Genomic DNA, 274,062 nt, shown 5'->3' with positions numbered 1-274,062 from the left:
TGGAACCAGATAAGGGAACAAAAAACCTGAGACCATCTGCAGTCTGGTGGGAGTGGGAAAAGAACACGGGGGAGTGGAAAACTTCAGTCTTCATACTATTGTGGTGTTCGCTGCCCAAGTGGAACAAGGTGTGGTTCTTGTAGAACATTCCAAGGCAGTGGCTATCCTTGTGCACAAATCAACGAAAACTATTGCTCAGACACACCAAGTAGGTAGGAAGGTGTATATAACAAAATCCCCTACATATCCAACACACTTGGATCTGAAGGAAATAACAAGAGTTGCTTACAGCTGATGATAGAGTAGAGGGTGATTGGATCCTCACTGGCCTTCTGTAGTTTTATATACACACCTGCCCACTCATTACTGTTTCTTCTAGATTTTCTGCAGCTTCACCAGGAACAATGCCAAGGAACATGGAAATTATGAGTCTCTCTGGCAACAATCCACTGGCAAGCTCTAACGTCAGCAGCTAGGAATATGTCCTGTCACACAAATACTTCACATCCCTGAAACTGTCCAACTGATGCCAGGCATCAATGACCTGCCTCACCCTTCAATGAGACAGTTAACACATACCAATGTGACACTGAGCAACTGACCACAACAGGCGATATATAAACGAGAGAGAGAGAGAGAGAGACAGAGTGACACAGACAGAGACAGTGAGAGACAGAGAGAGAGACAGACAGACAGTGTGACAGAGAGAGGGAGACTGAGACAAGATAGAGTATGTGTGAGAGAGAGAGAGAAAGAGAGAGAAAGAGAAGAAAACTGGGAGAAGCAAGCTGATATAGGGAGACAGAGGGCGCCCCATGTCCTAAAAGTAAAAAAAAATGCTCTTGTTCCATGTGAAATTGGAAGTGGAAGATGGATGGGAGTTGTGTTCTGCCAGGATGCTCCTCACTTCGCTCTGCGTTTTAATTTTCAGGACATGACCTCAATAAATTGCTGAATTATAGGACATATGGGAAGCCATTCAACCCAATGAATGTGTGCCAGTAATGCAATCAGTCGCCAATTAAATCCCATATGTCTGTGATATCGTTTTGTCCTTCAAGAAATTATGCTGTTACTCTGTCAGAAGCAGAGTATTGTTTTAAATGGTGAGAGATTGAAAGGTGTTCAGATAGCCTGGGTGTTACTAAAAGTTAACCTGCAGATTTAGCAAGCAAGAGGGTCTTTATTGCAAGAGGGTTTGAGTACAAGACTTAAGACTTCTCACCACAATTATTGCAAGGGATATTGAATGTAAAAGATGGGAGCTTATATTTCAGTTATGTCCAACATTGGTAAGGTTGCACCAGCAGTATTGTGTGCAAGTCTGGTCTTCCTACCGAAGGAAGGATAAACTTGTGATAGACTGTGGCAAAGGTTTAACAGATTGGTTGCTGGTTGGGTTCATCCCGTGAAGAGAGACAAAACAGATTGGATCCCCAGTCTCTTGAGTTTAGAAGAATGAGAGGCAATCTCACCGAAACGTACAAAATTCATACAGAGCTTGACAGGGTAAATGTAGAGCTTCCCTGGCTGAGGTGAACCTGTCCAAATTTCTTTTGAATGTTGTTATTGTAACCATCTCTACCACTTCCTCTGACAGCTCATTCCATATACACCACCCTCTGTCTGAAAAAAACTGCTCCTCAGATCCACTTCAAATCTTTCCCCTCTCAACTTAAACCTATGCCCACTCGTTTTAGACTCCCCTACTCTGAGAAAAAGTCTCTGACCATCTGCCTTATCTATGCCCCTCATGATTTTATAACTCTCTATAAGTTCACCCATCAGCTACCTTCGCTCCAAGGAAAACAGTCTCAGCCCATCCAGTCTCTCCTTATAACTCAAGCCCTCCAGGCCCAGCAACATCCTTGGGATATTTTCTGCACCCCCTCCAGCCTAATGACATCCTTCCTACACTACGATGACCAGAAATGCACACAATACTCCAAGTGCAGTTTCACCAACGTCTTGTACAGCTGTAACATGACATCCCAATTCTTGTACTCAATGCCCTGTCTGATGAAGGCAAGCATATCATATGCCTTCTTTACCACCTTGTCAACCTGTGTCACCACTTTCAGGAAACTATGTACTTGTAACTCTAGGTCTCTCGCTTCTACAACACTCCCAGGGCCCTGTCAATCACTGTACGTTCTGCCCTGGTTTGACTTCCCATGGCTAGCTTGTCTGACTTTGCCTCATAAGATGACCCACTCATTCCTGGTATTAGCCTAGTAAACCTTCTCTGAACTGCTGCCAATACATTAACATCCTTCTTTAAATAAGGAGACCAACACCGTACACGTAATCCAGATGTGGTCTCACAAATGCCCTGTATAACTGAAACACAACCTAACTGCTTTTGAATTCAATTCCCCTCACAATGAACAAAACATTATGGTAGTTTTCTTAATTGCTGTACCTGTATGTTATAGAGTCACAGAATCATACAGCATTGAAAAAGGCCCTTTGGCCCAACTCGTCCATGCCAACTGTGTTGCCCAGCGAGCTAGTCCCATCTGCCCGCGTTTGGCCCTTAGCCCTCTAAACTTCTCCTATCCATGGACTTATCTAGATGGCTTTTAAATGCTGCTAATGTGCCTGCCTCAACCACTATTTCTAACAGGTCATTCCAAACATGCACCACCCTTTGCGTGACAAAGCTGCCCCTGATGTCCCTTTTAAATCTCTTGCCTCTGATCTTAAACCTATGTCCTCCTGTTTTGAGCACCCCCTCCCTGGGAAAAAGACTACGTGCCTTCACCCTGTCTATGCCTCTCATGATCTTGCATACCTCTCTCAGGTTACCCATTAGTCTTTTGTAAATCATACACCAGGACACCCAGATCTCTCTGCATCTCAGAGCTCTGCAATATCTCACCATTAAGAGAATATGCTTTTCCTACATTGTACTGTAGTTGCCAGATCTTTGCCCACTCATTGAACATATCTCTATTCCTCTGTAGCCTATTTTTATCCCCTTCACAACATTTCCTACCCATCTTGTGTCATCAGCAATTTAGCAATCATACCTTCGGTGCCTTCATCGTAGTCATGGTTGTTACCATATCTGGCCCAGCACATAGACGCAATCATAAGGAACGTGCACCAATATCTTTACTTTCTTAGGAGGTAAAGGAAGTTTGGCTTGTCATCAAACACTCTAACAAACTTCTACAGAGGTACCATTGAAAGTATCCTGACTGGTTGCATCACGGTCTGGGACGGCAATTCAAATGCGCAGGAACATAAGAAGCTGCAGAGAGTAGTGGACTCAGCCCAATACATCACGGGCACATCCCTCCCCACCATCGGGAGTATCTACAGGAGGCGCTGCCTCAAGAAGGCAGCATCCATCATCAAAGATCCCCACCATCCGGGCCGTGCCATCTTCTCGCAGCTCCCATCGGGCAGGAGGTACAGAAGCCTGAAGTCCCACACCACCAGGTTCAGGAACAGCTACTTCCCTTCAACCATTCGGTTCTTGAACCAACCGGCACAACCCTAATCACTACCTCAGTATATCAACACTCTGACCACTTTGCACTAAAATAGACTTAGAACATAGATTAGTACAGCACAGAACAGGCCCTTTGGCCCACAATGTTGTGCCGACATAGCTATTCCCTCCTACCTAGAGAATGCCCATATCCCTCCATTTTCCTCTCATTCACGTGCTCATCCAAGCCCCTCTTATAAGCCCCCAATGAATTTGCCTCCACCACCCTATCAGGCAATGCATTCTAGGCATCCGCCACTCTCTCAGTAAGAAACATACCCCTCACGTCTGTCCTGAACCTGCCCCCTCTCACCTTAAATGCATGCCCTCTGGTATTGGATCTCTCAATAATGGGAAAAAGATATTGCTTGTCCACCCTATCTATGTCTCTCATAATTTTATACACTTCCAACAGATCACCCCTCAGCCTCCACTGCTCCAGGGCCCAAGTTTGTCCAGCCTCTCCTGATAGCACGTGCCCTCTAATCCAGGCAGCATCCTAGTAAATCTCCTCTGCGCCCTCTCTAAAGCCTTGACATCCTTCCTATAGTGAAGTGACAAGAATTGCACGCAAATGCGGCCTAACCAGAATTCTATGGAGACGCATCATAACTTCTTGACTCCTATACTCAATACCCCAATTAATAAATGCAAGCATTCCATAAGCCGCCTTAACCACCCTGTCTACCTGTGTAGCCACTTTCAATGAGCCATGGACTTACACCCCAAGGTCCCTCTGCTCTTCAACACTGTTAAGGGTCTTGCCCTTAAGAGTGTACTGCCTCCTGACATTAGTCCCACCAAGGTGCAACACCTCACATTTATCCGGGTTAAACTCCATCTGCCATTTCTCTGCCCACATCTGCAGCTGATCTATATCACACTGTATCCATCACCAGTCTTCTACACTATTCACAACTATAACAATCTTGGTATCGTCTGCAAACTTACTAACCCATCCATCAACATACTCACCCAGGTCATTGATGTACATCACAAACAGCAGAGGTCCCAGCACAGATCCCTGCGGAACACCACTACTCACAGACCTCCAGCCCGAATAAGTTCCTTCAACAACCATCATTTGTCTTCCACAGGCAAGCTGGTTCTGGATCCACACAGCCAATTCTCCACTGACCCCATGCATCGGAACTTTCTTGATTAACCGATTATGTGGGACTTTGTCAAATGCCTTGCTGAAGTCCATATAGATGACATCCATAGCTCTACCTTCATCAATCTCTCTCGTCACCCTGTCAAAAAAACTCAACCAGGTTAGTAAGACACGACTTGCCCCGCACAAAGCCATGCTGGCTTTCCCTAATCAAGCCATTGGATTCTAGATGCTCGTATATCCTATCTCTAAGAATTTTCTCCAGCAATTTCCCTGCAACTGACGTGAGACTCACCAGTCTATAGTTCCCCGGATTTTCCCTTGTTCCTTTCTTAAATAGAGGAACAACATTAGCCACTCGCCAGTCAACCGGGACCTCACCTGCAGTCAAAAAGGACACAAAGATACTGGTCAAGGCCCCAGCAATTTCCTCTCTTGCCTCCCTCAGTAACCTGGGCTATAATCCCATTGGGCTCCGGGGACTTATCCACCTTAATACTGTTTAGGAGCTCTAACACTACCTCCTCTTTGCCCTTGTTATTTTTTTGTTCTGTGTATATTTTCTTGTAAAAATTGTGCAGAATTTATGGTTAATTTATGTTTTTTGTGAATGCTGCTTATCTGATGCAATGTGCCTGTGATGCTGCTGCAAGTAAGTTTTTCATTGCACCTGTGCACACATGGAATTGTGCACATGGCAATAACCTCGACTTTGACTTTAAACTGTGAATAATTGAGGCCCTGGAATGATCGCTGTAACCCACCACTCGTTAGACCTTGTCAAGCAGAAAAAAGACCCACTTATATCCACTCTCTGTTCCCTGTCAGCCAACCAATTTACTTTCCACATCAATGTTCCCACCTACACGATGAGCTTTTATTTTCTGCAATGATATTTGATCAAATCCCTCTGGAAATCTGAGTAAATCCATTAGTTCCCCTTTATTCATGGCACTTCTTCAAAGAATGCCAATAAATTGGTCAAACAATGATTTCCTCTTCAATAAACCATGTTGACTTTGCGTGATTACCCTACTATAAGCTAATTAAGGGAATCAAAAGACATGGGTTAGTGCAGGAAAGTGGTGCTGAGGTTAAGGTTCAGCCAGGATCTTGTTGAATGGCATGGCAGGGCTGGTGGTTCTCCCTAGCTCCGTGTTCTTAGCCTGAACACTACCTCAGAATGTATTTCTTTTTCTCTCTCTTGCACTGGTGTCGCTATGTTTGTTTTGTTGTCAGTTATGTATAATTTAAGTTTATGTTAACTTATGTTTGTAATGTACTGTGCTGCTGCTACAAAACACTAATTTTCATGGTATTTGTGCCCTGTGTATGCCTAGGACAAACATGAACTTGAACTCTTAAGTAATGAAAGCTACTCCTAAATACCTGCGCACCAGCCTGTCAGGCAGCGCACTGTATATCCTACCCACGTTACGGAAATCATTTCTTCATTGTCTCTGGCCACCTGAAATGGTTCTCACTTTATTACTCTAATCAAACCCTCCACGATTATAAACATCCCTTCAACCTTTGCCTGCTCTGAGGAGAACACACTCAGCTTCTCCACTCAATCTCAGAGCAACAAATCGAGTAAATCTCCACTGTATTCACTCCAAGGCCTCCATGGTGGAACTTTGACCTGAAAGTGTTTCTCTCCACGGAAGCTGCCTAACTTGCTGATCATTTCTGGCATTCTGTGATTTTGTTTCAGATCTCCAGCATCTGAAGTGTTTGATTTTCATTCACTGACCAGAACTGGACTCAGGGTTTGAAGTGTGCCTGCCCAGAACTATACCGAGATTGAAGAAACATCTGAGTAGAGATGAAACAGGAAAGTGGCGTTGAGACCCAATGATCTGACCACCCATGGAGGAACAGATACTTGGGGCTGTACAGATTACTCCTGCTCATCAAACAATCTGCTGGAGGAACTCAGCAGGTCGAGCAGCATCTGTGGGGGGGAAAGGAATTGTCGACATTTCGGGTTGAGGCCCTGCGTCAGGACATCAGGTACTGATGCAAGGTTTTGACCCCAACGTCAACAATTCTTTTCCCCCCACAGATGCTGCTCGACCCACTGAGTTCCTCCAGCACATTGTTTATTGCTCGACATTCCAGCACCTGCAGTCTCTTGTGTCTCCACTGTATTACTCCTACTCAAATTCTTTCCACCACACAGCCAAGGGAATCACCACAGACACATTAAATGCTCTGGTTATATTTTTCTCCTACCCAGGAATACACGGCTATGTGTATTTCTGTGTTGCGATTGGCTGGTATGAAGCTCAGAACATCAAGCTTTGCATTACTTGTTTCTCTCTATCTGCCTACAACTGAGGGTGACCGTCCCACTCCCACCACCTGGACATGTTATAGGAAGTATTTAGAGGGTGGTATAGCACCTGCCCTGATGAGTGGTTTTTAATAAGCCAAGTGTAATACTCCTCAAGGTATTCCTCAGCTGCTAACAGTGCCAAGTGAAACTCCACAACTCAAATTACTGGGGTCATGTTTCTGTGTTTCCACATCTCTAGTGCCATCCAGATGCAGTACTGTGTGCTTGCTCAGGTGGAGAGGCTGTGTTTGACTGTGAGCTATTCAGACCAAGTCAGAACCTAATCTGTGAGGACACAGTTCCTCATGAATCGGTGTTTATCAGTTTGTACTCAGTATGATGTAGTGTCTCCCACTCTTCCCACCATCGGGAGTATCTACAGGAGGCGCTGTCTCAAGAAGGCAACATCCATCATCAAAGATCCCCACCATCCGGGCCATACCATCTTCTTGCAGCTCCCGTCGGGCAGGAGGTACAGAAGCCTGAAGTTCCACACCACCAGGTTCAGGAACAGTTACTTCCCTTCAACCATTTGATTCTGGAACCAACCGGCACAACCCTAATCACTACAGTGTAGCAACACTGGGACCACTTTGATCACTTTGCACTAAAATGGACTTGGTATTTTTTTTTGTTCTAAGTATTTTTTCTTGTAAAAATTGTGCAGAATTTATGTTTAATTTATGTTTATCTTGTGAATGCTGCTTATCTGATGCTATGTGCCTGTGATGCTGCTGTAAGCAAGTTTTCCATTGTACCTGTGCACACACGTACTTGTGCATATGACAATAAACTCGACTTTGACCTTGACTTCTGTCTAGCTTATGAAGGTGTACACACCGGTATCTGTGCCCAGGCTGAAGGATGCCTGTACCTACCATATGGCAGTGCTTTTACCCAATCGGAGTCAGCGTCTGCCTCAAGTGCAGCCAGTGGCTGTACCAAGCGTATGACAGTTCTTGAACCTCTCACCTCTCCTCTGAACCTGCATTTGAAATCTCTATTCCAGTTGGTGTTCCGCAGTGCCAACAAGGACTTCAGGGAGTTCCAGGTTAAAACATCACTGCTGTAAGTTGGGAGATTGCAGAACTGGAGACACTGTAGAGGGACATGACCTGCAGGCTGCAGAGAAGTGTTGATCAGTGCTGAGGTGCCCTCTGCTGGCTTCAGAACTTCTTGGGGTCAATAGAGACATGCAGCAAGGAAACAGGCCCTTTGGCCCATCAAGTCTGTACTGACCGTCAACCTGCCATTTACTCTAATTTCATTTGTTTGCTTTGACCCCACATTCCCATAAACTCCCCCCAGATTCTACCCCTCACCCACACACTAGGCGAAATTTACAGCGGCCAATTAACCTATCAACAGGCACACCTTTGGAATGTGGGAGGAAATCGGAGCACCCGGGGGAAACCCACACGGTCACAGGGAGAATGTGCAAACTCCACACCAACAAAATTGGAGGTCAGGATTGAGCCCGGGTGTCTGGAGCTGGAAGGCAGTGGCTCCAGCAGCTGGGTCATAGTGTCACCCCAGTGGCAGTCCCGCAGGTCGAGGATGCCCTGCTTCCATGTCCGTTCAGTGGGTTACGAGGTGGCTGAGGGGGCTGCAGATTCGGGTGGGTGGGAGGGAGGTTCGTGAGGTGGTGTACTCCATCCACTGTTGATTCTTGGCATCTGCATGGTCCCTAGGGACTCGAGGTTCTCATTGCCACCTTGATTGCTCTTCCTCCATATATAACAGGCCCTTCAGCCCACCATGTCTGTGCTGACCATGATATCAAATTAAACTAAACCCATCTGCCTGCACATGATCCAGATCCCTCCATTCCCTGCATGTTCATGTACATGTGCTTTCTAAGAAGACTTTGATAACATCCTTAAATTATTTCCTCTGTGGATGGGTAATCTCTTCCCATGACAGAGCTCAGAATAGGGTTTTTGGGAGTCTGGTGTCAGGTATGTGAATGATGTGCCCTGCCCAACAGAGCCAACAGCATGTAAGTAGGGCCTCAATACTGGGGATATTGGATTGGGAATGGACACTGGTGTTGGTTTCTTATCCTGCCTGGATTTAGAGGATTTTGTGGAATGTTGGTAGTGTCTTTCCAGTTGTCTAAGGTGCATGCTGTACATGGCCCAAGTTGCAGAAGCATAAAGGAGGGCAGGGATCCCTGTCACATCCAGCTTCTTTAAGTCCTGCTCCTCTAGCTGATCAGAACCCCAAATGATTCTGGCATACTAGATCAAATGCAGAGGACAAGTTTACAATGGTTCCACACCAGGACCACAGGGGATGGGCCACTAACAAATGTTTTAGCACCCTATGTTTGGGGATCCTCTCAAAAGTGCCCCAGATCTCCAAGCATATAATCCCTGATGAGGCAAAACATACTCACACTGATCATATACTGGGTATCTTAGACCCTACTCAGGTCATCGCTGCCACCAACAACAACCCACTTCCTTCCACTCCCACCCATCATTCTTTCCCATGCCTGGCTCACTGCCCATTAAATATGAGAGAGCTTGAGAGGGTGGGTGCTGAGGTTGTTGGATAGTACAGCACTAGTGTGCACACTTGCCATAAGGGGTCGGCCATTCAAAATCAGGAGGAATTTCTTCTCTCAGAGGGTTGTGATCTTTTCATTTCTCTACATTAGGGAGCTTTGGACAATCAGTCATTGAGTCTATTTAGGATGGGGGACTAATTTATAGTTACAAGATCAAAGAATACAAATGAAGAGAGTTAATGCACCATTACTGGTTAAAGTGCAGTTAGTGTGAACCCAGACTTTGCATCCAATAACTTCCAGCTTTGCCCTTGAAGGAATATCTGTCTTTGGCACAGACATCTGATATCAACTCTCGTGAGGGTCAGTTCAATGGGATACCTGGCATCCAGCAATGGAGATGTCATCAAGTCAGCAGAGCACCCAGTAATGTCAAGAACTTTCACACAAAACCAGAAAATGACATATATGTTTTATCTTACTTCACAGTTGTTCAGGAAGCAATGTAAAGGCCAGGGTTAAGGCAAACGCTGAAATTTCAAACACATTAAAATCAAAAAAATGTTTAAAAATCTATCACATCTTTGAAATAGTTAACTGGTGAGAATTGCAAAGCAGACACAATTAATAGAGTCATAGAGAACAGAAACAGGCCCTTCAGCCCATCCTGTCCATGCCTATTATCAAGTACCCATCCACACTAATTCCATTTCCCAGCACTTGGTCCGTAACCTTTTACGCCTCAGAGATTCAAGTGCTAATCTGGATACTTCTCAAATGTTGTGATAATACCTGCCTCAAATACCCACTGCGGAAGCATGTTCCACATTCCAACTACCCTCTGGATGAAAAAGTTATTCCTCAGATTCCCTCTAAACCTCTTACCCATTACCCTAAACCTAAGCCCTCTTATTTTAGACATCTCTGCCTTGGGGAAAAGGTTCTTACTGTGTATTCTGTCCATGTCCCTGATACTTTTGTACATCTCCATCAGGTTCACCCCTCAGCCTCTTCCACTCCAAAAAAAACAAACCCAATCTATTCAGTCACTCTTTATACCAGAACTGTTCCATCCGAGGCAACATCCTGGTGAATCTCCTCTGCACCCTTTCCAGTGCAATCACACCCTTCCTACAGTGTGGTGACCAGAACTGCAGTTGTGGCCTACCCAGTATTTTGTAAAGTAAAATTGGTAAGATTGGGCAGAGCAGTTGCCATACCAAGCTGTGATGCATCTGGATAGAATGCTTTCTATGGTGCATTGATAAAAATTGGTGAGGTTGTCAAAATTCTGGAGCTTCCATAAATCTCTGCTGAGACAACTGTACCTCACTTTCAACATCTAGAACAATAACCTTGAATTACAAACTATAGCACAGAAGGAGGCCATTCAGCCTGTCATTTCCATACCAGCTCTGTGTAACAGGAATCCAGCAAGGCCCTGCTCCCTCACCACAGATTCAAGGTGAACTGGCAAATTAGATCCAAAATTGTCCTGGTGACAGGAGACAGGCAGTGGTGGAAGGATGTTTCTGTGTTCATAAGTCTGTGAATAGGGGCGTACCGCAGGGGTCCATGCTGGGCCTTTTGCTGTTTGTGATGCATGTTATCAACTTGCATGTGAAGTATGATTAAGGACATAAGAAAGTTTGCACGTGACAGGTGGTGTTGTAGATAGTGAGGAAGGTTGTCCAAGGTTACAGCAGAATGTAGATCAGATGAAAAGTTGAGCAAAGTGTTGGCAGATGGAATTTAATCCTGATAAGCGTGAGGTGATGCATTTTGAGAAGTCAACTAGTGGAAGGCTCATATACTGTAGTTGGTAGGGTGCTAGGAATGTTGATGAACAAAGGGACCATGGGGGTTCAAGTCCATAGTTCCCTGAAAGTGGCCAGGCAGGTCAATAGCATGGCGGAGAAGGTATATGGCATGCTTGCCTTCATAGGTCAGGGTGCAGAATATCTAAGTTGGGATGTTATGTTGCAATCTTACAAAACACTGGTTAGGCTGCACTTGGAATACTGTGTGCAAGTCTGGTCACCACACTACAGGAAGGATATGGTTGTGCTGGAGGTTCACCAGGATGGTGCCTGGGTTGGAGGACTTCAGTTATGGGGAGAGATTGGAGAGGCTGGGTTTATTTTTCTAGGAGCAAAGGAGGTTGAGGGTTGTCATGATAGAGGCATGTAAAATTATAAGAGGCATAGATAGGATAGATGGTCAGAATCTGTTTCCCATGGTAGGGGTATCAAAATCAAGAGGGGATAGGTTTAAGGTGAGAAAAAGGCATTTTGAAAGGGGTCTGAGGTGAAGTTTTTTTACACAGAGAGTGGTTGATATCTGGAACATGCTGCCAGAGGAGGTGCTGGAATCAGATACAGGCATTTCAATCTTGTGAAGGAACAAGTGGACTTGGAGTCTGTTAATAAAGTGACTAAAATGCAACACAAGAATCTTTCTTTTATCCGCTGAGGAAAAGAATCTAAGAGCAGGAAGGTAATGCTAGAACAATTGACACTCGATTGTCTACAATTTGTGCAGAGTTCAGGTCGCCTCTTTGCAGAGTTATAATGGGGAGAGTGCAGGCAAGATTCATGAGGACTTGAAAATATTATTTCTCTTACATCTTCGTCCCCACGCCATATCACCTGAAGATTCTATACCCTGAAAGGTAGAGTTGCCTATCCTGCCCTTTTAACCATGTTTTAAGAAGGCCACTATCATTCTGGTACCTAAGAAAAACAAGGTAACATGCCTCAATGACTGCCGACCAGTGGCTCTGACATCCACCATCATGAAGTGCTTTGAAAGGCTGGTCATGGCACGCATCAACTCCAGCCTCCTGGAATACCCCGACCCACTGCAATTCACCTACTGCCAAAACAGGTCTACAGTGGACACCATCGCCCTGGCCCTACACTCAGCTCTGGAGCATCTGGACAGTAAAGACACTTATGTTAGACTATTGCTTATTGACTACAGCTCCACCTTCAATACTATAATTTCAAGCAAACTCATCTCCAAACTCCGAGACCTGGGACTTAACACCTCCCTCTGTAACTGGATCCTTGACTTCCTGACCAACAGACAACAATCAGTGAGGAGAGGCAGCAATACCTCCACCATGATTATCCTCAACACTGGTGCCCACAAGGCTGGGTCCTCAGCCCCCTGCTCTACTCCCTATACACTCATGACTGCGTGCCCAGCTGCTCTAACTTCATCTACAAGTTTGCAGATGATACCACCATAGTGGGCCATATCTCAAATAACGATGAGTCAGAGTACAGGAAGGAGATAGAGAGCTTAGTGACATGGTGTCATGACAACAACCTTTCCCTCAATGTCAGCAAAACAAAAGAGCTGGTCATTGACTTCAGGAAAGGGGGTGGTGCACATGCACCTGTCTACATAAATGGTGCTGTGGTCGAGAGGGTTGAGAGCTTCAAGTTCCGAAGAGTGAACATCACTAATAGCCTGTCCTGGTGCAACCACGTAGACGCTATGGCCAAGAAAGCTCACCAGCGCCTCTACTTCCTCAGGAGGCTAAAGAAATTTGGCATGTCCCCTTTGACTCTCACCAACTTTTACCGATGCACCATAGAAAACATCCTATCTGGATGTATCACGGCTTGGTAAAGCAACTGCTCTGCCCAGGACCGCAAGAAACAGCAGAGAGTTGTGGACACAGCCCAGCACATCACGGAAACCACCCTCCCCTCCATGGACTCTGTCTTAACCTCTTGCTGCCTTGGTGAAGCAGCCAGCATAATCAAAGACCCCACCCACCCGGGTCATTCTCTCTTCTCCCCTCTCCCATCAGGCAGAAGATACAGGAGCCTGAGGGCACGTACCACCAGGCTCAAGGACAGCTTCTACCCCACTGTGATAAGACTATTGAACAATTCCCTTATACGATGAGATGGACTCTGACCTCACAATCTACCTTATTATGACCTTGCACATTATTGTCTGCCTGCACTGCACTTCATCTGTAGCTGTGACACTTGTACTACCTCAGTGCACTGTATAATAAATTGACCTGTACGATTGATCGGTATGCCAGACAAGTTTTTCACTGTACCTCGGTACAAGTGACAATAATAAACCAATACATGTTACTGTGATAGCAACAACGTCATTTTCCCATATGTTGGGTGGCATAGCTAATCTCACTCCTGCCTCACAACCACAGAGAGCCATTTTAATCCTGACCTTCGGTGTTGTCTGCATAGAGTTGGTACGTTCTCTCTGTGGCCAAAATACTTTGTTTCAGGTGCTCAGGTTTCCTCCCACGCCCCAAAGACGTGGGTTGGTAGGTTGATTGGCTGGTGTAAATCGTCCCTAGTGTAGGGGGGTGGTGGAATGTGCGGGACTGATGGGAATGTGAGAAGAATAAATTACAGGGAAAATGAATGAGGGAATAGGGTTGCTCTGGGATATGGCATAGACTCGATAGGCCAAATGACCTCTTTCTCTGTTGTAAGGAAATATGTTAATTGACATAGTTTTCTTCTGTTAAAATAGGTACAATCCAGCCTTGCATTCCTCAATAAGTATGGAGACTTAGTTTTCTTTCAGTATTTGTCTGATCCTTATCCCCTACTGTAGTCTTATTCTGTGTCCCATTCACCTGCCAAATTAGTTTAAGATCTCCCCAAGGCACAAACAAACCTCCCCACAAGGAAGCTGAACCTGTTCCAGCTCAGGTACAATCACTTCAGCTTGTCCAGGTGCATCTTCCTCAGAAGTGGTTCCAGTGATCCAGAAGTCGAAAGCTGTCCTTGCTACATCATCACTTTAGTTACACATTCATCTGAAACTGACAGCAGTTCCAGGGTCTACAGAGTGTTAACTGTGGAAATACAAATTTTGCCTCCTAGCAACTCCTTGCTTCACTACAAGGTGTACTGTACCATGGCCAGCTCCAGGGTGATCAGTGAACAGACAGGAATTTCAGATCTTTACATGTTAACCTCTCTAAAATATCCTAAAAATGTTAGATTTTATTGCATGTGACATTTTAGTTGTATACTAAGTCATGATTAGCAAATTAACTGATATATTTAAATCTTTGCTGGCCACTGGGGAGAACAGCGATATTTTATTGCGGAGGGGCAATAGGGAAAATTAAAGGCCAACAAGTCTAATGTAACTGGTAGGGAAATTATTGGAAAAATTTGGAGGGATAGTGTTAATCTACACTTGGAAGGACAGGGATTGATCAAAGATAGTCAATGTGATTTTGTTAGGGGGAGATCCTGTCTGACTAACTTTGATTGAACTTTGAAATAGGTAACAAAATATATTGATAAGGGCAGGGCAGTTAATGTAATTTACATGGACTTCAGTAAGGTCTGCACGGATGGCATGCAAAACAGTTTTTCACTGTACCTCGCTACATGTGACAATAATAAACCAATCTACCGATCAACCCTTCCAACATTTAAAAATGTTCTTCACAAGACTTCAACTCCCAGAATGCTGTGAATTTCCCGCCTGATCCCGATTATATTTTGGGCTGCAGCTTCCAGAATTCTGACGCATCCTTGCTGGAAGTGAGACGTGTAAAATTATAAGGCTCCAAAAACAAAATCCTGAATTGCATGGACAACCCAGGGCCGGGGAGCAAGTGCGAGGGAGGGAAACAGACAGAGTGACAGGAGAAAGTGGAGGAGGAGCAGGAGGAGTGTCCGTGGTGCAGCCGCCCTGCTCCCAAGTTCACTGAACTCTAGATTTCAGAAGTTAACCAGCTCCGGCGTGGAGTCGGTGAGCAGGTCCCGGGACGGCTCAGCCTGTTGCCCCGCCGCGGATGGCGAGCGATGAGTGGAGCAGGATCGAGCAGGCGATCCGTGCGGGCCTGGGCCACCTCCGGCAGCGGTACCTGCGCAGCACCAGAGGCCGGCCGGAGGAGAGGCCTCCGCCGGAGCCCGGACCCGAGCGCCCGCTGAGGAACCTGCCGGTAAACTGCGCCTTCCCCCCGGCCCCGGCTCCCCGTGTGTGGGGTATAACTCGTCACACCCAGCGCCCTGGGAGGAAACTCAATCGGCGCAGCAAACAGTCTGCTGGAGGAAGAGGTTGCAGGGCGGAGACACTGCCTTCTGCCCCCATAGATGCTGCTCGACCCGCTGAGTCCCTCCAGCAGGTTGTGTGTTGCTCCACATTCCAGCATCTGCCGTCCCTGGTGTCTCCAACTCAACTGGTACACCCAGAGAAAGGGCAGTACGGGTTAATTACAGAGTGAAGCGCTGTACTCTACACTAGCCAGACAGGGGCAATGAGGGTCAGACACAGAGTGAAGCTCCCTCTGCGCCGTCCCGTCACACACTCCCGGGGTCAGACACAGAGTGAAGCTCCCTCTGCGCCGTCCCGTCACACACTCCCGGGGTCAGACACAGAGTGAAGCTCCCTCCGCGCCGTCCCGTCACATACTCCCAGGGTCAGACACAGGGCAAAGCTCCCTCCACACCGTCCCATCACACACTCCCAGGGTCAGACACAGGGCAAAGCTCCCTCCGCGCCGTCCCATCACAGACTCCCAGGGTCAGACACAGGGCAAAGCTCCCTCCGCGCCGTCCCATCACACACTCCCAGGGTCAGACACACTGTGAAGCTCCCTCCACACCGTCCCATCACAAACTCCCAGGGTAAGTCACAGAGTGAAACTACCTCTACACTGTCCCACCACACACTCCTGGGGTCAGACACAGGGTGAAGCTCCCTCTACACCATCCCGTCACACACTCCCAGAGTTAAACACAAGAGTGAAGCTCCCCCTGCACTCTGAAGCCATCACTCTCCCTTCCATTTCCTCTGTTATGAGGGTTCTGTGCTCCTATGGCTTTCCAGAGTGCTCCTGTGGCTTACCATAAAACAGTACAGCACAGGAATAGGCCCTTTGGCCCACCATGTCTGCACCAACTTTGATGCTAATTCAAACTAATCCCACCTGCCTGCACATGATCTGTATCCCGCCATTCTCTGCCTGTTCGTGTGTCTGTCTAAATGCCTGTTAAACACCGCTATCGTATCTGCTTCCACCACCTCCCCTGGCAGCCCATTCCAGACACCCACCCACTCTCTGTGTAAGAAAAATTGCCTTGTAAATCTCCTTTAAACTTTCCTCTCTCACCTTAAAGCTCTGCCCTCCAGTATCTGACACTTGCACCCTGGGGAAAGACTCTGACCATCTGCACTATCGAGGCCTCTCATAATTTTATATACTCCTATCAGGTTACCCCTCAGCCTCCAGAGAGAACAATCCAAGTCTCTCCTTATAGCTAATTCTCTCTAATCCAGACAACATCCCGATGAACAACTTCTGTACCATCTCCAAAGCCTCCACATCCTTCCAGTAATGTAGTGACCAGAAATGCACACAATACTCCAAATCTGGCCTAACCAAAGTTTTATACAGCTACAACATGACTTCCCAACTTATATACTCAATGCCCTGACCAATGAAGGCAAGTTTGCCGTACACGTTCTTTCCCACCCTATCCACTTGTGTTGCCACTTTCATGGAGCTATAGACTTATACCCCAAGATCCCTCAGTGATAATTATGGCAAATCTTTAGTGTGGGTCCAACATACCCAAAAACTGAGTCAAAATGAGCAAGTCAATTTACCCAGACCCCTTGCAGCTGGGTGGGGATTAGGTTCAAACCAGATCCCAGAGGCTAAGAGATTGTACTTAAATTGCAGCTATGCACTCATGTAGGAAAATGAGTAGGTTTCTGAATGAGAAGCCCTTGTGCAATGGCTGCCATGCTTTTGCAGCTTGCTGTGTTGTCTAATCATTGGCATTCCAACCATATGACTTATCATTTCTGTGGTTCCATTCCCCAGTCCTGCCTCCGCCCCACCTCTACTGCTGACATTGGAAATCCAGGTTGAGCTCTGTGCTGTGGTTTCTTTTAGGTGGAGGTCCAGCTTTACATCATGGCTTTGCTGTCCCCCAGAGATCTGTGCCAGCTGGGGAGCGTTAATCGTTACTGGAACACCATGGTCCGTGACCCACTGTTGTGGCGCTACTTCTTACTGCGGGACCTCCCTCACTGGAAATCTGTTGACTACATTTCACTACCAGATGCAGCCTTACTCAGTAAACCGCTCACAGATACGACAGAGCAGGACTATATGGCAGCGTGAGTGAAGTGCTTTCTTTAAAACCCATGGGGATCAGTAATCCTATAGCCTCTTTGCAGTGACCAGAACCCACATGTCAGCCCACATAATAAGCATCATCCATGATCAGTGTAGGACGCAAAACTGCAGTCTCTACTTCTCACTACCCTATATCGTGCTTACTGTACTGGATTTGCTCCAGATAGATGAATGTGCTTTCTGATTTAGGAGAGACAAGCTCACTCACTTTAAGAATTAATCTTGCTGCACCACCTCCAAGTCAAGTGTGTCCCGTCTTAAATTAGGAGATGGAACTTTTCGCAGTTCTCCACACAGTTTCATCAATGCCCTATGTCAATGTCACAAAACTTCCTTCCTTTAACGTTCCATCCTACTTGCAGCCAAGGCCGGCATTTATTCTCCTTCCCAGTCACTTGCTACACCAAGATAAATTGGTAAATTGGTTTATTATTGTCACATGTACTGAGGTACAGTAAAAACTTGTTTAGCAGGCCATCCGTACAGATCATTTCATTACCACAGCGCACTGAGGTAGTGCAAGGGAACACAATAACAGAATGCAGAATAAAGTGTTACAGAGAAAGTGCAGTGCAGGCAGACAATAAGGTGCAAGGCCATGACGAGGTAGATTGTGAGGTCAAGAGATCACATCGTACTATAGTAAATTTCTGAACGTAGGGTTGAAAGGTCTCCAACCGTCAACATTAACTCTTGTTTCTCTTCCCACAGATGCAGCCTGACCTGCTGAGTATTTCCAGCATTTTCTGTTTTTGTTTTAGTAATTTTCTGAAAATTTGGAAAATGGCTTTCCATTCGGATCAGTGCGAGGTATTGCATTTTGGTGTTGCAGGTGCTGCATTTTTAGGCCCATTTTCGATCCTTTGTCAGAAATATTAAAATCTGGGAAGCCAGCAGACAGGAAGGTGGTTTGAAACACCAACACAGACTCGATGGGCTGAAGTGATGTGTTTCTATGCAGGAATGTTCTATAATTCTCTAATTCTTAAAATTGGAAACTTATAAAATTGGTCATTCTGCCAATTATTTATTGGCTCTTCAGTAATATTCAAAACCACCATTTTGGCATATTCTCTTTCCAGATTACTGCACCAAATTTTATTTCAGATGTTCATTTTTTTTTCCCTTGGAACATGCAGTGGTGCCTGTCTCCAACACTCCCGATGGAAAAGCATTTTGTAATCCAATAACTTATTATACCATGAATAAATGCCAGCTGTTGAATCTGCCTGACCAAATAAACCAGATGCTTCCCTTTCACCTCTGCCAACAACCAACAATAGATTCACAGATTTAGACAGCAAGGAAAAAGGCCCTTCGGCCCAACTCATCCATGCTAACCAAGGTGTCTTGCTGAGCTAGTCCCATTTGCTTGCGTTTGGCCCATGTCCCGCTAAACCTTTCCTATCCATAAATCTGTCCAAATGTCTCTTAATTGTTGTAATTGTACTCAACTCTACCACTCCGTCTGGCAGATCGCTCCATACATATTGGGTAAAAAAAACCTGTCTCTCAGGTCCCCTTTAAATCTTTCCCTTCTCAATGTTGTCCTCCAGTTTTACACTCCCCTGCCCTGGCAAAAGGGATTGTGACCATCCACTTTGCCCCTCATGACTTTATAAACCTCACCTTCCTGCACTCCAGGGAAAGAGCCCCAGCCTATTCAATATCTTCTTATAACTCAAGCCCTCCAGTCCCAGCAGAATCCTTGTGATTCTTTTCTGCACCCCTTAAGGTTAACTTAAGGACATCCTTCCTATTGTAACATGAAGGAGCTGGAGGAAGAGCTGATTTGAAAATTAGAGAAAGCAAGTCCAAAGTAAAAGAGAATTATAAAATATTAATTTGGCAAAAGTTAGACGCAATGATGTGTACAGTTATGGCTATCTCATTACTATCTCATTACTCAGTACAGTCAAGGCAGAGTGTGATAGATTTTTGGTGGAGTCGGCTCAGGGCTGAATGTCAAACTCTTGCTCCTATGTAGGTTGGGCAGGCACGGTAGTGTAGCAGTTAGTGTAACGCTTTACAGCACTAGCGACCCGGGTTCGATTCCCGCTGCTATCTGTAAGGAGTTTGTACGTTCTCCCCATGTCTGCGTGGGTTTCCTCCGAGTGCTCCGGTTTCCTCCCACATTCCAAAAGACATACAGGTTAGGAAGTTGTGGGCGTGCTATGTTGGCGCTGGAAGCGTGGCGACACTTGCGGGCTGCCCCCAGAACACTCTATGCAAAAGATGCATTTCACTGTATGTTTCGAAGTACATATGACTAATAAAGATATCTTGTCTATTTGTTGTGGGTTTAATACCCTTTCACCAGCAGGGAGTGCAGTGTTCTCACACTTCCAGTGTCCTGGGTTCATTTCTAACCTTGGGCTCTGTCTGTGTGGAGTTTGCACATTCTCCCTATGACCATGTGGGTTTCCTCCAGGTGCTCCAGTTCCTTCCCACATCCCAAAGACGTGCAGGTTGGTAGGTTAGTTGGCTGCTGCAAATTGCCCCAAGTCCATAGGTGAAGTGGAATCTGAGGAGTGTTAATGAACATGTGCGAAAGAAGTGGTGAATGTGAGTGATGGGATTCTCTGTGAGCCAGCAGAGGCGATGGGCCGCATGGCCTCCTTTGATGTAAGAAGAAAATATGAAATTGAAAGCAAACAGGAACTGAATGGTTACTGTAAGCATTAATAAACAAAATAACAGTACTAAAACACAGAATATACAACAGTACAACACAAGCCCTTTGTCTGAGCCAACCATGATGCCAATTTAAGCTGCACACCTGCCTGCACGTGGTCTGTCTCCCTCCATTCCCTGTCTCTCTAAATGCCTCTTACACATTGCTAATCTACATTCCAGGTGTTTACCACCCTGTGGAAAAAATGTGCCCTGCACATCCCCTTTAAACTTTCCCCCTCTTACCTTAAATCTATGCCCTCTAGTATTTGACATTTCCACCGTAGGAAAAGGATTCTGACCGTCTACCCTACCTATGCCTCATAATTTTATAAACTTCCATCAGGTCTCCCCTCGGCCTCCAACGCTCCAGAGAAAACAATCCAAGTTTGTCCAACCTCTCCTTATAGCTAATACACTCTAATCCAGACAATATCCTGGTGAACCTCTTCTGCAATCTCTCCATAGCCTCCACATCCTTCCTGTAATGAGCAACGAGAACTGTAGAAAAAACTCAATTGTGGCCTAACCAAAATTTTATACCAGCTGCAACGCGACTTCCCAATTTTTATACTCAATGCCCCGACCGATAAAGGCAAGCATGCCATACACCCTCTTTACCACCCTATCCACTTGTGTTGCCACTTTCAGGGAGATATGGATTCAGACCCCAAGATCCCTCTACATCAATGCTTTTAAGGATCCTGCCATCTACTGTGTACTTTCCTCTTACAATTGACCTCCCAAAATGCAACACCTCACACTTGTCTGGACAAAGACTGACAAATATCCTGAATAAGATTGTTCTCACTCACCACTCACTCCACTATTTTGGAGGAAGTGTATATAGTTATTGTAGATGCTGTAAGACAATCACAAATGTAGAGTGTTTTCGAGATCAGAGAGTTATAGATGTTAGTCAAGCATCCATTGTGGGGAAGTTGCTGAGATTTGGAATTAAGCACAGAGTGATTGAACATTGGCAGAAGTTTGAATATTTTAGAATTGACATGGATTTTTGAATTAAAATCAGAAGATGCTGGAAGTACCACGTCAGGCAGCACCATAGCGAAATTAACAGTAACATTTCTCATCACCTGAAAGGTTATCAACCTGAGTCAGTTCCTTGGCTTTTCTCTCCACAGGTGCTGGCTGATGTGCTGAGTACTTCCAACATTTTCTGGTTTCAATGCAGACCTCCAGCATCTGCAGTATTTTATTTGTGGATTTTTAAAGGTCATTCAAGAGATGTGGGTACTGTTGTCAGGCCAACATTCATTGTCCATCCCCATTTGGTGAGTGGCTTGTTGGACCATTTCTGAGGCCAGTAAAGAAATAAAATATGGTGCCATGGGTCACCTGACCCAGGAGTCTAGAACCAGGGGTCATAGTCTCAGGATGTGGGGTAGGACAATGAAGACTGATATGAGGAGAAATTTCTTCACTTTGTGGTGGAGCATTCCAAAGGTTCACCGCCCTCTGAGGGCTGTGGATGCTAGGTCACCACATATGTTAAAGAAAGAAATGGGTATATTTCTAGACACAAAGGCATCAAGGGGCAAGAGCTGTGGTCTTGAGATAGAGAACGAGTCAGAATCAGATTTATCATCAGTGACATAAGATGTGAAATTTGTTGTTTTGCAGCAGCAGTAGAGTGCAAAGACATAAAAATTTATAAATTACAAAAATAAATAAATAGTGCAAAGAAAAGGAATATTCAGAAACCATGGACCATTCAGAAATCTGATGGCGGAGGGGAAGAAGGTTTTCCTGAATCGTTGAGTGTGGGTCTTCAGGCTCCCGTACCACCTCCCTGACGGTAGTAACGAGAAGAGGGCATGTTCCCAATGGTGAGGGTCCTTACTGATGGATGCCACCTTCTTGAGGATGTCCTCGATGGTGGGAAGGTTGTATTGAATGGTTGAGTGGGTTTGAAGGACCACATGGCCAACTGCTATTTTTCCTACTTATACCTAGATGGCCAGATTACAAGGGAGAAGATATTTTGCTCTAGCTGTAAAAAGCCATGGTCACACCACTGCTGGCATCCCACATCCAGTGATCTACACCTTGGAAGGCATATATTAGCTGAGGGAAAGTGTGTAGAACACAGACACATAAGATGTTTGAGCTCTCCCAAAGTTAAATTCTAAGGAGAAATTATACAAACTAGGCTTGTGGTCTCTGAAATATAAACATTTAAGAGCTGATTTTTTTTTATTTTTACGGTCTTGAAAGGAAATTTGGATAAAAGTTAGAGGAAAAAAAACTTTCCTCACTGCAAAGCCTAGGACACAAGGATCTAACTAAGCAGATGGTGTGGAAGTGTGGAACTGTTCCCTCAGAAAGCAGGAGATACTGCTCAAGTAAAAATTTTATATATGATTAATTTTTCCTAGCTAAAGCTTATAAAAACAAGGATACTTATCAGCTGCATTGTCATTGTTTGGCAGAGAGGTCACTGGTCTAAATGATTCCTCCTGATCCTACATTCTACAATATATGACCTTTAAAAATCCATACTCATCACCTCTTCTCCTTTTTAACGTGCCAGCCTTGTTGTCTACTCTTTTCATCCAGTGTGCTAATATAATATGAGATGGTAACAACAGTCAATAATAATGACTTGTTTGTGTAGGTATTTGAGGAGCTGCCCTGAGGGCCGAAAGCATTGGAAAGCGAGCCACCCAGTCTACAGCTCAGTGACTTCCTTCCTTTACTCCCTGGTGTCTCAGTCAGAACCTCGGTTTGCCATGTTTGGACCTGGTCTGGAGCAATTGGACACCTCACTGGTTACAAAGATGATGAATTCACCGAGGCTGCTGCCTGTGGCAGGCTTACCACAGAGGCAGATCGATGGTAAGTCCCTCAAGCTGAAGAACTGACATTGTCTTCTTTGAAGCACTAAAGACCCACCCCCAAATGGATATTCTTTATGTCCAAGCCTAAGTATCAGAATCAGATTTATTATCACTGACTTACATGACATGAAATTTGTTGTTTTTTGCCAGCAGTAAAGTGCAAAGACATAAAATTACTATGTTACAAAAATAAATAATGCAAAGAAAAGGAATAATGAGTAGTGTTCATGGACCATTCAGAAATCTGATGGCAGAGGGGAAGAAACTGTTTCTGAAATGTTGAGTGTGGGTCTTCAGGCTCCTGTACCTCTTCCCGATGGTAGTAACGAGAAGAGGGCATGTCCCGGATGGTGAGGGTCCTTAGTGATGGATTGTTGAGGCACCAAAAGCAGCAACATATTTATATGGAAGCTTCAATATAGTAAGCTATTCCAATGCCCTTAACAGCAGTGTTATCAAAGCTAATTTTCCATGATGCACAGAAGAAGATATGAGGGAAATAGCTCAAAGGATTGAAGGAACATCTTAAAGTTGAAGTACAGAGTGGTTTAGGGAAGGAACTCTCTGGCTCAGGAGCTTACTGAGATAATGGAGGAATTGTAAAACATGTTAGAAAGTTAAAATCAAGGCATCACTGTACCAGACTTCTGTGGGTCAGCAAGCACTAGGTGAATGGATGTAAGATTTGGTGTGTATTATCACTCAACAGCAGTACTGGATGAACTCAAGTCACGGAGAGCACAAGGTTGGAAACCAGTCAGCAGCAAACTAAGACCATAAGACAAAGGTGCAGAATTAGGCCATTCAGCCCATCGAGTCTGCTCCACCATTTGATCATGGCAGATTTATTTTTCTCTTTCAACCCGATTCTCCTGCCTTCTCCCCGTAACCTTTGACACCCTCACTATTCAAGAACCTATCAACCTCTTACTTTAAAGATACCCAATGACTTGGCCTCCAAAGCCATCTGTGGCAATGAATTCCACAGATTCACCACCCTCTGGTCCTAGACTCTCTCACTACTGGAAACATCCTCTCCAAGTCCACTCTATCCAGGCCTTTCAATATTTGGTAGGTTTCAATGAGATCCCCCCTCATGCTTCAAAACTCCAGTGAGTACAGGCCCAGAGCCATTAAATGCTCCTCATGCGTTAACCCTTTCATCCCCAGGATCATTGTAATAAACCTCCTCTCCAATGCCAGCACAACCTTCCTTCAACATGGGGCCCAAAACTGCTCACAGTACTCCAAATGTGGTCTGATCAACACCTTATAAAGCCTGAGCACTACATCCTTGCTTTTATATTCTAGTCCTCTCGAAATAAATGCTAACAGTGCACTTGCCTTTCTTACTACTGACTCAACCTGAAGTTAATCTTCAGGGAATCCTGCACTAGGACTCCCAAGTCCCTTTGTGCCTCCGATTTCTGAATTTTCTTCCCGTTTAGAAAATAGTCTACGCCTTTATTCCTCCTACTAAAGTACATGACCATACACTTCCCTGCGCTGTATTCCATCTGCCACGTCTTTGTCCATTTCTCCTCATCTGTCCAAGTCCTTCTGCAGACTCCCTGCTTCCTCAACACTACCTGCCCCTCCACCTATCTTTGTATCATCAGGAAAGTTGGCCACAAAGCCATCAATTCCGTCATCCAGATCATTAACATGTAACGTGAAAAGTAGCAGACCCAACACCGACTCCTGTGGAACACCATGAAACACCGGCAGCCAACCAGAAAAGGCCCCCTTTCTTCCCACTCTGCCTTCTGCCAGTCAGCCAATCTTCTATCCATGCTGGTACCTTTCCTGTAATACCACGGGCTCCTATCTTGTTCAGCCGCCTCACGTGTGGCACCTTGTCAAAGTGGTGTATAAGGTAATGCTGTTGCCTGAGCTCCGCAAACCTGGGTTCAATCCTGACCTCTGATGCTGTCTGTGTGGAGTGTGTCCATTCTCCCTATGACTGTGTGCGAATCAATGGGCTTGTGAGAGAGAGAGAGATAGACCAAGTTATAGGGAAATAAATGGAAGAATGGAATTGATGGGATTGCTCTGAGAGCTGGCATAGACTTGATGGACTGAAGGACTTCCTTCTATGATACAAGGAAATCGGGAGAGCATCTATGATAATCAGACCTATAGGTAATAGAGTCTCGAACTGGGGACAACGTTTGGTCATTTTTAGGAAGAGAAATTTCTTTATGCAGAGTGTTGAGAGATTGAAATTCTCTGTCCCAGAGGCTTGTGGATACTTTTGTGTTGAGGATATTCAAGACTCAAATCAGCAGATAACAGGTCACTGAAAGGAACGTATTTGAAACTGAGCCACGACAAGTCAAGTCGAGTCGTCGAGTTTATTGTCACATGCACAAGTACGGTGAGATACAGTTACAATGAAAAACTTGCTTGCAGTAGTATCAGAGGCATGTAGGTTCAGACAACACACAAGAGTATAAATTATGCATAAATTGTACAAGACTGAAGAAAAAACACACGTTACTGAAGGTGGAACAGGTTTGAGGGCGCAAGGCTTAAAGGTCTGAGAGTAATTTTATTCCCTTTCTGATCAAGAGCCTGAGGCTGATTGTGGTACTGTTGCTAAGCAGGTCATTGTGATATGGATATCCAATACTTCATCAGCCAGGAAAGTTTGAATGAAAGAACAAGGTTAAAAATTGAGGCATCTCAAACCGAGAGATGTGATCAGTCCAGATTCAATAAGGAATTCCACCTTTGCCAGCTCAAATTCCCCAAGAGAGAATTTCATGAGGATAGAGGACTATTGTTCAATGGGCTCTGCCGTAGATTTTGGAGGGGGAGAGGGTGGGATTGTGTTAAAGATTTACCTCATCACCCTTGGCTCCAATTGGAGAGAATACCACTGGCTAAGTGGTGTTGAGTCAGGGGTGAACTCCCTTCAGATGAGATTTAAGATTAAACCTCCAATTGAATCTTCTGCTGAGGGATCACAAGTTGCTCGGGGAGTTTGCTAGGAAACATCGACTTCAAAATCAACACACCCAAAAGCAGATGAATGGTTTCCTGAGAGTGTGCAGAGACAGCTTTATTCTGAATGTAACCCATGTTGTCCCTGCTCTGAGAGTGCCAGGACGATGTAAGGTGAGCTTTAATCTGTGTCTAACCCATGTTGACCCTGTCCTGTGAGTGTATGATGAGACAGTGTACGAGTATCATAGAACAGTACAGCACAATACAGGCCCTTTGGCCCAAAATGTTGTGCCGACCTTTAAACCTTGCCTAAGGCTATCTAACCCCTTCCTCCCACATATCCCTCTATTTTAAATTCCTCCATATGCTTATCTAGCAATCTCTTGAATTTCACCAATGTACCTGCCTCCACCACTGCCCCAGGCAGCGCATTCCATGCCCCAACCACTCTCTGGGTAAAAAACCTTCCTCTGATATCTCCCTTGAACTTTCCACCCATTACTTTAAAGCCATGCCCTCTTGTATTGAGCACTGGTGCCCTGGGAAAGAGGCGCTGGCTCTTAATCTATCTATTCCTCTTAATATTTTGTACACCTCTATCATGTCTCTCTCATCGTCCTTCTCTCCAAAGAGTAAAGCCCTAGCTCCCTTAGTCTCTCCTCATAATGCATACTCTCTAAACCAGGCAACATCCTGGTAAATCTCCTCTACACCCTTTCCAACGCCTCCACATCCTTCCTATAATGAGGCGACCAGAACTGGACACAGTATTCTAAGTGTGGTCTAACCAGAGTTTTGTAGAGCTGCATCATTACCTCAAGACTCTTAAACTCAATCCCACAACTTATGAATGCTAACATCCCATAAGCTTTTTTAACTACCCTATCCACCTGTGAGGCGACTTTCAGGGATCTGTGGATATGAACCCCATGGTCACCTCATTGTAGGAAGGATGTGGAGGCGTTGGAAAGGGTGCAGAGGAGATTTACCAGGATGCTGCCTGGAATGGAGAGTATGGATTATGACGAGAGACTAAGGGAGCTAGGGCTTTACTCATTGGAGAGGAGATGAGGGGAGACATGATAGAGGTATACAAAATATTAAGAGGAATAGATAGAGTGGACAGCCAGCGGCTCTTTCCCAGGGCACCAATGCTTAATACAAGAGGGCATGGCTTTAAATTAATGGGTGGGAAGTTCAAGGGAGATATCAGAGGGAGATTTTTCACCCAGAGAGTGGTTGGTGCATGGAATGTGCTGCCGGGGGTGGTGGTGGAGGCTGATACGTTGGTCAAGTTAAAGAGATTGTTAGATAAGCATATGGAGGAATTTAAAATAGGGGGATATGTGGGAGGAACGGGTTAGTTAATCTTAGGCGTGGTTTAAAGGTCGGCACAACATGGTGGGCTGGAGGGCCTATATTGTGCTGTATTGTTCTATGGTTCTGATCCTCCACACTACCCAGAATCCTGCCATTAACTTTGTACTTTGCCTTGGAGTTTGTCCTTCCAAAGTGTACCACCTCACACTTCTCCGGATTGAACTCCATCTGCCACTTCTCAGCCCAGCTCTGCATCCTATCAATGTCCCTCTGCAATCTTCAACAATCCTCCACACTATCCACAACACCATCAACCTTTGTGTCATCTGCAAACTTGCCAACCCACCCTTCTACCCCCTCATCCAAGTCATTAATAAAATGTAGTTTTTACTCTGTGTCTAAATTGGGAGTATTTAATGGGACATCTTAAAGGGACTTCTCTCAGTATCTAATCCATGCCGTCCCTGCCCTGGAATGCTTGGGCATTGTACATGGACAACTCCTCTTCATCTCTATCCCATGCCATTAGTGTCAACATTAAAACTGAGCAGTTTAGGATGCACAGCATGACTGTTGAATCTTAACCAAGAAGAATCATTAGTTCCAGTGGGGGAAGGTACAGGAATAAAAACTAGTGAAGGAGAGAATGGGAAGTGGTTTCCATCCACCTTGTGTTTGCACCATCAGAGCCAGTGACCAATTCTGCAAGGCAGTGTTATGTGTCGAAATGCTCTCCCAGCTCTGATGTTTCCTGTTGCAGGAATTGGATCAGGAATCAGCTTCTATTTCAACAAAGAACACAAGTTTAACATCCTGACTTTATATTCAACAACCTGGTAAGTAATTTGTTGAGAGAAGCTGGACGCTGGCATGGGGACTCAGGAGCATGAGATGGCAATTCACTCTCTTCCATTTAACTGTTGCACGACTGACCTCCATATTGATTCTATTTACCTTTGCTTGTTCTACAAACCCTGATATCATTGCCCAACAGAACTCTCAGTTTCACAGTTTCCATTTGACCCTAGGCTCAGCCAGTCTTTGGAGGTGAGTGTTTGTGTGAAGGGGACATCATCACTGAATGGTCTGGTTCTACTATCAAGGTTTGATGTCTCCCCCCCCCCCCCCCCCCCCCACGAGAGGAAATAATTCCTCTTCATACTATAGCACCATTAATCATCAGTTAAAAACCCATTCATAGCAAACCATTGAAGAAGGTTATCAAAATTACAGAGGAATCTTGATTTGCTCAGTAAATGGGCAAGGAATGGCAAGTGGACTGTAATTCAGCTAAGTGTGAAGAGTTGCATTTTGGAAAGACAAATCCAGGTAGGACTTTCACAGTGAATGGCAGGGCCCTGGGAAGTGTTGTAAAACAGAGGGACCTTGAAGTACAAGTACATGGTTTACTAAAAGTGGAGTCACAGGTAGACAGGGTGGTGAAAAAGATTTCTGGCACGCTGGCCTTCATAAGTCAGTGCACTGAGTATAGAAGTTGGGATGTTAACTCTCACCAACTTTTACCGATGCACCATAGAAAGCATCCTATCTGGATGTATCACGGCTTGGTATGGCAACTGCTCTGCCCAGGACCGCAAGAAACTGCAGAGAGTTGTGGACACGGCCCAGCGCATCACGGACACCAGCCTCCCCTCCTTGGACTCTATCTTTACCTCTCATTGTCTTGGTGAAGCAGCCAGCATAATCTAAGACCCCACCCACCTGAGTCATTCTCTCTTCTCTTCCATCGGGTAGAAGATACAGGAGCCTGAGGGCACGTACCACCAGACTTAAGGACAGCTTCTATCCCACTGTGATAAAACTATTGAAGGGTTCCCTTGTACAATGAGATGGACTATGACCTCACGGTCTACCTTATTGTGACCTTGCACCTTATTGCACTGCACTTTCTCTGTAGCTGTGACACTTTACTCTGTACTGTTATTGTTTTTATCTTTACTACATCAATGGACTGTGTACTAACTCAAAGTAACTGCACTGTGTAATGAATTGACCTGTACGGTCAGTATGCAAGACAAGTTTTTCACTGTACCTCGGTACAAGTGACAGTAATAAACCAATACCAATACCAGTTGTACAAGTCATTGGTAAGGCTGCACTTGGAGTATTGTGTTCAGTTTTGGTTGCCCTGCTATAGGAAAGATGTTATTAAACTGGATAGTGTGCAGAAAGATTTACAAGGATGTTGCCAGGACTTGAGGGACTGAGTTACAGGGAGAGGTTGGACAGGCTAGGACTTTATTCCTTAGAGCATAGGAGACTGAGAGGTGATTTTACAGAGGTGTATAAAATCATGAGGGAAATTGATAGGGTGAATGCACTGTCTTTTTCCTAGGGTTGGGGAATCCAGAACTAGAGGGTATAGGTTTAAGGTGAGAGGGGAAAGATTTCTTTACACAAAGGGTGGTATGTATGTGGAATGAGCTGCCAGAGGAAGTGGTTGAGGCAGGTACAAAAACAACTTTTAAAAGACAGATGGACAGGTGCATGGATTGGAAAGGTTTAGAAGGTTATGGGCCAATCGCTAGCAAATGGGACTAGCTTGGATGGGGCATCTTTGTCAGCATGCACAAGTTGGTCTGAAGGGCTTGTTTCAGTACCATATAACTCCATGACTCAAACTTCTATGTGTGAGGGAGTCCAATCCTCAGCAATCCAAACCTTTCCAATAGTGTAACCTGTTGCTCTGCATCCTCTCCAAGACCAATGTATCTTTCATAATGAGCAATGCCCAGATATGAATGAATCACTCCAGATTAAGTCTGACCAGTGATTTGTACAACTTCATCAGGTCACTTTCATTCTCGAGATAAAGGGAAATGTTTTGGTTCACCAGTTTTGAGTAATTTCTCTACATGAGTTTACCATTCCATAGTTTCCAGTTTCTCACCAAATGAAAAATACTCCAACCAGTCCCTACTGAATCTGAAGTTGGGTGATCTCACAAGTTTGTTATGTTCATATGTTCTCTGTCAAACCTGTGCCATAAGAACATAACAAATAGGAGCAGGAGTTGGCCATCCGGCCCGTCGAGCCTGCTCCGCCATTCAATAAGATCATGGCTGATCTGGCTGTGCACTCGGATCCACCTGCCTGCCTTGTCCCCATAACCCTTAATTCCCCTACTATGAAAAAATCTATCTAACTGTGTCTTAAATATACTTAATGAGGTCACCTCTACTACTCCCCTGGGCAGAGAATTCCACAGATTCACTACTCTCTGGGAAAAGCAGTTTCTCCTCATCTCCATCCTAAATCTATTTCCCTGAATCTTGAGGCTATGTCCCTTAGTTCTAGTCTCACCTACCAGTGGAAACAACATTCCTGCCTCTATCTTATCTATCCCTTTCATAATTTTATATGTTTCTATAAGATCCCCTCTCATTCTTCTGAATTCTAGCGAGTATAGTCCCAGGCGACTCAATTTCTCCTCATAGGCTAACCGCCTCATCTCCGGAAACAACCTGGTGAACCTCCTCTACACCCCCTCCAAAGCCAATATATCTTTCTTCAAGTAAGGAGACCAGAACTGCACACAGTACTCCAGGTGCAGCCTCACCAATACCCTGTACAGTTGCAGCATAACCTCCCTGCTCTTAAATTCAATCCCTCCAGCAATGAAGGCCAACATTCCATTTGCCTTCTTGATAACCTGTTGCACCTACAAACCAACCTTTTGCCATTCTTGCACAAGCCCTCCCAAGACCCTCTGCACAACAGCATGCTGCAATCTTTCACCATTTAAATAATTGATCCTCTATTTTTCCTTCCAAAGTGGATGACCTCTCATTTACCAACATATTACTCCATCTGCCAGACCCTTGCCCACTCACTTAACCAATCTATATCTCTCTGCAGATTCTCTGCATCCTCTGCACAATTTGCTTTTCTACTCAATTTAGTGTCATCAGCAAACTTAGATACACTGCACTCGGTCCGCTCTTCCAAATAGTTAATGTATATCGTGAACAGTTGTGGGCCCCTGTGGCACCCCACTCACCACTGATTGCCAACCAGAGAAACACTCATTTATCCCAAGTGTCTGCCTTCTATTGGTTAACCAATCTTCTATCCATGCTAATACATTACTCCCAACTCCATGCATCCTTATCTTATGGATAAGCCTTTTATGCGGCACCTTATCGAACACCTTCTGGAAATCCAAGTATACAACATCCACCCGTTCCTCTCTATCCACTGTGCTCATTATATCCTCAAAGAATTCCAGTCAAACAGGACCTGCCGTTCCTGAATCCATGCTGTGTCTGCCTGATGGAACCACTTCTATCCAGATGTCTCGCTATTTCTTCCTTAATGATAGCTTCAAGCATTTTCCCGACTACAGACGTTAAGCTACATCCTTTGTTAAACAGTGGCGTGACATTCGCTGTCTTCCAATCTGCTGGGACCTGCCCAGAGTCCAGAGAATTTTGGTAAATTATCACAAACAAGTAAATTATCAAAAATAAGTGAATAAGTGCCCACTCACATCTTTGCATCTTGCTGGTCTCATCTACAACAGCTACTGTTGCATCAACCTCGTGTTGTTGGCAAACTTTAAATAATAGTTTTCTATATCGTACAGATCATAGAACAATACAGCACAATACAGGCCCTTCAGCCCACCATGTTGTGCCGACCTACAATCCACTCCGACGACTATCTAACCCCTGCCTCCCATATATCCCTCTATCTTAAATTCCTCCATATGCTTATCTAACAATCTCTTGAACTTGCCAAACGTATCTGCCTCCACCACCACCCCAGGCAGCACATTCCATGCACTCTCTAGGTGAAAAACCTCCCTCTGATGTCTCCCTTGAACTTCCCACCCATCATGCCCTCTTGTATTGAGCATTAGTGACCTGGGAAAGAGGCACTGGCTGTCCAGTCTATCTATTCCTCTTAATATTTTGTACACCTCTATCATGTCTCCCCTCATCCTCCTTCTCTCCAATGAGAACAGCCCTAGCTCCCTTAGTCTCTCCTCATAATCCACACTCTCTAATCCAGGCAGCATCCTGGTAAATCTCCTCTGCACCCTTTCCAATGCTTCCACATCCTTCCTATAATGAGGCGACCAGAACTGGACACAGTACTCTAAGTGTGGTCTAACCAGAGTTTTGTAAAGCTGCATCATTACTTCGTGGCTCTTAAACTCAATCCCACGATTTATGAAAGCTAACATCCCATAAGCTTTCTTAACTACCCTATCCACCTGTGTGGCAACTTTCAGTGATCTGTGGATATGAACCCCCAGATCCCTCTGCTCCTCTACACAACCCAGAATCCTGCCATTTACCTTGTACTCTGCCTTGGAGTTTGTCCTTCCAAAGTGTACCACCTCACACTTCTCTGGATTGAACTCCATCTGCCACTTGTCAGCCCAGCTCTGCATCCTATCAATATCCCTTTGTAAGTTTTGACAGCCCTCCACACTATCCACAGCACCACTGATCTTTGTGTCATCTGCAAATTTGCTAACCCACCCTTCCACCCCCTTATCCATGTCGTTAAAGTAGAGGTCCCAGAACCGATCGCTGTGGAACACCACTAGTCACAGCCCTCCAATCCGAATGCACTCCCTCCACCACAACACTCTGCTTTCTACAGGCAAGCCAATTCTGAGTCCACACAGCCAAGCCTCCCTGGATCCCTTGGCCTCTGACCTTCTGAAGAAGCCTACCATGCAGAACCTTGTCAAACGCCTTACTAAAATCCATGTAGACCACATCTACTGCACTACCCTCATCAATCTTCCTGGTCACCTCCTCAAAGAACCCTATCAGGCTAGTGAGGCAAGATCTTCCCTTCACAAATCCATGCTGGCTGTCCCTAATCAGTCCGTGATTCTCTAAATGCTCATAGATCCTATCTCTTAAGATAAGGGACGGCACGGTAGCATAGTGGTTAGCACAATGCTTTACAGCGCCAGCGACCCGGGTTCAAATCCGGCCACCGTCTGTAAGGAGTTTGTACGTTCTCCCTGTGTCTGTGTGGATTTCCTCCGGATGCTCCGGTTTCCTCCCACATTCCAAAGACGTACAGGTTAGGAAGTTATGGGCATGCTATGTTGGCACCGGAAGCGTGGCGACACTTGAGGGCTGCCCCCCAAAATCACTACGCAAAAGATGTATTTCACTGTGTGTTTCGATGTACATGTCACTAATAAAGATCTTATCTTAAGAATCCTTTCCAACAGCTTGCCCACCACAGATGTAAGGCTCACTGGTCTATAATTCCCTGGACTATCCCTACTACCTTTTTTGAACAAGGGGACAACATTCGCCACCCTCCAATCCTCCGGTACCATCCCCGTGGACAACGAGGACTCAAAGATCCTAGCCAACAGTTCAGCAATCTCCTCCCTCACCTCACGAAGCAGCCTGGGGAATATTCCGTCAGGCCCCAGGGACTTATCTGTCCTAATATTTTCTAACAGCTCCAACACATCCTCTCTCTTGATATCTACCTTAAAGATAACATGAAATATCTGCCAATTAGAACCAACACACATTATTTCTGTGCACAGTTGTTTCAATTTCCATGTGCTTCCATTTTCTTTAACACCATCATTGCATAGGGAATCTCTTCTAGAGTAAGAAGTCTCAGCTTTCTGGGCGTTCTATGGTAGCAATCACCATTTCACTCAGTATCAGTCTGGTGACCCTTCTCAAGATTTTCCAGAATCTTTACATTATTCATTTGAGGGAATTTGAAGTGAGGTCTAATTGAAACGTCAGCCAAAGACAATACTGATAATTTTATGTTGTATTAAATTGACCTGTGTAATTTTGAACACCATCAGGTCTTCTGTAAAACACTGTCCCAGTTTCCTTCCTATCTCCTGTAAATAGCCTACAATCTCAGGGTTTATCTGTGTGAATTAATTCTGCACGCTCCCAATGGTGTTGGTAATATTATCAGCATGGATTACATACAGAAAAGTTGCCCCTACATTGTCCTGTCAAGCATTCTATGGTGGGGACAGCAAGTTGCCTCTATACATTTTGTTAACTGGTCTGTAACCTTGATCTTATATCGGACTGTGATTATCCTACATTTTGAACTCTTTATGTAGTAGTCTATCTCTAACCCTGACAGTAACCATTTCATGCTTGCAGTACTTGGTCCACTTTGAATTTTTTTCCACAAATATACCATTGTGATTTTGAGGCCAGTGTATAAATATGTTTCATGCTAGATTGAGCTTAGAGTAACTTTACTCCAACATATAATTGGTTTTGTAACTGATGCCAGATACTTGGTTTGTATCTTAATAGATGCTTGACAGAGTGAATTGTTTTCTTGAAATAGCCTGTGACTGAGATCTCTTTTAGCAGCTTTTGGATATCCTGGATGAAGATTCAGATTCTGAATGCTGGTTGTGTCAAAGATCAAGTTTATTGCTAGAAATACAAAAGTAGGGAGATAGGTTATGGTTCAGTTATATAGAACATTGATAAAACAATCTTAATTATGGGATTACCTAAGGTGTGACAGTGTTTGTGTGGACCATCAACATGGGCAGAGACCCGTTGGGCTCCAGGATCTGTTTCTGTAATACTATGCTCGTTACTAGTTACTCTTGTATCACTGTCCTTTTCAGGAAGGAAAGAGAATGTGCAAGAAGAGAAGAAAACACACCCATTAATAAACTGTTTGTGCAACAAGAAGTTGATGATGTAGGTGATGGAGAGAGTGACCTGCAGCAGGGGACAACTTACAGCATCATCCCTCAAGTCCAGCAGGTGTGCAGGGTAGTGGACGGCTTCATCTATGTGGCAAATGCTGAAGCAAGGAGAGGTTAGTGCGTTTCATTGATTTAATACTTTCATTCTGTCATTGAATTTGCCTTGCTGATGCACATTTGGTCCTAAAAAAGAATGTGAGTACTTCTCACATCTTGCAATAACGGGAAATCAACAGTAGATCTTTCTGTCTCTGCTAGCAATTTTGTGGACATCCCATCACACACTCCCAGGGTAGGATAGCATAGGTTAGACACAGAATAAATCTCCCTCCACAATGTCTCATCAAACGCTCCCAAAGCAATGCATAATGGGTTAGGTACAGAGTTTAAATCTTTTTGCTTTAAGCAGAAGCCATCATTATGACTTGGCAGCCAGGCCAATAGCAATGTAATGCTAGATGATTTCTGGTATAAGTTTTGCCCAAGCTCTTCAGGAACTATGCCTGAGTCGGTTAAGGTTGTTGGACCTTATTTTCAAAATGCCAAGGGCAGTTGCATCGATTACTTCAGTCAGGATTTAAAGTCATGTTTCCAAGCATGAGAACCGGACAGAAAAGCACACAATGATCATTTCTGAGCCTTATGTTAATTACGTGTCAGATTGGAGTGTCTTACTGTTTACAGTTCAAGGTTCACCACGGCCGCAACCCTCCCCATCTTTGAGGACATCTTCAAGAGGTGGTCCCTCAGGAAGGTGGCATCCATCACCAAGGACCCTCACTTCCTGGGACATGCCCTCTTCTCGTTACTACCATCAGGGAGGTGGTACAGGAGCCTGAAGACCCACACTCAATGATTCAGAAACAGCTTCTTCCCCTCCACCATCAGATTTCTGAATGGTCCATGAACACTACCTCGTAATTCCTTTTTTTTTGCACTTTTATAATTTATAGTAATTTTATGTTTTTGCACTGCACTGCACTGCACTGCTGCCGCAAAACAACAAACTTTACATTATACAAGTCAGTGACAATAAATCTGATTCTCATTCTGAGGTCCCAGAAATGTTAATGCCCCTGCACGGTAGCTGAAGATGTCCTTACTGCAGATGGAATGGCTTTGCATTAGACTGCTTGCTGAGCTAGATCCCAGAAGGCAGCTCAGCTTGCATTCTGAGTGAGTTATATCCAGGCCTGTGGATTTTGGCATGACTTCCTTTGTGTAAGGACATGAAAGGTATAATGTTCTGAGGTTTAACTCATATTCTTTCTCTCAGAGCACAATCGAAGAGAGGAAATTCTCCAAATCCAGGCGATGATCAATCCAGCTCTTGGTCCTCCAGGCCGTCCACTCCTAGTATTGTGTTGCGTTTCCCAACCTGACATCCATCGGATACCCTGCGTCTATGTATCTCACCAGTTACAGTTATCCCTGCTGGCTGTGCCTTGGCTAGTAAGTGCTAATTTTCATTTTAAATGAAAAGCAAAAAGAAAAAAGAAAAACTACAACTCGGAAATCTGAAATAAGAACAGAAAGTGTTGGAAACACCCAGCAAGTCAGATGATTCAGGTTGAACCAGTTCTGACAGAAGGTTTACAGCCTGAAACATTAACTGCATTTCTGTCTCCACAGATGCTGCCTGACATAGTGAGTGTTCCCAGAGCTAATTTTAAATTTTGCAACTAGAAACTGCAGATACTGAAAATCTGACACAAAACCAGAAAATGTTAGAAATACTCAGGTCAGACAGCATCAACAGCAAGAGAAAAATGGTCCACATTTCAGGTCAAGGACCTTTCATCAGAAGTGGAAAAGTGAGGGGGAAGGAAAAGGCATGTCTGGAGTTACAGATAGGGGGAGGGTAGCAAGAAGGGAAAGAAGGCACCTTTTCCCACACAGTGGGTGGTGAGTATATGGAACGAGCTGCTAGAGGAAGTGGTTGAGGCAGGTACAACAGGATCATTTAAGAAGCACTTGGATAGGTACATGGAGGGGCGGGGCCTGGAGGGATATGGGCCGAAGGATTAGACCACACTTAGAGTACTTTGTCCAGTTCTGGTCCCCTCATTATAGGAAGGATGTGGAGGCGTCGGAAAGGGTGCAGAGGAGATTTACCAGGATGCTGCCTGGATTAGAGAGTATGGATTATGAGGAGAGACTAAGGGAGCTAGGGCTTTACTCTTTGGAGAGAAGGAGGATGAGGGGAGACATGATAGAGGTAGACAAAATATTAAGAGGAATAGATAGATTAGACAGCCAGCACCTCTTTCCCAGGGCACCAATGCTCAATACAAGAGGGCATGGCTTTAAAGTAATGGGTGGGAAGTTCAAGGGAGATGTCAGAGGGAGGAATTTGAGATAGAGGGATATGTGGGGGGAAGGGATTAGATAGTCTTAGGAGTGGTTTGAAGTTCGGCACAACATGGTGGGCTGAAGGGCCTGTATTGTGCTGTATTGTTCTATGGAACGCAGGAAATTGGGACTAGCTGGGTGGGCACCGTAGTTGGCATGGACTGGTTGGGCCCAATGGCCTATATCCGTGCTGTATTGTTCTATGACTCTATAAAAAGAGAGTCTGTGATAGGGTGGAGAGCAAACTTGTAAAAATAGTCATTACTTTTAAAAGTGGCAGTTGGAGACAGAAGAGAAAAAAATAAACAGATTGAAATAAAGGTACAGCCAGATGTGTGTGTTATATATACTGAGAGAGAGTGAGAGATACCTGATAGTTTGCCCCAGTACTGCTGCCAGTGTCCGATCAATGAATTGAAAGGGCAGGCTGTCTCATGAGGAAAGGTTGGATGGGCCAGGCTTGCGTTTAGTGGAGATAATAGGCCTTTAGGGAACTGTGATCATAGTAAGACAGAATCTTACATATAGATTTGAAGTGATTTAGTTCAATCTACAACAGGGTCATAAATCCGAATAAAGCAAAGAATGCATGAGCTGTGAGTTGACTACGATACATTGGGAAACTACATTAAAAGGTATAACAGTAAAATGTAATGGGCTTCCTTTTATAGAAGTAATTAACTAAGATCTTTTCAGGTAATTACTATCCCTGTAAGGCAAAAGCTATCAGGTAATGTGGTCCAACCTTAGCTATCAAGAGAAGGCTAATATAGTATTAGATTAAAGAAAAAAGCTCACAATGTTTCAAAAACACAGTATGCCTCAGAATTGGGAAATTTGAGAATTTAGCAAAGGATGACCAAGACACTGATAAGAAAAAGTAGAATATGAGAGTAGTAAGAGACATTAAAATGGACCGGAGAGCTTCAGTAGATATGTAAACAGGAAAAGATTAGTTGAAGTTAATGAGGTGTAGCACAGAGTGAGACGGGAAAAACACTAGGTATTAGGGAATGACAGACAAATTATACAAATACTTTGCATCTGTCTTCACGAGAACTCTCAGAAACTCTCCTGGAAAGAGTAAAGGTCTAGAGTAGATGAGGAGCTCAAAGAAATTAGCATTACTGAAAATCAATGAAACCGAAGGCAATAAATCCCAGAACCTGATGATCTGCATTCTAGGGTTTTGAAGGAGGCAGCTGTGGAGGTCATCTTCCATAGATTCTAGAACGGTTTCCATAGATTGATGGGAGAAATGTAACCCCATTATTTAAGACAGGAGGAAATTGTAGTCCAGGTTAGGCATAGGGGAAATGCTGGAATCTATTATTAAAGGAAATTATAGCAGGACAGTTGGAAAATAATAATACTATTGGGCAGAGTCAGCACGGATTAACAAAAGGGAAATTATGCCGGACAAGTCTATTGCTGTCTTTTGGGGAATGCGACCAGCAGAGTAGATAAGGGTGTACCAGTAGATTATGTACTTGGACACTCAGAAGTCCTATTATATGGTGCCACATGAGATTATTGAACAAAAAGAAACCACTGCCGTGAAAATTGTATCCTGGCAAGGAGTCAGGACTAGCCAATAGACAGAAAACGGTAGGAATAATAAGGAATATCATCCAGTCTTTTTGATTTATGAAATTTCACTTAAAATGTTTTCTAGGAACTCATCCCCTCTATATCCCACAGTGATCAGAGATGAGTGGCAATTAGTTGTAGAGAAAAGCTCTTTTCACTGGCTAGCTCCACACAGTGGAACTTGCCCACAGTTGGATTTATATCTTTATCATCATTGAGTGTGAGCTAACAGCACCTTCCATTCTAATTATTTATTTGATTAGGCACAAGATTCCGATGCAGAGACTCTTGTTGGCTTTCTTGAGGGCATCGAATGGATTCTTCGGGAACTTGGGAGATTGTGAATCCTTCGAGGGACAGCTGCGGCTTAAGAAGGGGACCATGCTGAAGAATGGCATTAGATCTAAGAAGTTCATCTATCCTCGTCTCATCAGAATAAACTGCTGTTGAAACTGTATCATGGAGGGTTGATGCTGCTGAAGCTTTCATCAGTCCTGTGTGTTTGGGACCACCTTCCTTTTGTATTATATTAATAAATATCTCTGGGTGGATTTTAGTCATCTTTATGAGCAGTTATTCCTTTGAGCAGTAATTAATGGCAAGCACTGTCAATTCCTTATATTTGAAATAATATAGTCCCACAGATTTGAGGGCAACACGCCTGATCTCTCTAGTCATGGGAAAGGATCAGAACAAAGGGGGAAGGAACGCCTCTATTTAAAGAACTGATCAAATTCAGCAGAAAGTAATGACCTTTGCCACAAGTTACTGCCTGTGCCCATGTCCAGGCACGTCTCTCCCCATAACACCAGGAGGACTTCATGAAGTCTTGTGCAGATCTGGGACCCCATGATACCAAGGACAGTCTCTCTGTATCCATGTCCAGAACCGTGACCCCATGACAACAAGCGGAGAGTCCTGCGACTCTCTGACACTAAGTGTCTCTGATGCCATGACAACACAGAGTGTCCCTGTCTCCATGTCCAGGTCTGTGATTCTGTGATACTAAGCTGTTCACAGCAAGGTCTGTGATCCCATGACAATACAGAGAGTTCCTGTCCATGGGGATAGGGATAGAGAGTCCGCCATCTCCATGTCCAAGTGCAAGGCCCCACAACACCAGGAGGTAGAAGAATTCATAAACACTCCTGGTGCTTCTTTTCCCAATGGATGATACACCATGTATCTATATGAGGATTATCAACCTCTTAATTTGTACTGTGAAACATATACCAGAAATGAGTCTCTGGTGTGGAGTCTTGCTCTATGGCTGATAAGGGGGTGGTGGGGGGGGGGGGGGGTGGAAGAGGAGTGCGATAGTGATAGGGGAATCATTGGTTAGGGGAGCACACAGGAGACTCTGTGGACAAGACCGAGACTCCCAGGTGGTACGTTGCCTCCTAGGTGCCAGGGTCAGGGATGTCTCGGATCAAGTGCACAGCACTCTTAAGGGAGAGGATGAGCCGCCAAAAGTCGTGGTACAATTGGCACCAATGACAGAGGTAAGGCAATGGATGAGGTCTTGAAAAGTGAGTATTGGCAGTTAGGAAGGAAGCTAAAAAGCAGGACCTTAAGGGTAGTAATCTCTGGATTGTTGCCTGTGCCACGCGCCAGGGAGGGAAAGAATAGGAATATACGGCAGACTAATGAGTGGCTGGAGTTGGCGATGCAGGGGGCAGGGGTTCAGATTTGTGGATTATTAGGATCTCTTCTGGGTAAGTATGATCTGAACAAAAGAGACAGGTTACAGCTGAACTCAAGAGGGACCAATGTCCTTGCGAGCAGGTTTGCTATAGCTTTTGGAGAGGGTTTAAAGTAGGTTGACGGGGGGATGGGAACCAGAGCATTAAATTAGATGATGGATGAGTTGGTGTGGAAGTAGATGCGATGTGTACAGAGAACATGAGGAAGGATAGGCAGGGGATAGGGCATAAATGCAGTCAGATGGGCTGAAATTTGTTTACTTTGATGCGAGAAGTGTTAAGAATAGGGGCGATGAACTTAGAGCATGGATCAGTTCATGGAAGTACGATGTTGTGGCCATTACAGAAACTTGGCTGTCACAAGGGCAGGAGTGGCTGCTTGAGGTTCTGGGATTTAGATGTTTCAAAAGGGATAGGGAGAGAGGCAGAAGGGGTGGTGGTGGGGGGTGTGGCATTGCTAATCAGAAATAGTAATCACAGCTGTAGGAAATCATAGAGGTATCAGTTATTGAGTCAGTGTGGGTGGATGTCAGAAACAGGAAGCGAGCGATCACTCTATTGGGAGTATTCTATAGACCCCCCAATAGCCACCTGGACACCAAGGAGCAGATAAGTAGGCAGATTTTGGAAAGGCGCAAAAATAACAGGGTTATTCTCATGGGCGACTTCAACTTCCCTAACATTGATTGGCACCTCCTTAGTGCAAAAGGTTTAGATGGGACAGAATTTGTTAGGCATGTCCAGGAAGGATTCCTGACACAGTATGTAGACAGGCTGACTAGAGGAGAGGCCAAGCTGGATCCGATACTAGGCAATGAACCTGGTCAGGTGACAGACCCCTCGGTGGGTGAGCATTTCAGGGATAATGACCACAACTCTCAGACCTTTAGCAAAGCTATGGACAAGGATAGGAGCAGACATTATGGGCAAGTATTTAATTGGGAGAGGGCAAATTACGACGGTATTGGGCAGGAACTTGGGAGCGTAAACTGAGAATAGATGTTCTCTGGTAAATGCACCGCAGAAATGTGGAGGTTGTATAGGGACCACTTACATGGGGTTCTAGGTGGGTTTGTCCCAATGAGACACGGAAAGGATGGTAGGGTGAAGGAACCATGGTTAACAAGAAAGGTGGAAGGTTTAGTCAAGAGGGAGGAGCAAGCAGAATTAAGCAGCAAAAATCAGACAGGGCTCTTGAGAGTTATAAGGTAGCTAGGAAGGAGCTTAAGAAGGGACTTGGGAGAGCCAGGAGGGGGCACAAGGAGGCCTTGGCGAGTAGGGTTAAGGAAAACCTGAAGGCGTTCTACACAGATGTGAGGAATAAGAGGATGACTAGGATGAGGGTAGGAATGTTCAGGGATGGTGGGGGGGGGGGGTGGGGTGGAAATGTGTTTGGAGGTGAAGGAGGTCCTGAATGAATGCTTTGCTTCAGTGTTCACCAGAGAGAGGGACTTAGACGAATGTGAGGTTAGTAGAGAGCAGGCAAATGCATTGTAGCATATCGAGGTTAAGAAAGAAGCAGTGTTGGAGCCACTAAAAAACATTTGGATAGATAAGTCCCTGGGGTTGGATAGAATATAGCTCAGGTTACTATGGGAAGCGAGGGAAGAGATTGCCGGAGTGTTAACGATGATCTTTGAGTCCTCCCTGGCCACAGGAGTGATACCGGAGGATGGCAAATGTTGTTCCGTTGTTCAAGAAAAGTAAAAGGGATAATCCTGGGAATTAAAGATCAGTGAGTCTTACATCAGTGGTGGGCAAACAATTGGAGAGGATTCTTAGGGACAGGATTTATTAGGGATAGTCAACATGGCTTTGTGAAGGGCAGGTTGTGCCTCACCAGCCTAATAGAGTTTTTCAAGGAAGTGACGAGACAAATTGATGAAGATAGTGTGTTGGATGTGGTATATATGGATTTTAGCAAGGTGTTTGACGAAGTTCCCCATGGTAGGCTCATCCAGAAAGTCATGAGGTATGGAATCCATGGAAAATTGGCTGTGTGGATCCGGAAATGGCTTGCCCACAAAAGGCAGAGGGTTATTGTAGAAGGGGAGTATTCGACCTGGAGGTTGGTAACTAGTGGTATTCCGCAGGGATCTGTTCTGGGACTCCTGCTCTTTGCAATTTTTATAAATGACTTGGATGAAGAAGTGGAATGGTGGGTTGGTAAGTTTGCAGATGACACAAAGGTTGTTGGTGTTGTAGATAGTGCAGAAGGTTGTCACGGGTTGCAATGGGACATAGACAGCATGCAGAGCTGGGCGGAGAAGTGGCGGATGGAGTTCAATCCAGAGAAGTATGAAGTGATACACTTTGGAAGCTCGAACTTGGAAGGCAGAGTACGTGGTTAATGACAGGATTCTTGGTGGTGTGGAGGAAAAGAGAGACCTTGGGTTCCAAATACATAGATCCCTCAAAGTTGCTGTGTAAGTTGATAGGGTGGTTAAGAAGGCATATGTTGTGCTGGCCTTCATTAGCAGGGGGATTGAGTTCAAAAGCCAAGAGGTAATGTTGCAGCTCTATAAGACACTGGTTAGACCACACTTGGAATATTGTGTTCAGTTCTGGTCACCACATTACTGGAAAGATGTGGGTACAGATGAGATTTACCAGGATGCTGCCTGGATTGGAGAACATGGCTTATGAGGAGAGGTTGAGTGAGTTAGGGCTTTTTTCTTTGGAGCGACAGAAGATGAGAAGCGACTTGATAGAGGTATACAAGATTATGAGAGGCATAGACAGAGTGGACCTTTTCCCCAGGGCGGTAATGGCCAATACTTGAACTCACCCATTTAAGGTGCGTGGAGGAAAGTTCAGTGGAGATGTCAGAGTTAGGTTTTTGTTTGCACAGTGGTGGGTGCCTGGAAAGCACTGCCAGGGGTGGTGGTAGAGGCCGATACGATGGGGTCATTTAAGAGACTCTTAGATAGGCACATGGATGAAAGAGGGTTATGGGAGGTGAAGTAGAGAGGGGGATAGATTGAATGTGGATAAGATTTATATTGGTCGGCACAACATCATGGGCTGAAGGGCCTGTACTGTGCTGTACTATTCTATGTTGCACCACGGAGGGAAGCAACACTTCAATCTTTCCAACTTTTCATAATTTTACTCATATTCTCCTGCTCGTTGTTCAGTGGTTGAAGGAAAACAATTTGTATTTTTTTCTCTGCTGGGATTTTGTTTTGCCCACACTCTAGACCATCTTTGTATTTGCCCTTCTAGTTTATGCCCAGCATCCACTTGGAACTTTAAGCACCCAAGCCCAGACCCTAGGAGGAGGAGCTATGTGAATACAGATAGGTATTCATTTAAGACCTCACCTACCCACCCATTAGACCATAGAAAACCTACAGCACAATTCAGGCCCTTCAGCCCACAAAGCTGTGCCGAACATGTCCCTATCTTAGAAATTACTAGGCTTACCCATAGCCCTCTATTTTTCTAAGCTCCATGTATCTATCCAAAAGTCTATTAAAAGACCCTATCGTATCTGCCTCCACCACCGTTGCCGGCAGCCCATTCCATGCACTCACCACTCTCTGAGTAAAAAACACCCCTGACATCTCCCCTATACCTACTCCCCAGCACCTTAAACCTGTGTCCTCTTGTAGCAACCATTTCAGCCCCGGGGAAAAGCCTCTGACTATCTACCCGATCAATGCCTCTCATCATCTTATACACCTCTGTCAGGTCCCCCCTCATCCTCCGTCACTCCAAGGAGAAAAGGTTCCCTCAACCTGCTTTCATAAGGCATGCTCTGCATTAGCTATGTTAGAGGAAACACAGGGTAATAGTGGAAGGATTTTTCTCCAAATTGCAGGCAGGTGAACAGAGTTCCCCAAGGATTGCGACTAGTATCATTGTTTTTCTTAATGTATGTACTAATGATTTGGATTTGGTTAAGCAGGGCACTATTTCTAAATTTTGGTGCAATGGACTGAATTGTATAATAATAGACCAAAGAAATATGGACAAGATGATGCCAGAAAGTGTTACATTTTGGTAGGAAGAATGAGAAGAGACCACAATTCTAAAAGGGGTGCAGAGGGATCTAGGGGCATATGTGCCAAGTAAGGTGGTGGTTGAAAAAATTACACAGACAGTATACAAAAAGTGTACAGAATCCTGGGCATAGAGAAGAAAAGCAAGAAGCTCATTATGAACTGGTTCGGCCATAACTAGAGTATTATGTCTGGTGATGGGTGTCACACTTTAGGAATGATCTAAAGGCTTTAGAGAGGGTACAGAAGAGATTTACTAAAATGATTCTAGGGATGAGGGACTTCAGTCACATCATAGATTGGAGAAGGTGAGGACAGTCTGAGGGGGTTTTGAAGGGATCTGTTACAGGGTGTTAAAAGTACACAAAAGGTGTATGCAGAGTTAACAGACAAAATCTGATCCCATTGAAGGAAGGTTCAATAGTCAGGAGACATAGAATGAGGGTAATTGACAAAAGAACAGAAGTTGACAGGAATGAAAACTTCTTTTACACGGAGTGTAGTTAGGCCTGGATTACACTGTCATTAGAAGCAGGTTCAACTATAACATCCAAAGGGAGCTGGGTAAGTATATGAAAGGGAAAAGTAATTTCAGGGCAATGGGGACAGGGCAGCTTGTTAAGTAGGACTAGCTAGATTGTTCCTACATGGAGTCAGTGTAGATTTTGTGGGCTGAATGGCCTACTTCTACACTGTAATCATTCTACAATTGATTTTCTGATTGAATGAGCTGTGATTCTCTCTACTCTGAAGCCTAAACAAACAAAACATACCCAATACAACCTCACCTCCTCTAAATACTGGCCTGAACATTTCAGAATCCCTTCATACTCAACATTGGATTCCATTATCCTTCACCTTTCCTCTATTATTAGAGTTTCTGCCAGATTTACACCCACCAGATGGGTTTGTAAATTAGTTTATTATTGTCACAAGTACTGAGGTACAGTGAAAAACTTGTCTTGCATGCTGTTCATACAGATCAATTCATTACACAGTGCATTGAGGTAGTGGAAAACAATGACAGAATGCAGAATAAAGTGTTAGTTACAGAGAAAGTGCAGTGCAGGCAGACAATAAGGTGCAAGGTCATAACGAGGTAGATTGTGAGGTCAAGAGTCCATTTTATCATACTAGGGAGCCATTCAATAGTTTTATAACAGCGGGATAGAAGCTGTCCTTGAGCCTGGTGGTATGCGTTTCAGGCTTTTGTATCTTCTGCCCAAAGGAAGGGGGAGAAGACAGAAGGTCTGAGATGGGTGGGGTCTTTGATTACGTTTGCTGCTTTACAGAGGCAGTGAGAAACCGCTCTGAGCAGATGTGTAGATAAATGACCATGTAAACAAAAACAGGACATGGGCATCTCTTAATACATTGAGTTATAAGAATGTTTAGATCATTTAGATAATGAAAAACCCTTTCTTAATGAGATGACAATACAGTACATCTTTTAAATTTCTGAAGGTTGTGGAAGGATATTACTGGTGACAACAGCTTTGGATCCAGTTGTGTTATAACCACATGTGGCCTCATGGCGGCGACATGGTACTGATGATGAGATGGGGTTTTGGCAATCGTGGGCCAAGGCTAAATCGTCTGGCAACCAAGCAGTGATCAGGCAAAGCCAAGTGACTGCAAGCTCTGCAACATTTTTCAAAATCATAGCACAGTACAGAAGTAGGTCATTTAGCTTTTGAGTATGCCCCCTCTTTAGAAGAAAATGATAATTTTCTGATAATTCACCCTTTCCTATAACAGGGTGTGCACACAATTTTAGTCACTGTTATAGGAAAGATGTGGTTAAACTGAAAAGAGTGCAGAAAATATTTACAAGGATGTTGCCAGGACTAGAGGTCCTAAGTTATAGGGAGAGGTTGGCCAGGCTGGGTTTTTATTCCTTGGAATGTACGAGAATGAGGGGCAACCTTATAGAAATGTTTACAATTATGAGAGGCATAGATAAGGTGGACGGTAACAGTCTTTTCCCCAGGGTAGGGGAGTCCAAAACTAGGGGACATAGATGTAGGGTAAGAGGGGAAAGATTTAAAAGGGACCTGAGGGGCAACTTTTTCCACAGAGGTTGGTGAGTATATGGAACGAGCTGCCAGAGGAAGTGGGTGAGGCAGGTACAACAGTATTATCTAAGAAGCACTTGGATAGGTACATGGAGGGGTGGTGCTTGGAGGGATATGGGCTGAACGCAGGAAATTGGAACTAGCTGGGTGGGCACAGTGGTCGGCATGGACTGGTTGGGCCGAAGGGCCTGTATCTGTGCTGTATTGCTCTATGACCCTATAAAATCAGTAATGCTGCAGTGGATAGCACTCTCGCTGGGTTTAGGATTGTGGTTTCAAGACTTGCTCCACAGACTTGAGCACAAAATTCTAGGGTGATGCCCCAACTATTCCTTTATAGGTCAATGTACCCCACTCTTATTGCTCTCTCTCCATATCCCTGTAATTTGTGTCCTCTATTCCGTTTCCAGTGTTTTCAGCATTTTCTGTTTTTATTTCAGATTTTCAGCATCTGCAATCTTTTTGGTTTTCATACATAATTCAGGGCTTTATCAATAGAGGCATAGAGCAGGGAAGTCACGCTGAACCTTTCAGTGGTAAAACGTGATTTGGCCTTAGCTCGAGTATTATGTTCAATTCTGTTCACTCATTATAGGAAGAATGAGAAAGCATTAGACAGGCCCTGAAAAAGATATACAAGAATGGTTCCTGGGATAAAGGACTACAGTTATAGATAGACTAGAAAGGCTGGGACTGTTTTCTTTGGAGGATATGAGGAGATTTGCTGGAAATATACAAAATGATGAGGGGTCCAAAAAGTGGATAGTGGGAGGCTGTTCCCATTGATGGAGGGGTTGAGGACAAGAGGCCACAGGTAGAAAATAAAGGAGAATTAATGGTGACATGAGGAAAAACTTTTTTTAAAAAACATATCGTGCACTTGGAATCTAGAATGCACTGCCTGCAGATATGGTGGAGGTTGGTTCCATTGTGGCTTTCAAGAGGGAATTAGGTAAATATATGTGGAGGAAAAATTATCAACTTTGCAGAAGACACAACTGATTAGTAACTTTGCAGAGGACACAAAAATTGGTGGTGGTGTGGATAGTGATGAAGATTGTCTTAGGTTACAGAAAGATCTTGATTGGCTGGTAAGATGGGCAGAGCAATGGCAGGTGGAATGTAATCCTGATAAGTGTAAAGTGATGCACTTTGAGAGGTCAAATAAGGAAAGGATCTACACAATGAATGATGGGGAGCATTGAGAAATAGAGAAACCCGAGTGTACAAGTCCAGTGTTCCCTGAAGGTGGCAGCACAGGTAGATAGGAGGCAGCAAATGGCACAAGAGACTGCAGATGCTGGAGCAAGACAACAAATTGTTGGAGGAACTCAGCAGGTCAGGCAGCATCTGTGGAGGGAAATTCAAAGTCGACGTTTCGGGGCATATGGGATGCTAGCCTTCATTAGCTAGGGCTTAAAAGCGTAGCAGGGAGGATATAGTACAGCTTTACAAAACATTTGTGAGGCCACATCTGGAATATTGTTGTAGCTTTGGTTCCCATAGTATAGAAAGAACATGATTGTTTTGGAGAGGATGCAGCAGAGGTTCACCAGATATAGTGTCTCAGTTATGAGGGAGACCAGACAGGCTGGGCTTTCTTTTTCTTGGACCAAACTAAATTGATCCCTTCTGCCTACATAATGTCCCTATCCCTCCATTCTCTACACATTCATGTGCCTATCTAAATACCTTGTAGACATCTCTATCATATTTGCCTCTACCAGCACCCTTGGCAGGACATTCCAGGCATCCAACACTCTGTTTAAAAAAACTTGCCCTGCATATCTCCTTTGAACTTACCCCCCCCACCCCCCACCCCACCTTAAATGCATGCCTCTAGTATTAGACATTTCAACCATGGGAAAAAGATATCAGCTGCCTATCTATACCTTTCATAATCTTTTAAACTTCTATCAGGTCTCCCTTCAGTCTTTGCCACTCCAGAGAAAACAACACAAATTTGTCCAACCTCTCCTTATAGCATATGCCCTCTAATCCAGGCAGCATCCTGGTACAACCCTTGTGCACCCTCTCCAAAGCCTCCATATCCTTCCTATAATGGAGCAACCAGAATTGAATGCAATACTCCAGATGGCCTAACCAGAGTTTTATAAAGCTGTAACATAACTTCAACTCTTGAACTCAATGCCTCGAATAATAAAGGCAAACATACCATACATCTTCTTTACCACCCTATCAACCTGTGCAACCACTTTCAGGGAACTATTGACTTGGATCCCTCTGTACATCAACACTGTTAATGCCATTAACTGTGTACTGTCCTTTGATCACCAAGAAGTGCAACACCTCATACATGACTGGACTAAACTCCATCTGCCATTTCTCTACCCATATCTGCAACTGATCTCTATCCCGCCGTATCCTTTAGCAACCTTCTACACTATCCATAGCCTCACCAATCTTGGTATCGTCTGCAAACATACCAACCCACCCATCCACGTTTTCAATATATGAAATCACACAAACAGCAAAGGTCCCAGTACGGATCTCTGTGGAACATCACTGGTCACGGACCTCCAGCCAGAATATGTCCCATCAATCACTATGTCTTCCACAGGCAAGCAAATTCTGAATCCAAATGGCTAAGTCACCGTGGATCCCATGCATGTTAATCTTCTGGTTGAGACTACCATGAGGGACCTTGTTAAACTCCTTACTAAAGTCCATGTAGACAACATCCAGAGCCCTTTATCAACCATCTTTGTCATTTCCTCAAAAAACAAGTCAAGTTAGTGAGACGTGACTTACCCCGCATAAAGCCATGCTGACTGTCCCTAATTATAGAGTCAGAGTACTACAGCACAGAAATAGGCCCTCTGGCCCATCTAGTCCATGCCGACCTGGTTTTCTGCCTCGTCCCATCTACCTGCACCCGGACCACATCCCCTCAAACCCCTCCCATCTATGTACCTATCCAAACTTTTCTTAAAGGCTACAATTGAACCCACATCCACCACTTCTGCTGACAGCTTGTTCCACACTCGCACCACCCTCTGAGTGAAGAAGTTCCCCCTCAGATTCCCCTTAAATATTTCACCCTAAACCTATGAGCTCTCGTTCTAGTCCCACCCAACCTGAGAGAAAAAAGCCTGCATGCATTCACCCTATCTATACCCCTCATAATTTTGTATACCTCTATGAGATCTCTCCTCATTCTCCTGCGCTCGAGGGAATAAAGTCCTAACCCATTCAAACTTTCCCTATAACCCAGGTCCCGGCAACATCCTTGTAAATTTTCTCTGCATTCTTTCAAGCTTATTGGTATCTCTCCTGTAGGTAGGTGACCAGAACTTCACACAATACTCTAAATTCGGCCTCACCAAGGCATTGTACAACTTGAACATAATATCCAAACTCCTGCAGTCAATGCGCTGATTTATGAAGGTGATTGTGCCAAAAGCTCTCTTTACAACCCTATCTGCCTGTGATGCCACTTTCAAGGAATTATGGATCTGTATTCCAGGTCCCTTTGTTCTACCACACAGAGCCCTACCATTCACTGTGTAAGTCTTACCCTCGTATGTCCTCCCAAAGTGCAAGACCTCACATTTGTCTGCATTAAATTCCATCTACCATTTTTTTAGCCCATTTTCCTAGCTGGTCAAGATCACACTGCAAGCTTTGATAGCCTTCCTCGCTGTTCACTACGCCCGCAATCTTGGTGTCATGCACAACTTTGCTGATCCAGTTTACCATATCATCTAAATCATTAATATAGATGATAAACATCAACAGACTTAGCACCAATCCCTGCAGCACACCACTAGTCACAGGCCTCCAGTCAGAGAGACAACCATCTACTACCACGCTCTGGCTTCTCCCACTAAGCCAATGTTGAATCCAATTGGCTACTTCATCCTGAATGCCAAGTGACTTTTGGAGCAGCCTCCCATGTGGGACTTTGTCAAAGGCCTTGCTAAAGTCCATGTAGACAATGTCCACCGCCTTTCCTTCATCACCTTCCTGGTAACCTCCTTGAAAAGTTCTATAAGATTGGTTAGTCATGACCTACCACACACAAAGCCATGTTGATTATCCCTAATCAGGCCCTGTCTATACAAATACTTATATATCTTGTCCCTTAGAATACTTTCCAATAATTTACCCACGACTGACACCAGGTTCAACGGCCTATAATATCCCGGCTTATTCTTTGAGCCTTTCTTGAACAACAGAACAACATTAGCTATCCTCCAGTCCTCCAGCACCTCACCCATGGCTAAGGATGTTTTAAATCTCTCTGCCAGGACCCCTGCAAATTCTTCACTAGCCACCCACAAGGTTCGAGGGGACTCCTTGTCAGGCCCTGGGGATTTATCTAGGCCATGGTTTTCTAAATGCTCATATATTTTATCCCTCTCCAATAGCTTTCTACCACTTAGGTGAGACTCACTGGTCTATAATTTCCATTATCCCTATTTCCCTTCTTGAATAATGGAACAACATTAGCTACTCGCCACTCCTCTGGGACCTCACCTGTGGTTAGAGAGGACACAAAGATCTTGGTCCCAGCAATCCCATCTCGTGCCTCTCTCAATAACTTGGGGTAAACTCCCATCAGGCCCTGTGAACATTACCTTAACGTTCTTCAATAGACCCAACACTATCTTGGGTGGTCCAACCCTCTCCCTAGTTATCCTCTTGCTCTTGATGTATGTATAAAATGCCTTGGGATTCCCTTTAATTCTATTTGCCAAGGATTTTTCATGGCCCTTCCGGCTTTCCTAATTCCCTTCTTAAGTTCTTTTTTTTAGCTTCTTTACAATCCTCAAGGGGTCTGTTTGATTTTAGCTTTCTAAAACTCACATACACTTTCTTTTTCTCCTTGACTAAGTTCACCACTTCTCTCTTGATCCAAGGTTCCCTTACTTGCCGTCCTTGTCCTTCCTTCTTACTGGAACTTACTTGTCCTGTACTCTGTGCAGTTGGTCTTTAAACCCCCTCCACATGTCAGATGTGGACTTGCCCAGAAACAGCTGTTCCCAATGAACTCTCCCTAGTTCCTGCCCAATACTACTAAGACCCAATACATGATCCTTCAGGTTTTCAAAAGGAACCAGATTAGATGAACTCGAGAATTTAATTAAAGATTTAAATGCCAAACAAACATTAAAAGAATGAACAGCGGTCAGAACATATTTTACAATATTTGTTAAGTTAGCTTTTGCTCTGGTGGAAAGTAAGTTAGCCTGCGGCTGCCAAGTTAAACTGATATATAGTTAATAGTTGTTTTTCTTCCTTTGCAACCTTATAAAACTATCCAGCCCTGCTTCATGTCAACAAAAATCTACAAATGAGTTCACTAAATTGAAGAGAGAAGATTGATGAACACCTTCAAAGAATCATCAGTAACAAACATTTAAATAACTTGTTAAATTCACAAATTGCTGCCAGTTGAACCTATTGGTGTGAATCCCATAAGATGTATGAATTGACTGAAAATATTGGTCACCCAGATAGAGGCCCCTGTAATAATGTTCCATCAATATTCATGGGTTATTCAGTCATGGATATCTGTGACAGTTGTTTCAGTGAAAACCCAATCTTAGAGAACAAATCAGATTTTAAACCTTGGTACTGAACTGAATCAATGAATCTTGTGCTGAAAACCAAAAGGCTTCATTTATAAATACTTTTGTTGTGACATTTATTTTAACCTAACTACCTGCTTTACCTATCTGAATGAAGGATCCAAGGCCATGTTGTTATTCTAATGTTTCAACTCAATCTGAGCCCAAAGTCAGTAGCATTTGCCTTTTGAGCAGGTCCTTAGGGAGCATTACATGATAGATGTTGAGGTGTTTCCACTAGTGAGAGAGTCTTGAACAAGGGGACATACTTACAGGATAGGGGGCAGTCATTTAAAACTGAGGTGTTTAGGAACTTCTTACAAAGGGTTGTGAATCTCTGGAATTCTCTACCCTGGAGGGTTATGGAGTATGGGTCATTGGGGGTATTTAAAGTGGTAGTAGATGAATATTTGAAAGATCAGAGAATTGAGGGGTATGGGGAACTGGCACCGAGGAGAGCTCTGGGGTAAATCAGCCATGATCGTATTGAATGGCGGAGCATCAGCTGGCTTATCCTGCTTCTATTTCCTTATGTTCTTATGTAGAAGATCCCCTCCAGACACTTGACTGCACAAATCCTGGCTGACACTTCAGTAACGATAGTCTGCTATAGGAGGCATCACCTTTGCCCTGCTGTAGATACTTCCTGGTCAATAATTATCTTTCAACTAACATCACATCATTGCTTATGGAATCCTTCTGTGCATTATAACGGTGACGTAAAAATACATGAAATAGAGGGGCCACAAGATTCCTCAAGCCTGTTCTGCTGTTCTTGGCTGACCTGACCACGACTGCAACTCTCCTCAAATCTCGGAGTGTCTAAAAGTTTACCTCAGCCTTGAATACATATAAGGCTCTTAGATTGAGAATTCCAAAGATTTACAACTGTTCGAAAGAAGCAGCTTCTCCTCACCTAAAATCAGTGACCCTTAATTCTGAAGCTATACCTCCTGGTTCTAATGAAAACATTGCCTCAGCATCCACTCCATCAAGCTTCTTCAGGATCTTTTATGTTTTGATAAAATCACCTGTCATTCTTCTAAACTCTAGGTGGTATTGGCCCATTCTGCTTAATCTTTCCTCATTGAGTTATAGAGTTGTACAGCACAGTAACAGGCTCTTCAGTTCAGCACATCCACGCCAACCTTTTGGTCAACTACACTGATCTCATTTGCCCACACTTGATCTGTATCCTTCAATGCCTTGCCTTTTTAGATGCCTGTCCAAATGTCTGTTAAGCCTGGTAATTGTATCTGATTCCACCACCAATGGCAGCAAGTTCCAGATATCAACCATTCTCTGAATAAAAATGTTTCCCTCAGATCCCCTATAAAACTCCTTCCTCTCATCTTAAACCTATCCCCTTTTTGATACCCCTACCATGGGAATAAAGATTCTGACCATCTATCCTATCTATGTCTCTCATTATTTTATTTACTTCTATCAGGTCACCTCAGCTTCACTCCAGGAAAACGAACCCAGCCTATCCAGTCTCTCCCCGTAACTGAAGTTCTCCAATCCAGGCAACATCCTGGTGAATCTCCCTCTGCACCCTCTCTGGAGCAAACACCCCTTCCTATGGTGTGACGACCAGAACTACACACAATATTGCAAGTGCAGTCTAACCAGTGTTTTGTAAAGTTGTAACCTAACATTCAAACTTTCATGTTCTATGTCCTGACCTATGATGGAAATGCCTTCTTCACCACCCTCACCCCATCGACCAGTAGCCATTTTCATGGAACAACAGACTTGAACCCCAAGATCCTTCTGTTCATCAATATTCCTTAGCCCCACCCCCAAAATTTATTGCACGTCTTATTCCTATCTGACTTCCCAAAATGCATCAACCTCGCACTTGTCAGGATTAAATTCCACCTGGCAATGCTCCATCCAACTTTCCACCTAATCTATATCCTGGCTCTAGTATTAGAAAAGCTTCTTTGATATTCCATAATACCACCAATTTTCATGTCATCTGCAAATTTACTAATCATACCTCCTACATTCACATCCAACTTATTAATATATATCACAAACAACACCAATCCCTGTGGTACACCACTGGTCACAGACTTCCAAATCAGAAGTCTGTGACCAGTGGTGTATGATCTTCCTCCTCATAACATCATCCCTTCATAGCTGGAGGCAATTTAGTGAACTCTCTCTGCACTGCCTCCAAGACGAGTATATCCTTCCTTAAATAAGACCAAAACAGTATATGGTGCTCTAGGTCCACTCTCAGCACTGACTTGTGTACCTCGTATAGCCTCATTAATTTAAATGTGGTCACTGACTTGGATGGAAAAGGAAAGCTAAGATTTTTTAAAAATTTAATTTGCTTTACATGATCTGCACAAGTTAAATTTGATTTTAAATAACTTTGTTTTAAATTTTTACTAACAATCAACATCGACTGATTAACTCGTTATTTCTGGAGTGCTTCATTACAACCATATTCTAGGCCTTGGTCCCTTACCTGGGTTCTGAAATAGAAAACTGACTGGATACTGTTACAAGGCTCTACTTAGTGCACACTGTGTTGGTACTGGTGAGGATCTCCATTGGAAATGAACCCTTGCAAAATGGCCCTAATATCATTTACCTCAATGCCAGGTTTGAACTGAGGTCAAGGTTGTAGACATATATCCCTATCAAGATCTACAGCCTCTTGCACTGAAGCACAAATTTTCATTTCCCCTTTTTTAAACAGAGGACTGAATATTTTTCCTTTAAATTGAGACTATTCTGGCCATGCTCCTGACTGAAAATTTCAGAAGCCAGTGTTGGATAGAAAACAAGCAAAAATTGTGTTTGTTTAGTTGTTTCAACTGAAAGGGAAACTGAACTCTGAGCTGCTGGCAGTCATTTCTGATTTTCTGCCAGTTTGACCAGGCAGCAAAAATCACTCCATTGCGCAGAGAAATAAACATTTCATTTTCAGAATTTCGGACAATCTGACCCAACTTCACTAGAACTCCTTTACAATTATCCCATAAACCATCTCTAAAGAACACTCCTTCATCTGTCATAGCAGAATGATATTTCCATTCCTCATACTAGCTACCCTCATAACTTTATTCACCTCAGTCACATCCCCTCTTAACATCCTGTCGGAGATTTGCGATTTAGTACTGGAGCGGAACTAGAGGCAGCTTTGAGCTGAGTGTTGCAATGACAAGCATTTAGTTAAGAAAATCCCAAACTGACTTCATGGAATCTTTTAGCACTTCATCTGATTATGTGACTGCTTCAAAACCAGATCTGAGAGATGAAGATACATTGGTGCATCCACACCCTAGCTTGTCTCCTCTCCCTCAGAGTGGAAGAAAGTACTCGTACTCTTGATATGGCCCAGACTACCCATTAAAATGAGTATTAAATGGATTTTGTTGGCACAGGGTTCTGTGTGTGCTTGCATTAGGCTAACCATAAAATAAAACAAAGCATTTAAAAATAAATCACATTGTAACGCAAAATAAATTGGTTCAAGTCTTTAGAAATCACTGTAGTTATAACATGGGAGGCTCAGCATTCATGAAGGTTCCTTGTACAACAATATATTCTGTCCCTGTCTCTACCCCTTCCCCATATTATTTTCCATTAAATGAAGAACCAATTCACCGGTCAAAGCCCTGACTCTGTTTCCACCAGCCTGATGGGAAATGAGCTGCAGATCATCATCATTATGTAAATAGGATTTTCCTGACATTCCCCTAGATCTTTTGCCCTTCATCTTAAATCTGTATCCAATTTCCTTGAATCATATATAAATGAAAGCAACCTCTAATTTGACTTATCTAAGCCCTTTATAATCTTGTATACCTGCATAAGTTTGCTTTCAACCCTCCCTTTATTCAAGGAAAACATCTCCAGTTTGACCTTTCACGTGAATTTCTTCATTCTACTCAACGTAAATAGATTTTCCTCATGTCCACTATTAAGTGCGTGGGCAACTTGGGAGGTGGTGCTTGGCTTTTGTGTGCTCCTGAAGACTCTGTTCCTAACACCATCCTGGATGAACTTTCTCCATTTTGATAGTCACAGGCCAGGGATTCCCTCAAGTCAGTGAATATGTTACATTTTTCAAGGAAGCTTTGAGTACATACTTGAAGCATTTCCTCTGATCTTGTGGTAATCTCTGACTGTGATGCAACTTGGAGTAGGATGCCTGATTTGGGAGTCCAGTGCCAGGCATGCGAACAGGCCTTTGGAGCTGGCTGAGTGCAAGTAGAACCTCGATGCTGGCGTTATTGACTTGAGAGAATACACAGGCATTAGTTCAATAATACTGCCAGTGGAGTTGTAGGAATTTGCAGAGACAGTATTAACAGGACACCTGATATTTTGAGATGCGTGCTCTGGGTACTGCAGAAGGGCAAGGATGACTGCTGCTTAGTATTACCATAAGCTAAATGTTGTGTTTGAGATGTTGATCTTCAAATAATTTTTCATCAGGTCGCTAAAGAGCGAGTTGACGCACACAAAGGCGAGATGGTGAATTTCATCACTGATGTCCACATTCACTGGGAGGTGGCTCCCACGGTATAGAAAATTATTCAGATAGTCTAGGGTTAAAACACTGCATATAGCAAATAGGAGCAGAGGTAGGCCATTTGGCCCTTTGAACCTGCTGCACAATTCAGTATGATCATGGCTAATTCTATCTCAGTGCCACATTTCTGCTCCCTCCTGTACTCCTCCTTGTCTTTCATACGTAAAAATCTATTTTCTTCTTAAATATATTCAGATACTTTGCCTCCACAGCCTTCCATGGTAGAGAATTCCACAGGTACATATCCTCAAAGGGAAGATATTTCTTTTCATCTCATCCTACCCCATATCCTATGATCCCTGATTCTCAACTTCTGAGCCAAGGGAAACATCCTCCAGTCTGGCAAGCCCATTCAGAATTTTGTCCATTTCCACAAGATTCTCTCTCATTCTTCCAAACTGTGGTGAATACAGGCATAGTCAACTCAACCTCTCTTCGTTACAAGTCAAGCCATCCCACAAATCAGCTTCATTTCACTCCTCCGTGGCAAGATAGGCCAGGAGACCAAAACTGCACACAATACTCCAGGAGTGGTCTCACCACAGCCCTGTATAACTCTGGCAAGATATCCTAACCTATTGCAATGAAGGTCAACATATCATTTTGCCTGCTTAGTTACTTGTTAACTAAGTAAGTAGTTACTTAGTTAACATAGTTAACTACTTAGTTAACGTAGTTACATAGTTAACAAGTTACTTGTTACTAAGTAATTTGTAACTTAGTTACCTGGAATGTACCGAGAATTTCTCCCAAAATATATTGAGATTTCTGCAGGTGCGTATCCCAATCCACCCCAGACTGACGATAGGATGAAAAGGCCTTGCTTTCAGTGACTGATGAACAAGGACAACCAGGTCTCTTTGTACATTTACATTTCCCAATCTAGCACCATTTAAATTATCCTTTGCTTTTCTGATTTTCTTACCAGTGAATAACTTCATATTTATTTGTGTTATGCTGCATATGTATTTGCCCACTCAATTTATCTAAATTGTCCTGAAGTCGCTTTGCATCTTCTTCACAACTCAATCTCACCTAGTTTTGTGTCAGACTTAAAAGTATGACATTGGGGGCAGTGTTGTGTAGTCAGGGCAGGTTAACATAAGGCCCATTTTCTTGTCCATGTTAGTGATGACTTGGAGGACCCTCTGATTGTGTGGGTATAGAAGCAGCATCTGTGTTGGGGTGACCTTCGCTCTAGAGGTTGAACAGTTTTTCATTTGTACTGTGCATTAGGCCCACTCTAGCAGAAAACCTGGATGTGAAGTGCAATAATTCAGTGAAAGAGTTTGACACATCCTTGCTTGATCCCAGCCTGCCCTGTGATTGGGTTAGTAGCGAGTCTGTTGGTTAGAATTTCGGCTTGTTGCATAGCATCAACTGAGATGAGTTTCTTTGGGCAGCCAAATTTTAGATGAATTCTCCAGAGTCCTGCTTGTTTGAAGGGTCAAAAGGTTACGATAGGTTATGTATAGTAATTGATGGTGCCCTCTGCATTTGTCCCGGAGTTGCTGTGGAGTGATTATCACATCCACTGTGCTTTCTGATGGGCAGAATCTGCAACGTGGTTTGGGAGTAACTCTTTGACCCTGGGAGGGGTGGTTAAGAAAGACCACTTGATGGAAGACTGCAGGGAGCCCTATCTGCAACTCCTTCTTGAAGGTGGTCATCATTGTAGAGCTTTCCTCAGACTTTCTCCTCTTCCTCTGTGAGAGGCTGTGAATGTGTGTCTGAAGTTTCTTTCTGCCAAGTTTTCAACCTTTAGCAGAGATACCATTCCCTCGCCTTGTTTTTTGGTTGGCAAATGGCCTTTTCATCCTATTGTCAGTCTGGGGTAGATTGGGATACACACCTGCAGAAGATCTCAATATCGTTCAGGAGAAATTCTCGGTACATTCCAGGTAAAACTCTTGATGCTCTTGGTGAAATAATTAATACATTCCCAGTATCCCCTTTGTCCTCTCTGAGCATCCATTTTATAGTTGCAGCAAACCTTTCTATCATACCTTTATAAAGCTGTTTACTGCAAGTTGACTGGTTTCTTTAACCAGGGACTTGATCATCAAGATTCAGCCAGCATCAGTGGCTGGCTAATGCAAATTGTGGGAATACTTCAGATACTTAGTGGAGATCAAGTGAAAGCCCGTTCTGTTCATTAAATTCTTGCTGTGTGACTGTGACACATGAACACATTCATTCTCTAAATAACAAGAACTACAACTTTTATCAGGCATAAATTAGGGAGTATAAAGTTGAATTTCCTGTTTTTTTGATAAAATAGCTCCAACAACATTGTCATTTATATGTCTACAATTTCAGCTGTCAATTCAATATAAAGATGGAGCCACACAACATATACACAAGTAAAACCAGTACTGTGCAATACTCAGCCATACCGACTCAGAAAGACCTAAGAGAAGCAAAGGACTGCAGATGCTAGATGAAAAAACAACAAAATGCTGGAGGGACTCAGCAGGCCAGGCAGCATCTGTGGAGAAAAGCAGGCAGTCAACGTTTTGGGTCAGGACACTTCTTCAGGAGTGAAGATGGGAAAAGAAGAAGCCCAATATATAGTGGGGAAAAACAGAGCAGTGATGTGGACAAAAGAGGGGAGGTGGGGTGGGCACAGGGTGGTGATAGGTAGATGCAGGTAAGAGATAGTGATGGGCAGGTGCGGGGGAGGAGGGGAGAGCAGATCTACCGGGGGTTGGGTCAAAGGTATGGAGGCAGACAACATGGTGGGAGGGGAGGAGAGGAAAGAAAAAAATGGTGAGGAGAAAAAGAGAGAGAGGCTAGAAAAGGGAATAAATGAAGAGGCATGGTGGAGGGGGGGGGGCAGAAATTGGTTTACTTAAAGTGAGTGAATTCGATGTTCATCCCATTAGGCTGTAAGGTCCCAAGACAGAAAATGTGTTGTTCCTCCAGTTTGAGTTCTCCACCACTTCTGCCATCTCCAACGGGACCCCACCACCAAACATATCTTCCCCTCCCCACCCCTTTCAGCCTTTCGCAGGGACCACTCTCTCTGTGAGTCCCCAGTTCACTCCTCCCTCCCCATCCATCCCTCTCCGGGGACTTTCAACTGCCCCCACCATAGGCCCCTACACGACCTCCATCACCTCCACCCAGGGACCCAAACACTCCTTTCAGGTGAGGCAGAGATTCACCTGCACCTTCACTAATATCATCTACTGCATTCGGTGCTCCAAGTGTGCCTCCTCTACATTGGTGAGACCAAACGCAGACTCGGTGACCGTTTCGTAGAACACCTGCTCTCTGTCCGTAACAGCGATCTGCATCTCCCCGTTGCCGTTCACTTCAACTCCCCCTCCCACTCCATCACTCATACGTCAGTCGTGGGCCTCCTCCACTGCTAGGAGAAATCCAAACATAAACTGGAGGAACAACACCTCATTTTCCGTCTTGGGACCTTACAGCCTAACGAGATGAATATTGAATTCTCCCACTTTATGTAAACCAATGCCCCCCCCACCTTGCCACTTTTCTTTTCTTCCCTTTCCCAGCCTCCCTCTCTTTTTTCTCCTCGTCATTTTTTTCTCTCTTCTTTTCCTCTCCTCCCTCCCCCCCCCCCCCCATGCCGTCTGCCTCCATACCTTTGACCCAACCCTGGTGGATCTGCTCTCCCCTCCTGCATCTACCTATCACTATCTCTTACCTGCATCTACCTATCACCACCCTGTGCCCATCCCACCTCCTCTCTTTTGTCCACCTATCACTGCTCTGCTTTTCCCTCCTATATATTGGGCTTCTCCTTTTCCTATCTTCAGTCCTGATGAAGGATCCTGACCCGAAACATTGACCGCCTGCTTTTCTCCACGGATGCTGCCTGGCCCGCTGAGTTCTTTCAGCATCTTCTTGTTTTTTCAGAAAGACCCAAGTTTTCTCCCACCCTGTACTGAGCTATCTGCCTTCAGTCAAGGTGCTACAGTTGGAGTCAGTAGCCCTGGATTAGGAACACAAAAATCAGCCAGGGTTTGTGGTTGTAATATTTGTGCAGTGATTTTTTAAACCCTAAGTGGGTGTGCATATTGATATATTGCCATAGGAAAAACGAGGAGAAACATTGTAAAACTAAACTTTATAATTTCAGAGGGGCTTCTGGAGTAACTAAACCTAAGGGTTGGTCAGCACAAATTTTTGAAAGTGGCAAGACAGGTTGATGATTAATTTATATTAGTGAAAATAATTCTTAGCTTTATTAATAGAGGCATAAGGCAGAAAAGCAAACAAGTTAAACTTTTATGAATCAATAATTAGGCTTCAATTAAAATACTATTCCAACTTTAGGTACTATTCTTTAAGAAGGTGGGGAGATGAGGAAAAGGATAGGGTGAAGATGACTCTTACCAGAATAACACTAGAGATGAGGGACTTCAGCAAGGTGCAGACTCCAGAAGCTTGGGTTATCCTCCTCAAAGTAGTGAAGGTTGAGGGAAAACAATAGATGGGAGGGTATTGAGGAACAAAGACACTTTAGGAATATGCCCATAGATTCTAAAATGTAGCAGGGGAGGTAGATACACTGCGTAATAAGGCATCTGGGATTCTCCCTTTTATTATCAGGCATAGAATGAAAGAGTGGGAAATTTCTGCTGTAATTTTATAATACTTGTTAGGTTATAGATTGAGTACTGTGTACAGTTCTGATCACCATATTATAGGAAAGGTGTGAGTGCAGTGGAGAAGATGCAAAGGTTAACGAGTACATGGTCAAGACAGGAAAATTGTAGCTATGCTAAAAGATTGGAGAGACAGGGATTGTTTAGACAGTGGAGGCTGAGGGAGAATAATGAAATGTATAAAGTTATAAAGAGCCCCGAGTAAAAAAAGAAGGAACCATTTCTTTGTCAGAAAGATCAAAAACCAAGGTTCAGAGGTTTAAAGTAAATGGTAGTAGGATTAGAGGGGAGAAGTGCAAAAAGTATTTCACCCAGAGGTGGTAGGGGTCTGGACTCACTGCCGGAAATGGGGAGAGGGGCAGAAACCCTCATCGCATTATTAAAGGGTACTTGAATGTGGACTTAAAGAGCAAAGCTCTAGGGTTACAAACCAATTGCTGGAAAGTAGGATTAGCTTAATAGCTCTTTATTAACTGGCAATGACACAATGAGCCAAATGGCTTCTTTCTTTGTAATAGGTTTTCTAAGAGTCTATGAAGTTACTCTCCTCACTCTTTAATCCTTAACATCAATATAATTCATCAGTATGCAGTCAAGAAAAACAGATGACACAAAATAACCTCTCATGTCCTTCTTTACAGGATCACCCACATTTCCCAATAACATATCAGTGAATGGATCACTGATCCAATTACCGAAATAGGTTACTGCACCTATTTTCACTGGTCTGTAGTTTGCCTTTAACTGAGGAGAGAGGGCTGGTACCTTGACCCAAGAGTGGGGTCGTAGGTTGGATTGTCCATGAAGGTAAGCAACCAGAGTGAGGAGTGATGTCTTTGAAGAGGACTGGTGAGCAGATAAGTGGTGGGGTGTTAGCAGGTTGGTGTTGCTGCACTGGAGGTTAGGTGGAAATTGGAGCCTCCAGTAAGGACTCTGTAGGATCAATAGGGACCTGTATCATTTGGAATAGATGGTGGTGAGTGGGATGGGGGTATTGGGATGCAAGAGGACATTTGGTGGAAGAGGGCTTTGGCCTCAAAAGGATTGGAGGGTCAGGGACTGAGCCTTGGAGTGGGTGCCACTCGGGGTTTGAAGACTGTGCTGAGGAATTTGGCAGTCAGAGGTGAGAGGCAGGGGGTGAGATGGGAATGAGAAATCAAAAGACTCCCTTACATGACTTCCAATCCAGCACTGTGGTATTAAAATGTTTTTACTGGCAGTGGCCAATGTTGTTGCTCCCTGATGTTGCTTCAAAGGTGTCACACGTTGAATGATCTCATACTGTGCACAACAGACAAGAAATCAGTCTCATCAGGCATATGGAAGTGGATTACTTGGCATGAGAGGAAGGGGCGGTGGGGAGGGGAGAAAAGAAAGAGGCGGGCGGCTTCTGGGGTGAAATATACGAAATGTGAATTTTCACTCACATAACTGGAAAAACACCATTATGCAATTGAATTGAGGCCACAGTTTCCAGTAACAAAAGAATCAATAACAAATAACACAGGATTTAAGGTGACAGATAAAAGTACCAGAAGCAGCATGACAATAAAGAATATATAGTGAGATGTTAGGATCTGAAAACATGGTAGAATTAAATTAAAAATAACTTAAACTAAACAGGATTGAAAACTTAGGCCCACGGATGGCAAACAGTGACCAGAGGTTTATTTCATGACAGTCTCAAAGATGGTGATCAGTATCAAAGTCACTGAGATCTACAGCATAGAAACAGACCCTTCAGCCCACCACATCTATGCTGACCATCACACCTATCTATACCAATCCCACTTACCTACAGTAATTCCATATCCCTCTATGCCCTGATCATTCAAGTACATGTTCAGATTCTTCTTAAATGTTGTTACTGTTCTGCCTCCATCACCACCTCTGGCAGCTCATTCCAGATACCAACTACTCTGTGTGAGATATTTGCCCTTCAGGTCCCTTTTAAACCTCCTCCCTCTCACCTTAAACTGATGGCCTCTAGTTTTAGACACCCCAACCATGGAAACAGACACTGACTACCTACTCTATCTGTGCCTCTCATAATTTTATATACTTCCATCATGTCACCTCTCAGCCTCCTTTGCTCCAGGGAAAACACATCCAACCTATCCAATCTCTTCTTATAACTGGAGCCCTCCAATCTGTCCAGTCGAGCTTAACCACATCTTTCCTATATTGTGGTGACCAGAACTACACAAAATATACTCTCTGCGCCCGAACCAACTTTTTCAACAACCGTAACATGACATCCCAACTCTTGTGCTCAATACCTCGGCTGATTAAGGCAAGCAGATGGAGAGAGAGCATGTGGCATTTAGAAATACACTGACTGTGAAAGGCATGGTCTGTATTAGGGTTGTCAGCCAGTGAAGAAATCCCAACAGTTTGATGTTGAAATAAGTAAACTATGCATAGAAAATGTGGCACTGGGAAGATTGCCAGCCAGGACTGTTAAATAATCTGCTGAAGCAAGGAGCTGGAATTGGCAGCCTTCCCTGTGTGTCCCTTTCCCTCAAGTAGAAAGTAGGGAGGGTGAGATAGATAATGATGGAACAGATAAGTCTTTCTGACACTTCTTGTAATTTATACCATGTCAGTTTTTTGTTAGCAATCACTATTTTTCCATTTCATGTGGACTGTAGATGTATTATCAGCTTAAAAAGATTTCCGAAGCAGCTTCCATTCATGAAAGGATTGTATGTTCCCCACTGACACGAGCACTTTGCAGCTGTTTTCCTTCATTTCATTTTTGACAGGCGCACCCCTCCACCATAGCACAATGCATTCTGTCCACCTCCATTCACAGCACAGCATGTTTGATTCACTTACTGACTCATCCCAACCTCCTTGACACCCCCAACAATAATAATTTTACCTTATCTCCTCTCCACTCCAAGGTGCCACTCAGATTGTTTGATCCCTTTACATTTTTGGCTTCTAATATTGTTGGTTTCTTCATTTTCACTCCCATCTTAGTTCAGCCAAGTCTCCTATTCTTGCACAGTATGGACTATTAACTGATTGTCCTCCCTTATGTAAAGAATTAACCAGGAAAAATGATTACTGTTTTTGCAATTTCATCTTTCCTAAGGCAATGACTCTCATGGGTGTTTTCTTCCACAGTACCAGTCACTGTTGGAACCTAAATGAAGGAAAGGGATTGAAAGACCTTGGATAAATATGATTTGGAGCTTTTGCTTACATCCATGCTCTGGGAGGTGCAAAATACTGAACTCCTGACACTTGAAGCTGAGATGAGCTCAAAGCATCATCACTGACAGGCTGTTGAATTTTACCCTTCTTTTCCCTTTTGACAAATTTGGTTGTAATCCAGAAAAACAGCATAAAACGTCTCTCAGGATTTTTTTCTCTCTCCCTGAATCAGCAACTCATACAGGAGAAAATCAAATCAATTTTGGTTTAAAGGTACATTATCCCAGTCTGGGCCCCTCAGACCAGCATTCCATTTGGCCTTAGAGGAATGTCACCACATGTCTAAGCCCTTTAATAAATGTGCACATCTGCTTTCTTTTTTATAAAAAGGAACCACATTCTTGCTTTATGTACTTTTGAGAACAAAGAACTTTTGAGAACTTTGAGGCCATTGAGAACAAATTTGATGAAGGGCAAGACTGACCAACTAAAGAGAACCGAGGGACTGCTGTGTGCCATGTCTCACTGAAATGTGGCTTACACCTGCTTCACCTGACTGTGCCATACAACCTGAGGGCTTCTCAACTCACCAAATGGATTGTGCAGTGTCCTCGGTCAAAGTTAGAGGCCGAGGGGGCTGCATCTTAATCAATAACCTGCGGTGCTCGGACATGACGGTCCTGGCGAGTTCCTGCTTACCCAACCTGGAATACCAAATGGTGAAGTGCCGCCCATTCTACCTGCCACAGGAGTTCACTTCAGCTATCCTGATGGCAGTCTACATCCCAGCCCAGACAGACGTGAAACCTGCACTCAATGAACTATACTCTGTGGTCAACAGCCTTGAAACTTGATACCCTGAGGCTCTCTTCATCATTGCAGGTGACTTCAACCAGGCCAACTTCAAGACTGTGTTACGAGAATACTACCAGCATGTCTCCTGTCCCACCAGGAGCCCAAACACCCTTGACCATTGCTATACAACTGTCGAAAATGCCCACCGAGCCACCCCCTCCCCTCACTTTGGTAAGTCAGACCACAGAAGGCTGTGCTCCTTCTCCCTGCATACAAACGGAAGCTGAAACAGGAGGATCCAGTACAGAAAGTCGTACAGTTCTGGTCTGAGGAAATAGATGAGCTTCAACGCGACTGCTTTGAGTCAGTGGACTGGTCTGTGTTCAAAGACTCAGCTGCCAGCCTAGATGAGTATGTCACCACCATCACGGACTTCATCAGCAAGTGTTTTGAGGACTGTGTACCAAAGAGGCCAATTATGGAGTTCCTAACCAGAAATGATGGATGATCCGGGAGATTCACTCCCTACTGAAGTCTAGGACTGTAGCATTCAAATCAGGTGACCTTGAACTTTACAAGAAATCAAGATATGACCTCCATAAAGCTATCAGAGATGCCAAGAAACAATAACAGTCCAAAATCGAGTCCCAGACCAGCCGTCAGTTGTGGCAGGGCTTACATGCTATAACGGGCTACAAAACAAAGTCGGGTAGCATTGCCGACAACAGCATATCCCTTCCTGATGAGCTTAACGCATTTTTTGAACCGGAGGGGATTGGTATGTCACCATCCACCCCGACAGCCTCCAATGCACCTGAACCCATGGTCACCGTTGAGGACGCAAGATCAGTCTTCCAAGAGTGAACCCGTGGAAAGCATCTGACCCAGATGGTGTCCCTGGCCATGTCCTCAGATCCTGTGCAGATCAGCTGGTGGGGGTATTTGCAGACATTTTTAACCTTTCCCTGCTTCAATGTGAGGTTCCTGCCATCTTTAAGACCATGTGCCTTAATGACTACCGACCGGTGGCTCTGACATCCACCATCATGAAGTGCTTCAAGAGGCTGCTCATGGTACGCATTACCTCCAGCCCCCAAGAAAACCTCCACCCACTGCAGTCCACCTACTGCCAAAACAGGTCTACGGCGGACACCATCTGCCTGGCCCTACACTCATCTCTGGAGCATCTGGACAGTAAAGACACCTACGTTAGACTATTGTTTATTGACTACAGCTCTGCTTTCAATACTATAATTCCAAGCAAACTCATCACCAAACTCAGAGACCTGAGACTCAACATCTCCCTTTGCAACTGGATACTTGACTTCCTGACCAACAGATCGCAATCAGCAAGGATAGGCAGTAACACCTCCGGCACAATTATTCTCAACACTGGTGCCCCACAAGGCTGCATCCTCAGCCCCCTACTCTACTCCCTATATACTCATGAATGCGTGGCCAGATTCTGCTCTAACGTCATCTACAAGTTTGCAGATGATACCACTGTAGTGGGCCTTATCTCAAATAACGACGAGTCAGAGTACAGGAAGGAGATAGAGAGCTTAGTGACATGGTGTCATGACAACAACATTTCCCTCAATGTCGGCAAAACAAAAGAGCTGATCATTGACTTCAGGAAGAAGGGTGGTACACATGCACCTGTCTAAATCAATGGTGCCGAGGTCGAGCGCTTCAAGTTCCTTCGAGTGAAAATCACCCATAGCCTGTCCTGGTCCAACCACGTCAGTGCCACAGCCAATAAAGCTCACCAGTGCCTCCACTTCCTCAGGAGGCTAAAGAAATTTGGCATGTCCCCTTTGACACTCACCAACTTTTATTGATGCACCATAGAAAGTAATCTATCTGGTTGTATCATGGGTTGGTATGGCAACACCTCTGCCCAGGACTGCAAGAAACTGTAGAGAGTTGTGGACACCACTTAGCTCATCACAGAAACCAGCCTCCCCTCCGTGGACTCTTCTTCTTGCTGCCTCGGTAAAGCAGCCAGCATAATCAAAGACTCCTGCCACCCAGGATAATCTCTATTCTCCCCTCTCCCATCAGGCAGAAAATACAAAAGCCTGAAAGCTTGTACCACCAGGCTCAAGGACAGCTTCTATCCCGCTGTTATAAGACTATTGAACAGTTCCCTAGTACGATAAGATGGACTCTTGACCTCACAATCAACCTCATTATGACCTTGCACCTTATTGTCTACCTGCATTGCACTTTCTCTGTAGCTGTGACACTTCACTCTGCATTCTGTATTGTTTGACCTTGGGCTACCTCAATGCACTGTGTAATGAACTGATCTGTATGAACGGTATGCAAGACAAGTTTTTCCACTGTGCCTCGGCACAAGTGACAGTAATAAACCAATTCCAATTCTGAAATTAGTTGAATTTGTATCTCAGGATTCTTATTCTTGTTGACATCATCTCTCTTCTTTAAAGGAAAGGCCCACATTTATATTCCATAGAACTTGTTATTTTCTACCTTGACCCTATTCTTTTTCCTATTGTCCATTTTTTTTTCCAGCTTTCATCCAAGACACCTCTGATTCACTCTGCGACATGGGCAATTTCCAGTTTTCCAGTCCCATTTGGATAATTTTCATCATAGACATCAATCCCTGCACACCTCCAATATTAAATCAGTCTAAGGCTCCTTCTTCCCTGAATAGAGGTCAACCAGCTCACCACTAACAACCTCTTCATCTAGCCAAACTTATTCTCACAATAAGAGATAAGATAAGATTTCTTTATGAGTCACATGTACATCGAAAGACAGTGAAATGCATCTTTGCATAGAATGTTCTGGGGGCAGCCCGCAAGTGTCGCCATGTTTCCGGTGCCAACATAGCATGCCCACAGCTTCCTAACCTGTACGCCTTTGGAATGTGGGAGGAAACCGGAGCACCGAGAGAAAACCCATACAATCACGGGGAGAACGTATAAACTTCTTGCAGACAGCGGCTGGGAATTGAACCCAGGTCGCTGGTGCTGTAATAGCCACACTACCGCTACAACTTCTCCTTTGGAGTTATTTTCTCCTAAGCAAAGATATGCAGTAACACTGGGAACCACATGGGTCCAAGCTATGCCTTTCTCTTTGTGGAATACATGGAGCAGTCCTTGTTTTAGTCCTACTCAGCACCTTCCCTGTCACTTTATTTTAAAAAGAGTCATAAAGCTTAGAGCACAGAAACAGACTCTGGCCCACGATGTCCATGCTGACCATCAAGTACTCACCTGCACTAATTCCATTTACCAACACTTGGTCCATGGCTTTCTATGTCTTGGCAATTCAAGTGCTCATCCAAATTATTTTTAAATATTGTGAGAGTTTCTTCCGGAAAGTGTATTCCAAATTGGAACTTCCCTCTGGGTACAAAATAATTCCCTGATCTCTCTAACCCTCTTATTTCTCACCTGAAATCTATACTCTCTGGTTATAGACATTTTCGTTACGGAGGAAAATTTCTCAACTGGACACCCTATCCATGTCTCTTATTAATTCTGTAAACCTTTATCAGGGTCTCCCATCAGCCTCCTCTGAGGAAAATAAGACCAACCTACCTAATCCCTCCTCATAACTGAGAATTCCTGGTGAATCTCCTCTGCATCCTCTCCAGTGCATTCATGCCCTTCCAATAGTATGGTGGTCAGAACCACACACAGTACTTCAGCTGTGGCTTAAACAATGTTTTATGAAGTTGTACCATGATTTCTATCCCGTTATTCTAATGCCCTGGTTAATGAAGGCCAGCATCCCACACGCCTTCTTCACCACTTTATCTACCTGTGCTGCCACCTTTAAGCACCTATTGACTTGTATACTAGGTCCCTCTGTTTCTCAATACTTCCTTGGGCCCAAAAGAATCATAGAATCACAGAACAGTACAGCACAGTACAGTACAGGCCCTTTGGCCCACAATGCTGTGCCAACCTTTAAACCTCGCCTAAGACTATCTAACCCCTTCCTCCCACATATCCCTCTATTTTAAATTCCTCCATATGCTTACCTAGTAATCTCTTGAATTTGACCAATGTACCTGCCTCCACCACCACCCCAGGCAGGGCATTCCATGCCCTAACCACTCTCTGCGTAAAAAACCTTACTCTAATATCTCCCTTGAACTTCCCACCCATTATTTTAAAGCCATGCCCTCTTGTATTGAGCATTGGTGCCCTGGGAAAGATGTGTTGGCTGTCTACTCTATGTATTCCTCTTAATATTTTGTTCACCTCTATCATGTCTCCCCTCATCCTCCTTCTCTCCAAAGAGTAAAGCCCTAGTTCCCTTAGTCTCTCCTCATAATGCATACTCTCCAAACGAGGTAATGTTGCAGCTCTACAAAAGCCTGGTTAGACCACACTTAGAGTACTGTGTCCAGTTCTGGTCGCCTCATTATAGGAAGGATATGGAAGCGTTGGAAAGGGTGCAGAGGAGATTTACCAGGGCTGCAACATTACCTCGCGGCTCTTAAACTCGATCCCACGACTTATGAATGCTAACATCCCATAAGCTTTCTTAACTACCCTATCCACCTGTGAGGCAACTTTCAGGGATCTGTGGATATGGACCCCCAGAGTCCTCTGCTCCTCCACACTACCAAGAATCCTGCCATTAGCTTTGTACTCTGCCTTGGAGTTTGTCCTTCCAAAGTGTACCACCTCACACTTCTCCCGATTGAACTCCATCTGCCACTTGTCAGCCCAGCTCTGCATCCTATCAATGTCCCTCTGCAATCTTCAACAATCCTCCACACTATCCACAACACCATCAACCTTTGTGTCATCTGCAAACTTGCCAACCCACCCTTCTACCCCCTCATCCAAGTCATTAATAAAAATCATGAAAAGCAGAGGTCCCAGAACCGATCCCTGTGGGACACCACTGGTCACAGCCCTCCAATCTGAATGCACTCCCTCCACCACTACCCTCTGCTCTCTACAGCCAAGCCAGTTCTGAATCCACACAGCCAAGCCACCCTAGATCCCATGTCCTCTGACCTTCTGAAGAAGACTACCATGTGGAACCTTGTCAAGTGCCTTACTAAAATCCATGTAGACCACATCTACTACACTACCCTCATCAATCTGCCTGGTCACCTCCTCAAAGAACCCTATCAGGCTTGTGAGACATGATCTGCCCTTCACAAAGCCATGCTGGCTGTCCCTGATTCTCTAAATGCCCATAGATCCTATCTCTAAGAATCCTTTCCAACAGCTTGCCCATCACAGACCGTAGAACCACAGAACAATACAGCACAATACAGGCCCTTCGGCCCACCATGTTGTGCCGCCCTTCAAACCACACCTAAGACTATCTAACCCCTTCCTCCCACATATCCCTCTATCTTAAATTCCTCCATATGCTTATCTAACAATCTCTTGAACTTGACCAATGTATCAGCCTCCACCACCACCCCAGGCAGTGCATTCCATGCACCAACTACTCTCTGGGTGAAAAACCTCCCTCTGACATCACCCTTGAACTTCCCACCCATTATTTGAAAGCCATATCCTCTTGTTTTGAGCATTGATGCCCTAGGAAAGAGGCGCTGGCTGTCCACTCTATCTATTCCTCTCAATATCTTGTATACCTCTATCATGTCTCCTCTCATCTTCTCTCCAATGAGAACAGCCCTAGCTCCTCTAGTTTCTCCTTGTAATGCATACTCTCTAATCCAGGCAGCATCCTGGTAAATCTCCTCTGCACCCTTTCGAACACCTCCACATCCTTCCTATAATGAGGTGACCAGAACTGGACACAGTACTCTAAGTGTGGTCTAACCAGAGTTTTGTAAAGCTGCATCATCACTTCGCGGCTCTTAAACTCGATTCCCCGACTTATGAAAGCTAACATCCCATAAGCTTTCTTAACTACCCTATCTACCTGTGAGGCGACTTTCAGTGATCTGTGGATATGAACCCCCCGATCCCTCTGCTCCTCCACCCTGCCCAGAATCCTGCCATTTACCTTGTACTCCGCCTTGGAGTTTGTCCTTCCAAAGTGTACCACCTCACACTTCTCCCGATTGAACTCCATCTGCCACTTCTCAGCCCAGCTCTGCATCCTATCAATATCCCTCTGCAAGCTTCGACAGCCCTCCACACTATCCACAACACCACCGATCTTTGTGTCATCTGCAAACTTGCTAACCCAGCCTTCCACCCCCTCATCTAAGTCATTAATAAATATCACAAAAAGTAGAGGTTCCAGAACCGATCCCTGTGGGACACCACTAGTCACAGCCCTCCAATCCGAATGCACTCCCTCCACCACAACCCTCTGCTTTCTACAGGCAAAGCAATTCTGAATCCACACGGCCAAGCCTCCCTGGATCCCTTGGCCTCTGACCTTCTGAAGAAGCCTACCATGCGGAACCTTGTCAAACGCCTTAGTAAAATCCTTGTAGACCACATCCACTGCACTACCCTCATCAATCTTCCTGGTCACTTCCTCAAAGAACCCTATCAGACTTGTGAGGCAAGATCTTCCCTTCACAAAGCCATGCCGGCTGTCCTTAATCAGTCCATGATTCTCTAAATGCTCATAGATCCCATCTCTTAGAATCCTTTCTAACAGTTTACCCACCAGACGTAAGGCTCACTGGTCTATAATTCCCTGGACTATCCCTACTACCTTTTTTTGAATAAGGGGACAACATTTGCCACCCTCCAATCCTCCGGTACCATTCCCGTGGACAACAAGGACTCAAAGATCCTAGCCAAAGGTTCAGCAATCTCCTCCCTTGCCTCGCGGAGCAGCCTGGGGAATATTCCTTCAGGCCCCTGGGACTTATCTGTCCTAATATTTTCTAACAGCTCCAACACATCCCCTCTCTTGATATCTACATGTTCTAGAACATTAACCTTACCAACACTGTCCCCAGCGTCATCAAGGCCCCTCTCTTTGGTGAATACTGAAGAGAAGTATTCATTGAGAACCTCACCCACTTCCACAGCTTCCAGGCACATCTTCCCACCTTTGTCTCTAATCGGTCCTACCTTTACTCTCGTCATCCTTCTGCTCTTCACATGTGAAAAGTGCCTTGGGTTTTCCTTAACCCTACTCACCAAGGCCTTTTTATGTCCCCTTCTTGCTCTCCTCAGCTCCTTCTTAAGTTCCTTCCTTGCTACCCTATATTCCTCATGAGCCCTATCTGATCCTTGCTGCCTACACCTTATGTATGCTGCCTTCTTCCTCCTATCTAGATGTTCCACCTCTCTTGTCACCCACGGTTCCTTCACCCTGCCATTCCTTCTCTGCCTCACTGGGACAAATTTATCCCCAACATCCTGCAAGAGATCCCTGAACAACGACCACATCTCTATAGTACATTTCCCTTCAAAAATGTCATCCCAATTTACACTCTCAAGTTCTAGCCTTATAGCCTCATAATTTGCCCTTCCCCAATTAAATATCTTCCTGTCCTCTTTGCTCTTATCCTTGTTCCTGACAATGCTAAAGGTTAGGGAGCGGTGGTCACTGTCTCCCAAATGCTCACCCACTGATAGATCTGTCACCTGACCCGGTTCATTACCTAATACTAGATCTAATATGGCATTCCCTCTAGTGGGCCTGTCAACATACTGTGACAGGAATACGTCCTGGACACACTTAACAAACTCTGCCCCATCTAAACCTTTGGTACTAAGCAGGTGCCAATCAATATTTGCGAAGTTGAAGTCTCCCATGATCACAACCCTGTAATTCTTGCACCTTTCCAAAATCTGCCTCCCAATCTGCTCCTCAGTATCCTTGCTGCTACCAGGGGACATATAGAATACTCCCAATTGAGTAACTGCCCCTTTCTTGTTCCTAACTTCCACCCATACTGACCCTTGAGAGGATCCTTCTACATTATCCACCCTTTCTGCAACCGTATAAGTATCCCTGACCAGTAACGCCACCCCTCCTCCTCTTCTCCCCCCCTCCCTATCCCTTTTAAAACACTGAAATCCAGGAATATTCAGAATCCATTCCTGCCCTGGTGACAGCCAAGTTTCTGCAAGAGCCACTATATCATAGTTCCATGTATTCATCCAAGCTCTCAACTCATCACCCTTATTCCTGATACTTCTTGCATTTAAGTAAATGCACTTTAGCCCATCCACCTTACTACTTTTATACCCTGTACTCAGCTTCTCCTTCCTCAAAGCCTCTCTATATGTTAGATCTGACTAACATATATCCCTCCAGTTCCCATCCCCCTTGCAAACTAGTTTAAACCCTCCCAAACCACACTAGCAAACCAGCCTGCAAGGATATTGGTCCCCCTTGAGTTCAGGTGTAACCTATCATTCATGGTGTCTGTTCTACCCTTATTAGACTACCCAAAATGTAGCACCTTGCGCTTATCAGGATTAAATGAGGGGAGATTTGATAGAGGTTTACAAAATTATGAGAGGTATCGACAGAGTTAATGTGAGTAGGCTCTTTCCACCTCGATTAGGAGAGATAAGTACGAGAGAACATGGCTTTAGGGTGAAAGGGGAAAAGTTTAGGGGGAACTTCTTCACTCAAAGAGTGGTGAGGGTATGGAACGGGCTGCCATCTGATGTAGTAAATGCGGGCTCAGTCTTGAGTTTTAAGAATAAATTGGATAGATACATGGATGGGAGAGGTCTGGAGGGTTATGGACTGGGTGTAGGTAAATGGGACTAGCGGAATACTGTTTTGGCACAGACTAGAAGGGCTGAATGGCCTATTTTCTATGCTGTAGTGTTCTATGGTTCTATCATTGCTTTGCCCAATTGACTGGAGAGGTCCTAAGTTTAGTCAGGAAGAAAAAGGAAGCATACATAAGGTTTAAAAGCTAAAATCAGACTGGGCCATTGTGGAATACAAAGAGAGTAGTAAAGTGCTCAAACAAGTGATTGGGAAGGCCAAAAGGGGCCATGAAATGGTGAGCAGGATCAAGGCATTTTATATTATTTTAAGAAAAAGAGGATAACTAAGGAGTGGGTAGGTCCACTAAAGGATAAAGGAGGGAATTTGTGCTTAGAGTCAGAGCAAGTGGCTGAGATATTAAATGAATACTTTGGTTGGTATTTACTGAGGAGAAAGATCTGAAGGATAGTGAAGGCTGAGTGGGGCATGCTAATGTACAGGGACATTTTGAGATCAAGGAGCGGGTAGTGCTGGGTCTTTTAAAAAGCATTAAAGTGGATAAGTCCTCAGGGCTTTATGGCATATATCCTAAAATATTGAAAGCAGCAAATGAGGAGATTGCTGGGGCTTTGAAAAAGATGTCAGTGCCCTCACTAGCACAGGCGAGGTCCCAGACGACTGCAGAGTAACAAATGTTGTGCCTTTGTTCAAGAAAGGAAATAGGGATAATCCAGGTAAGAGCCTCACATCAGTAGTAGGAAAGCTATTGGATAGGATTTATGCGCATTTGGAAAGGCATGGCCTGCTTAGAGACAGCGTGGCTTTGTACAGGGCAGGCCATGCCTTACAAATTTGATTGACTTTTTTGAGGAGGTGACAAAGGAGCTTGATGAAAGTAAGGCATGGACTTATTAAAGGCATTTGATAAGGTCCCTCATGGTAGGTTGATTCAGAAGATAAAGATGCATGGGATCCAGGGTGAATTGCAAGTTTGGATTCAGAACTGGCTTGCCCATAGAAGACAGAGTAGGGCTGGAAGGCTGTTATTCTGGCTGGAGGTCTGTGACCAATGGTGTTCTGCAAGGATCAGTGCTGGGACCTCTGTTATTTGTGATATATATCAATGATTTGGATGAAAATGTAGTTGGGTGGATTAGCAAGTTTGCAGATGACACTATGATTGGTGAAGTTGTGGACAGTGTAAAGGACTATCAAAGAATACAACAGGATTTCGATCAGTTACAGATATGGGCAGAGAAGTAGCAGATGGAGTTTAATCCTGGTAAGTGCGAGGTGTTGCACTTTGGGAGGTCAAATGAAAGGAGAAAGTATACAGTTAATGGGAGATCCCTTAACAGCACTAATGTACAGAGGGATCCTAGGGTCCAGGTCCATAGTTCACTGAAAGTGGCTATGCAAGTGGATCAGGTGGTAAAGAAGGTGTATGGCATGCTTGCCTTCATTGGTAGGGGTGTCGAGTACAAGAGTAAGGAAGGCGTGCTGCAGCTATATAAAACTTTAGTCAGACCGCAGTTGAGTATTGCGTGCAGCTCTGGTCACTCCATTATAGGAGGGATGTAGAGACTGTGGAGAGGGTGCAGAAGAGGTCATCTAGGATGCTGCCTGGATTAGAGGGCATGAGCTACAATGTTGGACAAACTTGGGTTGTTCTCCCTGGAGTATCAGAGGCTGAGGGGGGACTTGATAGAGCTTTTTAAAATTACAAGAAGCATAGATAGGGTAAAGAGTCAGATCTTTTCCCCAGTGTAGAAATGTCAAACACCAGAGAACAGTCTTTTAAGGTGGGGGTGGAGAGTATGTTTAAAGGCAATGCGAGGGACAAGTTTTTTTTAAAACATGCAGAAGGTGGTAGTGCCTGGAATGGGTTACCAGGGGTAGGAGTGGACTCAGGCAGTTTGGTGGAGTTTAAAAGGCTTTTAGATAGACACATGAATATGAAGTGAATAGAGGGATATGAATGAAATATAAATTGGCATCAAGATCAGCACAACATCGTGGGCCAAATGGCCTGTCCCGTGCTGTACTGTTCTATGTAATGTTGTTCTGTAACTCAAGACTATCCTCCTGTCAACAACACCACCAATTTTTGTGTTGTCTGTAAACTTACTAATCATACCTCCCACAATCATATCCAAATTACCTTCATGACAACTTCCACACCAGTCTTTCTGAGATGTCCTCCTCCTTCCTTAACCATAGTGTCCTCTCCACCAGAACTGACAGGACTCACAACCATGTCTGTTTCTCATTCAGGTGGCACGGTAGCATAGCAGTTAGCGTAATGCTATTACAGCGCCAGTGACCCGAGCTTCAATTCCCACTGCTGTCTGTAAGGAGTTTGTACGTTCTCCCTGTGTGTCTGCGTGAGTTTCCTCCGGGTGCTCCGGTTTCCTCCCACATTCCAAAGACGTACAGGTTAGGAGCTGTGGGCATGCTATGTTGGCGCCAGAAGAGTGGTGACACTTGTGGACTGCCCCCAGCACATTCTTAGCAACGCAAAGATACGTATTTCACTGTGTGTTTCAATGTACATGTGACTAATAAATATCTTATCTTGTCTCAACATCCTCCCATCCCACCCAAAGATAGGTTTCCCCTTGTCCCTGCATTCCACCTACCAGCCTCCACATTCTCTCTAATTTCCACCATCTTCAATGTGATGCCACCACGAGGCCATACCCTCTGTACCTCCCTAGTTCTCTCTTCCATCTCCACCAACACCCATTACCCTTATCAGAGTATCTTCCCATGCAATCGCATGGTCCTTCTACCTCTTCCCACTACCCTGGTAACAACCCCCACCCCTTCTTTTTCTCCCCCCCCCTTGTCTTCCTTATTCCTGTGGCTCCCTTCCCCTGCCTTGATGACCTGCTCATCTCCTCTCCTTCATCCTTTATTCCATGGTCCACTGCCCTCACCTACCAGATTCCTTCTACTTTAGCCCTTTGCCTCTTCCACCTATCATCTCTTAGCTTATTACATCTTCCCCCCACCTCCCCCCTCCCCACCCACCTACCTTCCCCCTCTCAACTGGACTATCACCTGCCTGCGTGTGCTTCTCCCCTTCCTCCCATCACCTTCTTCTGTCTTCTGCCCTCTTCCTTTCCAGTCCTGATGAAGGGTCTCGGCCCAAAACATCAACTGTTTATTTCCCTCCATAGATGGTGCCTGACCTGCTGAATTCCTCCAGCACCTTTTGTGTATTGCTCCAGATTCCAGCATCTGCAGAATTTGCGTCTCAGAGATTCATACAGATGTTCATAAGGGTATGAAATGAGAGCGGGAAAGTGGTGTTGAGGCCAAGATTGGATCAGCCATGATGTTATTGAATAGTAGAGGCAGCTCGAAGGGATGAATGACCTATTCCAGATTTTATTTTATACATAAATGATACAACATAAAGGAGTACATATATAGGTTTGCTCACAAATCTTTGCAAGTGGCAAGGCAGATTAAAATGTTAAATAATATAGGATTCTGTGTCTTATAAATAGAAGGCAGAGTAGGAAAACTATGTTATAATAGAGAAGGCCACATGTAGATTTGTTAGAGGCACTCAAAATCATGACTATTTTAGACTGAGTGAATAAAGAGAAACTGCTTTCAATGGCTCAGTTGATAAGGGTTGATAATGAGAAGTAATAAATTTATCCAACTTCACTCCCACTCCAACCTCTGTCTTTGACCTCTTACACTGTTCCAGTTTACCACAAAGAACAATATCTTACCTTCCGACTAGGCACAATGTAGCCCTCAGCACTCAACTATGTTTAACAATTCCAGTTCTAATGAAATGTCATCAACCTGCAAGTTAATTCAGTTTTTCCACTCTCGACAAATGCTACCTAATCTGGGTACTTCCAGCACTTTATTTCAGATTTCCAGCAGCTGCAAAGTTATGTCTCTCATATTTCCAGTATTATTTTCCCCTCTCTCACGTCCTCACCTTTTGTTTACATCTCCTCCAGACAGATCAGCTACGATTACCAAGCATTCATTATCCTCCCTCAGCCAACATTGACACTGATGACACAAGAATTGATGACACCTGTAGATGACACAAAAATGGGTGGTGTGGATAATGAGGATGATAAATTTCAGGCTATAGAAAGATATTGATCAGCTGATGTTGGGAAGACTAATGGCGGATGGAACTTAAACCTCGTAAATTCGGTGTTGCATTTTGGGAGCTCAAATTAAGGTAGGACTTACGCAATGAATGGTAGGACCCTAGGATTTGAGGTACAGAGGGTATACAAGTCCAAAGATCCCAAAGGTGCATAGGTAAATAAGGTAGTAAAGGCAGCATACAAGATGCTAGTCTTCATTCACTGAGGCATAGCTTATAAGAGCAGGGAAGTTATGTACATCTAGACCCTAAAGGCTTAAATTATCAAATAAACCTTTGCCTTATCTAACGACTGAACACATAGGCATGTGGTCACATAGCATAATTCTCAATGACGGAAATGGGAACTGGCATGTGATTCTTGAAGAGATGTCATCATATGTGCACATCTTAAAACTGCTTGAAATGTATTGGCATTAAGGATCGATTCAACGTGTTTTTTAAGAAAGCTGTATGGCTGATGGAAAGGACAAAGGGCATTGCAGATGATTTGGTATTGGTTTATTATTGTCACTTGTACCAAGGTACAGTGTAAAGCTTGTCTTACAAACTGATCGTACAGGTCAATTTATTACACAGTGCAGTTACATTGAGTCAGTACAGAGTGCATTGATGTAGTACAGGTAAAAACAATAACAGTACAGAGTAAAGTGTCACAGCTACAGAGAAAGTGCAGTGCAATAACGTGCAAGGTCACAACATGGTAGATCGTGAGGTCATAGTCCATCTCACTGTATAAGGGAACTGTTCAATAGTCTTATCACAGTGGGGTAGAAGCTGTCCTTAAGTCTGGTGGTACGTGCCCTCAGGCTCCTGTATCTTCTACCTGATGGAAGAGGAGAGAAAAGAGAATGACCCAGGTGGGTGGGGTCCTTGATTATGCTGGCTGCTTCACCAAGACAGCAAGAGGTAAAGACAGAGTCCAAGGAGGGGAGACTGGTGTCCGTGATGCGCTGGGCTGTGTCCACAATTCTCTGCAGCTTCTTGAGATCTTGGGCAGAGCAGTTGCCATACCAAGCCGTGATACATCCAGATAGGATGCTTTCTATGGTGCATCTGTAAAAGTTGGTGAGAGTCAAAGGGGACAAACCAAATTTCTTTAGCCTCCTGAGGAAGTAGAGGCGCTGGTGAGCTTTCTTGGCCGTGGCTTCTACGTGATTTGACCAGGACAGGATTGTTGGTAATGTTCACTCCCAGGAACTTGAAGCTCTCAACCCTCTCGACCTCAGCACTATTGATGTAGACAGGTGCATCTTCACCGCCCCCTTTCCTGAAGTCAGACAAATCCATGATTTATTGGTAATTTCTTTGTACTCTATGGGATAGTTAATCAGCAGAATTATGGAGCTTTACAAATTACCATACATTCATTTGTAATTTTAAATGCTTAAATAAAACTCTTCCTCATAGTTCTCTGGTGGATTTCTATTTAAAGGTGTCATAGAGCTTATACAGCACAAATACAGGCCCCTCAGCCCAACCAGTCCATGCTGACCACAGTGCCCACCCAGCCAGTGGTTAAATTACCTCACTGAATATCAATACAGACCCAAGAGGCATTCTTCAGTTCTTATATCCAGTTCTGATGTTCTGAAACCAAAATTGGCTCTACACTCTCTGGAGCTTGCAATCAGGTAAGCTTAGTAAAACGTAAAACATTTTGAGGGAGGTTGACGGGGTAGACTGAGAGAATATTTCCCCTTGTGGGAGTATCTAGAACTAGGGGACATAGTTTCAGAACGAGGGATCTCCCATTTAAGATAGATGAGGAGTAATTTGTGCTCTCAGAGGATCGTGACTCTTCGGAATTGTCTACTCCAAAAAGCAGTGGAGGCAAAGTTATTGAATGCATTAAGACTGAGGTAGACCGAAGGAATTCAAGATGATAAGAGGCATAGATCAAGTGGACAGTCAGAGATTTTTTCCCAGGGCAACAATGGCTAACACAAGGGGATATAATTTTAAGGTGATTGGAGGAAGGTAAGAGGGGGATGTCACGGGTAAGATTTTTTTACACAGAGGGTGGTGGGTGCGTGGAACGCACTGCTGGCAGAGGTTGTGGGGGCAGATGCATTGGGACATTTAAGAAACTCTTAGATAGACACATGAATGAGAGAGAATTGGTGGGCTATGTGGGAGGGAAGGGTTAGATAGATCTTAGAGCAGGATAAAATGTCGGCACAACATTGTGGGCTGAAGGGCCTGTACTGTGCTGTAGTGTTCTATGTTAAGGAGAATAGGCAGGAAAGCGGAACTGAGATGAGACCAGATTATGATCTTAGAGAATGGCGGAGCAGGCTTGAGCAGCTGAATGGCTTAGTCCTACTCCTGCTTATGTTCTGAATCCTTTGGCAACCTTCCTCACTATCCACAACTCTGCCAACTTGTATATCATCTGCAAACTAACTAATCACCCAACTACAATTTCATCCAAATTTACATAAATATATATATGGGGACTCAACACCTCCCTCTGCAACTGGATCCTCGACTTTCTGACTAACAGACCGCAATCAGTGAGGATAGGCAGCAATACCTCCAGCACGATTATTCCCAACACTGGTGTCACACAAGGCTGGGTCCTCAGCCCCTACTCTACTCCCTATATACTCAGGACCGCATGGCCAGATTCTGCTCCAACTCCATCTACAAGTTTGGAGTTACAGCCCACAACAGGGGCTGTATCTCAAATAACAATGAATTGGAGTACAGCAAGGAGATTGAGAGCTTAGTGACATGGTATCATGACAACAATCTTTCTTTAAATGTCAGCAAAACAAAAGAGCTGGTCATTGACTTCGGGAAAGGGGACGGTCTACATGCACCTGTCTACATAAATGGTGCAGAGGTCGAGAGAGTAGAGAGCTTCAAGTTCCTAGGAGTGAACATCACCAATAGCCTGTCCTGGTCTAACCACGTAGATGCCACGGCCAAGAAAGCTCACCAGCGCCTCCACTTCCTCAGGAGGCTAAAGAAATTTGCCATGTCCCCTTTGACACTCACCAACTTTTATCGATGCACCACAGAAAGCATCCTGTTTGGATGTATCCCAGGTTGGTACGGCAACTGCTCTGCCCAGGACTGCAAGAAACTGCAGAGGGTTGTGGACACAGCCCAGCACATCACAGAAACCAGCCTCCTCTCCACTATATCTCTCACTGCCTTGGTGAAGCAGCCAGCATAATCAAAGGCCGCACCCACCCAGGTCATTCTCTCTCCTCCCCTTTCCCATCAGGCAGAAGATACAGGAGTCTGAGGGTACATACTACCAGGCTCAAGGAGAGCTTCTATCCCACTGTGATAAGACTATTGAACTGTTCCCTTTTGCGATGAGTGGACTCGACCTCTCAATCTACCTTGCACCTTATTGTCTACCTGTAATGTACTTCCCTGTAGCTGTGACACTTTACTCTTTATTCTGTTATTGGTTTTACCCGGTACTACCTCAATGCACTGTGTAATGAATTGATCTGTACAATCGGTATGCAAGACAAGTTTTTCCACTGTGCCTCGGTACAAGTGACAATAATAAACCAATACCAATATCACAAACAACAGGATGTTCCAGCACAGTTCACTATTCACTTTGCTCAGGACCAAAAAGTTGAATGCTGTTTGTCAATATCATGATGAATCATCTACCATAGCACCATTTCCTAGCGTCATGGAGTCCAGTACAACTGAACTTTATGGGCATTAGCAGTCCAATGGTTTGTCATCACATGAAGGAAGATGGATGTGTGCAGCTCCAAATACGCTTTAAAAACATAGTAACATCTGGCTCAAAGCAGCTGAGTTGATTGGCACTCATCCACCACCCTACACATACATTTCCTGAACCACCAGCGCAGGGCCTGCAGAGTGTATCAGCTACAAAACATTGCAATTACTTGTTCAGTCTAGTCTGACAACACCTCCCAAATTCTTGGCCTTTCCCATCGAGAAGAACAAGTGTTCAAGCCCATGGGAACATCAATACATGCAGGTTCCCTTTAAGTCACCATCCTGACTTAGAAATATATCGCCATTCCTTCATCATTGTCAGGTCCTAGTCATGGAACTCTTTTCAACAGTACCAATGGGAGCACCTTCATCAGAAGGACTGCCGCCATTCAAAAAGTCAGTTCAGCACCACCTTCTTGGGGCAATTCGGGATGTGCATTAAATTCTGGCAATACTCAGATCCTGAAAATGAATATTAAAAAAAAATTAGTAAGAGGTTTCCTTGCCCTTCACTTTCTAACTCCTTAAGAGCCGCCATGAGGACTTCAACCCTTTATTCCTACTGATCTTAACAAGCTCCGTCTCTTTCCCACACAGAATACTCTGCACTGGATTAGTAACAGGGAAAATACAGTTTTATGGCCCCAAGGATATTGTGGTAACACCTTGCAGAGACATAGTGCTATGCCAGAATAGCTGCTGCCAGTTCCATCAATCCAGGTTTGATCCTGATCTCAGCTACTGTCTGTATGGAGTTTGCACACTTACCCTGTAACTCGTGTATTTACTCCAATTTCTTCCCACCTCATAAAGACGTGTGGGGTTGGTAGGTTAATCGGCTGCCATAAATTATCCCGAATGTGTAGGTGCATGGTAGAATCCTGGGGGGGGGGGGGGGGGGGGGAATTTATGGGAATGTGGGAATATTGAAATGAAAAATGAAAATTAGTGCAGGGTTGGGAGTGAGTGGGTGTTTAATGGGTGGCACGGGCTTGGTGGGCCAAAGGGCCTGTTTTCATGCTGTGCAACTCTATGACACCTGATACGCTGAATGCTCTACTTCTGTGTACAGGCAACCCTTGAGTTATGGGAGGGTTGCATTCCTAGAAAACAGTCCATATCACGGTTTTCCAAGTTGAAAAAAATGTTTATTTATTTACTCTTTTCACATAAATTCCATGAGAGTGAATTTTATTCTGTATCTCAAATTTTGACAGAGTTATACATTTCAGAAACAAGCCATTCAGCCCAATTCATCCACTCTGAGCATGGCACCCACCAAGCTAGTCCCATTTTGCCCACGTTTGGCCCATTTTCTCTTTAAACATTTCCTATATCTGTGCTGTATTGCTCTATGACTCTATCCATGTACCTGTACAAATAAATATTAAACATTGTAATTGTACCTGCCTCTACCACTTCCTCTGGCAGCTCATGCCAGCATGGGCAGCAATATCCCCGCCATGATTATTCTCAACACTGGACCCTCACAAGGCTGCCCTCTACTCTACTCCTTACACACTCATGACTGCATGGCCAGATTCTGCTCCAACTCCATCAACAAGTTTGCAGATGAGACTACCATAGTGGGCCATGTCTCAAATAACAATATGTTGGAGTACAGGATGGAGATAGAGAGCTTAGTATCATGGTGTCATGACAACAACCTTTCCCTCAATGTCAGCAAAACAAAAGAGCTGGTCATTGACTTCAGGAAAGGGGGCGGTGCACATGGCCCTGTCTACATCAACGGTGTGGAGGTCGCGAGGGTTGCGAGCTTCAAGTTCCAAGGAGTGAACATCACCAATAGCCTGTACTGGTCCAACCATGTAGACACCACAGCCAGGAAAGCTCACCAGCACCTCTACTTCCTCAGGAGGTTAAAGAAATTCAAATCTGGCCACTGTCTGTAAGGAGTTTGTACGTTCTCCTTGTGTCTGTGTGGGTTTCCTCCAGGTGCTCCAGTTTCCTCCCACGTTCCAAAGACGTACGGGTTAGGAAGTTGTGGGCGTGCTATGTTGGCGCCGGAAGCATGGCGACACTTGGGGGCTGTCCCCAGAACACTCTACACAAAAAAGATGCATTTCACTGTGTGTTTCGATGTACGTGACTAATAAAGAAATCTTATCTTATCAGCCAACATAATCAAAGACCCCATCCACCCCAGACATTTTCTCTTCTCCCCTCTCCCATCAGGCAGAAGATACAAAAGCCTGAAAGCACGTACCATCAGACTCAAGGTTAGTCTCTATCCCGCTGTTATAAGAATAGTTCCCTGGTACGATAAGATGGAACTCCCAATTTACCTGGTCATGCACCTTATTGTCAACCTGCACTGCACATTCTCTATAGCTATTACACTTTATTCTACATTGTTATTGTTTTACCTTGTGCTACCTCAATTGATCTGTATGAACAATAGGCAAGACAAGTTTTTCTACTGTACCTTGGTACATATGGCAATAATAAACAATTCTAATACCCACCACCCTCTGTGAAAATCCTGCCTCTCAGGCCCCCAGTAAATCTTTCCCCTCTTACCTTAAACCCACGCCCTCCAGTTGTAGACTCCCTACCCTGGGAAACAGACCATGTCCGTCCTCCGGTCAATGAGCTGCGAATTCTGCAAGGGCGAATTTCCGTAACTCGAACGGCCGTAACGGGGGGCTAACCTGCATTTGATTCTAAGAAGGCAGCTGGCCTTCACCTCCTCTTCCACAACGATAATTAGAACTAAGTAATAATTTCTGGCTTTACCAGCGACGCCCGGATCCCGATAATAAATAAAAAGACTCTGGTCTACCGCCTTATCCCTCAGCCACCGCTAACGGACAGCCTGCGCATGTTCGGCAGCCGGCAGCCGGCAGCCGCAACCCTCATCTTCCAATGGTGCGCATGTTCAGTAGCCGGCAGCCGGCAGCCGCAAACCCTCATCCGCCAATGGTGCACATGCGCATTAACGCGCTGTGCCGCAGGCAACGGCAGCCGTCTCTGGAGGCCGACGGGCGCGGTCATTTCTGCGCACGCGTGGATCGGCAACCGCACTCAGCGCGCATGTGCCGGGAGGCTTGGCGCCAGATTCCAACGGCCGCTGGCGGCACGTGCACGCGAGCGTGCGCAGAGCACCTCGGCCGGGCCCCGCCCCTCGGGGACAAAGCCCGATGGCACTGGGAGCCCTCAGCCCGACGACGCCGCGGTCTCCTCCCATGGCGGGCGCACTTGGGTCGGGGCGCTGACGGGCTGAGCAGCGTGACTGGGCCGCAGGGGCCGGCAGTGAGAACCCCCCCCCACCCATCGCTTCTTGTCCATCGGGTAGAAGATACAGGAGCCTGAGGGCACGTACCACCAGACTTAAGGACAGCTTCTACCCCACTGTGATAAGACTATTGAACGGTTCCCTTATACAATGAGATGGACTCTGACCTCACGATCTACCTTGTTGTGACCTTGCACCTTATTGCACTGCACTTTCTCTGTAGCTGTGACACTTTGTACTGTTATTGTTTTTACCTGTACTACATCAATGCACTCTGTGCAGACCCAATGTAACTGCACGATTTAATGAATTGACCTGTACGATCGGTTTGTAAGACAAGCTTTTCACTGTACCTCGGTGCAAGTGACAATAATAAACCAATACCATCCCTTCCTCTCCCCGGGATCCTTGGTGATGGAGGAGGACGGTAGGTCTGAGAGGATGGAAGGTCCCCTCCCCCCTGAAGTACGAGGGAAGTGGGCTTTTGGTGACTGTCTTGTCAGGTCCAGCATGGCAGGAAGACATGGAGAGAGCCCGAGGACCAGGTGCGTGGGCCAGAGGAGACCCTCCCCTCCTGGACCATTCAGAACATGCTGCCCACATGCATCTGATGAAAGAGTCGTGAGATCAGGTGAAGCAGCTGATCACTGAGATCAGTGTCCTACTCTGAATTGTGCCAGTGGACCTCAAGATCACAGTGACCCCAAATTTCCAGATGGTGACAGACATCAGCAACATGCCCCAACCTGCAGTTCACTGCCTTCTCAGGGAAAATACAGAAGCTCTCAACTTCAGGGAGTTTCACCTTGCAGAGTCGGGATTTGGAACCAGACCTTTGAAAAGAGGCGAGTTTTCTGTGCTTGTGAGTTTCAGCTTTCAGAAGTCTAAAAGAGGCACATTTGCAAATTGTTGAAGTGGACCAGTGTTAGAGCGGGGGACTGAAGCTTCGGCTCAAGAGGCTTCGGTGAGAGGAGGCTAAGGTAAGTCTCTGGTAAGTTTCTTTCTTTCTTTGATTTTTCATTTACTGCCAGGCCAGAGTAGTTAGAATGGCTCCAGGGTCAGTGGTGTGCTCATCTTGTGAGATGTGGGTGTACTGGGAGACATCCAGTCTCCCTGATAGCTACATTTGCACAAGGTGTATCCAGCTGCAGCTCCTTACAGATCACGTTAGGGAATTGGAGCTGCAGTTGGATGACCTTTGGCTCCTACAGAGAAAGAGGGAGTTCATAGATAAGAGCTCCAGGGAGGGAGTCACTCCTAAGCTACAGGAGGCAGGTAGCTGGGTGATTCTCAGGAAAAGGATGGAGAATAGGCAGGTAATGCAGAGCACCACTGTGCCAGTTCCCCTGAATAACAGGTATACTGCTTTGGATACTGTTGGGGGGAGATGACCTGCCAGGGGAAAGCCACAGTCACCAGGTCTCTGGCACTGAGCTTGCTTGTGTGGTGCAGAATGGAAGGGGGGAGAAGAGGAGAGTGGTAGCAATAGGGGATTCAATAGTAAGGGGGGCAGACAGGAGATTCTGTGGACATGAGAGACTCCCAGATGATATGTTGCCTCCCGGGTGCCAGGGTCAGGGACGTATCAGATCAGGTCCACAGCATTCTGAAGAGGGAGGGTGAACAGCCAGAAGTCGTAGTATATATTGGTACCAATGACATAGGTAGGAAAAGAGATGAGGTGCCTGAGGAGGGAATATGGAGAGCTAGGTAGGAAGCTGAAAAGCAGGACCTTGAGGGTAGTAATCTCTGGATTGCTGCCTGTGCCACATGCCAGTGAGGGTAAGAATAGGTTGATTTGGCAGATAAATGTATGGCTGAGGAGTTGGTGCTGGGGACAGGGTTTCAGATTTGTGGATCATTGGGATCTCTTCTGGGGAACGTATGACCTGTACAAAAGGGACGGGTTACTCCTGAACTGGAGGGGGAACCAATATTCTTGCAGGTAGGTTTGCTAGAGCTGTTGGGAAGGTTTGAACTAATTTGGCAGGGGGATGTGTTAGAGGCTGGTGCATTTAGCGTGCAAGTAGATGCAGTGTGTAGAAAGACTTTGAGGAAGGATAGGCAGTTGAAAGGGCAAAATTGCAGTGAGTTAGGTGGGTTGAAGTGTGCCTATTTTAATGCAAGTAGTATCAGGAACAAGGGTGAAGGACTTGGAGCGTGGGTAAGTGCATGGAACTACGATGTTGTGGCCATTACAGAGACTTGGCTGTCACAAGGACAGGAATGGCTGTTGGATATTCAGGGTTTAGATGTTTCAAAAGGGACAGGAACGGAGGTAAGAGGTGGGGGAGTGGCTTTGCTGATCAGGGACAGTATCACAGCTGTAGAAAGGGAGGACGTGCTGGAGGGATCGTCTGAGTCAGTGTGGGTGGAAGTCAGAAACAGGAAGGGAACGATCACTCTATTGGGAGTATTCTACAGACCCCCCCAATAGCAGCAGAGACACTGAGGAGCAGATCGGGAGGCAGATTTTGGAGAGGTGGAAAAATAACAGGGTTGTTGTCATGGGTGATTTCAACTTCCCTAATATTGATTGGCACCTCCTTAGTGTGAAAAGGGGATAGGTGTGTCCAGGAAGGATTCCTGACACAGTATGTGGACAGGCCAACTAAAGGAGAGACCACACTGGACCTGGTACTAGGCAATGAGCCTGATCAGGTTTCAGATCTCTGTGGGAGAGCATTTTGGAGACCATAACTCCTTGACCTTTACCATAGCATTAGAGAAGGATAGGAGTAGACGATATAGGAAAGTATTTAATTGGAGGAAGGGGAATTATGATGCCATTAGGCAGGAACTTGGGAGCATAAATTGGGAACAGATGTTCTTGAGGAAGTGCACAGCAGAAATGTGGAGGTTTTTAGGGAGTACTTGCATGGGGTTCTGGATAGGTTTGTCCCATTGAGGTAGGGCAGTGATGGTAGAGTAAAGAACGATGGTTGACAAGAAACAGATCATCTTGTCAAGAGGAAGAAAGAAGCTTACCCAAGGTTTAGACAGGGCTCTGGACAATTACAAGGTAGCCAGTAGGGAGCTTAAAAATGGACTTAGGAGAGCTAGAAGGGGGCATTGAGAAGGCCTTGACAAGAAGGATTTAGGAAAACCCCAAGGCATTCTACACATAAGTAAAGAATAGGAGGATAACTAGAGTGAGAGTACCTACCCTCACCTTAGTGTTGCTCACCCATCTCACTGAAGCCTGGTATTTACCAAAGCCCACACTTGGGCAACCAGCAGAACACTGACTAGCCAGCAGCCCCTATCAAAATAGCTGCTCCAAAATGGCCACTCTGCTTGACCCTAACTTCTTTTTATTATCTGCTGACAAGCATCTAATTAGCCAATCACCTATAACTAACAATTAGCTGACTTAAATTCCTGCAAGTGAAACTCACAAGCAGGCAAGGAGACTCACTTCTTTTCAGTTCTCCCACTCTCACTCCAAGTCACCAACTCCTTGGCTTCCACCTCTACTCACTGAAGAGCCCGAGCCCCCCCAACACTGGCCCACTCACACAATGGCTGCTCCAAAATAGCCACTCTGCTTGACCCTTGCTTCTTTTTATTGGCTGCTGTTAACTAGCCAATGAGCCCATCAACTATTAACAACGTGCAAATGTGCTTCTTTTAGACTCCTGCAAGGTGAAACTCACAAGCACAGAGACTCACCTCTTTTCAAATCTCGCTCCAAGTCCTGACTCCACCAAGGTGAAACTCACAAGCAGACACTCGCCTCACTCACCTTAGACAAACTCTTAATGTTGATTCTAAATTTTCCTTTAACCAATACAACTCATAGAATCATGGAAACATACAGCACAGAAATGGGCTCTTTCAGCCCACGTCGTTCATGCCAACTGTGATGCCTATCAATGCTAGTCTCATTTGTTCCCATTAGGCCCGTCTCCCTCTATGCCATTCCTATCCTGTCCAAATGACTTTTAAAAGCTGTGACATTATCTGCTTCCACCACCTCCTCTGACAGCTTGATCCACATATTCACCTTACTCTGTGTGGAAAAACTTACCCCCAGATCCCATTTAAATGTCTCCCCTTTCACCTTAAGCCTGTGCTCTCAAGTTCTGGAATCCCTTATCCCGAGTAAAAGATTCTGATCCTCTGTCCTATCTTTTCCTTCATAATTTTATAAACCTCTATAAGGTCACCCCTAGCCTCCTACATTCCAGTGAGAATAAACCCCTCTCCTTATAACTATAGCCCTCCACTCCAGGCAACATCCTGGTGAATCTCTTCTGCACTCTCTCTATTACTGCCACATCCTTCCTGTCATGTGACAACTAGAGCTGTACACCATACTCAAAACACAGTTGAACCAATGTTTTGTACAGTCCAACTGACTCTTGTACTCAATGCCTCAGCCTATGAAGGAAAGCATACCAAATGCCTTCATCACTATCCTTATCCACCTGTTTTGTCACTTTCAGCAAGCTATTACCTTGCAGCCCAAGGTCCCTCTGTACATCAACGTTCCTATGGCCCCTTATCACATCCTCTGACAACTCATTCCATATACCCACTGCCCTCTGTCTGGAAAAACCTTGCCCTTCAGATCTCTTGTAAAATTCTTCCCTCTCACATTAAATCTGTGCCCTCTAGTTTTAAACTCCCTCACCCTGGAAAAAAGACTCTTGACTCTCAACCATATCTTTGCCCCTCATAATCTTATAAACCTCTACAGGCATCGGACTCATCAGATGCTGATTCCTGTGCTCCCTTTCACTCATTGGGGCCCAGGTTCCTGTCCCCCCTCTAAAACCAGGACCATAGTTCCCATCTCCCTCTCTTACACTGGGGCTTAATTTCCTGTGGTCCCTTTCACACACTGGGGCTATGGTTCCAGGCCCCCTTTGCTATGTTCCTTTTTCGTCACTGGCCACAGGTTCTCAGATTCTCTTTTCGCTCAATGAGGCCCAGGGTTCCCACATTCCATTTAAACACCTCAGGACCCTGTTTCCCACACTCCCTTTCAACTCATTGGGGCTCTGGTCTCTGCACTCCCTTGAAGCTTACTGGGGCCTTGTTTCTCTGTACTCTTTAAACTTACTGTCTCACTGGAAAATTTATTATTCTACTGTGTAACACTTAAAAAAATAAGAAGTCTATTGGATTATTAATAGAAATAACATTCAATCGTCCGGAAAATCCATTAGTCCAGCGCTACCAAAGGCCCAAGCGTGCCAGATTAATGAAGTCTTACCGTATTCATCATTATTCTTGATCCTAAAGAGAGAAATTTGAAGCTAACCTGCATGACAGTAAGATATTTTAATGAAAATGTACATTGTGCCTCTGTAGTGTTCCGGATTTCATTCTGATGAGGGAGTTATTGAACAATAGAAAACTATGGAAGAGAGCTAGCACCAATTTTAGCCCCAAGGCAGGAAATAGTAATAATATAGTTGAGAGAGCTGCAGGAGTTGGAAGGGAGGTGAGATGTTTTGTGCCCCATGAGGCCTTCCAAGTACATTCTCTAAAGTCTGGAGGTACAGATGGCAAGTGGTCCGTGCAAGGAATCAAGTCTCAAGAATCTGGATGTAGTGCTACAAAAGTTCAGTGATCTCACAATATGACCATGGTCAGTGAATGAATCTTCAAATACCAGATCCCATCAAGTTCAACATCAGACTCAGTCATTGTTCAATCCATAACACAACGCTATTACAGCACCAGCGATCGGGGTTCACTTCCCGCCACTGTCTGTAAGGAGTTTGTATGTTCTCCCCGTGACTGCGTGAGTTTCCTCCGGATGCTCCGGTTTCCTCCCACATTCCAAAGACAAATGGGTTTGTAAGTTAACATGCGTGTAATTAGGCGGCGCAGGCTCGTTGGCCCAGAAGGGCTTGTTACCGTGCTGTATAAATAAAGTTTTAAGAAGTTTTTTTTAAGAAACCATCATTTGGATAGCCAAGTACAACCTTGCCAGGCACCGATAGGAAGGCAAGAACACAGTGAGGATGAAGGAACACAGTTAGTCAAATAGAAATGCAAACATAAACAAAAATCCTCTTCATGTTCTGTTCAAGACTGTGCTCCTACACTGTGTTAGTCACCTGTGAAAGCACCTTGGCCTAAATGTCCTTTACTAGAAGATTCCCCTTGTTTGGTGATTATTTTGATTTGTTTGGACATTAAAGTCCTCTCTTTTCTCCAACATTGACATAAGAAAATGAAGCAGGAGTGCACCATTTAATCCCTTGAATTTATGCTGCCATTCAATAATGTCATTAATCTTCCACTGCAGCATATTTTTCTGCACTTTTTCAACTGATTCTCCTATTACCCTGAAATCTGTCAATCTCTCTTGAATGCAAACAATGACAGAGTCTTCACAGTGCTCTTCCAAAATTAACCACCCTCCAGTGAAGAAATTTCTTATTTCAATCCTGAATGGCCTCCCCTTTATTTTGATTTTGGGGGGAAACATCCTCATACATATCCTATACAGCCTCTAAGTATTTTGAATGTCTCATTAAGGTTATCTCTCTTTCATCTTTCACCTAGCCCCCACAGACTGTCTTTATATGACAAAACAGCTACCTATGGACCCGTCTGTTGAATCTTCACTGCAGTCCCTCTATAGCAAGTACTGTATATCCTTCTGCGAGGTAATGAGACCAAAATAGTACGTAGTAGATATTTAGATATTTTAGATATTTATTTATTAGTCACATGTACCTCGAAACACACAGTGAAATGCGTCTTTTTGCGTTACTCAGAATCTGCTGGGGGAGCCGCACTTCCAGCACCAACATAGCATGCCCACAACTCCAAACCTGTACGTCTTTGGACTGTGGGAGGAAACCGGAGCACCCGGAGGAAACCCACGCAGACACACAGGGAGAACGTACAAACTCCTTACAGACAGCAGCGGGAGTTGAAGCCCGGGTCGCTGGCGCTGTCATGCTATTACCAATAACCGCTACACTACCGTGCGTACTTCAGGCGTGGTCTCACTAAGGCTCTATTTAATGGCTGTATGACATCTTGTACTCAAATCTTCTTGTGAAAAAGATCAACATAACATTTGCCTTGCTAATTATCTGCTGCACCTGCATGTTAGGTTTTAGTGACTTATATAGAAAGACATGCAGGTACCTTTGACTACGAATCTCTTCACAATCTCTCACCATTTAAAATTACTCAGCTTTTTAAACTGAAGTAGACAGTCTCATGTTTTTCCATTGTACTCCATCTGCCACATTGCCAACTCACTTAGATTTCTTTCACATCCCCTTGAAGCCACTTTGCACCCTTATCACTCCTCAAATTCCCACTTACTTTGTGTCATCAATATATTTAGAAATGTTGTATTTCATCTCAGCCAAATTGTCAATATAGATTATGAATTATTGAGGCCAAAGCTCTAATCCCTGTGCTACCCTGCTAGTCACATCCTGCTAACCTGGCAAAAAACTGTTTATTCTCACGCTTTATTGTATACGTTAAAATATGTTGTGTTATCTCTTTTAAAATTTTCTTACAAGTGTCAGGCCAACAGATTGATAGATCCCCTTTATCTCTCTCCCTCCTTTCTTAAATAATAGGGTCACATTTGTTACCCTCCAATCTACAGGAACCATTCCAGAATGTATGGAATTTTGGAAGTTAATACCAGTGAATTCGCTATCTCCATACCCTCTTTAAAAATACTGAGCTGCAAATAAACTATATATCTTTATTAGTCATATGTACATCGAAACACAGTGAAATGCATCTTTTGCATAGAGTGTTCTGGGGGCAGCCGACAATGTCACCACGCTTCCGGTGCCAACATAGCATAGCCACAACTTCCTAACTCGTACGTCTGGAATGTGGGAGGAAACCAGAGCACCCGGAGGAAACCCACACAGACACACAGGGAGAACGTACAAACTCCTTACAGGCAGCGGCCAGAAGTGAACCTGGGTCACTGGTGCTGTAATAGCGTTATGCTAATCGCTATATTACCGTGCCTGCATCAGGCCCTTGAGATGGAACGTAGAAGAGTTCAGCGGAGGAACAGGCCTTCTGGCTCACCATATCTGTATTAACCATGATGCTAATCTCATTTGCCTGCACATGGTCTATATCCCTATATTCCTTGCCTTTCCATGCATCTAACTCCCTCTTAAACACTGCTAACATACCGTTTCCACCACTTCCCCTGGCAGGCACCTACCACTCCATATAAAAAAACTAACTTCACACATCTCCTTTAAACTCCCCCTTCCCCCACCCCTCACCATTAAGCTAAGCCTGCAGTATTTGACCTTCCTAGCCTCGGAAAATAACTGACTATCTACCCTGTCTATGCCTATTATAACTTTATATACTTCTGTCAGGTCGCCCCTCAGATTCCAGCGCTCCAGCAAAAACAATCCGAGCTTGTCCAATCTCTCTGTATAGCTAATACTCTCCAATGCTGGCAACACCATGGTAAAACCCTTTTGCTTCCTCTCCAAGTCCACCACATCCTTCTTATAGTGTGGTGACCAGAACTGCACACAATGCTCCAAATGCAACCTAATCAAAGTTTTATATAGCTGCAACATGACTTCCTGACTTTTACACTCAATGCTCTGATTGATGAAGGCAATTATGCCGTATGCTTTCTTTGCCACCCTATCCACTTGTGTTTCCAATCTCCAGGAGCTGTGGACTTGAACCGCAAGATCCCTCAGTACATCACTGCTCTTAAGGTCCTGCTATTTACTGTATACTTTCCGCAAATATTTGACCTCCCAAAATGCAACATCTCACCCTTGTCTGGATTAAACTCCATCTGCCATTTCTTTGCCTAAATTTCCAACTCATCTATGTCATTTGACAACCTTTCTCACTGTTCACAACTCCACCAAATTTTGTGTCATCTGCAAACTTATTAATCAGGTCAACACACACAAAATGCTGGAGGAACTCAGTAGGTCAGGGAGCAGCTATGGAGGGAAAATACACAGTTGACGTTTCGGTTTGAGATCCTTCATGAGTCCTGATGAGGGGTCTCGACCCAAAACGTGGACTGTTTATTTTCCTCCACAGAGGCTGCTTTACCTGCTGAGTTCCTCCAGCATTTTGTGTGTGTTGCTCCAGATTCCAGCATCTGCAGAATCTCGTGTCTCTTTATTAATCAGATCACCATTTTCATGTAGGTTATTTATATACTCTATATCACAAACAGCACTGATTCTTGCAGAACACCACTGGTCACAGTCCTCCAGCCAGAATAACGCACCTCCACCACTGCCCTCTGTCTTCTATGGACAAGCCAATTTAGAACCCAATCTATAGTCTCCATGGAACTCTTAATTATCTGAATTAATGTACCATAAGGGACCTTTCATAAGATTTACTAAAGTCCATGTGTCCAATATCCACTACCCTACCCTCATCAATCATCTTCGTCACCTCTTCAAAAATTCAATCAAGTTTGCAAGACATGACCTCCTTGCACAAAGCTATACTGTCTGTTCCTGATGTCTTTGCTTTTCCGTATGTGAGTAAATCCTATTCCTAGGCGGATATGATAGTAATGTTTAAGAGGCATTTAGACAGGCACATGAACAAGCAGGGAATGGAGGGACATAGAACATGTGCAGGAAGACCATGGTCTATATCAGTTGGTATCATGGTCGGCACAGGCGTGGTGTGCCGAAGGGCCTGTTCCTGTGCTGTACTGTTCTATGTTCTAAGAATCTTCTCCAATAATTTCCTGAGCACTGAGGTAAGGCTCATCGGTCTATAACTTCCTGGTTTGTCTTGGCCCCCTAAAACAGAGGAACAACATTGGCTGTTTGCCAGTCCTCTGTGGCTAAAGAGGATATAAAGATCTCTATCAAGGCCCAAGCAATCTCCTCTCTTACCTCTCTCAATAACCTGGGATAGATCCCATCAGGCCCTGGGGATTTATCCACCTTAATGCTCTTCAAGAGACCCAACACCACCTTCTTGAACACGCCCTAGAAAATCAGCATACCTCTCCCTGATCTCAATATTCTCCATGTCCTTCTCCTCGATGAATACGAATGCAAAGTACTCATTTAATACCTCGCCCACTTCTTCTGGCTGCAGGCATAACTTCTCTTCTTTGTCCTTGAGTTGTTCTACACTCTCTCTAGTTACCCTCTTGTTTTTAATACATGTATAAGTGCCTTGGGGTTCTCTTTAATCCTACTTTCCAAGGACATTTCATGGCCCCTTTTAGCCCTCTTGATTCTCTGTTTACATTCTCTTCTGTATCCTTTTTATACTCCTCAAAGGCCCTGTCTGATTTTGGCTTCCTAAGCCTCCACTTCCTTTTTCTCTTTGACTAAATTTGCAACATCTCTCAGTCATCCAAGGTTCTTGAACCTTGCCATCTTTGTCCTTCTTTCTCACAGGAACACGTTGGTCCTGAATTCTGACTAGCTGCCTTTAAACGACTCCCACAGGTCAGATGTGGACTTACCCAATAACAGCGGCTCCTAGTCTTCTCTCCCCAGCTCCTGCCTAATACTGTCGTACTTAGCCTTTCCCCACTTTAGCACTTTCCCCAGCCTTATCCTTTTCTATTACTGTCTGAAAAGTTATGATCATTATTCCCAAAGTGCTCTCGGTTGGACTATCTACCTACTGTGTCAAGAAACCCTTCTGGATGCACCTAACAATTTCTGCCCATCTAAGCCTCTGGCACTAAGGGAGTCCCAGTCAATATTGGGGAAATTAAAGTCACCTACTATAACTATCTTTTTGCCTTTACATCTTTCTTTAGTCTGCCTACATATCTGTTCCACTATCTCCCACTGGGCATTGGGAGGCTTATAGAATAACTTTTTTTTAATGAAGGGATGAGGGAAGATTTGATAGCGATCGTGTACAATGATGATTGGATAGTAGGCTGTGCCTTTTGGAGGAATGGTTGAGCATTAGAGGTTACAGGTATAAAATAATTTTTCTAAAAAGAATTAGAAACAAAATTAAGAGTGATACGAGGAATAACTTTTCTGTGCAGCATGTAATTGGAATCTGGAATTAACTGCCTGCACGTGGTGGAGGCATGTTTGATTGAAGTTTTCAAGAAGACATTGGATAACTATTTAGTGATGAAAAAATTGCAGGGCTATGAAGGGGTGAGTGTTGTGTGTGTATGTGTGGGGTGTGCTGGGTGGAACCAATGAGTTGCTCTGGTAGAGGGGTGGCTGTGACACAATTGTCCAAATGGCATCTTTCTATGCTATAATTGATTCTATAACTAGAACACAGCAAGATTTTTGAAGGATGGAGGCAGCCTATCTTAGGAGATCTGAGAAGACAAAACTCTTTTTTGACCCGAAAAAAATTGCAGCGATATTGGTTTGTGTAAGAATATCTATCTAGGTATTAACAGAGGTGGGTAATACTTGAGCTTTTTGCTTTTGGATTGTGAGACAATCAAATGTGGAGAAAAGGACCATCTGATAAGATTCTTGAAACCAACTCTGCTGAAACAGTGAGCTGCATTGATGGAAGATTATTATGTATTCATTTAATATATAATGGTCAATTGTAGTCCTGTAATCTTTGTAAAGCTGGTCCCTAACAGTACAGATTGCATTCCTGCTACAAGCAGTGGAAACATTATTCAGATATAATTCCTAGAGCCACAAAGCCATGATCTGTTACAGCTTTGTCAATTACTTTAATGTTACTATTTTTCTTAACACAATCTCCACTTTCCTTCAATTATTTTATTCAATGCTGACTTTGAGGACTCTGAAGTGTTTCAGCTTTCCTCATTGACATTAGTCCCAGTGCTGATTAAGTTTGTAGATTCAGCAGTTAGAGGCTTGTTATTCAGGATGTACAGAAGGCTGAAGTCTCACACCACCAGGTTCAAGAACAGCTACTTCCCTTCAACCATTCGGTTCTTGAACCAACTGGCAAAACCCTAAACACTCATCCATCACTGAATATCTGAAGGGAGATTCAGCCTCACAAAATTTGAACTGCTTGGATTTAAACAAAGGCATGGTTTAAGCAGCTAGTATTGTCTTGTATTACTGCCTCTATTTTACTGATGTCCTGTAACCATATTTTGATTTTACCATCTCACTGAACAAGTCAATTTAGTCTGCAGAAAGGGACGCTTGAACTTGCTGTTGGCTGTCACTTGAATTCTCTATTCTGTAACTATTTTGATGTTGACAGTAGCTTCCAATGTTATTCCGGTGCAGCTAAGCATCAGCTTGAGGAACAGCAGCGCATCTTTCGTCTCAGCATATAATAGGCTTCCACTGATTCAATTTCAGAAAATAGTTCAGCAATTTCCAGTTATGTTTTCTCTAAATCCAACTTTCCTCTCTGCACAAATGCTCTCTGACTTGATTGGCATTTCCAAAGTTTTCTATTTTTACTTCACACTTCCATCAATCACAGTATTTTGATTTAGTAGTTTCATTACATTTATTAGTTTACATGTTGGAACATTGCTGTCAAGACCAATGCGTTTTCTTGAGAAGGTGCTGGAAGGTATTGTACCATTACCAATTGCTTTTGTTTCGCACAGTCATCCCTTTCGTTGTTCAATCTTTCTTCATTTCTCCATCTGCCCCCTACCCTTTCACTGTATTTTAAAATGTGTTTTTCTAACTATTTCCATATCTGAAAAAACTCGTGGACCTGAAATGTTATCACTTTTTTTTATCTCTGCAGATACTGCTTGAATTGTTGAGATTTTACAGCACTTGCAGTTTTAATGTTAGATTTCAGGTACTTCCTTTATTTTGCACTGGGCTGCTGCAGGTCCCTTACCTTTTATCATTTACATTGGCGATTTAGATTTAAATGCAAGGAGCAAAATTTAGAGGATTTTAAATGATTGATCAACAAAAAGGATGATTGTGTCAAACAAAAGCAGTTGGTAAAATTGGTATGTGGTTCATTGTGAGGAAGAAAAGTGTAGACTTGAGCATTGTAATATGTCAGTCAGTTGGGCAGAAATACAGGAAAAAGTTTCACCTGGAGAAGTATAAGGCAATGCATCTGGGGAAGGCAAACAAGGCAAGGGTGAAATACCAAGCTGTAGAGGGTCAGAGCAATCTTGGGGTGTATATGAAATGCTTTATTAGTCAAGTCATGGAATATGAAACATTAATTAGGGCCCACCAGTTCTGCATACACTTCTGGTCATTACATTACGGGATATGTTAATACATGAATTAAATCTTCCCTCAGACTCCTCAGTTTCAAAGGAAAAAACCCCAGTCTAAATAATCTTGCCTCACAGCTAATTATCTCTTATCCAGCCAACATTCTTATAAATCACCTAAATAATTATAAAAATAGATCAAGATAGAGTGAATAGAACAGTACAGCACAGGAACAGGCCCTTCAGCCTACAATGTCTGCGCTGAACATGATGCCAAACTAAACTAAATCTTTTCTGCCTACACACAATCCATATCCACTCATGTGTCTTTCTGAAGTCCTCTTAAATGCCACTCTCATATCCACTTCCATCACCACCCCTGGCAGCACATTCCAGGCATCTGCCACTCTCTGTGTAAAAATCTTGCCCTGCACATCCCCTTTAAACTGTCCCTCCTCACTTTATTGGTATTGGTTTATTATTGTCACTTGTACCGAGATACAGTGAAAAGCTTGTCTAACAAACTGATCGTACAGGTCAATTCATTACACAGTGCAGTTACATTGAGTTAGTACAGAGTGCATTGAAATAGTACAGGTAAAAACAATAACAGTACAGAGTAAAGTGTCACAGCTACAGAGAAAGTGCAGTGCAATAAGGTGCAAGGTCACAACAAGGTAGATCGTGAGGTCATAGTCCATCTCATTGTATAAGGGAACATTCAATAGTCTTATCACAGTGGGGTAGAAAGTGTCCCTAAGTCTGGTGGTACATGCCCTCAGGCTCCTGTATCTTCTACCCGATGGAAGAGGAGAGGAGAGAATGTCCCGGGTGGGTGGGGTCTTTGATTATGCTGGCTGCTACACCAAGACAACGAGAGGTAAAAACAGAGTCCAAAGAGGGGAGGCTGGTGTCCGTGATGCGCTGGGCTGTGTCCACAATTCTCTGCAGCTTCTTGCGGTCCTGGGCAGAGCAGTTGCCATACCAAGTTGTGATACATCCAGATAGGATGCTTTCTGTGGTGTATCGGTAAAAGTTGGTGAGAGTCAAAGGGGACAAACCAAATTTCTTTAGCCTCCTGAGGAAGTAGAGGTGCTGGTGAGCTTTCTTGGCTGTGACATCTACGTGATTTGTCCAGGACAGGCTGTTAAATGCATGTCCTCTAGAATTTGACATTTCTACCCTGGGAAAAAGATTCTGACTGTGTACCTTATCTATGCCTCTCACAATTTTATAAATTTCTATCAAGTCTCCCCTCAGACTTCAATGTTCCAGAGAAAACAATCCAAGTTGTTCTAACCTCTCCTTATAGCTCATATTGTCTACTCCATGCAGTGTCCTAGTGAACCTCTTCTATACCCTTCCTAAAACCCTTATATCCTCCCTGTAATGGGACAACCAGAATTGCACACAATACTCTAAGTGCAGCCTAAACAAAGTATTGTACAGCTGCAACATGACTTCCTGACTCTTGTACTTAGTGCCCTGACCAATGAAAGCAAGCATGCCATATGCATCCTTTACCACCTTATCTACTTGCATAACCACTTTCAGGGAGCTATGGACTTGGACCCCAAGATCCCTCTGTACATCAGTGGTGTTAAGGTCCCGCCATTAACTGTATACTTTCCCTTTATATTTGACCTCCCAAAGTGCAGGGTCAGGAACATTTCAGATTGAGTGCCCAGATTAAGCTCCATCTGCCATTTCCCTGCCCATATCTGTAACTCATCTATATCCTGCTGTATCCTTTGACAACCTCCGTTACTGTCTACAACTCCACTAATCTTTGTGTTGTCTACAAACTTACTAACCCTCCCATCTACATTTTCATCCAAGTCATTTATGTATATCACAAGCAACAGATCTGCTCTGTGATCAACTGATCCCTGTGGAACACTACTAAGTCATGGACCTCCAGCTGGAAAAACTTCCTTCTAGCACTTCCATCTGTCTTCCATGGGCAAAACAATTCTGAATCCAAACTACTAAATTACTGTTGATCCCATGCTTCTTAATCTCCTAGATCAGCCTACCATGAGGGAGCTTGTTAAATGCCTTGCTAAAGTCCATGTAGCCCTACCATCATCAATCACCTCCTCAAAAAACTCAATCAAGTGCAAGACATGACCTGCCCCACACAAAGCCATACTGACTGTCCCTAATAATGCCATGCATTTCCAAATGCACGTAAATCTATCCCTAAGAATCCTCTCCAGTAGCTTTCTAGGAAACAATTTTTCTTAACAGGAAACTGTGGGACAGGTTTAAGGTAATTGGTAGAAGAAACAGGATTTGTGGAGAATTATTTTCACTCAAAGGGGCATTGGAGCAGAAGAAAACTATTTATCCAAATCTCTGATCTGCCATCCAATAATTGGCAGACACACAAATCTAACCCCATGGGTCACAAATTCCTTGATACTTCAGTTAACAGAAATCTAAGAGTCACATACTTAAAATTAACATTTGAACCAACATAATTGTGACTTGTGAGAGGGTGTATAAAATTTTTACCACCTTTTGCTCAAAGTGTTTCTTTAGTTTCCACTTTAAACGTTTGGTTCTAATTTTTAGCCAATAATCGTTAGTCCTGGACTCTGCAAATAGTGGAAAATTAGTAAGTTTGTGGATGACACCAAAAGTGGTGGTGTGGTGGACAGTGAAGAAGTTTGTCTAAGGTTACAACAGGATCTAGCTCAACTGGGAAAGTTGGAAAACGAATGGAAGATGGAATTTAACTTGGACAAGTGCAAGTTGATACATTTTGGTAAGTTGAATGAGACAGGACATACACAATGAAGGGCAGAGCCTTGGGGAGTGTAATAAAACACAGAGACCTAGAGGTGCAGGTACATAGTTCCCTGAAAGTGGCGATACGGGTAGACAGGGTGGTGAAGAAAGCGTATGGCATATTTGTCTTCATGGGCCGGGCAATGAGTACGAGAGTTGGGACATCATAGTGGATGGTGTGACTGCACTTGGAGTATTGTGTGCAGTTCTTGTCACTACGCTAGAAGAAGGATGTGATTAAGGTAGGATGCAGAAAAGATTTACAAGGATATCATAGAACATAGTACAGCACAGTACGGGCCCTTTGGCCCATGATGTTGTGCCGACCTACATAAACCTCATCCACATTCAATCTATCCCCTTCTCTACTTCACCTCCCATAACCCTCTATTTTTCTCTCATCCATGTGTCTGTCTGAGTCTTTTAAATGACCCTATCGTATGGGCCTCGACCACCACCCCCGGCAATGCATTCCAGGCACCCACCACTGTGTGTAAAAAAAACCTACCTCTAATATCTCCCCTGAACTTTTCTCCACACACCTTAAACGGATGACTTCTACTATTGGCCATTACTGCCCTGGGGAAAATATGCTGGCTGTCCACTCTGTCTATGGCTCTCATAATTTTATATACCTCCATCAAGTCGCCTCTCATCTTCCGTTGCTCTAAAGAGAAAAACCCTAACTTGCTCAACCTCTCCTCATAAGATATGTTCTCCAATCCAGGCAGCATCCTTGTAAATCTCATTTGCACCCTCTCCAAAGCTTCCACATCCTTCCTATAATGTGGCGACCAGAACTGAACACAATATTCCAAGTGTGGTCTAACCAGAGTCTTATAGAGCTGCAACATTACCTCTCGGCTCTTGAACTCAATGCCCAGCTAATGAAGGCCAGCACACCATATGTCTTCTTAACCATTCTATCAACACTTGAGGGATCTATGTACTTGGACAGCAAGAACTCTCTGTTCCTCCACACTGCTAAGAACACTGCTATTAACCTTGTACTCTGCCTTCAAGGTCATCCTTCCAAAGTGTATTACTTCACACTTCTCCGGATTGAACTCCATCTGCCACTTCTCTGCCCACGTCTCCATCCTGTCTATATCCCATTGCAACCTGTGACAACCTTCTTCACCATCTACAACACCACCAACCTTCATGTCATCTGCAAACTTACCAACCCACCCTTCCACTTTCTTTGTAACAATCACAAAGAGCAGGGGTCTCAGAACAGATCCCCGCGGAACACCACTAGTCACCAAACTCCAGGTCGAATACTCCCCTTCTACAACCACCCTTTGCCTTCTGTGAGCAAGCCATTTCCGGATCCACACAGCCAATTTTCCATGATTCCCATACCTCATGACTTTCTGGATGAGCCTACCTTGTCAAACACCTTGATAAAATCCATATATACCACATCCACCCCACTGCCTTCATCAATTTGTCACTTCCTGGAAAAACTCTATTAGGCTGGTGAGGTACAATCTGCCCTTCACAAAGCCATGTTGACTATTCCTAATAAGACTAAGATTCTCCAAATGCTCATAAATCCTGTCCCTAAAAATCCTCTTCAATAGTTTGCCCACCACTCACGTAAGACTCACTGGTCTATAATTCCCAAGATTATCCTTTTTACTTTTCTTGAACAATGGAACAATGTTTGCCATCCTCCAGTCCTCTGGTACCACTCCTGTGGCCAGGGAGGACGTAAAGATCATCATTAACACTTCAGCAATTTCTTCCCATAGTAACCTGAGGTATATTCTATCCAACCCAGGGACTTATCTATCCAAATGCTTTTTCGTAACTCCAACACTGCCTCTTTCTTAACCTCGACATGCTCCAACACATTTCCCTGTTCTATGCTGAATTTTTGCACCCTTTCCAATTTCTGCCTACTTATCTGCTCCTCAGTGTCCTGGTGGCTATTTGGGGGCCTATAAGATACTCCCAACAGAGTGATTGCTCCCTTCCTGTTTCTGACTTACACACACACTGACTCAATAGTCCATCCCTCTATGTTGTCCTCCCTTCCTACAGCTGTGATACTATCCCTGATTAGCAATGCCAACCACCCCCCCCACCCCTTCTACCTTCCTCCCTATCCCTTTTGAAGCATCTAAACCCTGGAACCTCAAGCAGTCACTCCTGCCCTTGCAACAGCCAAGTCTCTGTAATGGTCACAACATTGTAATTCCATGTACTGATCCATGCTCTAAAATTGTCAAAAAAAAAATTGTCATGGACAGGGACAGGTGCAGAGAGGACAAGAGGTTTTTCAATTGGGGAAGGGCTAACTACGAGGCTATAAGGAGAGAACTTGGGAGTGTAAATTGGGATGTCCTTTTTGAAGGAAAATGTACCATGGAGATGTGGTCGATGTTCAGGGATCTTATGCAGGATGTTAGGGATAAGTATGTCCCGGTGAGGCAGAGAAGGAATGGCAGGGTGAAGGAACCATGGGTGACGAGAGAGGTGGAACGACTTGTTAGGGAGAAGAAGGTAGCATACATGAGGTATAAGCAGCAAGGTTCAGACAGGGCCCGTGAGGAATATAGGGTAGTGAGGAAGGAACTTAAGAAAGGGCTGAGGAGAGCTAGAAGGGGACATGAAAAGGCTTTGGCTAGTAGGGTTAAGGAAAATCCCAAGGCCTTTTTCAAGTACGTGAAGGGTAGGAGGATGGCTAGGGTGAAGGTAGGTCTGATTAAGGACAAAGGTGGGAGAATTTGCCTGGAGGCAGCGGAAGTGGGAGAAGTTCTCAATGAGTACTTCTCTTCGGTATTCACCAGGGAGTGCGGTCTTGATGATGCGGAAGGGAGTGCTGGTTGGGGTAATGTTCTCGAGGTTGTTGATATCAAGAGAGAGGATGTGTTGAAGTTGTTAAATAATATTAAGACAGATAAATCTCCGGGGCCTGACGGGATTTTCCCCAGGCTGCTTCGAGAGGCTAGGGAGGAGATTGCTGAACCGCTGGTAAGGATCTTTGAGTCCTCGTTGTCTACGGGGGGGTGGTGCTGGAGGATTGGAGGGTTGCGAATGTTGTCCCCTTGTTCAAAAAAGGTAATAGGGATAGGCCAGGGAATTATAGACCGATGAGTCTCACGTCTGTGGTGGGTAAGCTGTTAGAAAGGATTCTAAGGGATAGGATTTATGAACACCTAGAGAATCATGGACTGATTAGGGACAGCCAGCATGGCTTTGTGAAGGGAAGATCTTGCCTCACAAGCCTGATAGAGGAGGTGACCAGGAAGATTGATGAAGGCAGTGCGGTGGATGTGGTTTACATGGATTTTAGTAAGGCATTTGATAAGGTTCCTCATGGTAGGCTTCTTCAGAAGGTCACAAGCCAAGGGATCCAAGGAAGCTTGGCTGTGTGGATTAGGAATTGGCTTGCATGTAGAAAGCAGAGGGTTGTGGTGGAAGGAGTGCCCTCGGATTGGAAGGCAGTGACTAGTGGTGTCCCACAGGGATCGGTTCTGGGACCTCTACTTTTTGTGATATTTATAGATGACTTAGATGAGGGGGTGGAGGGCTGGGTTAGTAAGTTTGCAGACGACACTAAGATAGGCGGTGTTGTGGATAGTGTGGAGGGCTGTCGGAGCTTACAGAGGGATATTGATAGGATGCAGAGCTGGGCTGACAAGTGGCAGATGGAGTTCAATCCGGAGAAGTGTGAGGTGGTACACTTTGGAAGGACAAACTCCAGGGCAGAGTACTGGGTGAATGGCAAGGTACTTGGCAGTGTGGAGGAGCAGAGGGATCTGGGGGTTCATATTCACAGTTCATTGAAAGTTGCCTCACAGGTGGAAAGAGCAGTTAAGAAGGCCAATGGGATGTTGGCTTTCATAAGTCGCGGGATTGAGTTTAAGAGCTGTAAGGTGACGATGCAGCTTTACAAAACTCTAGTTAGGCCACACTTAGTACTGTGTTCAGTTCTGGTCACCTCATTATAGGAAGGATGTGGAGGCATTGGAGAGGGTGCAGAGGAGATTTACCAGGATGCTGCCTGGATTGGAGAGTATTGAATATGAGGAGAGGCTTAAGGTGCTAGGGCTTTATTCACTGGAAAGGAGGAGGATGAGAGGAGACATGATAGAGGTATATAAAATATTGAGAGGAATAGATAGAGTAGACAGTCAGCGCCTCCTTTTCAGGGCACCAATGCTCAAGACGAGAGGGCATGGCTCTAAGGTTATGGGTGGGAGGTTCAGGGGAGATGTCAGGGGGAGGTTTTTCACCCAGAGAGTGGTTGGTGCATGGAATGCACTGCCTGGGGTGGTGGTGGAGGCAGATACATTGAACAGGTTCAAGAGCTTGTTGGATAGGCATATGGAGGAATGTGGGATATGCGGGAGGAAGGGGTTAGGTAGTGTGAGGGTGGTCTGATGGACGGCACAACATGGTGGGCCGAAGGGCCTGTTTTGTGCTGTATGGTTCTATGGTTCTATGGTTCATCACCCTTATTAACACTTGTGTTACAACTAATGAATAAAGAAAAAAATTGAGTTGGACTCAACTTTTTCAGAAGTGGTCTTTTCTAATGAGGTGATAACACCAATGCATAAAATCATAAAAATGTGCAGCGCAGAATAACACTATTTAAGTCACTGTGCCAACTGATCCATCAACTAATCTAATACTCCTCTTTCCATCCCCCCACCAACCTAGTTTAAACCCTCCCCAACAGCTCTGGTAAACCTGCCCGCAAGGACGTTGGTCCCTCTCGAGATCAGCTGTAACCCAACCCTTTTGTACAGGTCATACCTACCCCAGAAGAGATCCCAGTGATCCAGAAATCTGAACCCCTGCCCCCCTGAATCAACTCTTCAGCCACTCATTAGTCTACCGTAACTTCCTATTCTTTCCCTCCCTGGCGTGTGGCACAAGCAGCAATCCAGAGATTTCTACCCTTGAGGTCCTGCTTTTTAGCTTCCTTCCTAACTCCCAATACTCGCTCTTCAAGACCTCATCCCTTATCTTACCCATGTCGTTGGTGCCAATGTGTACCACGACTTCTGGCTGCTCACCCTCCCCCTGAAGAATGCTGTGCACTCAATCTGAAATGTTCCTGACCCTGGCACCTGGGAGGCAACATACTGTCCAGGAATCTCATTCTTATCCACAGAATCTCCTGTCTGTTGCCCTAACCAATGAACCCCCTATGACTATCTCACTCCTCCTCCCCCCTCTTCCTTTCTGAGCCACAGAGCCAAACTCCACACAAGACACCCAGCTGCTGTGACTCTCCACTGGTGATTCATCTCCTCCAACAGAATCCAAAACGATATACTTGTTATCAAGGGAAACAGTCACCGGGGTATCCTGTACCGAATACCTGTTCATTTTCCCCCTCCTAACAGTCACCTAACTACCTACATCCTGCACCCTAGATGTAACTGCCTCCTGGTAACTCCTATCGTCTCCTCAGCTTCCTGAATGATCCGGAGTTCAACCAGCTGCAGCTCCAGCTCCCTACCGTGGCTAAGGAACTGCAGCTGGATGTACTTCCAGCAGGTGTAGTTCTCAGTCAATGGAGATCTTCCTGACTTCCCACATCCTACAAGAGGTGCATACTTCTGCCCTGACTGCGATTCCCATTGTTCTATACAAAGAAAATAAATAACAAAGAAAGATGTCACCAGGACTGGATGGATTGAGTTATAAGGAGAGACTGAGTAGGCTGGGACTGTTTTCCCTGGAGCAAAAGAGGCTGAGGGGTGATGTTATAGAGGTTTATAAAATTATGAGGAGCATAGAAAGGTCACACCTTTCTCCCATGGTAGTGGAGTCTAAAACTAGAGGGCATAGTTTAAGGTGAGGGGGGAAGATTTATAGGGATAAGCAACATATGTCAACATTACAAGTGACAACCACATCACATGAGCAAAGAGATGTCCTACCTGTTTAATGCCCAGGGCATAAAATACACATGGTCACAGTGCAATAGATGTGGTCCAACCAGGACTTTGTATTGATGTTGCATAACTTTTATCCCAGGAAGTTCAAACCCTTTAGATAGGGCCACCATTCTATGAGTCTTTTTTGCGTATTTGCTGTACATGGCCATGGCATTTTAATGATCCAGTCTTTGTGCTGAGATGAAAAGTGTGAATGTTCTGATTGATCTTTTATTTCAGCTAGCATTGTCACAGTGAGTCAAATGATGTTAATCTGTGCTGTGGGTTTTTATGATTTTATGCATTGGTGTTATCATCTCATTAGAAAAGACCACTTCTGAAAAAGTTGAGTCCAACTCAATTTTTTTCTTTATTCATTAGTTGTTGGAGGCAACAGATTTGTTTGCCTGGCCCTTGGAATAATGAACTGGAAAGACAAATATACAGAGAACATAGTGTGCAGACTCAGTGTAAATATCTGAGCAACCAAACCAACAGGCAGTTCTTTTATCTAGCTGTCTGAGAACGTGTAAGAGGAACAGTAACCTCATGCTGAAATCCAATAAATTGATCATTTTTTTGTTCTATAAAAATAAGAAATGTTGCTTGGTTATTTCTAGTTTTGATGTCTGATTCCCTGCCAGCTTTCCTCTTGCATCTAACCATGCTTGGCTCCTCATCCATTTCATTACTATTGCTCACAACAACTGCTCACCTCACTTGCACCCTTTCCACCTCTGATCCCTCAAATCTTGCCTCATTCTACTACCTTTCCAGTAATTATTTTTAAACAAAGTAAAATTCATTTTTGGGATTTGGGTGTTGCCAGCAAGGCAAACATTGTTGCTTATCCCTTGAGAAAGTGGTAGTGAGTTACCTTCTTGAACCGCTGCACTCCTAGTGAAGGTACACCCATGGTGCCATTGAGCAGGAGTTCCAGGATTTAGACCCAGCAACCAATAAGGGCAGGCGATACATTTGCAAGTCAGGATGGAATGTGACTTGGAGGGGAACTTGCAAGGGGTGGTCCTCCTGTGCACCTGTCAACCACATCCTTCTTGGTGGTGGGCATCACATATTTTGGAGGTGCCTTGGAGCGCCCTGGGCGACTAACTATAGTGCATTTTCTAGATGGCACACACTGCAGCCATTATGTGCTAGTGGTGCTGGGAGTGGACATTTCGGGTGATTGATGGGTTACTTTGTCCTGGATGGTATTGAGTTTGGGATTTGTGCTGCTGTACTAACTCAGGCAAGTGGAGAATAGATTCAGTCTTTGTTAATCTGCTGATTTGCAATCTGCAGATCTGCACACTCTCAGTTGGCCCCACACCCCTTCTTGAGTTTTGTGTTCTTTCAGAGGCTTTGAGCCGCACCAAAAAGATTGAAAGCATCTCCAAACGAGCAAGAAGATGTACAAACGTATTCCCCCACACACAAATGTATTCCGCAGCAGTCCTTCATCATCCAAGTTTAGCATTTTAAAGTGTTAATTTGTCATTAAGTGTTCATCAATATTGTGAAACACCAAAAGGACAAAAAAAGTGATGTCATTAGTTCAAAAAGTAGATTGCTTGGACAGTGGCTTAAGTGGAGATGTGATCAGTCAGTCTGCAGTGAAAGAAATTTGTGGGGTGTCACCTTTCATTTTTGGAATAGTGTAAAAATGGTGCATGTGGTAAGAGAAGGCTATGGTGAAAATGGAAAGAGCATTAAGCATATGGATCAAGGACATGAATGAGAATAATGCTCTTGTAGACCTCACATCAATTCAAGCCAAGACTATGGAACTGTATGGTGTGTTTAAGAAGACAGGTGGTGAGGGGACAGTCACAAACTAAAGAACATTTACAACTAGCAGAAGATGGTTCAATAACTTCAGGAAAAGTTTCTCATTCCATTATATGAGCTTATGGGGGAGGCAGCATCAGCATACCATGAGGTTGCCAAAGGCTATCTGAAGGAGGTATGGAATCTTATTGTAGTAAAAGGGTATAGATATAACAAGTTTTTAATGCTGATCAGTCTGCATTATTGGGAAGTGTATGCCAACTCAAAACATACATGTCACAACTGGAGGAAAGGACTTCAGGCCTCAAGGCCACGTTGGAATATGAAACTATTTGGATGTGTGGCAACATGGCTAGCCACACAGTGAAAACCATCCTTCCCTATCATTCTGAGAGCCCTCATGTTGTAAGGGGAAAAGGTAAGAACATTGCCTGTATTTTACCAGTGAAATAGAATGGCTGGGATAACATCAGCTATGTTTTTTGGATGCTCTCATAACTGTTACATAAGGGAGGGTGAAAAATATTTGCAAGATATGAGATTGGAGTTCAAGATAATGGTGATTTTGGATAATGCTTCAGGCCTCCCACAAGTGTTCAAACACTGTCATATCCAGGTTTCCTCTCATCTCCACTTTTCTCATCCAGCCTCTCAACCAGGATGTGATTTCAAGATTTAAGACCTTCTATGTAAGGCATATGTTTGGATGCATTCAGCAGGCCATGGATGCTGATGCTGCCCTTGATGTGCAAAAATGTTGGAAGGATTATAACATTGCTAGACTGAATAACCAACATAAAATAATTTTAGGATGAATTTCATAGTCGATGCTTGCTGGCAGGGGATCTGGCCAGAGCTTGTGAATGTCTTCACAGCATTTCCATCTGCAGCAATGGAATTCTCCTGCATTGTTCAATAGGAGAAAGATTCCCCAATAGGCGGAGGAAGAGTTTGCAGAGTCACTCAAAAGAAAAGAAGACCTACCAACAGTAGGTGTGGAGGAATTCCTACAGAGTGAGTCTGATGAATCAGCTAAAGAGGAAGAAGTCGAAACCCCCTTTTGGATGCTCAGGAGGTGGAGTTCACAAGTGTATCAAAAGCATCGACAGATTTATTGTTTAAATACAATCAGTCTCTGACCTTAAGCATTTGATTCAAAAGGGATATGGAAAATGCTTTGACTCCTTATTAAAGGAGTTAAAGCTTCAGAGTTCCCGATAACAATACTCTTACCAGAAACCAAGTCAGCTATAAAGCCAGCTGTTGACTCACAAGAAGAATGAGCTGCACCCTCACCCTCCCAACATCACTGCCTTCTGACAAGATGTTGAGTGCCACATCTCAACCCAGAGAACCTGTCGCCTGTCCTCTGGAAGGGAGATAAGGACCAGTAGTTACATTACTTTTAATTTCACTGTCATCACCATTGCATTCAGCTGTCTTGCCACCATCATAACATTATATTAATCATCATTATTGTACTTTGCTGTATAGTTCTACATAAAAACTTCTCATCTTTCTCAAGAATACTCTATTAAATGTGTATGCATTTTTATTTTACTATTTTATGTTATTTTGTAACTAATATATCCTTTTAGGCATTTAAACATTTCAATATACAGTATTTATTATTGTGTATTAATGTTTTTAGAACATTATAGTGCATTCTTATGTTTATTTGGATGGTGTATTGGGTACATAGGAGAGGGCCTTAAGTGGTATTTGCATTTTTTGTTATCTGTGGAAAGTCCATGCGTGTGCGTATCGAGGACTAAATGTATTCCTGATTTGTACCTTGTGGAAAGTCATTGGCATGTCAGGAGGTGAATCACTCACTGCAGGCTACCCAGCTTCTGACCTGCTCTTATAATGACAGCATTTATGTGGCTGATTTTTTTTACCTCCAAACACCCAAAACCATTTCCCGCATCTATAGGGCACAAGTCAGGAGACTTGATGGAATACTGCCTGGATGAGTGTAGCTCTCAGAAAGTCTCAGAATAACTCTCAGCAAGTGCAATACCCTGCAGGACAGCATTTAATTGCCTATTCGTTCTTGCTCTTCTTTGCTTGATTGACACCTCATCAACTACATTAATCCTTTCATTCCTTCCATCACAGGTGCACAGTGCCTGCATTGTGGTGCCATATATGAAATGCACTGAAGTTACACACCAGGCTACTCCAACAGCACCTCTAAAACTCACAACCCTTCTCACCATAAAGGACAAGGGAGTACATGGGAATGTCACTACCTGCAGGTTTCCCTCCCAATTGCACATCATCATGATTTGGATAAAAAAATCATTTTTCCTTTATTGTTGCTGAGTCTAAATCCTGGAACTCTCTCTCTAGAGCACATTGGGAGCGCCTTCACCAGAAGGAGTGCAGTGGTGCAAGGCAACAGTACATCACCACCTTCTCAACAGCAGTAAGAAACGGGCAATAATACTGGTCTTGCCAGCAGTGCCCAGATACCAAAAAAAAGAATGAACACAATAATGTTCCTTGCTATTCAAGGAAGGACAAAGAAAATGGAGAGGAAATAGGAATTTTAGACTGAAATCAGTCACCGTGAACATACTGGATTATTATTAAGGGTTTAGTAACAAAACAGTTGTACTAAGCACACACAAACCCATTCACAGTTTGCATGAAAAGGGTATTATGTATCTAAGTTTACTGATGACAGAAAACTAGGATGGGAAAGTGAGCTTTGAGGAGGTAACAAAAGGCTGCCAAAGGATATGTTCTAAACCATAATTTGAATCCCACAAGGCAGCTTGTAATAATAAAAAAGCTAGCATTAGTAAAGGTAACCTTGAAATTACTGATGGTCATAAAAACCCATCTGCTATTATTAATGCCATTCACGATGGGAAACTGTCATCCTTACCTAGTCTGCACTATATATGACTCTAGATCTACCTGTGTGGTGTGTTGTTATGTGCCTTCTCAGTTCAGGGACCATTTGGAATGGACATTTAATCCTGATATTGCCAGAGATAGCAACATTCCAGAACAAAAAGAAAATCACAGCTAGTTAGAATGCAGATACAGCAAACAGTTAGAAGATATAAATTATTACTTAATGGAGTGAGATGACAAAATGATGTGGTATAAAGGGATTTGGTCCATAAAACACAAAAAGGTTAGCATGCAGGTACAGCAAGTAATTAGAAATGCTTCTTGTCTTACCACTTCCCATCTGTTTATACTGGCTATCTCTCCACTCTGACTCCTGATGCAGGGTTTTGACTCGAAACACTGACAGTTCCTTTTCTGTCATCAGATGCTGCTCGACATGCTGAGTTCCTCCAGCAGATTGTCTGTTGCTTCAGATTTCAGCATCTGCAGTCTCTGGTGTCTCCAAAATGAAGGTTCACCAGGTTGATGGCAGGGATGAGAATCAGCTGAAATTCTCTGGAGTTTAGATTAATAGGAGATATGAAATGAAATATACATGCCCAGAAATTCCACTGTAAATAAATTTGTGCTGAAGTGTCATAGTTACAGAGTCATAGAGCTATACAGTGCCGAAACAGGCACTTGAGCCCAACTCATACTTGCTGACCAAGGTGCCTCCCATGAGCCAGTCCGATTTGCCTGTGTTTGGCCCATATCCCTCTAAACCATTCATGTCTATGTATCTGTCCACTTTCTCTGGCAGGTCATTCAATATACCCACTGTGTGAAAATCTCACAATATTTATGACAAAATTTGCACCTCAGGTCCCCTTTAAATCTCTTCCCTTTAATCAGAATCAGGTTTAATATCACTGACATATGTCATGAAATGTGTTGTTTAGCAGCAGCAGTACAGTACAAGATGTAAAAATTACTATAATTTACCAAAAAATAAATAAAATAGTGCAAAAGAAGAATAATGAGGTAGAGTTAACTCAAAGCAGACAGCACCCAAGGTCAGGATCAAACACAGGTCTCTGAAACTGTGGCAGCATTGCTAGCTGCTGAGCCACTGTGCCACCCAGCCTACTCAATCTCTTCTCAAATACCAAACTAGTCCAGTCGGGGTGCGTGGGTAACTGAGAACATGAAGGATCCAAGTTTTATGACAGACACAAAATGACTTAAACACTATAATTACTGTGTTTCATTCTTTAAAAAAATCAGTTGCATAGCACTGAACAAAAGAGCATTACAAAACTGACTTTCCAGGCAGTAACATTCTTAGATTTGAGAGGGGAGATGCCAAGAGGCTGTTCCTGCTGTCTGGAAAGTCTAGCTGGGGGGCATAATCTCAGGGAAAGAGGTTGGTCTGTTAGAACTGAAATATGGAGATTTTTTTTTAGTTAGAGAGTTGTGAATTTTTTTCATTACCTATCTATGCTCAGCCATTGAAAGTATACTAGGGCTGAGTGGGATAGAATTTTAGGGCTAAAGATCAGGGGATCAAGTGAGAAAGGGTGCTGTTGGAGTTCATACATGATCTTCCTGAATGACAAAGCAGGCCTGAGGGTGTAAGTGGCCATCTCCTGCTCCCAGTTCCTTTGTCTTTAAATGAAAATTGTTTATACTAAAATATTAGGTTAGTTTTTTCAGTGTTGTTGATGTACTTTAGGATTAGTTCTGGCCAGCTAGCTATAGGAAGGATGTGATTAAGCTGGAACAGATGCAGTAAAGATTCACAAGGATGTTATTAGGACTGGAGGGCTTGAGTTATAAGGAGAGGCTGGATAGACTAGGGCTATTTTCCCTGAAGTGCTGAGGGGTTGACCTAATAGAGGAATATAAAATCATGAGGGGCATAGATAAGGCAAATAGTCACAATCTTTCTCCCAGCATAGGAGAGTCTAAAACTAGAGGGCATAGATTTCAAGAAAACTTTAAAAGGGACTTGAGGGGCAACTTTTGCACACAGGCAGTAGTGGGAATGTAGAATGAGCTATGAGAGGAAATGACAGGCGCAGGTACAATGACAACATTTAAGAGATATTTGGACAGGTACATGGATAGGAAAGGTTTAGATGATATGGGCCAAACACAGGGAGATGGGAGTAGCTCAGGTAGGCAACTTGGTCAGCATGGATGAGTTGGGCTGAAGGATTTGTCTCCAAGCTATTTGACTCTATGCCCCTGAGCTTTAGTGACATTGTAAAGAAATGAGTGAAGATCAAGTTTCATTTTAACTATTTTTATTCCACTCCCAGATTTCCTGGTTCCGGAGGACAATCCCTCTCTGACTTCTGTTAATGCAGTACAGTTATAAAACCGGAGCCCTGAGGGAAGCCAGTGAGTAGCAGGGTAATGGTTCTCACTCTAATTATGTCAATCTTGCCATTTGAGAAGAGTTTAGTCTTTGGTAATTCTGAATGTGTGCAAGTAAAGTGGGTAAAATATTCATTAGGGAAGCATTGAGCACACAGCTGGATTGGAAAGCAGATGAGAAAGAAACTTAAGAGTGTATATTCCCTGGAGCTGTTCCCTATTACTTCAGGATAGTTCAGTTAAGTAGACAGCATACCCTCTTTGTGCCAGAAAATTGTATATTCAAGCACAATGCAGGTATTTTAAGCTCATAATGTAGCCTGACAGTTTAATACAGTACTGAATGAATGCAGCCTTATCGGATGAGCCAAATTTTGGATGATTCAGTAAACTGACACGCATTTTGCCCACTCTGGTAGTTCATGTGAATGTTAAAGATAAAATAGTACTATTAACAGAAAGAACAGAATCCTGGCCAACATTTCCTCCATCATCAAAAACAGATTTATTTTTTCTCTATTAACCGTAGGCGAACATTGGCACAGCTTCAAGAGTGGGAAACAGATTCACCTTTTGGACTGGGAACTATAAATGTGGCAACAAGAAACAAACACTGTGAAACTGATAGTGCCTCTAGCTCAATACACAGAGCTGAGCCTTGTCAATCTGTGCTTCAGTAACCCCATGAAACTATGAACTGTCATTTTCACAGAACTGATATGGAGGCCACATTATTGAGAAATTCATCAATTATTTACTATGGAATGTTGCACAGAATTATGGAATGAAAGAGTTCGTCAAAATATACTTTCTTTGTCTTTCCCCCTCCTGTTAAAGAAAACAAAATAAATGAAAGAATGGGATAAGTACCTGGCTGGTAATGGAAATGAAAGAGTTGGATAAATCTACCGGACTGCTTTTGTAAAATAGACTCATACTGCCATAATTTAGAAGATCAAGCATCATGGCTTCAGGCCATGGAAGCAGCCTAGATGCCACATCTCACCTGACATTTAACCTTCAATTTTTCATGCTCTGTAATACTCTCTTGGATGTATACAGATTCCATTCTTATTTCTTAACTTCATTCATATAGGTTCTGAAATATCAAAAATATGAAGGAAGATGTGACAGGCAGCAATACCTCTGCCACGATTATCCTCAACACTGGTGCCCCACAGGCTGCGTCCTCAGCCCCCTACCTATACACTCATGACTGCCTGGCCAGATTCCGCTCTAACTCCATCTACAAGTTTGCCGATGACACCACCGTAGTGAACCGTATCTCAAACAGCGATGAGTCAGAGTACAGGAAGGAGATCAAGAGCTTAGTCACATGGTGTCATGACAACAACCTTTCCCTCAATGTCAGCAAAACAAAAGAGCTGGTCATTGACTTTAGGAAGTGGGGTGGTGCACACGCTCCTGTCTACATCAATGGTGCCAAGGTCGAGAGGTTGAGAGCTTCAACATCCTAGCAGTGAACATCACCAATAACCTGTCCTGGTCCAACCACGTAGACGCAACAGCCAGGAAAAGTCACCAGTGCCTCTACTTCCTCAGGAGGCTAAAGAAATTTGGCATGTCCCCTTTGACTCTCGCCAACTTTTATTGATGCACCACAGGAAGCATCCTATCTGGATATATCACGGGTTGGTATGACAACTCCTCTGCCCAGGACTGCAATAGACTGCAGAGAGTTGTGGACACAGCCCGGCACATCACGAAAACCAGCCTCCCCTCCATGGACTCTGTCTGTACCTCTCGCTGCCTTGGTGAAGCATCCAGCATAATCAAAGACCCCACCCACCCGGGTCATTCTCTCTTCTCTCCTCTCCCATCAGGCAGAAGATACAGGAGCCTGAGGGCACATACCACCAGGCTCAAGGATAGCTTCTACCCCACTGTGATATGACTATTGAACGGTTCCCTTATGCGATGAGATGGACTCTTGACCTCACAATCTACCTTGTTATGACAGCCCAATACATCATGGAAACCAGCCTCCCTTCCGTCGTCGTGGCTATCCCTCGAGGTCGAAGATGATCGTCTTTGTTCCATTGATCAGAAGTAGCCCACAGAGCGAAGACGCTTGTGCATGTATTTGTTTAACGTGTACTTGATGTTGCACTACAAAAATCAACCAACTGATTCCAATGGCATGGAAACCACAACGATTGGAGCTGATGGATTTGTTGCAGCCTTCATCCGCCTTCACAGCCATTGAGTTTGAAATAACTTCGTCCGCCTGTTCCACCGTTGAGGTCTTGGTTGGATTGTTCTTTGTCAGGTACCTCACCATCGACCTTACCGCCATGGGTGACCCTACCAGGAGCATAGCTCCGGACGGCATCGCTCCCGGGATCTCAGGACCACACAAGCTTCTCCACCACAACAAGGTGACAATCCATGGAGAAGAGCCTCCCTTCCCTTTCAATACCTCTTGTTGCCTCAGTAAAGCAACCAACATAATCAAAGACCCCACCTACCCTGGACATTCTCTCTTCTTCCCCCTCCCATCAGGCAGAAGACACAAAATCCTGAAAGCACGTACCACCAGGTTCAAGGTCGGCTTCTATCCTGCTGTTATAAGTCTACTTAATAGTCTCCTTGTTTGATAAGATGGACTCTTGACCTCACAATCCACCTCATCATGCCCTTGCACCTTATTGTATGCCTGCACTGCACTTTCTCTGTAACTGTAACACTTTATTCTGCATTCTGTTATTGTTTTCCCTTGTACTAACTCAATGCGCTGATGTGATGAAATAATCTGTACAGATGGCATGCAAAACAAAGTTTTCACTGTACCTCAGTACATGTGACAATAATAAACCAATTTACCAAAAATATGAATGCCCAAAGATTATTAATTTCCAGGATCCTGGAATAGTTTTTTCCTTTGGTGCCCTGTTCAATGTGGATGGCGGACAACAATCATGTTCATTGCCACCGCTGAACTGTTAATGAATTGTCCAGGAGGCGTACAGGAGTGAGTAAGATCGGCTGGTTGAGTGGTGTTGCAACAACAACCTCGCATTCAGCGTCAGCAAGACCAAGGAACTGATTGTGGACTTCAGGAAGTGGAAGTCAGGGAACATACACCAGTCCTCATTGAGGGGTCAGTGGTGGAAAAGGTGAGCAGCTTCAAGTTCCTGGGCATGAACATCTCTATCCTGGGCCCAACACATTGATGCAGTCATGAAGAAGGCACACCACCAGCTCTACTTTGTTAGGAGTTTGAGGAGATTTGGTATGTCACCAAGGATTCTTACAAATTTCTACAGATGTACAGTGGAGAGCATTCTAACTGGTTGCATCACAACCCTCCCCACCATCGAGGACATCTTCAAGAGGCGGTGCTTCAAGAAAGTGGCATCCTTCAGTAAGGACCCTCACCATCCGGGACATGCCCTCTTCTTGTTACTACCATCGGGGAGGAGGTACAGGAGCCTGAAGACCCACACTCAACGATTCAGGAACAGCTTCTTCCCCTCTGCCACCAGATTTCTGAACGGTCCATGAACCCATAAACACTACCTCGTTATTCCTTTCTTTGCACCATTTACTTATTATGTAATTTATAGTAATTTTTATGTCTTGCACTGTACTGCTGCCACAAAACAACAAATTTCACATCATATGTCAGTGATAATAAATCTGATTCTGAGTTTTAGAGGCTGTCCTTGTATTACCTTTAGGAACAAGGGCTTCAAAGGAAATATTCTGCACATACTCCTTGCTGAAATAGAACATAGAAGAGTATAGCAGGAACAGGCCCTACAGCCCACCATGTCTGTGCTGACTATGATGCCAATCCAAACTAATCCCATCTGTTTACAAATGGTCTGTATATCTATATTCCCTTCTTGTCCACATGTCTGAGTCATAGAATTTGTATAGCACAAAAGGAGACTATTTGACTATCTTCAATGCTAGCTCCAGATTGAGCAATCCCATCTGTCCCATTCGTAAGTAATGGGAGTAGATATGTGCCCACTTAAGTCTGCTCCATGGTTAATCAGATCTTGGCCTCACTTTCCTGCCTTTTCCCCATATTTCTTGACTCCTTTAGACTCCAAAAATCTACTTCAGATTTGAATACATGTGCCCGTGATGGAGCTGGCTGAGTCTACAACTCTCTGCAACCTCTTGTGATCCTGTGCATTGGAGCCTCCATACCAGGCGGTGATGCAACTAGTTAGAATGCTCTCCACTGTACATCTGTAGAAATTTGTCAGAGTCTTTGGTGACATACTTCTAACAAAGTAGAGCCCCTGGCATGTCTTCTTCATGATTGCATCAAAGTGCTGGGCCCAGGATTGATCCTCTGAGATGTTGATGCCCAGGAACTTGAAGCTGCTCACCCTTTCCACCGTTGACCCCTCAATGAGGACTGGTGTGAATTCTCCCGACTTTCCCTTCCTGAAGTCCACAATCAAATCCTTGCAATAAAGGCCAGCATTCCATATGCCTTCTAAATTATTTGCTGTAATGCTTGCCAACTTTGTGCTTCGTGCAAGGACATCCAGATCTGCCTGTTTAGTAGCATTCTGTAGACTCTCTCCATTTATACAATACTATGATTTTTTATTCTTCCAACTAAAGTAGATAGCTTAACATTTACACAAATTATACTCCACTTGTCAATTTTTTGCCCTCCTACTTAACCTATGAAATGATATCTAAGTACCAACTACTTCAGCTTTGCTCTTGAACCCCTTTTGTTGTTTAATCTTTACTTCTCCATCTGCCATTTCTCTGCCCACATTTCCAACTGGTCTATATCCTGCTGGATCCTTTGATAATCTTCCTCACTGTCCACAGCTCTATTAATTTTTGTATTGTCCGCAAACTTGCTATTCAGCCCACCTCGTCAAGTCATGTTGAGTTTATTGTCATATGCACAAGTGCATCTGTGCACAGGTAGAATGAAAAACTTACTTGCAGCATCACAGACACATACTTGCAGCATCATTGGAGACACAACATTCAAAAGAAAAACATAAATTAAACATAAATTATACGAGAAAGTATACAACTGGAACAAAGAACAAAGTCCATTGAAATGCAAAGTGGTCATAGTGTTGCTATACTAAGATAGTGATTAGGGTTGTGCCGGTTGCTTCAAGAACTGAATGGCTGAAGGGAAGTAGCTGTTCTTGAACCTGGTGGTGTGGGACTTCAGGCTTCTGTACCTCCTGCCTGATGGTAGCTGCGAGAAGATGGCAAGGCCTGGGTCATGGGCGCCTTTGTTGGTGGATGTTGCCTTTTTGAGGCAGCGCCTCATGTAGCTAATACCGATGGTGGGGAGGGATGTGCCACTGATGTATTGGGCAGAGTCTGCTACCCTCTGCAGTTTCTTACGTTCCTATGCATTTGAATTGCTATACCAGACCATGATGCAACCTGTCAAGATACTTTCAACAGTACATCTGTAGAAGTTTGTTAGAATGTTGGGTGAACCTCTTTAACCTTATAAGAAAGTAAAGACATTGGCTGTCTTCCTTGTGATTGCATCTATGTGCTAGGCCCAGGACAGGTAATCCTATGGGATAACATCTAGGAATTTAAAGATGCTGACCTCTCCACTGCTGATCCACAAATGTTGACTGGCACTGCCCTCATCAATCATCTTCGACGCCTCCACAAAAAACCCAATCAAGTTCATTAAGACACAACCTTCTCTGCACAAAGCCATGCTGACTATCTCTAATGTCTATACTTTTCTAAATGCGATAGATCCTATCCCTAAGAATCTTCTCCAATAATTTCCCTATCACTGATGAAAGGTTCACAGGCCTATAATTTGTTGCATTATTCCTAATGCTGTCCTTAAACAAAGGAACAACCCTGGCTATTCTCCAGTCTCCTGGAACCTCACCTCACCAATGGCTAAAGAGGATACAAAAGATCTCTGTCAAGGCCCCAGCAATCTCCTCTCTTGCCTCCCTCAATAACTTGGGATAGATCTCATCAGGCCCTGGAGATATCCTCCTTAATATTCTTAAAAACACCTGACACCTCCTCCTTCTTGTTATCAAAGTACCCCAGATATCAAAATACCCCTCCTGATCTCACTGTCCATTTTCCTGTCATTGGTGAATACTGGTGTGAAGTCCTCATTTAGTACCTTTCCCGCTTCCTCTGGCTCCGGGCATAAATTCCCTCCTTTGATCTGGAGTGATCCTACCCTTACCCTAATTACCCTCTTGTTTTTAACGTATGTATAAAATGCCTTGGAATTCTCTTTAATCATTCTTGCTAAGGACATTTCATGGTCTTCCCAATTCTCTGTTTAAGTTTTTTCCTGATTCCTTTATATTCCTCAAGGGCCCTGTCCGATTTCAGTTTCTGAAACCTTCATATGCTTCCTTTTTCTTTTTGACATCTCTCATCATCCAAGGTTCCTGCACCTTGCCATCCTTGTCTTTCTTCCTCATAGGAATATGTTGGTCCTGAATTCCGACCAGCTGCCTTTAAATGACTCCCACACATCAGATGTGGACTTGCTCAATAACAGTTGCTCCCAATCTACTCTCCCCAACTCCTAATGACCTTGTGTTAGCCTTTCCCCAGTTTAGCACTTTCCCCTGAGGTCCAGTCTTATCCATATCCATAACTATCTGAAAACATATGGAGGTATGATCACTGTTCCCAACATGCTCTGCCACTGAAATTCCAATCACATGTCCAGGCTCATTTCCTGCTGCCTGTTGGATATTTGCAGCACCTTCAGTTCTAATTTCAACTTTGAGCACTTGCATTATAGAAGGTAGAACACTACAGCACAGTACAGGCCCTTCAGCCCACAATGTTGTGCCGACATTTTATCCTGCTCTGTTTTGCTTTTGTTTCCAGTGGGGTGCTGCAGGGCTCATTGTTAGGCCCCTTACGTTCTGTTGCTTATTTCAATAACTCAAGTTTATACACAGCAGCATGATGAAGGAGTTTGCAAATGATACAAAATTTGGCCATGTAGTTCACAGTGAGGAAGAAAGCTGCAGACTTCAGAAGATATCAATGGACTAGTCAGGTGGGTAGAAACATGGCAAGGGTTTCAGCACGGAGAAGATTTACAAGCACATTGTGAGGATTGGAGAATATTACATTTAGAGAAATGTAAAGCAATACATTTTGATTGGTCAAATAAGGAAGAGGTAGAGTACTGAGAAGTGTAGGGAATCAGAGGTATCTTGAAATACCACCAAGACTTTATTAGTTAAACCATAGATAAAAATAATACAGAGGAAATGTTAGATTTGTATAAATATTAATTCTGCCACAGCCAGAGTTCTGCAGACAGTTCTAGTGACTGCATAACAAGAATGATCAGATTCCACTTCAATTAAATCTCCCCTCAGCACCCTCTGTTTCAAGGAAAACAATTTTGTTTCAGCTAATATTCTCCAGTCCTCACAATGTGCTCATAAATCTTCTTCTACTTAAGTCTGATTATAAAATTAGGCCCAGATACAATGGATAGGAAGGATCTATTTTTCTTAGCTGGTCAATAACCAAGGGTCATTTACCTGCACCTTCCCATTCTTTGCATGTCCACGATTTGAATTTTGAATCTATTTACCAGGATCTGTCTAATTGCTTTTCAGTCCTGTATCTTCTGCAACTATCCTGCAAACTCTGTCAGTACTATTTAATATCATCAGCAAATCTAACAAGCTTATATTTGATTTCAATGTTCAGATCATTTATCTAGTTTAGAAACACAAGCTGCAATTACTAATTTTTGACAAACTTAAATTGGCATTCCTTCCTAGAGTTTAGAAACATATAGAAACATGGTTCAGAGAAATGTATCTCATAGCAGACAGGATGAGGACAGTGTAAGGTTTCATTATTGTGTGGAGAGGAAACCCACTAATAGCTACAATGTAAATTAAGATAGGAGTTCAGTACCTAGAAATTCATTGGATTTACCACAGAGCCATAGAACAGTGCAGTACAATGCAGGCCCTTTGGCCCACAATGTTGTGCTGACCTTTAAACCTACCCTAAGACTATCTAACCCCTTCCTCCCACATATCCCTCTGTTTTAAATTCCTCCATATGCTTATCTAGCAACCTCTTGAATTTGACCAATGTACCTGCCTCCACACCGCCCCAGGCAGCGCATTCCATGCCCCAACCACTCTCTGGGTAAAAAACCTTCCTCTGATATCTCCCTTGAACTTCCCACCCATTACTTTAAAGCCATGCCCTCTTGTATTGAGCATTAGTGCCCTGGGAAAGAGGCGCCAGCTGTCTACTCTATCTATTCCTCTTAATATTTTGTATACCTCTATCATGTCTCTATCTCTATCATTTAGATTTGGAAAAATAAGATATCTATAACTTTGCACTTGACATGGAATAAAAAAGGACCAAAATGCAAAACACTGCAATGTAGAAATCTGATGTACAGTAGAGAACATACTGGAAATACTCAGCAGCATCCCTGGAGAGGAAATCAGAATTAATGTCTCAGGTTGATGACCTCTCATTGGAAATGAGAAAAATTAGAAATAAAACATTTTAGGCTGCAGAGAAAGGGGAGGGTTGGAGAGAACAAAGGGCGGAAACAGTGAGAGACTGAATGACACAAGTGGTCACCGTGTCAAAAGGATGGTGAAGGCTTGCTATAATATGATCTGTCTCCAGGAGATGTAAGTGGAAGAAGACAAATGAACACAAAGGAATAGAGAGAAAAAATGTCTGTAACTGGGATACAAACTGGAGAAACAAAACCTTACACATGCTGAAAGTCTGCAATAAAAACAGAGAATGGTGGAAATACTCAGCAGATTAGGCATTGTCTCTAAAGGGAAAAACAGAATTGACATTACAATTTGACCATTTATCACAACTGTTCTGCTACGAACTGGAAAGGCTGATTATCTTGAAAGTGTTGAGTCCTGAAGACTGCAACATGCCAAGTTGGAAGATGAGAGTGGCGAAGGGGGACTGGTTGGTCCTCTAACCAAGGAGAAAACAAAAGACCCTCAGGTTATCTTTGTGTAGGATAGAGGTGTGGAGGGATTGGATGCCCATGGTGAAATGAGCTGGTTGGTGTCAGGAAACTGGAAACTGAAAGTGGCAGCGAATGTGAGGAGTTATGGAAAGAGACTGGTCAAGGTGAAGTAGAGCAAAGTCACATTTTGTTGTACATAATAGACAAACACCAATTCAAGGACAGTCCTGCTTGTGGATCTTGGGGAGGAGGTAGAAATGGGCTTTTCAGGGTGAGGGGAGGCTGTATAAGGAAGATCTCCCAAGGAAATGAATTCAGTAACTGTTTAGGAGACATTGGCCTGATGTTCTTGATAGGGTCATGGTCCAGAGGAAGGTATAAGGAAATGTTGTGGCACAGCCGGTAGAACCGCTGCCTCACAGCTGTAGCAGCCCAGGTTCGATCCTCTCCTCTGCTGTATTTCCCCAAAACTCCATGATTATATCTGGCGTTCACACTCTGGAAGGTTGAGCTCAGTTTGCCAAACAATACTGTTCTTATCAGAAGGCTTGATGATAACGTTGGGCTTGATGGACTGAGTGAACTGCTGCACCTTCAGAACAGTGTAGGTTAGACTGAATATGTGGATTGGAAAAAGGAGACAGTCAATGTCATGCCAGCAGTTAGCCTTGAATAGATCTGGAGAGAGAAAGAGTCCAGGTGGATTGGGAATTTGGAGGAAAGGAAAAAATTCCACAGTCTGGATTGAACTCTTGAGACAAAGAAATGGGCATATAGACAAAGTGGCAAAAGAAGAGCTCAACGTAATGCTGGGCCCAGATTTTATTGAGGTATGACAGAGTCCCTACCTTTCACTGCCACACATACCATGTTGCTGCTACTCAAAATAAGTTACAAGTGTAAAAAGTAAACCACTGGAGGAACTCGGTGGGTCAAGTAGTAACAGATCGACGCTGCCAGACTTGCTAAGTTCTTCCAGCAGTTTATTTTTTCCTCCAGATTCCAGAATCTTCGTCTCTTGTGTCCCTAAGTTATAGGTGTGTTTGCTAAACTAGTTAACATACAGTAAGTGATCCAGAAACCTGATGCAAATAGAACACAAAGAAAAGTAATGAGAACTTAATACAGTAAGACAGAAGGTATAGCATAGAAAGATTCAACAGAAATATTCAACCCAAACAATAATTATTTACAAACACCTCTGAGTATCCAATGCACTCAGTTACTGTCAAACGTTGTCATAAAGTTGAGAATTAAAAAAAACTGCAGATGCTGGAAATTGGAAACAAAGTCTGGTCAAATGAAGCACAGAATCTATTTCTGTTACCAAGGATGCTGCCAGGCTTGCTGTGTGTTTCCAACATTTTCTGTTATTGCCATAAAGATTCTGGAGCCAAATTGCTTCATAACATTATAAAACTGCACCACAGTCTGTGGTGAGTATCATATTCTCATTCAAAGCGTGTGCTCTTGAGGCCATTTGGACTCTTGAGCTAGCTCCGCCATGCAATTAGATCCTGGTTCAGCTCCATTTACCAACTTTTTTCTTGATATCACACATTGATATTCCAACTATCCTCCAACATCCACTGAATTTTGAGGGAAAAAACTCCAGATTTTCTTTGACTGTGTATATGGAGAGGTGCTTCCTGATTTCAGTTCCGGACACCCTTGTTCCAGATTCCTTTATCAGAGGAAACACCTTATTGTATTAGAGTCATAGAGATGTACAGCACAGAGCAGGCCCTTCAGCCCACCACGTCCATGCTGATCTTCTTGGCCATCTACACTAATCCCACTTTCCCACATTACGACCACATCCTTCTGTGCCTTGCCTAGTTAGGTGTCTTTCTAAATGCCTCTTAAATGCATCTGATTTCACCATCTCCTCTATCAGCACATTCCAGGTATCAACCATTCTCTTTGTAAAAAAACGTAACTCTCAGATCCCCTTTAAAACTTCTTCCTCTCACCCTCACACTATGCCCTCTTGTTTTTGATACCTCTACTATAGGAAAAAGATACTGCATTCTACCCTTTCTGTGCCTCTCATAATCTTACATATTTCCATCAGGTTACCCCTCAGCCTCCTTCACTTCAGGGAAAACAAGCCCAGCTTATCCATTCCCCCCCTTAACTAAAGTCCTCCAAACCAGGCAACTTCCTGGTGAATCTATAACAATCTGCTGGAGGAACTCAATGGCTTGAGTAGGGAGGAAAGGAATTGTTGACAGGATGCTGCTCGACCCGCTGAGTTTTTCCAGCAGATTTGTTGCTCCAGATTCCAGCATCTGGCAGTCTCTTGTGTCTCCATCCTGGTGAAGCTTCTCTGCATTCTCCCCAGCACAATCACATCCTTCCTCTCATGTGCCAACCAGAACTGCACACAATACTCCACGTGGCCTAACCAGTGTTTTGTAAAGTTGCTTAAATATCTGCCACTGCTCATCTACTGACCTTCCCTTTAACCTATTTTCCCACTCTATTCTAGACAACTCTTCCTTCGTACCTTTGTTGAGGACAATAGTTTTGGACCCAAGGTGTTTGCCTTCAAACTGCATCTGAGATTCTACCATGTTGTAATCACCACTTCAATAAAGATCCTTAACTCTTTCTTACCAATCGTGCCTCATTACACATGACCAAATCTAAAATAGTTTGTTCCCGGGTAAGTTCTGTGACATATTGCTTGAAGAAACAATCCTTGACGCACTTCACAGATTCCTTTTCCATGGTACCCTTGCCAGTTTGATTAGTCCAATCAGTATACAGATTAAGATTATCCATGATAACTGAAGTCCTCTTCTGACAGATGTTTCATCATTTATACTTTGAGGGCCTCTAGACCGCTCCCACCCGCACCCCCACCCCCACCTTCTTTTCTTTGCTAATTGTTATTTCCACCCAAACCAATTCCACATCTCCATTCACTGCATCTGTGTCTTTCAATCTTTTTATTAGTTTTCAAATTAATATAGATTAATATATAACATCAATGTTTGTACATGTAATACAAAGAGATCAGGAGAACAATCATAGCAGAGATAATCATAAAGAACAATAAAATATAAAAGAAATCTGTAGATCCCACGATCTCTTAGTAAATGAATATAATATAAAAGAAAGAAAAAGATTTATTATCTATATAAAAGAAAGAAAAAATAAAATCCCCAAATCAATAAGAAAAATTATAAACAATATATCAAACCAAACTAAACAGAAAAATTTCAAACAAGAACAAAAAAAAGGAAAAAAAGACTGGACTGAAATTTCTCAGTAAAAACAGAGCAATATTATGTCATCAACTCCGTTCCTTTAAATTAGAGAGTTATTGAAAGGGGGCATCTGTGTCATTATCACCAGCTCCCTGATACCTTCCTTAATTAACAATGCCACACTACCTCCTTTCCCTTTTCGCCAATTCTTTTGGAACATTGAATATCCTGGAATATTGGGTTCCTAGTGCTGTTATTCTGCAACCATGTCACTATAATAGCTATTAAATCAATCTGATTTCTTTCAATTTTTGACATCAACTCCTCCATCTTGTTAGAAGTACTACTTGCAGTGATAAACAGCCTGAGATAGAAGTCGTTGCCTATCCACAATTATACCTTTGAGGCCCCTTGTCTCTTTCCCAAACTGCACTCAAAGAACTGCATTTCTTATCTCAACTCTGGAGCACCTGGACAACAAAGACACTTATGTCAGACTCCTATTTGTTGACTACAGCTCTGCTTTCAAAACCATAATTCCAAACAAACTCATCTCCAAACTCCTAGGACTAGGACTCAGCACCTCCCTCTGCAACTGGATCCTGACCAATGGACTGCAATCAGTGAGGATCGGCAGCAACACTTCCACCATGATTATCCTCAACACTGGTGCCTCACAAGGCTGTGTCCTCAGCCACCTACTCTGCTCCCTATACACTCACGACTATGTGGCCAGTTTCTGCTTTAACTCCATCTACAAGTTCACAGATGACACAAACATAGTGGGCCAGATCTCAAATAACGATGTCAAGGAGTGCAGGAAGGTGATAGAGCACCTAGTAGAATGGTGTCAAGACAACAACTTTTCCCTCAATGTCAGCAAAACAAAAGAGCTTGTCATTGCCTTCAGGAAATGGGGTGGAGCACATGCCCCTGTATGTATCAATAGTGTTGAGGTGGAGATGGTTGAGAGTTTTAAGTTCTTAGGTGTAAATATTACTGATAGCTTGTCTTGGTCCAATCACATAGACGCTATGGCCAAGAAAGCACACCAGGAAGGTTAAGGAAATAACGATACTGTCAGCCTTCCTGAAGCAACACTGTGAAGATGGACTGGATGGAAGGATGTGGAGACCCAGTGATGGACTGGGCAGTGTTTACCACTTTCTGCAGGTTCCGACGGTCCAGAGCAGAGCAGTTGCCATACCAGGCTGAGAGACAACCTGTCAGGATACTTTCTATGGTGCATTTGTAGAAGTTTAAGACAATTCTCGTGTACAAGCCATATCTTCTCAGATGCCTAAGAAGGTACATACACTGATGCGCTTTCTTGACCACCACATCAGTGTGGAGGGAACAGGCGAGGTTGTCGGTGATATAGATACCTAGGAACTTGAAGCTGTCGATCATCTCTAAGGCAACTCTGTTGATGAGGATAGGGTTGTGTCCACCACCTCCACCACCCCCCCCCAGCACTTCCATCTTACTTCCCTGTAACCCTCTCAGTCTTCTAAACTCTAAAGAAGAGAGGCCGAGCCCTGTCAGTTTCTCCTCAGACAGCACATCAGCCAGCCTTGGACCCAGTTTAGTGAATCTTGGCTGCTCTCCCTCTGTGACAATGATGTCCTCTGTTAAGGCAGGATGACCAGAGCTGTGGACAGTATTCCAGGTGCAGTCTTACCAAGTCCCAATATAATTGCATCTCTTGTGCTGTACTCAAATCCTCTTGCAGTAAAGGCAAGCATACTATTTGCCCATCTAGTCATTTGCTGCACCTGTCTGTTAGCTTTCAGTAACTTATGTACAAGGACACCTGGGTACCTGTGAACGTCAACCTTACCCCGTCTGACACCATTTAAAAAACTGTCTGCTTTTCTGCTTAGTGAACTTCACATTTTTCCACATCTGTTCCATCTGCCACGTTCTCACTGACACACAGCTTGTCTCTATCTCCTTGAGGCCTCTTGACCTGCTCCTCTTTACTGATAATACCACCTGGTTTGATATCATTAGCAAGCTTGGAAACACAAGATACGCTCCCTTCAGCCAATTCCTTAACATAGGCTGTGAACTGTCCCACATTCATCACAGCCCGCCAACCTGTCAAAGATCCTTCATTACCGCTGAACTGAGGAGGCTGTGAAGAATCAATAACATTGGCTTGTCTGGGGTGACACACCAATGTTATTGTCAGACCAGTAGGAAGGCAGATTTTTTTCCTGAAGGGTATTACAGGACCAGATGGGTATTTATAAAAATTCCAGTAGTTTCACGGTCACCCCTTACTGATGAGCATTTCTGAAATCCAGATTGATTTAAATACTTTAATTTAAATGCCAGAGCTTCCATGGTGGGATTCAAACTCGTATCATGGTCTTGAACTCTAATTGCAAGTTCAGTAACTTAGCCACTATCCTTCATTTATAGTAAAGTTCTTTTTATCCCATGGACAGCTTTATAAATCAGTTCTGTTGCCAGCACAGGAGGAGATTATGGGAATCTGGGCATGAAGTATTTTGTGATCATGCGGGTCTCTGAATTCTCTGTCCTAATCTTAATACCAAGGGTCTTTAGTCAAAATTCTCTTATGGTGGACAAATGTTACGATTCAGATTAGATTAGTTTATTGTAATATACACCAGGGTGCAATGAAATTCCTTGCTCAGTTGAAGCTCACAGAGTAAACAGTAAACATGGAAATACAACAATAAATACCGTGACCAATGCAAAACAGCAGAACGGTGCAAAAATTGAGGTGCAACTTGAGGTATTGGTATTGGTTAATTATTGTCACTTGTACCGAGGTACAGTGAAAAACTTGTCTTACAAACCAATTGTACAGGTCAATTCATTACACAGTGCAGTTACATTGAGTTAGTACAGAGTGCATTGACATAGTACAGGTAAAAACAGTAACAGTAAAGTGTCACAGCTACAGAGAAAGTGCAGTAACAGTAAAGTGTCACAGCTACAGAGAAAGTGCAGTGCAATAAGGTGCAAGGTCACAACAAGGTAGATCGTGAGGTCATAGTCCATCTCATTGTATAAGGGAACTGTTCAATAGTCTCATTACAGTGGGGTAGAAGCTGTCTGGTGGTACGTGCCCTCAGGCACCTGTATCTTCTACCCGATGGATGAGTAGAGAAGAGAGAATGTCCCGGGTGGGTGGGGTCTTTGAGTATGCTGGCTGCTTCACCAAGACAACGAGAGGTAAAGACAGAGTCCAAGGAGGGGAGACTGGTGTCCGTGATGTGCCGGGCTGTGTCCACAACTCTCTGCAGCTTCTTGCGATCTTGGGCAGAGCAGTTGCCGTACCAAGCCGTGATACATCCTGATAGGATGCTTTCTGTGGTGCATCAGTAAAAGTTAGTGAGAGTCAAAGGGGACAAACCAAATTTCTTTAGCCTCCTGAGGAAGTAGAGGCGCTGGTGAGCTTTCTTGGCCATGGCATCCACCTGGTTTGTCCAGGACAGTTTGTTGGTGATGTTCACTCCCAGGAACTTGAAGCTGTCAACCCTCTAGACCGCAGCACCATTGATGTAGATAGGTGTATGTACACCACCCCCCCTATCCTGAAGTCAATGACCAGCTCTTTAGTTTTGTTGACATTGAGGGAAAGGTTGTTGTAGTGCGAAAAGAAATGCTACAGTGACAATAACGGAGAGAGGAAGAGTTAAGAGTCTGAGAACGTGGCAGCCCCACCGGGAAGGGGGTGTGAGAGAGGGGACTGGTTCAGGAGTCTGACAGCAGTGGGGAAGAAGCTGTTCCTGAGTCTGGACTTTCAAGCTCCTGTATATCTTCTCCCAGAAGGTAGAAGATAGAAGAGGGAATGGCCGGGCTGGCAGGCATCAGACCCAGAACGTGCCCGGAGTCGGTTGCAGTGACCATTTCTGTGCGCGTTTCATTTACGTCTGATTTCAAATCTGGGAGCGGCTTGCTGCTGTTTGAAGTGGTGATGTGTACGTTATCAGATGTGGGTGTTGGGGTTTACAGGCTCTTCATGTTTGCGCACAGAGGGCGCAGTTCCACGGGCAGGGGAGCGGAGGCTGGGCTTCAAGTTTCTGACTTGGTGCTGACTCGCAGTTTTCCTCGCAGGCTGACAGAGGGTTCAGTGCGGAATTGCGGAGCGTTCTCTGCTGTGTGCAGCCAGTTCGGCCCCACTGCGGGCTCCGACCCATGGACTCCCTCCGTCGGGGAGGGTCGGGGGGCAGTCAGCCTCGGCAGCAGATCCACGCCTGATACCGAGCTTGTCCACTGCCCGCGGGGAGAACTCTGACTGGGGGCTGCAGAGCACGGATCGCTCTGAGAGAAAGGGAGGCAGGAGAACCATTGGAATAGAGTCGGCCATCCCACCGAGGCCAGCACAGCACAGCACAGCACGGCTCGGCCTGGCTCAGCCCGGCCACCGCCAGGTAAGAACGTCCATCAGCCCGGATCCCGAGTTGTGCCACGGTTCCCTGAACCGTCTTTGCTCTGTGTGTGTATACTGATCCTGGTCCCTGCAGACTGAAGCTCACCCCACCGACGTCCGGGGAGCGCCTTCTGTGCTTAATAAATCTAAACAGCGCCCTGCTGTACGATTTCGAATTGAAATCACTGCCTTCGGCTCTCCAGTTGTTTTGCACATCTGGCAGCAATTTTTGAACGTGTTTTGTCCCCTTCCGTCCCCAAACGTGTGTTATGTTTTGTTTGCAACTTTTGGCCAACTTGTGGGCCCTCGGAGAGAAAGTGCCAATGCTTAAAGGGGGGGTTGCCTCCTTGGAAGGAGAAACTGTGTTTGGTGAAGGTTGTTTTTTTCCCTACTATTTTGGCATGGTAAGAGAGAAGGATGGCCTTTTAACCACAGCGGTCATGATGGTCAATGTGGCTTATTCTTTCATAAATGCATAAACAATGAAGGAAGAGCAAAAATTGCAAGCTTTTTCTCTGTCAGTATAATAACTTGGAGTAAATCACCCATCCTTTCTAATGATCAACCAAGCCCCTTCCAAAATGGGCAAATTATAGAGAGCCTCCTGGAGGGCTATGAGGACCTACTAGGAAGAGGTGTGGGCCAACGTGACCCCCTTGAGGCTGTTGGTGATGGTCATGGGCTTAATTAAAGGCTAGATTTTTGATAAACCCCTCAGCTCCTTGTATAGATTGAGAGCAAGAGAGGTGGTTTCCAAAGTTAGGACGGATGTCAGTAAGTATGGGTTTTCACGCTTCCGTAAAGGAACAGTGTATTAGATACCATCATTTATTGTTGCACTCCTGGCTGTGATTAACACACCATTGGTCTACTTAAGCTGTAACACAAAATCTTGAAATAAAACCGAACAAAACAACTCTTTCAGACAAATCTTGCAGTATGGCATAAACATTCACAGTGGAGAGCTAAGCTTGAAGATTGGAGGAATTAGGATGTCAACATGAGCTGTGATTCTCTGAACTAGTGACGCAGTAACTCCCTTAAAACATCTACTTCTGCCATTGATTTGTTCTAACCACAATGTGCACTGTCTACAGGAGCTGTTGCAGTAATTCTCCAAAGCACTGAGCTCCATTAGATGGAACCACTAGCTCCACCATTTCTATGTTCCTCTACAAATCATACATGATCCTTACTTAGAAATATAACATCGTTCCATTGTTTGGTCAAAATCTGGGAACTCCACACCTAACTTTCAGTGCATTTAATCATAAATATCTGATAGGAATGCACTGAACAATTTTCAGTCACATCCTTGTCCCAAGCTATTAGATGGTGTTATGAGTTGCTTGAATGGATTTCTGTGACTTAATGATGCCTATGAAAATGGGGTGTTATCCACTTTTAAATGTTCCAGCTATAGCTGGGAGAATGCTCTGTCTCCTGAGTCAAAGGTTGTAAGGACTCATTTAGATAAAACATTAAGTTGAGCCCTGGCTGCTCCCTGTGAAAGATTGCATCGCATTGTTTCAAAGAATACGAGAGTTATTGTAGGTTTTCTGCCAATGAATATTCAAAAGTAGGAAAACAAACCTTTTTATTACTGCCCTGGGACTCTCTGTACAGACTGACTACTGACTACATTAAAAAGTATTTTATTGGTTGAAAGCAATTTGGCCAATCGTGACTGGTGCTATATATTTGTCAGTAAGCTGTTACCTTTCCAAAGTGAGGTACATTAAACAGTTGATGGTGTGGAAGCCTGCACACTGTAAGGAGTTGATGGTCTTGATACTTGGATGTAAATCAAAAAAACTGCAGATGCTGGAAATTTGAAACACAAACAGAAAATGCTGGAAGAACTCAGCAAGTCGAGCAACATCTGTGGGAACAGAAACAGTTAACGTTTCAGGCCTACAACTTCATCAGAACAGGGGAAGAAAGAGGTACACATAGATTTTAAGTAGGAGGAAAGTTGGGGCAGGGATGTAAAGAACAAGGGGAGTGTCTGTGATAGGACGATTTGAAGGGGCTTAATGGGGACAGTTAAGATAAGATTTCTTTATTAGTCACATGTACATCGAAACGCACAGTGAAATGCATCTTTTGCATAGAGTGTTCTGGGGGCAGCCCGCAAGTGTCGCCACGCTTCTGGCGCCAACATGGCATGCCCACGACTTCCTAACCCATACGTCTTTGGAATGTGGGAGGAAACCGGAGCACCCGGAGGAAACCCATGCAGACACGGGGAGAACATACAAACTCCTTACAGACAGTGCATTAAACTACTAGGCATGTGCAATAGGTTGTTAATGGTAAGATTGTGGGACTTGTCCTACAGGCTAAATTTATGCATATAGGATAAGAGAAAAAACAAAAATGGAAAGCACTGGAAAAACTAAACAGGTTAGGCAGCACCTGTGGAAAAGGAAACAAGTTAGCGTTTCAGGTGATGGACCATTCTTCAGACCTGGATGGTGGTATGTTGGCTCTTATCAGACTTTTGCTGAAGATGGACAATGAGATTTACTTAAACTGAGCATAAAATTACTGATGTTGTTTCTGATATTCTGCTGAAGCTGCTAATGATAGTTTCTTTTAAGATTTATTCCTAATACAACCCTGTTGATGTTTAATTTTGTTAGACTCCATATCTTTGGAATACTTAGAGCTGCTACTTAGTATGGCCCATTCAGCTGTGGCATGAAGTTTGTACTTCAACCCACCAGAGATTAAGAAGCTGAATTTGCAAATGTGTGGGATCTGCCACACTGAGTTGTCTTGGAATGTTTTACTGTATTGAGGTAGTACTGATATTGGTTTAGTTTGTTCCATACACAGGAAAAGTATTATGAAGTTGCTTCAACTGGACATATTTCTGCAGGCAGGAGAAATCGTGTTTTGGACAGGTGCCAAGGTACAAACTGTAAACTGGTTTTCAAAAAGGTCACAGTAATGAGATGAGAATCAGGTAAAGCAAGCTTCACTTGAATGCTTCAAAAACTTAATGTACAGTTTGGGTCATTACTATGGTCTCCTTGAAGGCAATTTTTAAAGCATTTCTGAAACTGTCAAGATAGAAATGAGGTAGTACATAGATTGTCAAGGCTGATAATGCTCCAGTTGGTTACTTGGTCTCAGTTTCAGCTGTAGCAGTTTTGCCTGAGTCAAAAGGATGTGAATTTAAACTTCACTGTAGAATCCAAGCAGACCCTGTGGGTGTAGTGTTAGTGGGGAAAGGCTTTCCAGAGAAACGCCGGCAGTGTTGCCATTTGAAGAAGAGAACAGCATTTGAGGTCTGTATCTTGGATCTGTATTAGTTTTTGGCCTATACAGTTGATTAACTAAGTTTATTCAGGAGCCAGGACTTCCATGCAGTAGCTCACCTCAACAACTCTTCCTCTTAAGATATTAGCATGCATTATGTCTAGCCATTACTATCTTACAAGTATCTTGAGGTGGACAATAAATGCCAACCCTGCCAGTGGTGCCCATGTCCTCAAGTCCTGGAGTGGAGCTTGAACAAGAAAGCTGTAAGGTACTGAGGAAACCCTTCCATAAAGGGTGTAGACCTGACAGTGTTGTTGCCAATAGAATCACAGATTGGATATGGCACTGAGGGGTCAATTGGTTTGTTGAGCCCAAACCAGTTCTATGTAAGTACGATCCTGTCAGTCCCACTTCTCTCTACTTCAGTTGTTTACTTGCAAATTCTACTTCCCTTTACTTGTAAATTCTTTCTTTTCTGATATTTATCCAGCTCTCTTCCTAACGCCACAATTAAATCTGCGTCTACATCTACTCCTGGCAGTGCATGGGGCACTTCATGTGCAATTGTTTTTTCTTGTGTTACTTTTAATTCTTTTGCCCCTCACTTCCATTCTGTGCCCCCGGTTCATGGTCCCTCTACCAATGGGAACTGTTTCTAATATCTACTTTTATGATTTTTAAAAACTTCCAACTCATCCCCTTTGTTCCAAAGAGAACAAATCCAACTTCTCCATTTTGTCCACACAACCAAAGTCTCTCATTGCTGGAATTATTTAAATAAATCTCTTCTGTGCCTTCTACAAAGCTTTCACATCTTTCCATAACTGGACACACTACCTCTGATTTGTAAAATCATCGTGACGTCTCTGCCCTTGAATGCTATGCCCTTATTTTGTAAAGCCCAGAATCCCATATGCTTTTAACTACTTTCTTAACTTGCATGCCACTTTCAGTGAACTATGCACAAATATGCTCAGGTCTCTTTAATCTTATACTTCTTTTAAAATTGTGTCCTGCAATTAATATTGCCTTTTCTCATTCTGCCTATCAAAATGCAGTGCTTTACATTTTTCAGGATTACATTTCATTTGCCACCTATCCACCCATTGCGCCAGCCTGCCTCTATCTCTTTGAATTCTATTAATATCCTCACAGCTTGCTCTTCTCCAGTCCAGCAATAACTCCTGGATTGTCTGGATTTAGGTGCAACAGTAATTACCAAACACATTGATCTGAGAGTAATTCTTTGGGTCGGCTTCAGTGTGTGACTATTCGCAAATATTAGATTCGGAGCCCTCAGATTATTGACATATACACCAGGGTGCAATGAACTTCTATGCTCAGGTTCAGGAATTAAGCAGAAAATTTAATACATGCAGTCCCCAGGTTACGACAGAACCAAGAACTGTTCGTAAGTCGGAAGTGAACGACAGTGTGGGAGAGGGTCACAGGAACAGCTGATGGGAGAGCGAGCAGGCAGGGGAAGAGGGGCCGCCAGCCAGTCTCATTGAGTGAGCGAGTTAGTCTGCTCAGTGCTCCCAGTTCTGCTCGGCTTCACCCATTGTTGTGGCTGTGGGGGGAGAGAAGGTCTTGACTATATTCAGTGACTCTACCTCTATAGTTCTCGGGTAAAGAACTCCAAAGATTCATGGCCCTCTGAGAGGAGACATTCCTCGCCTCCGTTTTAAATGAGAGGGAAATATCTTGTCAGCATCTAGGGAGCAGGGAGTTTATGGTGCAACTGTACAGGGTACTGGTGAGGCCACACCTGGAGTACTGCATGCAGTTCTGGTCTCCTTACTTGAGGAAAGATATACTGGCTTTGGAGGCGGTGCAGAGGAGGTTCACCAGGTTGATTCTGGAGATGAGGGGGTTAGCCTATGAAGAGAGATTGAGTCACCTGGGACTATACTCGCTGGAATTCAGAAGAATGAGAGGGGATCTGACAGAAACATATAAAATTATGAAAGGGATAGATAAGATAGAGGCAGGAAGGTTGTTTCCACTGGCAGGTGAGACTAGAACCAGGGGACATGGCCTCAAGATTTGAGGAAATAAATTTAGGATGGAGATGGGGAGAAACTGCTTTTCCCAGAGAGTAGTGAATCTGTGGAATTCTGTGCCCAGGGAAGCAGTAGAGGCTACCTCATCAAATATATTTAATACACAGTTAAATAGACTTTTGCATAGTAGGGGAATTAAGGGTTATGGGGAAAAGGCAGGTAGGTGGATCTGTTCATGACCAGATCAGCCATGATCTTATTGAATGGTGGAGCAGGCTCGATGGGCCAGATGGCCGACTCCTGCTCCTGTTTCTTATGTACCTTGTGAAGACCCCTCCGAGTCTTATGTTTCAGAAGATCAGCTTTTGTTCTCTTTAGAGTCAGAGAGATACAGTATGGGAACAGGCCCTTCAGCCCACTAAATCCATGCCAACAATCAACCACTCATTTATGCTAATCTACAGTAATCCCAAACTCCAGTGATGCACATCCAGCCTCCTCAAACTTTCCTTGAAGACAACCCCTTCATTCTATGGATCAATCTAATGAATCTCTGATATCTGCAGCATCTACCTCTTGTTAAAGAAGGAGACTAAAACTGTAAGCACGACTTCAGTAGTGACCTCACTAACATCCTATACGTCATTCCGTATTCTTGTTCTCCACCCCCTTTACAACAAAGGCCTTCCTAACTCTTTGCTGTGCCTTCATGCTAACTTTCTGTGTGTAATGTAAGATGACATCTTGATCCTTCTGTATAGCAGTGTTCTGCATCCTCCTCTTACCGTTTTGTTTTTCTGCTCTTCTGATCAAAGTGGATAATCTCACTTTTCCCTACATTATATTCTCATTTGCCAAATCTTTAGCTATTCACTTAACCTATCTACTTCCCTTATGCAAACTCTTTGTGTCCGCTGCACAGCTTGCTTTTCCATCAGTATTTTTATCGTCTGCAAATTTGGTGAATTGACCTGTATGATCAGTATGCAAGACAGGTTTTTCACTGTACCTCGGTACAAGTGACAATAATAAACCAATACCAATTGATGCCTTTAACCAAATCCATAATGCAGATTATAAAATAGTTGAGACCCCAGCACAAATTTAGGCAATTTGGCCCATGGAGTGAATGGGTTTGATTGATTTAAAATACTCCATTTTGTTCATTGCTGCCAACGTCTTTACTTCAGTTATGATACTGTGCCTTCATCTGTTCCAAAGTTGGCACCAATTTTTATGTTGGTGTTCATGAGGCCTTTGACATTTGTAAATGCTGTACAGCTGTTACTTATTCTGAAGAAGAGGAAAAGTGTGTGTGCCTTGGGCACTGTTGATTCGATTTCCATGGTTTGAAAAGGGAGAGGAAATGGGGGTGGGGGGACTTAATTCGTTCCAGGATATAGGAAGCACTGGCAAGAAAATCTATTACTCATTTATAGTTGCCAAGAGAAATGGTAATATGCCATAACCTTGATAAAATGGGTGGCTTGTTGGAAATTTAGTCTCTGCCATGTAGCAAGGGACTGGAGTCAAGTGTGGTTCAGATCAGGTAAAAGAAGAAAACAATAGTGCCGTTTGTGACATTGGGACATTCAAAGCACGTCAGAATCAATGAAGTGCTTCATTTTTAGTGTGAATTACTGGTTTGGTGTGGAAAAGTGCAGCAACTAATTCCTGCACAGCAAGGGTTCACAAGCACTCAGTTATTACCAAAAATTATTGTTTTTAAGTAATTTTGGCTAAGGGGAAAAATAGACAAAGAATAACCACTGGATCTTTTACTTCAACCTGAGGACAGGCAAGGCCTCGATTGAAAGAGGCATCTCTGCAGTGCAGCATTCCGACATTGCCAGTCTGGTCAGTTCTGTGTTCATGGAGTTTGATTTGAGCTCACAGCTTCATGATCCAGAGGCAAGAGGGCCACAAACCAAAGTAGGAGTTGGCAGTTGGTTTTCTGAACCCTTTGGGTTTTTGAAATAATACCAGGCTTTCATTTTTTTTTCTGATTAACTGCATATACTGAATTAAATTTGCAATGGGGGAACTTTGACACTCATCTGATGGATAGTTGGCTCTGACCACAACCACTGGGTTTACAGTCTTGTACCCTCATTGGATTAAATGATGCAGGGAATAATTTCAGTCATAACATAACAAACATTAAGAAATATAAACAGGAGTAGGCCTTTCAGTCCCTAGTTCCTGCCTCACAATTCAATAATTCATGCTGACTTGGGATGTTAGGACTGATGGATGAGGAGAGATTTGGTCCATGAGGCTTATGTTCACTAGATTTCGGAAGATTGAGAGTGGATCTTATACAGACCTGTAAATTCTAACAGGACTGGACAGGTAATATGCGGATGGTTCCGATGGCTAGGGACCCCAGGACCAGGGGTCACAGCCTGAGAATAAGGAGTAGGCCATTCAATTTCTTCTGCCAGCAAATGGTGTTTTTTTTTCCTAATTGTGTTCTTCTTTGCATAATTTTGTATAATTTATATTTTTCTTGTGAACATTGTGTATCTGATGCTCTGTGCCTGTGATGCTGCTGCAAGTAAGTTTTCCATTGCACTTGTGCACACATGGACTTGTGCATGTGACATGAAACTGGACTTTGAATCTGTAATTCTCTATTTACAGATTATTACACATGCTCAAGAATGAGTTGGATATTCTTAAGGACTAAAGGGACATGGGGAGAAATCAGGAAATGGGTATTAAATTTGGATGATCAGCCACATTCATGTTAAGTGGCAGAGTGGGCCAGATGGTCTACTATTTTTCTATCTCTCACTCAGTGCCTTTTTTTTGCACTTGCGCTATATCCTTGATTCCTTAATGTCTAATAATCTTCTGTCCTGAATATATTCAGCTACTGGGATGCAAAGTCCTCTTCAATCCAAAGTCCTCTTCAATCCAAAGACCTCTTCAACTAGAGAGGTCCAAAGATTCACTACCCTCCAGGTGAAGAAATTTCTTCTCGCCTCTGTCCAATCTCTTATTATGAGACCATGACCATCTCAGCCAGGGGAAATATCAGTGCCACATCTAACAGTCAAGCCCCTTAAAAGAAGTGCAAGGTGATGCATTTTTGGAAGTTACATAGGGATAGGATGTATACAGTAAATGGCAGGGTCCTAAGGAATGCTGATGAACAGAGGGATCTTGGGAATCCAGTCCATAGTTCCCTGAAAGTGGCAACATAGGGTGGTGAAGAAGGCATATGGCATGCTTGTCTTCATAGTCGAGGCATAGATTATAAGAGCTGGAAGGTTATGTTGCAACTTTACAAAACACCGGTTAGGCCGCACTTGGAGTACTGTGTGCAGTTCTGGTCACCGCTCTGTTGGAACGATGTAATTGTACTGGAGAGAGCGCAGAGAAGATTCACCAGGATGTTGCCTTATTTGGAGGACTTTAGTTATGGGTAGATATTGAATAAACTGGGCTTGTTTTCCCTGGAATGAAGGAGGCTGTGGGTGACCTGATAGATGTATATAAGATTATGAGAGGCGTAGATCGGGTGGGTAGTGAAGAAGGTGGGCAAAGCACATACCAGGATATAGGTCAGTTTGCGATACAGTACAGACAACAACATCACAGGCATATAGGTACAGAGAACAACACAGAATATAATTATTACAAGAGAGAGAAAAAAAACCTGCAAAAATAAGAGCTTGGTGCAGAAAAAAGTCACAATTAGAGCCAAGTCCATAGTAGTGCAAGTGGTGGTCCATGGTGGTCCGTTCAAGAACCTGATGTTTGTAGAAAAATAGCTGTTCCTGAACCTGGTGAGACCTTGGGCTTCTGTATCTCCTGCCTGAAGATTAGAAATCATATTGCACATAAGGAGTGGGGAACTGATCTTTCAAGTAATAAAGAAAGGACTTGGCAGGGACAAGGAGATGGTGACACAAGAGATTGCAGATGCTGGAACCTGGAGCAAAAATCAAGCTGCTGGAGGATCTCATCAGGTCAGGCAGCATCTATGGAGGCAAAGGGATCATCGACGTTTTAGGTCGAGACCCTGCATCAGCACTGAGAGTGTGGAGGGAAGGGACTCCACGTAAGGAACTGATAATCCCATGCAAGTTCTCAGTATGAAAGTTTCAATCCATAAATAGCAGAGTACTACAGTCTGGAGTAAATGAGGAATTCAAAAAAAAATTGGTATTGGTTTAAAAAATCAAGTATTGGAGAAATTAATGAGACCAGAAGGTGATAAGTTCTCAGGACCAGACAAGATATCTTTATTAGTCACATGTACGTCGAAGCATACAGTGAAATGCATCTTTTGTGTAGAGTGTTCTGGGGGCAGCCTGCAAGTGTCGCCACGCTTCCGGCGCTAACATAGCATGCCCACAACTTCCTAACCCGTACGTCTTTGGAATATAGGAGGAAACTGGAGCACCCGGAGGAAACCCACGCAGACACGGGGAGAACATACAAACTCCTTACAGACAGTGCCCAGAATTGAACCCAGGCCGCTGACGCTGTAGTAGCGTTACGCTAACCGCTACACTACCGTGCCTGCCTACGTCCTAGAGTTTTGAAAGCAATGGTTATGAAGGTGGTGGATACACTGGCTGCCGTCCCTTTACACTCTCAGTTCTGATGCAGGGTCTCGATGTGAAATGTTGACCATCCCTCTACCCCCACAGATGCTGCTCGACCCTCTGAGTTCCTCCAGCAGTTTGGTTTTCGTGTTGATTGTGTATTCATTTTTTCCACCTTCTTTTAATTTTCAGAGCCAACCATTTTGTCTTGGGCTCTGTGATAACAGCAGTACACTAACTAGTTGTGAAAATGTAAAGATAAAACATTTACATTTGTTCTCTGATCCTAAATCCCTGCTTTGAGCAGAACTTTGCATTTAAAAATATAGAGCATCTGTGGATATAAACTAATGTAGGCTGCCTGCAATTGTTTCTCTGCATTGTACCTGAGAGCATGAAAAAAAATACCATGCTGAGGAATGCTAATGTTAGCTCTTTGGTTAGTGGTCCCTGGTTTCAAATTTTCTGTCAAGGGAAAACAATAGCCAGGATTTTGCAGCATGTACCTACTCACAAACATATTGTGGATAATTGAGTGGAAAAAGTCAAAGTTGAGTTTATTGTCCTACACACAAGTACGTGTCCTAGGCACAGGTGCAATGAAAAACTTCCTTGCAGCAGCATCACAGGCACATAGCATCAGATAAGCAGCACTCACAAGATAAACAAATTAAATATAAATTGTACACAATTTTTATAAGAAAGAACGCAATTAGAACAAAAAAATAAAGTCCATCTTAGTGCAAAGTGATCCAACTGTTGCTAAGCTGTAGTGATTAGTGCTGGTTGGTTCAAGAATCAAATAATTGTAGGGAAGTAGCTGTTCTTGAATGCAGTGGTGTGGGAAGTGTATGATCCTTTGGAATCTGAAAGAGTTTGGTGTCTACTCCAGGACATCTAGCACATTTGTGAACAGGCAAAACACCAGTGTATCTTGTCAACCATTAGACTGAAGAATCCCACTGCAGAGATCAATCCTTGGAGGGAAATTAGAATATTTAATTCAATGTAAAATGGAAAGTAACAGAAAGATGAAATGAGAGATGTAAAGTCATTTTTATTTTTTTAAATATGGAAGTATTAAACTACATAAAAGTAAATTTTAAATGATATAGAACAAAGAACAGCATGGCACATTGAACTCAATACCCCAACTAATGAAGGCTAACGCACCATACGCCGCCTTAACAACCCTATCGACTTGCGCGGCCACCTTGAGGGATCTGTGGATGTGGATCCCAAGATCCTTCTGTTCCTCCACACTGCTGAGTCCTGTCCTTGTTTTCTGCCTTCAAATTCGATCTTCCAAAGTGTACCACTTCACAATTTTCCGAGTTGAACTCCATCTGCCACTTCTCAGCCTAGCTCTGCATCCTATTAATATCCTACAGCAACCTTCTACACTATCCACAACACCACCAGCCTTCATGTAATCTGCAAACTTACTAACCCACCCTTCCACATCCTCATCCAAGTCATTTATAAAAATCACAAAGAGCAGGGGTCCCAGAGCCGATCCCTGCGGAACACCACTGGTCACCGACCTTTAGTCAGAATACGCTCCACCTACAACAACCCTCTTGTCTTCTGTGGGTAAGCCAATTCTGAATTCACATGTTATGGACGTGGATCCCAAGATCCTTCTGTTCCTCCATGCTTCTAAGAATCCTGCCATTGACTTTGTATTCTGCCTTCAAGTTCGATCTTCCAAAGTGCATCACTTCTCACTTTTCCAGATTGAACTGCGCCCAAGTCTGCATCCTATGTCCCATTGTAATCTTAGCAACCTTCTAAACTATCCACAACACATCCAACCTTAATATCATCTGCAAACTTACTAACCCACCCCTCCACTTCCTCGTGCAGGTCATTTATAAAAATCACAAAGAACATGGGTCCCAGAACAGATCCCTGTGGAACACCTCTAGTCACCGAACTCCAGGCAGAATACGCTCCATCTAAAACCACCCTCTTCCTTCCCTGAACGGTCCAACCCTCACTTTAATCATTCTCCTGTTGTTCACATGCATGTAGAACACCTTGGGGTTTTCCTTGATCCTACTCACCTTCTCACGTCCCCTTCTTGCTCTCCCAAGTCCCTTCTTAAGCTCCTTCCTGGCTACCTTATAATTCTCAAGAGCTCTGTCTGATTTTTCCTTCCTAAACCTTAAGTATGCTTCCTTCTTCCTCTTGACTAAATGTTCCACCTCTCTTGTCAACCATGGTTTGATAGGCACATGGAGGAATGTGAGATAGAGGGATATGCGGGAGGAAAGGTTTAGGTAGTGTGAGGGTGGTTTGATGGACGGCACAACATGGTGGGCCGAAGGGCCTGTTTTGTGCTGTATTGTTCTATGGTTTCTTCGCCCTACCATCTTTTCCCTGTCTCAGTGGGACAAACCTATCCAGAACCCCATGCAAGTGTTCCCAAAACAGCCTCCACATTTCTGCTGCACATTTCCCTGAGAACATCTGTTCGCATTTAACTCTCCCAAGTTCCTGCCTAATACCATCGTAATTAGCCCTCCCCCAATTTCCCATATCGTCTGCTCCTATCTTTGTCCATGGCTATGCTGAAGGTCAGGGAGTTGTGGTCACTGTCTCAAAATGCTTGCCCACCGAGAGGTCTGTCACCTGACCAGGTTCATTGCCTAGTACTAGACCCAGTATGGCCTCTCCTCCAGTCAGCCTGTCCACATACTGTGTCAGGAATCCTTCCTGGACACACCTAACAAATTCTGCCCCATCTAAACCTTTTGCACCAAGGAGGTGCCAATCAATATTATGGAAGTTGAAGTCACCCATGATAACAACGCTGTTATTTTTTGTACCTTTCCAAAATCTGCCTACTTATCTGCTCCTCCGTGTCCCGGTGGCTATTGCGGGGACCATAGAATGTTCCCAATAGAGTGATCACTCTCTTCCTGTTTCTGATTTCCACCCATACTGACTCAGTAGATGATCCCTCCACAACATCCTCCCTTTCTGCAGCTGTGACACTATCCTTGATTAGCAGTGTCACTCCCCCCCCCCCCCCCCCCCCCCCCCCCCCCCCCCTTTACCTCCCTCTTGAAACATTTAAACCCGGGAATATCAATCAGCCAATCCTGCCCTTGCACAGCCTCTGTCGTATCTGTAATGGCCATGTCGTAATTCCATGTAGTGATCCACACTCCAAGTTCATCACCTTTATCCATAACACTTCTGGCATTAAAGTAAACACATTTCAACCCATCTAACTGACTGCATTTATGCCCTATCCACTGCCTATCCTTTCTCTCAGCCTCTGTAAATTGCATCTACCTTTACACCAACTGCTCCATCATCTGACCTGACACCCTGGTTCCCATCCCCCTGCCAACCTAGTTTAAACCCTCCCCAACATCTCCAGCAAACTTGCCCACAAGGACATTGGTCCTTCTCGAGTGCAGGTGTAACTGGTCCCTTTTGTAGAGGTCATAAGTTTTATTTTGATGTTGTACTATCCACCATTACCACCCTATTCCCACTCCCATCCCCAGTTTGGTATCTTCTGAAATACAGTTTATTATTCTGCAATTATTAATTTAAATGATGAATAACAGTAGCCTAGTACTAACAATCCTCCATTCTCAACGAGGCCCAACCAGCTTTTTCTCCCCACTTCATTTCTGTTCTAGGTGACCCCTAAGGGAAGCAGCTTCTGAACATTTACACTCGAGCACTCTCAGAATCTTGCATTTGATTGGAGCATTGTTCCAGCACTGAAGGAAGCCATTTGGCCTTTGCCTGCTTTGTAGGCCAACTCAATCAATTCATCTCTTACTCTTACCAATGAGCATAGTCTCGTCTCTACCTCCCAGTAATCGACCTTCTCAAGTACCTCAAATGTAAGGAGACCAAAACTAGTGCCCTGCACATTTGTAGCAAAGCCTTCCTCATTTTATTCTCCATCTTCATTGCGATAAAGGCTATCTCACCACTCGCCTTTTTAAATGGTTGTTTACCCATACGTTTACTTTCTGCATCTTGTGAAGCACAATCCATCTGCACACTGATATTTCTCAATATTTTTAAAAACATGTTTTTTCCTGCCAATACTGGACTTGTGCAGTCGCTGGCCCCAGTGAATTGTTAATAATGTTGCTGTTGCTTCTGAGAGATCCTATATAAAAAGCCTGAGGTGATTTATATTTTATATAGCTTATTTTCTCACATTATTTCCATTACATAGTGGTATAAAGGTGGGAAGTAATCCTCAACGTGGATTCCAGACCCCATTAATTCTCATGGCATCGGATCAAACACGAGCAAGGGAACCTCCTCCTGATAACCACTAACTGTCCTCCTTCAGATGAGGATTGCAGGGCCCCGCCAAATGGAGCAATACAGCATGAATACAGGCCCTTCAGCCCAACCAGTCCATGCCGACCACGGTGCCCACCCAGCTAGTCCCAATTTCCTGCGTTTGGCCCATATCCCTCCCCTCCATGTACCTATCCAAGTGCTCCTTAAATGATACTGTTGTACCTGCCTCACCCACTTCCTCTGGCAGCTCGTTCCATATACTCACCACCCTCTGGGTGAAAAAGTTGCCCCTCAGGTCCCTTTTAAATCTTTCCCCCTCACCCTAAATCTATGCCCCCTAGTTTTGGACTCCCCTACCCTGGGGAAAAGACTGTTACCGTCCACCTTATCTATGCGTCTCATAATTTTAAACTTGAAAGAAACACTGAAAGTAGCAAGGACGCAGAACATGCTTCAATGAAGTGGAAAACTTCAATGACCATCACAACAGTGGCTTGGCAACAGTATCACTGACCGGGTTGTTTGAATCCTGAAGGGTGGAGCTGCCAGCTTTGGTCTGCAGAAAGTAGTGAGTGAACCAGCTACCTCTGGCAGATGCATCTATCCATGATAGCCTTGGTAAAAGTAATACCTTCACATTGAGGAAACCTTCTATGATGTTGTGTGGCACTATGGCCTTAGTGGTTTGTGGAGGCAGGTACTCACAACAATCACCAAGGGAGGGCTCCTGTCACTGATGGAGAGTATCAGTTATTGAGAACCAGTGCCAGTTAGTGAGGGTGGGTGTACTCGGAGAGTCTCACTGGGGCATTGGAGGCTGAGGGAAGATCTGATAGAAGTATACAAAATTATTTGAGGTATAGACAGGGTAGATGAGTGGAGTCTTTTCCCCAGTGTGGAAATGTGAAATGCCAGAGGCATAGCTTGAAGGTGAGGGGGGAAAGCTTAAAGAAGGTTAAGATGTGGACCATCTTCAGCAGCAGAAATGTACAACACTAGATGAACCTCCTGGCCTGGCATCTCCCTCTCTCTACCAGTAGAATCAAGCCAGAGGATCAACTTTGGTTCAATAAATGCAGAAGGACATGCCAAGCGTAATTAAAAATGATGAGGTGTCAGCCTAGTGCTGTAACTTAGGACTACATGGGCACTAAACAGCAGAAACAGAACACAACAGACACAGCTAAGTGACCTCACAACCAACTGATTGGGTCACTGCTCTGTGGCCCTACTACATCTAGTCGTGAATGGTGGTGGACAGTTAAAGACCTAATGGGAGAAGGAGGCTCCAGCTTCAATAATGGCAGGGCCCAACACATTAGTGATAAAGACAATGCTAAAACATTTGCAAACACATTCAGCAAAATATGTTAAACAGAGGATCTATCTCTGCTTCTCCCTGAGATTCACACTGTTGCAGAAGCCAGCCTTCAAAGGTTACAGGACCAGACAACTTCCCAGGTGTGCTACTGAAGACCTGCACTTCCAATCAGGTTCACACCTATCATGCTGTTCCAGTGTAGTTACAACACTAGAATCTACCTGACAATGGAAAATTGCCCAGGTACGTCCTGTTCAAAGACAAATAGCAGGACAACTCTAATCAACTAATTACTTTCCAGTTAGTCTGCACTCAGTAAACAGCAAGGTAATGGAAGATGCCATTGACAGTGCTATCGAGCCACACTTGCTTGCTAATAGTTGGCTCACAGATGGACAATTTAGGTTCACTAAGGGCCACTGGACTCCAAATCACATTGCAATTAGTCTAAATGTGGACCAACAGAATGAATTCCAGAGGAATTCAGGGACAACACACTTGGGAAGTCAGGGACAGCACACTTGTCCCTGATGACTATACCTGTAAAAGGTGTATCCAGCTGCAGCTCCTGACAAACTGAGTTAGGGAACTGGAACTCGAGCTGGATGAACTCTGGATCATTCATGAGGCACAGGCAGAAATAGACAGGAGTTTCAGGGAGATAGTCACCCCTAAAGGTCAGGAGGCAGGTAGCTGGGTGACTGTCAGGAAAGGGAAGGGGTATAGACAGAAAGAGCAGAGCACCCCTGTGGCCATTCCCATCAACAATAAGTATACCATTTTGGATACTGCTAGTGGGGACGACCTACCAGGGACAAGTTGCAGTGGTCGTGTCTCTGGCGCCGAGACGGGACCCTCGGCTCAGAAAGGAAGGAGGGAAAAGAGGAGAGCAGTAGTGATAGGGGATTCGATAGTTAGGGGGACAGATAGGAGGTTCTGTGGGAGAGATCGAGAATTGCGGATGGCCTGTTGCCTCCCTGGTGCCAGGGTCCGTGATATCTCGGATCGATTTCTCGATATTCTCGGGGGGGGGGGAGTGAGCAGCCAGATGTTGTGGTCCATGTAGGGACCAATGACGTGGATAGGAAAGAAGAGGAGGTGCTGCAAAGAGAGTTTAGAGAATTAGGTGCAAAGTTGAAGGACAGGACCTCCAAGGTTGCAATCTCAGGATTGTTGCCCGTGCCACAAGCTAGTGAGGCTAGAAATAGGAGGATCATGCAGCTAACTACATGGCTAAGGAATTGGTGCAGGAGGGAGGGCTTCATGTTTCTAGATAATTGGGCTTTGTTCCAGGGAAGGTGGGACCTGTTCCGACAGGACGGTTTGCACCTGAACTGGAGGGGGACAAACATTCTTGCAGGTAGGTTTGGTAGTGCTGTTCCGGGGGGTTTAAACTAGATTTGCAGGGGTGGGGAACCAGAGTGTTAGAGCAGATAGTGATGTGGAGGAGGAAAAAGGTCATGCGAGGACTGCAGGTATCGACAGAAATCAAAGGTTTGTACGTGATAGAAATGTTCTCAGGTGCATCTATTTCAATGCAAGGAGTATTGTAGGTAAGGCAGATGAGTTTAGGGTGTGGATTGACACGTGGGATTATGACATTATTGCTATTAGTGAGACTTGGATGCAGGAGGGACAGAACTGGCAGCTTAATGTTCTGGGGTTCTGTTGTTTCAGACATGATAGAGGGGGAGGGATGAAAGATGGAGGAGTGACATTACTAGTCAGGGAAAATATCACAGCTGCGTGTAGACAGGACAGCCCGGAGGGCTCATCTACAGAGGCCGTATGGGTGGAGCTGAGGAACAGGAAAGGTGTGGCCACACTAATAGGGTTGTATTATAGACCGCCCAATAGTCAGAGGGAATTGGAGGAACAAATCTGTAGTGAGATAGCAGACCGATGTAAGAAACAGAAAGTTGTAATAGTAGGGGATCTCCATCGACTTTTGCGTCGTCTGTAGACTTACTAATCAGACCACCTACAAATTCGTCCAAATAATTTTATATACATATATATCATAACTTTCCACATATTGACTGGGACTCCCACACTGTGAAAGGGCTGGATGGCTTGGAGTTTGTCAAATGTGTTCAGGAAAGTTTTCTAAATCAATATATGGAGGTACCAACGAGAGAGAATGCAATACTTGATCTCCTATTAGGGAACCAGACAGGTCAGGTGACAAGTTTGTGTAGGTGAGCATTTTGGGTCCAGTGACCATAATGTCGTTAGTTTCAAGTTAGTTATGGATAAGGATAGGTCTGGTCCTCGAGTTGAGGTTCTAAATTGGAGAAAGGCCAATTTTGTGGAAATGAGAAAGGATCTAGGAAGAGTGGATTGGGATAAGTTGTTTTCTGGCAAGGATGTGCTCAGTAAGTGGAAGGCCTTCAAAGGCGAAATTTTGAGAGTGCAGAGTTTACATGTTCCTGCCAGGATTAAAGGCAAAGTTAACAAGGCATAGGGAACCTTGGTTTTCAAGGGATATTGGCGATCTGGTTAAGAAAAAGAGAGGGGTGTATAGCAGGTATAGACAACTAGGAACAAATGAAGTACTTGAAGAGTATAGAAAAAGTAAGAAAATACTAAAGAAGGAAACTAGGAAGGCAAAAAGAAGACATGAGGTTGCTTTGGCAGATAATGTGAAGATAAACCCGAAGGGTTTCTACAAGTATATTAAGAGTAAAAGGATAGTAAGGGACAAAATTGGTCCCCTAGAAGATCAGAGTGGTCGTCTATGTGTGGAGCCTCAGGAGATGGGGGAGATCTTAAACAGTTTTTTTGCATCAGTATTTACTCAGGAAACTGGCATAGTGGATAAGGAAGGAAGGGAAACAAGCACTAGTGTCATGGAACAGGGAACATGGTTACAGGGAAAGATTGAACAGGTTAGGACTTTATTCCTTGGAGCGCAGAAGGATGAGGAGAGATTTGATGAGAGGTTTACAAAATTATGAGAGGTACAGACAGAGTAAATGTGAGTAGGCTCTTTCCACCTAGATTAGGAGAGATAAGTATGAGAGGACGTGGCTTTAGGGTGAAAGGGGAAAAGTTTAGGGGGAACATTAGGGGGAACTTCTTCACTCAAAGAGTGGTGGGAGTATGGAATGGGCTGCCATCTGATATAGTAAATGCGGCTCAGTCTTGAGTTTTAAGAATAAATTGGATAGATACATGGACGGGAGAGGTCTGGAGGGTTATGGACTGGGTGTAGTTAAATGGGTCTAGTGGAATACCGTTTTGGCACAGACTAGAAGGGCCAAATGGCCTGTTTTCTGTGTTGTAGTGTTCGATAGTTCTAGGTGAGATTAACTCTGATATCAAGGCAGCATTTGATTAGGTGTGGCATCAACAAGTCCTGATAAACCAAGTCAATGAGCATCCAGACAAAAGACCTCAATGATTGGAGTGAAACCGTGCACAAAGGAAAATCATTGTGGTTGTTCACAAGATCACAAGATCACAAGACAAGGGAGCAGAAGCAGGCCATAGAAATGAGAAATGGGGAATGGGGGGAAAAGAAAAAAAAACCCTATTCTAATCCCAATTTCCGGCCTTATCCCCATATCTCTTGATATCCTGACTATTTAGATATGTATCTATCTCCTCCTTGAATGCCCCCACTGATCTGGCCTCCACTGCTGTACGTGGCAAGGAGTTCCACAAATTCATCAATTATCCCAGCTTCACTATCTCATTACAGGAATGTATTAGGACAGTGTTTGAAACTCGCCCATCTTCAGCTGCTGTATCAATGACCATCCTTTAGCAGCTCCAGTTAAGAAGGCAAATAGTATGTTGGCCTTCGTAGCAAGAGGATTTGAGTACAGAAGCGAGGATGTCTTCCTACAATTATATAGGGCTTTGGTGAGACCACACATGGAGTATTTTGTGCAGCTTTTAAGATAAAATAAGATCTTTATTAGTCACATGTACATCAAAACACACAGTGAAATTCATTTTTTGTGTAGTGTTCTGGGGGCAGCCCGCAAGTGTCGCCACGCTTCCGGCATGCCCACAACTTCCTAACCTGTACGTCTCTGGAATGTGGGAGGAAACTAGAGCACCCGGAGGAAACCCACGCAGTCACGGGGAGAACGTACAAACTCCTTACAGGCAGCGGCTGGAAATGAACCCGGGTCACTGGCACTGTAAAGCGTTACGCTAACTGATACACTACTGTGCCTGCCTTGTCTCCTTATCCAAGAAAGGATATAGTTGCCATGTCAGCAAAGGTTCACCAGACTGATGGGTGGGATGGCAGCATTGTTGTGTGAGGAGACACAACCCATATTCACTTGAGTTTCAAAGAGTGAGAAGAAATCTAATTGAAACATAAAGGTCTGACAGGGCTTGATAGACTGGATGTGGGGAAGATATTTCCCCTGGTTGGAATGTCTAGGACAAGGGGCCTGGGAGTGTAGAGGACAAGGGCTCCTGGATACCCCAGCCAGGTTGCAGGATGAGGTTTCAGACTGAGATGAGGAGAAATTTCTTCACTAAGCGGGTGGTGAATCTGTGGAATTCACTACCACAGAGTGCTGTAGTCGCCAAGCTGCTGAATATTTTTGAGGAGGCATATATTGTATATTTCTAGATGCAGAAAGCATCAAGATGTATAGGGAGGGAGCCAGAATATAATATTGAGAGAGATAATCAGCCATGATCATATTGAATAGCAGAGCAGGCTCGAAGGGCTGAATGACCTAGCCTCCTACTTTTAGTTTCCTCTAAGTGTTACAGTCCATGCCTGCATGCAGGAAGATGTAGATAAAATTCAGGCTTGGGCAATGTGGCAAGTAACATCTGACCATCTCTAACGAGAGAGAGTCATGTCACTGCCCCCAATGATACCTTATCAAATGCCTTTTTGAAATTCCAGTTCTACTATATTCAATGGTTCTCACCTACCTATCCAGTTAGCTGCATCCTTAAAAGAAAACTCGTTCCCTTTCATAAAATCTTGTTGCTTCTACCTCAGCATACTATGATTTTTTTTAAATGGTTGTTGCAAAGTTCTCAATGACGAGCCTGCAAAATGCTGGAACAGATATCAGCATAATTTGTCTGTAGTTTATTATTTTTTCTCCTTCTTTAGATATCATTGCTACCACCCAATCTGTGACAGTTCCAACACTGAGCGAGTTTTGGAAGACTGTCATCCAAATAATGGTCATTGCTTGATGCTTCCCTGAGGACTTCCTGGAGAAATTAGCATGTGACAACTATGATCTCTATGTTAGTAATATTTTCAGATGTTGTGAAATTTTCCCTTTGACCCACATGACCTTTTGATAGGCACCATAATCTAATATCGAGGGAAAAATACTCTGTCCTCCCAGCTGACATTTACCTCCTTTATCTGTCTCTGGTTTAAGGACAAGGTGAGATTCAGAACAGAGTGGTTTTGCTATTGTGGATTATGTGCAAATGTGTATTACCTGATGCTCCTATCACTGGTTCTTCCAGTACTCGTTATAATTTTAAACAATGGTCCCTAGTCCAGGCCCCCAACTAGCAGAATCAAGTTCTAATAAAGGGTCACAGACCTGAAATGTTAACTGTTTCTCTTTCCACAGATGCTGTTCGACTCCAGAGTGTTTATGTATTTTGTTCTCTTTTTAAGATTTCCATCATCTGCAGTATTTTTTTGACATTCAGGGTTCCTTTCCATTTACACTGTCTGTTACTTTTAATATTTGAAAACCAGTCAAATCACTCCCAAGTTTAATGCTGGGGAATGCAACTCTAGTTTGTGTAACATCTCCCTGTAACTTAATTTGGCCTGCACTCCCTCCAAGGCCAGTGTATCCTTCTGATAGTCTGCTGATTTGCATTGCTCCTGGCTCTCTAAGTGTAGTCCTACCAGCCCTTTGTATTGTAATTTCTATTCCCGTATCCTTTGGATGTAAAGAACAGAATATCATTTTTTGTTATTATTTTCTGTATCTGTCCATGACATTTTATTGATCTATGTTTAAGAACCTTCAAATCTCTTTAGGCATTCAGAGCTTACTAGCGTTTAACCATTTAAAAAATGCACTGAAGAAAGAATAGGTCATGTTTACCTAAACTAAAATCTGTTTACGAAGGCACAAGAGCATGCAGGATATCAACCCGAAACGTCGACAATTCCTTTCACCCACAGATGCTGCTTGACCTATTAAGTTTCTCCAGCAGTATACAGCTTGAAAACTGTTAACTGCATTTTGCCTATTTGCTTAATCTGTTATTATCTTAGTGATGTAATGGTTCCATCTGCAATGCCAGTAACTTTTGTAATATTGGAAAACTTGGAAATGTGGCTCTCTATCTCATGGTTACTTGTTAGATAGCTGTGGCCCTATTATTGATTCTTGTGGGACTCACTAATCGTAATTTAAGTACCTGCCATTATACTATCCATCTTGTGCTGCTCAGCCAGCATCCTAACCAGCTTGGTACCTTGCATTCAATTCCATCTGCCACATTTGCTTTGAAGGATTTCACCAAATGTCTTCTGAAAGTCATATAAATAACGCCTTTAATATCCATGACCACTCTTTCGTCAACTCTCCAAAAACAATCTAATCGCTTTCATCAAATGTGATTTGCCATTTATAGGCACTCTGAAGAAATGAAAGTTTTCAATTTGTCCCCTTACCCTCGCCTTAATGATAGACTGCATAATGATATTTCATGGAATGCACCGTACTTTGTTCAGAACTAGGGTAGGAAGAAGGAAGCAAATCTTGTTTTTTTTAAAGTATGTTGAAAGTGCTGTGTTTGAAGGCAGGTCCCAAGTACAAAAAAGCCTAGTGCTGAGTTTGACTTTGAGAGAATTTGAGCAGTTCTAAGGTCAGCTGGTAAATGTAAGTCAATAGCATAATAAATCAACTCATTGCTGGCAACCTTGTGTGTAAACAGCACAACCAGTTTGAATTTCACGTGGCTTCTGAATCCAGGCCAGGCACAATCTGTTTTGTGAAGTCTTTTCAATGAAAACCAAAATGAAAAATTTAAGACCTCAAAGACAACACTGCACTGGGGATAAAACAGCAAGAGGTTAACTAGCACATACTAGTTGGTCTGGGCTATGTCAAGTCTTTTAAATCCAAACATTGTAGGAGTAATTGATAACTGAGGGAGAAGATTGATCCACAGTTTTGAAGTTCTGATAAACAGAGTGGTTCAAGGTACATCACTCGTAGTGCTGCAACCATTTTAAGGTGGTGTATTCCTTTCAGCCCAGATATAGGAACGTTGTGGCCCGTGTATCATACATTGTGATTCTGTCGAGTGATTCTTTATTGTAGGGACTGTGCATTTCTCTTGATGAGTGTGGTCCTATTGCTCTGGCAGAATGATTGTGAGAATATGGAGAAACTTTAACTTCCAACAGCTGCTGGTTAACTCAGACTTGAGTCAGTTGCTTTCTTCTGGGATTGAATTTTAATCTGTGTTCAGCAGGCACGCAAAATATTAATTTGGAGGAGAGAGGTTCAGCTGAGTACTATTTCCAAGTTTGAAGAGGAAACTCAAGGCTGCAAAGCAGAGTACTGTTTGGATAAAATCAAGTGGGTTATGTCAGCAAGGATATAGTTTAATAGTGCCATAGGGTGTAAGAAAGGTAACTTCAAAGAAAAATAATGAAAAAAAATCAAAAATAGGAGGGAAAAGCAGAGCAGTGATAGGTGGACAAAAGAGGGGAGGTGGGGTAGGCACAGGGTGGCGATAGGTAGATGCAGGTAAGAGATAGTGATAGGCAGGTGTGGGGGAGGAGGGGAGAGCAAATCCACTGGGGGATGGGTCAAAGGTAAGGAGAGAGAGGAAAAAAGGTAGAAAAAAAGAGGCTAGGAATGGGAAGAAGCATGGTGAGGGGTGTGGGGAAGGGGGGTAGGGATTACCTAAAGTGGAAGAATTCAATGTCCATGCCGTTAGGCTGCAAGGTTACAAGATGGAAAATGAGGTGCTGTTCCTCCAGTTTGCGCTTGGAATTCTCCCGGCAGTGGAGGAGGCCGAGGACTGACATATCAGTGACAGTGTGGGAGGGGGAGCTGAAGTGACCGGCAACGGGGAGACGCAGACCGTGCTAATGGACGGAGTGCAGGTGTTCTGTGAAACGTTCACCTAGTCTGCGTTTGGTCTCACCAATGTAGAGGAGGCCACACTTGGAGCACCGAATGCAGTAGATGATATTAGTGAAGGTGCAGGTGAGTCTCTGCCTCACCTGAAAGGACTGTTTGGGTCCCTGGATGGAGGTGGTGCAGGGGCAGGTGTGGCATCTGTGGTGGGTGCAGTGGAAAGTGTCCGGGGTGGGGGTAGCTATGGGTTGAATGGTGACTAAAGTTAGGAGCTACATAATCAGAACTAATGAAAAAATAGGCAAAGTGGAAGTGGACGTGAGCTAGTCCTGATACTGATGAGCTAAAGGTAACAGAGAGAGGATCTGTAAATGAAAATAAGAAGGCAGGAAATGTTGATTGGAAGAAAGAACATTGCCTATGATTGTACAGAAGCTGCCAGGGAAAGGGAAGTGGGTATTGGTAGGGAGAGAAGAGAGAACCAGATCATCCCAGTGGTGACATCATGATTGAGGTGTCAGAAATCATCAAGAATGAAAAAAATGGAACAAGTCTAAGACATATGGTCTGTGATTCAGTAAGATAATGACTGATTTAATGTTGGTCTCAATTCCACTTTTCTACCCGTTTGCTTTAACCCTTTGACTTCCATATAGGCCAAAAATAAGTCTATCTCATCTATGATGTTTGAACCTCCATACCTCTGATACAGGAAGATTTGCAATCCTTTGAGAGAAGGTATCCCCCCTTCTTAAATTGGCAGTCTTGTTGTTTCGAAGTTATGAATCCTACTTTTTGATTTGCTCATGAGAGTAAGCATCCTCTCAGCCCCAACCCTTCAAGGAAATACAGTGAATCTAGGCCCACCCTTCCAGGTTGTTGCTCTTAAGACGTATTCATCCCAGGAACCGAGTCACCCTGCTCTGAGCTGCCTTCAGTGAAATATATCCATCCTTGCATAAGAAGACCTAAACTGTTCCAGGTATGGTATCTCCAACAACCTGTGCAGAATGGCAATGTTCAGGAACGTTGACTTTCTGACCAACAGACTGCAATCAGTGAGGATAGGCAGCAATACCTCTAGCACGATTTTTTCTCAACACTGGTGCCCCACAAGGCTGCATCCTCAGCCCTCTACTGTACTCCCTATATACTTATGACCGTGCGGCCAGATTCTGCTCTAACTCCATCTACAAGTTTGCAGATGATACCACTGTAGTGGGTCATATCTCAAATAATGATGAGTCAGAGTACAGGAAGGAGATAGAGAGCTTAGTGACATGGTGTCATGACAACATCCTTTCCCTCAATGTCAGTAAAACAGAAGAGCTGGTCATTGACTTCAGGAAATGGCGCGGTGTAAATGCACCTGTCTACGTCAATGGTGCTGAGGCCGAGAGGGTTGAGAGCTTCAAGTTCCTCGGAGTGAACATCACCAATAGTCTGTCCTGGTCCAACCATGTAGATGCCATGGCCATGAAATCTCACCAGCGCCTCTACTTCCTAAAGAAATTTGGCATGTCCCCTTTGACACTCACCAACTTTTATTGATGCACCATAGAAAGCATCCTATCTGGATGTATCACGGGTTTGTATGGCAACTGCTTTGCCCAAGACCGCAAGAAACTACAGAGAGCTGTGGACACAGCCCAGCGCATCACGGAAACCAGCCTCCCCTCCATGGACTCTGTCTATATCTCTCGCTGCCTTGGTGAAGCAGCCAGCATAATCAAAGACCCCACCCACCTGGGTCATTCTCTCTTCTCCCCTCACCCATCAGGCAGAAGATACAGGAGCCTGAGGGCACATACCCTCAGCTTCTATTCCATGGTGATAAGACTATTGAATGATTCCCTTATACGATGAGATGGACTCTTGACATCACAACCTACCTTGTTATGACCTTACACCTTATTGACTACCTGAACTGCACTTCCCTGTAGCTGTGACACTTTACTCTGTATTCTGTTATTGTTTTTACCTGGTACTACCTCAATGCATTGTGTAACGATTGATCTGTATGAATGGCATGCAAGACAAGTTTTTCATGGTAACCTCGGTACAAGCGACAATAATAAACCAATAGAGATACTTGTATTTGGTAAAGCATAGACTTATTAGGGATAGCATGGCTTTGTGCAGGGGAGATCATGTCTTACAAACTTGTTTGAGTGTTTTGAAGATGTGACAAAGATGAGGGTAGGGCATTGGATGTTGCCTATATGAATCTTAATAAAGCATTTGTCAAGGACCCTCATAGAACATAGAACATTACAGCACAGTACAGGCTCTTCAGCCCACAATGTTGTGCCGACATTTTATCCTTCTCTAAGATCTATCTAACCCTTCTCTCCCACATAGCCCTCCATTTTTCTATCATTCATGTGTCTATCTAAGAGTCTCTTAAATGTCCCTAACATATCTGCCCCCACAACCTCTGCCGGCAGTGCACTCCATGCACCCACCACTCTCTGTGTGAAAAAACTTACCCTGACATCTCCCTTGTGTCTTCATCCAATCTTCTCGTGTTAGCCATTGTCACCCTGGGAAAAAGTCTCTGACTGTCCACTCGATCTAAGCCTCTTATCATCTTGTACACCGTAATCAAGTCACCTCTCATCCTCCTCCTCTCCAAAGAGAAAAGCCCTAGCTCACTCAACCTATCCTCATAAGACATGCACTCCAATCCAGGCAGCATCCTGGTAAACCTCCTCTTCACCCTCTTGAAAGCTTCTACATCCTTCCTATAATGAGGCAATCAGAACTGAACACAATACTCCAAGTGTGGTCTAACCAGAGTCCTATAGAGCTGCAACATTACCTCACTGCTTTTGAACAACTCAATACCCCGACTAATGAAGGCTAACACACCATACGCCTTCTTAACAACCCTATCAACCTATGCGGCAACCTTGAGGGATCTATGGACGTGGACCCCAAGCTCCCTCTGTTCCTCCACACTGCTAAGAATCCTGCCATTAACCTTGTATTCTGCCTTCAAATTCGATCTCCTGAAGTGTATCACTTCACAATTTTCCTGGTTGAACTCCATCTGCCACTTCTCCGCCCAGGTCTACTTCCTATCAATGTCCTGTTGTAACCTACAGCCCTTCTACAGTATCCACAATCCACCCTCCACATCCTCATCCAAGTCATTTATAAAAATCACAAAGAGCAGGTGTCCCAGAACAGATCCCTGTGGAACATCACTGGCCACCGATCTCCAGGCAGAATACGCTCCATCTACCACCACCCTCTATCTTCTATGAGCGAGCCAATTCCGAATCCACACAGCCAAGTTGCCCTGGATCCCATACCTCCTGACTTTCTGAATGAGCCTTCCATGAGGAACCTTATGGTAGGCTGATCCAGAAGATTTAGTCACATAGGATTCATGGTGAGTTGGTAAAGTGTATACAAAATTGGCTTGGCCATAGAAGACAGTAAAGGGGTGATTTTTCTGACTGGAGGTCTGACCAGTGGTGTTCCTCTGGGATCAGTGCTGGGACCTCTATTGTTAGTGATATATGTATGTATATATGTGATCTACTTGAAAATGTAGGTGGTCTGATTAGTAGGTTTGTAGACGATACGAAACTTGGTGGAGTTGTGGATACTGAGAAAGGTTGTCAAAAGATAGAGCAGGATATAGGTCAGTTGGAACTTTGGGCAGAGAAGTGGCAGATAGAGTGTAATCCAGACAAATGTGAGGTGATGCATTTCGGGAGGTCAAGTGCAAGAGAAAAATATACAGTAATGGCAGAACCCTTAACAGCATTGATGTATGGGGGGATCTTAGGGTGCATAGCGTATGAAAACAGGCACTTCTGCTACACTTGTCCATGCCAACCAAATTATTTAATTAACAGATTCAAAGTCCACTGCTGCTATAGTGGGATTTGAACTTTTGTCTCTGAATTGTTAGTCTTGGCCTCTGAACTGTTTGCCTTAGCCATGGTACTTGACGGGGTCATAGAGTTGTACAACATAGAAACATGCCTTTCAGCGCACTTCATCTATGCCGACCATCACACCTATCTACACAAATCCCACCTGCTGCATGAATTCCACATCCCTCTATACCCTGCTCATTCAAGTACCTGTCTACATTACTCTCAAATGTTATTACTGTTCCTGCCTCCACCACCTTTTCTGGCAGCTCATTCCAGAGTACCAACTACTCTTTGTGTGAAACATTTACTCCTCAGATCCCTTTAAACCTTCTCCCTCTCACCTTAAACCTATCCCCTCTAGTTTTAGACACCCCCCTACCATGGGAAACAGACTCTGGCTATCTACCCTATCTCTGCCTCTCATAAACATATATATCTCTGTCATGTATATATTGCACACGATACTCCCAAGTGTGGCCTAACCAACATTTTGTACAGCTGTAACGCGATGTCCCAACTCTTGTACTCAGTGCCTTGGCTGATGAAGGCAAACAAGCCATATGCCTTCCTCACCATCCTGTCGACCTGTGTTCGCATTTTCAGGGTACTCCAAAGGCTCACTGTTCAATAACACTCCCCAGGGCACTGCTATTTATTGTGTATGTTCTGCCCTGGTTTACCTTCCCAAATTGTCTGAGGTAAATTCCATCTACTGTTCCTTTGCCCACTTTTCTTGTTGACCTTAGACAACCTTCTTCACTGTCCACTATACCACCAATTTTGGTGTCATCTGCAAACTTGCTGATTATGCCATCTGCATTCTCGTCCAAATCGTTAATATATATGACAAACAAAATTGATCCCAGTGGTACACCAGTAGTCACAGGTCTCCAATCTGAGAAACAGCCCTCTGCCTTCAATCACCAAGCCAATTTTCTATCCAATTTGCTAACTTACCCTGGATCCCATGTGTTCTAATCTTCCAGACCAGCCTACCACATGGGAACTTGTCAAAGGCCTTGCTAAGGTAGGTGTAAACAACACCTATCGTCCTGCCCTTGTCAATCCTCTTGCTCATCTCCTCTTTAAGAAAAAAACCTCATTCAGATTCAGGAGATGTTCTTTCCCATGCACCAAGCCATGCTGACTATATCAGTCCTTACATAGAATATGGAACAGTACAGCACAGGAACAGGCCCTTAGCACAGGAACAGGCCCTTTGGCCCATGATGTTTGTGTTGACCATGATGCCTTTCCAAATGCAAATAAATCCTGTCTCTCAGAATCCCCTCCAGTAATTTTCCCACTACTGATGTAAGGCTTAACAGCCTGCAGTTTCCTGGCTTAACCCCACTGTCCTTGTGTAAGGGCACAATGTTAGCCATGCTCCAGTAGCTAACGAAGATACAGAAATTTCTGCTAAGGCCCCAGCAATCTCCTCTCTTGCTTCCCATAATGTCCTAGGATACACCTGGTCAGCCCCTGGGGATTTGCCCACCTTTGTGCATTTCAAGACCTCCAACACCACCTCCTTTATAATGTTGGCAAGCTCCAGGATATCCACTGTTCCCTCCCCTGAACAAACTGGCTTCCATGTCTTTCTCCACAGGAAATAAAGACGAGAAGGATTCATTTAAAACCTCGCCCATTTCCTTTGGTTCCACACAGGTCATCACATTGATCTTCAACGTGACCTACTCTCTTCCTGGCTACCCTTTCACTCTAATATATCCTAATCTTTCAGGATTCTGCTTTATCTTGTCTGCCAGGGATATTTCATGGCACCTTTTTGCCCACATAATTTCCTCCTTAAGTGTACTCCTACATTCCTTGTACTCCTCAAGGACTCACTGAATTTCAGCTACCCATACCTGACAGGCTTCCTTTTTCCTGACCAGACCCCTAAAATGCTTTGTCAACCAAGGATCCTAATCTTGCAGGCCTTGCCCTTCACTGTAACAGGAATGTGCTGGCCCTGAACTTTTCTTATCTCGCTTTTGAAAGCCTCCCACTTGCCAGATGTCCGTTTACATGCAAACTGACTCACCCGATCAACTTTTGCAAGTTCCTGTCTGATGCCTTCAAAATTAGCCTTCTCCCAATTTAGGACTTCGACTTGAGGACCTGTCCTATGTCCTTCCATAGCTATCTTGAAACTAATAGAATTATGGTTACTGGTCCCACAGTGTTCCCCCACTGACACATCAACCACTCTTCCAGCCTCATTTCCTCAGAGGTCGACTGTAGCCCCTTCTGTAGTTCACTATCTACATATTGCTTCAGAAAACTTACCTTGGTGCACATAACACATTCTGCCCCATTGAATTCCTGAGTGCAATGACAGTCCCAGTCAATATTAGGAAATGTAAAATCACCTACTATTACAACCCTATTATTCCTACAACTATCTGATATCCCTACATATTTGTTCCTCATTTCCCAGTGACTATGTGGGTGGGGTGTTATGGTATAATCCCATCAAAGTGATCACCCCTTTCTTATTTCTAGGTTCTATCCATGTGGCCTCACTGGACGTTCCCTCCAGGATATCACCTCTAAATACTGCTATGATGTTCTCCCTAATCTGTTGCAGAATTCCCCCTCCTCCACACAAATCAGTGGTGCAACTGATTTGGCTGCTGTTGTTTTCCCCTGAGAGTCCCCACCCCCAATCAGTATCCAAAATGGTATATTGTTAGAGAGGGAGATATGAGTCCCCTGTGGCCGCACTAGCTGCTTTCCTTTCCCGGCAGGTCTGTTTGGACCTCTGTTCACAGAAGAAACAAAGGGCCCTCTGACTTCCCTTTTTGAGGTTTGGAGATACTGAGAGATTGGGCTTCCAGGTGAAGATGAGTTGGTTGGGTTTATGAATCTGAATGTTGTTAAGAGTTACCAATCAGTATAATTGGTTTAGGTACTACAGGCATTGGAAATGGGTAATGCTGAAGTGCAGTTGCGTTGATTTGCATATCTGGATATTCGTTGACAACAACATCAGACTGAGACTTGAAATCCCAAAGTGAATCCCAGCTTACAAAACTCTAGTTAGGCCACACTTAGAGTACTGTGTTCAGTTCTGGTCGCCTCATTACAGGAAGGATGTGGAGGCGTTGGAGAGGGTGCAGAGGAGATTTACCAGGATGCTGCCTGGATTGGAGAGTATTGAATATGAGGAGAGGCTTAAGGTGCTAGGGCTTTATTCACTGGAAAGGAGGAGGATGAGAGGAGACATGATAGAGGTATATAAAATATTGAGAGGAATAGATAGAGTAGACAGTCAGCGCCTCCTTCCCAGGGCACCAATGCTCAAGACGAGAGGTCATGGCTTTAAGGTTATGGGTGGGAGGTTCAGGGAAGATGTCAGAGGGAGGTTTTTCACCCAAAGAGTGGTTGGTGCATGGAATGCACTGCCTGGGGTGGTGGTGGAGGCAGATACATTGAACAGGTTCAAGAGCTTGTTGGATAGGCATATGGAGGAACGTGAGATAGAGGGATATGCGGGAGGAAGGGGTTAGGTAGTGTGAGGGTGGTCTGATGGATGGCACGACACGGTGGGCCGAAGGGCCTGTTTTGTGCTGTATGGTTCTATGGTTCTATGGTTTTGAATGTGGCCTGTGGGTGTTTGCTGTATGGGGTCCGAACTGAACAGCAACATAGCTGAGACACCGAATGACATCAGCTGGCTGAGACATAAAATGGGCTCAAAGGTACAACATTTAATGTAGTTCTTCCTCTTTGCAGGTCACTCTGGATTGAAAAATGGCTGCGCTATGGTTAATCTGGTACTTGCTGCTTGTGGTCTTCATTGACTTTGTTTATTCTTCAGATGGTAAGTTAATTTATGTTAAGATTTTCTCAGTTATATGATTAAAATTAGAAAAACATCTTGTAAAATTGTGGGTAAGGTAGACCTCCGGTGCTGTCTGTGTGGACTTTGAGTGTTCTCCCTGTGACTGCATGGGTTTTCCCCTGGTGCTCCAGTTTATTCCCACATCCCAAAGATGTGCAGGGGCAGGCACGATAGTGTAGTGGTTAGCGTAATGCTATTAAAGCACCAGCAACCTGGGTTCAATTCCGGCTGCTGTCTGTAAGGAGTTTTTACGTTCTCCCCATGTCTGCGTGGGTTTCCTCCGGGTGCTCCGGTTTCCTCCCACCTTCCAAAGATGTACGGGTTAGGAAGCTGTGGGCATGCTATGTTGGTGCTGGAAGTGTGGCGACACTTGCGGGCTGCCCCCAGAACACTCTACGCAAAAGGTGCATTTCACTGTGTGTTTTGATGTACATGTGACTAATAAAGAAACCTTATATCATTGGTAGGTGTAACTTGCCCCTTGTGTGTAGATGAGTGGTAGAATCTGGGGACAGTTGATGAGAATGCAAGGAGCATAAAAAATGGGACTAATATAGGATTAAACAGGTGGTTGATGGTCGGTGTGGACTCAGTGGGCTGAACGGTCTGTTTCTGTGCTGTATCTCACTCTGATCTCTGAACAACATGATGGTCATGGAGTAAATGGAAAGTGAGAGTCCAGGGATATCAATAAGGGACACCTGAAGGATCAAGTAACATGGGAATGGGCATAAAAATAATGAGAAACATTTAATAAATTGAACTGCCAGTACAGGATATCTTTTTTAAAAAATGGTTGTGTTGGAAACGATCATTTTTTGAGAGGGGACAGCTGAATCTGAAGGGGTGAGAGAAACTGGGAATGTTCTCCTTGGAGCAGAGATTAATTGGGCTTCAGGAAAAGTGTATTTCTGAATACACGATGCAGAATGTGCCCTTCATTCTGCAGTTCTGTGAATGTAAGGGTTTGGCTGAGTAGAGGTTTATGGGGCCCTTAAATACCAACATAAACCTGTTGGTCTGCATTGCTGCTTTTGTGCTGTAAATTGTGTTTATGGAAATCTTTGCAAGATCCAAAAAATTAGTAGTCAGGGTTGATAAATGATCCAATCAGGTATGGCAATTCTGTCTTCCTGCCAATAGTATCTCTGTACACGCCAGAACCTTGAAGGTAGTTGGCAATGTGCCAGTATCCAGTGTCATCAGTAGTTATTGTGTCCATATATTCTAATTGTATAGATATCTGGTTGGTAATGAGATTGGAAGTCTTAAGATTGATGTGGGCAGATGTAGTTAAATACTCCACCAAACAATTGGCTCCTTTGCTGCTGTATAATGTAGGTTGCATTGTCAGACTGAGTGCTGCAGTTTGGATCATTATAATGCTGATTTGTATTCCCATGTAATGCTGATTTGTACACCCATATAATGCCTTTCCATGTGTTCTTATTTTGGAATAGTGGTGTTCTGATGCACTCAGGGACCATTATTTTGTGGCAGATCATGTGCCAATGTTCTCAGCACACTGATCTGATTATCTGGCTGATGATTGTGAGACTAGAAGATTGGGAAGGATGCAAAGTGTCCAGGTAAATAACAATGGTCTGTGAATGCAAGTTAGTGAAGAATAGTTGATCCAGATCACTAATTGTGAAGCCAGTGTGCAGTTTTTGCATTGTCTTATCCAGCTGTGGGAGTTTCCTGGTTTAAAGATCTTAAGGCTTTGATGTGATTCTTAAATTGAAACAACACTTATAATAGAACCCTCCCCTTTGCTGCTGCACAGATAGAGCACTCAGAGCTTTCTCTTACCATGCACTTGGTAGAGTGGCAGTCATCTTTTACTATCATCAGTAATTTTCTACTTGCAGGTAACCCAGTTTGAGTGTGAATGTGACACCATGCATACCTTGCTGAGTGCCATCCGAGCATCAGAAGGGCACAGAGTATACTTGGGTTGGGGGAAACTTCATCAGTGCCCATCACTAAGCATGGCTTGCTAGAACTACTAGAGACCAAGCCAGTTGAGCCTTGAAAGACAAAATTGCCAAGCCACCTTTGCAGCAGCTGATGAGTGAACCAACACAAGGTACAAGTTTACTCCGTCACATCTGCACCAACCTTTTGCCTACAAGTACGTTGTGCTGGTGTCAGTAGAAGAAACAGTCCTGTCTTCATACCAAGGGCACCCCCAACGAGTTACAAACATGAATCAGGAGTAGGCTACTCAGTCCTTGAGCCTACTCTGCCATTGAATAAGCTCATAGCTGATCCGAAGTAACCCCAACAGTGCATGCCGATAAACTTTGTCTATTAAGAATTGAGCCACCTTTGTCTTAAATATTTAAACCCTCTGCTTCCACTAACCTTTGAGGAAGAGAGTTCCAAAGACTTGTGACCTTCTAAGAGATTTAAAAAAAATCACCTCATCAGTTTTAAATGGATGATTCCTTGGGTTTAAACAGTGACCCCTCTTCTAGAATCACCCACAGGAGGAAACCTCCTCTCCACATCTTGTTTGTGAAGATCGATTAAGTCCACCCTCATTCTTCCAAACTCCAGCAGTTAGGAGTCGAGCCTATCCAACCTTTCCTTATGTCAACCTGCCCGTGCCAGGTGTCGGTCTTGCCCAAACACATGTGCTACATAGGATCGTTTCAGAAGAAATATGCAAGTTAAAAACTACTTCTTTGAAGCACTTCTATTAGACCAGGCTGATCCAACCATCCAAGTGTCTTCGATCTCTGGAATCACGGGTTAAGACTTCCCATAGCTCGAGAGTACAGGTGCTGAACTCTGACTACAGAGTAAATCAAGTAGGATCCCTGCCCCCACCTTCAAAATTCTTTATCTCCCAAAACTTCGCTTGTACAAACATTGCCTGTCCTCCAGATTAAGTAGCTGCATTCACTAATAGAATAGGTCACTGCCCATAGCTACCTACACCAATGTAGTTCATTAGGACATTATGAAATGAGCTGATAAGGGCACAACTATTGCAGTCAATGTCCATCTGCTGCAGGTACAATGGCAGGGTTTCAGATGCTGGACTAACAGAGTTCTGAACCATTGATCCAGAGATAAGAGTTCACAATTTATCCTGAAAGCTAGGCAATTCAGATAATTTATAAGAAATTGAAATTTAGGATTGTGGTCACAGGAAAGGTGAAACTGTTGCACCTTCATGGTTTATGACCATCCTTTAGGAGAGGAAACCTTTCATTCTTAGCTTCAGGTGACTGCAGATCACCTAGCGTGTTTGACACGATCCAGGGGCAATTAGGAATGGACAATAAATGTGGCTGTTGCCTGTGATATCCATGTCCCACAAAGGAACAATTTTTTCTGAAAATGACCATGCAGCATGTTACACTAGGATAGTGCATTAACCGTTACAAATTTAAAAATTTTGCTGCAACATCCAAACTGCTGGAGGAACTCAGCGGGTCAGGCAGCATCTGTAGAGGAAAGTGGACAGTTGATGTTTCGGGTCAAGACCCTTCATCTGCACTGAAAGATAGAGGGGAAATAGTCAGTATAAAGGGGTGAGTGGAAGGGGTGGAGCAAGAGCTGGCAGTTGAGAGGTGGATCCAGGTGAGGAGGGGTGATAGATGGAGGAGGGGAGAATGGGAATAGTGAAGGACTCATGACTGTGGAAGCCAGTCTGGATGAGAGTATGGTTGGAACAGGAGAGCAGTAGAAATCACAATGTGGGAGCAGTGATAGAGGCTTTCACAGAACTCCCCTCGAAGAGAGAGGAAAACTTTTTCAAAATGTTCATACTTTGAAGGAACTTCGCAGTGGAGTAGCAAAATGGAGACACAAAACACTGCACATGCTGGAAAAGTTGCAGGTGGTCAACTAGTGATAAACTGGCTCCAAATTTCAAATACCTATTTGATTTCTGAAGCACAGTCAGCTGGCAGCTATTGGAGAGAGTTTATCTGACAGTTAGCAAGTCAGGGGAATGAGGGTGGCCATTCAGGGGTGGGGCTGACTGCATTGTTGGAAAGGCCCTGGAGATGGCCTCCTATCAGAAGCACTTGCCCAGCAGTATGAGGGGAAGAACATTTCCGTTGGTGTCATCTGGCAAACTTCATCTGCTCCAGTGACCTTGGAGGTATCGTTCTGCTCCTGTGTTCCAGTCACAGCAGGCTTCTGTGAACCTTCAGTGCTTTTCCTGCAGGTCACTGCACACAGTTGTACTGTGACTAAATAGGTGTGCCCAGTACTGCTCTGCATGTGTGCTGATTGCTACAGTGAATTGATCAGCACAGCTGCGGTACCATCAAGGCATTCAACAGAGGCATATCTGCAGTGCAGAGTTGATATGATAATTCAGGAATGTAATTTACTTAATAAGTAACTGGTATTGTTCATTGTAACTTTTTTGCAGTCCCCTTGTGAAACTTGGATGGGAACATTTGTTTTCTGAAAATTAAATGGTACACTGAGTTAGGGTGGATAAAGAACATTGGGAGCAGATGTACTCGGGGAAGTGCACACTGGAAATGTGGAGGTTGTTTAGAGATCACTTGCAGGGGGTTCTGGATAGGTTTGTCCCATTGAGGCAGGAAAAAGGTGGTAGGGTGAAGGAACCATGGTTGACAAGAGGTGTGGAATATCGAGTGAAGAGGAAGAAGCTTACTTTAAGATTTAGGAAGCAAGGATCAGACAGGGCTCTAGAGAGTTACAAGGTAGCCAGGAAGGAGCTTAAGAATGGACTCAGGAGAGCTAGAAGGGGGCATGAGAAGTCCTTGGCAAGTAGGATTAAAGAAAACCCCAAGGCATTCTACTCGTATGTGAAGAACAGGAGGATGACTAGAGTGAAGGTAGGACCGATTAGGGATAGAGGAGGAAACGTGCTGGAGTCAGAAGAGGTAGAGGAGGTTCTTAATGAATACTTTTCTTCAGTATTCACCAGAGAGAGCCCTTGACGTTTGTGAGGACAGCGTAAAACAGGCTGATACACTGGGGCACTTCAGTGTTAAGAAGCAGAATGTGCTGGAACTTCAGAAAAACATTAGAATAGAAGTCCCTAGGGCCGGTCTGAAGAAACTTGGTTTATCCCCTTTGACTCTCACCAACTTTTACCGATGCACCATAGAAAGCATCCTATCTGGATGTATCATGGCTTGGTATGGCAACTGCTCTGCCCAGGACCGCAAGAAACTGCAGAGAGTTGTGGACACAGCCCAGTGCATCACGGACACCAGCCTCCCCTCCTTGGACACTGTCTTTACCTCTCGTTGTCTTGGTGAAGCAGCTGGCATAATCAAAGACCCCACCCACCCGGGACATTCTCTCCTCTCCTCTTCCATCGGGTAGATGATACAGGAGCCTGAGGGCATGTACCACCAGACTTAAGGACAGCTTCTACCCCACTGTGACAAGACTATTGAATGGCTCCCTTATACAATGAAATGGACTCTGACCTCACAATATACCTTGTTGTGACCTTGCACCTTATTGCACTGCACTTTCTCTGTAGCTGTGACACTTTACTCCATACTGCTATTTTTTTTACCTGTACTACATCAATGCACTCTGTACTAACTCAATGTAACTGCACTGTGTAATGAATTGACCTGTATGATCGGTTTGTAAGACAAGTTTTTCACTGTACCTTGGTACAAGTGACAATAATAAACCAATACCGATATATCCCAGGGTACTACAGGAGGTGAGGGAAGAGATTTCTGAGCCTCACAAGCCTGACTGAATTCTTTGAGGATGTGACAAAACACATTGAACGTAGAGCAGTGGCTATGGAGTATATGGACTTTAGTATTATGGCTTCCCATAATAGGCTCATTCAGAAGGTCAGGAGACATGGGATCCAGGGAAACATGCGTTTGGATTTGGAATTGGCTTGCCCACAGAAGGCAGAGGGTGGGTGTAGATAGAGTATATTCTGCCTGGAAGTCAGTGACCAGTGGTGTTCTGCGGGGATCTGTTCAGGGACCCGGGCTCTTTGTGATTTTTATAAATGACTTGGATGTGAGAGGGTGGGTTAGTAAGTTTGCAGATGACACGAAGGTTGGCAGTGTTGTGGATAGTGTAGAAGGTTGTGGAGGGTTACAACAGGACATTGATAGGATGCAAAGCTGAGCTGAGAAGTGGCAGATGGAGTTCAACCTGGAAAAGTGTGAAGTGATTCAATTTTGAAGGTCAGGTTCGAAGGCAGAATACAGGGTTAATGGCAAGATTCTTAGCAGTGAGGAGGAACAGAGGGATCTTGGGGTCCACGTCCATAGATCCCTCAAAGTTGCCATGTAAGTTGATAGGGTTGTTAAGAAGGCATATGGTGTGTTTGCCTTTGGGGTATTGAGCCATGAGGTAATATTGCAGCTCTATAAAACCCTGGTTAGACCACACTCAGAATATTGTGTTCAGTTCTGGTCATCTCACTATAGGAAAGATGTGGAAGCTTTAGAAAGGGTGCAGAGGAGATTTACTAGAATGCTACCTGGATTGGAGAGCATGTCTTATGAGGATACTGTAGGTTGAGCAAGCTCGGGCTTTTCTCTTTGGAGCAAAGGACAATGAGATGTCACCTGATAGAGGTGTACAAGATGATAAGAGGCATAGATTGAGTGGACAGCCAGAGACTTTTTCCCAGGGTGGAAATGGCTAACACAAGGGGGCGTAATTTTAAGGTGATTGGAGGAAAGTACAGGGGGGATATCAGAGGTAACTTTTCTTACACAGAAAGTGGTGGGTGCTTGGAATGCACTGCCAAAGATGCTGGTAGAGGCAGATATATTAGGGACATTTAGGAGACTCTTAGATAGGCACATGGATGATAGAAAAATGGAGGTGCATGTGGGAGGGAATGGTTAGATAGATCTTAGGGTGGGTTAAAAGGTCAACGCAACATCGTGGGCTGAAAGGCCTGCACTGTGCTGTAATGCTCTATAACATAAAATAAATGGAAATTCTGATGTTAGAAGATTGACCCAACACTTATGGGTCATTGTTATTATTGATACACTTCCAGAAAGTCAAGAAGATATTATATGTCTTAATTATCTGCACAGGGAGGTAACAATGGCCCTGTAAGATGCATGGAAATGTTAAGGGCACATTTCTTTCGGAAAAGTTTCAATCTAATCTGACTGAAATATTTTAGATTATGTGGGAATTAAATTATTTTTCAATCCTCAATTAAAATTGAGTGCAAGACAAAATCTGGAGGAGTTATTTCAGGGTGACAGCCGACTATAGATGGGTAGCAGTCTTGCATGCTGGTGGGTTTAAACTCCAGAGACAAAATCTAAATTACATTTATTGAGCCTAATTTCATCAGCACATTGTTGAAAGCAAACAAGGATGGTTCTAGCCAGTGATACCCTCATCCCAGATCTGAATATTTACCAAAAACTATTCTGAAGCAGAGTAAAGATTATTGCTGCTGCCCAACCAATATTAATCCTCAGTCAATACCACAAAAAGTTATCTGGTCATTATCACATTGCTCCTACTAATACTTGTGCTAATAACTTGTTGTATGCAAATTGACTTATTGCATTTCCTACATGGTTGCACATCACAAAATACCTACTTGTGTGTAAGATGATACCAGGTCATATCTCAGAAGCACAAGTCACTTTTCACTTAACAGTGATTAGTTGTGGAGTTTTATCAAAGAGGTTATTAATGTGAACATATGAAGAGATTAATGAGATGTTTTAGATCGAGGTAAGTGTACTCTTTTTTTAAAAAAATGTGAGTTGGCTGGTGCAAATGTACTTATGATACTTCTATAACAACTTCATTAACCAGTGGTGTGTCACTGAATAACTGTTGTTGAACTATAGACTCTACAGTTCCCCCGATATAGAGAGTGCGTAGCCAGGTGGTAGTCAAATAGACCATGTGATTCCTTTTCATTGTAAATGATGCATAACACCTTATCTCCAAATATTCCTTAATGCACACCTTTCCTCTTCCCTCTTGTATTTAAATCATAATTCCTCCCACCCTCTTCCTCTGGCCCACTGCTCTACCTTCTTAACATTCATGACTGTGTGGCTAAGCACAGCTGAAACGCCATCTATAAATTCACCAATGACACCACTGTTGTTGGCAGAATCTCAGATGACGACGAGGAGATGTATAGGAGTGAGATAGATCGGCTGGTTGAGTGGTGTCGCAACAACAACCTCGCACTCAACGTCAGCAAGGCCAAGGAACTGATGACTTCAGGAAGGGGAAGTCGGGAGAACACACACCAGTCCTCATTGAGGGGTCAGCAGTGGAAAGGGTGAGCAGTTTCAAGTTCCTGGGTGTCAACATCTCAGAGGATCTATCCTGGGCCCAGCACATTGATGCAATCAAGAAAAAGGCATACCAGCAGCTCTACATTGTTAGGAGTTTGAGGAGATTTGGTATGTCACCAAAGATTCTTACAAATTTCTATAGATGTACGGCAGAGAGCATTCTGACTGGTTGCATCACAGCCTGGTACGGAGGCTCCAATGCGCAGGATTGCAAGAAGCTGCAGAGGGTTCTAGACTCAGCCAGCTCCATTACAGGCACAACCATCCCCAACATTGAGGACATCTTCAAGAGGCGGTGCCTCAAGAAGGCAGCATCCATCACTAAGGACCCTCACCATCCAGGACATGCCCTCTTCTCATTACTACCATCGGGGAAGAGGTACAGGAGCCTGAAGACCCACACTCAATGTCTCAGAAACAGCTTCTTCCCCTCCACCATCAGATTTCTGAATGGTTCATGAACCCATGAACATTACATTGTTATTCCTTTTTTTGTGCACTATTTATTTATTTTTGTAATTTAAAGTAATTTTATGTCTTTGCACTGCACTGCTGTCACAAAACAACACATTTCATGTCATCTAAGTCAGTGATAATAAATCTGATTCTGATTTTGGTATGTGGAATGAGCTGCCAGTGGAAGTGGATGAGGCAGGTACATTATCAACATTTAAAAGGCACTTGAACAGGTAGATGGATAGGAAAGGTTTAGAGGGCCAAATCTGGGCAAATGGGACTAGCTTAGATGGGAATCTTGGTTGTCATGGACCAGTTGGGCTGAAGGGCCTGTTTCTGTGCTGTGTGATTAAGTGACTCTGCATGAGGAAATTGTACCTTGGGTCCCTTTTAAATCTCTCCCCTCTCACCTTAAACCTATGCCCTCTGGTTCTTGATTCCCCAACCCTGGGGAAAAGACGATGTGTATTCACCCTATCTATGTCCCCCATGATTTTGTACACCTCTGTTTGGTCACCCCTCTGTCTCCTACATTCCAAGGAATAAAGTCCAAGTCTGCCCAACTGCTCTGTATAACTCAAGCCCTCGAGCCATATTGTAAACAAATGAACATTATGTCCTTAAGTATTTACACTAAACTACCTTAGAGGTTATATCCTCATGAAAAAACTCCAGCTTTGTTAAATATGTCCAGATGCAGGGTTTTGACCCGGTGTCAACAATTCCTCCTTCACCTCCACAGATGCTGCTCGACCACTGAGCTCCTCCAGCAAATTGTTTGTTACACCAGATTCCAGCATTTATAGTCTCTTCAGTCTCCTTTGTCAAGTGTGATTTTCCTCTCAGAAATAGAACATAGAATATACGGCACAGTACAGGCCCTTCGGCCACGATGCTGTGCTGGCTTTTAAGCTATCTAACCATTCCGTCCATTATTCTGTCATCCATGTGCCTATCTAAGAGTCATTTAAATGTCCCTAATGTATCTGCCTCTACCAGCACCCCTGGCAGCATGTTCCACGCACCCACCACTCTCTGCGTAAAAAAAAAAAAATTGCCTCTGATATCCCCCCCCCCCAACCACCTTCCGCCCTGGAGAAAAAGTTTCTGGCTGGCCACTCGATCTATGCCTCTTATCATCTTGTACACCTCTATCAAGTCACCTCTCATCCTCCTTCGCTCCAAAGAGAAAAGCCCCAGCTCACTTAATCTATGCTCCAATCCAGGCAGCATCCTGGTAAATCTCCTCTGCACCCTTTCTAAAGCTTTCACATCTTTCCTATAGTGAGATGACCAGAACTGAACACAATATTCTAAGTGTGGACTAACCAGGGTTTTATAGAGATGCAACATTACCCCTCAGCTCTTGAACTCAATACCCTGATTAATGTAGGCCAACAGGCCATATGGCTTTGTAACAACCCTATCAATGTGCGTGGCAACTTTGAGGGATCTTTGGACGTGGACCCCAAGATCCCTTTGTTCCTCCACACTGCAAAGAATTCTGCTATTAATCCTGTATTCAAATCTGACCCTCCAAAGTGAATCACTTCACACTTTTCCAGGTTGAACTCCACCTGTCACTTCTCAGCTCAGCTTTGCATCCTATCAATATCCCATTGTAACCCTCGACAACCTTCTACACCACCCACAACACCATCAACCTTCGCATCATCTGCAAACTTACTAACCCACCCCTCCACTTCCTCATCCAAGTCATTTATAAAAATCACAAAGGGCCCAGGTCCCAGAATAGATCCTTGCGGAACACCACTGGTCACTGACCTCCAGGCAAAATAGGCTTCATCTACAGTCACCCTCTGTCTTCTACGGGCAAGCCAGTTCCGAATCCACGCAGCCAAGTTTCCCTGGCTCCCGTGCCTCCCAACCTTCTGAATGAGCCTATCATGGGGAACCTGATCAAACGCCTTACTGAAGTCCATATACACCACATCCACTGCTCTACCTTCATAAATGTGCTTTGTCACATCCTCAAAGAATTCAATTGTGCTCATGAGGCATGATCTGCCCCTCACAAAGCCATGCTGACTGTCCCTAATCAGCCTATGCTTCTCCAAATGCCCATAAATCCTGTCTCTAAGAACCTTTTCTTAGTTTGCCCACCACTGAAGTAAGACTCACTGGTCTTTAATTCCCAGGGTTATCTCTACTCTCTTTCTTGAACAAAGGAATAACATTTGCCACCCTCCAATCATCTGGTATCCCTCCTGTGGCCAGTGAGGATGCAAAGATGATCGCCAAGGCCTCAGAAATCTCTTCCCTCGCTTCCCGTAGTATCTTGGGATATATCCAGTTCAGCCCCAGGGACTTATCTATCCTAATGTTTTTCAAAAGTTCAAGCACATCCTCCCTCTTAACATCGACATGTTCTAGCTTATCAGCCTGTTTTACGCTGTCCTCACAAACGTCAAGGGCTCTCTGACAGGTGAATACTGAAGCAAAGTATTCATTAAGAACCTCCCCTACCTCTTCTGACTCCAGCACGTTTCCTCCTCTATCCCATGGTTCCTTCACCCTACCATCCTTTTCCTGCCTCAATGGGCAAACCTATCCAGAAACCCCTGCAAGTGTTCTTTAACCAACCTGCACATTTCCATTGTGCATTTCCCTGAGTACATCTGCTCCCAATTTATGCTCCCAAGTTCCTGCCTAATAGCATCATAATTCCCCCTCCCCCAATTAAATACTTTCCCATATCGACTGCTCCTATCTCTCTCCAAGGCAAGGGTAAAGGTCAGGGAGTTGTGGTCACTGTCTCCGAAATACTCGCCCACTGAGAGATCTGACACCTGACCAGGTTCATTGCTTAGTACCAGATCCAGAATGGCCTCTCCTCTAGTTGGACTGTTTACATACTGTGTCAGGAATCCTTCCTGGACACACCTAACAAATTCTGCCCCATCCGAACCTTTTGCACTAAGGAGGTGCCAATCAATATTAGGGAAGTTGAAATCACCCATGATAACAACCCTGTTGTTTTTACACCTTTCCATAATCTGCCTTCTGATCTGTTCTTCAGTGTCTCTGGTGCTGTTGGTGTGGGGGGTGGGGGGTCTATAGAATACTCCCAATAGAGTGATTGCTCTCTTCCTGTTTCTGACCTCCATCCACACTGACTCAGTCGACAATCCCTCCAGAGTGTCTTCCCTTTCTACAGCTGTGACACTGTTCCTGATCAGCAAAGCCACTCCTTCACCTCCCTCCCTGTCCCTTTGGAAACATCTAATCTATGTTAACTATAGTCCCAAATATATACTACTGTGAACTCAAATCTATGTTAACTTTGTCCAGCTCTGTTAATCTTTTCCAAGTGTCCTGTTATATCACACCTTATAATATCCTCTTGCATTTTGCTTACTGCTGGTTAGGTTAACTGGTCTGTGGTTTCCTATTTTCTCTCTCCCTCATTGTTTTAATTGTGGCATTACATTCGCCAACTTTCAATCTGCAGGAACTATTTCATAATTTGTAGAATTCTGGAAAATGGTAACTTGTTTATCCACTATTTCCACATGGTAGTGTAGTGGTTAGCGTAACGCTATTACAGCGCCAGCGACCCAGGTTCAATTCCCGCTGCTGTCTGTGAGTAGTTTGTACGTTCTCCCCATGTCTGCGTGGGTTTCCTCCAGGTGCTCTGGTTTCCTCCCACGTTCCAAAGACGTACGGGTTAGGAGCCGTGGGAATGCTATGTTGGTGCTGGTAGTGTGGCAATACTCGCGGGCTGCCCCCAGCACATTCTCAGTAACGCAAAAAGATGCATTTCACTGTGTGTTTTGATGTACATGTGACTAATAAATTAATATCTTGTGTCTTATCCTGTAATACTCATGGATGTAAATTATAAGATGCTCCAGGTTTATCAACTGTCAGTGCCATTATTTTCTCACTGCTGCCGAGTTCCTTTAGTTCACTAGTTTCTTGGTTTCCTAACCTCTCTGGGAAATTAGTTGTGTCCTCTTCAAACGTAGAACAGTATAGTACAGGAACAGGCCCTTTGGCCATGATATTATGCCAAACTAATTAAGCTAATGACAGCTAATTAAACTAATCCCTTCTGCCTGCACATGGTCCACATCCCTCCATTCTCTGCATGTTCATGTGCCTATCTTCTGTGAAGACAGAACCAAAATATTTGTTTAATTTACCTGCACTTCCCTGTTACCCATAATACATCCAACGATGTTTGTTACAGGCATCCCCTGTGTTACGGGGGGAGCAGTTGTGTTCCTAGGAAATGGTCCATGTTGCGATTTTGCGTAACACAAAGCCACATCATCTGTGCAGGTGCCAAGAATCGCAAGTTGATATTAAAAAATAAATCCTGTGTTTGTTTATTTACTTTTTTTCACATAAATTCCACGAGAGCAAATTTTATTCCGTGTCTTAAATTTTTGGATAGCGATTTGTGAATTCTGTAAGGACGAACTTCCGTAACCCGAATGGCTGTCACAAGGGGGTCACATGTATTTCCTGGGATGTCATCACCATGGACAACTCATCACCTTTATCAGTCTATCCTTTCCAATATAACCCAAATCTAATTCAAGTTCAAATTCATATAATTCCACTAAAACTTCCCAATGACCTCACCATCTTTCCTATTCGTATCCAGTTTGATGCACTGAGCCATGGCTCTTGATCACATTTTGCTGAAGAGATGTGAGAAGAGAATGGAAAAACACGAGCTGAGTATGTTGCAATGTTCTGACTTATCTGAATAAGTGCAGAGCAAATATCCTAAGAATCCATCTCCTGGCTTCTAATACTCTGTGCAGTGTTCCCAAACACGGCCAAGGAGGCAGGTGCCAAAGGAGCGTCACAGAGCAGAGACCAAGATGTGTCAGGAGAAGAAGCACTCATTTGTGGAACCTCTGTGGTGTTGCTCAAAGCCATAAGGTAGTCAATCCTTGGCTGCGGACCCTGTAACTCAAGCATTACATATGCTTAGGAGGCCAAAAGTAAACTTCCATATGAAGTTTGGAGAATTGTCTGGGTTAGCTGGTGTGCTGTTCCTTCTCTGCATTGCTGTTTAGTGCTTCAGTGCTACAGATCTTGGCTGCAGAGTGGCTCTAGCAGTAAACAAATGTTACCAGAATTTAGCAGGAATATAGATTTTATAGAATGGCTATAGCTAGGATACTCTGGCTCTCAGCTGGTATTGTTTAATTAATTTGACTGATTATTTGAATTCATTTTTGGATTATAGGTGTTTTTGTAAGGTTTATTTTTGTTATCGCCGTATCAAGGCAATTTGATTTGTGCAAGAGCTCTCTGCTTTAAATCTTGAAGTTATGTGTGACATGATGAGTCATAATTTAGTGGCATTTCAATCAAAGGCAGCCACCTGAAAGCCTTGACTGGTGAGGGCAATCCTCCCACTACGTCAGAAAGTTCTGGGCTAAATATTTCAGATAGTGAACCACCTATTAACATAAGTAACACATCAATACTGAATGAGTTTTCACTCAATGTACTTTGTATTTAAGGTGTTGCACTTTGGGAGGTCAAAATATAAGAGGAAAGTATACAGTTAATAGCAGGGCCCTTCACAGCATAATGTGCAGAAGGATCTTGGGGCTGAAGGGCCTGTTCCGTGCTGCACTGTTCTATGTTCGACCTCCCTAAAAGTGGCAACACAAGTAGATAGGGTGGTAAAGAAGGCATATGGCACGCTTGCCTTCATTGCTCACGGCATTGAGTAATGTTGCAGCTATATAAAACTTTGGTTAGGCCGTACTTGCAGTATTGTGTGCAATTTTGGACACCCCATTACAGGAGGGATGTGGGAGTTTTGGAGAGGGTGCAGAAGAGGTTCTCCAGGATGCTGTCTGGATTAGAGGGCATGTCCTATAGGGCGAGGTTGGACAAACTTGGGTTGTTTTTCTCTGGAGTGTCAGAGGCTGAGGGGAGACCTGATAGAGGTTTATAAAATTATGAGAGGCATAGATAGGGTAGACAGTCAGAATCTTTTTCCTGGGGTAGAAACTTACCCCTTCTCAGGGATAAGTTTTTTACACAGAGAGTGGTGGGTGTGTGGAACGCACTGCCAGCAGAGGTTGTGGGAGCAGATACATTAGGGATATTTAAGAGACTCTCAGATAGACACATGAATGATAGAAAAATGGGGGGCTATGTGGGAGGGAAGGGTTAGATAGATCTCAGAGCAGGATAAAATGTCAGCACAACATTGTGGACCGAAGGGCCTGTACTGTGCTGTAGTGTTCTATGTTCTAAATGTCAAATACTAGAGGGCATAGCTTTAAGGTAAGAGGGGAAAAGTTTAAAGGGGATGTGTGGGGCAATTTTTTTATACACGGAGTGGTGGGTGCCTGGAACAGGCTGCCAGGGGTAATGATGGAAGCAGATATGATAGTGGCATTCAAGAGGCTTTTAGATAAGCCCATGAATAAGCAGGGAGTGGAGGGATTAGTTTAGTTTGGCATCATGCTCAGCATAGACATCGTGGGCAGAGGGGCTGAAGATCTTGGTCGGCATGGACCTGTTGGGCCGAAGGGCCTGTTTCTGTGCTGTATGACTCTGTGACTCTTATCTTATTGAAAGGTAGAGCAACCATGAAGGGCTGAAGGCCTACTCCTGCTTGTTCCTGCGTTCTGCCTATTATGTTAAGGGGACTTATAGTCCCGTTATACTGATCAAAGAGGAGCACAGTAGCTCTTCCACTAATCTGGCCCAGACTTGCCCCTCAGCTAACAGCAGACTCACTGGTCATCCAGTTCATTGCTTTTTAAGGGCCCTTGTCAAACAGGAGTCCCCAAGCCCAGTGCTTTCCCCTGCTTCCCCACACAAACCTATTGACTTTGTCATTTTGATATCTTGGGGCATTTTGAGGTAATCAAAGTGCCTTTTAACTACAAATTTGTTCTTCTGCTTGGAAGTGGGAGAGAGCTTTTACCCTGTCTCTTGCATACTTGCTCACTCCCTTGAACCATATGAATTTCAAACTCCCAGTTTATAATCCTTGATGTTTTAATCTTCCTCCTGTCCCTAAGAGAAAAATCAGGGACAGAGTGAGGATGGAGGGTAAAAGTGAGGATGTCTTTGATCTAGGGGTCACTGTCTAGGCCAGTATTGGGTGAGTATCCTTAATTACCCTTGAAAAGATTGTGGTGAGCCATCTTCTTGAACCGTAGCAGTTGTTTGGTGAAGAACTCCCTTCCCAACAGCAGTGGGAGCACCGAGGATTTACACCTGGTGACTATGAAAGTTCAGTAATAGTTTCAAATCAGCATGGCCTGAGGCTCTTGTCCTTGGTGGTAGAGGTCACAAGCTTAGAAGGTGCTATTAGAGATGCCTCAGTGAGTAACTGCAATGTGTTTTGTGGATGGTACACTTTGCAACCACAGTGAGCTGGTGGTGGAGGTATAGATATTTAGGATGGATGCTGGGGTATCAGTGAAGTGCTTTATCTTGCAACTTGTTCAGACCAGCACTCATCTAGGCAAGTGGAGAGTATTCCATCACACTTGTGCTATGTAGAAGGTGGTAAGACTTTAAATTGTTAGGTGAGCCACATTCTGCAGGATACCCAGCCTCTGACCTGGGCTTGTAACATGGCTGCTTCAGCTGAGTTTCTGCTTGGTTGTGATCTCCAGGATGTGGCGGACTGGCTATTGTAATGCCACTGAATGTCAAGAGTTGGTGGTTAGACCCTCACTTGTTGGAAATGATCATTGCCTTGCACTTGTGTAGCATGATTAGGATTTGCCATATATCAGTTCATGCCTGAATGTTATCCGAGTCTTGTTGCATGACGACTTCATTTGCCAAGGATTTGGAAATGGATTTGAACATTCTGCAATCATCAACAAACACCCCCACTCTGACCTTCTGATGGAAGGAAGGTCATTGATGAAGCAGTGAGGAAGTCCTGCTGTGATGTCCCAGGGCTTGGACAATTGGCTTCCAACAACCAGTCATCTTCCTTAATGCATGGTATGATTCCAACCATCAAGCATCTCCTTGATGTCCTTGACTTCAGTCTGCCCGTGCTCCTCCTTGTACTTGTCACATAACTACCTTGATATCGCTCTTACCTCACCTCTGCAATTGAGCTCTTCGTTCCATGTTTGGAGTTGGAGCCACTGTATGCAGTTGGGGGGGTAATATTGGGCATAGACTGAGGACTATCTAACAGAAAACAATATTAGGAAAGATGGGTCATTTTCCAATTGGCAATCAGTAACTACAGTAAAACCTCCACAGATAGATTACCACACCGATCCTTAAGGGGCCCCACTCAGTCAGTAAAGTGAGCATAGTCATTTTTTAAATTATACCCCCTCTCTCTGGTAGAGTTAGGAGTGGTTTACATTTTATATGCATTTTTTTTTCCTGAACTAAATAAGACCATAAGGTATAGGAGCAGAATTAGGCCATTCAGCCCATCGAGTCTGCTCCACCATTAAATCATGGCTGATTTTTATTTCAACCCCATTCTCCGGTCTTCTCCTCATAACCCTTAACCCCCTTACCAATCAAGAACCTATCAATCTGTGCCTTTAAATGCACCCACTGACTTAGCCTCCACAGCCCTCTGTGGCAAAGAATTCCATAGATTCACCACCCTCTGGCTGAAGAAATTCCTCCTATCTCAGTTTTAAAGGGACGTCCTTTATTCTGAGGCTGTGCTCTCAGATCTTAGACTGTCCTACTAATGGAAACATCCTCTCCACATCCACTCTATCCAGGCTTTTCACTGCCTGGTAGATTTCAATGAGGTGAAACTCATTGCCCAGCTCCAGCCACGAACCTGATCCATGTTGCTGATTCTCAGCTCCATGATTCCACGATTCTGGCCCACGATCCCACCGTGCTCCTGAGCCCTGGTTCCAGCTGCTCACCTATTTACAATCCCAGCCAGGCTTAATCCACTCACATGACCACGTCCCCAACCGTCGGCTTTAACTGCACACCTACTGAAGACCCAAAGCAGATCTGCACTAGAGTATAATGATCTCTTTTGAGATCTTGTGAAATTTTGTATCATAGATAAAATATGTATATTTCACACGGACCAGTAAAGATACTGCTGAAACACGGCTCTATAGTCTCTTAATGTTGCGATGTAGTGGCAGCCTTATTCCATGAGAAGATGCAAATGCAAATATTTGTCTGACAGTAATTTAGTTCATTGATTTATTTTCAAAAGTAGATGTGGATAACTATATGCCTTTTTAATTATAAATTAATATTTACTTCCAATAGTGAAATGAGTTGTTAATTACCTCAACATTTCAGAATGAAAGCATCATATTAGTATTCCTGATGGTACTGAATTAGTGGCCTTCCCATGGGAAGTTGAGAAATTGGTCTAGCCAGACTTAAAACAAGTCCTTGACAAGGAAAAGGGCTGTCTAATTTCTGAAGGCAGTAGAACTTCACAATTATGCTTGCAAACAGAGAGGAAAGTAGCTTTGAAAAAGCAAGAAGCAGTTAGAGTTTGGGGAGTGATGTTTGAATGGTATGAAGTTTCAAATGGAGAATCCTAGAAAATTCTGATCCAGAATCCAGAATGGTAACTTGGTAGATTGGATTCAAAATTGGCTTAGCCACAGAAGGCAGAGAGTAGTGGTGAAGGGATGTTGTTCTGACTGAAGGTCTGTGACCAGTGATGTTCTACAGGGATCAGTGCTGAGACCTGACTTGGACGAAAATTTACTTGGGCTAATTAGTAAGTTTGCGGATGTCATAGGAATTGGTGGACTTGTGGATAGTGAAGAAGGTTGTCAAAGGATACAGTAGGATATAGATCAGTTGCAGATATGGATGAAGAAAAAGGAGATGGAGTTTAATCCAGGCAAGTGTGAGATGTTGTACTTCGGGAGGTCAAATGCAAGAGGAAAGTATACAATAAATGGCAGGACCCTTGGGAGCATTGATGTACAGAGGGATCTTGGGGACTAAGTCCATAGCTCCCTGAAAATGGCAACACATGACAGGGTGGTAAAGAAGGCATACGGCATACTTGCCTTCATTGGTCAGGACATTGAGTACAAGAGTAAGGAAGTCATATTGCAGCTATATAGAACTTTGGCTAGGCTGCACTTGGAGTATTGTGTGCAATTCTGCTCGCCCTTTACTGGAAGGATGTGGGAGCTTTATAGAGGCTGCAGAAGATGTTCAACGGGATGCTGCCTGGATTAGAGGGCACGAGCTATAAGGAGAGATTGGAAAAATTTGGGTTGTTTTCTCTGGAGCAGTGGAGGCTGAGTGGAGACCTGGTGGAGGTTTATAAAATTATGAGAGGCATTAATGGGTAGACAGTCAGTCTTTTTCCCAGGGTAGAAATGTTAAATTCCACAGGGCATAGGTTTAAGGTGATCTTCTAGAATTGGGTCCATAGCCCAGCAGGGCAGGACTCTTCAAGCACACCCAAATGTGGTGAGCACTTCAAGCTCTCTCAACCTTGGGTGGATCCCCACTTGGTAATGTGATTTATTGTGTCCCATCTGTTTAAAATCGAAATTGTTAATATATACTGTTAAAAACGAGGGTCTGATTAACAGGCCCTATGTAACGCCAGTGGTAACCACCATGAAAGCACTCGTTAACTTCCACCCTTTGCTTCCTGTGGCTGAACCAATTCTAGGTCCAATTTGACATTTTTCCTTGGATCATATGGTTTATCACTTTATTGACCAGCCTGCTGAGTAGGACCTTTTCAAAAACCTTGCTCTACGTAGATTATGTTAAACACTCTATGTTGCTTCCTCATTACTCAAGTTAGTTCAATACAACTATACCTTAATAGTTTATCTTTTCTTAATTTTTTAAACAACTGTACAATCTTAACGCTCCTTCAGTCCTCCAGCACCACTTCTGGAGAGCCTTCAAAAATCATTGATATCTCCACTGAGAGGCATGAACACTAAAAGAGAAAAATCAAATGATGCCAAAGTTAAGAGTGGAAGAAAATAACGAGAGTAGTATGATTATCTTTCCATAGCATGTGTTCAGCCACAGACTCCGTACTGGTTCTAGATGACACACAGGCCTGTTGTATTCTTGAGCCTTCAAGAAGATATGAAGGAACGTGTCTGCTCCAGTGCTGGAAGAGAACTAAAAATAACCAGTCATCTGAGAATCATTCCTTCATCGCACTAAATGTAAAAGGGTAACTGCCACAGCAGCGTTTATGCAGTTACTTTTCTGGTCAGAATATTTTGCTAAAAGAATAAAATTAAGAATATAGAAATTACATCGATACCATTGCAGTATCTCCCTGGTAAAGCAAAGTTACCGGCTCTTCTGAATTTTAAACCGACTTCAACCACACCTACAAGAAAACCTTTGAGGGTTTTATGCAAATATTGTTTTGAATATTAGGAAGGGGCAAAGAGAAGCTTTGCAAGGCCTTTAGTATTCTTGCTACAGTCAGCTCTGTACTGTGACTTGCAATTGATTAGAGACTCCAGAAAGCAAGGCTTGGCAAATTCCAACATCTGTCTGTCTGCAGTGAAGGCATGGACTTTGAAAACATGGAAATTGTTGTGAAAACTGCCCATAAGTAATTTGCCTTGACACAGTTTTAGAATAACAAGTTAACCAATTGCACTAAGAATGGAGCTGCTATCCTCAAATTCTTCTGTGATTCTATGTAAATCTGTTTTAAGTTGTGTTGAATCTACTCCTCTGTACAAAATGTTCATTTCAGCTGGTGCAGTAATGGAACTGCCTGTCCTGATGGGTTGGAGAAGGGAGAAGCCATCCGGTGAACCACTTCTGTTTACTATGTAATGATTCATGTTGAGAAGTGCACGGGTGTGGATGTCACTTGAGAATAGGAACACTTATCTATAATGTATGCGAGTAAAGTATGCTATGGACAATTTCTACAGCAGCTGCCGTGATCTGAAGGATGTATAGGTTAAACTTGCTTAAGCCGGGGGGAACTGTTTATCATGCATGATGTTAAAAATTAACAAACCATAAAATATGAGTGGGAGAAAGTGATACAGTTCATCTCAGGACCTCTCTGAATGGATAAACTTACATCATCTCCCCTGCATCCCTTCCCCCACCATTTTGTGGTATACTGTATATGATTTCCCATTTGCAGTGAGTTGCTAAGTGAAGAGTCGATTGAGAGATGCACAGATTTACTAATCTGTAATATCTGTGAACACTCCCCCAATTTGGATGTTTCTTAGCAAACTCATGACTATCTCACTACTTAATGCCAAATAAGAGACTATGTAAAGACAGATTAAAGCATACCAGAGAATTACCACAAGCAGATCCACACAGTGCTTGTTTGACATGTCTCACGACTCAGTCCGGAACTTTATTCATGTGTTGGTCATTCTACACTGAGATTAATTTTATACTTAAAGACCCCATTGCTAGTTTGAAACTTTTTGTTCTACTTTCACGTATTAGTCTGAAGTATTATTCCAAGTTGATTTAGTTTTCTCTATTATTAAAAGTCTTCATATCCTCAATCCCATCATTATAGTCTGAAAAGTCCAAGTCTCTGCTGTGTGAGTGTGTGAAGGTTGGAGATTTGCCCTGCCCAGATCACATCATTTCAACATCTTTCTTGTTTCCTGTTATCAAAGCTGAACACAATGTTCATGGCCCAATCTGACCAGAGCTGGTCTCTGTGCATTCGGTTTATGGGACAATCTGACCAGAGGTGGACCCTGTGCATTCAGTTTATGGGACTGTCTGACCAGAGCTGGACCCTGTGCACTCGGTTTATGGGACAATCTGACCAGAGATGGACCCCATGTGCTCGGTACACCGACCAAAGTTGGGCCCAGCAGTCACAATGTGGTCTGATCAGAACTAAACCCAGCACTTGGTGGATATGAACAGAACTGGTACAATGCTTAAAGGTGGTTTGATCAGAACTGGGTTGGTACTCAGCAACAGCTGTTTGGTGCCTTGTTCAGTAAATGGAACCTTTGATAGAGCAACAGAGCGTCAGTACTGCACAAGCTTACATAGTCAAGTTTTAGTTTAGGACTTGCTGACTTTGAAGTGTGGTTGTTAGCATCTGAGCAAGAGTAGTGATATATAGCAGCAACTGCTAGTGATATAAGTTTGTGGGCCGCATGCTAGCAGCCCTCTCATCCTGCTCTAATTATAATCTAATAGCACCATTGACTGCCATTATAAATTTTGCTATTAGAGAATGATGTGTGGCATCATCTAGTTGCTTGTTGGGCTGTGATTGGTAAGGGTAAGGGATGGGTTTTCTTCCCCTTCCTGTCTCCTGCAGATGGGAAGACGAGTCTCCTTCAGTGTCCATTTTGAAACCTTTGAAAAGGCTTCAGGGTTCTTGGGGCTCTCGCCCTTAAAGACAGCTGTTTACCAAGCCACAGAGCCAAGCATTTGCAACTGAAGAACTTGGAATGAGAAAGGGGTAAGTTAACATGGTTGTAGGCTCAGCGAACTACAAATGGTGCTTTAGGCCATCTGCAATGTGTTATCCATCTCACCGCTTGGACCTTGGTAATTTCACTTTGCTTCCCTTTAATAAGATCAGAAATGATCATACTTGATCTCTTTATGTAGAGGGGCAGGAGGAGCAATGCAGAATCGAACTCTGTTCAGGCTTTGGCTCACTCTGCACATTTTTGAGAATTGTGTCATTTCCCATTTTTCTGCCAAATTGTGGCTATAACTTTGCAGCCCTTCCAAAATCCAAATTTTGCAAAACTATCCCAACAAAAAGATATGTGTTCCTAATGTAATTTATTCAAAAAATCTAACAGTAGCGCAGAGTGCGGATAAAGCTGCACATATAGATTTACTCTCTCAGGAGCCAAGACCACAAACACATTTACTCTCCTAAGTGCCAAATCCGTTAAAACACTAATTTGGTGGTAGGTGGGTGGGTGTGTGTATGGGGGGGGGGGGGGTGGGGATTGGATTTGAGATTAGTGAAAAGTGATTTTGTTATTTTGTTCTTTGGGATTGAATATTTGGATTTGTTTATTGTCAGGATGCAATGAAATTCCTTGCGTGAGTAAACAGTATACATGGTAATAATGAATATAGCAACGATCGCAAGATTACAGAATGGTCAAAGATAGTAGTGCAAACTGAAATAGTGCAAAAAGAAATGCTAAAGTGACAATAACAGAATAACCAAGAGAGGTAGGATTAAGATATCGAGAACATGGCAGCACCACCAGGAAGGGGGTGTGACAGAGGTGACTGGTTCAGGAGTCTGACAGCAGTGGGGAAGAAGCTGTTCCTGAGTCTGGATGTCTGGGCTTTCAAGCTCCTGTATCTTCTCCCAGAAGGTAGAAGAGAGGAAAGGAAATGGCCAGGGGGGCAGGCATCCTTGATGATTCTGTCAGCCTTCCTAAAGCAATGTACCGTGAAGTTGGACTAGATGAAATGCTTGTCCGTACTCAGGGATAGATCTTGATCGATTGAAGGAGGAACTGATGATTGGAGGATGATAATGCTGATGGGTTGGAAGGAGTGGGATGGACGCCACTTTGGAAAGGGAGGATGGTCACTGGTGGGTTGGGCAGAAGCAGTTTTTAAGCTGTCTCCTTCCCAGTTGCCTCTTTTTTTTGATCAGGTGTCATTCCTCACACCAAATGCATTCTGTGGGCTGCACTTCCTTATACGTGTGAGTGGAGCCTCTGCATGTACTCGGATAGTAATGCAGTTCAACCCAGCTCAGCCCAGCATGGCACTGGAAATCAAGGCTGTTCTCCCCTTCTACCTCAGTCTCTACCTCATTCTTAATACAGGGCACCCTCTCTTTGTTCGGTAATTGGAACTGTATCCTCCACCTGGGTGTCCCAATAAAGATAACCCGCGCACAGAACTGATGTTGCAATCAGGTTATTTGAGCCTCTGTAAACAAGCATGATGGCTGCATGATATGAATCCAGTCTGTACAGCCAGCGACTGGCCAGCTCAATCCTTTCCGCACCATTATCCAGATATTGTACAGGCTTCTACATCTCACAATTTTTACCATTCAGTGGTAAACAGTGCACCTTCACTTTCCTTCATGTCAAGTATTTTGTAACTGATACCACTGGTTTGTTTGATGCCATGATATTTGAAGTTTCTTGGCAGAGGCATTTCATAGAAAGATCTGACGTTCTGTGCCTGCACTTTACACTGAGGAGAAATAAAACATCAGTGACTAAAAGAAGTCTGTCCTCCCCCCTGAAGGATATGGAAGCTTGTGAAAGATGGAGAAGTGTGTTGTACATGTGAAATTCTGTGTCATGCACTTAGAGCATAGAACAGTACATCATAGAACAGGCCCTTTGGCCCACAATGTTGTGCTAACGTAGCTAATCCCTCCTACCTACAGAATGCCCATATCCCTCCATTTTCCTCTCATTCATGTGCCCATCCAGGTCCCAGTGAATTTGCCTCCATCACCCTATCATGCAAGGCACTCCAGGCATCCACCAGTCTGAGTAAAAAAACAACCCTCACATCTGTTCTGAACCTACCCCCTCTCACCTTAACTGCATGTCCTCTGGTATTGGATCGCTCAATAATGGGAAAAAGATAATTTTATACACCTCCAACAGATCACCCCTCAGCCTCCGCCTCTCCAGAGAAAAGAGCCCAAGTTTGTCCAGCCTCTCCTGATAGCACATGCCCTCTGTGTTGTTGTGTTGTCAACAGGATAGACAGCTCCACATCCAATGTACACCCAAACTGCAGCCAAGTATTGCACTCAGCAGGGGTATTTGGGTACCTGCTCAGTGGGCTGATGATAAATCCCAGAGCTTAGTGATAAAAGAGAGGTGCTAGCGCAGACAAGAAAAATTCATCTGAAGGATATGGTCTGGCAATCCATACAGCCAGCATTATTGAATTGTTACAACAGGAAGGAAGCAAATCTGTCCTTTGAGTCCATGCTGTGCCATCTTGGTGGCAGCAGAACAGATACACGCCAAACTGGAGGAGGCCAAACATCTGTCCCCTGCAGCTAATTGAATTAGTTTGATGCTGAAAGTGTGTGTCACGCAGCACGGAAGGAGGCCATTCAGCCCACACGTCCACATCAACCCGTGCGCACCCATCTGTTTTACTCCAGCACGTGGCTCGTAGCCTTCGATGCCCAGGTGATTCAGGTGCTCATCTGGACACCTCTTAAATGTTGTCAACGACTCTGCTTCCACTACTCTCGAGCAGTGTATTCCAGGTACTCACCACTCTCTGGGTGAGGAAGGTCCCATTCAGATTCCCTTGAAATCTCTTACCCCTTGTCCTAAATCTACATCCTCTAGTTTTATTTACCTCTGATAAGGGGGAAAGTTTTCTGCCATCTGAAGGTTGAGAGGGAAAATGACTGAGGTACATAATATAACCTCCTCTGCTCTAGGGAAAACAGACGTACCCTCTCCAGTCTTGGCTCATAACTGAACTGTTCCATCCCACTCAACATCCTGGTCAATCTGCTCTACACTGTCTCCGATGCTGTCACAACCCTGCTCTACCATGGTGACCAGAACTGCACGCAGTACTCCAGCTGAGGCCTGACCAAGGTTTTATAAAGGTGTTGTTTGCAGCAAGTCGGAGATTATGGAGCATAACCTCCCTGCTCTTGTATTCAGTGCCTTGATTAATGAAGGCCAGCATCCCAAGTGCCTTCTTAACCACATTATGTACCACACTGCCCCCTTCAAGGATCTTGGGACTTTTACATCAAGGTCCCTCTGTTCCTCAATGTTCTCTTGGGCCTTGCTATTCATGGTGTATGTCCTCGCTTCAGTAGTGCTCCCAAGATACATTACTGCACATTTATCTGGATTAAACTCCATCTGCCATTACTCAGCCCATTTCACCAACACATCGATGTCACCCTGTAGCCTAAGACCACCCTCCACACTGTCAACACCTCCACCAGTCATCTTGTCATCTGTGAACTTACTGGTCATGTTTCCTAAATCCACATACAAATCATTCATGGATATTTCAAACAGCAAGGGTCCTAGCACCGATCCCTGTGGAACATGAGTCACAGGCATGCAATTACAAAAACAACTCCACTATCACCTTTTGCCTCCTATTGACAAGCCAATTTTAGAGCTGATTTACCAACTTGCCTTGTAGCCCATGGGCCTGAACCTTTTGGACCAGTCTCCCATGTGGGACATTATCAAAGGCCTTACTGAAGTCCTTGTACTGCCCTTATCAATGTACTCTGTTACGGCTTCAAAAAAGTTCAATCCAATTGGTCAGACACGATCTATCCTTGTCAAAGCCACACTGGCAATCTCTGATTAGTTCCTGCCTTTCTAAATGATCATTAATTTTGTCTCTCAGAATATTTTCCAATGCCTTACCTCATTAACAAGTGGCGTACAACATGGATTGGTGCTGGGACCCTTGTTGTTTGTAATATATGTAAATGACTTGGATGAGAATGTGGGTGGTCTGATTAATAAGCGCAGACAACACAAAGAATAGTCGGTAGTGAAGAAGGTTGTTCGTGGATGCAACAAGAAAAGGTCAACTGGAAAGTTGAGCATGGCTGTGGCAGATAGAATTTAATCCAGACAAATGTAAGATAATAGACTTTGGGAGGGTCAAATTTTGTTGGGACATGTAGAGTAAATGGCAGAGACATTGGGAGTGCTGAGGAACATCAGGGTGGAAATCCATAGCTCCCTAATAGTGGCAACACAGGTGGATAGGGTAGTGAAAAAGGCATTTGGTATGCTTGCCTTTATAGGCTGAGGCATTAAGTACAAGAGTTGGGGCGTCATGTTGCAGTTGACAAAATGTTGGTAAGATCACACTTGGAGTACAGTTCTGGTTGCCACACTGCAGGAAGGATGTGGTAGTAATAGAGAGAGAGGGTGCAGTGGAGATTCACCAGGATGTTGCCTGAAATAGAAGGCTATGGTTATAAGGAGATATTTATTCTCCCTGGAGTGTTGGAGGCTAAGGGCTGACCTTATAGAGGTTTACAAGATGATGGGTGAGGGGCATAGGTAGGACAGTCAGAATCATTTTACCAGGGCAGGGGAATTAAGGTGGCACAGGTTTAAGGTGAGAGGGGTGAAATTTAAAGGAGATCTGAACAGTAAGTTTTCACACAGAGGTTGGTGGTTATCTGGAATGAGCTGCCAGAGAAGGTGGTGGAGACAAATACAAGTATGGTGTTTAAAATGCCTTTGGGCAGGTACTTTGATAGGAAAGGAGTGGAGAGCTATGGGCCTGATGCGGACTGACTATCTACCCTATCTTTGCCTCTCATCATTTTATAAACCTCCATCAGGTCTCCCCTCAGCCTCAGGCTCTCCAGAGAAAACAACCCAAAATCTGTCCAATCTCTCCTTGTAGCTAATACTCTCTAATCCAAGCAGCATCCTGGTGAAGCTTCTCTCCAAAGATGGAAGGCAAGCATGCTGTATGCCTTCTTTACCACCTTGTCTAATTGTGTTGCCACTTTCAGGGAGATATGGACTTGAACCCCAAGATCCCTCTACATTGATGTGCCTAAGGGTCCTGACATTTACTGTATACTTTTCCACTTCCATTTGACCTCCCAAAGTGCAACACCTTACACTTGACTGGATTAAACTCCACCTACTATTTCTCTGCCCATACTCGCTACTGATTAGGGCCCTATCCTGAGGACCAATCTTATCTTTTTCCATGGCCCTCTTGAAGCTTGTTGAACTATGGTCACTGTGTATGTTGTAAAATACATTCTGTTTGATTAAGCTACCTTACCTGGATTAGCAGAGAGATTTTAGCAATATGATCGAAATTCAATAATTGATTAAAGAAAATGTGCTGTTGGGTCTGAACCGATTGAAGATGATGCAAATAAAATATGCCATACTGCCATTAATTAACGTAGTGACCTGCTCACTGAGGTAGTCTCTGAGCTGGTCCCTGCGACAGAGGCATGTGGGAATTCTCTTTGGAAGGTTAGTTTTAAACAAAAGTTATAAGAAATGTCAGAGTATGATTATGAAGGGAATGGACAGAATTGACCAAAGAACATTGGAACAGAAATAGGTTATTTAACCGCTCAAGCCTGAACTGCATCCATTAAATTCACTGCTAATTTGTGACTTGATCAATGTATTTGTTTTCTTCCTCACATCCACTGGTTATCAAAAATCTATTCGTCTCGGTTCTGAATTAACATGCTGCGTAACAGTTTACTTTTGATGAACGGTTACAATTTTTTACCATTCTCTGTTGAAAGGTTTTCCTAACTTAGGAACAGCCTGTTCTACAATTAAGATTGTGGCCTAACTCCACGGACCCTCCTTTTCCCTTGGTTAACAAATATCATAAATTTCTGAGTTGAGTCAGCATCAAATGCCATTCACTCCGAAAGGCTTGGCTGTGATTGTTAGAGTGTGCTTCTTCGTCGAAGACTAGCCAACAAGGAAATATTTTCCCTCTGGATACACAAGGGACTGCAAACGTTGGAATCTGGAGCAATAAGCAAACTGCTGGAGGAATTCAGCAGGTCAAGCAGCATCTGTGGAGGCAAAGCGATGGTCGATGTTTTGGGTTGAGACCCTGTATCATGACAGAAAGTGTAGAGGGGAGATAGCCGGTATAAAGAGGTGAAAGGGAGGGCAGTGACGGGCAGGCAGGTGATAGGTTGAACCAGATGAGGGGGGATGATGGACAGGTAGAACCTGGTCGGGGAGGGGATATAAAAGGTGAAGCAAAGGAGAAGAAATCCAGGTGGATTGGTGATGGGCAGATGGAACCAGGTGGGGGAGTATAATGGGTCTTGATAACAGGGGCGGTGGAGTGGGGGAGGTGGAGGGATGACAAAGGTGAATAGAAACCCTGGGTGGACTGGTGGGAGTGTGAAAGAAACATGGTGTGGGTTACCTGAAAATTCAACGTTCATACTATTGGGCTGTCAGTTATCCAGGTGGAATATGAGATGCTGTTTTCCCAGTTTACACTTGGCCTCACCATGGCAATGGTGAAGGCTGAGGACAGACAGGTCAGCGTGGGGAGGGGAGGGGAAGGGAAGTTGAATTGACATGCAATTAGAAGCTCAAGATGGCAGTGCAGTAATTTTATAAACTTCTATCAGGTCTCCCCTCAACCTTGGACGTTCCAGCAATAACAATCCAATTTTGTCCAAACTCTCCTTATAGTTTGCGTTCTCCAATCCAGGCAACATCCTGGTGAACCTCCTTTGCATCCCCTCCACATTATTCCTATCCTATAGCAACCCGAACTGCAGGCAATACTCAAAAGTTTTACACAGCCGCAACACGACTTCCCAACTTCTAAACTCACGGCCCTGAGCGACGAAGGCAGGTATGCCATTGTGTTCTGTGTTCTTTCCTCAGTACCCTGGTACAGATCCCTTAACACCCTGTGGACTTAACCACCTTAATAGTTTTCAAGACAACCAACATCTCCTCCTTCTTAATATCAACATGCCCTTGAATATCAATGTATCCCTCCCTGATCTCCCCATCATCCATGTCCTTTCATCAGTTTATTTTCTGTTTCTTTAATTTGTAGAAATTCTTCAATGGCTTTAATCCCAGAAAATTGTTTGGTACTAATGTATCATGTAATTACTGTAACTTCATGCAATTCCATGTTTCATTGCCTGGTTGTTGAGCAAGATAATGTTGTAGTACAGCTTCCAGGGCAGAGTAACTTCCTGATTTCTGGTTAAACTGCAAACGTGCACTCTCACCTTTTACTGCTGTTATCTAGGACATCAGCTACTCATTTGTTAAGAGAGCCAAGTCGGCTGGGTATGGGGTGAAACTGAATATTGTGAGATGCTGTAGGACCTGATTTCCAATTTAATTAACAATTTGTGTTGTGTGGCGGGCAGCGTACCGTGTGTTGGATGTGTGGGATGCAGTGTTCTGTTTGTTGTACTGTGCGGGAGCTTGATAAAGGTACAATAGCTTTCAAAAGAAATGCTTTATAGTGTAAAATTTTGCAGGGATACAGAGTGAAGGGTAGTGGGACAAACCAAATACTTCTTTGAAAGATATGTGCAGACTTGAAGGACCTTATTAAACCTGGTTAAGTGTGGAAATGGAAATTGCTTGTATAAGGAAGAAGAAAACCCAAATTTATAGTGTATTTGCAAGAATAATTATCGTATAGCAATGGGTAAATGTGTGTGTGTAGCCAGAGGGGAGTGATAAACCTTTTAAACTTTTTATGCCACACATATAATGGGGTGAATCTGCCAGAGTCAGAGAAAGCCATTTTAATAGATATTACAAAATCTACCAACATCAGGGAATTGACAAATAAAAAGAGATGCAAACTCTTTTAACACTCGGTTTCATGGGTGCCAAGACCTCTAGTCAGAGGTATAAGACTAATTGGCCTTGCCCTTAGGACCTTAAGTAATCCCAGTAAAGACTATAGAGGGTTGCCAATAGATTAGAGTTTCCAGGAATTGAACATTTATCAACTAACACAGCAGAAACCTCATAGGGCTACAAACAAGAACACATAATCTCTCTGAAAACTTCTATTTTTTTAAAATTCTAAAACAGTTGCTGAAGAAAGGCTGTCTGATTGGACAGCTGGTTGGAGGTAAGGTATCATGTGATGAACTTCTAGGACTTTGACCGACTATAAGACTAGCATTTATTAACAAAGTACAAAGAGGAAAGTAATTGTAGATCACTAGTCTGTAATTCACTGTCAATCTCCTGCCCCAACAGTATCTGTGAATAAACACCCTATATAATGCATTCCATAATAAGCAAGGTTGCCTAGCAACCTGCCAGACTTTGACACAGTACATCATACCAGCAGAATGTGAATCCAGTGTTTAAATGATCATTGCTTCAAACACAAACCTTCACAGCAGATCTCTTTACAAAGCTGCATTTCAGATTTCTTCATAAACAAGATGACAGAATGCCTTTCACTTCCAGACCCTGTACTTGAATCACCTTGTTACATAGAGAGTGGATAAAAGGTAGGTCATGTTCAAAGCTTAAAAAAAAGGAAAGATGACCAAATAAAAAGAACTTGCATCTCTGCAGAACCTTTGATAACCTGGGAGTGCACGTTATTTACTGTCCAATTTTGACTTTAGTAACTGTGAATGCTGTTTAAATTTAATGTAGGGCAGTAACACGGGAGGTCAACAGCAAAAGCTCCCAGTTGGTGCATTTTTCCCATTTAGCACAAGGATACAATTACAACAGATTAAAGGGAATCAGACTGGGCAAACAGTGGACAGCTCTCACTGTCTCAACTCACATCTGGAAGGTAACCTTGGCCAAAGCACCCTTTGGCTGCAGAAGGCAGGAATGACAAAAATCCAGGGGAAAAGCATTAAAAATACAAGCATTTGAAGTAGCCTGAAATAATTCAGAATTAATTACTGAAGTGGAACATGGCCACTGAAGTGGGTGAACTATTCAGAGACAAATACTTTTTAAAAATTATTTTAAAAATCCTCAAACTACTGGAAATTGGATCGAAAATACAAATTGTAGAAAATGCTCAGCCAATCAGGCAGCATCTATGGAAGAGAAACCCTGGTAATGTTTCAGGTCAACGTGTGATCATCAAAACTGGGAAAAGTCCAAGATAAATAGGTTTTAAAACGCAGAGGGGGGAAGAGGAGGAAGTCCATGATAGGGTGGAAGTTAGGAGCAGGGTAAAGTAGGATGGTAATGGGTCAAACAAGGAAAGACTGGTCTGGAAGCGTGTACAGAGGAGAAGCACAATTATCGAATGAAACTACCAAAGGAAAAACATGCAGGGAATCGGAAAATGCTGGAAATACTCATGATCTGAAATTGATGAACTTGCCATTGAGTTTGGAAGTCTGTAACATGCCTAGTCGATAATGAGGTGAATGATTGGGGAAAAGGGTGGGGTTGTTAGCAGCTGTTGGCGCAGTCTGACCTGTGCTGTGCCAAGATGTGATGGAATTGGACCAACATCATTGGGAAGAGTTATGTGGAGCTTCGACCAGCATTGTATGTCTGAAGATGGGAGGGCTGGTGAGACAAAGTATTGTTTAAAGTGGGTATCAGATAGGGACTGCCATTGTTTGTTTAAATGGGATTTGAGATCGGGATCAGCCTGTCTCCAGTCGATTCTTGGGGATCGGGACTTCCAATGAAGGGGAATTGTGTGGAGTTTAGGAGGAGGTGAGCGGTTGGTCTCGCTCTGTGGAAGTGGAAAGTAAGAATGAGGGTAAGTATTTATTTATCCAGTCTGCTGCAGCCCTGTTAAAGTCTAGTGGTCCTGGGTTTGTATGATGACAACTATCACATGCCAACTGGTCCAAGTTCCCCTGCAGTATTCCAAAAGGAGCATTGCATAGAGGTGATGTCATCCGAGTCCCGACGTGGAAATAGCATCAGAAACACAAGAAAGATTGATGGCAAGACATGCCTGGTCAAATGTGGCTTCTACAGATGTCCAGTGGAAAGCATTGCATCATGGCCTAGTATGGAAACTCCAATGCACAGGAACGCAAGAGGCTACAGAGATTGGTGGGACTCAGCCAGCTCCATCACGGGTATGGCTCTCCCCACCATCGAGGACATCTACAAGAGGCGATGTCTCAGGAAGGCGACATCCATCATCAGGGACCCCCACCATCCTGGCCATGCCCTCTTCTTGATGCTGCCATCAGGCAGGAGGTACAGGAGCCTGAAGACCCACACCTCAAGGTTCGACAACAGCTTCTTCCCCACTGCCACCAGGTTCTTAAATCAACCTGAAAAACATTAAATCAGACTATGTTCTCTCTCTCTCTCTCTCTCTCTCTCTCTCAATCTTGCACGTGTCATTTTCTTTATTTCCACTGGACATCTGTTTCCACTAGACATGTGGTTTATTTTACACATGTCTAAGATGTGTTGATTTGTTTATGTTAACTTATGTTTGTTCTTGTCTTAGAACATAGAACAGTACAGCACAGTACAGGTCCTTCGGCCCACCATGTTGTGCCAACCTACATAAGCCTACTCCATGATCAATCTAACCTTTCCCTCCTACACAGCCCGTAACCCTCCATTTTACTTACATCCATGAGCCTATCTAAGAGTCTTTTAAATGTCCCTATTGTATCAGCCTCTACCACCACCCCCGGCAGTGTGTTCCAAGCACCCACCACTCTCTGTGTAAAGGACCTACCTCTGACATCTCCCCCGAACTTTGCTCCACTCACCTTAAACAGATGTCCTCTGGTATTGTAATGTACTGTGTTGCTACTGCAAAAAGCTAACTTTCATGGCATTTATACCCTGTGTATGTATTGCCTTTGACAGCAATAAACTTGAACTTCGTCAAATTCTTAGGCCACATTTGGAGTATTGTGTGCAGTTCTGGTTGCTGCATTACGAGAAGGATATGGAGGCTTTGGAGAGGGTGCAGAAGAGGTTCACCAGGCTGTTGCCTGAATTAGAGAGTATTAGCTATAAGGAAAGGTTGAACAAACTTGGATTGTTTTCTCGGAGCGTTGGAGTCTGAAGGGAGACCTGATAGAAGTTTATAAAATTATGAGAGGCATAGATAGAGTAGACAGTTAGACTCTTTCTCCCAGGGTGGAGATGTCCAATAATGGAGGGCATTGGTTTAAAGTGAGAGGGGAAAGTATAAAGGAGGTTTATGAGGCAAGGTTTTTTACACAGAGGATGGTAGGTGCCTGGAACATGCTACCAGGGGTGGTGGTGGAAGCTGATATGATAACAATGTTTAAAGAGGCATGAACAGGCAGGGAATGGAGGGATATAGACCATGTGCAGGCAGATGGGGTTATTTAGATTGGCATCATGGTTGGCGCAGACACTGTGGGCCAAAGGGACTGTTCCTGTTCTGTACTATGCTCCAACTCTTCTGATGAATTTATAATGACCCAGAGAAAGATTGTTTAAAAAGTGTTGTGATTGAATTTCTAGCTAGTTATTCTGATGCTTGTGCTTTATTGGAACAGCGTAGGAGTCTGTGGATAGAGAAGTCAGAGTCAGAGAGAGATGGATCAGCTTCTTCCCCTCTGCCATCAGATTTCTGAATGATCCTTGAACACTGCCTCGTTATTCCTTTTCTTGCATTATTTATTTAATTTTGTAACATAGATTTTTATGTCTTTGCACCATACTGCTGCTGCAAACCAACAAATTTCACGTCATATGTCAGTGATGATAAATCTGATTCTGATTCTAGACTGATTGGAGGTATTTTGAATGAAATCATGGTGGTAGGCACAGAAACCCTGATGCTATTTAAAAGGAACCAGGAAGTGCACTTGAAGAACTGTGAGCTGCAGAGCGACAAACCCTGTGCTGGAAGCTGAGAGTCTCAACTAGCAGGGACATAATGACGTTCAATGACCTCCTGTGTTAACAATTTTTTATGATTCCATGTAAAGTGTTCAAGCAAATGATGCTGCAAACTGGTAAAACGCTAATTATTCACTGCATTTTTAAAAAGGAACTCATTATTAACTAGTAACTTGATAGCAAAGTGAATAATGGGAGTTGTTAATATACTTAGAATTTGTGTCTTCAGTACATAACTGAGAACGTGGTGATGTATGTTTAAAATATAACCTGTTTAATGTGAGGTCCTCAGAGGTGATTTGGATTAGAACTGAGGTTGTACCCATAGGAATCAGACTCAACTTTCTAAATCCATCCGGAGGAAAATGTGAAAATCCCTAAGGAGGGATACAGAATTGCAGAATGGTTACAGCATGGAAGAGCCCATTTGACCTGTCAAGACTGTACTGGCTCTATGCAAGGACAATTCAGCTAGTCCCACTCCCCTACCAACTCCCTGTACCTTTGCAAATTCTGTTCTTTCATATTACCAGCTCCGTATTGAATGCTGCAATTGATACTTCTTCCATTACTGTCCCTATCAGACCTAAACCACTCAGTGTTTTTAAAAAGAAAATGTTCTTGTGTTAGTTTTGGTTCTTTCACCAATCACTTATAATCTCCAATCCTTAGTTCTTAACCCCTCCACCAATAACAATGGTTGCTCTCCTTTTACTTTTGTCTGTACCCTTCATGGTTTTAGATACCTCTATCAGGTTCTCTCATTTCCTGTTTCAAGGAGAACAACACAACTTCTCCAGCTTGCCCATGTAACTGGAGGGCCACAGCTCTGGAATCATTTCAGTAAATCTCTCCTGTACCACCTCCTAAAGCATACCATCTTTCTTCAAGCGTAACATAATGCTGCAATAGTGACCAAAGATATATCGGGACTTCCTTACCCTTATATATTAAGCTATTTATCAAGACACAAGAGAGACTGCAAATGCTGGAAATCTGGAGCAATGCACACAAAGTTAAGTTCCTCCAGCATTTTGTGTGCATTGTAAGCTATTCATCAAGCCTGGGATCTATTATACTCATAGAACATAGAACATAGAAAACCTACAGCACAATTCAGGCCCTTTGGCCCACAAAGCTATGCCAAACATGTCCCTACCTTAGAGACCCATAGCCCTCTATTTTTCTCAGCTCCATGTACCTATCCAAAAGTCTCTTAAAAGACCCTATCATATCTGCCTCCACCACTGTTGCCGGCGGCCCATTCCACACACTCACCACTCTCTGAGTAAAAAAAACTTACCCTTGACATCTCCCCTATACCTACTCCCCAGCACCTTAAACCTATGTCCTCTTGTGGCAACCATTTCAGTCCTGGGAAAAAGCCTCTGACTATCTACCCAATCAATGCCTCTCATCATTCTTGTGTATCCCTATAAGGTCCCCCCTCATCCTTCGTTGCTCCAAGGAGAAAAGGCCGAGTTCCCTCAACCTGCTTTCATAAGGCATGCTCTGCATTCCAGGCAGCATCCTTGTACATCTCCTCTGCACCCTCTCTATGGCTTCCACATCCTTCCTGTAGTGAGGTGACCAGAACTGAGCACAGTATTCCAAGTGGGGTCTGACCAGGGACCTATATAGCTGCAACAATACCTCTCGGCTCCTAAATTCAATTCCACGGTTGATGAAGGACAATACACCATATGCCTTCTTAACCACAGAGTCAACCTGTGCAGCTGCTTTGAGCATCCTATGGACTCGGACCCCAAGATCCCTCTGATCCTCCACACTGCCTAGAGTCCTACCATTAAAACTATACTCTGCCATCATATTTGACCTACCAAAATGAACCACTTCACACTTATCTGGGTTGAACTGCATCTGCCACTTCTCAGCCCAACTTTGCATCCTATCTATGTCCCGCTTGTAACCTCTGACAGCCCTCCACACTATCCACAACACCTCCAACCTTTGTGTCATCTGCAAACTTATTAACCCATCCCTCCACTTCCTCATCCAGGTCATTTATAAAAATCACAAAGAGTAATGGTCCCAGAACAGATCCCTGAGGTACACGACTGGTCACCGACCTCCATGCGGAATACGACCCTTCAACAACCACTCTTTGCTTTCTATGGGCTAGCCAGTTCTGGATCCACAATGCAATGTCCCCTTGGATCCCATGCCTCTTTACTTTCTCAATAAGCCTTGCATGGGGTACCTTATCAAATGCCTTGCTGAAATCCATATACACTACATCTACTACTCTCCCTTCATCGGTGTGTTTAGTCACATCCTCAAAAAATTCAGTTGGGCTCATAAGGCAGGACCTGCCCTTGACAAAGCCATGCTGACTATTCCTAATCATATTATACCTCTCCAAATGTTCATAAATCCTGCTTCTCAGGATCTTCTCCATCAGCTTACCAACCACTGAGGTAAGACTCACCGGTCTATAATTTCCCGGGCTATCTCTACTCCCCTTCTTGAATAAGGGAAAAACATCCGCAACCTTCCAATCCTCTGGAACCTCTCCCGTCTCTTTGGAGTAATTTCTCAACTGGTTTATGCTAAGATTTCCAGATGGTATTTTGATAATGTGTCACATAGAACATCATTGCAAAAAATAAATGTTTATAGCATAGGGGGTAATATATTAGCTAGAAAGTTGGCTGGCTATCAGGCAACAGATAGCTGGCTTAATTGGGTCTTCTTCCAGTTGGCAAAATGTAACAAGTGCTGTCCCACAGAGATTAGTGTTAGGGCCTCACCTTTTAGAATTTATGTAAGTGACTTGGATAAAGGCACTGAAGATTTGGTTGCCAAATTTGCCAATGACATAAAGATAGGTAGGAAAGTAGACAGAGAAACATTTACAAATAGGAGCAGGAGTAGGCCATTCAGCCTATCGGGCCAGCTCCACTATTCAATGTGGTCATCGCTGATCGTGTATTTCAGTCCCCTGATCCCATCTTCTCACCATTATCCCTTCATCCCTCAGCACTGAGACATACCTCTGCCTCCCTTTTGAATAATATTTAATTACCTGGCCTTCACTGCCTTCCATGGTAGAGATCGCTACCTGTTCACCACCCTCTGGATGAAGAAATCTCTCCTGATCTTGGTTCTAAATGGCATACACTCCTGTATCCTGAGGCTTTGATACCTTGTCCAGTCATCTGGCACATCCTCCCTAAACCCAGTCGTTCTAATCCTGTTAAAATTTTATAGGCTTCATGAGATCCCCTCATCCTTCTGTACTCCAATGAATATGGGTCTAACTGACCCAATCTCTTCTATTACGACAATTCTGTTGTCTCAGGAATTAAACTAGTAAACCTTTGCTGCACTCCCTCCATGGCAAAACCTATCCTTCATCAGATAAGGAGACCAAAACTGCACATACAACTCCAGAAGGGGTCTCACCAAGGCCCTGTACAGCTGCAGCAGGGTCCTATCCTTAAATCGCCTTGCAACAAAGACCAACATACCATCTGCCTTCCTAACTGCTTGCTGTCAATAACTGGTGTATAAGGAACCCAGGTCTCATTGCACCTTCCCTTTTCCCAATTGATCTTTATGTCTTTCTGCGTGTAGACCGAAAATGGATAACTGCAAATTTATATGCATTAAACTGCACCTGCCCTCTCATCCAACTTGTCAAAATCACATAGTAAGCTCTTTGTATCCTCTTCACATCTCCCACCCTCCCCCAGCTTTGTGTCATCCGCAGACTTCCCACATCCCTTATCAAATCATTGCTCATGATTGTGTATAGCTGAGGCCCAAGCACCGATCCCTGTGCTTCTATGCTACTCACTGCTTGCCATCTCGAAAAAGACCTGTTTATTCCCACTCTATTGAACCGTTCCCAAGTACGATAAAATGGACTCTTGACCTTACAATCTACCTCGTTATGACCTTGTGCCTTATTGTCTGCCTGCACTGCACTTTCTCTGTAACTGTAACACTCTATATTCTGTATTATATTACCTTGTACTACCTCAATCCACTGTTGTGATGAAATGATCTGTATGAATGGTAGGCAAGACAAGTTTTTCACTGTACCTCGGTACATGTGACAATAATAAACCAATTTACCACTTTGTTTTCTCTCAGTCAATCAATTTCCATTCCATGCGAGTATATTACCTTATCCCCCACGTGCTTTAATTTTGTGCATCAGAGTTCACAGTGTTGTGCAGCATGGAAACAGGCCATTTGGCACAGCAATTCAGCACCGAATGTCAAACACCCATTTATGCTAATTCTACACTCATCCCATTGTATCCTCCTCAACTCCCCCCAGATTCTCACCTACACACTAGGGACAATTTACTGTGGCTTACTGACATACCAACCTGAACATCTTTGGGATGTGGGAGGAAACTACAGCACCTGGAGAAAACCATACGGTCACAGAGTGTACGTGCAAACTGCATGCAGACAGCGTCGTAGCTCAGGACTGAACCTCGGTTGCTGGAGCTGTGAGACAGCGACTCTACTGGATGTGCCACTGTGACCTTCTCGAAGGCCTTCTGAAAGTCCAATACACTATATAAACTGGTTCTCCTTTATCTGTTCCATTTATTACTTCCCATTAAAATTCCAGTAGATTTATTAAGCATGATTTCCCTTTCATAAACCTATGCTGACTTTGTTGAACTGCATTAATATTTTAGAAACATTCTGTTATTGCATCTTTTGTTTTAGATTCTTGGATTTCCCCACAACTGATGTGATGCATTAATTCCCTGTTTTATTTTCTCCTGTTTAAATGGTGGGGTTACATTTGCCAACCTGTAGGAGCTGCTCCAGAGGCTAAAGACTTGTGGAATTTGACCAGGCAGCACATTTATCTTCACTGATCTTTTTCTCTTCACACGCGTGTAGAAACTTTTCCAGTCAGTTCATATAATACAGTAGAGACACAGGGCCTTCAGTGCACCGTCCATGTCGACCATCAAGTACCTACCTACACTAATCCCATTCACCAGCACTTGGTCTGAGCCTTCTATGCCTTGGTGAGTCATAGAGTTATATGGTACGGAACCAGGCCCTTCAGCCCAACTCCTCCATGCTGACCAAGGTGCCTACTTGAGCTAGTCCCATTTGTCTGCTTTTAGCCCACATCCCTCTTAACCTTTCCTATCCATGTACTTGTACAAATGTTTTTTAACAGCTCCCCTGGGAGCTTGTTCCATATTCCTGATTACCACATGTTTAAGTGCTTGTCTAAATACTACTGAAATGTTGTGAGTTTGCCGTCTCCACCACCCCCTCAGGCAGTGCGTTCCAGATTCCAAACACATTCTGCATGAGAAAGTGCTCCCTCAGATCTCCTCCAAACCTTTTACCCCTTATCCCAAGCCCATGCCCTCTAGTTTTAGACACCTCTGCTATGGGGAAAAGATTCCTACTTTCTCCCTTATCTATGCCCCTCATGATTTTGTATGCTCTATCAGGTCTCCTTCAACTTCTTCCACTCCAAAGAAATCAAGCCCAGCCTATCTCTTTATAATTAACATGCTCCATCCCAAGGAATCTCCTCTGCACCCTCTGCAGTGCAATCACATACTTCCTATAGTGTGGCAACCAGAACTGTACACTGTTTTCCAGCTGTGGCCTAACCAGCGTTACATAAAATTGTACTAAAACCTCCCTGCTCTTGTATTCTGTGCCACAGCTAATGAAGGCAAGTATCCCGTGGGCCTACTCCAGTACCTTATCTGCGCTGCCACCTTCAGGGATCCTTGAACTTGCATACCAAGGTCTCTCTGTTCCTTAATACTCTCTAGAGCTCTACCACTCTTGGTGGAGGTCCTACTCTTATTAGACCTCCCAAAGTGCATCACCTCTCACTTATAGGTTTAAGTTCCTTCTGCCATTGTACTGCCCAAATTACCAATTTGGGGATTCTGGGCTGCCCCCAGAACACTCTATGCAAAAAGATGTATTTCACTGTGTGTTTCAATGTACATGTGACTAATAATAAAGATAAAGATAACTGGCTAATATCCTGTAACCATCCCCTCCGCCATCAAATTTCTGAATGGTCCATGAACTCATGAACTGTCCTTCATTATTCCTTTTTTAGTACTATTTATTTATTTTGTAATTTATAGTAATTTCATGTCTTTGCACTGTACTGCTGCTGCAAAACAACAAATCAGTCAGTGATAATAAACCTGATTCTGATTCTCAACCAAAGACTATACTCCTATCAACACCAACAATTTTTCTGTCATCACAACTTTACTAATCATGTCTCCAACATTTATATCTAAATTGTTATTGCATATTAGCCAATAAGGATACCAGTTAACAATCCCGAAAGCTTGCTGTCATCTACCATTTTTCTCATGATCTTCTTTCGTCCTCCTTTGCTAATTTGTAAACTGCACCCAAACCTCAGGCCAGCTGCTCTATCTGGCAATTTTACATGCATCTTGGAGGCAGTACTGTCCCTAACTTTCTTTGTAAGCCAGTTTTCTGACTTATTTTTGTGCAAGGCAGGAATGAATAATTGTTGTAATTGTAAACATGCAATTGATAATATTTAGAGTAAGTTGTGAAGAGAAAATAAGGAGCCAACAAAAAAATATAGATAGGCTGGGTGAGTGGGCAAGGAATTGGCAAATGTGGGAGTATTATGTGGATAAATGTAAAATTATCCATTTTGACAGCAAAAAATTAAAAAGAATGTTATCTAAATGGTGGAAGATTTTAGAGCCCTGAGGTACAAAGGGGTCGGGGTGTCCTAGTGCATAATTTGCAAAAAATCTAGTATGCAGTTACAGCAAGAAATTTGGAAAGATAACAGAATGTTTATTGCTTGGAAACTGAATTTAAAAGTAGGAAGGTTATGCCTCAGTTTGGGGTAACCCTCACCTCTGGGGTGTTTTCCCCACCCACCCGCCCCTTCCTCTCCTTCCAATCCTCCTCTGGTCCTTGATCCTTTTCCCTAATCCTGCCTCCAGCCCCCCTCACCCATTTTTGTCCCCCTCCCAGTTCCACCCACCTACTACCCAGACATTTTACCCACCAGCTCTTCCCCCCTCCCCCCATCTGGTTCTGGTCCCATCTGCCCTTCACCTCTCCCCCAATGGTTCCCATTGTCACCTCCTTTTACTTTAATAAGTCCAGCAATGGTAGCCCTTTGTGTTCCCACATCTCCCCCCGGCAGCTGTCACCACCTTCATTCCCCTCCCCCCCAACCCACCTGGCTCCATCTTCCTTTTTTCACTGCCTCCACCCACAAGGCTGCACCCACTCTACTCCCTATACACTCACGACTGTATTGCCAGATTCTGCTCTCACTCCATCTACAAGTTTGCAGATGACACCACCGTTCTAGGCCGTATCTCAAACAGCGATGGGTTGGAGTACAGGAAGGAGATAGAGAGCTTAGTGGAATGGTGTCATGACAACAACCTTTCCCTCAATGTCAACAAAACTAAAGAGCTGGTCATTGACTTCAGGAAAGGGGGCAGTGTACATGCACCTGTCTACATCAATGGTGCTGAAGCCGAGAGGGTTGACAGCTTCAAATTCCTGGGAGTGAACATCACCAAAAACCTGTCCTGGTCAAATCATGTAGATGCCATGGCCAAGAAAGCTCACCAGTGCCTCTACTTCCTCAGGAGGCTAAAGAAACTTGGTTTGTCCCCTTTGACTCTCACCAACTTTTACCGATGCACCATAGAAAGCATCCTATCTGGATGTATCATGGCTTGGTACGGCAGCTGCTCTGCCCAGGACCGCAAGAAGCTGCAGAGAGTTGTGGACACAGCCCAGTGCATCACGGACACCAGCCTCCCCTCCTTGGACCCTGTCTTTACCTCTCGTTGTCTTGGTGTAGCAGCCAGCATAATCAAAGACCCCCACCCAACCGGGACATTCTCTCTTCTCTGCTCTTCCATCGGGTAGAAGATACAGGAGCCTGAGGCCACATACCACCAGACTTAAGGACAGCTGTGATAAGACTATTGAACAGTTCCCTTATACAATGAGATGGACTATGACCTCATGATCTACCTTGTTGTGACCTTGCACCTTATTGCACTGCACTTTCTTTGTAGCTGTGACACTTTACTCTGTACTGTTATTGTTTGTTTACCTGTACTACATCAATGCTCAATGTAACTGTACTGTGTAATGAATTGACCTGTATGATCGGTTTGTAAGACAAGCTTTTCACTGTACCTCGTTACAAATGACAATAATAAACCAATACCAATACCTACCATCCACCTACCTGTCTCTCAACTCCACCCCTCCCCTATCCCACCTGGTTCCATCTGCCCATCATCACTTCTCCTCAGCCCACCAATCACCTACTGACCCGGCACAACACTCCCCCCTCTCCTCGTTATACCTGCGATCTTCCCTCTCCGTTCTTAGTCCTGATGCAGGTTCTCAACCTGAAACGTTGATAATTCCTTTCCCGTCACAGATGCTGCTCAACCCGCTGAGTTCCTCCAGCAGATTGCTGGATGCATCAGTAAGGTAGGGTATTGGAATACTGTGCATAAATGGTGCATTGAAGGCAGTGTTGAATTTTATGGTCGATTTCTGCCTTCTTGGAGAGGGGCTCCTGAGTTATGGGAAGTGGTCCACATTTTACAAGGTCTCCAGTTGAACCCTTTAACAATAAAGGGCAGTGTGGTGCAGCAGGGGCGGGCTGGTAGATGACCTTGGTCTTGTGAATGTTGAGTATGAGACCCACCCTCTTGTATGCAGAAGTGAAAGCATTGACAATGGCTTGAAGCACAGCCTCTAAACATGCACAAACATAACCTGTACATTGCAGCTCAACTGCTGAGGTTTAATTGTGTTAACTTGCCACCTTTTCTTTCTCCAGAAATCACTGTAATTGCTGTCGTCACTCCCTGATTATACTCAGGATTATAATCTCTGTCACTACTCCACAATTATTCACATTCCACATTGATTGACCTGACACTGCCTTCATTTATATTCATTGCTCTTGTACCTATTGATCACATCTGGGTACAGACTGTCCTAGATTTCTGCAGCACTAGCTGCAAAGCAGACAAATAAAACTCATTGAGTGGCATAATTGGAAGCAATTTGAACTCAGCTAAGCTTCGTGTTCCCACTGGAGCTATCCATCCCGCTGCACCTTTAATTTCACTGAAGAAAAATAACCTCAGCAACAATAATTTTCATTTGTATAGTACCTTTAATGTGGTTAAACATCACAGTAGCATAGATCAATACTAAACCAGAGGCTCCAGGACAGGTAACAAAATATCATCACCACAAAATCCCAGGAACTGGTTTGTCAGGATTTTTTGTTCAATGTAACTATTATATCTCCCTCAATAAGTCTACCTAGATCTAGACTCTGAGCAATTAAAGACTTGGAAATACATCCCCTGAAAGCATTCAGTGCTATTTAAAGACTTTTTCATTTCCTTTAATTTCTCATTTTCTACTTTGTTTAAAATCTCCTAATTATTTTGGCCTAGGGATTCAGCTTTGTCATAGCTTGCATGATAGTGTGTAGCTGAGAAAAGAGAATGGGGGCTGCAGAATGAAAGGTGCAGGTGTGTTTCAAGAACCATTGCAAGGAATGATGCAAGTACAGCAGGATAGGTAACAATGGAAATCAAAAACTACAGATACCTTTTCTTTCATTTGTTTTGTATCGTCGGGTTTGCTGACTATGTCCCACAGCCTTACCATTAGCAACTCATTACACAGACAAGTTGGGGGGGGGCAGTTTAAAGATTCTGCCCCTTCTAACAGTCACACAGTCCTTTGTAGGTCATGTAGTGGAGGCAGAGGAATGAATGGAAGGATCCAATCATGAAGTTCTGGGAAAGCCCGGAAATGAATATGGCACATTCAAGGATTTTGCAAAGATGGTTTGCAAGCAGAGTCTTTCAGACAGTAGATTTAAAGCCTAGTAACTGCAGTATTGTTGACAGTTTCACCTAAGATGAGAGGCGGGAATGGATGTTGTGCCTCCAGAGTTTTGATGGAAATTATTTTGTGTGAAGAGTTAAGTCCCTTGGATGTGATGAGCTTGGAGATGGTGTAAGGGAAGATGTAACAGAAAATTGTGAGAAATTCCATTTAGGACTAGAAGAGAAAACACCTTGGGAACAGATTAACATTGGTGGGCTTACTGAGGCAGGAACAGGTACAGAAATAGGTCAATGGATGGTTTTAATCAAGTGGTAGTCCATGAGGTATTCCCAATAGAGAAATGGCACCCACATTTTGTGTTTGGAGGGCAATTTCCAGGTTGCAGCAGAAAATCATGGTGAGAATTGCTATGATAAAGTTGAATCCCTGGGTCACTCCATACTTCCACTTGTAAACTTTTCTCAGTTAACACATGATGTACATAGGGAGTAGATCAGTGGTTAGTTTTATTTAGTTGATCTTAGCATATAGGTTAAAGGGGAAAGGGAAGGGGAAGTATCAATCAATAATTGATAAGATGGCCCAGAAGGTTAAGGCACATGGGATCCAAGGCGAGCTGGCTGAAAAGGTTAGGGCCCATGGGATCCAGGGCAATTTGGCAAATGGGATCCAAAATTGACTTGGCAATAAGAGACAGAGGGTGATGGTAGAGGGTTGTTTTATTGCATTTGGATTCCTATGACCAGTGATGTTCCAGAGGTATCGGTACTGGGACCCTGTTGTTTGTAAGATACGTGAATGATTTGGATGTGTATGTAGGAGGCATGATCAGTAAATTTGTAGATGACATGAAGATTGGTGGAGATGTTGATAGTGTGGAAGGCAATCTTAGACTGCAGAGAGACAATGTATATGTTGGTAAAATGGGCTGAAAAATGCCAAATGGGGTTTAATCCTGACAAATGTGAGGTGATGTATTTTGAGAGCACTAATGAGGCTAGGACATACACCATGAATGGTAGGATCTTAGGCAGTATTGAGGAATAGAGAGACTCTAGAGTACAAGCCCATAGATCCTTGAAGGCAGCAACGCAGATAGATTATGTGGTTAGGAAGGCATATACTGGCCATTTGTCGAGGCATTGAATACAGACGTAGGGAAGTTATGCTCCAACTTTATAAAACCATGGTCAGACCTCGGCTAGAGTACTGTGTGGGGTTGTGGTCACCATGCTATAAGAAGGGTGTGATAGCGCTGGAGAGGGTGCAGAGGAGATTCACCAGGATGTTGCCTAGGATGGAGCAGTTCAGTAATGAGGTGAGACTGGTCTGTCCTCCCTGGAGCAGAGCAGGTCAAGAGGAGATATGACTGAGCTTTATAAAATTATGAGCGGTATAGATAGGGTAGACTGTAGGAACCTTTCCCCATATGAGAGGTGAATAAAATTAGAGGACACAGATTCAGGGTAAGGGGGAAGAGATCTAGAGGGGAGCTGAGGGGGACCTTTCTTGCCCAGAGAGTGGTGAGTACCTGGACCACACTGCCCAAGAGAATGGTGGAAGCAGAGTCACTGACAGTGTTTAAGAGGTGTGGATATGAGCACTTGAATCGCTTGGGCATAAATGGCAATGGACCAAGTGCTGGAAAATGGGATGAATACAGAAGGGTGCCCACTGGTCAGCATGGGCATGTTGAACTGAATGGTCTGTTTCTGTGCTGCTGTATTCAATCACTCTGTGACTCTAATTGGATCCAAAATTTGCTTGGTGTGGAGGCAGCAGATAGTGATTGTTTTACTGATTGAAAGTCCATGACCAGTGGTGTTCTGCAGGGATCGGTGCTGGGATTCTTGTTGTTTGTGATATATATTACCAACTTGGATGCGAATATAGGAGGTATGTTTAGTTAAGTTTGCTAATGACACAAAAATTGGTGATGTTGTGGATAGCGAGGAAGGTTGTCTAAGGCTACAGCAGGATATGGATCAGATGGAAAGTTAGGTAGAGCATTGGCAGATGGAATTTAATCCTGACAAGTGCAGTGTGATGCATTCTGAGAAGGGCATAAACAGTAAGTGGTAGGGCATTAAAGAATGTTGATGAAAGAGGGTTCTTGGGGTTCAAGTCCACAGTTCTCTGAAAGTGACAATGCAGGTAGATAGGGATATGACATGCTTGTCTTCATAGGTCAGGGCATTGAGTGTTAAAGTTAGGGTGTTATGTTGCAACTTTACAAAACACTTGTTAGACTGTACTTGCAGTATTGTGTATAATTCTGGTCATGACATTATAGGAAGGATGTGGTTGCACTGGAGAGAGTGCAGGGGTGATTCACTCGGATGTTGTCTGGATTTGAGGACTTTAGTTATTGGGAGAGATTGGATAGGCTGGGTTTCTCTTCCCTGGAGCGAAGGAAGCTGAGGGGTGACCTGATAGAGAGATAAAATAATAAGAGGCATAGATAGGATAAGAATCTTTTCCCCCTGGTAGGGGTATCAAAATCCAAGAGGACATAGATTTGTGATAGGAAGGAACTTTAAAGGGGATTTGAGGGGAAAGTTTTTTACACAGAGAATAATTGATCCATTATAACTGATCACACCCAAATCCCGCCCTCAGGCTGACCTTGGCTCATCAGCATCCTGATCCTGACTGACTTCATACCCTGCCCTCTTGCTGTCCTTTGTATTTCTCCCCTTCCCCCCCCCTCCCTCAACCCCCCAGAAGTTCCTTGCCTCCGTGAAATTGCTTGGTTGTTTTAAAAAACAATCAGGTTCACTCCTCTTTCTTGAGGAAGAGTGTAATTACACTGGTGAGGGCGCAGAGGGGATTCACCGGCTGCTTCCTGGGATGGAGCATTTCAGTGAGGAGAGACAGGATAGACTGGGTTTGTTTTTCTTGGAGTGGAGGAGACTGAGGGGAACCTGATAGACGTGTACAAAATAATGAGGGAGATAGGGTAGATGCTATGAAGCTTTTCGCTGTAGCAGAGTTGTCAAACACCAGAAGGCATAGGTTCAGGGTAAGGGGCAAGAGGTTTAGAAGGGATCTAAGGAAGAACTTATTCACTCAGAGGATAGTTGGACTCTGGAACACACTACCTGAGCAGGTGATGGAGGCAGAGAGACTGACAACATTTAAGAAGTATCTAGACGAGCATTTAAATCACTAAGGCATACAGGACTACAGATCAAGTGCTGGTAAATGGGATTAGTATAGATAGGTACTTCATAGTTAGCACGCACATGGTGGGTCTGTTTCTGTGCTGAATGCTCCATGACCCGACTTCTTTACCTGATTTAGTGAATGTGCCTTTACCATTATTTTATTCATATTTTGAGATGCCAATCACAATCCACCGTCAACCTAATTGCCTTGAACAGAGGGTGACCTGCTGGGTCGAGGCCACTTCAGAGGACATTTAAAAGTCACCCATGTTGCTGTGGGGCTACATATAGACCAGCCCACATACGGATGGCTGCTTTCATTTCCTGAAAGATATTACTGAACCAGAAAACTGAGCAATTTTATGGCCATCATTATGAAGATGAAGAGCAGCAATTTTATTTTTAAATTAAATTATTAATCTGAATTTAAATTCCATGGCTGCCAGCCAGCATTTCAACTCTTGCTTTTGGGTCATCACAATAGACTCTTCTTGCTTCAGAGGCACTTCAGGGTGGATGATAAATGTCAGTGTTTCCAGCAACTTCCACATTCCATGAACACATTTTTAAAAAACTGTCCTGAAAATGCTGCAGCAAAACCCTGTCCCGGGCTTGTGAAAGTTGTGAGGGATTTTTATAGTTTTTACTTGTCTTTGGCATTCAGAGACATTTACCGTAATTTAAATATTTTTCAAATATTATCAAAAAGTATTTAAATATTGTATATTGGAGAATAACTAGTTTTGAGTGGCTTAATAGGACGTTGGAAGTTAAATGAATAGCAATATTCACAAAGAATATAGAACAAAATGAGAAACGTATGAAAATAGTTTTCAACTGAATGCAGGAAAATACTGTCAGCTAAAAGCAAGCAACAAAGTAAACACTCATGGAAGTCCATGGATACATAACAATATTGAATTATAAGGAAAGATGTATACTGTGTGCATTTCTGATCACCACACCGTAGGAAAGTCTGGCAAGTGAGAGGCTTTAAAAAGTGACATATGTAGAGTTGAGGGCCAGCATGTTCCTGTTGGGGGGAAGGGCACGGCTGGCAGGATTAGGGAACCCTGGCTGACGAGGGATATTAAGGCTCTGGTCAGGAAGGAGGAGGCATGTGTCAGGTGTAGGCACATGGGATCAAGCAAGTCCCTTGAGGAGTATGAGGGATGTAGGAGTACTTAGGAAGGGAATTAGGAGGGGAAAAGGGGGACATGAGAGACCCCTGGCAGATAAGGTGAAGGAGAATCCTAAAAGATTCTCTCAGTATATTAAGAGCATAAGGGTAAGAGAGAGAGTGTGGTGGAGCCACAGGAGATGGGTGCGGTCTTAAATGGATACTTCTCCTCTGTATTTACCATGGAGAATGTCAGGGAACAGAACATTGATGTCCTGAAAGATATCAACATTACAGAAGAGTAGGTGTTGGTGGTCTTGAGCCACATAAAGGTGGATACATTCCTGGTGCCTGACCAAGTGTATCCTGGATGTTGTGGGAAGCAAGGGGTGAAACTATTGGGGCCCTGTATCTTTGTTAGCCATGGGTGAGGTACCAGAAAACTGGAGGGCAGCTAATATTGTGCCTTTATTTAAGAAGGGCTGTAAGGTGAGCCTAACATCAGTGGAGGGAAAGTTACTGGAAGGTATTCTGAGAGACAGGATCTATCTGCATTTGGAAGATATCTGCAAGAACACTAAGTATAGTTGGCCTGGCTTTGTGCATGGGAGAACGTGTCTCGCAAATATAATGGAGTTTTTTGAAGAGGTGACCAAGAGGGTTGATGAAGGCAGGGTGGTAGATGTATACATGGAGAGAAACAGAAGTCTCCCTTCTTCATCTGTCTGACTCTGTAGAGTGTTTCCGGCATTTTCTGTTTTTGTATCCCTTTAACAAACATTTTTCTGTATTTTGCAAATAATTCTTTAAAACTCACCCTCCTTATAATAGCATTGGTTTTGCTACTTCCTGTATCATTTTAATGTATTTCTGTGCCACAGTGATCGAAACTGAGCACACCGCTCCATGACGTGTGACAGAAACAGACCCTTAAGCCTATCTCGTCTGTGCTGATCAAGGTGCCTACCTGAACTAGTCCCATTTGCCTGAGTTTGGCCCGTATCCCTCCTATCCATGTACCTGTCTAAATGTCTTTTAAACATTATAATTGTACCAATCTCTAACACTTTCTCTGACAGTTCATTCCATATACTCACTATCCTCTGTATGGAAAATGTTGCCCCTCAGGTCTACTTTAAATCTTACCCCACTCACCTTAGACCTATGCCCTCTAGTTTTAGGCACACCTACCCTGAGGGAAAAGACTCTGACCATCCACCTTGTCTATGCTCCTCATGATTTTTGCTTGCAGGAAAACAGTCCCAGTTTGTCCAGTCTCTCCTCATTACTGAAGCCCTGCAGTCCTGACAAAGTCCTTTCTGTGCCCTCTCTAGCTTAATCACATCCTTCCTATAGTATTGCGACCAGAACTGCCCACAATAATCCAAGTACAGTCTCACCAACATCTTGCGCAGTTGGTATGTGATGTCCCAATTTTTGTAATCAAAGCCCCGAACGATGAACGGAGCGTGCCATACGCCTTCTTCACCTCACCATCTGTGTTGCTACTTTCAGGGAACTGTGTACTGGTACCTCAAGGTCTCTCTGTTCTACAACACTCCCAGGGCCCTGCCATTCACTGTGTTTATTCTGCTTTGGTTTAACTTCCCAAAATGCATCACTTCATAGCTGCCTGAATTAAATTCCATCTGCCATTCCTTTGCCCACTTTCCCATTTGATCTGGCTCCTTTTGTAACCTCAGGCAACCTTCTTCACCGTCCACTACACCACCAATTTTAGCGTCATCTGCATACTTACTATTCATGCCACCTACATTCTCATCCAAATCGTTAATATAAATTATAAGCAACAGGGGACCCAGCACTGATCCCTGGTGCTGGGTCCTCTGTTGTTCACTGGTCACGATTCTGGACCAGCCTACCACGCAGGACCTTGTCAAAGGCCTTGGTAAAAGTGCATGGAGATAACTTCTGCCGACCCACCCTCATCAACTTCTTCAAAAAACTCAATTAAATTTGTGAGACACAATTTCCCATACACACGGCCATGCTGACTATCCAAGTGCAGATAGATCCTGTCTCACAGAATACTCTCCAGTAACTTTCCCACCTCTGTTGTTAGGCTTACCAGTCTGTAGTTCTCTGGCTTGTCCTGGTAGCCCTTCTAAAATTAGCCGCCCTTCAGTCTTCTAGTAGCTCACCCATGGCTAAGGAAGATACAAAAATTCTGCCAGTGCACAGCAATTTCTTCCCTTGCTTCCCACAACATCCTTGGATACACTTGGTCAGACCCCAGGGGTTTATCCACCATTATGCACCTCAAGACCACCAACACCTCTTTTGTAATGGCGTTATGTTTCAGGGCATCCTTGTTCGGTTACCTGAACTCACTGACTTCCATGACCTTCTCCACAGTAAATATAGACCAGAAGTATTCATTTAAGACCTTGCACATCTCCCATGGCTCCAAACGTAGATGACCTATTCTCTCCCTAGTTACCTTTTTCCTCTTAATATACTTATAGAATCTTCTGTTATTCCCCTTTATCTTGTCTGCTGGGGATATCTCAGGTCCTCTTTTTCCCCTCCTAATTTCCTTCTAAAGTGCACTCCAACATTCCTTATACTGCTCAAGAGACTGGCTTGTTCTCAGCTGCATATACATGACATATGCTTCCTTTTTCCTAACGAGAGCCTCAATATCCTTTGGCAACCGAGGTTCCCTAATCCGACCAGCCTTGCCCTTCACTCTAATAGGAACATGCTGGCCCTGAACTCCCCTTATCTTTCTTTTAAAAGTCATCCACTTGCCAGATGCCCCTTTGCCTGTAAACATTCTCTCCCAATCAACCTTTACAAGTTCCCATCTATTACCATCAAAATTAGCCTTGCCCAGTTTAGAACTTTAACTTGTGGACCCGTCCAATCTTTTTCCATAGCTATCTTGAAAGTAATAGAATTATGGTCACTGGTCCCAAAGTGCTCCCCACTGACACATCCATCACTTGCTCAGCCTCATTACCCAATAGGAGGTGGAGTGTAGCCCCTTCTCCACCAGGGCTTTTTACATATTGCTTGAGAAAACTTTCCTAGATACATTTAACAAATTCTACCCCATCTAATCCCTCAGCACCAAAGCAGTCCCCGTCAATATTAGGGAAATTACCTACTATTTCAACCCTATATTCCTACACCTAGAGCAAAATGCTGGAGGAACTCAGTGGGTCAGGCAGCGTCCATGGAGGGAAATGGACAGTTGACGTTTCAGGCCGAGACTGTTCATCAAGAGTTCTGATAAAGGATCTTGGCTCGAAACGTCAATTTTTCGCTTCCCAATCCATAGATGCTGCCTGCAGCTGAGTTCCTCCAGCATTTTCTCCTTGTTGCTCCAGATTTCCAGCATCTGCAGTCTCTCTTGTGTATTCCTACACCAATCTGTGATCTCCCTACATATTTGCTCCTCTAATTCACACTGATTATTGGGGGCCCCACAGTAGAATCCCATCAAAGTCATCACCCCCCCCTTCTGCCTCGTTGAACAATCCCCCCAGGAGATCCTGTCTAAGTACTGCCATGATGTTCTCCCTAGTCAAAATCACCACTCCCTATCCTCTCTTACCTCTACCCCTAACAAGCCTGTAGCATCTGTACCTGAGAACAGATACAGAAAGTAAGGGAAGGTAAAACAATATTTCAGATATTTGTAGGGTTACTAAAGTTTTACATCAAGTATATAAGACAGACAGTTTGCAGACAGCACTTGTGGCGATGGGCACAGCTTGCAGTTATACGTGCTATTTGCAGGCACTGGTGTGGCTTGATTTGCCTTGCTGGGAAAGATTTGACAATTCCTGGAAGTACTTACTGTGAGAACATCCCAAGGTAATTTTCACTTAATCCAATCAGTGGCAAGTGAGAAGTGCTTTGTGCTGAATGAACAATTCTCAGCCTTTGTACCTGTCAAACTTCCCTAATATTGTTTGGCACCTCCTTAATGCAAAAGGTTTAGATGGGGCAGATGTGTTCAGGAAGGATTCCTGACCCAGTATCTAAACAGGCCAACTACTGGATCTGGACTAGGCAATGAACCTGGTCAGGTGACAGACATCTTGGTGGGCGAACATTTCGGGGATAGTGACCACAACTCCCTGACCTTTAGCATAGCCATGGACAAGGACAGGAGCAGACATTATGGGAAAGTATTTGATTGAGGGAGGGCAAATTACGATGGTGTTAGGCAGGAACTTGGGAGCGTAAACTGAAAAAAGATGTTCTCTGGTAAATGCACCACAGAAATGTGGAGATTGTTCAGGGACCACTTGCATGGGGTTCTGGATAGGTTTGTCCCACTGAGACAAGGAAAGGATGGTAGGGTGAAGGAACCATGGTTAACAAGAAAGCTGGAAGGTTTAGTCAAGAGGAAGAAGGAAGCTTATTTAAGGTTTAGGAGGCAAAAATCCGAAAGAGCTCTTGAATGTTATAAGGTAGCCAGGATGGAGCTTAAGAAGGGACATAGGAGAGCTAGAATGGGACATGAGAAGGCCTTAGCAAGTAGGGTTAAGGAAAACCCTAAGGCGTTCTACAGGTATGTGAGGAACAAGAGGATGACTAGGGTGAGGGTAGGACCGCTCAGGGATAAGGGGGGGGAAATGTGTCTGGAGGCGAAGGAGGTAGGGGAGGTCCTGAATGAATACTTTGCTTCAGTGTTCACCAGGAAGAGAATGTGAAGTTAACATAGAACAGGCAAATGTGTTGGAACATGTTGAGGATAAGAAAGGAGCAGTGTTGGAGCTACTAAAAAGCATTAGGATAGATAAGTCCCCAGGGTTGGACAGGATATACCCAGGTTACTACGGGAAGCGAGGGAAGAGATTGCTGGAGTGTTAATGATGGTCTTTGAGTCCTCCCTGGCCACAGGAGTGGTACCGGAGGATTGGAGGATGGCAAACGTTGTTCCATTGTTCAAGAAAGGTAAAAGGGATGATCCTGGGAATTATAGGCCATGAGTCTTACATCAAGGGTGGACAAACTATTGGAGGGGGTTCTTAGGGACAAGATTTATGAGCGTTTGGAGAAGGATCATCTTATTGGAGATAGTCAACATGGCTTTGTGAAGGGGCAGGTCGTCCCTCACCAGCCTAATAGAATTTTTTGAGGAAGTGACAAGGCAGATTGATGAAGGTAGTGGGGTGGATGTGATATATATGAGTTTTAGCAAGGCGTTTGACAACGTTTCCTATGGTACGCTTCTCCAGAAAGTAACGAGGTATGGGATCCATGGAAAATTGGCTATGTGAATCAGAATTGGCTTGCCCACAGAAGGCGGCGGGTAGTTGTAGAAGGGAGTGTTCGACCTGGAGGTCGGTGACTAGTGGTGTTCTACAGGGATCTGCTCTGGGACTCCTGGTCTTTGTGATTTTTATAACTGATTTGATGAAGAAGTGGAAGGGTGGGTTGGTAAGTTTGCAGATGACATGAAGGTTGGTGGTGTTGTAGATAGTGCAGAAGGTTGTCACAGGTTGCAACGGGACATAGACAGGATGTAGAGCTGGGCAGAGAAGTGGCAGATGGAGTTCAGTCTGGAGAAATGTGAAGTGATACACTTTGGAAGACCGAACTTGAAGCCAGAGTACATGGTTAATGGCAGATTCTTAGCAGTGTGGAGGAACAGAGAGATCTTGGTGTCCAAGTACATAGATCCCTCAAAGTTGCCGCACAAGTAGGGTGGTTAAGAAGGCATATGGTGTGCTGTCCTTCATTAGCTGGGGGACTGAGTTCAAGAGCCGTGAGGTGATGTTGCAGCTCTATAAGACTCTGGTTAGACCACACTTGGAATATTGTGTTCAGTGCTGGTCACAACATTACAGGAAGGATGTGGGAGCTTTGGAGAGGGTGCAGAGGAGATTTACCAGGGTGCTGCCTGGATTGGAGAACATGTCTTACGAGGAGAGGTTGAGCGAGTTAGGGTTTTTCTCTTTAGAGCGATGGAAGATGAGAGGTGACTTGATAATGTTTCAGTATAAGATTATGAGAGGCATAGACAAAGTGGAGAGCCAGCATCTTTTCCCCAGGGCGGTAATGGCTAATACTAGGGGTCACTTGTGCGTGGAGGAAAGTTCAGGGGAGATGTTAGAGGTAGTTTTTTTACACACAGACTGGTGGGTACCTGCAATGCACTGCTGGGGATGGTGGTAGGGGCTGATATGATCGGGTCGTTTAAGAGAGATGGGCATGTCGATGAAAGAAAAATAGAGGGTTATGGGAGGTGAGGGGGATAGATTGAATGTGGATGAGGTTTATATAGGTCGGCACAACATCGTGGGCCGAAGGGCCTGTACTGCGCTGTACTGTTCTATGTTCTAAATGGATGAAAATGTGTGTCTATATTGATGTTGTGTGGGACAGACAGTCTTCCATTTAAATGCAAGGACTCAGCTTATCGGTTTAAACTATTTGTCTGTATGTTTTCTGTGGCTTGGCAGTTGATGACTTTCACTATGTTTCTCCCTTCCTCTTCAGTAATCTAGTAACCATCCAGCCACTTGGCTCTGTCTGTTCATCGTGTTTATAGCCTAAAATCTCTCAACTTTTCTTGGCTTTCCTCCAGCATGGTGCTCTGGGTCTGGCCTCCTCCATCTACTTCCATTATGAACAATGGGATGGATCATACTTGATCCAGTGGAGACACCGGAGACCGCAGACAAGGGAATCTGGAGCAACAAGCAATCTGCTGGAGGAACTCAGCGGGTCGAGCAGCATCTGTGGGGGGAAAGGAATTGTTGACGATTCGAGTTGAAATTCTGCATGAGTCCTGATGCAGGGTTTCAACCAAAACCCCAACACACACAGATGCTGCTCGACCTGCTGAGTTCCTCCAGCAGATTGTTCGTTGACACTTGATCCAGTCATTGCCTCAAGAATAAGCATCCATTCCCCAATGACTTCAAAGCCTTGCTACCCACAGAGCTTGGGGTAGTGGATCCTGAGGCCTTGGCTTGGACTGTGTTAGCCTTAAAAACAGTTGAAAGGTTTATAAATAATTAAGAATCTTTGGCGAAAAAAACATTTTGAGGTAAATAAATTTAATTAATACTGATGTATCTGGTTCATATGTCAATATGAATTAAAATTTAAAACAATGGATGGGACTATACTGACTATGCCAGTCATGGGTAGCACACAGCTGAGGGATTAGTTACAAAGACAAGCCAGCTTCTCATCCCAGGTGAATCAGTGGCGAATCCAAGGGCAGAGCAAGAGTCAGATACAGAAAAATGTGTGAAATATTTTCTAGGGAGATGAGTGTGATTATGGTAATATTCTGAGAAGGCACCGTCCTTTGGGACTGTGGATTGTATTCATTAATTTCTTAGCAAACGTGCATGTGCTCTGCTTCTTTCATTGTGCTGCGTATGGTGATGGCACAGTGCATGAGCTACTGTACATCACCCAGGGTCCTGAACTAAGGAAATGTAAGGTTTAGAAAGCTGAAATTGGATAGGGCCCTTGAGGAATATAAAAGAAGCAGGAGGGAAAACGAGGGTAGCTCGGGAAATGGTAGGAGCACTCGAGGACAAAGAAGGAAATGTATGAGAGGACATGGCTTTAGGATGAAAGGGGAAAGGTCTAGGGGGAACATTAGAGGGAACTTCTTCACTCAAAGTGGTGGGAGTGTGGAATGGGCTGCCATCTGATGTGGTAAATGCGGGCTCGCTCTTAACTTTTAAGAGTAAATTGGATAGATACATGGACGGGAGAGGTCTGGAGGGGTATGGGCTGGGGGCAGGTAAATGGGACTAGCAGAATAATGTTTCAGCACAGAATAGAAGGGCCAAATGACCTGTTTTCTGTGCTGTAGTTTTCTATGGTTCTATGGTTTCTATGGTATGCCTGGAGCCAGAGGAAGTGGGCAAGGTACTAAATGAGAACTTTGCATCAGTATTCACCAGGAGAAGGACATGGGGGATAGCTGGATCAGGGAGGGGTCAGGGATATTCTGGGGCATGTTGATATCAAGATGGAGGAGGTGTTGGGTCATTAAGATGGATCGGTCCCCAGGGCCTGATGGGATCTATCCCAGGTTATTGAGGGAGGCAAGAGAGGAGATTGCTGAGCCCTTGACAGAGATCTTTGTGTCCTCTTTAGTCACAAGTGAGGTCCCAAAACACTGGAGAAAAGCCAGTGTTCCTTTGTTTAAGAAGGTCAACAGGACAACGCAGGAAATTATAAGCTAGTGAGCCTTACATCAGTGGGATCTACTCACATTTGGAAAAGCATGGAGATTAGGGACAGTCAGCATGGCTTTGTGCCAAGGAGGTCATGTTTTACAAACTTGACTAGTTTTTTTGAGGAGGTGACAAAGATGATTGATGAAGGTAGGGCAGGGGATGGTGTCACATGAATGTAATCTTGGAGCACATGTGGAATCTGTTTTGTTTACAACTATTTGGGAACAAAAGCGGGAGAGGAAATTGCTGCTTGTCTTGTCCCTAGTAACGCAGTAAACTTTCATTCTTTCTCATTTCCATCTAAAGGACCCAGGATCACAGAATGCCGCTCGCCAGAACAGGAGACCTTTACGTGCAGGTGGAGTGTTGGAAATGATCAGAATTTTACCGAACATGGCCAACTGAAATTCTTCTATACAAAGGGGTAGGAGTTGACAATACTTTATTTTCCATGTTTGTTGTTTGTTTTCTGTCAGCACTGAGTCAGTGTCTGCACCGTTAACACTCACCAGCACAATAATGTAGGCATGCAATTTGAAAAGTAAGCAAATTAGCCCAAAGATACAGCTCTTCCTTTTCAGCCTTATGTTGACAGTCTTGTGTTGAGCAAAGCTTGGAAATCTGAGAATTTCTCCCAATGTGGGATCCAGAAAGTACATCACCTGACATAGTACTTAGTCTGACAAACTAACAGCTCCATTTTCTATTTCTGTGACATCATGATATCACCCAAATCCAAGTACCACACTTCTCTAAATGTAAAGCCCTTGGGGAGAATGTGGAGGACAACCAGGTCAGCTCCTGAGGCAAGGAATCGCAATTCCTGGATGGACTGGTAAAGATGGATGATGTACTGATAATCATGAAAATGTTTTGTAGTTAGCATTTAGAATTTAAATTAACAGATCTTGTGGTTTCTTTCACAGTGTAAGTCAGCAGTAAACAAGATGCTGGCTAATGGTAAATGCACAGTTAAAGGGGTGGTTACGTGGTAACTACTGTCAGCTGGGACCGACTCAGGTCTTTACAGTTTTTGTTAATATAAATACAGCAGGCTCTTCAAAATGAAATTGCACTTTTACGTAACGCTGCTTCTGCAGAGTACAAAACTCAGTGGGAGGATTTGGTGAAGTGGGAAAGTCAAAATCAAGTTTATTGCCATGTGCACAAGTACGTGTGTGCACAAGTACGTGTGTGCACAGGTGCAATGACAAACTTACTGCAGCAGCATCACAGGCATGGAGCATCAGATACACAACATTCACAAGAAAAACATAAATGATACATAAATTAAACAGATTTTTTACAAGAAAGAACATAATTTGAACAAAAAAAGAAATTCCATTTTAGCGCAAAGTGATCAAAGTGGTCATAGTGTTGCTAAACTGTGGTGATTAGGGTTGTGCCGATTGGTTCAAGAAGTGAATGGTTGAAGGGAAGTAGCTGTTTCTGAATCTGGTGGTGTGGGACTTCAGGCTTCAGTACCTCCTGCCTGATGGGAGCTGCGAGAAGATGGCACGGCCCGGATGGTGGGGATCTTTGATGATGGATGATGCCTTCTTGAGGCAGCGCCTCCTGTAGATACTACCAATGGTGGGGAGGGGTGTGCCCATGATGTACTGGGCAGAGTCCACTACTCTCCGTGGCTTCGTGCATTCCTGCATATTCGAATTGCCGTCCCAGACCGTGATTCAAAAGTGCTACTCTAGTACTTCCATCAAAAACAAGGAGCAACTTGAGAGGGAGAGAACAGAAAGCAGCAAATGCTAGAATAAGGAAGAGAGATTTTTTATAAAAGCTAACTAAAGTAAAAGGAGAAGTTTAGGAATTACTGTACAATGTCAGAGGAAGTCAAGGAGGTAATTGGCTGGTTCAGCTCACCACAGGAGAATGAGCTGGTTGGTGAATTGCTGTTGAATTCCTTTTCTTAAATGCCCTTTTCTTTCACCTATATGTTACCCATTAACTACCGGCTGCTCTTTTTTGGATACAGTGTCCTGTTCCTTTATAGTGTATAAGGTGATTATGTGAAATGTTATATTCTTTTCTAATCAGCTCCACTGTGGGTTTATTTTACACAGTCGCAGATCTATCCAATTTACTGCAGGGAAGTTGATCATACCCAAATCTAGAGATTTCATAGCCATTTTGTTTTTTTTTGTCTCAACGTTAAACTCCATCCTATCATGAACACTATTAGGTGAATGTTCACACATTGTTAAGCTGTTAATTAAATCTGGTTGCAAATCATGAAAGCCATGGTCCTGTGCATGTGAGCACTGCCTGCCTACTCCTCCTAACTCCTCACGTTGGTAGAGGTCACTAAAAGAGGGACCCTAGTCACTTGGCTCCACAGTTACCCCCACAATGGATTCTAATTTATGCTCATTAATTGTTAAACAATTGAAGAGCGCTTGGTACGTCTCTGGTCCTTTAGTTTAATTTCATCAAATATTTTAAAGAAGTTAATTCTTAAATGTAATTATTTTGCATTTCTTGTGTTTTTTTATATCAGCCTGGTCCATTTTGATGTATGTAGTTAAGAAACTGTAGGACTGGGACAGGCAGACTACACAGTGGCCTCAGTTAAGACTATAGTTTCATGTGGAGCAGAGTTGTGTTTGAGCTCATTTAATTTTGAGGAACATGCAGAGCATCCCTCTGATTTTTTTTTGCTGTCAACAAGTGTAATTAACATGTTTTATAAAAAAATTGCCATATTAATTTGCCTTTGTTTTGATCATTTTCCAATAGCTCTCAGCACCAATGTTAGGCTGACTGAGCTGTAGTTTCCTGGTTTATTATTTATTCTTTCCTTGGATAGAGAGATAATTTTAGCAACCCTCTGGTCTCCAGCACTACTCTGTATGCAGTGCGGATTGAAAAATTATGACCAATGCCTCTGGCATTTCCATCTTTGCTGCTTTCAGCTATCTAAGATGAATTCTATCTTGATCAGGTGAGTTAACCAACTTGCAGTCATGCTATTTGTTCAGTACCTGCAATAACTGGAATATCCACAACTACTAACTCTCTTGTCCAAACAGTGTGCACCTAACCAGTGTTGTACTTAACACAAGGAACAGTTATGTGTCAATTTATGTGAAGGCTGGTGATGGATTGTTATTTTCTGTTCAGGAAAAATCCCAACTGGAGAGAATGTCCAAAGTATATCACCAGAGAAAACAGCTGTTTTTTCAATCAGACTCACACTTCAGAGACTGAGTACTGTGTCCAACTAAAGTCTGACAACATCACACACGACCATCGATGCTTTGTACTCGCTGAAATTGGTAAATAAAGAACGGTTGATAATAGAAGAGGCCTGAATTTATTGTTGTGAATTTACTGTATATGTTTCAGTTGGACTGTCCCAATGGGAAACTTAGGTTGGAGCATGTTCTATTATGTAATCAGACCCATTTATTGCCATCTTCCATCATCACCCCACGACACACATAAAAAACCTCCTTGTTATATCTGAGGTGCAAGTGACTCAAGCAAAGCCACCAATTCTAAATCATATTCTCATATTTTCGAATGACATAGACCATTGAGTTTGTGCCAGCTCTCAGATTCAGTCCCCTGCTTATCTCCCTACAACCATTCTCTCACCTATACCCATCAACTCTCCTGATAATGCCTACACTAGGCACAATTTACAGTGGCCAGTTAACCTACCTGCATGTTTTTGTGGTGTGGGAGGAAACAAGAGCACTTGGGAGATGCCCAGACATTCATAAGGAGAATACCCAAACTCCACACTTAGTACCTGAGGTCGTGATTGAACCCAGGTTGCTGGCGTTGTGCGGCAGCAACACGAACTGTGGTGCCACTGTTGCCTGTAGTAGAGCAGGGTTATAGAGTCATACAGCACAGAAATGGGCCCTTTGACCAACCACATTCATGCCAACATTTTTGCCCATCAACAGTTGCCCCTGAGAAAATAATGTCCTTCTTGGACCACTGCACTCTGTGTGGTGGAAGTACTTGTACAGAGCTGTTAACAAGGGAGTTATAGAATTTAGACCCGGTAATGACGTAGGAATGTTGCATGACTTGGAGCAGAATTTGTGGGTGGTGCTGTTCCCATGCTGTCACTTTGGATCTGTGCTCCCTGCTAAGGGAAGTTCGTCATTCATATTTCTTTAGGCCCCTCTTTATTCGCCTGCATTAGATCTCTCTCAGCCGCCCCTGTTCCACAGTTAGGAGCAACACAGTAGCATAACAAGTAGATCTGCTGCCTCACAAGTCCAGTAACCCTGGATACTGACCTCTGATGCTGTCAGGGTGGAGACATAGAGTAGAAGCAGGTCCTTTGGCCCACCATATCTATGCCGACCATCACAACTATCCACACTAATCCCACCTGCCTGCATTAATTCCATATCCCACGGTGCCTGGCTCATTCAACTGCCTGTCCAGATGTCTCTTCAATGTCGTTACTGTTCCTGCCTCCACCTCCTCCTCTGGCAGCTCATTCCAGATACCAGCTACACTTTATGGGAAAGTTTACCCCTCAGGAGTGATGCAGGGTCTCGACCCGAAACGTCGACGACTCCTTTCCCCCCACAGACGCTGCTTGACCTGCTGAGTTCCTCCAGCAGACTGTGTGTTACTGCAATCCTCTGTCACCACTCCTGGAGTCTGGAAGGGTTGAAAAATTATAGTGGGAGCCTTTACCATTCCCAGCCTTCCTACTTGTAACAACCTGGGATATATTTCATCTGAGTCCGGTGAGTTATCCATGTTTATCCCGCCCAATATTTTGCACTCATTGTCCTCAACCACAACATCATCCCCTTTTTTGGTAAGATTGCTAATCCAAGAATACCCCTATCCTCCGTGAAGGAAGGGTCCAGCATGAGTGGTAAAGACAAAGCTGAAGTATTTTCAGCAATGTCCAGCCTGAAATGCTGTGTGGACGATCCATCTCAGCTCCCTCTGAAGGTTGCTCTGTAACAGAGGCCAGTCTTAAGCAAATTTGATTTAATTTACTGTATGTGATATTAAGAAGTGCTTAGAATATTTATATGGCAAAGACCGTGGGACCAGACAACATCCCAGCTGTAACACTGAAGACCTGCGCTCCAGAACTAGCTATATTTTGAGCCAAGTTGTTTCTCTACAATTACAACATTGACATCTTCCTGACAAAGTAGAAAGTTGCCCTGGTATGTCCAGTTCACAAAGTCCAATGTGACTAATTTCCACCCAATCAGCTTCCTGTCAACCATCAGCAAAGTAATGGAACCTGTCAGTGACAGTGCTAGCAAGTGACACCAATAACTGAGTGACCAGTGACAAGTTTGAGTTTCACTAGGACCACAGCTTCAAATAGCATCACTGCCATGATCCAATCATAGAACAGAGAGCTGAATTCAATGGCATCAGGGCAGTGTTTATAATCAAGGAGCCCTGGTAAAATGAAACTCAGTGGGTATAAGAGGGAAAACACATCAGTGGTTGCATGTTAGAAGAAGGTTGTGGTTGTCAGGGGTCAATCATCCCAGCCCCAGCACATCACTGCAGGAGTTCCTCAGGGCAGTGTCCTGGGCCCAACCAGCTTTGGCTGTTTCACCAATGACTTTCCTTCTATCATAAGATTAGAAATACAGATGACCACTGTTGAATGTTCAGTTCCATTCACAATTCCCAGCAAGTGAAGCAGCCCAGACTTGACAACATCCAGACATGGGCTGAAAAGGAACTAGTAACATTTGTTTCGTAAGAGTCCCAGATAATGACCATCTCCGTCTACCACCTACCCTTGATGAAAAGTAAAACAAAAACTGCAGGTTCTGAAAATCTGTAGTGAAAACAGCAAATGCTGGAAATATTCAGTAGGTCAGGCGGCATTGAAAGATCATTGGCCTGAAACATTAGAATCGGAGGTGATGTTTTGGGCCAATGATCTTTCAGTGATGACCTTGTCAGAACTGACCAGTTTATTTCACCTGCCCTTTTATTGGCATTACCTTCACAAATTCTCCTGCTATCGACATTCTAGGGGTTACTGTTGACCAGGAACTAAACTGGGCTAACCCGTTCCTTAGCGTGGCTGCAAGAGGAGGGTACCCTGTGTGAGTGACTTGCCTCATACCCAACAGCCCTTCTACATCTGACCAGACTCAAGTCATGTGTGTGGTAGAATGCTCTCCACTTTCCTGGGCAAGAACAATCAAGAAGCTCAACACTATTTAGGGTAAAGCAGGCCACTTGACTGGCACCCCAGCCACCATTCTGAACAGTCTATCCCTCCACCACCAGCACACAATGGCTGCAGAGTGTACCACCTATAAGATGCACTACAGTACCTCTCCCAGGCTACTCTGACAGCATCTCCCAAACCCATAGCTTTTAGGGGAACTAAATATGCAGGGGGCATAGAAGCAATAGCTATTCCCCCATACGCACTTATTTGAATTTCCACCCCTTCAACTTCACAAGGATCTGCAGTTGTCACTCAGAGCAGAACTCTCTCAGATGCATCTGTGATGTAGTTGGTGATAACTTGGTCAAATCGGTTTATCCCACATGTCGGTTCCCTCACAATCTGCCACAGGCACCGTCTGGCAGCATCATCCTCCGGGACTCGGTAGTGGTGCTACCAAGCCACCCTTAGTGTTGGGATTTGAAGCCCACCACCCAAAGTACATTCTGTGTGGTGGTGTTCAGCTTGGAAGAACACTACTTCATTGTCTGAGGGAGGACCTGGGTGACACTCAGAAGGAGATTTTCTTGCCCTCTTTGATCTGTTGCTGTGAGTGTTCATGGGGTCTGGAGCTGATGTTAAGGATTCCAAGGGCCCCATCTTCCCAATAGTACACTACTGTGCCATTGCCTCTAGTGAGCTGCCTCACTAAAAAGATGTAATATGTGGCTCATAACTATTATTCTGCATCAGTTGGTATCCCTAGCCCTTCTGTATCACGGTGTGCTTATTGCTGTATCCTTGGTTTTCACTGTAACATTCTGTACTCTTTTCTCATTCTGTTAGTAAAACCAGATGCTCCAATCTCATTGAACTGGTCACTCTTGAACATTAGCCAGTCGGGATTGTTCATGGACATACAGCTGTGGTGGGAAGTTTCCGCTAACACCGATGCCAGCTCTGGACGGATCCCACGTAAATTTGAAATCCAGTATAAACCCAGCCAGGCTGAGCACTGGAATGTGGTATGTATTTCAAGTACAAAAAGCAAAGAGCTTTGTAAGGTAACAGATGCTTTACTTCCAGTCAAGATCAGCCATCCTGATTGTTCTCACACAATGGTGAAGACACATGGTGTGTAATTTCACCACCTCCTTCATCAGGTGCTTACTAAATGTTCCACCAGTCCCCACCAAAGTCAAGCAGAGACAAGAGATCCCAGCATTATTCTCAGCCTGCAGTGAGATTGTTGATCTCGGTTCAAGCTGTAGTGGGAGAGTTTAGAGGTTTAGAATAGGCTATGAAGTGTCTGGTTAACCTAACTGCTGACAACCATAACTGGAATTTGTAAGATTCTCCAGGTTCTCTTGAGATGTATCCCAGGTTACTCTGGGAGGCAAGGGGGGAGAACCCTGGAGCTCTGCCTGAGACTTTACTGGCCACAAGTGAGGTGCCAGGTGACTGGAGAACAGCAAATGTGGTACCTTTTATTCAAGAACAGCAGGAGGGATAAGCCAAGTAACTGCACGCCTGTGAGTCTAGAATCAGTGTTTGGGAAATTACTGGAAAAACTCTGAGGGAAGGATTAATTTATATTGGAGAGGCAGGGATTAATCAAGCATAGTTAGCATGACTTTGTTGAAGTGAGATCTCACCTGACTAAAATGACACAATTTTTCACAGAGATAACTAAGTGTGTGATTGAGGGTAATAATGTTGATATGCTCTAAGGCCTTTGACAAGGTCCCACATGTGAGACTTATTCAAAATGCAATTTTATCTCAGCACCACTTTCCTGCACAAAATATTATTCTTAATATTTTCTGAAATCAGTCACTGTTTAACCGTAGGTCTTTTCCCTCCACAGCAAGGGCAGAGCTGCTATGTGCCTTCTCATATTTTCTCATGTTCCCTTACAACACAGGAGGCCATTCAGTCCATGGCTCTCAGATCAGTGCCATTCCTCCACTTATTCCTCTGGAACCCATTCTCTCACATGTCCAACAACTCCACACTGATTCACCTACCAGCCACTTACACAAGAGGTCATTTACAGTGGTCAGTTAACCCAGCACCAGCATGTCTTTGGAATGTGGGAGGAAACTGGAACACCTGGGTAAACCCATGCAGTCACAAGGAAAACGTGCAAACTCCACACAAACAGCACCAGTAATCTGGACCCAGGATGCTGGAGCTGTGAGGCAGTAGCACTACCTGCTGTACTGCTGTGCCACCCACATATTTTAGTCTTTTACTTTTCCTGGATGACGCATTAACAGTCATGTACTCATAAAGGAGGAGAGCCTGACAAAATAGATGGCCAGGGGCTGCAATGATCAGCCGGATAAAACTGGACTGTCTATTTGTTGTGCTTTGTTGAAGGGAGAACTCATTACGTAAACTGACTTCACTGCACCTGAGCACTTTCATGGACAATAACAGTGAAAAGGCTTGTGCGTATCAACTGGCACTTGTGCTGATAGACAAACAAATTCACCACATGTTCAGGTGTCCTTTCACTGGGAACAAACTGAATGGAGAGTTGACCAACCGTAATTGGCTGCAATCCTCTCAAAAGCGAGAAAACCACAGATGCAGATTTAGTTAAATGGTCTGAAAGGGTCATTTTATTTCCCTCTTCACAGTTGCTGCCTGGCCTGATGGGTATCTCCAGCATTCTCTGTATCTGTTTTTGAATCAGAATTATTGTAAAATGTGGGGGCTCTCTGGACCTCTTTTGTTCAGGCCACAGTTCGTATGGCCACTACTTCGGTGGTGAGCTCGCGAATTTGGGTCTTACAAAACCGATTAGCTTTAGATTTACTCTTGGCGGAAAAGGGGGTAACATGTGCAGTGATGGGACACAAATGTTGTACCTATATCCCCAACGCCTCAGAGAATATCGGATCGAAGGCATGTCAGCCTACGGCACACTTATTTACTAATTGGTATAAGCCCAAATATAATTGGTCCAGAGAGCCCCCATAGGTGGATTCCAATGTTAGACTTGGGGTTTATCTGCACTGTAGGTATTTAATTTGGTTCTGATGAAATGCCATCCATCTGAAAGGGTCAACTCTTTCTCTCTCCACAGACGCTGCCTGACTTGCTGAGTATTCCCAGCATTTTCTGCTTTTATTTCAGATCTTTAGTATGCTTTTTTCTTTGCTTTGAGTACTTAATCAGTGCTCATTTTATAGAGACTAAAATTGCTATGGTACCAGGCTTTCATGCCCATCTTAATCTATAGCAATGGTAAGCAACTTCCCTTCTTCATACTTGGATATCAGTGCTAATGGTAGGAGTGTGAGTTAATCAGTGGTGTGAAATATTCAAAAGAGGACTTCTATCAAGGCGTGTGGTTTACTTCCAAAAGCGTTCGAATTTCTGTTTGTTCTGTCAAACCTACAAATTTGATAAAATCTTGTGCCTGCTGTTTTGCCTGTAACAACATATCAGATGTGTGGAAAGGAGCTAATTTGACTTAAACCATCTTGAGCATCAAGATTTCCTAAAATAATCCACCATGCAGAAATTTACATTATGCTCTTTGTTCTGTTTCCTGCCTCCCTCTTTCATCCCATTGTGGCTTTAGGAACCATTCTAGCACTATACCTGAGTGGTCATTATTCACATGGAAACTTTGGATGTGGGAAAGATCAGGATTGTACTCATTGAGTCATCAAGTTGTACACCACAGAAGCAAATCCTTTGACCCACCACGTCCATGCCAACCTTTTTGCCCATCTACACTACACAAGAAAATAGGGACAAGATTAGGCCATCCGCCCCTCAAAGGTGCCCCACCATTCAATATGATCATGGCTAATCTATGTTGGCCTCAACTCCACACCTGTGCCAGTTCCCCATAACCCTCAATCCATCGATCTATTGAAAATTTATCGACCTCCACGTTAAGTACTTCTAATGATCCAGCTTCCACCAGCCACTGGTGCAGGAAATTCCAGAGATTCACCACCTTCTGCAAAAAGAAATTTCTACATCCCTCAGTTTTAAATGACTGCCCCTTATCTTGTTCAAGACTCTTCTACTAGTGAAAACAATGCAACATTGACTCCGTTAAGTGCCCTTAGGATCTTATATGTTTGAATAAGGTCCCCCTTCATCCTTCTAAACACCAAGGAATGAAGACCCAAACTATTTAGTCTCTCTTGGTTGGACGACCCTTCACCCCAGGAATTTGTCTGGGGAATCTCCTTTGGACCATCTCCAAGATTACTACACCATTTTTTAGGTAAGGGGACCAAAACTGTGCACAATATTCCTGGTGAGATCTCACCAATGCCATGTGCAATTGTAACAATCTCCCTATTATTAAACTCCAATCCCTTTGCGATAAAGGCCAAAATGCCATTAACCTTCTTAACTACTTGTTGGACCTGCCTGGCAGGCTTTAATGATTCATGCACTGGAACACCTAGATCCCTCTATTCTTCACGCACTTGCAGACTCTCTCCATATACATAATAATCTGCCTTTTGATTTCTCTTTGATTACACTAATCACATGTGCCCACATTAGGTCATCATCCTTCTGTGCCTTGCCTATTTACATGTCTGTTTAAATACCTCTTAAATATAGTGATTGTATCTGATTCCTCCTTTGGCAGCACGTTCCAGATATCAACCATTCTCCTGGTAAAAAAAAATACCCCTCAGATCCCTTTAAAACTCCTTCCTCTCACAAATTTATGCCCTCTTGTTTATGATGCCTCTACAACGGGAAGAAGATTCTTACTATCTACCCTACCTATGCCTTTCATAATCTTGTATGCCTCTATCAGGTCACCCCTCAGCCTCCTTTGTTCCAGGGAAAACAAACCCAACTATCCAGTCTTTCCCCATAACCAAAATCCTCTATTCCAGGCAACATCCTTGTGAATCTCCTCTGCACTTTCTCCAGTGCAACCACATCCTTCCTATAGTATAGAGACCAGAACTGCACACTGTTCCCCAAGTGCAGTTTAAAAAAACAGGTTTTGTAAAGTTGCAACATAATTTCCCAACTTTTATATTCTTTACCCCAACCTATGAAGGCAAGCATGCCATGTGCCTTCTTCACCACCTTATTTACCTGTGTTGCCACTTTCAGGGAGCTATGGACTTGGACCCCAAGGTCCCTCTCTTCATCACCATTCCTTAGTGCCCTAACATTTACTGTACATGTCCTACCCCTATTTGATTTTCCATGTTGCACCACCTTGCACTTGTCAGGATTAAATTCAATCTGTATCCTGCTGTGGCCTTAGACAACCTTCCTCACTATCCACAACACCACCAAATTTCCTGTCATCTGCATATTAACTATCATACCTCCTACATTCACACCCAAGTCATTGCTATGTGTCACAGACAATAAAGGTCCCAGCACTGATCCCTGTGGACTTCCAATCAGAAAAGCATCCTTCCACCATGATCCTCTGCCTCCTATCACCAAGGCAATTTTAGATCCATTTGGCCAGCTTGCCTTGGATCCCATGTGCCTTAACCTTCTGAACCAATCTACCACGTGGGACCTTGTCAAATGCCTTGCTGAAGTCCTTCTAGATAACATCTATCACCCTGCCTTCATCAATCTTTGTTACCTCCTCAAAAAACTCAGTCGAATTAGTGAGGCAGGATTTCCCCCCCATAAAGCCATGCTAACTATCCCTGACCAGCATCTGCCTTTCCAAATGTACATAAATTGTATCCTTTAGGACATTCTCCAATAATTTCCCTACTACTGATTTCAGGCTCACTGACCTGGCTTATCCTTGCTGCTTTCTTAAGTAAAGGAACAACATTAGCTATCCTCCAGGCACCATATTTGTGGCTAACTAAAATGTAAACATCTCTGTTAAGTGCCTGGCTATTTCCTCCCTTGCTTCCCATAGCAACCTGGGATAGATCTCATCTGTCCCTGGAGATTCATGAACCCTTGTGCGTCCCATGACAATTTACACCTCTTCCTTCTTAGTACTGACCTGCTCCAGATTATCCACTTACCCCTCCCTGAACTCACTATCTTCTATGTCCATCTCCTTGGTAAATGCAGATGAGAAATATTCATTTAGGACCTTGCCCACATCACCTGGCACCACACACAGATTACCTCTTTGGTTTCTAAGGGAACCCACTCTTTCCTGGCCACACTCTTGCTCCTGATGTATTTCTGGAATATCGAGTTCTTCTCAAACTTACTTTCCAAGGATATTTTCTGGCCCAATTTAGCATCCCATTTACTCATTTAACATCAACACCTCAGCTTTTCAGGCACTTTGTGCAGCGGGAAGTATGTATTATCTCAACCAATTAGTAACAGCTTGAATTTCTGTAGAACCTGTAATGTGCACCCCAAGCTATTCCATGTGAAGAGATAGTAAGACAAATGGCCAGAAGCTTGGTCAGCTCACTAGATCCTAAGTAGCATCTTTTGGAACGGAGAGAGTTTTTAAGAGGGAATTCCAGAGTTTAAGGCCTCACAGATGTTGGTTATGTGAAATAAACAGAGTGGGGGTTGCAGTGTGCGTCAGAAGGGGAGATGCTGTTTCTAAAGCTTACATTGGGCTTTGCTGGAATAGTTTCAGAGGCCAGAGAGATCAGGATGGGAGAATTGAAATGAGAGGCTATGAGGTCACCCTTGCAGGCTGGACAGGGATGTTCTGCAAAGCACCCACCTAATCTGTGTTTGATTTCTCCAATGCAGTATGGAAGACAGAAATCGTATTGGAGGGAGGAGCAGGCAGAGTAGAGCTGGATGTCACCAGCCCATGTGTGAAAATTGATGCTGTGTTTTAGATGCTGTTTCGTAGATGGGAATTAGCCATGAATCTCACAGAAGTCAAAGGGGCAGTCTTGTGTGGTCTTGTGTAGTTCAGTAGCATTGCCATAAAGTAAAGCACTTTTACCTGCATTAATAAACGTGAGTATTGTGTCCTTTTGTTCAGACTATCACTAGTTATCAGTGATAGTTATTATCAAAAGTGTTGGTTAATATCAGTCCGCTAAGATTGGAATTTATAATGTTGAAATATCTGCTCACTGGCCATGGTATAATATGTGCGAATAGTAATAGGGTAATATGTAACTAGTCAGCGGTCTTTATCCCCACGCTGGAAATGTCAAATACTCCAGGGCGTAGCTTTAAGGTGAGAGGGGGGTAAGTTAAAAGAGATTTATGAGGCAAGATTTTTTTACACAGAGTGTGGTGGGTGCCTGGAACACACCACTGGGGATGTGATGGAAGCGGATACGATAGCAACGTTTACGATAGCAACATTTAGACAGACACATGAACGGGCAGGGAATGGAGGGATACAGACCACATGTAGGCAGATGTGTTGTTCAAATTGGCATCTTGCTCGGCATAGACATCATGAGCCAAAGGCCCTGTCCCTGTGCTGTACTCTTCTCTGTACAAATATTAGTGATCTGAGACAGTAGCATATAATGTTGTAGTGTTAGGTCCCTTGCAACCCAGTTTATATTAACTGTGTCCTGAGCTAGCTTTTCATTCTCCATCCTCTATCACAGATGCATCAGAGCTTGGTACGGCAATTGCTCTCCCCAATTACGCAAGAAATCGCAGAGAGTTGTGAACACAGCCCAGTCCATCACGCAAACCAGGCTCCCCTCCATTGACTCTGTCTACACTTCCCACTGCCTCAAGAAATCAACCAACACCTCCCACCATGGTCATTCTCTCTCCTCCCCTCTCCCATCGGGCAGAAGATACAAAGGGTGGAAAGCGTGTGCTGCCAGGCTCGAGGACAGCTTCTATCCCACTGTTATCAGACTCTTGAACAGACCTCTCATACGCAAAAGATGAACTCCTTGATCTCCCAGTCTACCTCATTGTAGCCCTTGCACTTTATTTGTCTGCCTGCACTGCACTTTCTCTGTAGCTGCAACACCATATTCTGCATTCTGTTTTCTTTAAACTACCTCGATGTACTGATGTGTGGAATAATCTGTCTGGATGGCACGCAAATTGTCACTATATCTCAGTACATGTGAGAATAATAAACCAACATTTTATATCTTTAAAGCTAATTGGGTATCCTCCCTCTGCAATGTATTAACTTCATTAATCCCTTTTCTCTAACCTCCTACAGCTCCACATTTCCTCAAATTCTTCATCGCCTAACTTTTTAATGATCCCCCCATCCATAATCTGGATTTTCCTCTCTGAATCCTTTAGCCTCACCACCTCCTTGGTCATTCTTTCTATAAAGATGTTCTGGGGTGGTTTTCAATGTCCCAGGTACTGTTATTTGCAAACTGTGATTGAATATGAATGAACTGTGTACGTTACCTCTTTACGGAAAAAGGAACTCTGTAGATGTTGAAACCAATTGATGGGTCTGTTGGCAACCGAAAACAGAAGCACAAACCGATGTTTAAGATCCTGCAGAGAACCAATTATAATGTCGGCTTTCATATTATAATGGATGGAGGATAGGTCGAGAGAAATTATCTTGCCCTGTCCATACTCCACCCACTCCCCAAGCAGATTAAGTCAGTTGAAAAGACATAGCGATCTCTACTTATTGGTTGTCATTCATTTCGTATCATTGATATACATGGCAGCAGGTGAGGGTGGAGGTGGTAAGAGGTAACCATTAAACGTTGCATCAGCAGCAACCAATAGAAAATGGCCAAGGGTTGCATTGAGGAGAGTGCATATTTAAGCACTGACGTTTTCCTTTTGGATGATTTGATGATTACAGAGGTTTTTCTGAAAATCTAATGCTGTCCTCTTTCTAATTACGTCCCTGCTGCCTTGTTGTTTCACCTTGACCTTTATGATAAAATAGAATTTGCTAAATTTCTCTCTCTTCACAGATTGAAACTTTGCCTGGCCAGCATCCTCCTCAACCTCTTTACAGCTTTGCAACAGGGAAGGAGTACGCTATCCGACTGAAGTGCATTTACCATAACGTTGGCAATTTCAGTGAATTCAGCAACATTTTAAATGTCTTCCTGCCAACACCACAGTCAGTAGAAGGTGAAATGAATATTAAAACCCATGAATAAATAACTAAGTGTGGGAGTGTAAGCACACAACTTTTTTTGAGATATTATTTAAAGACTGTATGAGTTTGGCAGTGACTGAGAGCTCTCAGTGCCAGCTTATAGATCTAGAAGTACTGTGGTTGTGCTGGGATAGCTGCTCCAGTGTTAGGGCGTGTCACTCTCATTGGGTCTGAGAAGAGGAAGGTTGCCAGGTTTACTGCTGTTATACTTACCAGAAAATGCATTGCCCATCACAGGCAGGTGAGAACTTGATGGGTCTTCCTAGTGCAGGAAAGTGCATCTGTGGGTTTACATTATGAATAAAATTGAGGGTTTTTTCCTCGCATTCCTCAACATCTATTCTAGTGGTGTTCCCCAGGGTCGGTGCTGGGCCCATTGCTATTTGTCATCTATATCAATGATTCGGATGAGAATGTACAAGGCAGGGTTACTAATTTTGCAGATGGCACTAAAATAGGTGGTGTCATTGACAGTGCAGATGGTTCAGGATTTACAGAGGGATCTCGATCAGCTGGGTAAGTGGGCCGAGGAATGGCAGATGGTGTTTAATTTGGATGTGCAAGGTGTTACATTTTGGGAAGACAAATGAGGGGAATACTTTAACAGTGAATGGTAGAGCCCTGGGGAGTGTTGTAGGACAGAGAGATCTCGGAGTACAAGTAAATGGTTCCCTGAAAGTGGCGTCACAGGTAGACAGGGTGGTGAAGAAGGCTTTTGGCTCACTGGCCTTCATCAGTCAGGGCACTGAGTACAGAAATTGGGATGTTATGTTGCAGGTGTACAAGATATTGGTGAGGCTGCATTTGGAATATTGTCTTCAGTTTTGGTCACCCTGATACAGGAAAGATGCCATTAAGCTGGAATGCATTGATGAGGGTCAAGCAGTGGATGTGGTGCATATGGGCTTTAGCAGGGCGTTTGATAAGGTTCCTCATGTAAGGCTCATTCAGAAGGTCGGGAGGCATGGGATCCAGGGAAATTTGGCTGTGTGGGTTCGGAATTGACTTGCCCATAGAAGGCAGAGGGTGGTGGTAGATGGAGCACATTCTGCCTGGAGGTCAGTGACCAGTGGTGTTCCACAGGGATCTGTTCTGGGACCCCTGTTCTTTGTGATTTTTAGAAATGACTTGGATGAGGAAGTGGAAGAGTAGGTTAGTAAGTTTGCAGGTGACACAAAGGTTGGCAGTGTTTGTGGATAGTGTAGAGGGTCATCGAGGGTTACAACAGGATATTGATAGGATGCAGAGCTGGGCTGAGAAGTGGCAGCTGGAGTTCAACCTGGAAAAATGTGAACTGATTCACTTTGGAAGGTTGAATTTGAAGGCAGGATACAGGGTTAATAACAGGATTCTTAGCAGTGTGGAGGAACAGAGGGATCTTGGGATCCACGTCGATAGATCCCTTAAAGCTGCTGTGCAAATTGATAGGGTTGTTAAGAAGGCGTATGGCGTGTTAGCCTTCATTAGTCAGGGTATTGAGTTCAAATGCTGCGAGGTAATGTTGCAGCTCTATAAAAACCCTGGTTAGTCCACACTTAGAATATTGTGTTCAGTTCTGGTCGCCTCACTATAGGAAAGATGTGGAAGCTTTAGAAAGGCTGCAGAGGAGATTTACCAGGATGCTACCATGTCTTATGAGGATAGGTTGAGCGAGCTAGGACTTTTATCTTTGGAGTGAAAGAACATGAGAGGTGACTTGATAAGAGGCTAGATCGAGTGGACAGCCAGAGACTTTTTCCCCAGGCTGGAAACAGCTAACACGAGGGTACATAATTTAAGGTGATTGGAGGAAAGTACAGTGGGGATATCAGAGGTAAGTTTTTTACACAGAGAGTGGTGGGTGCCTGGAACGTGCTGCCAGGGGTGCTGGTAGATGCAGATACATTAGGGACATTTAAGAGTCTCTTAGATAGGCACATGGATGATAGAAAAATGGCGTGGTATGTGGGAGGGAAGGGTTAGATAAATCTTAGAGTGAGTTAAAAGGTCAGCACAACATCGTGGACTGAAGGGCTTGTAGTGTAAGGGCAGGCACAGTAGTGTATGGGCAGGCACGGTAGTGTAGAGGTTAGTGTAACACTATTACAGCACCAGCGACCCGTGTTCAATTCCAGCCGTTGTCTGTAAGGAGTTTGTATTTTCTCCCTGTGTCTGCGTGGGTTTCCTCCGGGTGCTCCGGTTTCCTCCCACGTTCCCAAGACATATGAGTTATGAAGTTGTGGGCATGCTATGTTGGCGCCAGAAGCGTGGCGACACTTGTGGGCTGTCGCCAGAACACTCTACACAAAAGATGCATTTCACCGAGTGTTTCGATGTGCATGTGACTAATAAAGGTATCTTGTATGTGCTGTAATGTTCTGTGAAATGAGTGCAGAGGAGATTTACGAGGATGTTGCTGGGACTCAAGGGACTGAGTTATGGAGAGAGGTTGAACAGGCTGGGACTGTTATCATTGAAGCGTAGGAGAATGAGTGGTGATCTTATAGAGGTGTATAAAATTATGAGGGGCATAGATAGAGTGATTGTGCACAGTCTGTTCCCAGGGTTGGGGAATCGAGAACTAGAGGGCACAGGTTTAAGGTGAGCTGGGAAAGATTTAATCAGAACCTGAGGAGCAACGTTTTCACGCAGAGGGTGGTCAGTATATGGAACGAGCTGCCAGAGGAAGTGGTCAAGCCTGTTACTTTAACAACATTTAAAAGACACTTGGACAGGTACTTGGATCGGAAAGGTTTAGAGGGATATGGGCCAAACATGGGCAAATGGGACTGGCTTAGATGGGAATCTTGGTTGCCGTGGACCCACTGGGCTGAAGGGCCTGTTTCTGTGCTCTATGACTCTATTCACTGTTCTGAGTACAGGCAACCTGATGCCAATCCTGTGGCCGGAAATATTCTTTCAGGAGGTCTGTAAGAGAACAAACAGGCAAGGCCAACATTCTTTCTTCCCTCATCAGTGTCAAGGTCGATACTTAAAGAGTGAGAGTTTCAGTATCCTCGGCTGGGACAAAAGGGGGGCATTCAGGTGAATGGAGATGCAGAGTCATTGTGAATGGGTATGTGTATTGAAGTTTCTTGTATTGCCATTGTCATGCTGTTGATCCATCCAGATAACGCAGTGGCAGAATCTTGGTTAACAACGTGCAAGAGTGCAGGAGCTCAGTTTTGTCCATGTCTTAGAAAACCAGCTACCTGTGTTCCAGGAGTATGGTTATGATTCTCTTATATACACTGCTCTTCTTCTTCTGCAGTTCCTTTGGAAAGGCCCAGCATCATTGAATGCCGCTCACCAGAGCAGGAAACATTCACCTGCAGGTGGAGCACTGGAAATTACCAAAACCTGACGGAACTAAGGCAACTAAAATTCTTTTACACAAAGGGGTAAGATTTGGTGGACATACGTTATTGCTCTTTACAGCATTCATTTTTCTGCACCAGTGAATTTTCTTTGTAAGGAAGAATTAACCTTCCCGGTTTGAGAACATTCCCAGTTACTCCCGTCTCTGCATGTAATTAAGTCGCTCAGTACAATTCTGGAAAATCCAAACCCATCTTTCCTCCCAGTGCCCAGAATTGGACAAACCTTTGCAGTAGGTGAGTAATGAATGATTTATTAAAAGAACATACCAAATAAATGTTTGTACCCTATGCTTTTGTTTAAAAAGCAAGAATTCCATTTGTTGTCTTTTCAACAGCTTTATCGATGTGTTATAGTCATAGCGTTTCAGGGACATAAAGCACAGGAACAGTCCCTTCGACACAACAAGTCTGCACCGACCGCCAACCACCTATTTTATGTTATTCCCACCCAAACACATTTTATTCTCTCCACATTTCCATCAACTCCACTCCCTGACAGATTCTGCAACTCACCTACATAGTGGGGGCAATTTACAGCAGCCAATTAACTCACCAGCCCGCACATTTTGAGGTGTGGGAGGAAAGCAGGGCACCCAGAGGAAACCCATCCAGTTCCAGTGCAAAGTCCACACAGACAGCACCTGAGGTTAGGATTCACCCTGGTGCTCTGAGGCTGCAGTTCTACCTGATGCACCAAGTGTAAATTCATAAATGTAACTTCCAGCTGTTGTTGTTCATGAATCCTTCTTAAAACCATACAATATATCTTACCATGCCTGTCTTCGTACTTCTTTCCAAAATGCATCATTTCACACATGTATATCCTCTGCTTCAGATGTCTTCTGGTGAAGGTCTTTCCCTTTGCTGGTTTATCTCTTGAAATCTGCAAAAGTTAAACACAAGGGATTATACATAGCTTAATGACAGTAAAGAATAGTGCTGCAGGAACAGTTTTACCTAAAGGAATTGGGACATGTTACTGAGGAGGAAGTTGGAGTGTAAAGGGGAAGGACTCAGTTGCCATGATCTAGGAGGTTTTGTTGAAGGAGTACCAGCAGCTAGAGTCCAAATTAAAATGCAGAACTGCAAAGAGGATCTAGATTAACTACCCCGTGGGAATTGGCAGAGTTCAGTAAGATCGGAGAGCTTAATGCGTGGCTCAAAGACTGGTCTGGGAGAGATTATTTTGAGCCATATGACAGTGGCATTAGGGCATTAGTATTGGGAAAAGAGGAAGCTCTTCATGAATTGAACTGGGATGTGTGTACCAGTGAATTAAATAACTAGGGCTATAGATAAAGCTTTAAACCTAAGTTGTTGGGGGGGGTGGGGGGGTAAGTGGAGGAGAATTGTGAGTTCTGGGAAAGGGAAACTTAGAAAGTTAGAGAGAGAGGATAAGGCAGGTAGAGCAGTGAAATGGGTAATGATAACCAGAGTGATTCAAGAAGGGGCAGAGGACACAATTAATATCACAACTCAAATCAATATGCTATAATAGCCATTACAGGGCCTTGGTTGCAAAGTAACCAAGGTATGGAATTAAATATTCCAGGATAACCTTTAGAAGAGAGGCAAAATGAGTTGGAATTTCATGTATACTACCACATGCAAAGAAAGTTTACAGTCAGTGAATTTATTCATCACTTTTTTTCAATAAGAAAAGCCAAGTTGTTAATCTGGGAATGCTGCTTTTCAAATTTCTGCTGTATACAATCATTAATTTCTCTTTTGTGAAGGGAAAATTTCAGAGGGCTGAGACAGAACAGGTAGTTTATGTCTATTTATAAGAAGTACTTAACTTCATCTTTGTAAAAACAACTTGCTTTTCATTATGAACATGATACCTGGTTCCACCTCGCCACGAGATCTTGTCATGAAGGGGCAGAAACCCTCTGTTAAGTGGTCTTCATCTTTCCTCTGATCTCGCGTCTGAGTGGAAATTCCTCAGGGCCATGTAAATCCATTCCTTCATCAAAGCACGATAAATATTTGAAATGAGTATTTATCTTCAGAATGAGTTTTGGAGCAAATGGGCTTTTCTCATACATAATCTCTGGTGCATATCAGAGATATGTTTCCCTCCTTTACTCAATAAAAGACCCTCACTGCAGCAAAAACATTAACATTTAGTGGGAGGTTGAGGGAAGCCTGCTAATTATGGAGCTGGACTGAGCCAAAATTATTGTAAATTGTCGCTATAAATTATACCTGATTGCAAATATCTGATTGGATCAGTTGTAATTTCTTTTGCCTTGGAGACTGTATCTGGCAGTCAATGAATCCCTGCAGCTTCTCATTACACAAGAGGAAGGAGGAGTTAAGCTGATGTTTACACCAGCAATTTCAAGTTCTATTGGTTTATGCAAAGATGAGGTTTGGCTCTGACTATTTACTGTACTGACATGCACTTCTTTGAACCAGTAATTTTCTGTTATGGATATAGTTACTGACATACAGAAAGTGGTTTCCAAGAGATAGTTAATCACTAGTCTGTGAACATAGCGTAACGCTATTACAGCGCCAGCGACCAGGGTTCAATTCCGGCCACTATCTGTAAGGAGTTTGTACATTCTCCCTGTATTTGCGTGGGTTCCTCCGGGTGCTCCAGTTTCCTCCCACTTTCCAAAGACGTACGGGTTAGGAAGTTGTGGGCATGCTATGTTGGCACCGGAAGCGTGGCGACACTTGCGGGCTGCCCCCAGAACACTCTACGCAAAAGATGCATCTTACTGTGTGTTTCGATGTACAGGTAATTAATAAAGATATCTTATGTAATGTTGAGTTGTTTCATGTTTTGGAATAACTTCTGTTTCCTGAAGATACTAACAGAAAAATGTCTCTTCAGAAATAATGCTGACTGGAAAGAATGTCCGAAATACTTGTCCAACAAAAACTCCTGCTACTTCAACCAGACCTACACCTCCATCTGGGTTTCATACTGCGTACAGCTGAAGTCTGAATTTCAGGATCAGAACATCACTTTCGATAAACGGTGCTTCTCCATTGATAACATAGGTAAGAACTCCTCTGGGAGGGTGGTAGTGCAGCAGGGTGGAGTGATTACATCAGAAGAGTTTGAACACATGCTGTCTAGAAGGTGCAGAGCTGGTTGGGCCCCTGAATCTTTACACACCTTCTCTCTGTAAACTTCAGTCCTTCCTCTTACCATTTCTCAAACTTATCACCATTGTTCACTACAATCTCATTGCTTGGTAACTTGCATTGCTCTTGGGTGAAAAATTCTCATGACTTCTCTTCTTACTCCTGGCCACTTCAATTCATATTGTCTGGGATTTGCACCCTTCAGACCATGAAACAATTTACTTTATTGGGCTGTTGAAGACAAAGACACTAGAACTGAATTGTTTTGTCTGTTTTGACAGTGGTTTAGTTTATCTAGGGCTGTTTCAGTTCCCATGTTACGTTCCTGGAAGTTCAAATTAACTTGAGAGCTTTAATACTGCAAATATTAGATGCTCATCTGGTTTGTGGATGTACAATGTGACATTTGCTGCCATATATTGGAGAAGACTATGTCACAAAACTGTTTAAAGGTGAATTTGATCTCAAACATACATTTTTAGACCTACCTGTGCTTTATCGTATCATGTACCACCCTTTTAAACAAAGGGAATCCCATGGTATTTTATACATAGATTAAAAACAAGAGTGTAGCTAGGGAGAGGGTAGGACCACTCAATGACAAAGGAGGGAATTTATGCCTGGAGCCAGAGGATGTGAGCAAGCTACTAAACGAGTACTTTGCATCAGTATTCACCAAGGAGAAGGACATGGAAGATAGTGAGAACAGGGTATGTAGGTGTCAAGAAGAGGTAGTGTTGGATTTTCTGAAGAACATCATGGGGGAATAAGTCCCCTGGGCCTGATGAGAGCTAGGTTATTGAGAGAGGCAAGAGAAGGTTGGATGTGTTGTGGATAGTATAGACAGCTGTCAGAGGTTACAGCGGGACATAGATAGGATGCAAAGTTGGGCTGAGAAGTGGCAGATGCAGTTCAACCCAGATAAGTGTGAAGTGGTTCATTTTGGTAGGTCAAATATGATGGCAGAGTATAGTATTAATGGTAGGACTCTAGGCAGTGTGGAGGATCAGAGGGATCTTGGGGTCCGAGTCCATAGGACGCTCAAAGCGGCTACGCAGGTTGACTCTGTGGTTAAGAAGGCATATGGCGTATTGTCCTTCATCAATTGTGGAATTGAGTTTAGGAGCCGGGAGGTATTGTTGCAGCTATATAGGACCCTGGTCAGACCCCACTGGGAGTACTGTGCTCAGTTCTGGTCGCCTCACTACTGGAAGGATGTGGAAGCCATAGAGAGGGTGCAGAGGAGATGTACAAGGATGCTGCCTGGAATGCAGAGCATACCTTGATGAAAGCAGGTTGAGGGAACTCAGCCTTTTCTCCTTGGAGAGACAGAGGATGAGGGGGGACCTGATAGAGGTGTATAAGTTGATGAGAGGCATTGATTGGGTAGATAGAGGCTTTATCCCAGGGCTGAAATGGTCACAAGATCACAAGACAAGGGACCAGAAGCAGGCCATTTGGCCCATCGAGTCTGCTCCAAGGAAAGGGAAATAGAAATGAGAAATGGGGAATGGGGGAAGAAGAAGAAGAAAAAAAAACTATTCTAATCCCAATTTCCGGCCTTATCCCCATATCCCTTGATATCCTGACTATTTAGATATCTATCTATCTCCTCCTTGAACGCCCCCACTGATCTGGCCTCCACTGCTGTACGTGGCAAGGAGTTCCACAAATTCACCACCCTCTGGCTAAAGAAATTTTTCCTCATCTCTGTTTTGAAACTGTGCCCTCTAATTCTAAGATTGTGCCCTCTGGTCCTGGACTCACCCACCAAGGGAAACAGCCTAGCCACATTTACTCTGTCCTTTCCTATCAATATTTTAAATGTCGCTATGAGGTCCCCTCTCATTCTTCTGTACTCCAGTGAGTACAGTCCAAGAGCCGACAAACGCTCCTCATACGTAAGCCCTTTCATTCCTGGAATCATCCTCGTAAATCTCCTCTGAACCCTCTCCAACGTCAACACATCCTTCCTAAGATGTGGGGCCCAAAACGGCGCACAATATTCCAAATGAGGCCTCACTAGTGCCCCATAGAGCCTCATCAACACTTCCTTACTTTTATACACTATACCTCTCGAAATGAATGCCAACATAGCATTCGATTTCTTTACCACCGATCCGACCTGGTAGTTAACCTTTAAGGTATCCTGCACGAGTACCCCCAAGTCCCTTTGTACTTCCGTGCTTTGGATTTTCTCTCCTCCTAGATAATAATCTGCCCGCTTATTTCTGCTTCCAAAGTGTACAACTGCACTTTTCCCTACATTGAATCTCATCTGCCATTTCCTTGCCCATTCTCCTAAACTGTCTAGGTCCCTCTGCAACCTTCCTATCTCTTCAATACTCCCTACTCCTCCCCCTATCTTGGTGTCATCCACAAACTTAGCCACGAAACCATTTATTCCATCATCCAAATCGTTAATGTACAAGGTAAAAAGGAGCGGTCCCAACACCAACCCCTGCGGCACACCACTAGTAACCGGTAACCAACCAGAACGACATCCTTTTATTTCCACTCTTTGCTTCCTGTCAACCAGCCAATGCTCCACCCATTCTGTTATCCTACCCGTAATTCCATGACCTCTCATCTTATTAATCAGTCTCTTGTGAGGCACCTTATCAAAGGCCTTTTGAAAGTCTAAATACACAACATCTACCGCCTCTCCCTTATCCACCTTACCTGTGATTTCTTCAAAAAAAAGAGGACACAGGTTTAAGGTGCTGGGGAGTAGGTATAGAGGAGATGTCAAGGGTATGTTTTTTACTCAGAGAGTGGTGAGTGCGTAGAATGGGCTGCTGGCAATGGTGGTGGAGGCGGATACGATAGGGTCTTTTAAGGGACTATTGGATAGGTACATGGAGCTGAGAAAAATAGAGGGCTATGGGTAAGCCTAGTAATTTCTAGGGTAGGGACATGTTTGGCACAGCTTTGTGGGCCGAAGGGCCTGAATTGTGCTGTAGGTTTTTCTATGTTTCTAAGAAATTGCTGGGGCCTTGACAGAGATCTTTGTATCCTCTTTAGCCAGGCGCAGTCCCTGAGGACTAAAGAATAGCCAACGTTGTTCCTTCATTTACAAAGGGTAGTAGGGGCAAACCAAGAAATGATAGGCTGGTGAGATCGCATCAGTGACAGGGAAATTATTGGAGAAGGTTCTCAATAATAGGATTTGCACACATCTGGAAATGCACGGACTTATGTGGGATACTCAATATAGCTTTGTGTGGCGAAGTCGTGTCCTACAAATGATGGAGTTTTTTGAGAAGGTGTCAAAGATCATTGATAAAGATAGTGCAGTGGATGTTGTCTACATGGACTTCATTAAAGCATTTGACAAGGTCTCTCATGGTGGGCTGATCAAGAAGATTAAGACACATGGGATCCATGGTGACTTGGTAGATTGGATTCAAATTGGCTTGGCCATAGAAGGCAGAGGGTAGTGGTGCAGGAGTGTTATTCTGAGTGAAGGTCCGTGACCAGTGATGTTCCACTGTTGTTTGTGATATTTATAAATGATTTGGATGAAAATGTAGGTGGGCGAATTAGTAAGTTTACAGACAACACAAACATTGGTGGAGCTGTGGACAGCGAGAAAGGCTGTCAAAGGATACAGCAGGATATGGATCAGTTGGAAATGTAGGTTGAGAAATAGCAGACGGATTTTGATCCAGACAAGTGTGTGTGTTGCACTTTGGGAGGTCAACTGTAAGAGGAAAGTATACAGCAAATGGCAGGACCCTTATGATGTACAGAGGGATCTTGGGGTCCAAGTCCATAGCTCCCTGAAAGTGGCAACACAATTAGATAGGGTGGTTGAACCGTACGGACGAACTGTACAGAGAACATGACAAATGCGGCGAATGCGCATACCGGTCAGTTGATCGTCCAGCGGATCGATGGCACGAATGTGGCAGTACGTACACGCGCTCTGGCCGGTTGATCGCTCGGCGGAACAACAACATCCTCTAATGCGTGCAACTTCACTTTTGGCACGGGACATCGGGGACTCGCGCACTTTTAGGTCTCTGCAGACCTTCTCGTGGATCTACAGTTGTAAGTTGCTCAGTTTCTGTACTTTGATTAATATGAATCGGTAAAGACGTTTATTCTACTGCACCGTTGTCATTCTTGCTTCTTGCATACGTAACAATTGGCGACAAGGCTCAAAACGAGAATGGCCTCTACTTCAAGCACCCAGTTGGGCTGCAACTGTGGCAAAACCAACACCAGAAACCTGGCTACAATGGAAGAAAACCTCCCAGGATTAGTGGTGGTGGTGTCGTGGGTGGTGTTATATACTGGCTGTCTGATTACATTGAACTTCTACCAGCTTTAACACCGATGGTGGAGCTGGAGGAAGCTGCCAAACTCAAGCTGTTTCGCATGCACTTGGGAGAACTCCGGTAGAAATACTTTGACGCTCTGCACCTACAGAACAAGGCTGAACTGGCTGGCGCGTTTGAGGCTTCAGACAACATTTGGGGGATGCAGGACAATGTCTTTACGACACACTTAAGGTTCTCGCAGCTACGACAGCCCCCTGATGAGAACGTTGGTGATTTCATCACAAGATTAACTCTGGCTGTGTAGGAATGCAGATACAAAGACATCCAACCGAACTAATTCGATGCTTATTGAAGCGTTGATTATCGAATGGCCAAGAATTGAGCAACAGGCATTGGAACAAATAAAAACCGCCCTCAGTTCTCCGTCCATGTTGGTGCATGATGATCCTGAAAAGCCTGTAGTCAGGGAATGTGACGCCTCACCGTGTGGGGTGGGGTCCGCCCTCCTACATCGAACGCCTTGCAGAACAGAGATGCCCATTGCTGTCGCTTCAAGAACAATGCATCAGGTGGAGATGAATTATTCACAGCTCGACTAAGAAGCCCGAGCTATTATGTTTGGCATCAAGCTTGGTATTGGTATTGGTACTGGTTTATTATTGTCACGTACCGAGGTACAGTGAAAAACTTGTCTTACAAACCGATCGTACAGGTCAATTCATTACACAGTGCAGTTACATTGAGCATGGATGTAGTACAGAGTGCATTGATGTAGTACAGGTAAAAACAGTAACAGTACAGAGTAAAGTGTCACAGCTACAGAGAAAGTGCAGTGCAATAAGGTGCAAGGTCACAACAAGGTAGATCATCAGGTCATTGCCCATCTCATTGTATAAGGGAACCGTTCAATAGTCCTATCATAGTGGGGTAGAAGCTGTCCTTGAACCTGGTGGAACGTGCCCTCAGGCTCCTGCACCTTCTACCCGATGGAAGAGGAGAGAAGAGAGAATGACCCGGGTGGGTGGGGTCTTTGACTATGCTGGCTGCTACACCAAGACAGCGAGAAGTAAAGACAGAGTTCAAGGAGGGGAGGCTGGTGTCCGTGACGTGCTGGGCTGTGTCTACAACTCTCTGCAGCTTCTTGCGGTCCTATTTATAGCGCTTCCATTTATACATATTTGGGCGGCCTCTCGAAATCCACACAGACCATAAGCCTCTGCTCGGCTTAGTGGGGGAGACACGAGTTATCCAACAAATGTCCTCACTGAGAATGCAACGATGGACATTGACCCTATCTGCTTACTCCTACACAATGAAGATACCCCCGGAAACAAAAATGTCATTGTCAATGCCTTAAGCAGATTCCAGTTGTTGAGGGCACAGCATCCGGCACCCCTCCGTTCGAGGTTGTTCACCTGTTACAAAGCCTAGATGAAAAACCAATCGAAAATCACCTCATTAGGCAGTGGATAGCCCTTGATCCACTCCTATCACAGGTAAAAAGTGAACGACAGGTTGGGTGGCACCCCAGCCCTTCACCCGAATTTCAACCATTTACAAATCACCAACATGAACTGAGCCTACAGGATGGCTGCATGTTCTGGGGTAGTCAAGGAGTGGTTCTCCCTCAAGGCTGCAAGAGCAGACTCCGCGATCTGCGCAACGCTTACCCTGGGGTGGTGAGAGTGAGGGCACTTGCGAGAAGCTGTGTGTGGTGGCCAAAAATGGACACTGATATTGAGGATGTGGTGCGCATCTGCCCTATTTGTCATAAGATGCAAAAAGCATCACCAAAGGCCCCCCTTAAACCACGGGCCCGGCCTGATTCCCCGTGGAAGTGCATTCACATCAACCATTTTGGACTGTTCTGCGGACACATTTCTGGTTATTGTGGCTGCCCATTTGAAGTGGATAGAGGTATTACTGACTCGTATGTTGTGTTCTTCGACAACTAAACTACGGTCGGTCTTTGCTACATTTGGTATTCCAGAAATTATCATATCCGACAATGGCCCAGCTTTCCCGAGTGCAGGATTTAAGGAGTTTGTAGACAAGAATGGTATTGGGCACCTGACAACGGCTCCACATCACGGAGCTTCAAATGGCCCGGCTGAGTGAGCAGTGCAAACTTTCTGAACAAACACAGGGTGATCTGATGATGAAATTAGGCCATTTCCTTTTCTGTTACCGACTCATCCCAAACAAACTAACGGGAGCGTCCCCCACTGATTTAATGTTAAACACACTTTACGCACCAGATTGGATCTCCTGCTGTCAGCCATGCAGGAACGAGTTCACAGCAAACAAGAGGCCATGAAACAAAACCGTGACACCCACACTGGGCCGCCAACGTTTAGTGCTGACGACAAGGTCAACACTCGACTCACGCACGAAGGAAACCGGCAACCGGCCGTCGTCCGACATCGTAACAGTCCAGCTGTAGAACTTAAACTGCCAGATGGATGAACTGTCAGGGGACATTTGGGTCACGTGCGCCAGCGAACCGACGGAGGACCCGGTGAAGCCACAGGAGCGGCCCCTGCCGATGAAGCTACCATTCAAGTAGATGAACCAACAGATGCTTCATTGAGAGGGGAACCTTCACAGCCCACCGACCTCGGCTTCGACTAATCAGGGAGACACCGAGAGAGAAGCCCCCTCCCCACCCCTGCGGCGGTTCACAACGGTCCGTCGGCCGGTCGACTGATACCAGGCAGAATAGCGGTGGAAAAATCTTCTCAATGTTTCCCCATGTTCACCTAACCTATCTTCTTCCCCTGCAGTTCCCTCCTATGGGGGGAAGGGTGAACCGTACAGACGAACCGTACGGAGGATGTGGCGAATGCGCGTGCACGCACCTGTATGCATGCACATGCCGGTCGGTCGATCGTCCAGCGGATCGATGGCACAAATGTGGCAGTACGCACGCGTGTGCCTATACGCACGCTCGCACTGGCCGGCTGATTGCCTGGCGGAGCAACGACGCCCTTTGACGTACGCACAACTTCACTTTTGGCGCGGGACTCCAGGGACTCGCGCGCTTTTAGGTCTCCACAGACCTTCTCATGGATCTACAGTTGTAAGTTGCCCTGTTTTTGTACTTTGATTAATATGAATCAGTAAAAATGTTTATTCTACCGCACCGTTGTTGTTCTTGCTCTGTGCATACGTAACAGTGGTAAAGAAGGCATACATCAGTCTTCACCGGCCAGGGCATTGAGTATAAAAGTTGGGAAGTCATGTTGCAGCTCTATAAATCTTTGGTTAGGCCACATTTGGACTATTGTGTGCAGTTCTGGTCACCCCATTACAGGAAGGATGTGGAGGCTTTGGAAAGGGTGCAGGAGAGGTTCACCAGGATTTTGCCTGTATTAAAAAGTTTTAGTTATAAGAAGAGGTTGGACAAAATTGGGTTATTTTCTCTGGAGCATTGGAGGGTGAGGGGAGACCTGATTGAAGTTTATCAGATTATGAGAGACATAGATATGGTCGACAGTCAGAGTCCTTCCAGGGTGGAAATGTCAAATACTAGAGGGCATAGGTTTCAGCTGAGAGGAGGAAAGTTTAAAGAAGATTTGTGAAGCAATTTTTTTTACAGAGAGTGGTGGGTGCCTCCAACACATTCAGGGAAGGTAGTTTAAACAGATACGATAGCAATATTTAAGAAGCATTTAGACAGATTCATGAACAGGCAGGGGATGGAGATATAGACCATGTAGACTACATCAACCACACTGCCTCATCTATACGTTTTTTACTTCTTCAAAAAACTCAGTTAAATCAGTCAGACAGAATCTCCCACCAACAAAACCCATGCCTAACTATCCCTGATCAATTCCTGCCTTTCCAAGTGTAGATTAATCCTGCCTCTCAGAATTTTTTTCCAATAACTTCCTTATCACTTTTGTTGGACTAACTGGCCTCCTGGCTTATCCTTGCTGGCCTTCTTCAATAAAGGTCCCACATTTGCTGTCCTTCTAAAAATTTTGAGGGGCATAGATAGGATAGACAACCAGCGTCTTTTTCCCAGCAAGGGAGTCTAGAACTAGACAGCATGAGTTTAAGGCTCCTGTATCCCACACTGTGGCTCACTGGGTCCCCCCATCCCGCACTGTGTCACTGGGCTCCCATATCCCACACTGTGGATCACTGGGTCCCCCCATCCCTCACTGTGTTACTAGGCTCCCGTATCCCTCCACTGTGGATCACTGGGTCCCCCCATCCCTCACTGTGTCACTGGGCTCCCATATCCCACACTGTGGATCACTGGGTCCCCCCATCCTTCACTGTGTCACTAGGCTCCCGTATCCCACACTGTGGATCACTGGGTGCTCCCTGCTGTTAATTCACTTGCTGTGTCTCAATTATGCTCTTGGTATCATTAAAAGAAATATATTTTATTGACTTTGGTTCCTCCTCTTCACAGTGAAGCCGGATCCTCCGATTTCACTGAACTGGACTCTGCTGAACATCAGCCAGTTGGGTCTGCTTGCTGACGTCCAGATGTGGTGGGAGCCTCCACCTACTGCTGATATTAAAAATGGATGGATATCTCTGAAGTATGAGATCCAGTATAAAACCAGTGAGAGTAACCACTGGGATTCGGTATGTTTCCAATGAATTCCAAACATTGTTTTCTTTGTTGATGGTAGCATCAAAATTAATAGATTGTGAGGAAAAGTATAGCAAATGTGAACCATTGTGCGATCAGCTGCTTTGGATCTATAAAGTATAGAACAGTGAACTTTCTAAATAGTGATGCATTGGGACTGCAAAGAGACTTGTTAGCCTAAACACTATAAGCCGAATGACATGCTGGCCTTCATACCTCGCGGTTGGAAGTTATGTTACCACCCAGTTAAATCACACCTGGATAACTGTGAGTAGTCTAACAGCCACAGCTTACGGAGAGTGTACTGGTACAGAGGGAGTGTACCATTAATTTACCAGAAGGACACGTGTCTCAGAGTTAAACTATATTATACTGGGAGCTTTACTTTGTATCTGCACTGCAACTCTACCTAACCTCTCTGATTTTTCATTTGAAAATCTTTAACTGATTTGTTTCCCCTACATATCACAGATCGAAGCCTTCTCAACCGCCCATCCGGTGTATGCTCTCAGTACTGGCAAGAGTTATGACATCAAGCTCCGATGTAAACAGATCGCCAATGGGGACTTCAGTGAGTTCAGTGATGTGTTGAGCATCTTTATTCCAGCACCTCAATCAGCAGAAGGTAAGCAGAACCAAAAATCTTTCTAAGAGTCAGCCATTGTGGATGTTCTTTAACAGCCTCACTGAATAACTTTTGATGTCTTTGTGAAGCATGGCCACCAGTGATGGAGTGATGGGCTGATCATCAGTCAGGGCATTGAGTACTGGAGTTGGGATGTAATGTTGGGAATGGTTAGATAGATCTTAGAGCAGGATAAAATGTCGGCACAACATTGTGAGCCGAAGGGCCTGTACTGTGCTGTAGTGTTCTATGTTCTATGTTGCAATTGTACAAGTGGTTGGTGAGGCCGCACTTGGAGCACTGTGGACAGTTTTGGTCGCCTTGTTATAGGAAAGATGTGGTTAAACTGGAAAGAGTGCAGGAAATACTTATGAGGATGTTGCCAGGACTAGAGGGCCTGAGAGGTTGGCCAGGTTAGGTCTTTACTCCTTGGAATGTAGGTGAATGAGGGGCGACGTTACAGGAATGTTTAAAATTATGATAGACATAATAAGGTTTTAACAGTCTTTTCCCCAGGGTAGGGGAGTCCAAAACTAGGAGGCATAGGTTTAGGGTGAGAGGGAAAAGATTTAGAAGGGACCTGAGGGGCAACATTTTCACGCGGAGTGTGGTGAGTGTATGGAACAAGCTGCCAGAGGAAGTGGGTGAGGCAGGTACAACAGTGTCATTTAAGAAGCACTTGGATAGGTACATGGAGGGACGGGGCTTGGAGGGATATGGGCCGAACGCAGGAAATTGGGACTAGCTGTGTGGGCACCGTGGTCGGCATGGACTGGTTGGGCTGAAGGACCTGTAACCCTGCTGTATTGCTCTATGATTCTACCATTAAATTTGGGGATTCCTGGAACACAGATTATGGAGGATTCTCGAGCTGGAATAGATTACAAAGCTGGGGGTGGATGGGGCTGGGGGGGAGTCCTACTCCCTTCCAAAATTGCTTTCATGCTCAATATATGATAGGCACAAACTTCGGGATCTTTCTGCAAAGCAGACATGTGACAACCAGTAAAAGAGTCTGCCCCGCTCACAGGCCCCTGTTTTCAGACCAAAGTGGATAGTGTGAATCAGTGTGAATCAACCAGTCTGTTCTAAAGGCAAAAACATATGGCCAGGGCACGACCTATGTGTTTCAGAAAACTGAAGGAGATATCATTTGTTGAATGCTGTGAACGTTAAGAATTAAACTAATTGAACTCTCAGGCTGCTGGTTCCAGGGTTACTGTTGGGGATTTATTAACTTGTTCATGGTAGAAGCTTGAGTCCAGTAAATTGTCTTGAGTGAGTTTTCAGGTAGCATGGCAGGTGAATCAACGAAATGCAGAGTTCTTGAGTAATGTCACACAGCTCAGAACATCTATCTCAAATTGCCACTCTTTCTACACCAATACAGAAAAAGTACTGGAGGAACTCAGCAGGTCGGGCAGCATCTATGAAGGGAAATGGACAGTCGACGTTTCAGGTCGAGACCCCTCAACTGGAAGACCCAGTCCAGATGAAGAATCTGGGCCCGAAACAGCAACTGTCCATTTCCCTCCACAAATGCTGCCTGACCCACCGTTCCTCCAGCGCTTCGTGTGTTGCTCCAGGTTTCCAGCACCTGCCGTCTCTCCTGTCTCCACTTATCCCTTTGCAGACTCGTTACGTCCCCCTCACAGCATCCTCATGATGGGATTACCTTCACCAGAAGGACTACAACTTGTCCCTGGTAGGTCGTCCCCACCAGCAGTATCCAGAACGGTATACTTATTGTTGATGAGAACAGCCACAGGGGTGCTCTGCTCCTTCTGTCTAATCCCCTTCCCTTTCCTGACAGTCACCAAGCTACCTGCCTCCTGACTTTTAGGTGTAACTATCTCCTTGAAACGCCTGTCTATGTCTGCCTCCACCTCCCGAATGATCCGAAGTTCATCCAGCTCCAGCTCCAGTTCCCTAACACGGTTTGCCAGGAGCTGCCGCTGGATGCACCTTTTACAGGTGTAGTCATCAGGGATAAGCGTGCTGTCCCTAACTTCCCACATACTGCATTCGGAGCACACAACTGCCCGAGCTGCTGCCTTCATTACCCAATCCAACTTTAATTAGCTTAAGGGAACCTACCAGCCTTACCTCGCAGGCTGCTAGCTCTTCCTCAGCCTCTGCTCGTCGAAGCCTCTTGAGCCAAAGCCTCAAGGCTCCACTCCTACCCTGAGCCACTCACACACTGGCCGCTCCGCTTAGTTACCCCTCCTGATATTCTACTTAAATATTTATCACAGATAACAGGTAACCTTACCTTTGCCTACCTACCAGCTACTCACCTGCCTTACCCCTTTTCACCGAAGCCCCTTGAGCCAAAGCCTAGAACACTCTGCTCCCACTCACTCTGCTGCCCGCTCTATAGGCGGTTGGCATTTTAAACTGCCCGCGCCGCGCCTGCACAGTCCAGCCCCCCACTCGACCACTAAAAACTTCTAAAACACTTATAAAAAATAAAAAATACTAACCCTAGTAAATTCTAACCCTATTAAAAAGTATACCATTCTGGATACTGCTGGTGGGGACGACCTACCAGGAACAAGTTGTAGTGGTCAAGTCTCTGGCACCGAGGCGGGACCCTCATCTCAGATAGGAGGGAGGGTAAAGAGGAGAGCAGTAGTGATAGGGGATTCAATAGTTAGGGGGACAGATAGGAGATTCTGTGGGAGAGATCGAGAATCCCGGATGGTCTGTTGTCTCCCTGGTGCCAGGGTCCGTGATATCTCAGATCGAGTTCTTGATATTCTCAGGAGGGAGGGTGAGCAGCCAGATGTCGTGGTCCATGTTGGGACCAATGACGTAGATAGGAAGAAGGAAGAGGTCCTGCAAAGAGAGTTTAGGGAATTAGATGCAAAGTTGAAGGACAGGACCTCCAAGGTTGCAATCTCAGGATTGCTACCAGTTCCACGTGCGAGTGAGGCTAGAAATAGGAGGATCATGCAGCTAAATATGTGGCTAAGGAATTGGTGCAGGAGGGAGGGCTTCAGGTTTCTGGATAATTGGGCTTTGTTCCAGGGAAGGTGGGATCTGTTCCGAAGGGACGGTTTACGCCTGAACTGGAGGGGGACTAACATACTTGCAGGTAGGTTTGCTAGTGCTGCTCCGGGGGGTTTAAACTAGATTTGTAGGGGGAGGGGAACCAGAGTGTTAGAGAAGAAAGTGAGGAGGAAAATGATTGTGCGAGGTCTGCAGGTATGGACAGAAATCAAAGGTTTGTACATGATAGAAATGTTCTCAGGTGCATCTATTTCAATGCAAAGAATATTGTAGGTAAGGCGGATGAGCTTAGGGTGTGGATTGGCACATGGGATTACAATGTTATTGCTATTAGTGAGACATGGCTGCAGGAGGGGCAGGACTGGCAGCTTAATGTTCTGGGCTTCCGTTGTTTCAGATGTGATAGAGGGGGAGGGATGAAAGGGGGAGGTGTGGCATTACCGGTCAGGGAACAGATCACGGCTGTGCGTAGACAGGACAGGCCGGAGGGCTCGTCTACAGAGGCCATACGGGTGGAGCTGAGGAACAGGAAAGATGTGGCCACACTAATAGGGTTGTATTATAGACCGCCCAATAGTCAGAGAGAACTGGAGGAACAAATCTGTAGGGAGATAGCAGACCGATGTAAGAAACAGAAAGTTGTAATAGTTGGGGATTTTAACTTTCCACATATTGACTGGGACTCCCACACTGCGAAAGGGCTGGATGGCTTGGAATTTGTCAAATGTGTTCAGGAAAGTTTTCTAAATCAATATATAGAGGTACCAACGAGAGAGAATGCAATACTTGATCTCCTATTAGAGAACCAGGCAGGTCAGGTGACAGAAGTATGTGTAGGTGAGCATTTTGGGTCCAGTGACCATAATGCAATTAGTTTCAAGATAATTATGGATAAGGATAGGTCTGGTCCTCGAGTGGAGGTTCTAAATTGGAGAAAGGCCAATTTTGTGGAAATGAGAAAGGATCTAGGTAGGGTGGATTGGGATAAGTTATTTTCTGGCAAGGATGTGCTCAGTAAATGGAAAGCCTTCAAAGACGAAATTTTGAGAGTGCAGAGTTTGTATGTTCCTGGCAGGATTAAAGGCAAGGGTAACAAGCATAGGGAACCTTGGTTTTCAAACGATATTGGTGAGCTGGTTAAGAAAAAGAGAGAGGTGTATAGCAGGTATAGGCAACTAGGAACGGATGAGGTACTTGAAGAGTATAGGAAATGTAAGAAAATACTAAAAAAGGAAATCAGGAAGGCAAAAAGAAGACGTGAGGCTGCTTTGGCAGATAATGTGAAGGTAAACCCAAAGGGTTTCTACAGGTATATTAAGAGCAAAAGGATAGTAAGAGACAGAATTGGTCCCCTAGAAGATCAGTGTGGTCATATATGCGTGGAGCCTCAGGAGATGGGGGAGGTCTTAAATAGTTTTTTTGCATCAGTATTTACTCAGGAAACTGGCATCGTGGATATAGAAGGAAGGGAAACAAGCAGTAGTGTCATGGAACATATAGAGATTAAAAAGGAGGAGGTACTTGATGCTTTACAGCGAATAAAGGTAGATAAATCCCCAGGGCCTGACAAGATATTTCCTCGGACCTTGAGAGAGACTAGTGTAGAAATTGCAGGGGCCCTGGCAGATATATTTAAAATGTCCTTAGCCACGGGTGTGGTGCCAGAGGACTGGAGGGTAGCTCATGTTGTTCCCTTGTTTAAGAAAGGCTTGAAGAGTAAACCAAGTAATTACAGGCCAGTGAGCCTGACATCAGTAGTGGGTAAATTATTGGAAGGTGTTGTGAGAGATAGGACATATAAGTATTTGGACAGCCAAGGGCTGATTAATGATAGTCAGCATGGCTTTGTGTGTGGTAGATCGTGTTTAACGAATCTTGTGGAGTTTTTTGAGGAGGTCACTAAGAAAGTAGATGAAGGTAAGGCTGTGGATGTTGTCTACATGGACTTTAGTAAGGCCTTTGACAAGGTCCACATGGGAGATTAGTTCAGAAGGTTCAGTCAATGGAAAGACTGAGCATGTTAGGACTTTATTCCTTGGAGTGGAGAAGAATGAGGGGAGATATGATAGAGATTTATAAAATGATGAGGGGTATAGACAGGGTTAATGCAAGTAGGCTCTTTCCACCTAGATTAGGAGAGAGAAGTACGAGAGGACATGGCTTTAGGGTGAAGGGGGAAAGGTTTAGGGGGAACATTAGGGGGAACTTCTTCACTCAGACAGTGGTGGGAGTGTGGAATGGGCTGCCATCTGATGTGGTAAATGCGGGCTCACTCTTAACTTTTAAGAGTAAATTGGATAGATACATGGACGAGACAGGTCTGGAGGGGTATGGGCTGGGGGCAGGTAAATGGGACTAGTGAAATAATGTTTCGGCACAGACTAGAAGGGCCGAATGGCCTGTTTTCTGTGCTGTAGTTTTCTATGGTTCTATGGACTACAGTAGCTCAGCATCACTTTCTGAAGACCAACTAGGGATGGCAACGAAGGTTGGCCTTGCCAATGACACCCAAGTCCCAAACATGAATAAATAATGTTCCTGTGTTATATTTAAGTGTCTGTCGAATTCCATTCTAAAAATTATTGTTGGTTCAGCTTCCAGTTCCCTTTCAGACTGCACAATTAATGTTCTTGGCTACTACAATGCAATGAGTTGTGTCCATTAAGCTATTTGCTGTCAGTATGTCAAAGCATTGTGCAACATGATGAGAAATTTGATGCTTTGATGCAACTAAGAAAAAGATTTCATTTAGTTGGTATTGGTTTATAAGATATCTTTATTAGTCACATGTACATCGAAACACACAGTGAAACACATCATTTTGCGTAGAGTGTTCTGGGGGCAGCCTGCAAGTGTCGCCACACTTCCGGCGCCAACATAGCATGCCCACAACTTCCTAACCTGTACTTCTTTTTTGGAAAGTGGGAGGAAACTGGAGCACCCAGAGGAAACCTGCCTCCACACTATCTATTTATATTGTATGATAGGTTATCCACCTAGAGGTTAACTTGGTTTCTCTCTCCAAAGATGATAACTGACCAGCTAACTGTTTCTAATATTTTTTGTTTCCATTTTTAAAGCTGGTTTTTATATGTTGTTTCATACAGAAGCAGGTCTGTTGTTCAGGATAATCCTGGTCTTTGCTTCACTGGGCACAACCCTGATGCTATTCTTGATCCTGTACACCAAGAACCAAAGGTATGTATGACAAAAACACGGTGAGCGGTGCACACCAGGCACGGGTGCCAACAAGCCTCTAGTACTGCATGTATTTGGCCCAATGAGAGTCACTCCCAATCCTGTTTCCTGACTTAGAACATGCAGCCCTATAACCTCAAATATCCACACATTTCCCTATGGATATCTGCCTCTATTGTTCTTTAGGCAAGGAATTATAATTACTTGTAGCCTGAATAGTATTTCTTCATGTCACTCACATTCTTTGGTCAATCACCTTAAATTTTATTTCTGACTCTTTGCTGGTGAAAACCCGTTCTCTTTATTCACATTGGTAAGATTAATTGCTACATCTTGAGTTCCAAATCCCAGTTGTGATATGGAGATATCGAGAGGCCACTAGGTACTATTTGTCTGACAGAGAGCATTGAAGTGACATAGATAAAATCCTGAGTGAATGACTTCCACTCATCCTGCGTACTGTTATCAGACTTGAGGATTGTCTGAGAATACATCCTATCATTTGTTTTAATGGGAACTTGACATCCTAAAATACTTCTTTTCAGACTGAAGCTGTTCTTTCTGCCTCCTGTTCCTGTGCCCAAAATCAAAGGAATTGATTCAGATCTTCTTAAGGTAATCGGAATGTTTGGATACTATATCATTTCTGTAAATTGCAGAAAGGAGGAGCCTAAAAACTGTTGGAAATGTAGATCTCGCAGCAAAGAGAAGACCAAATGTATAGGCACATTTCTAACATGTTTCAGAAAGGCAGTAAGAATGAGGGATTCCAATTAGTCATAAATTCATAGATATACAGCACAGAAACAGGCCTTTCGGCCCAACTCATGCATGTCGACCAGGTTTTCTACCTGAGCCAGTCCCATTTGCCTGTATTTGGCCCATATCCCTGTAAACCTTTCCTATCCTGTTACCCTAATATTAACTGAGATTCATTCAATGTAAAAGGTATAGAGAGCACAAAATTCCTAAAGTACGTTCAAGAGGGAGAGCAGTTTTGTGATTGTGATTATCATTCAGTTAGACTTATTATAGACAATAGACAATAGGAGCAGAAGTAGACCATTCGGCCCTTCGAGTCTGCACCGCCATTTTGAGATCATGGCTGATCCTCAACAATCAATATCCTGTTCCTGCCTTGTCCCCATATCCCTTGATTCCCCTATCTATAAGAAACCTATCTAGCTCCTTCTTGAAAGTGCCCAGAGAATTGGCCTCCGCTGCCCTCTGAGGCAGTGCATTCCACAAATTCACAACCCTCTGGGAGAAGAAGTTTTTCCTCCCCTCTGTCCTAAATGGCCTAGCCCTTATTCTTAAATCATGCCCCCTGGTTCTGGACTTCCCCAACATCGGGATCATATTTCCTGTCTCTATCTTGTCCAATCCCTTAATAATCCTGTATGTTTCAATCAGATCCCCTCTCAATCTTCTCAATTCCAGCGTGTACAATCCCAGTCTCTCCAACCTCTCGGCATAAGACAGTCCCGACATCCCTGGAATTAACCTCATAAACCTACGCTGCATGCCCTCTATAGCCAGGATATCCTTCCTTAACCCTGGAGACCAAAACTGTACACAATTCTCCAGGAGTGGTCTCACCAGGGTCCTGTACAAATGCAAAAGAATCTCTTTGCTTTTGTACTCAATTCCCCTTGTAATACAGGCCAACATTCCATTAGCCTTCATCACTGCCTGCTGCACTTGCTCATTCACTTTCAGTGACTGATGAACAAGGACTCCTAGATCCCTTTGTATTTCCCCCTTACCTAACCCCACACCATTCAGATAATAATCCGCCTTCCTGTTCCTGCTCCCAAAGTGGAGAACCTCACACTTATCCACATTAAACTTCATCTGCCAAGTATCTGCCCACTTACCCAACCTATCCAAATCACCTTGAATTCTCCTAACTTCCTCTACACGTCGCACTGCCACCCAACTTTGCATCATCAGCAAACTTGCTAATGTTATTCACAATGCCTTCATCTAAATCATCAACATAGATCGTAAACAGCTGTGGTCCCAGCACCGAGCCCTGTGGCACCCCACTAGTCACGGCCTGCCATTCTGAGAAACATCCATTCACCCCTACCCTTTGTTTCCTATCCGCCAACCAGTTTTCTATCCATGTTAATACCTGCCCCCCAATTCCACGAGCCCTAATTTTACCCACCAGTCTCCTGTGCAGCACTTTATCAAATGCCTTCTGAAAGTCAAGGTATACAACATCCACTGAATCTCCCTCGTCTATTTTCCTGGTTACACCCTCAAAAAACTCCAGTAGATTAGTCAAGCATGATTTGCCCTTGGTAAATCCATGTTGACTCGACCCAATCCTATCATTGCTATCCAAATGTGCCGCTATTTCATCCTTAATAATGGACTCTAGCATCTTCCCCACCACAGATGTTAGGCTAACTGGACGATAGTTCCCCGTTTTCTCCCTCCCTCCTTTCTTAAAAAGTGGGATAACATTAGCCATTCTCCAATCCTCAGGAACTGACCCCGAATCTAAGGAACATCGGAAAAGCTGTGAAAAAGGGCAACGTTTTTCTTTTACCCTTCATTTCTTGGGACATAGGCATCACAGGGAAGGCCAGGATTTATTGCCCATTTCTAATTGCCCTTAAGGAAATTGGGATGAGCTGCCTTCTTGACCCACTGCAGTGCTATTGGACTGGGAGTCCCAGGATTCAGGACAAGCAGTGTATTTCTATGTTAGAGTGGTGTGTGACTTGGAGGGGTGTTCCACTGTGACAGCTGCCCTTGTCCTACTTGGTGATAGAAGTTACGGGTTTGGGAGGTGCTTTCAGAATAGCCTGGGTGAGTGACAGCACTGTAATAGGTTGGGTAAGTCTTTTCCACGGATGTGCTGGCCACAAGACCTCCTGTGTCATTATGATATTATTGTCAATCAATATGTAGGTTGGTGTGTCTAAACATGGATATTGTAGAGCTCTCCCAGATGAATAGAGTTACACAGCTGGTGTCACTGCATGAAAACATACAGCTGCAAGTCAAATATGCCACCTTAAAGGGTACTGTACGATAACAAACATTTTGGGACTGATTTTAACACTTTCATTGAGATGGAAAATGGAGACATTAATTAATACTTCAGGTGGACAGCATTTACTAAAAAGCATCATCATTCTGAACTGTCCTTTATGTCATATATCCTGTGTATTTCCACCATTTTCTGCAAACATTTCAGTGTGCAGTATTCTGATGACTCCTTTAAATCTTTGCCAATATTTTATGTTTATTTGTTACAGAAAGGTAAAATGGATGAAGTGAACTCGATCTTTGCAAACCACCTGAGCTACAAGTCTGATATATGTATTGATGATCCTTGGATAGAATTCATTGATATTGACCTTGATGATGCAGATGGAAAGACAGAGGTGTTGGATACAGACAGACTCCTTGAGTCTGGCCACCCGAAGCCGGACAATTGCCTGACTGCCAAGGATGATGATTCTGGCCGTGACAGTTGTTACGAACCAGAGGTTTCTGAAGCAGAAGGAGCTGGCTGTAAACAAAATGCCAGTGAATTAACCAGCTTTCAGTTGAAAACCAGTGATAGAAAAGAAGACATGAAGAACGACATGGGAATTATTTTGGGCGTGTCGGGTGTAGATGACAAAAAGAGCCAGCAACCAAACAATGAGGAATGTGAGTGTAGCAAAGTGGAACAGGTTACCATAGACACTGGATTAACAGCCTCAACCAAAACTGAGTTCAGTCATCCACCTGTACATAGCCAACTCAGCAACCAGAGTTCCTTTGGGAAGATGGACTTTTACGCACAGGTAAGTGACATCACCCCTACAGGGGGTGTCCTCCTCTCCCCAGGGCAGCAGAACAAAATGGAGCTAGCCCCAGCCAAAGAAACCTCAGCTGATCTAAAGGCAAACCAGAAAGACAAGCGTTCAGACAACGCCTACACGTCAGAAGGTGATATGAAGCAGTTTTGTGCCAGCAGCACAAGCAAAGAAAACCTATCAGGTGCAGAGAAAAACCTTAATCGAAGCAACTATTTCACCACAGAGAGCCTTGCAAGTACCATGGTTGGATCCTGTAAAGAAACAGAAAACACAAGGCAGCCAACGTTACCTGTCCCAGACTATACCTCGATACACATGGTGGACTCTCAACAGAGCCTATTGTTGAACCCAAGTGCATTGCCCAGCAAGAGTCAGCCCACCCTTGCTGGGTATCTGATGCCTGAACAACTTGGCAGTGTCATCCCCTAGTTACAGCATCTAACTTCAGCGCACTGTTATAAGAGCTGTCTGATAGACTTTGTGTATAATGATATGAAAGTATTAGCTCAAAAGAAACACACAACGGTACGACCATTAAGAAATATTATAACTGATAAATCAAGACTAAGAATTATTTTTAAATGTCAGCTATATTTGTTAGTGAGAAAAGGCTGTATTTTTATAAAGCTAAAACGATTCCCAGATAAAGAAGCTGGACTATAATTGGAAGAAAGTTCTCTGCCAATCAGACTGGGAATCCTGTTTCTCAGTAAGCCATTTCTATAATTCTTGGAAATACCTGCTGCGAATGGGTCATAAATGTGCCCGAAATAATTTGGGGATCAGGGAAAGGAACAATGCCCTGAAATCTTATGTCCCTAAAACATCAAGCCCGTATAATCAGTGGAACTGAACTTTGGAGGCACGTGTACAATGCAAATCCCCCATTATTTCGTGATAAATTTTTAGGCAGTGTTATCACTCTAAAATAATAGTGCTCACAGTGGTTCAGTCAGCACTCTTCCCAATGTTTGTGACAACCCTTAGTATACTCCTTTTCAATTTAGATGGACGGGAATGGCAGAAATATCCAACAAAAGCTTTACCTTAAAGTGGATCTCAGGAACAAAGCTAATGTCAATAACCTGGCACCTTTAAAGGAATGTAAACGTTAGTCCCCTTCCCAACAGGTCACTAAGCTCTTTAAAAGGGGAAGCTGAGGGCAAATACACTCTACAAAGCTTTCACTCTGTTATCTCTCAAATGGCTGGGAAAGTAAGAACCATGCTGAGTTGAGCTTCAGTTGTTCAATGTTGTGTGTGAGAGTGAAATGAAACATTGCAGTGCAAACTTATTTCTTACCTTAAAGTCTCTTCTGCCTTTCTCAGTACTCGAGCCAATCAGCCCCTGAAGCAACTTGTTAAAACTTCTCTTAAGTGGAAACCCTCTCTTACATCAGCCGGCACTGTTTATAGAGATGCAGTGTATAATAGGGAAGTTGGATAAACTCTTTCTGCCCTGTTTTTATGTAATTTAGGTAAAATAATCAGAAAAAAACCTCAAACTGAGTTCTTGATATTAACTTAACATAATAAGAGCATTCATCCCTTGTTTAATATGTTGGTCTGTTCAAATAGTTGATTGCAGGTAACTCCACTCCAAAGTTGTTGAAGTGGGATTAGTGTTATCAATGGAATGCTCTGCAGTGAGTCTCAGACCAAGTGGGATTTGATCCCATTGTTGATCTTGCAACTTCGCAGTGAATAGTCAGCAGAGCAACCTTGCTATACAGCAGACTCCCCCCACTCATTCCAACTTCTTGCAAGTAAGAAATTTGATACTATTACTAAAATGTGAAAATAGCATTGCTCAGATAAATGTCTTTATAAATTAGGGATATATTTTCAAAAATTTCATAGATTCATCAAGTTATACAGCATGAAAACAGGCTCTTCGGCCCAACTCATCCATACTGACCAAGTTGCCTATCTACACCAATCCCATCTGCCTGCATTTATCCCATATCCCTCTATCCCTATCCGTGAACCTGTCCAAGTATCTTTTCAACGTCGTTTGCCCACCTCTACCACTTCCTCTGGCAGCTCGTTCTACATACCCACCACCCTCTGTGTGAAAACCTTGACCTCAGATCCCCTTTAATCCTTTTCCCTTTCACCTTAAATCTAGTTTTAGATTCCCCTACCTTGGGAAAAGGAGTGTGACCATCTCTCCTATCTATGCTCCTCATAACTTTAAAATCTCTACAAAATCACCCCTCAGCCTCCTTCGCTCCAAGGAAAACAATCCCAGTTTATCCAGTCTCTTTTTATAACTCAAGCCCTCTCAGCCTGGCAACTTCCTTGTGAATCTGTTCTGCAGCCTCTCTTCCTTTTAATCAATATCCTTCCTATTGTATGGCCACCAGAACTGTACACAATACTCCAAGTGTGGTCTCACCACATTTTGTACTACTGTGACATGACATCCCAACTCCTGTACTCAGTGCCACAGCCGGTGAAGGCCAGCAGGCCATGCGCCTTCTTCACTAGCCTGTCTACCTCTGTTGCCACTTTCAGGGAACTATGTACTTGGTCCCTCTGTTCAGCAACACTCCCCAGGTCACTGTGTATGTCCTGCCCGGGTTTAATTTCCCCAAAATGCATCACCTCACCCTTGTCCGACTTAAATTCCATCTGCCATTCCTTTGCCCACTTTCCCAGTTGACCCAGATCCTTTTGTAACCTCAGGTAATCTTCACTGTCCACTACACCACTGATGCTGCTGTTATCTGCAAACTTGCTATTCATGCCATGTGTTCTCATCCAAATCAGTAGTGTATTTGGCAAACAATAAAGGACCCAGCACCAATCGCTGCAGCACACCAATACTTACTGGTCTCCAATCTGAAAAGCAACCCTCTACTACCACTCCCTGCCTCCTTCCACCAAGTGAATTAGCTAGCTCACCCTGGATCTCATGTATTCTAACCTTCTGGACCAACCTACCATACAGGACCTTGTCAAAAGCCTTGCTAAAGTCCATGTAGATAACACCTGCGCCCTATCCTCGTCAATTCTCTTGGTCACCACCTCAAAAGACTCAAATTCATTGTATGTTCATTATATATGTGTTCGTTCTGGACCAGCCCACCATGAGAGACCTTGTCAAATGCTCAGCTTAAGTCCATGTAGACAACATCCACTACCCTACCTTCATCAATCATCTTCGTCATCCCCTCAAAAACCTCAAATCAAGTTTATAAAACATGACCTCACCTGCACAAAGCCATGTTGACTATCCCGAATAAGTCCTTGCTTTTTAAAATGCAAGTAAATCCTAGCCTTAAGAATCTTCTGCAGTAATCTCCCTACCACTGATGTAAGGCTCACTGTCCTATAATTTCCTGGTTTTTCCCTGCTGCCTTTCTTAAACAAAGGAACAACACTGGCTGTTCTCCAGTTCTCTGCAACCTTGCCTGTGGCTAAAGTGCTCTGTCAAGGCCCCAGTTGTTGGCCTGAAACATTAAGTCTGTTTTCCCTCCACAGACGCTGCTTGACCTCCGGAGTATTTCCAGTATTGTTACTTACAAAGCTTTAAGCCATCACCAGTACGGGTTTTGTTTTTCTCTAATTTCCGTCAGTAGATTTAAGGATATATCCAAGAGTTATAATCACTGTGAGAATATTCTTTACCAATGTCTTACTCCGTTTCCACCCCTAGCTCCTCCCCAAAGTATGCTGCTACTTGTGGTTTCTCAGTAAATATTCTCTCTATGGGAGCTCTGAACTTCCACCTGCCAATGAGTGCTGAGCCATCCTTTATCTTCATAATGAGTGCTGGGACAAAGCCATTCACCTCCAGCCCACCCTATCCCAGTAATATTCGGGTTAGCACCGTCCACCCAGTAGTATTACATGGTTGTCCCAGGAAGCAGTCATAAATGCAACTTTCAGGAACAGTGGACAGTCGAGAACCACAAATACCTACATGGAGGCATACGGAACCATAAATCTGCTGAAATATACTTACTCAATGCACCAGAGAAAGAGGCCATTGGATCAATCTGGCCCAGGGCATCCAGCGGATCTAACCCCTCATTCCCCCAATCCTGACATCAGGCATTTTACCAGTGGCATCATGCAAGCTTCCTTAATCCCATTCATAAATTGATTATATGTTAATCAGTACTTGATTAACTTTTTATCCATTTTACAAAAGTGCTTTGAGTTACAAAACCATCCTGTGCCAACTAGAAAGGTGAAAGACAGATAAAATATTGAAATTTTTAGCTTACACCAAGCTTTGCTCAGGGACTGTAAAAGTACCTCATCATTGTTCTATTTTATTGAATTTTTTTAACAAGCAATTTTATAGTATCATCTCCCTGGAAAAATGTGAATCCAACAAGATTAAAAAAAAATGATTATAAGGATTGTACTTTTCTGGGAGACACATACTCCTGTAGATCACATTACATTGCAGACAGGGTAGGGCTAAATCTGTGGGAGTTGCCCAAAAGGCCTCTGCAGCTTGTTCTACCTGACCTTAACTTGCCTCCAGTAACTTGCTTCCCAATAACAATGGGAGTGGCATCACCGCAAGGGCTGCAGCAGCTGAAGGTTTACCACCGGCACCTCAAGAACAGTCAGGATTGGGCAGTAATTGCTGAGCTTGTCCACATACTGAAAACTGAATAAGTATAAAAGCCAATAAGTGCTCCAACACTATTATAAAATAATGGTTCTTTAAAAATTGCTGCATTATAGTGCAATATTCCTTCAACAGAGTTTACAGTGGGACTGGTGTTGGGGGTACTGGCAATGTAAATTACTCCGACTCCAGGAAAAGTGAAAGCCAGGTTCTTTTTAGAAGAAAACATCTCCTATCTGAGCACTGCTGTTTTGACTTTGTGCTGCTTGTAAAGCAGCCTTACAGGATTTGTTCCATTTGAGAAAACCAACTTGATCTGCATGCTGGTGTATTTATTTCCACATGGGTGAATTAAGATTTGGACCTGATCTTGTATTCTCCTTAAACCCAGATGCCATTTCTCCATGTTTCTGAAAGGCACATTATAATAGCAGGAGCAGGAACCCATATAGAATGGTCACAGCACAGACCTGGGCTCATCGTGCTCCAGGTCTCCACCAAAGCAACTCACCAGTTCCACCCCATCCTCATCCTCCCCCCCCGCCCTTTCTCCGTAGCTTAACAATATTTTTCCTCACCCTATATTTATCCAATGACCTCAAAGACCTCAGTGGAACCTGCCTCTCCCACATCTGGAGGCAGTGCATTCCAGATTCCAACCACATGCTGTGAAAACACATATTTCCTCGCATCACTGAAGATTCTCTCCCCCTTAACCATTGACACCTGTGACACTCGTCCTCAACCTCTCCAGCACCCCCCATATCCACTCTGTCCAGTCCCATCATCGTTTCATATACTTGTAACAGATCTCCCTTCATCCTGCTCACAAGTAGAAACAGTCCCAGCCTCTCTGATCTATCCTTGTCCCTCATCCCAGGACATTCAGTATATGAGGTGGGACATTATGTTGCAGTTGTATAAGTCATTGGTGAGGCTGCACTTGGAGCACTGTGGACAGTTTTGGTCACCCTTGTTGTAGAAAAGACATGGTTAAACTGGAAAGAGTGCCGAAAAGAAATACAAGGATGTTGCCAGGACTAGAGGGCCTTGTCCCTCATCCCTCATAATCTTTTCTGGACCCTCTCCAATGCCTTCACACCCTTTCTACAATGAGATAACTAGAAATGAACACAATATTCCAGTTGAGGTTGGACCAGTGCTTTATAAAGGTTCGACATGACTTCCTTGTTTTTATGCCGAAGTTGTAAATGCCTTATTAACCCCTTCCACAACCTGCCCTGTACCTTCAGTGATGTGCATCCATATCCCTAGATTCTCTGCTCCTGCACCCCTTTTAGAACAATATCCTTTATTCTATATTGCCCTCTTCTTCCTACCAACATGTGTCACTTCACATTTCTGCACACTACAACCTTCATCTGCCCACCCCATCAGCCTCCCCTATCCTCCTGCAATTTATCATCATCCTCTTTGCAACTCACAGAACTGCCGACGAAAGCTACAAAATAAACTGGGTGTTCCTCACAGGTTTGTGCTGCACCTGCTCTCACAGACTTGCATGGAGCTCATGCTGCCACTTTGCTGGAAATGGTACAGATGGCTTTGTGATATCTTTATTTTCTGCTCCTGGGGCTACAGGGTAAAATCACACATGGGGGTCTTCTTCAAGCATCCTGTGCCACCAGCACGTACCTGTGCTTTAGTAAGCAGCAGTGCATGAGCAGCTTCACGTCAATGATGGGTGCAGTACAAAGCAAGTATCTTTCAGGAAGCACAAGGAGCTACCTCAGTCGAGATAAAAGACACCAATTAATTGAAATTATATGATTACTTAATCATGATTTTAATTGTTGGACAACAGGAGAAGAGAAACTAAAGTTTCTTTAATGTGGGCTGATTTAATACTAACTGGAGACATTGAGCAGATACAGGCTGCTGGTTTCTGAGTATGATCATTCAGTTGGGTGTGGACTGGGGGAATGGGTGGTAGTTGAGTGGGACCAATCTGGGAGGTAAATAATAGCAATTGGGAATGACAGATTCTTTAGTAATGGAATGTACCTTGATGTCTAATTTTCTTTAAATCCTGGAAGGACTTGCAGATTTTAATAGGAACAAGCTCGTGATCTTAGTCAGAGACTTGTTGCTCAGCTGCCATTGAGATGTAGCTCAAATTTTACAGTGGGTGGATTGCTACATATTGTATGTTACATACCTGAAAAGTTTCATGAACTCTTAAAACTACAGAATATATAACAGAAACACTGATGATGAATTATATTGCCACGGTGCATTAGATATATTGAAAATTAAAAAGAACCTATTGGATGAGCACAGAGATGAAGGGGGCTTGGTCTCCCGTAGAGAGAGGCTCTGCTGCATTTTCATCTTGCTGCATTTTTGTATTTGTTCATTGATATGGGCTTCAGAGGCTGAGCAAGTATTGATTGCCCAACCGTAACTAAGAAGGTGGTGGTGAGCTTGCCTTCTCCAACCACTTCAGTGCTACAGAACATTTCAAAAGAAGGAAGACATTGCTTTGTGTTGATGGTTTAGTTCCCCCTCCATACGGTCAGTGAGTTGCAGTGGTCGTGTCTCTCCTGTTTTGGGACCATACGTTAAAAGAAGTGCAAGGAACTGAACACTCAGATCTTCTAGTCTCTTCAAAGGATACGTGTGGAGGAGAGTTTTGTCCCAAATTTAACACAAAAATAAAACTCACACTGCATTTTAATCTGTTGCTGCTGGACCATAAACATCAAGTCATTTGTGAGAACAATTTTACAGAGTAGGTGACATTGGTACATATCCCACCGCAGCACCTGAGAAATTCACATTCAAGTCACTGTCTGGAATAAAATCTAGCGTCACTAACAGTAACTATGAAACTACTTAATTGTGGTAGAAATCCACATGTTTCACAGATGTTCCGCACGGAATGGATCTGCTGTCCTGGCTTAGAAATGACTCCAGATGCACCAGATTCCTCATGGCCTCCTCAGTTCAGCCGATTACTAACCAACGAAAGAATCTTTATACGAGGAGTTTAAGTGAGTGCCAGGTGTGTAACAATGTAGAACGTTGCTGCTGAGCCCACTCCCTGTTTTACCATACACACACGCACAGGTTCATACACATAGGTTTCTGAATAGAACAGGAGGTGGAAGTCTCGAATTTATCTTACTCTTGTCTGTGAGCGATCGAGTGCCTCATGCCCAGCTCAGGAACACATAGATCTTCATTCTTTTAAAAATAAGTGGCTTAAGAATTCTTGAGGCTTCAAGAGTGGTACACTGAATTGGTGGTGCCTAGTGGGAGGACAATTTGAGGACATATTGTCACAAAATCCTCTGGTGTTCTGAGGCCCAAAATATTGTACACAAATGAGCAAACACACAGTTAACAAGGTGAAAGGCCAATCCTTCAGCGTAGTATGTAGAAACAGGCTGCAGGTAGCTGTTACTCTGTTAGAGTTTTGTTTTAGTACCTGGACCGAAATGGCAGTGTTTTGTAAGCAGACGATTTATATGTGTAGGTACCATGATCCTGCCCAACCTCTACAGTATTTGTTTAGGGCTTGAATAAGGTTAGACAAGTATTTTATATGCATGTTGCTGCTCTGAGTGTGGTGGTTGCCTTAGGGTAACCCTAACCCTAATGCACAAAGCCATTCTCCATTCCTGATGCTTAAACTGCTCCTGGTTGCCTATTTACACATCAACCACATCAAACAGATTTTACACAATGATATCCTGCTTCTGCAGACAATAGCTAGGGCAGCATGACCTTCATTGGTGCAGGCAGCAGCAAGCTTTTTCAAGAACTTAAAACATATCGTATTCATTCATGTATTTATTTTCTAAAGCATAAGGCTTTATTTAAATGAATGCAGTCTCAGGGTTATCCCTTGTGAAGATGGATGAGTTCTCTCTTTTAGCATCAGCTCATCGCGACCATGTTCTGACCATCTCCTCCACCGTTTTTGACTGTCCCTGGGTGATAGGTTGGCAGGCTGGACTGCCGTCATTTCACCACCACTGTTAGCATCAAGTTCATCCCATAACCCTTAAGTGCTGCACCTCAGTCTATCTCAACATAATAAGACAATCAAACATTCGTTAAAGGAACAAAGTATGAAATGCTGCACGACATCACTAATCATAGAACGGAATCCTAAATAAGGACTTTCCTCCCACTTTGTGTCTCTGAATTCTGCCACCACTGTCGAGTCCAGCAACAGTTAACTTCATTTGATTATAGTTACATGGGTAATATTAACAAAATGCAGAAATAAACTCAACCACATCCCTTTGTTGTGTAGTACAGAAAGTGATCTTGTTTCCATTACACTCATCAGCGAAGAAACTAATCCTGAGTATTATTTTTGCTGCATATGTTCACGTCTTAAAAGCACTTTATAAAATTAATTCAACTATTTTCAGCACTCTTGAAATCTATCTTTATCTTTGCCGTCATTTATAGATAAAATGATTATATGTAAAAATATATCCCTTGGTTACATTGAATATATTCATGGAACACAAGCTAAGTTGTGATCGTATTTTGGTTTAATGTTTTCTATAACAAACCATTCCTTGTAGGCCTAGCCTAGGGCCCCGCAGTAAGTAATTACCTGTCTGTTATCAGGATCTGATAGGGCTACACAGGGGTGTTAACAACTTTTTTGCAACATCCACTTTCTGAGAAAATATTTAGACCTACAGTGGATAGCGCTGTAAATTAGACTAGTCTCCTGGTTTAAAATTCCTTAGCTGATGGAATAATCGTCTTATCCACTAAATGTGAAGGTCCAAAGGTTAGAGATTTAATTCCAGAACATGGCACAAACTGCTTGTGCGACATTACTGGCTCATTTGGACAACAGTTGGTGCTGAGGAGTATTTCTGGTTCCGTGTTTGGAAAGGGTTAATGTTGTAACCCCTGGTCCCCAGAAGTAACATCCTTTATCTTTATAAAGAAAATGAGCTGGTTTGTTAGAGAATTAAAACTGGACATATAAAACAATTCTTTGAAATTTGATTACAACTGATGGGAATTTAACCAACAAGTTTTTAAAATTAGTAAAAGACCTTGTGACAGTTTAGGAGAATGGTTATGGGTAAGCAGTGACGATCTCTGAGCCCCACACAATAGCACGAGCCTTATTGCCTGGGTTTATGTTTGCATGTGACCCTGTCCTCTGGATCCTGGTTAACTTGCTGTAGCAATCAAAACACAAACCAGTTCAGAAATAGAATTAAGTTGCCTCATCAACAGTGTTCTTTCAATGTGAAAAATCTGAGGCAGATTTCAAAGAACCACTGTCCCTGCTCAACTATCCAAAGCTATGAGAGTTGGTACTGCCTCACAGGGTGCACCCGTTTGCCATTGCCTGACCCCTGATAACTGCCTTCCCCCATGTACCTCGTCCACTGACCCCACCTCCTCCTTCCTCTAGGCTAGTGAAATATTTAAGGCCTTTGCTGAGGGCAACAGCTGGTATTTTTGGAAGTGGGAGGTAAAACGTAACCCTGGTTGAACATTCAGTGCATCACTTGCTCAGAAGGAATAATTTAGATTTCCTCTGCCCTAGATTTGTATTTTAAGAATTAAATTTTGAAGGGTGCAAAAGTACAAATATCAACATTTTGTGAAGTATATCATGGGTTATATATTATTTTTAATCCAGAAAAGCTGCATGTTCTATTTTTAAAAAGTGCTTGCCTTTTGTGTATGTATAGCTTCTGGTTTTGTAAACTGATTGCATTGCTCTGATTTATTGTAACTAATTGATTAAAAACTACAACTATCCTCAAAAGAACTGACTGAGCTACACTGTAATACAATTCTGAAGGACTCAACAATACTTCCAACTCAGACCACAATGAATACTCAGCATCTTAACAAATCTCAGAACGTTCCATGGTTCTTAACCAAATGGTTGTGGCAAGAATGTTGTTCAGTGCCAGGGCTTTAGTACTCTCACCCCTGAGTCAGGGGTTCAAGACTCACTCTAGAGATGAGCACAAAGTGCTAGACAGTCACTCTATCACACTGCAGCACTCCCTGAGGTGCTGCCTGAGATAAAAACAGAGAGTGCTAGAAATACTCAGGCAGCTCCAATGGAGAGAAGAACAACAGTTATTGCTACAGTTTGAGTTTCAAGGAGTTTCCCAACTCCTGTTCATTCCCTCACTCCTGTTCTGGAGGGATATCAGTGAAAGAGTCGCAAGGATCGAGCGTCCCGAAGGCTGTGTTGCCTGCCTGGTGCCCAGGTTTGGGACATCTCATCTGACCTGCAGAGGAAGTTGGAGTGGGAGGGGAAAGATCCAATTGTTGTGGTCCATGTGGGTACCAACGACGTATGTAGAACAAGCAAAGAGGTTCTGCTGAGGGAACTTGAGCAGCTTGGGACTAAATTAAAAAGCAGAACCAAAAAGGAGGTAATCTCTGGATTGCTACCCGAGCCAGGTGCAAATTGACACAAGGTCAATAAGATCAGAGAGTAAAATGCGTGGCTCAAAGATTGGTGTGGCAGAAGTGGGTTTGAATTTGTGGGACATTGGCACCAGTATTGGGGACGGAGGGGGCTGTTCCGATGGGACAGGCTCCACCAGAACCATGCTGGGACCAAGGTCCTGGCGAATCACATAACTAGGGTTGTGGATAGGGCTTTAAACAGTAGGGGGCGTGGGTTCAACAGAATGGTAAAGTATGGATAAAGTAAGAGGGAAAGAGTGCAGTTGAAGTCTCCAGAATAAAGAATAAGACAAAGTTTAGAAAGGGATAAGAATTTAGCTTCAGGCAACATGGAGACAAACTTGAGAAGGGTGTTGAATACAGGACTGAAGGTGTATGCAGGCAGTATATGAAACAAGCTAGATGAGCTTATAGCGCAGTTAGAATTTGGCAGGTACGGCATTGTGGGCATCACAGATTCGTGGTTGAAGGAAGATCTCAGCTGGGAGATAAACATCCGAGGATACGCATCCTATTGAAAAGACAGGCAGATTGGCAGAGGGGGTGGGGGTGGCTCTGTTGGTAAAAAAATGAAAGCAAATTCTTAGCAAGAAGTGACATGGGATCAGAAGATGTAGAATCCTTGTGTGTAGAGTTGAGAAACTGCAAGGGTAAAACTACCCTGACGGGAGTTGTGTACAGGCCTCCGAATAGTAGCCAGGATGTGGGGTACAAATTACAAGAGGAGATAGAAAAGGCATGTAAAAAGGGCAATGTTACGGTGGTCATGGGGGATTTCAATATGCAGGTAGACTGGGAAAATCAGGTTGGCAATGGATCCCAAAAGAAGGAATTTGTAGAATGCCTACAAGATGGCTTTTTAGAGCAGCTCGTGGTCGAGCCCACTAGGAAAAAGGCAATTCTAGATTTGATGTTGTGCAATGAACCAGATTTGATTGGGGAGTTTAAGGTAAAAGAACCTTTAGGAGGCAGTGATCATAATATGATAGAATTCACCCTGCAGTTTGAGAGAGAGAAGGTAAAATCGGATGCGTCGGTGTTACAGTTGAGTAAAAGTAACTTCAGAGGCATGAGAGAGGAGCTGGCCAAAGTTGATTGGAAGGGGACCCCGGCAGGGATGATGGTAGAGCAGCAATGGCAGGAGTTTCTGGGAGTAATTCGAAAGACACAGGATCAGTTCATCCCAAAGGAGAAGAAACATTCTAAAGGGAGGATGAGTCAACCGTGGCTGACAAAGGAAGTCAAAGACAGCATGAAAGCAAAAGAGAGGGCATACAATATTGCAAAAATTAGTGGGAAGCTAGAGGATTGGGAAGCTTTTAAAAACCAACAGAAGGCAACTAAAATAGCCATAAGGGGAGAAAAGATGAAATATGAAGGAAAGCTAGTTAATATAAAAGAGGATACCAAAAGCTTTTTTTGATACAAAAAGAAAGGCAAGAGTGGACATCGGTCCACTGGAAAATGATGCTGGAGAGATAGTAATGGGGAACAAAGAAATGGTAGATGAACTGAATAAGTATTTTGCATCAGTCTTCACTGGAAGACACCAGCAACATGCCAGAAATTCGAGAGAGTCAGGGGGCAGAAATGAGTGTAGTCGCTATTACTAAGGAGAAGGTGCTTGGGAAGCTTTGGACCAGATGGACTACACCCCAGGGTCTGAAAGGGGTAGCTGAAGAGATTGTGGAGGCATTGGTAGCGATCTTTCAAGAATCACTAGATTCAGGAATGGTTCCAGAGGACTGGAAAATCACAAATGTCACTCACTCTAAGAAAGGAGGGAGGCAAAAGACAGGAAATTATAGACCAGTTAGCCTGACTTCAGTGGTTGGTAAGATGTTAGAGTCCATTATTAAGGATGAGGTTTCAGGGTACTTGGAAGCACATGACAAAATAGGCTGAAGTCAGCATGGTTTCCTGAAGGGGAAATCTTGCCTGACAAATCTGTTGGAATTTTTGAGGAAGTAACAGGCAGGATGGACAAAGGAGAGTCAGTGGATGTTGTTTACTTGGATTTTCAGAAAGCCTTTGACAAGGTGCTGCACATGAGGCTGCTAAATAAGATAGGAGCCCATGGTATTACAGGAAAGGTACCAGCATGGATAGAAGGTTGGCTGACTGGCAGAAGGCAAAGAGTGAGAATAAAGGGGCCCTTTTCTGGTTGGCTGCCGGTGACTGGTGGTGTTCCGCAGGGGTCAGTGTTGGGTCCGCTACTTTTCACATTGTATGTTAATGATCTGGATGAAAGAACTGAGGGCTTTGTGGCCAAGTTTTGGATGATACAAAGATAGGCGGAGAGGCAGGTAGTGTTGAGGAAGCAGGGAGTCTGCAGAAGGACTTGGACAGGTTGGGAGAATGGGCAAAGAAGTGGCAGATGGAATACAGCGTAGGGCACTTTGGTAGAAGGAATAAAGGCGTAGACTGTTTTCTAAATGGGGAGCAAATTCAGAAATCGGAGGTGCAAAGGGACGTGGGAGTCCCAGTGCAGGATTCCCTGAAGGTTAACGTGCAGGTTGAGTCGGTAGTAAGGAAGGCAAATGCAATGTTAGCATTCATTTCAAGAGGACGAAAATATAAAAGCAAGGATGTAATGCTGAGGCTTTATAAGGCGTTGGTCAGACCACATTCGGAGTATTGTGAGCAGTTTCGGGCCCCATATCTAAGGAAGGATGTGCTGGCATTGGAGGTTTATGAGAATGATCCCCGGAATGAAAGGGGTAACGAATGAGGAGCATTTGACGGCTCTGGGCCTGTACTCACTGGAGCTTAGAAGGATGAGGGAGGATCACATTGAAACCTACCGAATATTGAAAGGCCTGGATAGAGTGGACGTGGAGAGGATGTTTCCAACAGTGGAAGAGTCTAGGACCAGAGGCACAGCCTCAGGATAGAAGGACATCTCTTTGGAACAGAGATGAAGAATTTCTTCAGCCAGAGGTGGTGAACCTGTGGAATTCATTGCCACAGACGACTGTGGAGGCCAAGTCATTGGGTATATTTAAAGTGGAGGTTGGTAGGTTCTTGATTAGTGAGGGTATCAAAGGTTACGGGGAGAAGGCAGGAGAATGGGGTTGAGAGGGAAAAATAAATCAGCCAGGATTGAATGACGGAACAGACTCGATGGGCCAAATGGCTTAATTTTGCTCCTATGTCTTATGGTCTAAGAAAGACGAGCATGGTGGAGAGTGGGCATCTACAACACCTACACCTTCACCACCCTGTCTACCTGTGTCGCCACTTTCATAGAACGATGTACCTGCACCCCTAAGCCTCTCTGCCCTACCCTTGGATATTTCCCTGGAGGGCTCCTCAGTATTGACTCTTGCCCAGGCCTGATGCAGAGTTTCAACACAAAATGTTGACAATTCCTTTCCTCCCACAGACGCTGCTCGACCCGTT

At 43.9% G+C, this 274,062-nt stretch overlaps 2 protein-coding genes across 2 annotated transcripts; both read left to right on the top strand.

The window, feature by feature from the left end:
• Nucleotides 1–15,053: 15,053 nt before the first annotated feature.
• Nucleotides 15,054–39,640, top strand: fbxo4 (F-box protein 4). Its single transcript, XM_052020090.1, has 7 exons — nucleotides 15,054–15,425; nucleotides 17,385–17,611; nucleotides 22,942–23,162; nucleotides 28,194–28,269; nucleotides 35,064–35,260; nucleotides 36,424–36,599; nucleotides 39,353–39,640. Exons 1-7 carry the CDS (start codon nucleotides 15,276–15,278, stop codon nucleotides 39,431–39,433), a joined length of 1,128 nt encoding a protein of 375 aa, XP_051876050.1. The 5' UTR covers nucleotides 15,054–15,275; the 3' UTR covers nucleotides 39,434–39,640.
• Nucleotides 39,641–130,398: 90,758 nt separating this feature from the next.
• Nucleotides 130,399–269,975, top strand: LOC127572276 (growth hormone receptor-like). The gene is made up of 13 exons (XM_052019303.1): nucleotides 130,399–130,790; nucleotides 161,927–162,014; nucleotides 218,721–218,838; nucleotides 221,553–221,707; nucleotides 225,415–225,593; nucleotides 233,415–233,577; nucleotides 236,856–236,985; nucleotides 239,810–239,979; nucleotides 248,779–248,957; nucleotides 249,436–249,589; nucleotides 255,709–255,799; nucleotides 256,345–256,414; nucleotides 259,075–269,975. Exons 2-13 carry the CDS (start codon nucleotides 161,945–161,947, stop codon nucleotides 260,053–260,055), a joined length of 2,460 nt encoding a protein of 819 aa, XP_051875263.1. The 5' UTR covers nucleotides 130,399–130,790; nucleotides 161,927–161,944; the 3' UTR covers nucleotides 260,056–269,975.
• Nucleotides 269,976–274,062: the final 4,087 nt, after the last annotated feature.

This window comes from Pristis pectinata, chromosome 7, assembly GCF_009764475.1.
Source record: "Pristis pectinata isolate sPriPec2 chromosome 7, sPriPec2.1.pri, whole genome shotgun sequence".
NCBI classification, from domain to species: domain Eukaryota; kingdom Metazoa; phylum Chordata; class Chondrichthyes; order Rhinopristiformes; family Pristidae; genus Pristis; species Pristis pectinata.
The sequence above is the reverse complement of the archived record's forward strand: the minus strand, read 5'-3'. Positions and strand labels throughout refer to the sequence as shown.

Excerpts from the sequence above, each read along its gene's own strand:
- LOC127572276 (XM_052019303.1), top strand. The coding sequence starts at position 161,945 with ATGGCTGCGCTATGGTTAATCTGGTACTTGCTGCTTGTGGTCTTCATT. Across the intron at positions 221,708-225,414 it reads CTTTGTACTCGCTGAAATTG|TAAAACCAGATGCTCCAATC; the intron begins GTAAATAAAGAA and ends TCATTCTGTTAG. Across the intron at positions 249,590-255,708 it reads AGCACCTCAATCAGCAGAAG|AAGCAGGTCTGTTGTTCAGG; the intron begins GTAAGCAGAACC and ends TGTTTCATACAG.
- fbxo4 (XM_052020090.1), top strand. The coding sequence starts at position 15,276 with ATGGCGAGCGATGAGTGGAGCAGGATCGAGCAGGCGATCCGTGCGGGC. Across the intron at positions 15,426-17,384 it reads GCCCGCTGAGGAACCTGCCG|GTGGAGGTCCAGCTTTACAT; the intron begins GTAAACTGCGCC and ends GGTTTCTTTTAG. Across the intron at positions 23,163-28,193 it reads ACCACAGAGGCAGATCGATG|GAATTGGATCAGGAATCAGC; the intron begins GTAAGTCCCTCA and ends TTCCTGTTGCAG.